Raw genomic sequence first — 241,114 nt, 5'->3', positions numbered from 1 at the left:
CAGACCTTCAGATGAGACTCCTCTGGCCTGTGTAGAAATCCTGAATTCTTTAGGAAGTGTGGGCGTAGGGTTCTTTGGATTTGCTGATAGTGCCTGGGATGTAGAGACCTAGATCCTGCTGTTGACCACAGGGCTACTTGTAAACAGTTCATCCATGCCCTACCTTAACCCTGTAGGTATCTTCACTGCAGCTAAGAAGTTATTTGCTATGTGGCTGGAGGGCTTTTTCACCTTCAACTTTGGCAGCAGATATTTAAGTGTGGATCAACACAATACAGCCTGTTAAGCTTGGGTCTTCGAAGCCTGGGGACTGACAGACCTCTGCCCAGTGCCTTAATCAAGCGCTGGTCCCAAGATGCTAGCAGAACTGCTGGAGTTTGCTTGTTGATGGCTTTCTCAGCTTTGTGTGTTTGTTGTAATTGCATGTTAGTGTCACAGCTCTTTATTGTTCAAAAAAGGAAATTCTTCTCATTTCATAGTTGAATAGTCTTCTGTTTATGCTGGGGAGCAAACCTTTCAGGAAAGGTACAAGTGAAAAGTTATACAAATAGGAACTTCATTGCTAATCACATAGTACTGCCCAGAAGTACAGTTTGACCAAGTATGCTGTGTCAAAGATGTTTAATGTCGAGCAAAGAGTCAATATTAAAAGCTCCTTTGGAGGTGATTTAGGTTGGGTGGATGAAAATGAGTATGCCTAACATGAAAGAAAACAAATGAAATTAACTGTATTGTTAGAGTTGCTATTTGGTAGGGGGTGTGTGTGTGTGGTTGTTTTTTTTTTTTTTTTTTTTTTTTTTTTTTTTTTGGGGGGGGGGTGTTTTGTGTGTGCATCTTTGTCTTTTTTCCTCTTTGATAACTGCAGGTAATTCTGTGGCCTCTTGGAAGTTTTTGCCAGTCTGTTCAGATGATGGTAACTTAAAGCATATAGATGGTGTATTAGTAACAGACAGTGTTCTGGGGATTAGTTCTGTAGTGTTGGAAGGGTGGAGTGTGTGTAGTGTTTTTTTTTTTTTTTTTTTTTTTTTTTTTTTTTCCCAAGGACATTATGCCAGTGTTTGACTACAGGATACATCTGTAGCATCCCATAAAAACTCAGACCACTTCTAATGTAGCTCTATTTTATGTAGCAATATTTTTACACCAAATGTTTTGTTTCTTTAATAGCACCTACATGATTCACACTTTACATCCTGAAGGTAAAAAATCTTCCTCTACCACCCAGCTTCTCTGTCATCAAAAAGATCAGAATTAAGTTTCTATAAGCAGGTTATGTTTATCCTATGATCAGATATGAATTACTACCATTTATTAATGAATAATATGGACTGAACAGTGGAGGGATTTGTGCTGAACTGGTATGTAAATGGGCTGCATGGTGAATGGAGCAGAGGTTATATGAATGTTTTAGTATAGCAAGACCTGCTGTAACTTGGGGCTGTGTGTGACTGCACACAGGTGCACATTCACAAAAATCAGTATGCAAAATCGTGTGACACTTCCAGTGTCCCAGGACCTTATTCTTAAAACATTAACCTGATATTCAGCAATATGAGTTAGAGGAGTTGCAATTAATCTTACTAAGCTTTTGTAGTAGCTACTTATTGAGGATGATTTCTCTTACCAGACCAGGTTAACAGTGGTTTATCTTTGATATTCTGTACCTTCCCTTAAAATACCAACAGCAGAGATGAGTCTGTAGCAGAGCAAATTGATAGCTCATCTCTATGCTTTTGGAAGTAATTAAAATGAATAAGCATTTGCCTGAAATAGCCTGCAATTGAGAGGAAAAATAGTGAAGTTGCTCAACTGGGCCATACATAGGATATTTTGGATTCTCTGCTTAATTTAAAGAAATCTCTTCTGAGGCTTTTTTCTTTAGATTGAGGTTACTGCACAGAGATGAAAGAAAAGGGAGGCTGTCTTAAGTGGATAACATTTGGATATCTCATTGTATTTGTCATTAGCAGAGAAGTCTTACTGTGTTTTTAAAGTATGGCATTCCTATCTGCCTATCTTGTAAAGTTCTAAACTTGCATAATTTTAAAGGGCTTTTACTATTAGGAAATAAAACTTAACACTGTAGCAGTAGGGACATATTTGCTCTAGCCATATGACTCATCCCTAAATTGTGTGTCCTCGTTAAGAGTTTTTTGTTCCTTGCAACAAAATATTTGGAAAGGTGAGAATGCAAAATTATTTGCTTGAATATTAAGATATTGTAAAGACCCATGTTTAACCAGTGATGCCACTTAGGTCAGCTCTTGTGTGATGGAGGCTTAGACGCTTTTGCACAATGAAAAGCTTAAGATTAGATGCAATAATGCAGAGCAATTGTTACTTTTCTACAGCTAGAAGCCCTTTGCTGTCAGAACTGAGTAAAAGCTGAAATAAGATCATCATCATCTTTTGCAGCTTGCCCTTGTCAAAACAAAAGCAATGCAGGGCAGGAGGTACAACTTGTAATGCATTCTGTGAAGATGCACTTACTCTTGTGCAAGTCTGCTGGTATAAGCCTTTGTGAATATTGGCAAACCCTTGCACACTAGTGTAGTTTACCTTGATTGGGGTAATGTATCTTTAAAAACACTCTTATCAAAAATAGACTTCTTGCAATGTGTAGGAGACTGAATTTCATTTCAGTGCTTCTAGTTATTTATCTTGCAGAACAGTAACTGCACCCACACTTGGTAGCTGAATGTCTTTCAGTAGTGCTTTAAACAGTATAACTTAAGAGGATAACATTTCTTTTGTATTTTAAGTGTCCTGTACATATTACCTAAATTCCTTTCAATTTGTTGTTCATGTGGTAACAAAGTGCCCATACCCAAATGCTTCAGATGAAGGTTAATGACACTTTTTGGTTAAGGTGTAAAGACTCTGTGTCTTTATGATATTGCCACTTGAGTTGGATCATGAACCTAACTTTTCTAAGATGTTCTGGCAGCCAAGTGTGGTGTGGCCATAAAGTATTTGAAATGCAATGCAAAAAAAGGCTTTGAGGCTCAACCCTTGTTGAGCACTGAGTGTTCAGAATTCAATGAATGATAGAAATGTTTCTTCTCTTGTGTAATTCTCAAGTGTCAAATAGCTATTTCTTGAGACAACCATGGTCACATTTAAACAATTCTGTACAGAGGACCTGTTCTCACTTCACTTAAAAGTTCGCTAGTCTTTTGTAAGAGAATTTAGACATCTTGTATTGCTGTGTGATCTCCATTTGAGCATATAAATATTAAAGCTTTGAGTCCAATACATGGAATGACTTTCTCTTAATTTTTGCCAGAAACCTGAAGGCTTGTGTACTTCAAAGTTTGACTAATATACTTTCTTTGAAAATGTGTGTTTTTCTACCCCCCCCCCCCCCCCCCGTAAGCAGTGTTTAATTTATGTGGAAGAAGCTTGGCTGCTTTTCACTACTGTGGGCAGCTGACTAGGTAGGATAGACTTAAATGAATCTGTGACCATTTGGGCTTTTATACTTTTAGAAACAGACTGGATGTTGGGGGCTGGTGGTGGTGTGTGTGTGTGTGCTGTGTGTGGATTGTTTTTTTTGGGTGTGTGTGTGGTGGGTTTTTTTTTTTTTTTTTTTTTTTTTTTTTTTTTTTTTTTTTGTCGTCTTGGTTTTGAACCCTCAGGGTTATGGGCAGCCTTCTCAAGATTTTAATGCTACTCCAGGGTTATTTGGAGTGTTGGTCTGGAGCATCTCTGAGTGGCAGAAATAGCCTAATTTTCTCTGTTTTGAGGACCCCCATCTATGACTATTATCCAGTTGGAAAGAGGTAATAGTTGTATTGGCTAAAGATACTAAGGAGGGATGAGATCAAAAGATTGCTGATCTTGGCCACTTTCTTCTGGACCTTCAGGGATATGTCTGGCTTTTAGTGCTGTTAAAGATGGTACTCAGATTTCACTAATTAGAAGCAGCCCATCTAGTATTCAACTTGGATGAGAGTTAGTGTCCAAGTTGTGTGATTATTCTGTGCCTACTAATTATTTGGATGTTCGTTTTGGTTCATTCTTCCGATATGACTGATAGCTTATGCCTGGGCTCTTCAACTGGGGACCATGTTTGGCCTGCAAGAGGCAGCTAAGTAACATGTTGGCAGTCAACTAAAACTGCAAAAAGTAGTGTTGCTTTATGGAAACTTCCTCAGAGACCACAGTTGGGTTGGCTATGTGCTAGCCACCTCCAGCCTGGGAGCTGCCCCCTGGGCCTTGTAGGCATGTTGAGAGGGTGGTAGATGGGACCAGGTTGGAGTTAAGATTGTGAGCATCCTTGAAGCAGGATGTTACCTATTCCTGGACCTAATGGGGGTGTGCTGAAACATCCCATAGGGATTTCTTCAACCATCTTCAGCCCATCCCTCCCCTGTAGTCTAAGAAGGTAATGCCACATGCCATGGGATCAGCAGTGTGAATATGTCAGTCTTGTGCAGTCGTGGGGGCACAGAGAGGCTTTAGATATGTTTGTGCAAAATCCTATCACCTGTGATTCTGCCAGGCCTCTTAATTTGTCCCTGGATCTTCTGGGTTTCCAAGCCAGTCTTGCGTCACTCCTTTTGTCTATCTCTTCCTCTGCTGGACTGACTGTGCTGGGAGGCATGATTGAGGGCTGATACAAGGCTACTGAGTGTGACCTCACTAGAGCTTCTGGTCTGGCTCCTGCTGTCTTGGCTGTGTTTTGTTTCCTCTTTTCCTCTAATGCTCTCAGCCTTGCTCTGAACATGGGTGACTTTATTCCAAAGAGAACAGTGAAGTATTTTTGACCCATGTACTCTTAATCATGACTTTTAAGGTGGCTAGTTTGCAATACTAAAATAAAAGCAAACTTGCTGGTGGTCTTAAGTGGAAGCCATGAGTTTTATTTCAGCAAATCTGGCAAAAAAAATTCAGCAAATCTCTGGGTGGAACTTATTGGACAGGAGAATTTTGGCTGTTGGAAGCCACATGAATTGTATTGTAGTAACTCTTGTGTATAAATTTGTTATGGTCACCTAGCTGTTTTGTTCAACATTCATTCTTAACTGGGGGTAAAAATAAGTTATTTTTTTCTTCCTCCCTCCTGTTTGTATAAGTGTACAATAGGGGATTCTGTGGTCTAGAAAGGAGAAAAGATACAGATTCTGTTCCAGGAAACAAACTACAGTAATTGCATTGCTGTAGTCTAAACTCTATTATAAGTCTTTGTAAAGCATTACCCCCAAAACAAAGAACCTATGATGGTGCAGTTGAATGTTTCATGGCAGAAGAGTTTAGCGAGGGCAATGGGTAGGAGAATCCCTGTGCCTAGAAGGGATTCTGCTTTTGTTAGACTGCTTCTGTGACTCATCAGTTGTGCAGCTGTGGGAATACAGTAAAACGAAGGATGAGGAAAAATTAGGCAGAACCTAAAGCCAACTGCTAATGACTGATTGGCATGATGAATTTAGCCCTTAATTCATAGATTAGCAGATAGACAATATCCATATGGGCTAAAAGGGTTATGGCAAATGGACTGCTTCCTTTTGAGAAGAAGCTAAGTTTTCTGTTACTGGATGCTGTTACAGTCAACTAACCCTTGTCTGTTGCTGCGTAACAACCAAAGAGCTTTCTTCTTTACCTGTTTGTTGGACAAAGCTATTAAATATTGCTGTCGCCCTTCCTCCAAATGTGAATAGCTGGCCTGATGCTCGACTGGGTGAAAGGGAGGCACGGTCCAGAATTCATCATCAGCTTGGCCCTTTGTGTGGGTGAAGCACGGCCCTTGTCGAGAATAGTCCACCCTTCCTGCGTAGGCAGAGTGAAAACAGCCATGCAAAGTATTGTTTGGAGGTCTGGTGACAATTGTAAGAGGTGCTCACCTGAAGGATGCACAGCTTGGGTTGCAAGACAAATGTGATTCTTGTCATCAGTGGCTTTTTAGCTTTGATTAATTGTAATTCACCAAAAATGAACTCTGACAATAGGAGGCGGTAGAGTTTAGTGCATAAGGTAGGGGTTGAAAGCTTCTTGTCTGGAATGGGTTTGTGTGCATCATCCTAGGGTAAATTCAACTTTTTTTTTAATAAATTTGACTTATTTTATAATTGTAGACTTGCTTAACCTGTAGGTAGGAAAGCTTTTAACTTTTTTAAATAGCACATGAGAGAGCATTCTTCCAAAACAAATTCAACTTGTGTGTTTACAAGCACATTATTTAAATTTGAAATAGCTGAGGAAATTGTCAAGCATATAGCTTTCTGGGTGCTTAAGCACAGATGACAAAGAAATTTTTAGAATAAAAATCTCTGATTATTTCTGGTTAAATATTGAGCGGTTTCCTGAAGATCCCCAGCACAGATCCTGACGTACTGACAAGTCACACTCCTGCACAGGCTTTTGTTCATGAGGCAGCTGTAGCAGTTCTGCAAGAGCAAAAAATAAAGCTGGGATTGTGTAACTTAACCTGGAGGAGGAGGGGGACATTCCTAGCATTGAGGAGAAAGCCATCAAGTCAGGGCCTGGCTCTATAGGCTGGCTGGGGGAGACTTGTGCTATGCAGGCTTCCCAAATAATTCCCAGAAGCAGGAAACCAGGAGATGATCTGGGTGAGCTTCTGATGGTTGGAGGAGGCAAAGCTGTGTCTTGGCTGCCTCATCAAGTTTGAAATGTCAGAGATCTGCACTTTTTTTTTTTTTTTTTTTTTTTTTTCCCCCTTCCTCTCTCTCCTCAAGTCTACCAGAATTTTTTGTCTTCCACCTCTGGGATTTCTTTCTTGTGCTGCCTTAATTGTTTCCAGCTCCCATTCTCTTGTACTGCTACAGGCAGCCTAGGCTTTTGGAGTACAGGAGAGAAGATTAGATTAAAAATAAAGCCTCTAAACATTGTGAAACTACCATGAGAGATTTGAGTGTCAAGTGTGGAATGGCTTTGCATGTAGCATGGCCAGGTAAACAGCTTTCTGTGTGGGTTTGTGGGGCCTGTGTCTTTGCAGAACAAGATTGAGTCCTACTAAGTTAAACTGAGATTTAAAGTATATTATTGACATTTCTTAGAGTTCTGTTATGCTTGTTACCTTAAGTGCAATTACCCAGGCTATGCCATGACACTGAGCTTAAAACACATGGGCAGAAAGCTGAATGCTACACTTAGCAAGCACTTTAAATAGAAAACTACAGCACAAATGACCTGCAGGTACCTTTGGTTTTCTTTATAAAACAAGAGTTTCAAAATGCTGACTTCTTCAATTTAATTATAAATGTATTGATAAATGCAGTTGTATGATACTTCACTGCCAAAATAATGTTTGGTCATAGCTTAATGTGATTGCAAGGTGGAGTTTGATTTTTTTTTTTTTTTTTTTTTTTTTTTCAGTCAGAATATAAAGTTTTTTTTGTTCTAATTTTGTTAACCTTTGTATTAATAGGCATAATGAAAGAAATATGCAGTGCTTTCTCCATTAACACTGTCAACCATGGCAAATAACCAAGGATCACAATACTAAACTGAGATCATTTTATAGTATTTAAGTATGTCTGCATTGCAGGAATTGCATATTCAACCTGTTTCAGTAGTGGTCTGATACCAACAGCATGATATTCAACACCAGTTGTGAATTGATCCACCTTATGAGCTGGTTTTGCTGCCCATGCTTAATCCTATGTTGCCATGGTTGGATTGCTACCACTATCCATGCCAGCTGATTTAAATCTAGTAGAGTTAGAGCTGTAAATCTGTCACAGCAGTGGCTGGTCATGTAGACATAAGCACAGACCTTGGAAACTGTTCTAGTATTGTTTCAGATGCTGACTGATTGTACAAAGGTGCAGGTCCGTTTGGTAGCAGCAGAATGTAACAAAACATGACTCTTGCTCTTTGTCTTAGTTTGCTTATCCTATCTTTCATAAGATGTAAATTCTGAGCAAAGCACTTGCTGTGGTTTGGATAGTGACAATTTGTGTTTTCTGTGTTCCATATTTCATCTCTGTAGGGTCTTATTTCCTGTTTGCTTTTGTGACACTTGTAGAAATTTGTGAATTTTGAGGCCTTAGTTTCTTGCAAAGCTTGGTTGAATTGGCCATTGGGTTGCCAAAGGAAGAGAGGCTGACCATGTAATTGCCTGGGCCTTGCTTAGGTAAAATATGCATATAACTGGGGATTATTCACTTCTTTCTTTCTGGAAGTTCTGGCATTACATATAGATATAGGTGTGCATTTCAAAGGCCTAGTTGTGTGATGCATATTCAGACAAATACTGAGTCACTTAGTATTTTGTTTTCTTACCAAGAGAAGCAGCATGAGGCTTTAGTAAATTATTGAAACTTGCAACATGGGCGTGCATAAACTTGGTTGAAAATGTATAGTTCTGTGATTATATCATCCCCTTCATCACCTCTGTGCCCTGGAATTTCAAAGTTACCACTTATCCAGCTTTACAGGAAATATCACTTTTGAGGGTATAAAGAAGAAAGAAGCAGCCTTTAAAAGGAAATTGAGATCTTGGGACAAAAGACTTTGAAGGCTACTGAAAGAGTGGGCTTGATTTTATATTATTATATTTTTGACCAATCTCAGAATGACTTTCTATGACAGCTGACTTGAAGTTATGGTGAGCTGAAGGGAAGCCCAAGATAGATGAGGCGAGGTGCTGGTGTTGATAAAGCAGTTGTCTTGGCAACTGCAGTTTCTTAAATATCTCCAGAAAATAACTAGCAAATGTTGAGATGGAGAAATAGTAATGGCTGACAGAAGAATAGTCGCTGTGAGCAGCTTGATCCATACAGAGAAGAAATTTGACCAAAAGTCACTGTTCTCAGTGGTGGGGTCCCTCAGTGATGTAGCCCTTGTGGTGGTCCTCATAATCGTAGCATGTTTGGGTACTGTCTTCCTGACTGAAGGAGGATCCCTGGAGAAAAACACTACATTTGTTTCTGTAATATTGAGAAATGAATGCAGTGTGTTTTTTTTTTTTTTTTTTTTTTTTGACATCATGAGAGTGCTTCATAATACAGGCACTGTTCAATGTGATCATGCAAATATTACATCAAAAGAGGGTGCAAAATAAACCTTATAGGTAAGCAAGGATGGAAATGAGAATTGTATTTTATTGCAGGGTTAAAATCACTGAAATGGCAAATAGGCAGGGATTGTTGTAGGCCCTCAGTGCTTACTGTGATGAGAAATTGAGAGATCCTAGCATGTGTGTCTTATTAATCATGATTTTGCATGCTGTTTTGTGTCCCTGTAGGTAAAATGGATAAGTTTTTAAACACTCCATAAAGAAAGAAAAAGATTAATTCTTACATTCACACACACAAAAAAAAACAAACTCCAGAGAAAGCCTGACTGAATAAAACAAGCAGCATATGAGCCAATTGTTTCCTGCTGCCACAAGCACATTTGTAAGTGCCAACTATGACAGGTATTTCTACAGGCACTGAATCGTAAATAGAACACCAGGTGCTAAGAGAAGTACAGAAGACAAAGCATATGTTTTTCTGCCTCTCATCCAATAATTCTTCTGATCTTGTCTTTGCATACCAACTTGGGAAAAGTAGCTTCCTCACTTCCATGTCAGAGAAGCTTAAGACAGTTTAGGCCTCTAAGTTTACTTCTCAGTGCAAAAGGCAGTAAGTGACAGGAAGCAAGTTGATGATGGGATCAAGTTTTACTATTTCAGCAGGGTAGTATTTTTCCTAGTTATGATCACTATGTGTTTGTGTGTATGTGTATATATATATATTTTTTTTTTTTTGAGTGTGTGTGTGTGTGGAGGCTACCTGCTCTTGTAGTGTTTGAGATACTAGGTAGGTTCTGAACCAATCGCATCAGAGCTATGGAGAATAGGACATTCAAAACTTTTAATCACTTGACCAGCTATTTCTGCCTTGACCATGTCTAAGAAATGTGATTAAAACTCTTAAACTTCTGCTAGAAATGAAAACCAGGGTGTTAAAATTAATAATTGACCAGACTTCTGAATCCTTGCCAAATGTGAGGGAGAAGCTTTCCTTGGTAAGTTACATCAGCTTCTGCAGGATTGACATTTTAATGTAAAAATCCAGTCTCTGGCATAATACAGGCAGTCAGGGTAGGGGTTTTATAAGCAACTTTTTGCAAAAAGAGCAGTGGCACAAATACCTGATTAGGTTTGTCTCCCCTTCTGGCTCATAGGTGAAAAACTATCTCAACTGATTCTTCAAGGTGTTTTTAATAGCAGTGGAAAAGTGCTAATAACAGGTATGGGACTTCAGGCTTTTCAAGGGTTCTGAAATGTCATAGGACAGTACAATTCACAATGTTTCAAAAGCCATTTCTGAAAATGGATGGGCATGCTTTCCAAAAATTTGCTATCATGGGAAAAAGTTAAGTTTGAAGGAATAAGAGGTGAAACCTGCATAACCTGATGTGAACTCTCTAAATTTTGCATTAATAATGAGTTGCTCTACTGTTTGGGTAATTTTTTGTGTTTTTCCTGTCAATTTTTCACTATTTAAGCAGCTAAAAGTACCAAAAAAACCTGGTACAATTAAAACCACCCTCTTGTCAAAATGGAGCTTGATATAGGGAGCTTTGTAAACTATGCAGGAGAGTAGTCTGGGTCTTCTGAGAAGAGCATATGGCAGGTGACACTTCAGCTGGAGATAACTTGGTAATTATAGCTCCTTTGTTAGAATCTCTTTGCCATTCTATGGGGCTAACAGCAAATTAAGCTGCTCCTTGTTGATGTAAGGAAAGTAATGCTGCTAAAAATATTTGTTTTCTGCATGTCTTGAGTTATTCTATTGAACTTACTCTAGACTCCAAGCTTTCAGCCCAGTGCATTAGAATAGAGTGTTTAAGCTTTTCCAAAGTGAATGAGTAGTCCTTCCACATGAAACAACTTTCTCTCCCATGGAAAGGGATTTTGAGTCTCTGATCTGTTTTAAGACCGGTCATGTGCAGGACAAAGCAAACCTACTGTTTTTAAAGAGATTTCTGATTTCTCTACATATACTGGTGAGTTACTGAACTTGATGCAGAATTGCTTGCTTAGGTGGTCCATGGTTATGGTCTGGGTGTTTTGCTGGGATCTGACTTGGAGGGTGAGTTGGGATATAAACTTGCATGACTTAAATGACCCTCTTGCATCACAGTAAGTTGGAATTATTCATGAATATGAATCAGGTAAACTTTACCTTGAGTTGCTGTTATTCTGAAATAATGAATCCATTGAACTATATATTCCTTTTAAAGAAACTTGGAGCTGAGAGTGAAATTTGGTTTGGGGATGTGTGTGTTTAAGATCTTTATTTTTATTTTTACTTTTTTTATTTTTAGGTAGGCTGATCCTTGATCAGCTTTTAGTATAATTTAGCTAGCAATTGCTAGAACAGTGGACATGGTCTCCACCATACCATATTTGTTGCAGCTTGGAGCGGGTCAGGAATGCCAGACAACAACTTCATAGAAGCTGGAACTGACTTCGTTTATTCGCTTACATGCAGTACATCTATATGATTCTAACAGTTAGTGATGTAATTACACAGGCTCCTAATTGGTAGACAATGATCTAACTCAGACCCTTACAGCCCCCCTTACTTGTTTAGCTCATCCTTTTAGTTCAACAGCTCTTTTATTCCCTCTGACCTTGGTCTACTTCCTCATCTCCTAGTTAGCACTCCCTTTGTTCTTTCACTGAAGGCTGGAATTGAGCAGGCCTGCTGGGCAGCCATGTCCACGGCTCTCTAACCATTCCTCTACAATTCCCCCTTTTTCTTTAGATTAGGTGAACCCGGGAAGCAAGCCAGCCTTGAGGTGTCAGATTCGGATTGCGTGAAAAAGCAGTTAACAAATGTGACATTAAAGCGCGCAAACAGGTACAAGCAATCATTAAGCCAATTACAAGCAACAGTCCCTGTAGTAACAACATTAACAGCTATTTCATCAACGATTTTATCCATCCCCCAATTCCTAACCAGTCCGTTAGTCTGTCTAGACCGAAAAATCCCACATCCTTTGTTACTTTCTCCGTATGCTTGGTCAAGTCGTGGAGCTGTCGATGTATCGCCGAGTTGTCGAGTGATCTTGCAAGTCCATGCAGCACATTCCGTCGAAGTCCTGACACCCATGTCCGTGAGCAAGAAGCAGGAAATCAATAGTGGCACAGTTTTCCAGTACAGCGTGTTGTACCTGGGATAAGTCATCTGACAACTCACTAAGCACAGTACTGGTTGCATTCACTTGTTTCAAGGCCTAGCAGGCAAGGCACTCAATATTTCAGTGTGCCCGCGCAGCTGATACCCCGGGGACGAAGAAGGACGCTGCTGCAACCTCCCAAGTGCTCCAGAGATCAACACTATCCTCACATTCTGAGCTAAGAGTTCGCTGCTCCTTTTGATCGCCTTAACAGGGTCTTGCTGTTCCCCAGAGGGCCATGTGGCCAAATCATACTAAGGCGACCAAATGTGCAAGGCCCACCCATAGGCTGGGACGGAATGCCAGCCCAAGCTCGGTTCCCACATATCAAAAACCACCCGGTGGGAAGCTTCCTAGGCCGGATAGTTCCCGTATTGTGGGTAACACTTCCGTTACACCATTCCTTTTCCCCTCTTGCCTCCTCAAGGGTTTTTGCATACTCATCTTTGAGACCTTCCAGTTAAACCTCGTATCTACTGTTCTCATTTTCCATTTTCTTCAGTCTGTTTCTCTCCCCTTCTAGTTGAGCCTGGAGACGAGCATTTTCTTGCCTTAAAAGACTATTCTGGGATTCAGTAGAAGACATCTGAACTTTAGTAGAAAGAAGTTCTTCTGTTGCAGCCCGTCCTCTTTCGGCAGCTGCTACCAAAAGGGCTTGAGATTCACCAAGTCTGTTGGAAAGATTCTTTTCCAATTTTTTCCACAAGGAGGTTTGTGCTCCCAGCATGGCTTGCAAACTTTCCATCTGCCGGAGCAGCGGCCGTGTAGCAGATGTAACACTTTGGCTCGGTTCTTGGTTCTGACTCTCCTCTTCTTGCAGTATCTGTTGTAGTTTGCTGATTTCCTGACGTAAGTAGTCCTCTCTTCTTGCTACCTGTTGTTCTGCAGGTTGCAGTCCTAGCCGCAGGTCTGCCACCTGAATCGCCAAAGCTTCTTGTTGCTGCCGTGCCTCATCCTGGGCCTTCTCCAAAGCTAAACCAAGTTCTTCCTTTGCCTTCATTTCCCGACTTAGGGCTGCCTCTTGTGCCTCACTGTCCTTTGTGGCATTAGCTTTATGAAGATCTGCATTAGCTTTATGAAGATCTGCATTAGCTTTATGAAGATCTGCATTAGCTTTATGAAGATCTGCATTAGCTTTATGAAGATCTGCATTAGCTTTATGAAGATCTGCATGTTCCTTGTAAGCACTGTCAAGTGCTGCCTGGACACTTCTGTTCCTTTCTTCAAGACCTTCCACCTCTGCCTGGAGCTTAAGATCCTTTTCTTGTCGCTCTATAACACTGTTCAGTTGTTTAAAGGAGTACCTAACACCAGTGCATCAAATTGATCTGCTGTCCCACAAAGCCAGCAACTCTTGATTTGGGTATAATTAACAATATGCCTAAGAAGCATAACATATCCATTAGTGTTAAAAGTAGCATCAGCTTCTATAATAGCATTAAAGGTAATATTACCTCCTAACAGCCACAATATACAGCTAATAATAACAGTAACACTTCTTCCTCCCATGTTGTTGTTCTGCAGGCTCACACTTTCCACAGCTAGGGTACCGGTTGCTCGCCTGCTACATCTGATGTATGCGAGTTTGCTTCCAGCCAAGGTCTCACCCATTTTGCTGGCACCCATCTGATTCTAGCATCTGTAATGATACAAGCATACCCTTTTCCCCAGGTTATCAAGTCCAAAGGTCCCATCCAGTTTCCCGTGTCCCAGTCTCTCAGCATCATCTTACACGGACCCGACTACTTCTGTCAGGGCTCCCTTTAGCCCAGCCCTGTGTTTGACCATCAGAGGGGCTAGGCTGTCCTGGGGTAATCTCAAAAATTTAAAACATATTCTGCTCTTGCCAATTTTTCTGCAGGCATAACTCCCAATTCTTTTTTTTTGTAGCTGGCATTTCAGCGTTTGGTTCATATGTTCCACTATGTCATGGTCCTCAGGATGCAATAGTATGGTGAAAAAACAATCTTTTAAATCAATTATTAAGATGCACCAATCATTTTGGAAGGTTCTCGATTTCCATTTCTATTTATGTTTGCATAGCTTCAATTTGGTTTCCTCCCCAGAAATTGCTTGGGATTTCTATATATTAAGGAGGCCCCTGCTCCAGTAGCAATTGAGGCTTTTACAATTTGTAAGGACTGTTGCAGGTCCTTCCGTGCCAGCTGCACTGGAGCTTGTCTGTCACTTCATTCTTGTTTCCCATGCTGAAGTATTTCCCTAGTCTCTTTCCAAGGATGCAAGTCAGAGTATGGCTCCCAGTCCTCCACTGGTGGGGGGGGGGGGGAAATGCCATAGTCTGAGTTATTCCTGGCTTTCCCACTTTCGAATTCTGCACTTTCATGTTGTGCTTATTCAGCCCTCGCTGCTTATATATATATATTACACAATAAAGATCTAAAGACCACAGACACAAACAGCACAAACACAGTTTCTATCCAGTGGCACGACCTCACGTAGCTGTGCACTCCACTAGTGAGTTCCACTGTCTCAATTGCTGAATCCCATCCTCGTTGCCAATTAGGTTGTGAATGGGTTTGGGATTCGGCAATAATCACACAGAACAAAGTGGCTACGGCTATTCAGGTGAAAGCACGTTAAAGAAGCAAAGTGTGAATAATTACTCTTGAGGTAATACTTGTTGGCAGGACACTGAGACTGTGAACATTCTCTCGAGTTGGCAGATTAGAGGGTTGCTGACAGGCTCCTAACTCAGCGGGCGTCCCTGCAGAGACGACGTGGGTCTCAGTGCTAGGAGTCTCACCCCCCCTCTCTCTGCCCTGTCTTGTTTATGCCCGGTGCATCCTGCCACGTAGGGCCAGTACGTGCCAGCAGGCAGACCGGGAGGCGAACAAACTCCACCTTCAGTCACATAACCTTCCCTCCTGGGTGCACAGGTGCGCATGTCAGTAAATTGTCCCAGCCGTCAGTCTGAGGGTCCTGCCTTTCTCATCTTCCTCCCTCTCAGATGTTTTACCTTCACATTAATTTAGAGGATGTTTGCAGTTAAGTTGGCTACAAGCCCAGTCGAGCAGCTGCCTTCAGCTGCTTTTGGAGGAGGTCGGCTCTGAGCCTGGCTGAGCAGCCGCCTCTGTGCTCCTTATCGCTCAGCCTGGGCAGGCAAACATCTTTCTCAAGATCTGGATTCTATTTCGCACAACAATTTTATGACTACAGATCATACAAATTTCCACCTTTCAACCATACCTCGTGTCGGCATCAATATACAAAGGATACAACACATAATAGAGATGAACATAGCAAACAGAAATAATAGCCCTAATAACGGTTTCTGTCCTCACTTAAAGCATTACAATTCTTCAACCCCCACTTTAAAAGACGGATCAAATCCCCCTGCACCTCCCCCCTGGCTCTTGTCAAGCCCTCAGCAACATAAGTCTCCTTGATCTCATTCGCCTTTTCTTCCCCGGCCCCCCTTATCCTTTTTTCAAGGTGATCTAACAAGTCCTGGACCCAGCCGGGCTGTTCTTAGGCACGATGGGGCAGTCCGGGAGTGGGGGCACAGACAGTGCAGGCGCCACAGGCACACATGAGGACGCGGGCAGGGGGATTGGCGATGGATCTCCAGACACCAGCGGTTTTCGGTGGCGTGGCGGTCCCGTTCCTGAAGTGCTCGCAAAGGCTTTTACAGGTACACTGCTCGCAGCTTCGGGAGGCTCATGATCCGTCGGTGGCCCTGTGATGTCCTTTGGGCGATGGTGGGGCTCAGAACCCCCTCGCTTCAGCTTGGGGCTTTGCAAGTGTCCCTTGTCTCTAGCCCATTTATACAGCTCATACAGCTTCTTCATGCTCACTGCTGCCTCCCTCTTTGCTAATAAGTCCAGCAGCAATTGTACAGCAGCTTCTCGCTCCATTTTGTACGTACACCGGGGTCTCTGCTTCTAGCCCTTCCCTGACACTGTCTTTCCATCCCGGGCCCCAGCTTCTTGTCCCCCAACGCCGTCTTTTCCATGTGCGCAATCACGGCCGGCTTACCCGCTCCAGTCCCCGTCTTGGTCGGATCACTCGGCTGCACCCGTACGTCGTCCTCCAGAATCCTGCACCGTTGTGCCAAGTCCCTGTACCGGTCCCTGTACTGGACCCTGTTCGGAATCTTGTCCCTGTTCGGGCGCCACTTGTTGCAGCTTGGAGCAGGTCAGGAATGCCAGACAACAACTTCATAGAAGCTGGAACTGACTTCGTTTATTCGCTTACATGCAGTACATCTATATGATTCTAACAGTTAGTGATGTAATTACACAGGCTCCTAATTGGTAGACAATGATCTAACTCAGACCCTTACAGCCCCCCTTACTTGTTTAGCTCATCCTTTTAGTTCAACAGCTCTTTTATTCCCTCTGACCTTGGTCTACTTCCTCATCTCCTAGTTAGCAGTCCCTTTGTTCTTTCACTGAAACCTGAAGGCTGGAATTGAGCAGGCCTGCTGGGCAGCCATGTCCACGGCTCTCTAACCATTTCTCTACACATACTAAGCAAAATGTATGTATTGTTCAATTCCTTGAATAAACCTTGAATATTTTTTGTTTTATTTCTGTGCTACCCTGTTGCACTTTGCATTGAATGATGTGCAGTAACCTGTCCAGACTATGCTCATGTTGGCTTGATTGCCAGGCCTGAGCTTGGATCCTGTTTTCAGTTTTTGCCGAAACTCTTCTGTTGGGTTTCTGCTTGACATGGCAGGGTGTTATCTAGCATCCTTGCTATTATGGACTGTGATAAGAGTAATAGAGTTCTTGGATATGTCAGCTGGAGGATGTTTAGTTACTAGAATATTGGGGAGGACTGTGCTTTGTTCTTGATTATTGGTCCTTGTTCTTGTGTGCTAGGCAAGTTTGGTTCTTCAAGGTCAGAGTTCTATTTAAATATCTCTCTATTGTTTCTTATCTTTAAAATATGACAGCAAACACAGTGGGGTTTATTTTACATTTTGTAACTTTATCGCAGTTCTAGTCATTTATCCTATTTAAAATAGCCCAGTGGCGGTGCCTGAAGTGTAAATAACTTGAGCACTGAAGAGTGTTGTGTGGTGGGGTTTTTGTTGTTGGTGTGTGTGTTTTTGTGTGTTAAACTCTTAAAGTAGCCAGACTATTCTGGTTTGTAGGAGATCTTGGAGGGGTCGTCATCTCTTACCTGGGGACAGCTATAATCTCCTCAGGGCTGTGGTGTTGTGCGCAAGAAACTGAGCATGTGGCTCCCTGCTGAAAGGTACTGGCCACCCTTGGCTTATTACTTAAAGATAAGTTCAGTGCCTCTCTCATCTTGGAGACTAACTCCATATCATTCTGTTTTCTGAATGAATAACACAATTACCAGGCTATTAGTATGCCTGGGGGAATCCTTAATTCCCCTTCCCCTTGTCAAAGCTTCAACTCCTGTGCCTTTGGCTACATAGGGGATAGGGCCCAACCCCAGCAGGTGATGAAGAAGGTGCCTTGGTCTGAGGTGCTCAGCTGGACCTGGCCTATTCCTGCTCATCGGCTCACCCTGCAGGGTAGAAGGCGTGAGGCCCTGACCAAGGAGACAATTCCTGCAATCTCAGCCAGACTCCTTTGCTCTTCTGACTTGGACTCTGGTGTCTGTCTGCTCAGTGGCCTGGTGCCAGCAGGAAAGGTAGAGGGCTGTGTTTGATACCACCTAGAAGGTGGAAGATGCAAGTGAATTGCTCCTGGGTCAAATGCCCTAGTGCTTGCTGACTGAATAAGAACTGTGTGTGGTAGAGATGGTCATGTAGAGGATCTCAGGCTCGGCCTTACACGAATACCTAATTGTAACCTTGAGCTCGGTACTGAAGTTCAGGGTACTTTAAGGCATTTCCTCCTTTGTCACTTCTATTGAGCAGTTTACCAGGCATTACAGAGAAGGGTTTTATAGAGAATCCTGTTTAGATATGGGATTTCCCAGCATGGCTACCTAGGTCAGCAATACTTGCAGAGACGCAGTTTGCAAGCACTTTGCAGTGCTTGGTGAGACTTCTGTTCTAGCTGTGTCCAGGAAAATTATAGGATGAGCTATGGAAATATTTATTAATAAATACATTCTTCTGGAGCATGCAGAATCCTTTATATATGCTTATGCTTCTGGACTTAACATTAGTGTTGTCTAAAGATGCCTATGGGATAGGGATGTAGCCTTAGCCGTTTTTTTCCTCATTAATTTCCTTTAATCAGCAAACAGGATGAAGCTGTGAATTTAAAGAAGTCATTTTGCACTGTAAACAACTTCAGTGTCCTATGATAGCATGTACAAGAATGTCAGATTAGTCCATGTTTAGTTTGTAAATTAAAAATCTTGTTGTGACTTTTTGTGTTAAACTACTGAACTGTAAGAATAATGAACTGGTGATGCAGACTTCCATCATCACTAATCTGATGTTGCACTAGTAGTTTAAAGCTAACTCTTCACAGATAAAAAGCAAACAAGCTCTGTGCTGCCTGTGACATAATTAGATACAACACCTTGTATGTTTATTTTGCAGGTTAGAGCAGAAACTCCTACCTAGGCTGCAGTGCTTGATGCAGACATGCTTATACAGTGGCTGTAAGCTCTGGGGCATGTACAGCTTAGTTGGAAACGTGGGTTACCTTGCTTTGGATTTGCCTAGAAAAAATATTTTAACCTGCTGGTGGGAGAGTAGCAGCATTTTAATCCTGAGATGCACCTGCTAGAATTGTCCAAAGTAGAATAAGAAATCTGTTGTGCAAAGACATAATCTGAAAGACTGGGTGGCTGTCCAGTGTGCATGGAAGAGCTTGTGATGCACATGTCATTGCTTGGATACTCCTGAGGTCACTTCCCCAACATCTGACTCCCTGGTCTTCCCCTGTGCAGAAGGCATGCACTGCTGAATGTGTTTGTCCTTCTTGCTGCGGGCTGTAACCCGCTTCATGTTCAACCTTGGCTTCTGCAGGCTTCTTACCTTGAAAGGATGACACAGCTTCACTGAGCTCTGCTAAACAGTAGTTAATTATGTAGATGTCTTCTGTATATTTGTTTAGAAGTACTTTCAAGCCATAAAATACACTGGATCTGCAGCAAAGCTGCCAGCGCATTTACCTTTAGCATGAGAGCCCCCTTGGCAGCAGAATGCAGTTTTCTACCAAACCAAAAACTAAACTGCATCTGACCTCACAGCTTAAGGGCCACCACTAGGTCATGCTGTCTTTAAGTCGTGCCAAGTTTTGCTGTTTGTGTAGTGCCTGGAATGAGGCCTTGGTTTAATAGGTGCTAATACAGTGCTTGCAACCTGCTAAGTCAACCCAGCCCAAAATGCAATGAAGGCTTTGTGGCTTTTTATGAACTCCAAAAATAATGGTTACAGTATGGCTTGTTATATGCAAATATAAGCAAATTAGAGCTCTTGTGAAAGATCAACATACTCTGAAGGGCAGCAATAAATTATTTTTCTTCAGTAACTAAGCTATGTAAGAGCTGGTTTCTAGTGAATACTTTTTTGTTCCTTTTTTTTCTTCCAGAAAGTTAAACATGGGACACTAATGACATACTCTGTAGGGGTACACATGCTGCTGCTGAGGCTGTAATTTTAAAATGCATGTTGTAGTTCAGGTGATTATTAAGTCTGCTCAAAATTGCTGGTTTCACTATCTTTATCCCTTAAAAATAAAAGGCAACTAGGTCACTAATTTGACTTGCTTACCCTATTCTCTCTTCCCACCCTTCCCCTTGCACTACAACTGCCAAGATATTACTTCAGTATTGGGAGGGGAAAGGAAGAAAATACCAAAGCAATGGTAATTTTCCTCTAGAGCATAAAATAACTGGTGCAGTGTATGCATGCAAGTTGGCACCTTTCAGACTATCAACTAACACTTAAATTTGTGTTTTTTAAGTATTTACGGTATGCAAAACTGTCACAAGTTTCCCACTCTGTCATCCCACACCTACCAAAAAGTACCAAGTGACCACCTGGTTTATGTTTCTCACATCTAAACTCTTGATGCTTGGAGGAGCTACAGAAATAAAAAGTCTAAGTGGTTGCATATGCCAAAAGCAGCCAACTGGGTTAAAAACAAGGGAATTTCTGGCCTGCTTGTCACCTAGCTGCACAAATACTAGTGCCAGATGAAGGAAATAATAATGGGAGGAAGAGCCTCCTTCTGAGCCTGTGCTTGCTTGCAGGTTTAATGACCATGAAACTGCAGTGTGGATGACAGCCACTAAGCGTTGTTTTTTGTTTGTTTGTGTGTTTTTTTTTTTAACAAAAAACAAAAACAACAACAACAACAAAAAAACTGTAAAAGTGATGAGTTATCAGAACCCAGTTCAGTGGAAGCAATAGAAAGCAACAGTTGATGCACTCTTGTTTTGGGGAGGATCAAGTGCCTGTAACAATGTGCTGCTCACAGTGCCATTTATTCACCCAACTTTTAATAACTGATTTGGCTGCTTGTGTCCAGGAGTGACAACCCCAACAATGTAGCAATAACTGTCTAGATTGGGATCCTAAGCTGTCATGCTCAGTATGAAGCTGGCTAGCTCCTCCTAGCCTGGCTCTTGCTTATTTAAAGTTGATAAATCTAAACTCTCAATGTTTTGGTATTGTTGCTTCCTGGGCTTTGCTGTTTCCCTTTGTACTTAGTACACTACAGCTGTTTGCACAGGCCCAACTACACTTGAGCATCAGAATAGCTACTACTCTAAAATGTCCATGGAGGGAAACCTATCTACATTGAACAAGTCTGATGCTGAGATTATCTGTGGTGTTCTTCAAAGGTAGCTGGGAAATAGAAGCTTCTTCATTAATGGGGAAAAATATATCAATGAGTTCAGGTTTTCTAAGTTCTGCTGAACTAAGTTAGGTAAAATTATTTTAACAGCTAGTAGAGTGTTCTGCAATCATTGCTCCTAGTCAACTTCTAATAACAAAGCTTACAAGAACACTGCTTTCTTCCTGGTCCCTTCTTCAAAAGTTTGTCTAATCTACTGAGCAGCAAGAGCCACATCTTTAATCTCCTTTTAAAATGCATTTCCATCTGTGTTCACAATTCATTCCCCCCTATGAGCTTCCTCACATCTTTGATGGGTACCCTCTAACATTTTCTGTTACTTCAAAATGCCTCCTTGCTGTTGACAGGCTCTTAGTTCTTCAGAACAGTGAAGCTAACTGTATAGAAAATAAGCTCGAAAGTCTCCAAATCTTCCTTTTTTGGCTCTAATGTGCATTTACTTCTAAACAGTTGATATCTAAATCAGATGGTCATATTTGAGTTTGTTTTTCTGTCCTAATACTAATTTATGCAACAAATAGCAGTTGCTTATGTCTGCTCAGGCTGCTTTCTTGTCCTTGGTAGTGCCCCTTACATTAAGAAAAGTATAAGGCAGTTAAATTTACAGTAAATATGTATTTTGATAGTGCAGAACAAAAAAAAGAAATATTGCTTTAAAAATGGCTCTGCTTATTCCTGGTAAATGATTGAGAGTGGATCATAGTGCTTGGATGATGTTACCTTTAGTTTTTCATCTGTGTTTGCCCATGTGCCTGCAGTAGTAGTAGTCCTTTCCACCCAAGGCAGATATGTGAGGCTTACATGGGGTCTTGGTGGAAGCTTTGGACTGAGGATGCCCCCATTTAATAGAAATTTAAAAGCTCTGATTTCTTTCACTTAGCCACAGAGAATTCATGAAACATCTCAGTTAGCTATGGAAATCTGAGTTTTTTCCCTGCATTTTTAACTTTATAAGTGTGATAGCTACTACCTGAACAGTGTAATACACTGAAAATACTATTTAAATATCGTTTTCTGAAGGAAACCCATGTTTAAATTTTCTGTAGAAAAGAATCTGAAGGTCCCAATGTTAATTTTTGAAGTATGTACAGTCAGTTTGGCATCTCTTTCTCTGGGCCTGCCCAGTGCGTGCTGCTGAACACTTCAGACCTCTGCATGGCAGGCTAGTGTGGCACACATGGTACCTGAGGTTAGATTTTTAGACTATTTGAGAGGTGTTAAATAGACTAGTAGTTCAGTGGGATGAGAGCATAAGGTCCAAAGGAAATCTAGTCAAAGTACTAGTGATAAAGGTATCACAAAACTCTTCAGTAATCAAAGATGCTTCATAGTTCTTCTATTGCTGGAGTTAGAGCTGTTAGGATATTGAAGTTATGAATAAAATAGTACCAAGTAGGGAAATTTCCAGTTGAAGCTTATTGCTTATATTTGGTGGAAGAGCTAAGTGTATCTAATGAAGGTCTTCTGCAATCTTGAGTTAGATCAAGGAGTGCCTGGGACACTTCCAAGGAAGGGAGCTAAGTGACTATTTAACTTGTGGTATCCTGACCCCACATGCTCTCCTATTTGGTCAGGCCGCTCTGAGCAAGGGAGCTGGTTTTCATAGGGGTGTCTGCAAATCTCGTAGTTGGTGTCTGCTGCAATCCAGTGGATGACACAGCTGAAGCATTTTTGAGATGAGTGCCCTGACTCCTCAAACATGCCAGGCTTTCCAATGTGCAAGTCATACTCCAGTTTATAGAGAAGAACTCCTCTGAGGAGCTGCTGCTCTGTTTACAATCACTACTTAGTAACTGGAGAAATGCAGGTCATTAGAGCTGAATAGCAGAGGTTTTTGTCATGGTATGTGACTTGAACCAAGCAGCTGCAGGTGGTTTCTGGGGATACTGGAGCAGAAGCTATGAAGGGATTACATGTTGTTTCCTTTGTTGCTGGACTTCTTGACTAGACTGTTGGTGTTGTCTAATTGACTTTTCCTGTTTCAAATGTGTATTATTTGGAAAGTATCAGCAAAATCGATATGAAGAAATGTATTTTGCAGGGCATAGTGATGAAAGCAGTGATGAAAGGAAAGTGTCTTCATCACCCCCCTTTTTTTTCCCCTGTGATAGGTAGGTGATCAGCATCCATTTGTGTAATTTTAGTGTCATGTTAGGAATGAGCTGGGAAGGTTAAGGTTTCCTGCCAGTGTTGTGTATGTGTTGCATCTTATTTAAAAAGTCATAGGGGATAGCTGGTCGCACACTTTGCATGTGTTGAAATGAGCTCTGTGTGCTTCCTACTTCAGTACCAACCCTGGACCCTTAGAAAGCTTCTACCTACAATCTTCAAACAACGACAGTATCAAAAGGTACCCTGAAGAAAAGCGATCGTCTTGAAGAACATCTTTCACATAGTGATTATTGAGCTCTATCCTTCAGAACAAAACTTGCGTAGTTCCTGTAACTTGCTAGACGGTTTGTAGGAATCCCTTGTGGTTAAAAGGGGGGGGGGGGAATGGACAAACACAGGTGGGATATTGCATTTTTTACTTCCATTTTTCCAAGGTAGGGTTTTTGGTAATAGAATGTGTCTATTCCTTAAAATGTAGAGTTCAAGATGGTAGCAATGTGTGGACATTTGAGTGAATGTAGGTGATGCTATCTGTTCATGGGCTTGGTACATAGGAAGACACACTGACATTGATAAGTGCTGTTTTGTTGAACTAGTTGTACTTTAAAGACTATGATAGAGTTCATAGTGCTTGTTGTTTAAACTAAAAAAGCAAATGTTTTGGCCTTATGCTTTGCATAGTGTGATGTATATTGCTGCTTCTAGTGGTACAGTCAAAAGGTCCAATAACTCTGAGTATGCTGCAAGATATTCTGTGTTGTAACAGAACTAGCTACAGTGGATATAAATCAATGTAGTGCTGAGTAGGCAGGAAGGAGGAGTAATTTTAAGGGTCAGATATGTCAGTCTCTAGAGGTAGTAGAGCTGTTCGGTTGAGCTAATTCTGTGCCTTGCACAGAAGAGGAGCTTGCTGTGGCTGAGGTCAGTGCAGCTGATCCTTGTCCTTGGGTCTCCTTGACCCCTGGCTTGGTGCCCCTAATGGGCATTGGAAGGGGCTGCTGCTCGTTTCCCTGCACCAGCTTAGGGTGGGATGGATGAGGAGAGAAGTTGTGTTAAACAGTCAAATATCATACCCTCTCTTTGATACAGTAAATGAGACTTTTGCACCTGGTATTTGACTTATTGAGCTGCCCTCAGTGCACTGCTGTCTCCTGTGGAAACCATTTTGCTCAACTGAAAACTCACTTTACCTTAGAATCTATGAAAACTGGGACAAGCTGGAGAAGTGGCTGAATGATACTCTCAGTGAAGGATGCAGAAGGATCCAGAGGAGGGACAAGGGTGACTTTTTTTTTTTTTTTTTTTTTAAACTTTGAAAAGGAGCTTGGAATCAGTCAATGCAGCTGTCCCTCATACTACTGCTGTAGTGTACATACTTCCACCAGCAGCAAACTTGAAATTTCTTGTGCTATGACAGTATGCCTAGATCCAAGATGGTTTTTGTGAGCTTGTTTTATATTCTATAATTGGCACTTGCATAACAAGATATTATTTTAAACAAAAAATATGTATAACATAAGGCACTTCTCAGACTAAATTTTCCAGTGCATGGTTGTTCCTGTACAGAAATGCAAACACAAAGCACAGAACAGGGCATCTATAGGAGAACATTTGACTTGCGCTGGTCACCTTGCAGGAATCTCCTATGCCAGTAAAGAGACTGCTGATCTTCTGCCAAACTGCCAGGCCATACAAAGCTTCAAGTGCACAACGTTCTGTTCCTGTTCCACAGTAGCAGCTGGGTATAACCTTGATCTCTCGGGGAATAAATTTCATACAGGAACAGAGTTGTAGACAGCTAAAAATACAGCTTTGTAGGGTACTGGAGAAGGATGCGGGAGAGAATTGTATTTGATTTTCAGTTAATCTGGATCTTCATCCAGAGACCTAGCACAGTAGTGTAGTCTAGAATTTAAATAATATATGATGATGCTTAGCTTTTTGTATATTATTTATTAGGCAGTGAATGCCTTGAGGACTATACATTTTTTTTTTTATGCTTTATCCAGGTCTTCTAAAGCAAACATTGCTGAGTGGCAGTTACTGTAAATGCACTGATATGTAGATGGCGCTTCAGTTTGTATATAGCTGTGCAACTTTGGTAATATTTGAAAATAAAAATCTTTAGCTTAAAGATGCACTTTTTGAGAAATTTGTTGGTCCCTGTGAAATGCAGCCATAAAGGAGATGGGGACCTATGGTCTCTTGTCAGACAAAGCTTCTAAATTACCTGCTAGGCCAAAGAGAGGGTTGCGTTGGTATTAGTGCTTATCAAAAGGCTTAAGGTTTCAGGGCTTCCTACAGCAGTGAAGCTAACTCTGTGGTTTTTGCTATATGCCACCTCAGTGCAGTGGCTTCATTCTCAGGTCACAAGATGGGAGGAACTGCGTAGCTAACGGGAGCCGTTCTTGAGCTTGCCAAACAGGGTGTGAACACCTTCTGCTTGATGCTGTCGTGCAAAGTTTGTGCTCTGGAGAAGTCCTTTCCTAGCAGTAGTGCATTGTACACCCCCAGTGCCTATGGAGCATACTGCTTTCATGTCCAAGTGTTCAACAGATCTACTTCCCAAGTGCAAATCTCTAACCCGCTTACTGTGGGTGCATGTGGGAATCATTGAAGGAACAGGGGCTTAAGGTTTAGGGCCAGAAGGCATTTTATTGAGCATCAGACCAAACTTATATTCTCCGAGTATGTGAGCATACACTGTCCACGCGCTCCCTCCCCCTGCCTTCAGCCAATTCCTTGACTCTGTTGCTATCTGGGTCCAATCCTGCTAACGGCCAGCAGGTAACCAACCAGAGATCGGTGCGTCCAGCCTGTGTTTTAGGTTTCTCTATCTGCTAATCTGTTATTCCTAACTTTCACAGTTTCCCACTCCTAACTTTCACCGTTCCCACAGCTTCCCACAGTTTCTCTGTTTCCCACATCTCTCTCTTTTTTGTTTTCTAGCACCAGGCATAGTTAAGGACCCAAAGCGCAATAGCCAAGGAGTTGGCTTTGGCAACGCTGTAAAACCTCCCAACAGTTCAGCAAGTTCTTCTTCTTCTTTTCTTCAACGGTGGTGACTAAGTTCGCATTGAAGTGGTGGTGCTGGCATTGCAGTGATCGCTTTGGTTGCAGCAAGTCCATAGAGGATTAGTCCTCCGATGATTGTTGGAACTCTTCCTCAGGATCTTCTCCTCTCTCCGCAGCCGTTGGTGTTGATAATGCTGGCTTTATCCATCGCGCCGGTACCCAACGGTTTTGTCCTGCAACATGAATACAAGCATACCCTTGCCCCCAGGTTATTAGAGGTACTGGGCCCTCCCATTTTTGCGTGTGTAAGTCTTTATACATTACTTTTGCCTGTCCCTCACTTTGTTGCTCTTTCCTTGCCTGATGATGATGTTCAATCGGGATCAAGCCATGTTCTTCCCGATTTAGAAAATTTAATACATTGCCTTATTTAAACGGTCCTGGGGGGTGTACCCTTCACTCCCCCTTTTTTGTTTTTCTAGCATTTTTTTCAGAGAGCCGTGAGCACGTTCTACTATAGCTTGCCCTGTGGGGGACCGTGGAATTCCTGTTATGTGCCGGATTCCCCTTGTCTGGAAAAACATTGCTAACGCGCGAGAACTGTACGCTGGCCCATTATTGGTTTTTATCTGAGTTGGCACCCCAAGCATCGCGAAAGCGCTTAACAAATGTCTCTTTACATCCTTCACGCCTTCCCCACAGTGAGCAGTAGCAACTATCACACCCGAAAAAGTATCCACAGACACATGGACATACTTTAACCTGTCAAACTCCGGTGCGTGTGTTACGTCCATCTGCCACAGCTGGCCCGATTGCCACCCTCCTGGGTTTGTCCCCACCACAGGCGGGATCTGCTGCATTTGGCAGTCCGGGCAGGCTGATATGATGTCCTGTGCCCGATTCATGGTTAGTCCAAACATGCACTTCAATGCGCAAGCATTCTGGTGGAAGAATTGGTGTGACAGTTCTGCTTGTTTCATTAAGTCAGGCAGGACTGCAGCAGCCGTCAATCGATCAGCTATGCGATTTCCTTCTGCCGTAGGACCAGGCAGTGTCGTGTGCGATCGGATATGGGTGATGAAATATGATTTCACTCGCTCCTCGAGTGCCCTCTGTAATCGTCGCAAGAGGGAGAAGAGGTGAGGATTCATGACCTCCTTCAGGCAGGCTCGTTCTATTCGAGCTACCACCCCTGCTACGTAGGCCGAGTCAGATACTACATTCAGTTCTTCTTTGAAGTTCTCGAAGGCCCACGTTATTGCAGCTAATTCTACTACCTGTGGAGATCCTTCCACTACTTCCATGTGTTCTTTCCAATCTCCGTCCGTTGTTTTCCAGACTGCGACTGCCTTTCCAGTGGATCCTGACCCATCCGTGAACACGGTCAGGGCATTTGCTATTGGGATCGGAATGAACAGCGTTTTTTCTATCAAGTCCGTGATATTGATTAAGGCAAAAAAAAATGGGTGACGATGGCAAGTGGATGTCGAGATAGCCTGGATAGTCAGCCAGGGCAGCTTGGAATTCCAGACTGTACTGCATCAGCCAGTTTAATATCTCCAGTGTAGACAGAATAAGAATCTGCCTTGGCTCGGCACCCGTAAGCCGAATGATTCTCAAACGGCCTTTTCCAATGACTTGATCTAACATTTCTGTATGGGTGACGATGGTTCTTGGTGCAGAGTGTGGCAGGAACACACATTCCAGTATTCTTACAGGTTTTGTTGATTGTTTTTCTTGCTGTCCAATTAAGTCAATGGGTTGTCTAGGTCCTTGCAGGATCATTAAGTCCACACCTAATTCTGGGCAGACTCTGAGCTTGTCCTTGCAACGCTTCTTCGACTATTCGCACACTCTTCTCCGCTTCTGCCGTTAATTCTTGTAGGGAGGCTGGATCTCTGTTTCCTTTTAGCAGTTTGAATAATGGGCTGAGTTGTTCGGTTGTCACTCTAATGGTGGGGCGGACCCAATTGATGGCCCCAAGCACCTTTTGCAAGTCATTGAGGTTTCTGATCTTTTGAAATATGTGTAATTTTTGAGGCCAGACTTCTCGATTGGCAATCGTCCACCCCAGATATTGCCATGGTGCTGTCTTGCACCTTTTCAGGGGAAACCATTAGGCCTGCTTGAGTCGCCTCCTTTATCGGTGTGTTTGTAACAGTCTCTAGCTCCGTAGCTGTGCTGCAAGTGATTAGAATGTCATCCATGTAGTGATAAATAATCACAGCCTTGTGCTGCATCCGCACGGGGCTCAATACCTTTGCTACAAACCATTGACACAGGGTGGGACTATTCTTCATGCCCTGCGGCAGTACTGTCCACTGATACCGCTGGTGTGGTTCTGCTGCATTTATGCCTGGTACAGAAAAAGCAAATTTGTCGGAGTTGTCAGGATTTGATGGGATCGTATAAAAACAGTCTTTCAGAACAATTATTTTTATTTGCCAATCCACTGCAATCATGGTTGGGGATGGCAACCCTGGCTGTAGGGCTCCCATATTTTCCATGGCTTCATTAATTTTATGTAGATCTTGTAATAATCGCCATTTCCTGCTTTTCTTTTGATGACAAACACAGGCGTGTTCCACGGGCTGGTGGATGGCCGAAGGTGGCCTTGACGTAGTTGGTCTGCGACAAGTTCGCGAAGGTGGTGCAGCTTCTCCGCAGGGAGGGGCCACTGATCCACCCACACGGGCTTGTCCGTGAGCCACGTGAGGGCGGGAGTCAGCTGCGCGTCAGTGGCCCCTAGGGAAAATGCAGCGTCGCTCCCCATTGGCTGAGAACATCCCAGCCCCAGAGGGTTACAGGAACAGGCAGGATATAGGGGCGTGGAGTTGCTACCCGCCCCTCAGGACCTCTAATCAAGCTCGAGCGGGAGCTGACGCGCGGAGCTACTGCGCCTGCCACCCCCGTGACTTCCAGGGGCGTGGCTTGGGTCAGCCATGTTGGCGGCCAATCTTTCTGCGCAGTAATTGTTACATCGGCCCCGCTGTCCATTAAACCCGCGATTATACACTTGGCCGCCCCAGCTGTCAGCTGGGCGGACCACATTGGTCGTTGTTCTGCTTCTATCTGGGTCAGCCAATAGACCTGGGCTATCGGATCCCCGGCACGCACCTTTTGTGGTGGACATGGTGCCGAGACTTGAGCATATATTCCGTGCTTTTTGGGTGAGGGGATTAACAGAGGTGTTACCCAAACGCCCGACCTTTCTGATCCCAATACTAGAACTGGTCCCTCCTTTCGCTGTATGACCCGCAAAGGAACCTTTTGGGGATCAGCGGTGGTCCACTTTACTGTTCGCCCCGCCTCGGCGGCGGTTTCCAGTTGAAATTCATGGGAGCCGCTATCTCGGGATCCACGTCCGTGGCATGCATCTTGTGTCCTCACGTGAGCACCCCCCGCGTTGCGCTTTCCGTTTCCCGCCTTAGGCAAAGATCACCCATCTCGATGAGCTAAAGAGCGGCATTGATGTGCGTAATGCCTTCCCTTTCCACAGCGGGGGCAGGGTCCCAGTGCCGCAGGCGGTTTACGGCGCCGCGGACAGTCTTGCTTAAAGTGACCCATCTGTCCGCACGCATAGCAAGCCCCGGAACCCACTGCCGACCGAGTTGCGGCAAGACACGCACAAGCCCCGGCAAGCATCTGCAACGGATCGGCCGAGTTATCTTCCATTTCCTGCCCTGCTGCCTCTCCTATATCGAAATCACCGTCCTGCAACGCCTCACGCCTAACCGTCATCCACGGATTCTCGATTCTTTCATTTTTACTATCCCCGCCTGGCTCCACGGGTGGTGGCACCACAACCTCCTGCAATCCGCCGTCCGGGGGGAGGGGAGACTGTGTGTGGAGACCCGAGCCTGGGGGGTGGATAAGTATACATTGGTGGATAGCAGTCCTCGGCAAAGGTGGCAAAGATGGAGGTCTTGAATCGCTCGGAGGGGGTGGGGGAGGTGGGGGCCACGCTCACTTCTATCCCTGTTTCTGATGCATGTGAGGCATTGCGAGAATACGGGGTTACAATATGCCACGAGCGCAACAGGGTGTGAATACCTTCTGCTTGATGCTGTCGTGCAAAGTTTGTGCTCTGGAGAAGTCCTTTCCTAGCAGTAGTGCATTGTACACCCCCAGTGCCTATGGAGCATACTGCTTTCATGTCCAAGTGTTCAACAGATCTACTTCCCAAGTGCAAATCTCTAACCCGCTTACTGTGGGTGCATGTGGGAATCATTGAAGGAACAGGGGCTTAAGGTTTAGGGCCAGAAGGCATTTTATTGAGCATCAGACCAAACTTATATATTCTCCGAGTATGTGAGCATACACTGTCCACGCACTCCCTCCCCCTGCCTTCAGCCAATTCCTTGACTCTGTTGCTATCTGGGTCCAATCCTGCTAACGGCCAACAGGTAACCAACCAGAGATCGGTGTGTCCAGCCTGTGTGGAAAATCTTGCTGTCAAGAACTGAATGTCCAAAAAGGAGACAGAGGAGTCCTAAAACTTTATTCAAATAAAGGGAGAGTCCACCGGGCATATCCCTGTGGGGTCTCTCAAATTGCTGGGGGACACAGCCCCCCTTTTATCCTAATTTCCTGACCGAGGGACACCCTCTCCTTTTCCCCATTGGCCAAGGTACTCAGAAGTTACAGCCTTCCTGGCCCGCCTATACCAAACTCCTGCCTCCCACCATCTGTTCTCACCTGAGCTCACCAACTCCTTTGTCCCCCTTGCTGAAGAATGTGGGGGAATTCCCCTATTTCCCTCCTTTATAAAGGCCCCCACCTCCTTGCAGATGGCTCTTTTTGTCCCACTCGCTCATGGCTCCACTCAGTCTCCCCTCCCTTTGTCCTGCTCTTCAGCCAAACTGTGGAGAAACCCCCTTATTGATGAATACAGAAACTTGAGCATTCTGCTCAAGCCTGTGTTTTGGGTTTCTCTATCTGCTAATCTTTTATTCCTAACTTTCACAGTTTCCCACTCCTAACTTTCACCATTCCCACAGTTTCTCACGGTTTCTCAGTTTCCCACAGGTGCATAGATGGGACTCTTTAATAAGTACTAGTCTACCTATCTGCATATACCTTGGGATGTAAATTGGGTATGAACATGTTCTAGGAAACTTTCAAAATTCTTTATTCAGATTAGAAAGCAATTGCTGTCAAGACTCTGAAGAGCAAAAGCAGCAGGTTGGTTTGCTTCCTTCCTGCTTCAAGCAATGTAAAACATCTCGCAGTATTTAACAGGTCCTGCTTGGTACTAAGTACTTGTACGTGGCTTTCAGATGCTGGTGGGTGGTAATTTGACTAGAAGCAATGCATCTGTAGGCTAGTGTGAACACCAGCAAGATTGTTAGCTTGTATCTGAGTATCTGTTAATTCGTAATCACATCTCCTTTATCATCACTAGAGGCTCCTCCAACTCATGCATTGGGTGTGTTCTTGTATGAGGAAGCATCTACTGCTTTAAATACCATGCAGGTGCCTGGATCTGTTTAGCACCTCTTTATAAGGAATGAATTAAGTTTTAATAAAAAAAACACCAGTCATCTCCTTGATGGTATGGTTGAATTAGAATCATCAACTTGAAGTAGTTGCTGAACATCAACTACTGATGGACTTGAAAGTGGTGCTGGATAGAGCCTTGTAGCATTGCTTGCTATTAACTGGGAAAAATCTAGTGTGAAAATATCTGCAATGTTAAATGTGCATAAATCATTTCCTTTTAAAATTGACATATCCTTTTCTCAGCCAAGAGAATCTGCATCTGTAAATAGAGCCTTACTTTAGGGTTCAGACACTTGCCCTTTCTCTCTGGGGTAGGTTTCCTATGACAGGGCTGTTCTCACGCTTGTGTTCTCAAAATACTGCCAGCTTGTGCTGCAAACTGATTATCAGTGCACTGTAACCTGAGAGCATGTGGGCATCTCCTACCAAGTGCAGCATAGCCCAGTTACAGGCATTGGGGGCCCAGCCCAACAAAACTGAGACAATAAGCTCTCAAAAATTAGTCTTTCGCACTGAAAAGCATGTGACTCTCCAGCATGCCAGCAAATCTGAATATTCACTTCTGTTCTCAGCTGTTTCTTGTTTTCTGATAGCTTAGATTTATTTTGCATGTGAGCCAACAGGTCATGTGCCCAGAGCTTAGGTTTTTCCAAGTCTGTGGGTATGACCTTCTCTCTGGAGCTTTGCAGTCAAGCAACGAGTTGCTTCTGTGGGGCCTTCTGCTGCTGCCATTCACAAAATAACCTCCACATTAGTTGTACTGTATTATCTGTTGCTCTAATGTTTTAACTAGTGTTCTTAAGCTTTAAGACCTTAAGAGAAGGGTGAAATTGAAAAGTAAACTCCAAAACTTGACAGAAGATGGACACCAGGAAGGTCCAAAGGGAAAGGAGCATCTCACAAGAGAACACCTGCTGTCTTTATTTCCTTCAGGCCTCACTTCTTCCTACCAGATCTCCATAATGTCAGTTGTTGGATCTTGTCAGAGCTTTACTGTTGTGAACCTGCCTCTGCCACTTAAATTTCTTGCTTATCTTTGCTCCGTTGTCCCATTCCTACTGTCTCTGCTCCTCCTCTCTTGTTAGGAGACCTTTTTTGCATCAATGCTCCAACTGTCAGTGAGAGCAAACTGTCTATCCACAACCTTCCCTTCTCTTTCCTTATATGCCAGATTTGGACAATCTTTTTTTCTAGCACTCAAGTTTCTCTTATGCAGTGAGATCTGCCACTTTAAATCAAGTTGATAGGTGTGACTTGTGCTTAATGGTGGGAGGAAGGCAGGTTTTAATCTTCCTCCATTCCTTTCTTGGTACTGATAGCCAAAGTTGTGCGATATTAGAGCTATTGTAAAAGTGCACAGAAGTGACCCTTAAAGTTTCCTCTGTCTTTCTTACCAGAACTCACTTTTTCCATCTAAACAGTCCCATGTTTTTGCTTGGTTTCTCATCTTAAATCTATCTGATTAAAAGCCTCTGTTTTGACCTTGAAACTCCCTTAATCTACAGTATTCTACAGTTAATTCTTCCTGACTGCTGCTCCTAGTAGGTTTATCTTCCAATTCAATGCAAGTATTTCCTGCTGATGTGGATACACACTTGTGTTCTAGGGATGTTTGTTCTTATACGGAGCTTGGCTCTGTGCTACCTGCTCTGCTCTTACCAGAAGTATAAAGGATACCTTAAGTCTCTGTGCTGTACCACAGATGAATCAATCTGCTTTGCATCCTTGCTGACTTTCTCAGTTTTCAGGAGACATTTGAGCAAACTGGAACTGCAAGCTTTAGCGAAATGTTGTCTTAGTCACTTGCATGGTTGTGTGTGTGTATTTTTTATTATTACTATTTTATTTTATTTTATTTAGAAGCCACATTAATCATGGTGTAGAGCAACCACTCTGCGGACTTTCTTGGTCTGGATGATTGTAATTGTGGAGCATGATGAATTTTTTTTTTTTTTATAGCAAGGAGAGGTGACTTGGTGAGCTGCAGAAGCTAGAGACTGCATGTGATGTGTTACTGGCAAAGGGCTCATTTCCTTATACCCATGGACTGAAGGTAAAAACTATTACAGTGCCTAGCACAAAGCAACCAGAGATGTGATTCAAAATTGGTAGCACTTTGGAGTCAATAAAGGCCAGAGCAGTTGAATTTAATGTCTGTGACTATGGCAATGGTACTGCCTAATGATCTGGTTTGGTTAGAGGAGGCATTTTGTATGTGAAGTATTTTTCTGTCCACTTTAATGCAGTTAATGTAGATTTGCAGGAGCTGATGCTGTGACAAAGTCTGCCTTCTTTGCTGGTCTTGTGAGGCTGGAAAGCTCTGCAGAGTGAAATGTGGCAACTTTGAGCTGTGCAGCCCTCTGTGATCTGCCCTTGTAGCATTTTGGTTTGAACTTCACATGTTCATGTTTAGAAATAAATTTAAAACTTGCATTTTGGATACCATCTGCTCTCCCTTTCCACAGCAGACCAAAGCTCATGTTGAGATGCTAACATTTTGCTAATGTTACATTGGTTTTATAAAAAGTAAATCTGAGCTGGGGTGGTTAACTTGCAGCTCTTGCAGTGCAGTTTGCTGAGAACAGAGTCACTGCCTCTGATGTGCTAAGCTGCACTGATTGTCATGCTCAGAGCTCCAAGTCAGCAACAGTATGTGACAGGGTAAGAAGAGGTAGAGAATGACAGTGCTGAATTCCTCTTGAATGCAGCTCCTCACTAAAACAACAAAAATTCATTTTACTATAGAAACAATAACCTGAGGAACCAGGATAGATATGTATTGGCTAATGTACTTAAAGTTTAAACTTCACTTGTTTGAAGCGGCCTATGGTACTGGAGGTGACTGGCACACTATGTAATTTAAAAAAAAAAAAATGCACTTTTATGCCTCAAATACAGGCTTCTGTCCAGTAAAAGGTTATGCTGTGTTACTGGTTCCTGCAGTTACCTAGGGGCACTAGGCAGGGATGCGGTCTGCTTGGGAATATTGGATATCCCTGGCTCATTCAAGGTTATGGGGCCCACTTTGCATTCAACTTGCACCCTAGGGCTAGTGCATAACAGTCATATCAAGGCAATGTTACAAATCTAGACTAATGTGACCCTGATTGTGCCTCCCCTCCAGCAGAGAGGGCAGCCGTATTCAACTTTTGGGGTGTCAGGGGAGGCAGCACAGCAGGCTTGGCTGCTGCTGCCAAGCAAGTGTTAATGCCTCTGCCTGGCCTCACTGCCCATGAGCAGTTCTGAAGAGCAGTGTTTGCAACCAGCAGTGCAGTAGTTGCCCAGCAAGCAGGAGGCTGCAGCGCTGCTTGCTTGGCTTTGAGTGACATTTGGTACAGGAGTTTCATGGAGGCTGTGGTTCCTAGGCCTGCAGAAACTGAGTGACAGCACCTACCTCTTGCTTAAGCTAAATCTGCTATTTCAGCTCAGGAAGCCTCATCGAAAGACCTGCCTCTTGCCTATGTGAGAAATGCCAAGTTGTGTAACACTGCAGCACAGTGCTCTGGTTTACACTTGCTTTGCTATAAATACTTCTTTCCCCTCACTGCTTATGAAAGAAGTGACTGCATTGGGGCTGGCCCTGTGTTTTTAGCAGAACATGTGATTGGATGTCCCTGGAGGAAAGTTTTGCTCTTGCGTAGAGCCTGGCTTGCATGGGAAGAGAATCAAGGCAATCAGTCATTGACTGACTCATGAATGGTTAGGCTGGTGTTTTGCTTAAATAATTGCCTAAAAATAGTTAAACAGGCTGAAGCGAAGAAATCAACTTAGATCATAAAAGTGCAAAACATGTTCCTGAGACTGAACAGGGTGTTCCATATGTCACAGGCTAACACAGTTCCTATAAATGACACAGTCTTTGGGACTCTGTGGCCTGGCAAGTGGAGGCAGATATGAGAATGTCAAGTGCATGCACATAACCAGAGGACTTCCACATGTGCTGCATGATACTTTGAATAAGCAGCCCCAAAGGGCTTTGCTGGAGCAGCAGCCGGAGTCTATCAGCTTTGCCAATAGAGCTGGAGAAACATTTTTCTGAAATGGACACAGCATTTCTTTTAGAACTGCTGCACTAGTGCTGCACTAGTGCTGTAGATTTTTGCCAGTTCAGGTACAGTATCTTGCTGTATTTCCAGGGCCAGGCTCTCCTTTCAAGCAGAGACCTGGGAGGAGATGTAAAAAATGGATTAAACTTTAGGTTCGGCATTGCCAAGTATCTTTAGGCCCTTTGGGAAGGATTAAGTGCTACAGATAGACTTCAGTTTCACACACTGGGAGTTTTTTTCTATTCTGTTTCAGTTTGGAAGTTGATATGTTTGTACAGATACAAATAAGAATTGATTTATCTGCTTCTGCCCAGAAAATAGTCACACAGAATATAGCCCGATTTCTGCAGAATGCAACCTCACAAACCTGACTTCAGGCCATATAAACACCAAGTCTGTCAGCAATCAGAGCTCATCCAACTCGAGAGCTCAATCTCCACATGAAGCAATTGTTGATCACAAATCTGTCTCAAATCTGGCTTGTCAAAATCATTAATCATTTCAGTACAGATTTTTGTACTTTGTCAAGTCTGATCCTGGAATTCAGGTTGAATTAGAGGCAGAAATTAATACTTTACTGTGGACACTTCTAGGAAAATATAAAAACCTGAGTTCACATGAGACTGGCTTTGCTTTAGTGCGAAGCTGCTGGACTGACAGCTTGCACTACAGAAGAAGACCAGATATCTGCTTGGTTTTATGCTATATGCAGTTGCTGGTAGTTGTATTTTCTGTGGTGAGATGGCAGAAAAATATAAAAGCTGAGTGAAGACAGACTATTGAAGAAATGCAGTGATGGCTTCAGGTTGCTACCACTTCCAACCCTTGAATTGTTTTGCTGGATGCCACCCTGCCCTGCCCCTCCTGACAGAGTGGGTTTTGCAGCACTCTGATTCCCAGTCAGAGTAATGGGAGTGAACCTGGCTGTGCTTACACTAAGGTAGGTGTGTGCCCTATAACCTGTCCAGATTACTGGACCCTGGTGGCAGTGACCACTGCTTTGGGAATAATCTTTCAAACTTCTCTGCCCATTTACCCTTGGCTACTCCTGCCTGTAAATAACTTACTGTTAGCCTGGGATTTACACCAGAGCTTGCAAGTCCATCCCATCTGGAAAAGGCCCCTTGCTTTGCTTGGGACATATTGCTGTGTTGAGGAAAAAGCTCTCGGCACCAAAGCGGAGGTTCTGGCTTACGCACAGGTGGAGTTGGGCACCTGATGTCCCCCATGCTGGGGAAGATGAGAGCATCTGAAGTGTGCAGGTGGCCTCTTGCCAAAGGAAGCTTTTTGAAGGGCTCCCCAACAGGAGAGGCTGCCAGCAGCTGCTTTGGCTGAAGCTGAATGCTCGTGGGTCAAGAGTGTGGACAAGGAGGGCTTTTTAACAGGAGCTGCAGTGATGGCCTTGTGGCTCAGCCTGAATGGTGTAAATAGCTGGGCGCTACTGTGGACTGTCCCCACGGCAAAACCCGCTGCAAGAGAATGTATTATGTAACTACAGAACTGTTTAAGATCCTAAACGCAGTTGACTGGTGTAGGCTAACTCAATCTCTAAATGAGTAATGGCTGTCATGAACACTTATTATCATACAGGCAAAAAAACACCGGGTTGAGCTTCTAGGATATGAAAGACTTTTTAAAAATGCTTTTTTAATATAGTGAGAAGAAAATGGTTTGGTTTCCAGGCACTGTTTCTTGTGACTAACTCCATTGTTTAGAACAATTTTATTTACTCGGATCCCTTGAGAGATGACCCAGGCAACAGGAGGGTGAATGCATGTGATGCCAGAGCTTGGATGGAAACCAGCTGAACAACGGGGCTGCAGTGACTTTTTTCCTTCCCGCTCCTGTTTGTCTTTCTGCTGTCAAGATCTAAGCAGCACAAGACTAATATTTGAGCCCTTTATTTAAAGCTGTAATGGTAACTCTAATCTTCATGCCCAACCCTCCAACCTATATGAACACCATTTAATTAGAGATGTAACAGTAAATTTTATTGGTAAAAGAAAATCTAGTTTATAACCAAGCAGTCATCCACTGAAAACAATAGCCTTTAGTAATGCCTTTCCTAGATAACTAAATTAAGAAGCATACATATACAGGATATGACTTAATGTGAAACAAAACTGGGCTCTTCTGCCTGACAAATTTTCTGATTTTTGTAACATGACCTCACTTCTCCATTCATCTTTGGTCTACTGCCTTGCAGGTCTGTTTTCCATTTTGAGGCATACAATTGAGGTAATACAGAACATAAGATATCTTTTCCTGCAGATGGCCATATTAACAGCAATAAGGGATTTTTCAGGATTCACATTCATCCGATCACTCATCTCCTAACTTGGACACTAAAATAAGGCTTTGACCCTTTAAAAAGCACAGAGAATGTCAATAAATGTCATTTTGGGGTAATGAAGGTAAAGCTGGGACTAAATTACCAAATAGCAAAGAGTTTTTCTGCAAGAAATTGCTTGGGTTCTGAGTCATAATATCTGGTCCTATATTGGCCCTACCTTCACTTTCACTCTGTCACTCTGATCAGTGTGGCTGCCTCCAGTGCTCCTTTGCAGGTTCTGGAGCTGAAGGGTATCAAGGTGCTCTAAACCCTGATGATGTGCAAAACAGGCTGTTAATACTTAGTGCTGACCTCTACTAAATGTCTTTTCTGGCACATAGTGTTTAATATTATGTTCAGTAATCTAGGCTTAATGTGGAGGAGGAAAATCCATTAGATGAATTGTATAAATGCATGATGTGCTAGGAGTAATAAGGGACATTCTGGGAGATTAGATTTTTAGTACTTAACCCAGTAGTGGTCTGTAGCTGTTCTTGCTGCCTTTCTGATATGTTAAATGTATGATGTGGCTGGCAGCATCCTGGCGGGGGGATGCAACTCTGGGAAGTGATGATGTGCACAGCAAAGAGCCTGCTTATGTGTGTTAAAGACAAATGAGGAGCCTTGTGCTGTTTGCAAACGCTGTAACTCCTGCCTGGGCAGAGGGGATGGATACCGGTTTACCGAGATGGGAAGAGTTTGTCTATAGTTTGCCTGTACCAGCTGATTACAAAACGCTACAGTGTATTTAAGTGCTTAGTTTCACTGCCCTATGTATTATGGTTGTGACTCTTTCTATAAAAATGTTATCGAAATAGCAACTTTGCCATCTGCCAAACATCTGTGGTTTCCATTGGCATCTGCATCCCCAAATTCGGTCATTGTAATGACAGCAGCTTTCTAGGAAAGCTGTGTGCACCCCTCCCTCCTTGCCCTTCTGCCAGGGGCAGGTAGGTTGGCTTCAACTCTTCTGACTTGGCAGCCCAGGAACTGGGCATCTGGGCTCTGTCAGGGTGAAGAAAAGCAGAATAAATTGGTGTCAGAGGCCTGTTTCGTGTCAGGCTGCGGATGTGGCGCATACAATGAGGCTGGAATAAATACTGAATTTCTCAAGAGCTGAAGCTGGAAAGCAATGCTGCTTGTGCTGGTACTCCCCACCGAGAGGAAGATGATGGCAATATATAAATATTGATTCAAGTATGTGGTAGTAATTCTAGAGACTCAAAGTCAGTGGTAGTTACTTGTTGCAAATGGCTGCTGGGGCTTAATTCAGCAGCTGGTAGAAACATTAGGTTTACTTTTTCAGTTTTTAGTCATATCACATGGTGCTAACAAGCTTTTTTATTATTATTATTTTTAAAGTGTATATATAGTTTTCTCTATGGCTCTGTCTTACCTGACCGGTGGTACGTGTAGAGAATGAGGAAGACTTGAGCAAAGCTGAAAAACACCCTTTAAACCCAATCACTAATGACAGTGTCAAGGACCAAGGTGATAAAAACAAGTAGCAGCCAGCCCTGAAGTGACTGTGCTCTTCTCAGACATCTCAATATGTCCTGTGGTATCAGTAATGTAGAAGTCGTAGCTATAGTATGTAATACTAAATGCTTGCAGGGGGCCGAATCTTCTGCCCATCCGTTTTGCCGAGTAAAGTATTGGGGTGGGGTGGGGGGGTATTTTTGGAGAATGTAAGTGTGACTAGCCCTAAATTGGGCAATGGGACATGTATTGATAACTGTGGCCTCTGCTTCCCCTCCCACAGCACCCACCAGGGCCCCAAGGGGAGTTATGGTGAGAAAGCAGTCAAAATTGGGGCCTTGCAGTAGGGCTATTTCTGTTTGGCTTGCCATAATCTTGAGGAATCAAACACACTGGGTGCCTGCAGGTAGATTATTTTGACTTGCATTCTAAGTTTACTTGTTTGCCTTTAACCAACTTAAAGACAAGCCACCCTAAACTGTGCCACTCTGTATGGCCTAGGATTGCCTGGCTGAGCTTCAGCAGAGATGGGAAACAGTTTGGATAGTTTTGCCTTAGATCAGGGAAATTGGGAGGGGGATGAGGGGAATACTCCCTGCGAGTACTGCTATATCTCCAGCAAGAAGTTTATTACCTAATCCAGGCCTTTTGTTTGTTTGTTTTGTTTTTCTTTTTGTTTGTTTGGTTTTTTTTTTTTTTTTTGTTACTTCCAGTCCTATTTTTAGAATTGTGTTTTCAGTGAATATGGAAGGTGACCTGACTTCTGACTATGGCTGTTAATGCGCTTTTTTGGACTCTTGGCTTTCTTGACCCATTTAGAAACTTGAATAACATTCCTTGAGTGCAAGGTTATTAGATTAACTCCTGTTAGAAGTGAGATGCTGAGTAATACTCTGGGGCTTGTTTGCAATGCCTGAGAAAGCATGTGGTTTTACTTTTCAACTTCTGAGTGATGTTGGGACATGAAAGTGCTAGTAAACTCCCTGCTTCCAATCAGGGGTTTCCTGCTTGTGGCTCTGTGTAGTCAGGTCTTGTACAGAAGCCACTTCACTTGCTTTATGTTCCACTAGAGCATCTCCATATGCTAAACGTATTTACAGGCTGTCTGAAAGTGGCTCATTCACAAATAGTGTGTCCCTGTGCTTCCCTGAGACATGCAGCTGGTTGCAGGAAAGTTTGGATCTCAAAAGCCTCCACATGGGAAGAAAGTTTCTCTAAACACTGTCCAGTTGTATTTTCTGGCATGAGAGCTCAACAGGTGTCCTTTACATGGCAAAACAGCAGCTTTACTTAATTTCTGGCCAAATGACCCTTGTCTGCTGTGGAGCTGTGGCTGCAAGATAGGGTTTAGAGGTTTGGGGTCTGCAACCTCTGTAGCTTGTGCTCAGTGCTCCCTCATCCCTCTGACCATGAATGTGAGATTTTAAAAGCAGTAACACGGAAATACTACTGGCAACATTATTCTTCAGAGTGGCCAGGAAATTTAACTTGCATATAGAGACACACGTATAGGTTCTGCCAAGCCATCTCATAGCTAGCTCTGTCCTGAGTTTTATTGTCTTGTGCATGTTGAATCTCAGTCTTTGGCCTGTTTTGTGCCTTAGATCTGATGAAACTTAAGCATGTAAGCACAGGAACAGGCTTTCTTGGGGAAAAACCCCTGTGGCTGGAGCAGTTTGCAGCTACATGATGCAGTTTGATCTGACGTAAGCCTCCCCTACTCTAGGTAAATCTTGACTCTTCTTCTCGTCCAGGGTAGCGCATTCCAGAGCCAAGCGCTTCCTTGCTCCAGCAGCTGCTTTTTCCCCCCCGTAGCCATCTCTGGGCATCGCTCCAAAGCGAACACGTTATCCCTTCACGTCACTGACCTTCAACTGTGGGCTAGGGTGGTTAAAGCAGGTCATGAATTTCTTGGTTGTGGATGTGCCATAGCATATTACCCTGGTGGAAGGGCTTGATGCTGCTTTGCTTCTGTATCACGCTTCTGTGCAGGCAAACAGAAATGTGAAGAGCAAGGGCATGTTTGCTCCTGAGCTTCCCTTAAAGCTGAACCGCTGACCTTCTGTCCTTGGTCACCTGGCACTCAAAAATAAATATTAAAAATGTAAAATTTAGGTTACAATGGCAAGGTGTATGCCACTTGAAGTGAAACTGTAGCCAGGTACTTAGTAGGTCAGTAAGCCAATCTGTTTGGTTCCCTGCCTACAGATCCCTGCCTGTCTGTTAAAATGTCCCATAGTTGAAGGCCCCATTGAGTGGGGCCGGTGATGTGTCTTGGAGGAGACTGGTCAGTTGTTTGGGTGGAAGGGGTTGGCCAGGGCTCTGTTCTAGTTGACTTGGCTTTTTTTGCATCCAATTTGCCTTCTCTGTTGCACATGAATGCAGCTGTAGGACAGCAGGCAGAAGATGCTCCATGGAGAGTATCCATTGTACTGGTGGTGGGGACTCTTGGCATGTTGAATAGTGCCAAGAGAAGGACCTAAGCTTCAGCATGTGGAGAGCAGCGTGCAAGTTCCCCTCTTCCAGAGTCTCTGGTATTTAATCATTTGCCATTCAGCCACTTTTTTTTTTTTTTTTTCTTGATGGCTTTTTTGAGTGTGGTGAATAGTAGTACAAGAAAGTTAATACCCAGTGCTGGGATCTCTGCAGTCTTTGCAAAATGGCTGCAGCTCTCAGAATGTTGCCCTACAGCTGTGTGCTGACTTCATAAGTGCTGGAAGGTCATGTTGACTGTCGGAGCCCATCAGTATTTGGTTCATCAAGTTATAGGGGCCTATTAAGTGTACCCAAACAATATTCAGACTTGCTAAATGTTTGCTGTGGCAAGAAAGAAACCCAGGAAGCTGCATCAGTTTAAACTATACGCAAGAAAGGAAAAAACCCTTAGGTTTCAGTTGAGCAAGTCTTCAACCCCCCCTTCCACAAAAGTGGATTAAAGCCTTTGCACTGGCATGCATAAAACAAGCTTTTTAACCTCAGCAAATCTATTTAGCTTCCTTTAGCTCCTTCCCTCCCAGCAAGAAGCAATCATGGCTTGAGTACCACCTTTTTAAATCTATTTTTTTACTGTTCCAAATCAGTTAATGGACATTGCTGCTTGAATTAGAACATGATAAATACCTTTTAGCTTGTTTTCTGAGCACTACCAGCACAGGTCAGTCCTGGGGTCAACTTTTTTGTTTGGTTCTTTATTGTTCAATTATGACTTTGTTAATAATTCTGTAGTGTTAAGCAGGATCTGCTTGTGTACTAGTGTATATAAAACAAACTACTTAATTGTTTTCCAACTTTTCAGTCTAATAGCAGCTTGTTCTCCATTTTTGTTTCATGATGATTAAAGCAATTTTTTTTTTCAGGCTCACATTAAATTTCCTATTGACTATCCATACTCACCACCTACCTTCAGATTCCTGACCAAAATGTGGCATCCCAACATTTATGAGGTAAGGTCAGTCTTCAAGCACATAAATTTCTCCTCAGGCATGTGAGAATGTGTTCTGGCTCTGAAACTTAGGGTATTAAATTATCTCTAGCTATGACTTAAATAGCTAGTTCTTTGTGGTAAATGTCAACTTCATGGCTGAACAGTTAAATCTAAACTTTGTCGGAGGTGCTGTTTTTGTTCTAGCAGGGTTGGAACCTTTCTGCTGCCTGTAAGCACAGCAAAGAGTCCCACCTCAAGCCGTGTGCTGTGAGCAATGGTAATTTGGGGGTGTTCTGGTAGCCTGGGGTCTTATCCCACTGTGATGCTTGGGCAAGTAGTAATTTGGGTTTATTCTGCAAATAACTTGTATGATGGAAATGAGAAATAACAGGAATTTGAAAGGTTCCTACAGCCATTGGTCTACAAACAGAAGGATTTTGGGGGCCCAGGTCACTTAGTAGGAGAAGGCCGGCCTAGGCTGAAGTCACATTTCCTCCTATTTCCTCCTCCTGACCCTGAGAGCCTCTGGCAGTTTTGTGGTGGTGCATCTTTAGGAGAAGTCATGCTCACCCTGACCGCCCTTCAGAAAGGGTGCCCAGATACCTGTGTGTTTAATGCTTATTAGGCCACTTGAAGCATCCCCTAGTTAAGTGCATGTTTGGGGCATGGTTAAAGGATGCAGCACTGTGTGCTCGAAGTCCCCGATTGAATCACTGTACAAGTATGTGGCAGCTCCTTGCAGGAGGATGATTTTACATAAGTTGTCTTTAGGAAGAAACATTTCCCAGCCTGAAAGTAAGACTGATACAGGCTGTTTGGAGAGATTTAGGGTGAACTCACCATGGAGCAGAATACTGGGGGTGTGCTGCAGTGAGGATGTCTGTTTTAAGGTGTGAGCACACCCGTGCATTCTGGAATGGCACAGAGCTCTGCCCAGGCACTAGCTTGGGAGCTGATGGTGACCTAGCTGCCTCTGTCCTGCAGAGGCCAGGCCAGCCTCCTCATTGCTTGGGTACAGCATATTGAGGCTGTTCTGTTTCTGTGACTGATTTATATGATGTTTTCTCAGGGATCTCTGCCCTGAGTAGTACACTGTGAATAGACTAAGCTATGTTTCTCACTGAGTTGTCACATATCAAGTGGTCTGTATAGTTTATCCTGGAGCTTGGTTGAATTGAGGTGTTGTGTTGCACAGTAGTGCTGGTGCAAAGGTTGTCAGAACAAGCCTTCTGTTATCTGGATACAGTGTTGCTTCTAATTGCAGCACTGAAAGTTCAAAATGACCAAACTTCATACATATGAAACTTTATATCTGGAAGTTGAAGGTCTGTGTTGGATCAAGCTTGATTTAAGCTTAGGGTGGCAGCTAGTCAAATCCACAGTGAACATTTAGATATTCCAGCCAAGTGCCCACCTGTTACGGCTGCTAGCTGAGTAGTTTCTTATGAGGGCTCAAGGTTTTTAAAAGATGTTCCTACTGGTCATTTTATCGCATGAGATATTTAGCACACAACTCTTGGCTCTGGTTCGAAACAGGGATGTCATGGTGCCTCTCTGATCAATGGCTTCAGATGAAGCCTTGGGTTTGGAAGTCTATTTTCTAGCAAGTTGCTGCTGCTAAATATCCAGCCTGGAATAAGTGTGCTTCAGATGTCACAGTACAAGCTGCTTTTTCTCTTAGCCTGCTCTGATATCTTAGTCATAAGTTGCCAAAAGCTCCTCCAGACTTCACTGGAGAAAAGGACAGTAATTCATTTTAATTACTGAATTGTGTGATGCCTAGGGGCCACCCTGAAATCAGTTGTCTGACCATCTTCTGACTCAAGTCTTGGGTTTAACGCAGAATCTAATGGCTAGCCAAGGATGAAGTTTTTCAACTGTGTGGGAGTTTGATCTATAAATAATGAAAACTGAGACCTGCAGATTATTGCAGATCTGTACTGTAGATGCTGTTTCTGAAACCAGAAATCCTCATGCAGGAGGTGAGTGGGAAATGGTTGTTATGAAAACAGTATGTACAAAAATTGAATCTTGGAAAGAGCATTTGCTGGTACTGGTGGGAAAGATGAAAAAATGCTCTAGAAACAACTGAAGGTAGGAGGGAAAATTAACTCTAAACTTGATGGGTATCTTTTGGGGTGACTCTTCAAATGCTCTGTGAACAAAAAGTAAAAAGTTGACGGAATCTGAAGCAGTTTGCAGGCTATTCTGGAAACAACGAAGGTGAAGCACTGGGATGACTCCAGATGAAACCGCGAATAAAATTAATGAAGGTCTTGAGGTTCAAGAGTGTCAGGAGTGTGGGGAGGGGAAGAAATCTTTCAGTATAATGAAGATGGAAGTAGCAGTTTGCAGAATATGATGGTGGGACCAGATGGAGAGCTTGAGGCTGACATTCCAGTTCTAAGCAATAAGCCTTGAGTAACTTGTATTTTCTGCATCTTCAGTTTACTCATGTCATCAGCTCAATTTTGGTAAAACCCAATTTAATACTAGGCTTTCTTTTAATGAGGTAACAAGGCCTTCCAGTTCCCTGTCCTAAGGGGAGAGTGTTTCACCTGCTTTGTTTATTCCTCCTGTGGATGTGTGTGTCATCTTTCTTGTTTATCTTTCAAAAATGTGCCAAGGACAGTTGTCTCCTTGACCCCACCAGTGCCTAAAGTTGATCTTTCCAGGTCCTATGGCACTCTTACTGTTCCAAACTCTGTGCAATACTACCTATTTGAATTCTAAAGCACCTAATGTGTGGTGGGGTTTTGTGTGGTGGGGTTTTGTGTGGTGGGGTTTTGTGTGGTGGGGTTTTGTGTGGTGGGGTTTTGTGTGGTGGGGTTTTGTGTGGTGGGGTTTTGTGTGGTGGGGTTTTGTGTGGTGGGGTTTTGTGTGGTGGGGTTTTGTGTGGTGGGGTTTTGTGTGGTGGGGTTTTGTGTATTGCAAAATATTTGTTAGCCCTCTTTCTGCTTACCTGACCACATGAGGACCTTCCTGTTGGCGTTAGGGTGCTTTCTCAAGGTCAGCAGTGTTGTGTTTTCCCAGGAGATATCTAGAGAAGAAATTGTAAACTAATGGAAATTAGGAATAAAACCAGAATAGGTCATAAATATAACCCTAGCAAGCCTAATTTCACCTTTAAATCCATTAATAGGCACGGATAATACTGCTGGGAGCAGCACTGCTTTGTATTCCCACTCCTGTGGGTAGAGTTCCTCAGAATAAATGTGGAACTTAGGGTCTTGCTGGTTTGTGGCATTGAACAAAACTCATCTGCAGTATCTCTGCTGTGATCAACCTTTACCTTAGATCAGGGTGACAGGGGACATCACTCATGAGTAATCTGAGGAACAGGCTGTAAGACAAAGCAAGACAGGAGGGCTTACTGAGGCCAATGTCTCCTGGCTGCCCTTGGGCCCCATTTGTACCTTTACTCCATCCTGCAGTCAGGAACCACTGGAGAAACTTCAAGGGAAGATGCTGGCCATGAGGAATGCTGCTGCAGGAATTGCACCCCAGAGTGCTTTTACTGGTAGAGAATTGGTGTTACAGGCTTCTTGGAGGGCATCTCCTATTCTTTCACTTGATATTTCCAACAACTGTGCCCAAGGGGGAAGTAGCTTAAATATGTCCCTCACCATCTGTTCAACCTTCTTGTGTCCCAGGAAAAGTATTGCTTTGATAGCTGGGTTAGCGTAGAGTGCTAAACCCTTGGATTTAAAGACTTCTGTAGCTAACTCAGTTACCACTGGGGGGAAAAAAATTAACCCTACTTCATGTCTCATGTGACTATGGCTCTTCTATTGTTGTTCTAACACTTGCATTCTAGAGATCAAATTAGCTCTACGTGACTTTTTACTATTTTTGTTTGGTTTGCTACATTCTTTAAGTGTCTTGACCTCAGATTGTTCTGTACCCATTTGCAGACCAATTCTGCTTTTAGGAAAGGGAGCTTTTGAGCCTATAAACAGACCTAGGAAGAACTGAGCTGTTTGCAGCCCCTCCATATATTTGTTAGTATTTGAGGGCTTGTGTATGCACATAGTTAACTTGCTTAAAACATAGCCAGTGGTAGAAGTCAGCCATTAGACTTCAAGCAAGCCTATATTTAGCTTTCATTTTTATTTTGCAGAATGGAGATGTATGTATTTCAATTCTTCACCCACCTGTAGATGACCCACAAAGCGGAGAGCTGCCATCTGAAAGGTGGAACCCTACCCAAAATGTCAGGTAAGTGTGTGGAACTGGTGATGCACAACAGTTATTTCAGAGGCCTGTCATCTCTCTCCTTCCTAGAGTAAAGTCTATGGTAGAAAAAGATATGGAAGGCAATTTAAGACTTTGGGGGCGTAAGGGCTTGAGTCAGGTAGAAGCCAGACTGCCTCAGTTGCCTCTTTAGATACTGGAGTGCTGTGTCCTGAGGCTGGGCTAACAGTGCAGACTTTTGTCCTGTTTGCAGCTTTTCATGTTCTTGAAGCAAATTATCTCAAATGTTGTAGTCTTTTCCAGTCCATGTTCTCTTATGCTTATGTTAAACTCCTCTAAGATAGGATTAGTGGAAAGAACGTTTGAGTACTCAAGCCCAGTATGGCCTGAATCTTTGCATCATCCTACCTCATATTTGCCCTTGGATCCTTGTTCCTATTTCCTGCTGTGCGGTATGGTGTCACGAACAGTTGAGTAGTTTTTCTTTCACTGCCCAAAATAGAAGAAATCACAAAGGACCAGAGGCATTCAAAACTAACCTATTTCTCTGAAATGTCTCAACTATTAATTTCCCTCCCACTGCAAGACATCTCTAATATACAACTGATAAAAGTAGTATCAAACAGTGTCACTGATGTGTGCAGCAGAAATAGTGACATTATGGGGAAAAAGTTGGAGTACTTGCCCCATAGTAACTCTATATCATTAACCAGACAAGGCTAAAATAATTGCCTCTATTTCAGATTTTTTTTTGTTACTATATGATAATTTTTTGTATGTTGGATAGTAGTCCCCAATTCTAACACCCCATCTTTAATTGGTAAATCAAACTAGGAATCTCAACCCATAAGAGAGATCTGAAAAGGATTGTCTAGTAGCTTGATTCTGCTTCCATCTGCTTTGGTAACACCTTTTTTGAAAAGATCCTTTGTCAAAGCAGGGATCTAGCAAGGGGGGTTTATTGGTTTCTTGACCCTCAAATGGGATTGTAAAACACACTACCAAGTGCTGAGCGAGAACTAATGTGGCAGGAATCTAGAAAAGGTAACAGTCAGCAAATTATAACAACTGTTATTCCCTCCTGGAGTGTGCTACTTTAAGGCCAAAAAGGATCAAGAAATGATGCATCTCGGTTGCACAAAGTTCTGAAGAGTAGCAAGTCTTAAATCAAAAGTTAAAGGTGGTCATTTTTCAATCCATCTGCCTCAAGTGCAAGGCAGTGTGAAGCAGCCTATGAAAAGCTCTAGCTTAAAAAAAAAAATGCAATGTTAAATTTGATAATACTGAGCTGTGTTTACCTGTCCCACTGCTCACATAGCTATTAAACTGCTTTTGTTGCATTTGTCCTAATAACTGAAGATTATTATGTCTAGCTGGCAAGATTGCATTCACAGTTACTTAGCAGCTTAGGATATAGATGGTTTAGATCATGTAAATGCTTTGAGTAGTTCATTGTATAGAACCCTGAAAGCTTGAAGTTTCCTATCCTGCTATTTTTCCTATTTCTGCCTTTACTTACTTTGCTGTGTTCTTTGGCATTCACTCTCATGGAATATTTTAGGCTCAAGATTGATATTTGGGGGGAGAATACATTCCTCGGATATCAGCAGCCAGAGATAAAACCTAACTGTTAACCCTCTGCCAGTAACATCCCCTGGGCTGGGTGCAGGACAGAAACGCTTCCTGCTGGGGCCTGTCTGGCTTCACAGGGCTCTAGAGTTTACCAGATAGGAGGCAGCAGGACTGGAAGATGAGAGAGGGGCACAGCTATCTGTTAGGAGCTGCAAGTATTGCCTAGAAGTTCTCTTCAGCTGTTGGATTTCGTAACCCCCATGGCTTTTTGTCAAGGGTTTACAGGAGACTTTGAACTGCCTTTGCCTGGGCTTGCTGCCTGGGACTAGCTCCTGACAGTAGGGATTTGTGTAGCAGACAACACTGTTCTCTTTTTCTGTGCCCCGAGTCCCATAAAGCTGAGGAAGTGGTTGGTGGGGTTTAGGAGCTGAAGCTCTGTGGTACAGATGGGCATATAAAACTATCATCACTTGTTTCATTATGTTCTTGAAGGTATGCAGGCCAGAACTGAGCAGGGTACTTATGATGTCAGTATGTTGACACTTTGTGGATCCAAGTGATGCTCCCAGACTTGCTGTCATCCTGCTTCCTGAGAGGAGAGTGCATTTTTCTTGGCTTTGTCTGACTTAGTGCATTGAACCAGAGCACTGTCCAGATCAAGCGTCACTGTCAGTGCAGTCCAAGCCAAGTCCCTTCTATTTAGAGCAGGGGTCCTCAAACTTTTTAAACAGGGGGCCAGTTCACTGTCCCTCAGACACTATCGGGGGCTGGACTATAGTTTGGAAAAAAAATGAACGAATTCCTATGCACACTGCACATATTTTATTTGTAGTAGTGCACAAAAAAACAGGAAAAAGAATGCAATATTTAAAATGAAGAGCAATTGTAATCAACAAAAACAAATAATATTTCAATGTGAACTATGGGCCTGCTTTTGGCTAATGAGATGGTCAACGTTAGGTTCCATATTTGTCACTGCTAGTCGTAGCAAGTGATGCCAGTGTTCATCGGTTAGTCTGGATCTGATTGGAGATTTCAGATGTTTCATTCGGTAAAAAGTCTGCTCACAGACAAAGGTGCTGCCAAAGATGGTTGCAATTTTGAGTGCATGGTTCCTGAGATTATGATATGTCTCTGAGGGGAGAGATGCATAGAAATTAGTAAGGCTGCTTGATTTGAATGCATCTTTCAGCGAGTCACGAGTCTGTAGTTCGGCCAATTCCATTTGGTAAATCGGATCAACAGTTTCAATGTCGACAGAAAATGGGTTCCGGAAAAGCTGTATGTCCTGTTCATGGAGACGAAGCTCGCTCTTTAAATCTAATTTGAAACTCCTTTTGCAACATTTCTAGTACATCCATACATGTTTTGTTTGGGAATGCAACTGCTGGTTTTTCTGCAGACAGGTTTTGAGTTGTGGGGAGATGGCAGAAGTTTTCCTCCTTTACTTGGTTAATGAGCAGGTCTAATTTGACTTGAAATGCTTTCACATGTGAATACATATCACAGATGAGCTTCCCCTTTCTCTGAAGTTGGACATTGAAATTGTTGAGTAGCTCTGTTACATCTGTCAGAAACGCAAGGTGCCACTTCCATTCTGCATCTTTGAGCTCTGGTACTTCTTTGTTTTTAGAAAGCATAAAATCATAAACCTGTGGAAGTAAGTCATAAAATCGTTTCAAAACTCTCCCTCGACTCAGCCAACGGACTTCTGTGTGGTACAGAATATCTTCATAGGCAACATTTAGCTCAGACAGAAATTCCTGAAACTGTCTGTGGTTGAGTGCATGAGCTCTAATGAAGTTAACACAAGAAACTACAATTTTCATGACAGAGTCCAGCTTCAGTGATTTACAACACAGTGCTTGTTGGTGGATGATGCAGTGTATGGCTATTGGATGTGAATGGTTGCGTTTGTCCATCTCTCTGTTAATGCGTGCAACCACTCCTTTCATGGACCCCACCGTGCTAGGAGCACCATCAGTTGTCACACTGAATAGTTTATCCCAGTCCAGCTCCAAATCATTCACAGTTTGGCAAACTTTCTCATAGATATCCTCTCCTGTAGTTGTTCCTTTGATGCTTTTCAGTGCAGCAAGCTCCTCTGTGACTTCGAAAGAATCATTTGTCCCACGAATGAAAATTAGTTGTGCAGAATCACGAACATCATTGCTTTCGTCGAGGGCCAATGAGAAATAGCAAAGTTTTTTTGAGGAGTTTTGCAACTGCAGATTCAAATTTTCCCCCACTTCTTCAATCCTTCGTGTCATCGTAGGTCCCGAAAAACTCACTGTACTAAATAAATCCGCCTTCTCTGGACACATCTCTTTGGCAACAGAAAGAAGGCATTCTTTAACAAATTCTCCCTCTAGGAATGCTCTGCAAGCGCTATGAGCTTGGCAACTTGATAGCTTGCTCGAAGTGATGATATATTGAACTGCTTTTGCTTCACAGAAGTATTTTGCTGAGCTGTCAATCCATGTTTCAGTCTTAATATTTTATCTTTTCTCACTTGTCTGACCAAAGAATCATATTTATCTTTATGTCGAGTTTTGTAGTGTCGACACAAATTGTATTCCGTGAACACAGACACTGAATTCTGGCATATCAGACAAACAGCTCTTTCTTTGTACTCCGTGAAAAAATAACCAGAAGTCCCCTTTTCTTGGAATACCCTGCACTCGGAGCCAATGTTTCTTTTTTTTGACATGATGGTGCGCACGCTTCCCACTGGTGCTGTCTTGCTCGTCCTGCCTGGGAGCTGGAGGGAGGGAGGGAGAGACGGGGGAGCCGCCCACCTCGCTGATGCCGCCGCCCCCCTCCTCAGCCCGGCCGCGCAGTCCGGAAAGGGTGGCCAGAAGGGACCGAAGGAACTTTGCCGCGCCGGGGCTCTGGCGATTCGCCCGAGTTGGCTGGACCTCGCAGTCCAGAGGCTGCTGACTGAGCTTGCCCGGCAGAGGAGATGCCCGCGCCTCTCGCCTGCCGCGCATCGCGGAGGAGGAGGAGGAGGAGGAGGAGGACGGGGCGGCAGCGGCGCGGTTTGTAGCCGAGAGGCGCCCCCTGAGGGGGGCAGGTCGAGGACGAGGCGCTGGTTTCAGCCCAGTCCCGGCGGGTGTTTGGGGGCTGCGGAGGCGGCGCGCGGATTAAGTGGCAGGAAGCCATCTGCGGCTGCTTGGTTCCCCCCCAACCCCCGGCGGGGGGCGGTTCTGTAAATACCGGCGGGCCGGATTGAGGACCCTGGGGGGCCGTAGTTTGAGAACCCCTGATTTAGAGGGTAAAAATGTGCAAGGCCACATCTACACCTATGTCTGGAGATGGCTCTGGAAAGCTGCAGTGTGGGTTTGAGAGAGAATTTTTTTTTTTCCTCCTACAAAGTATAACAGGCTGTGTTGGTTGGGAGCCCTTAAACTTTAGTCTACCTAAATACCTGTTTTGGCTTAGGCGAAATTCATCATCTGAGCTTGTCATGTCTGTCTGATACATGGAGAGAAATGGGCACTGAACAGGTCTAATTCCTTAAACATGCTGGTTTCAACACTTCACCTCCACTCTAGTGGTAGTGGGATCTGGAGTGACACACTGCATACAGTGGCACTGTAAATACTTAAAGCAAAATGGCATAGGTACAGCTGACAGAGTAACTGCTCCCCAAAATGGGATGGGATAAAGGTGGGAAAACAGAAAGGAGGCTTCAAGTCTCCCACTTCATTCAGACAACTTACATGTGTCTGGCCTGAGTGAGAAATGGATTCCCAGGAATATTCCAAAGGGGAGTTTGTGTCCATCAGTGCAGTTAGTGTTCAGAGCTGAAGACACTTTCAGTCAAGCTCTTCTGTGGTTTTGGGTCCCTTGGATCCCATGTACAAGGATCTTTCCTGAGCTGGAGCATCTTACCTACCCACCCCTGAAAGCAGGGTTTGAATCACAGCAAGATGCCCAGTTCTTGCAGTAGCAACAATCCTGATTAATGTGTCAAATCTGTTTAATGAATGAACAGATGAGTGCTTCACCTCTGATAGCCAGTTACTTCAGTGATAAGTTTAAGTGTCTTTGCACTGATTTTGAAGTCTGGGGCACCAGAGTGGAAATAGGCTTGTGTCCTCACACCCCTGATAGAAGTGTGATAGAGCAGACACTAAGCCTTAATATTGACTCCTGCCCTGGGCTTTCCCTAGGCTGTCCCTGTTCTACAGTGAAACTGCTTGAATGCAGGAGCCAACATGTTGGCTTTATAGCATGTTTGCTAAGAATCAGATACTTCTAAATGAAAAATCTTTGAGCTGGATGAAGTGAAAGAGAACCTTTCTTCTTGCCCATCACTCCAGTTGGACCAGCTTTCTCCAGAGCTATTGTTCTCCTTTCCTACTTTATTATAACATTTGGAAAATAAACCCTAGACAGACTGTTCAGCACAACCATCAGGACAGTCTGACATAAGCATTTAATGTTAAAACTGTTCAAGAAACTAACTATATAAGTGGCCAAGCATTTGCTGTAGTTGTATCCCAGATGTGTTAGATGTACTTAGCACACACTGCTCTGCATGCATTTCTAAATCAATGCAAGTATAGTGGAGACTAGTCCCCTTTAATAGTCAAGTTGTACAGGGAAGTTTCTGTGTAGTGCTGTATCTCGAGACCTATTTGTCTGTGTTCTTTCCTTTCACTTCTAAGGCTTTTGCCAGTGGGTCACCCTCAGGATATGAAGCTGTTGTCCTGGTGGCTACAGCCAAGTGATGGGTGTGCAGAGCTACCAAATGTGGCTTGCTCTTGAGTTTTGTGCTCATACCTCTCATGGCAACATGTGAGCACCAAAGGGCAGCAGCTCTGAAATGCAGAGGGCTGTAGGAAAAGGGTCTAGATAAGGTAAGTGTCGTTTGCCCTTTAGTGAACATGTGTAGAGGAGTGCAGCCAACTGTGTGCTGTTGCTAGAAGTCCAGAAAAGTTGTCTGTCTTCTGGGGGTTATGTGATGGCTCATGATGTTTTTGCTGAGCACCAGCAGCCAGGTCCTGCTGGGCCCTTGGTGTTTTGCCTGGCTATTAAAGAGCATTTGTATTGCATCTCCATTGCCTTTGCCAGCAGGGACAAGCTAAACTCTGGACTCACCTGAGTTCTGTTTGCTACCCCCATCCCAAACAGGTGGATACAAGTGAGGGACCAGGTACCAGAGCATACCTGACTGTGTCCCTTTTCTATCTGTTTATTTTGCCTTCTTTCCTCTCCTAGCTGGCCAGAACTGGAGCTTTGGGGTCAAGATAGCAAAGGAACAGCCACTGCAGCTTGGCCTGGGTGGGAACACTTGGATCTGGTGTCTGAATGAATTTCTGAACTGTGGTTGTTAATCTGTGCAAAAGCACTCCCAAACCAGGGGTATCCTTCAGTCAGGTCTGCAGAGGTGCTGTGACAACACAAATCCTTGAGCTCATCCAGGAGGAAGGAGCTCTTTAGCTTTTTGGTGTGCTCTGAGGTGCATTGCCATTTGTCTGTCTCTAGTAAAATTAGGTCTGTGATAGTTTGTATCATGTCACCTTTCCTGTGAGCTTCAGTGCCTGGCCATCAGTATAAATAACTGGCTCTCATTTCAACTGTTGGTTCAGTTATCCTTAACTTAAGGTCTGGCCTTAAACCAGCTTCTGATGCATCACCTCAAGGATTCATTGGCGCCAGAATCCAGGCGTGCTCAGCTCTGACTGCTGTTGTGGTTATGTTTTTCAGGACTATCTTACTGAGTGTAATCTCCTTGCTTAATGAGCCTAACACATTCTCTCCTGCCAATGTGGATGCATCGGTCATGTTCAGGAAATGGAGGGACAGTAAAGGAAAAGACAAGGAGTATGCTGAAATCATTAGGTAAGTTTTGCCATGTGTGATGCTACTAGTTCTCTGCTCTGAATCCTCCAAAATGGGCTATTTGCAGAATTTGCTGAAACCACATTCTAACTGTGGTTGCTACTTTGAAGGACCTACAGGGACTAGAAACCAGGACTTAAAGATCACAAATTTTAATTTCCAAAGTGCCACAAACTCCTAGAACAGAAGGACAAGGCTGATCTGTCTTCAAATTGGTCTTTTCAGAGTAATCTGGCATGATGCTCTGCAAAGTCTATTGGCTGCTAGTAAATCCCAGTCGAAGTCACTGCTATGCCTTTGAGCACCCCCTGCCTTGCCTGGGATGTGATTCAAAGTGACTGCATCCCACTAATTCTGTACATAATGCATTCATGAATCATAATCTTGTCCCTTCAGTTCGAAGGAGTATCAGCAGGATTTGGCAAGCACTGTGAATCTGGGTTTGATTAGCTTGAAGCACGGCACAGTCTTGACTGGCCTCTGCTCAGAAGCTGATAGCTTATGGGGGGTTTTGGAAGGAAGGAAAACTTCATCTTGTGTGGCTGTGGAAGCACAGACAAGTGGCCCTTAATGCAGCAGGTCATGCTTGCCTGGCAAAAGACCACATCTGTGCTGGTGCAGCTGTTGGACATGCAGGTAGCTGTTGGTTGTTGGCCTGGTTGTGCAAGGAGCCTCCTTGGGAGATTATCTTAGTCTCCTCAAGCTGCATCGGCTTCAGCAGAGCTGGGGTTGCTGCATAAACCAGAGTATTGCAGCCTGTTCCTGAAGAGCAGGTGCAGGGGGTGATGGGATGGGCTGCTAGCTGCTTACTTGCTGCTGGCAGCCAGGCATGTGAGAGGAGTGGCTCATAACCCTGCTGCTGCCCTGAGACAACAGGAGCCCCCCCCATGTCTTGCTGGCCACAGCTGTGTCCAGGGGGCAACCATGGGCTCCTGGGGCATAGAGGTGCTGAATGATGGTGGGGAACTCCACTCTGAGCAGAGCAGGGTAGTTGTCAGGGGTGAGGAAGGCTGTTTGTTAGAGCATCTCCAAAGCTGCCTCAGGTAACTCATCTTGGGGAAGCACCTGAGCACCCCTTCTGTGGCGAGCAGCTGGTGTGAGGGAAGAGGCTCTGGGCTATGGCAGGCCTAACAGAGCCCTGTGGAGTTGGTGACTTTGTGTGCTGGAGACAGCATGTGTGCTGCCCACCCACCTAGAGCGCGCCCGAACCCAGGCCTGTGGAAACCAAACCCTGAGATCAAACTGTTCGGCAAAGTGCATGTAGCAGTTGAAGCCGCTGTTCTGGCCCTGAACTGTTGAGGGTGTTGTGTTGGGGGCGAAGTGGGGTGGGGTGGTGAGTCGAGCTGTGCCATGGCAGGAGGCAGCTGCCATCAAGCTGCCCTGTCCTCCTTCCCACAGGAAACAGGTTTTGGCAACTAAAGCTGAGGCAGAGAAGGATGGCGTGAAGGTCCCCACTACGCTGGCAGAGTACTGCATCAAAACTAAAGTGCCTTCCAATGACAACAGTTCGGATTTGCTTTATGATGACTTGTATGATGACGACATTGACGACGAAGAGGAGGAGGAGGAGGATGCTGACTGTTATGATGATGATGATTCTGGCAATGAGGAGTCGTGACCTGCTCCTGCTATGCCCCGGTACTGCTGTGTGGACTCAGGCGAGAAGGGAGCAGCGGTAACCTAGCAGCAGCCCAGCAAAAAAGCATGGGGTTGGGGGAGGGGGGGGGGTCAACAAACTTGTCTCCTGCTATATGAATCTGTTAGCTCCTTTTTTATGGACTGCTTAGAGACCCTCCACAGAATGTCTGAATTCTTAACCCTTTCATCAATGTACTATGATTTCTTTAAAAAAAAAAAAAACAAAACAACAAAAAAAAAAAACAAACCTTTTCACTTTGCTACAAAATGTCAAAAATGTTCACAGCAAAACAGGTTTGCTCACATTCAGGTGTGTTTTTTTTTTTTTTTTTTTTTGGAGGGGGGAGCTCAAAAGTGCTGCATTTACAGGGAAGACAAAAAAAAATCCACACAAAGCAAACTGTCAAGGTATAGTTGCTCCATTTCTAATAATAAATAATAGCGTGTGTACATGCGTTTAGCCTTGTGGTGGGTGGTGGCGTTTCCTTTTTAAGGTGGGCGGGGGGGGGGGCAGAGTGTCAAGTTACTGTGTGGTGAGCTTGATAGGATGTTACTGACAGGTACAGTATTCCTTTTCAGCCTGCTCAGGTTAGGAAGTAGGTGGCCCTTGGAGGGCACAATCAGCTTTGTCTTTGAAAAAGGCTTGTGCTATGAACCCTGAAATAAACACTTAACTCCACATCTATACAACTGAGCCCTCCATTAGTGTGTTTTTTTTTAAAATTTTTTTTTTTTCCAGACTAGGTTGGGGGTTGGAGAATGTACAGGGGAGTTTTGCTGACCACCTTCCTGCTATGTGAGCCTCCCTTAGGGCTAGGATTTAGCGTGCCTGTTTTTTGGGAGAGACCAATAGGAGCTCCAGCTTCCTCCCCCTTTGTTAGCAGCCCCTGCTTCCTGCAGCTGAATTCTGGTCCTGCCTGAGCCTTTCCTGCTCATGAGGTGGCAGATGTCTGCTGCCCTAGCCCTGCTGCTCAGGGAAGGAGCGGGGGAAGGCAGGAGTCAAGCTCCTTTTGACGGGGGGAGTGGACATGGAGCTGCTCTCCTGGGTTCAGGGCAGGGGCAGAGATGTGAGATAAGCTCTCCTACAGCCCTGCCCTGGCTGTACTGGGGGTTGAGGATGTCTTGTAGACCCATAGGTGGAAGGGATGTGAAGACCTAGGGCTGGAAGATGCTCAAGGTAGAGCTGTCTCTCCCCGCCCCAGCTTAGCAAATACCAGGGTCCCGCTTTCCTCAGGCCCAGGGCCTCCTCCACGCTCCTTTCTGTAGAACCTGTCACTTCCCTCCCCCAGAATCTTGATCCCCTTGTGCTGCACTGCTGTGGCCTCAGCTTCCCTCAGTATGAGTCCTTGATGAGCAGCCAGCCCTGCCTCCCAGGCTGAGCCCTGCTGCTGCCAGGCCCGTGTTGTTAGATGTGGTGTTATTAAAAGATGGGCCCAGGGCCGTTTGATCCTGGTTGTTCTTGGTGAGGTCATTCTGGCAGGGGACTGCACCGGGAGCCCTGGGCAAGTGCTCAGCCTGCAGCCCTGACCCAGGGAGCAGCGGGGATGGCAGTGCCAGTGTGATGGGACAGTGTTTTTTTGGTGTGTTCGGTTCCATCTGCTGAAGGACAGCAGTGCTGGGGCTGAGCCCTGCAGGGAAGAAGATAGCCCCAGTGCTCCCTACACAGGGCTGTGCTGCAGGTTATGCCATATTCCTCCCTGCCCCTGGCTTGTGCAGCTCCCCAGAAGCCTGTGTGACCTGGCATGTCTTCCCTGGTGGAGCAGCTACCACAGCCCTGACTAGGTGGAGGGCTTGGTTTGGAAGAAGGATACTGCATCTTTCAGGAGTTCCTGTGTACTTTTGACTGTGTTCACTGCATGACCAATGACTTGCAATTTTTTTTCATGCTTAATGGTGCCTAAGTTCCATTATCATGACTCTGCTGTTACCCTTTTTAAAGGCAAAAAAGAAGCGAGAGAAGGAGGAAAAAAAAAAAAAAAAAAAAAAAACACCACTAGAGAGCTCTTAACCAAACTGATGCCTCCACCCATCCCTTGCAGTGTCATTGCTTGCTGACTTGCTGGTTTCCTTTTTTTTTTTTTTGAGATACAAACTGAAATGTTTTTTTTTTGAAGCTTAATATTTAAGAGATTGAGGAAAAGAATGCTTACTTTGTGCATTCTGGTTTTCTCAGCTCAACCAATATTAGTATTTACATGTGCAACTCTGACCCATTCAGATACAGTTTTCAACCATTCTGAAACCAGCAGGGTACAATAGATTTCCTAGTAGTTTTTCTTAGCTGAACTCCCAGCTGTGTTTTTTCTCAGCTTTTTTTTTTTTTTTTTTTTTAGTATAATTTACCAGAAAGACTTAATTGATGCTCTTTTTTTTTTGTTGTTGTTCCCCCCCCGCAGTAGTTAGATTTTTGTCTTTTCTGCACATCTGTCTACTAATAAAAAAATGTGAAATGAAAATAGCTCTGGCTTGTTACTTCTCTGTTAATTGAGCTGTTTGATTTGCATATGTTTTTTTTTTTGTCGTTGTTTTTTTTTGTAAGGCTTTGACTAGCAGTGATCTTAAAGCAAGCTCTGCATATTGATCCTTCAGAGCAGTCCCAGGATTGTGCAGAAAGGTCTTTTTTAAAAAAAGGGGGGGTTATATATTTCTTATTCTCTACTAAAGGGGCCTCCAGGACCAACAGGAAACTGATGCAAAAGAAACCTGCCTTAGAAGGAGGATGGAAAAGATCCTGTTTTGCCTGAGCTGCAGAAAAAGGGACAGAGGGAAACTTGCCTGTGTGAGGTGTTTGAGGAAAAAAAAAAAAAAAAAAAAAAAAAAAAAAAAAAAAACCCTGCTTCAACCAGGAATAAAGCTCATGGTGTGGGAGAGCAGGTCTATGGTGCAGGTACCTGAGGTGTCCTTGCTGTAAGCCCTAAAGCAGCAGAGCTGCTGAGCAGAGCCTCAGTTCATGCTGTTCCAAGCCTGCAGGGTCAGTGTGGAGCTGGGACCCAAGGAGTTCCTCACCTGTGCTCTACTCAGCCCCATCAGGAGCTGCCCATCAGGCAGCAGGAGCTCTGGGTGGCAGGAGGGCACCCACCCCCCTCCCCACTACTCCCTTCCTCTAGGTGCTTACAGGGCAGCAAGAGGGGTGGGGGTAGGTGCTGAGCTTCCCCCACCCCCTCCTTGCTGCTTGTGCAACATTACATCAGGCTCCATCCTCAGCCCCTCTGCTGGGCCCAGGGCCCTTGCTCTTGCAGTCCCCACCCACACTCACCTTGGTTGCTTCCTTCTGCATCCCACACAGACTCTGCTCCCACTTTTCCCACGCCGGAGTGGGCAGCAGCACTTGGCTGCTACCTGGCCACAAGGGGCAAAGGGGGAAGGCTGCAAAAAGCAGAACTACTCCTCAGGCCTTGGAAAATGCTAACAGCACTGATAAAGATCTGAGCCTATGAAGGGGAATAAGAGGTAAAAAGAAATGAAACTCTTAACACAGGCACAGCCCTGGTGCAGGACAAGAAGGACCAGGAGATGCCTCCATAGGCTTCATTTTAAAAGAAGTGGGAAGGGGATGGGTGATGTTCACAGGCAGGAGCTAGGGCTGTCCTGGGCAGGGTCTGTCAGAGCAAGAAGAGGTACAAGACACAGCTTATACTTTTATTTACGAAACCGCTACATAGTTTTTTGGGGGTGGTGGTGTTTGATTGTTTTTGCCTTGAATGATGCAAAGGAGGTTCTAGGACACACTGAGCCCTCTCCAAAGGCTCTTGCTAGAGAAGCAAAAAAAAAAAACACACAAAAACAACAACAACAAAAAACCACCCACACAAAACAAACAAAACACCACCCCTCTTCCACAGTAGGGGGGAGGGATATACAAAAGAAACCACCTTTTTTTTTTTTCCCCCCCCTCTCCTTTTTAAAATAACACCTATACTGAGGGGTGGAGGCAGAAATCAAACCAACAACAGGACACATTTTGATTTTTCTTTTTATGGGAGGGGCCAGGCCTCCTCCTCTGCCTGAATTTAGAACTGCATTAAATAAATGGGCTCCAGCTCCAATAAAAGTGGTGCAGTTTATCTTTGACAGAGTAAACCCACAACGCTTTAAAAAAAAAAAAATAAAATAAACCACACACACACACACCTGGTGCAGATGGGAAATTAATAATTAGTTTCTCTACAAAGAAAATAAAACAGCCTGCAAGATGCAGAAAACCACATTTAGGCTCTATTACATTTACAAATACATACATAAATATATTACATAGAACAGCAACTCAAAGAGGAAGCAGGCAATTTGCACAGAGAATGGATGGCCGGCTGCAGTTCTCCCCACACAGATGTTTGGCTGAGCAGTTATTCTTCTAATAGTTCCAGAAAGGGGCTTTTCTTTCTCTCTCTCTCTCTTTTTTTTTTTTTTTTTTTTTTTTTTTTTTAATTTCCTCCTCCTTTCCTTTTATTCTCTCCCCCCTCCGCAGGTTCCAGATTTAGTTTGTCCAGTATGGAGAAGTGCCATAGGCGGTTTTGGTAGCCTGAGACTTTTGCTGCATGGTGCTGGGTTGATTGCGCTGGCCAGATCCCCCCTAGGAACGGGAAGAGGACAGAGACACAACCATCAGGGCACAGGTGCCATGGAGGCTGCACTGACACCATCAAGGCCACCCAGGCTCCGTGGGGCCATTTCTGCTCCTCCTCAACAGCTCCAGGTCTCACAGCCCAAGACAAACAGTCACCAGAGGACAAGGGGGAACATCCATTGTGCCCCTGTTATCTGGGACAAGTCAGTCCTGGAAAAGGAGGCAGTCACCCCCCCCACTGCAAGGAAGGTGCCAAGAGCCACCAAGAGGGGCTGCCCACAGCCAGGAAGGGCCAGAAGAGCCTGTGGAGCCCCTGGACACATGGATTTTGCCACCCCCTTCACTGCAGTGGGTGACAGCCACCTTCCACAGGACTATGGAGATGATGGAGGCCTGGATGATAAAAAAAAAAAAAAAAAAACTGCCCTCCATCAGCAGATGGTTTTCTCTGTAATGTTGCCAGAGGCCTGGGATCACAAGGGAAGAGAACAGCACGCCTGGGGACTGGCAAAGAGCTTTCTCAAGGTGAATGAAGACAATGCACCAAAGATGTCAAATGTTCAGCACAGAAGTCATTCCTATTTCTGGACACTGTTTTTCAGGGAACACTTATAGAGAGGAAGGCAAATGCAATGGGCAGCAAAACCAAATCAGAAATAGGAGCTGACACACAATTTGCAAGGGGACACTTGCTTTTTTCCCCAGACTTACAGGGCAAGTATTTGAATCCCTGTTCTCCATGTCCTGGCCAGGGAAAGGCAGTGGCTGCCTCAGCTTCATCCCCCACTGCCCATGTCTGTCTGTGTCCCACGTCAGAAGAGCCTCCTTAGAGCAGGGCTCATCCTCCCACAAGCCCCCGGCCCACAAGCAGCCTACAGTCACTAGCAAAGCACTTTCCCAAGGAGCAAAGCCCAGAGCAGCAGCCTTGGGGGTGGGCAGGCGCAATGTGCACTCAGGCACTGCGTAAGGGTGGAGGGGGCTGACTCACCTGCCCATCCTGCTGAAGATGATGATGCAGCATCTGGGAATGAGGCTGCTGATGCGCAGGCAGGATATGGAGAAAAGGGGCTGGAGCGTAACCTGGGGCAGCACCAGGGTTCAGGGGCCCAGTGGATCCGAGGGCAGAGGGCAGGCTGAAGGGGGGCGGTGTGCCAGCATGGAATCCCTGCTTGTCAAATGTCTGCACAGGAGGCAACAGATTGCTCATGAAAGACTTGTGTGAGCAGCCCCACAGTGACCAAACAAGAATAAGAGTGGACTGAACACAGATAACTTGAACCTTTCGCCAACCCTGTGAGCAAGCCAAGGCAGATCGAATACCTGCAAGCACTTCAGCAGATCAGTTTCAGATCCTGTTCCCACCCTTATTACTGCTCTAATGCCTGCAACTTTTCTAATTATTTCCATGGCTATTGAGTTCCCCCCCCCCCTTTTTTTTTTTTTTTTTTTTGAGCCTGACCTCTTTTTACTTGGTGGGACATGGACAATATAGTCTCCTGAAATCAGTCCTTCACTCATCACAGGGAGCTCAGGCTGGAATTACTCCACCTGATCACAGCTGCCCAACAAGGACAAAGAAGAAATTCTAGTAAGAACTTTGTTCCCTGTGACCAAAGCTTCACACTGGTGCCAAGCAGCATGTGTGAGAGGCGGCAGCATCCTACCCACAGGCATGGATCACAGCCAAGATATTGCATGGGGCTCATTTCCCACTACAAAGAGTCAGTCCTCTAAAGCAGGAGGAAACAGCAGGTAGATGCAACCCCACTGCTCATCAAGGGTTCTCTGCATTGCCTGGGAAACCCCAGCACAGCTACCAGACAGCCACACGGCCGCGGGGGGGGGGGGGGGGGGGGGGGGGGGGGGGGGGGGCAGGCTGCCTGTGGTGTCCATCACAAAGACCCACAGGCAGCAGGGGTGGGCCCTGCTTCTTGGTCTCTCTGCAGAGAAGCAAATGGCCTCTTAACTTGGTCCCTCTGGGACTAAAAATGCTTTTCCCATTTGATTTGCACCCAGGATACAGCACATATGGGGCAACAGCACAGAAAGCTCTGTTTGCACCAGCAGCTTCCATCAGGAGTTGATGTGGAAAGAGTGGTGGGATGGAAGATGAGACTTCTCCCTAAAAGGAAACTGAACAAGTGTAAAAGAAAAAAAACACACACACATACAAAAAAAAAAAAAAAAAAAAAAAACCACACACACAAACAACCAACACACACACACCCCAAATCTGCTGCCTACAGGATGAACAGGCCTGGGAATTGCTCCTGTCTGCCATAGGGGAAGTCTTACTGAATTGTCAGTAAGCAGGGAACAATCAGCTTGGCCTCAGGCCATGGGGAGGAGGGTTCAGCATTCCTCACCTGAGTCTTGTTATAGACTGAGCCACTGATATCAGGCACACCTGTGTTACTTGAGGTCACAGAAACACCTGGAAAACAAAAAGCCACTGACCATGAGAAAGCCAAATGCCACCCAACTCGAACCCTGTGCTTGCTTTGCTGTGGGCACCTCCAGCGGCATCAGTGGATGCACCTTCATCCTTGGTTTCTGCACCTCATGCTCTACTGGGCCAGCTTTTCTGTGCTCCTAGACACCTGCAGCACCCCACACAGGAACACAGAAAAGGGCTCAGTTCCTCACTCCCAATCCAATGCAAAGCAGGGAACCAGCCCAATAGACTAAGTCATCTATGTCCACTACACACAGATTAGAGCTTAGATTCAAATGCACTTTACTGGGCAGCAGCTGGCTGCACAGAACACTCATTTAGCTCAACAAAAGCCATCTTTTCCCTACGATTAGAAACACATTTGGCTCTACTAACTACAGCATTCAAGACCTTTCCAGTAGCTGAATTTCATTGCTCAATGCACATCTGCCACACATCTGTGCTCTTGTACTTTTGCATCATGCAGAAGGGTGAGGTCTGCAATGCTCCTCTACCCATAGAGAATTAAATTATACCACAGATTGAGGCTGGCTTCCACCTGGATCAGCTAATACTGCAATAAGCTCAGAAACACTTACCAGCAAGGTGACTCTCAAGCTGGTCACTCACTCCCAATTTTATAAAGACCAGCTTTAATCATGTCACTTAGAAGAAAAGCGGTGGTTCCTCAGAGGACTGAATTTGGTGTCTGCACTGCTCTAAGACTGTACCTTTCCTAGAAGGCTGCTCCTCTTTGCAGGCCATGGTTTGAGCAACTCTGTTGAAGACGTAGGTATTGTTCGGTACAGTTGGTGCTTCAAACGCACAGCAATACTTGGTCTTTGCTTAAGCCCAGGGATGAACTAATTAGTGCTAAGCAGTTTATGTTTCTCAGGTCTAACCAGCATATGCAAAATAAAGCTTTCATAAGTTGTATAAATTCTTTAGTCTTTACAGTTACTAAGAAAACATTTCCAGGCACAAAACAATGCAATGAGTTATGGAGTGAACAGGCAGCAGCTGAAACAACAGCTTAGAAATGTGTGAACTGCCCTGCTCATTCCTAACACAGAGCTAACTCAGGTGCCTAATAACAATCTCAAAATCTAGTCTCATTTGGCAGAGGACCATTTCAGCAGCAGTATCTGACTGCTCAGGGTTCAGTGACAGGGCACTGCTGCAGGACCAGTGCTATTCACCAAATCCAAATTTTGGCAGAGGAAACAGTTGACTATTTCTCCCATGTGTAATTGTGAACAAAGCTGCATGTCAGCCACACAAATCCTTATGCAAAGTTCAGCCATTCAGTTTAGAAGAAACATTTGGGACATTAAAAAAAGCATTTTGTACACGGGAGATGGAGAAACAGCATGGATTTTGACCCTGTTTACAGCTGGCTGCTGTGCTGACTGCACAGCACTGGCAATGCTGGGAGTTTGCCCTGCTCACTTCCACTCAGAATGTCCTTGAGTCTCATGGGTTACCTTTCCCAGGTCCAGTGCCAGCAGATTTGTTTTGTGCTTGAGATGACACACTGTAGCCTCCCTTGCTGTAATCTCCAGCTGCTGTTCCCTGCGTTAAGTCATCATAGCCTGCCAGTGTGTACAAGACAACGTGTTACAGAGTGCAAGCAGCTCTGCGGACGCGCCGCTGGAGAGCACAGGAGAGAAGTGTACCTGCTCCGTAGCCATGCTGCCCATAGCCACTCGCCTGCTGGAAGGGCGTCGAAGCTGTGTTCAGATTGACTCCGTGCTGCTTAGCAGATGCTGGAGGTACCTAGACAGAGAATAAAAAGCATTCTGACTGGGAAATGGCATAGAAAAAGCAAGCTCCCTCTGCCATCTAGTGGGGAAGGCACCTCACATGGGAAATGTGAAAACTGGAGCAGCTCTGGGATGTACCATGCAGCACAGAGGTGGTGGCGCTCGCCCTGCGAGCCACAGCTTCCCACAGCAGCTCTGGGCAAGCCCCAAATTCCTGCGGCCCACAGCAAGAGTGCAACAAACGCCCCTGGCTTTGGTGTCAGCCACGTCTCAGAAGAGGCCGTGCATTTATTTTACGCGTGTATAAAACCCAAGCAACAAGTTCTTACCCACAAAGCAGAAAAGGATCAGCCACAGCACTCACCATTCAGAATTAAACAAAACACCAGCCTGGAAAGTCCTGCCTGAAGCAGTTTCACAAAACAAAATCCTACAAGGCCCTAAAATAGAGGCATCAACCCTTTGCCTTGAGCATCTGACTCAGCTTTGCATATCCCTTAAACCACATAGCAGCTTTTGGAGGGTCAAAGGAACACAATGACTCAGTAGCCTGTGTAGGAGTCTATGAATTCTAGCCTTTTATATTTCCTCTTTTCTTGGGGAAGGGACTGTGATTATTTTTCTCAGGCTTGCACAACAGTTTCAGTGGAAACCCCTTAAAAAACAGGGAAGATTTAGGTGGTCAGGACTGGATGGAGCAAAACCAGAGAAACAAAGAAAGGATTATGGTTTTGGCTGTCATACTTACAAACATGGTTGGCCCATACTGGAATGCACTGGGTACTCCTGGCACACCAGCATAATAAGGTAACCCAGTATAGCTGTACCCTGGGGGCAGGGTAGGGTTGAGGAAAGGCTGCTGAGTCGTATGGTGAGTCTGTGTCTGGTTTTGCTGCGGCTGGGCTAGCGTGGTGGCAGGAGCAGGGGAGGCAGAATCCCCACGACCAAATTTTGTTACATCACCTGCAAAAGAAATAACTCATCAGAAAAGCTATAAGAGCCACTCCCAAAAGGATCCTCTGAATACATATAAACAATGACAAAACAGACTGTGTCCTGTACTTGAAAGACTACAGATTTTCACAGGAAGAGCTCTCCTGATCCCTCTACTCCTGACGGTCACAGTGGACATTGCTTGTCTTGGCAGAGAACTCTGCCACAGTTAATCCATCGATAAAGTGGAGGTATCAATACTTACCTCTCTGTGACAGACTGAAAAGATTCATCACTGTTAGACTGAAAGCACAAGTATGGTAATAACCAAAGAGCAAATGGTTGCTGGGTTAAAGCATGGCTTTCCTAAAGGTTAACCTGATTAGTTAAGCTTCATGGGCTGGGAGCAAGTTAGGTTTTACAGGCACCGACGGGCATATTTTGTCAATATCTGTTTATTTGTCAAGCATGAGTAATTAGATGTCCGATTCCTCACACCACCAAAGGTCTGGAGGCCAGGAAAGCAAGGCTTGCATCGTGGGCCACCTTATTGAAGAAGTAGGAAGGGAAATTTGGTTATTAACCCCAAAGCAGCCTCCTGAGAGAGGTGAGTAACCAAACAGAAAACTCCAACACACTTGCTTTTTTTGGCAGCCTAACAAAGTAGCATATTCACTCCTTTTTAGGGAGGTGGCACGCATCACATCTGTCTTATTCCTACCCAGTACTCCTTTTGTTAGCTGCCAACAAGTATGACAAATTTCAATAGCTGCAGTATGAGAACTGTAACATCTATGGCTGCAATCAAATATCAGCAAGAAAAAACACAATCTGAAAAACCTGGAGGGAATTAATGCATTCTGTGCAGGTGGATAATTGAAAGACATGGTTTAAGATGAGGACAGGGTTCTTAGATCGCACATGCTTTTGGAAATTAAAGTCCCTCAGGCTCAGGAAAGGAGTGGGGAGAGCCTGCTAGACTCAGCTCCTGGAAGAAAGATAGAAGTGCAAAAGTAGCAACAACAAAGTAAGGGGAGCAAATGATAAAGGTCTAAAAGGGTCTATTCTAGGGGCAAAAAAAGGAAAGAATGCTAGAAAGCTAACTAAATTTCTAAAAAAGAAAAAGCAAGCTATGAAATGATCTGTATGTGCTTAGGAAAGGCACTAGACAACAGTGTCATTTATATTTTAAATATTTTTGCACTTGTTATCAAAGAAAATCAAATTGTTCAATTTTATCCCAGGAGGAGTCACATAGAAATTACCGTCCAAAACTATAGAGAAAAATCAATGTGGGTTAAACTGCTTGCATAAGGGACAAACGATTACTCTTTCAGTACTGGCATGATGATCTACATTTAAGTTACCATCCTTGTTTCAAAATAACACTCACCTGAGTACGGGTTGTTGGCAAGGCTTCCATCTCTGCCTGTTAAGGTTGCAGGAGCAGGGAATGTAATGCCATAGTAATCCTGAGAGCGCGAGCGAGAGAGCGAGTAAGAACATCATTTAATAACAGTCCAAAGCATAACAGAGTCAAATAGTTCTTATGACAGTTAGATTAAAAAAAAAAAAAAAAAAAAGAGTATTGTGCAGACGCTGACCTTCAAGCTTAGGGCAGAGCTGGATCCCCTCTAAAACAAAATGAAAACAAGACGAAGAACTACTTTAGGGACACTTTTAACATTAACTACAAATTTGCCTGTGGCTGTCTGTGCAGACAGCCATGTTCATGTCACTTGTATGTCCCCAAGGGACACACACGGCCCCACTTCCAACTGAACCTGCAATGCAGAGAGCGGCAGCCGCATTTGTCAGATTGGAATAGGGAGACCTCAGGACTGTGAGGGCTTTGGGGTGGGCTCGGCAGAAGGGAACCCCGCCCCAGCAGCAGCCCTTATAGTCACCCTTCTTATCAACTTCATCTTATCAACTCCAGGATAAATCACTTTCCAGAAAACAATCAAATTCTCTATCAAAAATCTTGTCAGAATAGTCACACTCTCTTCCCCTTTGAAAGGGCAGAGTCACAAAAGCAGATTTGGAGAAGAAATCTGAACAAGACTTGGTGGATATGAACCTTAAGTGACACATCAGTTTGTTTTCCCTATAGAAAGCAGAAAAAGCTTAAACAAATCAGAGTGAGAATGGCAGTCTAAGAAATCCAGCTATTTTCCCTAGCTCAAAAGTGGGAGAAACACAATATCTGCTTCACCAGTAGCCCATATCCCTAACCCTCAAACACACAGTCCCCTCATGAGAAAATTTGAGTTACTTTCAAGCTTTAGGTCTGCTCGCAAGAAAGCATCAGGAAAAAAAAAATAGCTCTTTAAAGAATTTTTTGCTCTTTAAAATGTGCTCTATAGACATCTCTTGGCCTGACATACACCTACCTAACACAAGTAGAATCAATACACTCCAGAAATAGAGCTTATTTAGAAAAGAAACACTGAAAAGTCAGGGGAAAACCGCATTCGTGCGGTGTCAAAGCTCTGCTCCCTTTCTAGGGCAGTGAATCACTTTCACTTTCTAGATGTAAAGGATACCCAAACACCAACAAACTATTTTACCACTCAAGAAAGTCCCACTAGATCATTCCATTCAGCCTAACGTGGCTGAGCTTCTAAAAGAACACCACAAACTATGGAAAATAAAATAGAAGAAGGACAGAAAATAATAAAAATATTTCAGAAAAACTCCTTATCAAACTTTCTTCAGTCACACACAAATAAACAAACAAACCTGGGAAACCACCCCCCCACACCAATTTGCAGGATATTCTGAAAAATAAAAGCCTGTGCTATATTAGCAAAGCTAAAGATGACAAAAAAGCAACTGGAAACCACAACAGAAGTCAATAAAAATAAATAAAAGCTGTAAAGCATCTATTAATGTACAGCTTTGAGGAAAAAGAGAAAAAATAAGTAAATACAAGGAAAATGGAAAGTAGGCAAAATCAGAAAAGTAGATTTTGATACAGAAGGAATCCTGAGAGCAAAAAGAGGAAAGATTGCTTACAACAACGAGGAAATGAAAATACTCGAACACATCCCAACCAGAGCCGTCCAGACAGTCTCTGGCCCAGGCACTTCCACACGCCCCACAGAAAGACAAGGGCACAATAGCTGGGTTTCCCCAAGAGGGTCTTCTCCCAGCAGCCAAACCAAAGCCCTGAGAAAGGAGAGGGCTCTCCCACCTTGGTATCATGGACACTGCATGGAAACACTGCAAGCGCCACAAAAAAGTTATAAGGAAAAAATCACAATCAGAAAGGAAAACTGAAAACGGAAACAGGGAAATTCTCTACATCAAGATGATGATGAAAGAAAAGATGCGGCACCAAATAAAGCCGCACACACACGCTCAAGCACAGCGCTCGCTGGCCTCCTGCACAGCACCACCGCACAACTCAACGCACCACCATGCCTGTGCCCGCAACACCACAGCCCTGCCTGTGGCACCGCACTCCTGCGCTCCTGCTTTTCCTGCCTGCTCTCGCCGCTGCCCTCGCCTGCACCAACATCCGCATCCAACAGAGCACCTTCAATGGGGACAGCCTCCAACTCCTACGCACCATGGCTCCCAAACGCACCATGCTCTGCCACCAACACAACGCACCTTTCTCCTTCCTCAACACCCTGCTGGGGGCCAACAACCCACAACAAGCCACCACCACCATCCTACACATCCTCCAGCACCTCTTGAAGATTCTTGGCAACAGAAGCATGCCTGCCCACTGGGACCGCCAAGCACACCAGCAGCTTCTCAACAAACTTCACCATCAAATCCACCAGCTCCAGAAGTGCCTCACAGCCAACACCATGCTTTCCAAAAGCAAAGGGCCCTGCAACTCCTGCCTCACCATCAACGTGTACTTCCGCCGCATCCGCGACTTCCTCCGCACGCACAGCCACAGCTCCTGTGCCTGGGACATCGTCCGCCTCCAAGTTCACACCTGCTTCCAACACATCCACAACCTCACCAGCACCATGACGGATTAGCCACACACCCTCCACACCCACACACCCCTTACCCAACACACACCCCTCCACAACACACCCTCAACTCCTGCCTCACCTGCCCACACAACACCCACACCAACCCACCTCCACCACCACCACTGCACACAGCCACGCAGCACCAGGACCACGCTGATGCACCCCATGCAACAACCTTGCTCCACACACCCCCACGCCCCCCAACAAGGAGGCACCCACCCACGGCAAACACACAACCAGGGCCAACACCACACCCCCACTCCTTCACACATCCACTCCACCAGCACATCCCAGCCTCTGCACTGTCTGCTCCCCTCAAAGGAAACCGCTCACAACACCAGCTTGCCCCGACCCTCACACCCCCACCCTCAACATCTATTTATTTAACTTATCCTATTTATTCTCATTATTGTATCCATCTATTCTTCTATTTATTCAAGCAAATAAAAAACTTGTTCCAAATAATTTGCATCTCATGGGCTTCACAGAACCATAGCAGCCTCATTCCAGTGGGAAGCCAGCGCCAGAGCTCACTTAGGTCAGCTCACCCCTGCGAGCAGGTTGCAGCACCTTGAGGTGCTCACCTATGGGTCCAGGTCACTCGGTTGCACCTCCTGCAGGGCACAGCACCTTAAACCATCCCACACTGAAGATACTTCACCTGCCCTTGTTAAAGTTCAGGAGATCCCTACCTCACCCTTGTAAGATGCGCATGTTGTCATTTGTATGGACGTATCTCATCATCTGCACTGTGGACTATCCTTACTAACAGAATCAGCAGATTACAATAACTGACTGAGACTCTCGCACCCCAATGAGCACTTACGTGTTTTTATATTTTTTTTTGTTTTATTTATATTTTCAGTCACCAACAAATATCTCTTGTTTATAAATTGGGGTGACCATCATAAAGTGACCTTATTAAAAGGCAGAGCCTACCACAACAGTCACAGGTAACTTTTTCACGCACACCATGTTTTCACTTGATAAAACCTTTCCCACCCTGTCAATGTCACACAGGCCACTACAAACAGCTCCATTGTGCCACCACCAGTGCCTCCCTCCTAAGAAACTGTAGACTCACTGACAGTCTCTCACAGACACTGCAGCACAGTTAAGTCTACTCTTCTTATCAACTCAAGCCAGGAGAAACTCCAGATTTTGACAAAGTCATCATTATATCCTCTTCCTGATCCAAGAAAGCTTGCCTGAGCCTTAATAAAATTTCTTTGTATGTGTGTTGTCCCATCAATTGGCCCCTCCTCTTCATTGCTGCTGTATTTCTAAAGTTGTTTCCCATCTCAATAGGATATAAAACCAACAGCATCAAGGTCCCCATCTCATCTCCTTAACTATCCCTTTTTAATGCAAATAACAGGTAAAAATCTACAAACACCTCCTTGGCACCAACCTAAGAACTCCCCACAAGAGTGGGGAGCCAGGCATGAGATCACAAACATGCTGCTTGGTACTAACACCTCCAACCAGATGCCAAGATGCCCTAAGCCAGAGGTCCCCCTGCCTTCTAAGTTTTTCCCCAAGAAAGGCAGCAGCATTTACCCATCCACCCTGCCTGCAGCCTGGAAAAGCCCACAGCTCTCCCATCTCCAACCCTGCTGCTCACAGATACCGTGCACACTATCTTTGCTCGCATGCTTCACCTCCTTCATCTACACTCCCTAAGGAGGCAACACTTTCCCATGGGCCAAGTACAGCTTATCCCCTTGTCTTTAACAAAATCTTCTTGACATGTTTGATATGCCCCTAAGTAAATTTATCATCACTTCTCTGGCGGGAAAAAACATCTAATGTAGAACTAAGAGGCAACTCTAAACATTTTTTCCAATAATAACCCCTTATAATTTTTATCATTTACAGTTTTTCTTTTGCTTAATCTTAACCTCAGTACATTTTTTTTTTAAATACTGTTTGCTTGTTTTCCCTGTTTCCCTCTCTTAAAATCATCAAGGGAAACATTCTGTCCATAAGTTTAAGTCTTAGATACCTGTGGGACATGAGGGAAGATTCCACTTTAATACCAATACCCTCATTTCCCTAATTCATCATAGAATCTCTTCTTTGCTATTAATAACTTTATTGCAATTTAAGTGACTCTTTCCCATAATTTTTTTTCAACCGTCCATTACTCTTCCGGAACGGATATCAAATTGCCATGTCTTGATTTAGCCAGGTCTTTTATTTCAACAGAGAATTATCTCCTCTCTGGAACTTTTTCAGGTTTCGAAACTTTGACTAGGAAAAAAAAAATACATCTCCAAGAAGCTTTCAGTAATGTTCCTTATCATTTATTTACAAGTCACTGCAAGCCAGCAATATGGAACCCTAATTTAAGACCATCTACAAATATATGAATAACCTCCCAGTAACAACATAGCCAGCTTCTCATTTTTATCTTGTAATACAATCATAAAACTTCTTTTGAAATCAAACCTTACTATCTCTTTCACAGTTTTGTTTTTTTTTTCAGTATATGGAACATTACTGCTTTATTTAATTAGCCAATGCTGCTATTTTGAGTTTGTTTTATTTCTTCTGAATACAAATTTTTGCCCTGTAATTTTCTTCTGCTATTTTCTCTATTCTCAGTTTCTGAACTATACCCACTTTTAAGACATGACTTTTGTACATCAATGCGCGAAGCATGGGGAATAAGCAGGATGAACTGGAGATCTGTGTGCGGTCCCAGCGTCATGATCTCATCGGAATCACAGAAATATGGAGGGATAGCTCGCACGACTGGAGCGCTGCCATGGAAGGCTATGTGCTCTTTAGGAAGGACAGGCTGGGAAGGCGAGATGGTGGAGTTGCTCTTTATGTGAGAGAGCAACTGGAATGCATGGAGCTCAACCTGGGAGTGGAGGATGAGGGAGTTGAGAGCTTGTGGGTAAGGATTAGAGGGCAGGCTAATGTGGGAGACACTGTGGTGGGTGTCTGCTACAGGCCACCTGACCAAGACGAGGAGGTTGATGAGGCCTTCTATAGGCAGCTGGATATTGCCTCACAGTCACAGGCCCTGGTTCTCATGGGGGACTTCAACTACCCTGACATCAACTGGAAGGACAACACAGCCAGGCACAAACAGTCCTGGAGGTTCCTGCAGAGCGTCGACGATAACTTTTTGATGCAGGTTGTGGAGGAGCCAACGAGGAGAGGTGGGCTGCTGGACCTCGTGCTAACAAATAGAGAGGGACTTGTAGGAGATGTGAAGGTGGGGGGTAGCCTCGGCTGCAGTGACCATGAGTTGGTGGAGTTCAGGATCCAACGAGGAGGAGGCAGGGCTGTAAGTAGCCTTGCGACGATGGACTTCAGGAGGGCCAACTTTGGCCTCTTCAGAGTCCTCCTCGGTAGAATCCCATGGGCTAGAGCCCTAGAAGGAAGGGGGGCCCAAGAGAGCTGGTTAGTTTTCAAGCGGCACTTCCTCCACGCCCAGCAACAGTGCATTCCTGTGTGTAAGAAGTCAGGCAGAGGGGGCAGGAGACCTGTGTGGATGAGCAAGGAGCTTGTGGCAATGCTCAAGCAGAAGGCAGCGGTATACAGAATGTGGAAAAAAGGACAGGGCCCCTGGGAGAAATACAGGAACATAGTCAGGGAATGCAGAGATGCAACAAGAAAAGCTAAGGCACGGTTGGAACGCAATCTGGTAAGGGACATTAAAAATAACAAGAAAAATTTCTTTAAATACATTAACAGCAAAAAGAAAATCAGGGAAAACGTGGGTCCGCTGGCGGACAGGACGGGCACCCTGGTTACAAATAACACAGAAAAAGCAGAGTTGCTGAATGCCTTCTTTGCTTCGGTGTTTACCAAGGGCAGCCCATTAGAGCCCCAGGCCCTAGGGACAAGAGAAGAAGCTGGTGGAGAGGAAGACTTGCCCTGGGTAGAGGAAGATTGGGTCAGAGAGCACCTAAAGAAACTCGATACCCACAAATCCATGGGCCCTGATGGGATGCACCCCAGAGTGCTGCGGGAGCTGGCAGAGGTCATATCTAAGCCGATCTCCATCACCCTTGAAAGATCCTGGAGAACGGGGGAGGTGTCGAAAGACTGGAAGAAGGCCAATGTCACGCCAGTCTTCAAAAAAGGCAAGAAGGAGGACCCAGGCAACTACAGGCCAGTGAGCCTCACCTCCGTCCCCGGAAAAGTGATGGAACAGCTCATACTGGCCGTTGTCTCCAGGCACATGGAGGACAAGAAGGTGCTCAAGAGTAGTCAGCATGGATTCACCAAGGGGAAATCATGCTTGACTAACCTGATAGCCTTCTATGATGAAATGACCGGCTGGATAGATGAGGGGAGAGCGGTGGATGTCGTCTATCTCGACTTCACCAAGGCTTTTGACATCGTCCCTCACAACATCCTCCTGGGCAAGCTCCAGCAGTGTGGGATAGATGAGTGCACAGTGAGGTGGATTAGGAACTGGCTGGATGGCAGAGCTCAGAGGGTGGTGATCAGCGGTGCAGAGTCTAGCTGGAGGCCTGTAGCTAGAGGGGTCCCCCAGGGGTCAGTCCTCGGTCCAGCCCTGTTCAATTTATTCATCAATGACCTGGATGAAGGCACAGAGTGCTCCCTCAGCAAGTTTGCTGATGATACCAAACTGGGAAGAGTAGCCGATACCCCAGAGGGCTGCGCTGCCATCCAGAGGGACCTGGACAGACTGGACAACTGGGCGGTGAAAAACCTCATGAAGTTAAACAAGGCCAAGTGCAAGGTCCTGCACCTGGGGAGGAATAACCCCAGACACCAGGACAGGCTGGGGACCGTCCTTCTGGAGAGCAGCTCTGCGGAGAAAGACCTGGGTGTCATGGTGGACAACAAGTTGACCATGAGGCAGCAGTGTGCCCTCGTGGCCAAGAAGGCCAATGGAATCCTGGAGTGCGTTAAGAGCAGCATCTCCAGCGGGTCGAGGGAGGTGATCCTGCCCCTCTACTCAGCCCTGGTGAGGCCACATCTGGAGTACTGTGTCCAGTTCTGGGCCCCACAGTACAAGAGGGATGTGGAGCTGCTGGAGAGAGTCCAGCGCAGGGCCACAAGGATGATCAGGGGCCTGGAACATCTGCCCTATGAGGAGAGGCTGAGGGAGCTGGGCCTGTTCAGCCTGGAGAAGAGAAGGCTGAGAGGGAATCTAATCAGTGTCTATAAGTACCTCAAGGGAGGGAGTGCAGAGGATGGTGCTGGTCTCTTTTCAGTGGTGGCCACTGATAGGACTAGGGAAAACAGCCACAAACTGAAACACCAAAAGTTTCACAGGAACTTAAGGAAAAGTTTTTTTTTTTTTAAACAGTGAGAGTGACAGAGCACTGGAACAGGCTTGCCCAGAGAGGTTGTGGTGTCTCCTTCTCTGGAGATCTTCAAAATCCGCTTGGACGCAGTCCTGTGCCACGTGCTCTAGGTGACCCTGTGTGTGCAGGGGGGTTGGACTAGATGATCTCTAGAGGTCCCTTCCAACCCTAAGCATTCTATGATTCTATGACTTTTTCTTTTTAAATATGAATTAAATAAATATTTTCATTTTGTGCTAAAAACTCTATTTTAGTTTACATTAATTCATTATCAGATATTAGTCACCTTTCAGCAGCAGCGCCACCCCTTACTGACTGCCAATTTGCATACTATGCTTTGCTGTTCAACCCTACTCCTTCCTAAGAGCAGCAGCTCCTAAGAAGAAAGCTAAGAGCACTCGGATTGCAAAGATGTTTGAAAAGATATTTCTGAGGCAATCCAGAAAAAAAATCTCCACTGAACAGCAGAAAGTACACTTTTCTGCTAAAAGAATTTGCAGGATGGAGAAATGTACAGGGCAATAAATCATTCATCTTGAGTTTACACCACCTGGAGAACCTTTGTTGGCAAAAATATGACCAAACAGAATATGCAGTCACCATCAAATTTGTATTGCACAGAGGGCCAGCTCTGAAGATTTCTCTGTTTAAAGTGAAAAATCTAAGCCATTTACTTACCATTGGTAGCCTGGACTGAAGCATCTGGAGATCATCATAACCATAAATCTGCTTAAAGAGGTAAAAATACAACATCATTATAACACTTGAACAGTAACTATTCCAGGGCTTTCAACTAAGCTTGATCTAGACACAGCCCCTTTTGGAGGTGCAATACTATATTGTGCTATCAAGGTGCAGTGCAGTATTTTAACGGTAGTATAGCTTAAAATAGCTTTCCAACTAATGTTGTTTTTCATGACAGCAGACCTCTGAACAGCATTTAACTCTCCAGTCCTCAACACTGTTTTCACAGTTATGCCATTTACTAACTAGTGGAAAGTCTACAGGGCATTCAAATCCAGCACTAAATGCAACAGCACTCTTATGCAATCACTGCTTCCAACAATATGATCGTTTAGGATTTAGTGAGAAGGCCACAGAGAAGCCCATAGCTATCCCTCACATTCAGTATAATCTATGAAGAAAAACATTAGAATAAAGCTTCTGATTCAGAAAACAGGTAAAATAAAAATATATTGAACCTGATCAGATATCAAGAAGTTATGTGTTTCAAAATACACAGACAGGATTTCACAGCACATTTCAAGCACAACTGCAATCATCTATTCCAGTTTAAAAAAAAAAAAAAAAAAAAAAACACACCCACAAACACACACCCACACACACAATCAACCAACACCAACTAAAATGGTCAAAAATCCGATTACATTGAAAACCATATCAAAACACACATTCAATTTCAACAGCCAAATCAAGTCTGTTTTAAAATTTGCTATCAACAGTAAATTCCCACTGACCAATTTCACACACTCTTCAACAGCTGGAACAAGGATTCCAGATGCAAAATGTGCTAACACAAATGCCTTGGCATAGACAGCAGCAGGTCTGGAGGATCTTCTTGTAGCAAGGGTTAAGTGATTAAGGACAGGTACTATTAAACTGCTTACTGGGTAGGCAGGCAGAAGTCCTCCAGGTCCCACAATATACTGGTTATGCAACAAGGGTGGTACACCTTGGGGCAGGTTTGGGGGAGCTTTGCCTGTAGAACCAAAACACAGAAACTTTAAAAAGCAAAGGGGGAAGGGGGAGAAAGGTCCTTTCCTTGGTCCTCTCCTCAAGGTAAACTTTAGGTATTGATGTCAATCTAAGACAGCAAATTATCTGCTCTAGCTTTTGCCCCATCCACACATTCCTCCCTTGCCCCCATCAACAAAAAAGCACTAAATGTTGTCAGCATACTTTCTATGGGTGACTTAGTGAGGTCAGGAAAAGCAAAGAGAAGACTGAGGCCGTTTCAATTGCATCCATGAAGCAGTGGTAGGAAGCAGAAGGGTAACAATGTGCTTTCTCTTGCCAGTCATCAGATGCTTCACTTCCAAAATGTGAGAAGGGAAAGAGAGGAAATCCTTAGGTTTATTTTTAATATTTACATCTTTACTTTCCCCGACAGGATTTTCTTGTAGTGGTTTAGGTCGATTAGAGAAACAACAGGGCAATTTCGCATGGCTTCCACTTCAGCGCAAGAAGCCTTTGCCATCTTCCTTCTTCTGTGGATATCCTTTTCAAATTGGGCATTCGCTGTAGCATGACCCAGACATCAAATACTTTTCCCCTTCTGTAAATGTGTCAGTAGGGATGTGATATATGATAATGAGGAAGTTGCAGTGAATTTTAATACTGCCAAATGAATTCAAGTCACAGAGAAGACTGAAATTAAAGCTAAAGTGATCTCATGCCAGGAGCCAATCACAACTTAGAATACAAACTGGACAAATTTACTAGCCCAAAGCTTACTAAGTCAGAGTTGCTCTGATGTCCAATTACAAAGCTCTTCAGAGATGGAGGGCGCTATATAAATACTACATAAGGCCCTAACAAATATTTCAAATACACAAAAGCAGGTAACTTGATAAGCCAGCAAAAAAAGCATGCTGAAAGTGCTAATCAAGATTGGATTTCTTAAGCGTAGTTACTGCTGGCAAGATGCTCAACTGACAGCCCTGCAAACTGAAGTCCTCTATCCACGTGATCTGTTAACATTGCAAACCTGAAGACACTAAGGGAGCTGCCCGCGTAGTAGCAGCTGGTATAGACACACTGGTAACACTCAGGCCAAGGCTGTTTGTAGTATTCATACTGCTGGCCATGCTGACAACCGAAGAGGTGGTGCTAGTGGCTGAGGTTGAAGCAGTTGAAAAAGTTGTTGAGGGCTGGAACGAAGTGGTGTTCTCAACATTAGTGTGCTAGAAAGGAGACAAAAAGAATGAGGATCACACAGCAAATAAATCGCAGTGGAAGATGCTGGGGAAAAAAACTCCACAACTTTAAATAACAGCAGCATATATAAGAGAATGTGCAATATGATATTCATTACCTGAATATAGGACAAGCAGCTAAGTTGCATACTTGCAACTCTTTCTCTTAAGTTTTCAAAGAAAACTGTTACTGAGAGTTAAATTCAAACAGCTATAGCCATCACAGTATCAGAGTAACTCAAAAGTCCCTCCATTGCATTATTCCTTTCCTTTTGAGCACATACTCCTTTAAGCCAGTTCTTGTAATTTTATATTAACTCTCACGTTCTTCCAAAAGATAGTATTTGTTTTAAAATAGGACGCTACTACAGGGGAGGTGTCGGAGGACTGGAAGAAGGCCAATGTCACGCCAGTCTTCAAAAAAGGCAAGAAGGAGGACCCAGGCAACTACAGGCCAGTGAGCCTCACCTCCATCCCCGGAAAAGTGATGGAACAGCTCATACTGGCCGTTGTCTCCAGGTACATGGAGGACAAGAAGGTGCTCAAGAGTAGTCAGCATGGATTCACCAAGGGGAAATCATGCTTGACTAACCTGATAGCCTTCTATGATGAAATGACCGGCTGGATAGACGAGGGGAGAGCGGTGGATGTCGTCTATCTCGACTTCACCAAGGCTTTTGACACCATCCCTCACAACATCCTCCTGGGCAAGCTCCAGCAGTGTGGGATAGATGAGTGCACAGTGAGGTGGATTAGGAACTGGCTGGATGGCAGAGCTCAGAGGGTGGTGATCAGCGGTGCAGAGTCTAGTTGGAGGCCTGTAGCTAGCGGGGTCCCCCAGGGGTCAGTCCTTGGTCCAGTCCTGTTCAATTTATTCATCAATGACCTGGATGAAGGCACAGAGTGCTCCCTCAGCAAGTTTGCTGATGATACCAAACTGGGAGGAGTAGCCGATAACCCAGAGGGCTGCGCTGCCATCCAGAGGGACCTGGACAGACTGGACAACTGGGCGGTGAAAAACCTCATGAAATTCAACAAGGCCAAGTGCAAGGTCCTGCACCTGGGGAGGAATAACCCCAGACACCAGGACAGGCTGGGGACCGACCTTCTGGAGGGCAGCTCTGCAGAGAGGGACCTGGGTGTCATGGTGGACGACAAGTTGACCATGAGGCAGCAGTGTGCCCTCGTGGCCAAGAAGGCCAATGGGATCCTGGGGTGCATTAAGAAGAGCGTCTCCAGCAGATCGAGGGAGGGGATCCTGCCCCTCTACTCAGCCCTGGTGAGGCCACATCTGGAGTATTGTGTCCAGTTCTGGGCTCCACAGGACAAGAGGGATGTGGAGCTGCTGGAGAGAGTCCAGCGCAGGGCCACAAGGATGATCAGGGGCCTGAAACATCTGCCCTATGAGGAGAGGCTGAGGGAGCTGGGCCTGTTCAGCCTGGAGAAGAGAAGGCTGAGAGGGGATCTAATCCGTGTCTATAAGTACCTCAAAGGGAGGCAGTGAGGAGGATGGTGCTGGCCTCTCTTCAGTGGTGGCCACCGACAGAACTAGAGGAAATGGCTGGAAACTGAAGCATCAAAAGTTCCACATGAACTTAAGGATTTAAAAAAAAAAAAAAAAAAAAAAAAAAAAAAAAAAACCAATGAGGGTGACAGAGCACTGGAACAGGCTGCCCAGAGAGGTTGTGGAGTCTCCTTCTCTGGAGATCTTCAAAACCCGCTTGGATGCAGTCCTGTGCCACGTGCTCTAGGTGACCCTGCGTGTGCAGGGGGGTTGGACTAGATGACCTCTAGAGGTCCCTTCCAACCTTAATGATTCTATGATTCTATCAAAATTTCTTCAAGGTATTTGCTAATTGAATTAAAAGATTAAAATGGAAAGCCCTATAACAGGATCAATGTAGTAAACCAAAATACAGAGATCTAACAGAAACATGTGACTTTAAAGCGTCTGGATTGAATCCAGCACAACTCAGTGCTTTAACTGTAAGCTGATCACACTTGCAGAACTTGCAGTATCATCAACACACAGGAGCCAAAACAACTCTGACCACAGTAAAGATCATTTGGATAAGTGAATTCTCAAGATTCACATCTAATAGGGACAGAGCATTACCAACACACACAGATACAAGAAGTCAGGCTCACAGTAACTTATCTGTGTGCTCCAGCTGGATTTGTAGAGGTAACTCATCACAAAACTGCCAAGCTGTGTATGTCATTTAATTTGTGCAACCTCACCTAGAGTACCCTATTCAATACCATTCATTTAATCTCAAATGCATTAAATATACAGATGACAGCAACAGCACATGGTAAATTCTAATATCATCTGTAGTATATCATTACACATATCATGCTAACACCCATACTTTGGCAGTTATCATCTTCAGTGAAGTCTTCTAACATCACCTATTTTAGGAGCAGTTTGAGACACACTTTTACATATTATTTTTAATACATTTGCTACAAATAAAATAAGTTTACTCCCTCTCCCTGCTTGGAATGGAAATTTCTTCTGCAGTTGTGCAACAGGCAAGTGTCTGCAGCAGTTATTCACAACTGAGCACAAATCACAGAGTAAAGAAACTTTTTGCCACTAGATGGCTGGCAGTGTTTCCTCCTCCCCTGAGGGCATTCAGGGAAGGTCTTAACCATCAGATAAAATGACCACATGCCAAACATCCGTTGAAATGCAAACAGGACTTACTGCATGTGATGTGCTTGAAGACAACACTGAGGCAGGGGAGAGGCTACTCTGATGATTGGAAAGGGAGCTAGAAAGAAATTGTAAAGAATTAGTACAATTAATTTATCCTAGACCCAGCTTATCTTAAGCACACATATTAAGTATATGCACATTCTTTCCTTTCACCAATTACTGCCCTATCTACTGCTTAGTGAAAAAAATTAAAGTACATAGTCAACCATTAATTACAACATGAAATGAATAGGCTGCCACAGGAACATGTTAACATGCTAATATCTGACAACATTGCAAAAAACACTGCAACAAGAATCTAAAAGACTACTCTCCTATTTATCAGTTTATTGCATTTTTAGAAAATGAACAGTCTCTTCAGAAATTACATAGCAATGACTCCAGGACATTTAAAACCCCAAACCACATGGCTTCTCATTCTTTCCCTGAGCAACTATTACTGGATGTCACTGAAGACAAGTACTAGGTGAGGCAGTGCTTTGGTTTCACTCACTGTGTTGTTTCTGATTATTTTAATCTGCATAATATTTGTTCAATCAAGTAGCACTATAGGGTATCTGCCCCATAAGCCTGCCAAGAGCCCTAACACACACACACACACGATTTAAAAAAAAAAAAAAAAAAAAAAAAAAAAAAAAAAAACACCATCAAATAAAGATCATCTGTGAAAGCAGGAAAACTGGACTACTACAGAATCTGACAATTTAATCAAGCCCAGTTCATACCATCACAGCCCCCAAAAGTCATTTCCTTATTTAAAACAAGAATCAGAATAACTAGTTCAGTCATATATACAGTGTAAAATGCCAAAACGAAGAATCCACTGCTGAAAGACATCCTCAGATAACTTTGTTTTTTAAAGCAAATCTAGACTTAGCACCACCTTTTCCCCTGTAAACTTGAGGCAGTAACAACAGCACCAACATTGATCTATAATCCAAAGACCATGAAATGTCTCCTTGTATGATGACTGAAACTTATTCTTGAATATTTACACATTAATACGTTCAGCATCAGAGTTTTCACAGTACAACATGAAATAAATAAAAAAAGCAATCATCACCCAATGACTTGAACTGGACTGCAACCATTCATATAGTTCCATGTTCACTTCAAAATAGCTATAGGGGTTCAACAAGCCCTTCCTCATGTCTATCAGGAGCAAGAGAGATCTTCAACACAAGCATTTCATTATTTTCCATGAAAACAGCCATAAGAAAAACACTACACTGTTTATATCAAAGCTTCAGACTAAATGGTATTCCCTAATATAACAGTAGACACTTCTGGCAGCTGGTCAAGGTGAGGAACCAGTCCAAGTCCTGGAAGTTTCACAGACTCATTTCATTTTGAGCCTTTAAAATTGCCCCATCGGCAGGAATCAGTGTGATACTACCTAAGCTAGTAAACAAAGAAATGGTTTAGTCCAATATGTGGTTCTAAAACATTTTCTCACTCAACATATCCCTCTGCTAAGAAGTCTTAATTCATTATCTGACCTATAGTAGATATTCAGGTAAGAGCTGTCAGCAGAACAGTCAGACATGCTTGGAGTTCAGGCATCATCCTTTCATGTCAGTCAGCATCTGTCCCATAGCATCAACTCTCCAACAAAAATTTCTACCAATATACAGAATTTTTCAAAAAAATGAAGATGCAGAGACTTGATGTTTCTTATGTGAATGGGATAATCCTCAATATTTGACACATTTGCAATTCCATTCAACAACAACAAAAAAACTCACACTTGGATAAAAAGGAATCAACCATGCACCCCCAGCTAGGAAACAGAGAAAAACCTGTGATACCTCATTGATTTCTTGTAATACCCAAATACAGCACAAAGGTCAGTGTTAAAAGCTTCACCAACCAGTATACATTTAGGATGTCACATGCCTGAGGACAGAGCACAAACAACAGGCACTGAAAAACAGATAATGGAAATGAGCTGTGTTGAGCTCGCTTCTAAGAGCAACAATCTGCTATTTAGAAACACCCTAAGAAAATGTCTTAGAAAAAGAAAAATCCACGCATTTTCCTTAGGGAAACATTTCAATATTTAAATTTCAAGAAATAAAAACATGAATGAAACTGCAATGCTTAAAATAAGCCAGGAAGTAAACTGTTAAGGAATGATTTCTAATCTACAGTATTGAACAAACAGCAGGCACTGTGGACAAAGTAGGAAGAAAGAGTAGGGGATCAATAAATTAACTGGCATAAAACCAAAGCAGGATCCCTTTGAAACACACAATTGTTTATACACCATGAAAATGTGAGTAAAGCAGCTGCTACATCATTAAGACAAAGCACAGGGTTAGCAATTCACAGTCAGAAAGATCCTAATCTCTAAATACATCTCCTAGCTTAAGTTAATGACTTAGGTGACCCTATTCTCTGACAGTTCCCATGCACGACCACATTTGCATTTGCCCTTTCCCCCAAATTCAGCTCCTTTCCATTTATCCCAGCTCCTACTGTACCTGCTTAACTGGGAAAGTGAGCTGCTGGCCAAATCACTGGACTGAGGCAAGCTGGGCAACGCTGGCGAGTGCTGCGATGCTGAAGGCAGAAGCGAAGCAGTAGTAGACACCACGCTAGGCAGAGAACCAGCGGAAGGAAGGGAGAGAGGGGGCTCCGTCTTAGATGCTGGAACTGATGAAGTAGCTGCAATAAGTTAGAAAAACACATTCAGAGATCAATTCCAGCACACCTACACCCTAAGCTGGATTCAGGAACACAGCAGTACTCTACACCTGATTTACAAAAGCCTGAGGGCTGAGACCAGTAATGGTATCAAACAGTCTGGCTATTAAAGGAAATTCAGATGACAACAGACCTATCTCTCCCCCCCCCCCCCCCCTTTAAGCTTGTCGCCTACAACAGGTTTATGATTTTCAGTGGTACATATGTAGTCAACTACAGTTTTCTTCCTGCAATTCACCTCTCATTAATTTATTACTAACTTTTGCCCATAATTCCATTCACATTTCAAAACTCTCTGCATTTGATTCCAGTCCCCTTACAGAAAGAGATTTATCTGCAGTCTTCAAGGCACTGCACAAATCTACATTTGCCTGTACCGCTGCTTCTTCTCTTCCCCTTACACTGCACTTTTCAAGTCTGAAGTTTGGATCGCTGGAATATGAGGGCACTTACCAGTTTGGAGCACTAAGTCAAAAGTACAGAAAGAAAATGAGCTCCGATAAAAGGTCACATCGAACACCGCATTAAGCACCTTGAACAGCCAAAGAATTGTCAAATATTGACTGACTCTATATGACTTCAATAGTAAGAAATGCTTAACATGGACATTATATTTTGACCTATATATGATAGAATCAATTTACTATAGACAGACCTTTCCCGAGGATGATTGTCTTTTAATAAGATGCAGAAACAGTATCGCCCAGGATAATTCCCCTGCTGTTCCTATACCAATTTTATTTTTGTCCTCTGAAGAGCACGGAATTAGGAACACTTGCTCACCAATAAAACCCAGGAAGTCCTGTCTGGTGCTGCACCAAGCTTTCATACAACACCAGAGATCACAACCCAAGGGCTCAACTATTAACTTGTATGCTTGTGAGGGTAAAAGCAATCAACTTAAAAACACTCAACAAAAGCCAAATACATGCTTGGGAGTTGAGCAACTCTTCACATTGTTTTAGCTTTCTCCCTGAATGCCTCAAGGCAGGTTGCTGGATGGGATGCTATGCAAAAAGAAAACAAGAATTCTTTGCCTTGGCAACAGGCATAAGGGTACAGAAGAGAGAAGGAAATAAAAGTGACAAAAGTGAAGGCTTTGTCATGAGGCACACAATAACTAAATCACCCCATACCTCCTGGCAACAGTTATTTAAAAATAAATGACACTTAAAGCTCTCAATATATTTAGACCAGAGCTGATTTGATTACTTCAAGTCAAAATAGATGTCCCCCTACTTTGGGAAATGAATTATTGTAGTCATGCTTTGTATGACTTAAGTTTCAGAGAATATGAGATCTGGATATTAAAGAACAATAGTAAAGATGAGATGAAAAAATATTATTAACAAAGGAACATAGATAATATTATTAGAAGGCACAAAGAAAAGTTTAAAGGTCAGCACTTTTAAATAGCAATAAAAAAGCAAAGGTTCAAGATGGTTTGGATTTGTGAAATAGATACATGGAAGAAGGTAGGTTCCTGCTTACAGGCCTGAGATACAGAGAAAGAACAGAAGTCAAAAGAGAACTGGCATAGAAAAGGGAAATAAAGGAAGCTCTTAAAGTAACTACAAAAATATTAGGAATTCTTGGAACTTCATTTTCCATAGCAAAAAGGTAAGTCAGTCCTGTAGTGGTTTTCAACACCTCATTATTTTTGTACTTGAAAAACTTTTCAATTTGAAAAGCTATCTTAGCTCTTAAAAGAAATTGTAACATCTAAGTTAAACAGAAATAGGTGCTAAGGGGAGAGAAGAGGGGAAAAAAGCATTTACAGGTTTGAATACTCAATTCCTTTCCACACATAAAGCTAAAAAGAAAAGGGAGAGGGAGAAAAAAAAAAGGCTGCCCAACTTCTGACAATTGAGATGTTTAAGAGGACAGATTTAATATTGGAGTGTGAGAAATTTGTAACATATTAACACTGCTGCCCTGGAAATTTCCATAAAGTAGCACATAAATGCTGGAAGAACAAAAAATGCATTTTAATTATTTTAACTCCAGGAAGAGAGCGATAGGGGCAGTAAAAGTAAAGTAGCACACGAAGAATGGACCAGAACAAAGCAAACACCACCACCTCTATCAGAACCAACACTATCATGTTCTTCCTGTACTGCAAGGCAGGGAGCCACCCAGAAGGGGGAGAGCGGCCATACCCCTCACTGCCCGCAGAGCTGCAACAGGGCAAAAGCAGCACTGTGCGCAGGAGAAATCCTTTAAAAGGATGTGGCTTTGTTCCATTACCATTAAAAGCTAATCACAGCTTTTCCAGGGGGAATTGGAAACATTGGTTAATAATTTGTGTGCGCACGCACATACATAATCAAATTTGGAGCAGAGGAATTCAGATGGAAGGGGGAAAACTGTGGTTAGCTTTTCTAACACTAAGACTGCCCAGGATTGCACATTTGAGCATATATTTAATAAGGCTGATTTTATAGATTAGTATTAGCCAGTTAGCAAGCTGTACATTCTTTGCAATTGCAAAATAAACTCAAATTGGTCAAAGATAAAGAGTGAGAACTGTACAAAACCTTCAAGCGAGTATCACTGTTACTACTTGTGCACATACCAAGTGGTAGGGAAAAAAGTCAGAGAGAGTCCTGCATATAATGGAGCTTTGTAAAAACTTACCATCAAGAGTTGGCTGTGTTCGAACACCGCTGTGCCCGTTCTATAAACAAAGGAGAATGGAATAAGTCACCTTATAGAGGTATATTACATTTTCAGACTGATTCACACATACAACATGCTTCATGCAAAATTCTATATTCACTCTAAACTTAAAGACAATAAAGGGTGGAAATTAACTTGTTACTACCTTTAACAAAACCACATAATAAACTTGTCTCAAGTGCAAGGTGTCCTGAACATACAGAACCCCATACACTGCCCAAACTACACCCATTTGAAAGACTTTCCCATGTACGGTATACAACATAAACTTCAGGTTCACACCGATATGCAAGAAAGAATTGCATCAACATATAGGAAATGGTTGTGCTTTTGATCTAATGCAACTCACAATTTTAACTATCCAAGTTACACAGAGACGCCAAAACGCCATTTTTTTCCATTGAAAGACAAGACTTGAGAAGCACCAGTTGTTTTTTGGATAACGCTGGAGTACAGAAGTGGATAGTCTATGCTTGATCCTCACCAGTACATACGAGCTAGTACAGAAGACAAGTGTGACTGAACCATTACATATCAAAGGCCAGATGTAAAAAATAAAATAAAATCAAGAACCTTAAATTCTCACAAGTTCCTTAGGCATTTAATAAATTCTCTTAAAACACACCTACATTCCTTATACAAACCAAGTAGGTGGTTTTGAATGCCTCCAGAGAAACAGACAGAACCTCTCCAGCCTAGATTAGATCTCCCATATGCTTTTTAAAATAAAACATGAAACTAATTTCTACTGGTGTTTAAATCTAACTAGCAGAAAAGCAATGCTGCAAGAGCAACAAACAGTTTTGAATCCATTTGCTAGGTGCCATATAAACTTAATAAATGATGTTACCTTTGGACAAAAACTGTCAAGATAGGGAAAAATATCATGACTTATATTTATATATAGAGATAGTTCCTTTCTGAAAAGCTAAGCTTTAGGGAAAGAAACTCAACTAGAATTGTCAGTGTTACTAAAAAAAAAAAAAAAAAAAAAAGTCAACAATTTAAGATGACAAAATCTATATGATCAGAGGCTACTGTATACCAAATACAGGACAGCAAGAAAATGGCTATACGGTAAGAAAAGAAAGAACAGAACACAACGGCTTGGGAATCAAAGATGCAACTTGGCTCAGTTAAAAGTATTAAAATAGCAGGGTAATACAAATCTAAGACAAACAACATGATTATTTAAACTCATTTCAAGGTCTTATTTTTGAAATTCACTCACCGTAACTGCAACAGGGGTTGATTCAGACGGAGCCATAGAGCTTTGGTATGCTATCCTGCTATGCGCAAAATTCTGGTCATAGGAAGAAGTTGTTGTTACTGGGCTAGTGCTCTGGGACAAGCAAATCAGACTGGAAGAGGTGATGGCAGAGGCTGTGTAGGTTGACTCCTGTACTGTATTGGATATTGGCAAAGAGGTATTCAAAGGATCACTGGAAAAAGCAAAAGTTAGTGATCATCTTGATAAATGTTATCTCAAATACCCTCATGAAAATATCAGCTCCTATATAACTATATAGAATCATGTAAAATATATTCAAATTTACATTATTTATATTAGAAAGTCTAATAATGTAAAACCTGTTATTTTGCTTTGGGAGAATCAAACATCATAACTCCACTTTTTTAAACAACTACATCCAGAGAAGTCCGGTATATGATGAGATAAACCTAGCCTCTTGCAATAGAATTCTAATACTATGATAACAGTCTAAAAATGAGCTACATAAAGAAGAAAAAATATACAAGGCTTTTACTTTCTAAGTAGTTTAAATAATACATGAACTATAAAACCAAATTCATGTTTACAGTATTTTGGAAAAGTTTTTTTTTTTTTTTTTTTTTTTTTTAACTGAAAGAATTTTTTTAATGAAGAAACAAATAAGTGTTACTAGTATGGTTGTATTTATCATTGTCAGTTTTGGCATTTAAGTTAAAAATTCTGCATACTCTTTTCTCATCCTATTGGAATATTAATTCTGCAATCTGGTGCAAATCTATTGACACAGATATATAATGTACAACATTCATCTCTCCTGGATCTAAAGCAGAAGAATTAGGGCTCTGAACAAATAAACCCTCAAAAAGATTTGAAAAACAGGACAATTAATCATGAGAAAATAATGCTAAAACAGGCAGCTTAAAAGATTATTTACGTGCATGTCATTTCCAGCTTCCAACTCACTCATCCTTGGAGACTTCAATTGCCAGTAGAAACAAGACTCCTCCTTTAAGATGCCACCCACAGAAAACAAAATCTTAGGAATCATCGTATTTCCCCCTTCTATTACTATGTAACTTTGCCTTGACATTTTTGGCACAAACTTGATCCTTGAAGAGGACACATAAGAAAACACAACGGAAATTTGCACGCACTTCACAGATTTTGAGTACAAGCTATTGTCGGTTGCCTGGTTGGTATTCTCATTGCTTGAAGTTGATCCAAACTCTGGGAGTGCAGACTCTGACCCAAACTCCAGAGCTCCAAACTGAACATTTAACACCGTCACATCAGCTGATCCAGGCATCTCCACTGCAGAGGCAGGAATCTTAAAGAAAAGTCACAGTTCCTTCATATACACTAGCTAAAGGTATATAAAAAAAAAAACAAACAACTACTCTCCCCTCCTTTAACTACATGCTTATTCAATTACCACCTCACTATATGCTGCTAACCACCCCAACTCTCCAATTACATCATAGTTGTGGAGCTCAGAGTAAGCCATGCTATTCTGTAATACGAAGGTGTCATCCATGTTTATCCTCCTTCATCCAACTTTCATCTTGTAGACACCACTAGGTCAATCCAAAATCACTCAGAACAGTCATTTTCCACACAGAGTAATCAGTTATGTGCTTGGAAAAGGTAACATCACTGTATTTTTGGACTGCAAACTATCTATCTTAAAATTTCCTCCTACATAGACAAGGAACACACTCCACACTTGCTCTCCTCCTCCTGAGTAACTTACAGCACCTGTTTATAGAGGACTAGCTCCACTGAATTACACACCTTGGATGCTGGAGTTATCCTCCGCTTCTGTAGTTTCATCTGTTTCTGCTGGGTTTGATGGGCAGTCACTGTCTGATTATCCAGAGATATGCTGGGGAGCTGCAACATTTTGCTAACAGCTGTCGAGGTGTCTACTGGCAATGGCTCTCGGAGCTTCACCTTGGAGGAGGACTCCAACCCCAGATGAGGAAGAGGGACTCCCTGCATTTGTTGCTGCTGTCGTTGAGTCAGCTGGCTCAGAACTGGAGATGGTTCGGGCTGAGATTTAAAATCTAGCCAGCATTTGGAAAAAGAAATACCAAAATGAAAGCATTAAATTCTGTTCTTAGAGCGCTTCTCTCTATGTTAAGAATTTGGAGAGTAGGATGCTTAGCACAGTTTACAGCTGTGACATACTTACTTGACACAGTTTACAACTATAGTTGTGTACCGTCTCTTTCAGATATCACCACGAGTTTAAACACCTGATTTCAACACTTTAAAGTTTTGAACTAGCATTATTTAACTTTCTTTAAGAATATGAGAACCTACGCCTATTTTTACAGTCACATAGTATTATCACATAATAGGCCTCAAAAAGCAGTCATGGCTTATTTTGGTCAAACACTGCAATTTTCACTACCATTCACCATGCCTCTGAATAGTGGTTACTTTCAAAGGGCGTGGAAATGCCACTTGGACGTATTATGAATTCAGATTTACTGGAGATTTTCAGCACAAGCAGGAAGTCATCTACCATTCTAGTCCGTTTGAAAGTCAAGAGTTACTAGACATGGGCAGATTTTTTTTTCCAGATTTTCCCTTTCGAAGTTTTCCCAATAGTCAAAGTCAAGCAATGGCTCAGAGCAGTGGCTAATAACCACAGGAGATCCACAGCAGTCACAGTGTAGGAGACTTGTATATTCAGTTGTTAAATTGCATTGGAAAGTAACTTAAAATATACATAACATTTGAATGCAGCAATACTGCTAAAAAGATTAACTGCTACCCAATTGGCTGCTTATCTATTTGGAAATGTGCAGACACATACAAATACAAGACCCATCTTTCTTCACAAAGAGAGCACTGCCACAAGTGACACAGCCTAAAAAATCATGCCTTTTTATCCATTTAACTTAATTTTATTCAATTAAAAATCAATACAGTTATGAAATGACAAAATACATAATCGGCATAATTCTCAGCAGGTGCAGACTTGTACATGACAGAAGAGCGCTAAGATGTGATGCATGTTATGAAGAAAAATGCTTATTGCAAATTCACACAATTCTCTTGGTGGTTAGGAAAGAAAAAATGAAAAGTAGAAAGACAAAATATGGTACCCAGCTAGAAGCAGCACAGAAAAAAGACCAAAATAAGCATCTCATGACTTGTTGAGAAACAAAGTCATATTAAATTTCCATTTAACTTTTAAGTATATTAATTCAAAGACACCATTAAATGAAAGTTCAAAAATTTTTAAAGATGCAACACTTCTATTGATAAGCTTAAATCTCTCAAAACTTATTTTTTGATATATTCATAGCATCATTATCAGCAAATAAGTGGAACTCTACATGGCCCATTCAGTTATATTATTAGGAGCACATTACAAAAAAGCCATATAGCAAGTCCATTCCAAACTTGTGTTTATGATGAAAAAAATTCATAGACTAGGATAGAAACAGAGGAAACTGTCAAAGTACTTACCAAACTGACTAAGGATTGAGGACTGAGAAATGGGGGGCTTGAAATCCCAAGATGACGTGGTAGTTGGGGTAGTGGTAGTAGAGCTACTATTGTTTTGTTGAGAGGTAAACTGACCCAAACTTGGAGATTTCAACTGGTCCAAGATTGGGGATCCAGTAGAATTTGCCAATTTAGACGATCCAAGTTCTCCAAAGCCAGAACAGAGAACTGCAGACTAGAAAAACACATAAGACGCACACAAAAAAGGTAAGTATTCAGTAATTTGAACATACCCCCTTGGCATCGATGCCTACATTTGCTACTTGGCAACAGTTCAACCCTTTTCAGCTCTACATTACTAATGAACAACAAACTAAAAATTCAGCTGTTTCTGTGTAAAGCCAGATCCCTTGCCCAGGCACCAGAGTACTTCAATCACTGTGCCTGGAGTAGGGCCAACACATCCGAGTGCAACTGGAGCAAGCAAGGGAATGCAAGTGAGCATGTGACCACCTCAAGCCAAAGGAAGGGGCAAAGTGACCTGGGAAACAAGGAGGGTATGTCTAAGGGGGGAGACACAGGGGAGCAGGCTGCTTATATATGTTGCATGTGTGTTTGCATAGGTGCCTGCTGGGAATACATTCTCAGCCTTGCTACTGGTTGGACCTGGGATCATGGAGCTGCAGCTCCATTGGGCTAATAGGCTTGACCTCCCAAACTAACATTTACTAATAGCTTTATTCATTATTTGAAAGGCTATTCAAGTATCCAGTTTCAAACCCTCCAAACAATTAAAGATGGGAAGCCACTTTTTTCACTCCAGAAAACTCAGAAATAGTCAGTTTTCCACAAAGAAAAGTCAGATATGTGCTTGGAAATACCACATCATAGTTTTCTGGCATATAATTTCACTTTATAAACAAACAATTTCATTCCAAATCACGATGTGTTATGCTCATCCTTCATGTAATACCTTCATGAAGTGTAGCCCATGAAAGAACACAGCAAAAAACACAGAGAGTCACATATTTTACATTTTTGTGAGGATATTCTCAATCCATTACCTTCAACATCTGCACCCCAAATTTTACAAATATTGAAACATCTCTTGAACTAGCCATTACTGGAAGAGTCATTTGACCTGAAATATTTACTCTCCAAGATGTAGAGTACTTAGAAATCGTTAAGACAACTCTACCAGACTCTGAGGAGAATAGGACTTTACAGCACTGGAGCTGCTGGTTCCTGAGGCCATCTGACTGCTGTGCTGAGAATTTGTGAAGACTAGGGCTTGGCCAAAGGTCTGCTGTTGGAGAGCCTCAAATGAGTTGCCTTCTGTTTCCTTGGTGGAAGTCACGGGCTTTTGAAGCAGTGTTACCAAATTGATACTGTAAGAAAAAGCCAAGTTTATCTAGAAGAAAAATGACAATTGTGCAGTATTGAAATTGAAGGAGACACTAACAGTACCTAGATGAATCTGCCATACCCAAAATAAAAATAAGTCTTTGTGAATCTTACTTATCTACTTACCATACAAGAACTCTCCATATGACGAGATTGAATAGTGGTTTCTTCTAGAAAGGGAAATTCTGCTAGCTAAGACTTTCCACTACATAGAGAAACTAAGTATTTTTTGCACTTTTCCTCAAATCTGATCACCTTCTATCACACCAGGCATCATGTAAGTAACCTAATTTTCACTTGACCTTTTGTCAGGCACTAAGTGAAAACAAAGAAAAAAGGCAACCACCACCAAGTTTTGGTTCTCTACATGAAATCACTACCTTGAAAAAAGTAACCTTAATGACCATCACAAAATTTTCCTCCTTGCTAATGCAAGCTTTTCTATCATTCTATTTGTCATATATAGAGATCCTTGTGTAAAAGGCACAGTCTTTGGAATATTATCCTCATGGACTTGACAAGCTTGGCTCCACATCCAAAGTCAAATACAACTAACATAGGATCACACAGAACCAGTTATTTCCAAGTAAGGCTTTCACAATTTTAAAATCAGCTTGAGCAATCTCTGACCAGGACTGTTCTTGTGTTTTATTCAACATATATTTTAATGCATGCAAGCTAAAATGGTTTCACTAAAGGAAGTATTTTTAATAGAGGAAAAGATAGAAGAGCAGCTTACCTTTCCCCAGGAGTAACATGATTCTCAGCTGGAACAGAGGAAGCAGTGAAGACCTTAGTTTCAGAAAGCTTAAAAAAAAAAAAAAAAAAAAAAAAAAAAAAAAAACGCAAGAGCATTTTAACCATATGTATTGTTGACACTTCATTGCTGCCATGTCTACAGAAATTCCATCTTGGTCACATACTTCCAGATAACAGTCATGTCACATTACCACTACAACCAGTCATGAAGACTGCCAATACAATTGTTAAAAAAAATTTCAGCTCATGTTTATTTGCAATAAAAAAGATGCTCTCCATTGCTCTGTCCCTTTCCCACTTTACATGTTATTTAAAGCAAGCTGCATGGCTGCACTTGCAGCATTGAGACTCCTGTGTTACATGCTTCAAGGGGGTCAGCTAACAGGAGAGTGGCAACCTCTGGTCTGCACTCCTGTGGTTAAATATTAAATTCTTTGCAATGCCAACAGTTTCTCATACCCAATTAACCCTGAATAAGGCCAATTGAAGGCAAAACACTGACAAACCCTGAAAACTAAGCAAATCAGGGAAACTGAGGATGCTTGTGACAACCCAAAAGCATGCTCTAAGTACAAGGGAGGAATCCTTCTAAAATACCTGGCATACAAAGTCTCCAGCTATCGAGCTCTGTTACACTCAAGTTTAAGCCATACACTGTGGCAAACACTGCCACAAGCTCAAATCAAGCAACTAAATCTGCTGGGATTATGGTATTTGGCAGAATGCATAATACATGCAGCAGCTGAAAAATAGCTACACAGGTGGAGCTACTGTTTCTTAGTAGCAGTATCATCTTCCCCTGACAAAATTGGCTAAGCTAACCATACATTATACTTAATCTTTCACTTCGGCATGGGTTTATCTATGTATTTCAGCTCTTGTGCCTAGGATATAATCCTTATCCAAGCAGCACACAAACAACATACTTAACAACTAGCTACCATCGCCCACAGACAGTTAACACAAGGTGAGAGCAGACAAAAATATACTCAAGCATCCTGATAAAAAGCAATGCCAACAAATTAGAAATGACAAAACCTCACTACTGTTTTTGTTATCAGATACTGAACTCAAAAAATAAAAAATAAATAAAACCAAGTTTCATACTGCTTCCTGGTAAGAGAAACTGTTAACTAAAGCATACTTTCAATATTTTTAAGTGTTGCTGTTGTTTCGAATAAAAACTAAAACTACCAAACTATTCTGGAAATGTTTGCCTTTATCCCCTTTTCCAGCAATTTGTATGAGTTCTATTTCTCCTCTGTTGAGGGTTTCTGCAGTTAAAGTTTACTTTCTTTAGATGGGAGAGCAAGATCACAAATTTAATAGGAAAACATGAAGCTGTCTATATCACCTCAAAACGCATCTGGTCCTTCACTGTCCAAACCTGCATATCCCTTTAACAAAATACAACCTCCTATTTTTAAAGGCTAGTAGTTACCCACTATTTAACAATATACTGAAAACCAACAATAGCTATTCAATATAGGATTATTAGATTGCAAAAAATCAAATCCTTCCCAGGTCAAATAACAAACTACACCCAGCTGCTCATATACTTAACTTGGGAACTTATATCTGGCCAGAGAACAATACATTTAACAAAATACTCTTTGGAAAAGCACCCGATCTTTATTTGCAGACAGAAAATACTTTAGCTTCCATGTTCAGTTCAATAGCTTCAATGACTCAGTGTCTTCTATAATTTATTTTCACTGTCCCCTAACAACCTTGAAATCTTTCAGCTTTCCAAAAATAGTCCTTCGTTCTAAAACTAAACCTTGCATTCCTTATTCACAGGAAAGGAATACGTGCTCAGCCATATCAAAACACTTCTCATTATTAACTGGCCAAATCTAGCAGGAGGTTCCATACTTCTCTGTGTGATATTCTTACTTTTATTCTCCATTCCAATAATTTTTGCATTTCCCACACATTTTTATCCAGCAATAATTTTAAGCTTGCTTCTACATCACTGGTGCACACTAGATGTCACCTGGCCTAAGGCTGGATTCCCCTGCAGCCCTCATGGAAATGCCCACACTCATACAGCTCCTCCTGAAAAACACTAGCTGAAATCTGAAAGTCAGATCTTAATCCACTAGAGTGTTTTATGACATCATGCTGTTATTTTTTTTAAAAACAAACAAAAGACTGCAATACCAACTCTCTTAGAATATGTCCTATCATCGCTGTTAATTCATAATTTACTTAAAGATCAGGAACAGCTTTATTCAAGAGAAGGACCTGTTTTCCATACAGCTCCACTTAGTGGCACAAGCTGCATTCCTACACCCCTGAAAAAAAAAAAAAAAAAAAAAAAATTCCTTTATTTTTCCCCAAGCAGGTAAGTAAGGCCTTGTTTGTTTTTTTTTGTTTGTTTGTTTTTTAATGTTTTTTGTTTGTTTTGTTTTTTGTTGTTGTTTTTGGCAGCTCTCCATTTCATTCGCTCTTTCTGAGCATTAGCACATCAACAGTTTCTTCTAGGTTTCAGAGATTTTTTCCAGCCTTCCAAAAGTAATAAAAATTAATGACAGGCTAAAGATTTCATTTACCACTCATTTAAAAATTCATATGCAAATTACTCAGATCTATTAACTTAAAAAATAGCTCAATAAAGCCATCTATAATCAGCAGTGCTCAACACACATCCTATGCTGTAATTGACACATCCTATGCTGTAATTGCTGTACCATACCAGCACCAAACACGCTAGTGAAAGAAATTAGATATTTCCCTATCTTTAGCATGCCAGAAATAGAGGGCAGATTTTAAACTAGCATCAGAAGTTGACATCTTTAACTGATACTGTAAAGAGGTAACATTTTAGAATTCATTCTATTTCCTCTAAACACACACCCTCCTTAACAGCAAAGGACAGAGTTTGTCTCTGTTATACCAAAACATTCACACATTTCTAGGCGTAACACTGATGTGGCTCCCTACATGGGAAAGCAAAAGGGATGAGTTTTGAGATAATCTCCTACTTAAAATTCTTCCTACAAAAGATGAAAAGCTTCTTAAATGTTATGTTTTCCTTTCCACACTTTCTTGTTACCCGATTTATTACCTAACCTGCTTAGGCTAAATGATTTGATACAGTAGACTAAATGACAACTTAAAAACACAAACATTCAAATAATAAATAAAATACATCAAATATTTTGCAAAGACATCTCGTCCGTTAAAGAGCTATAATAAAGATTGCTCTAGTACTTCAGACAACACATCACAACAAAACACAAGGAACTAAGTGATAGCTTCATCATACTACTAGCTCCCTTTCTAATCTTCTGAACATCAAAAGGATCGATTGAAATAGTTAGGTACATTTCAACTAGACTGATCAAATGATGAGACTAAACTTGTCAGTAAGCTGTAGCACTAAAAAGTATTTACATAAAAGTCTTGGGATACTTCGTCTCTACACAGTACTAGGGAAAGCATGGAATTAACACTCATCGGTATTCAGCAACACAACTAAACATCCTTAATACTTCATGTGGGACAACTTAAAATGTTGTTATACATTAACAGTTCGCCCAACAGAATAAATGAGTATTTTAAATTAAATTTGATTCAAAAAAGTAAGATCACCTAAATATATATTGTTTTAAACAAGAATTGCTGGGAGAAACATGCTAAGAAGTATTATTGCATACATACAGCATAGTATTATTTAGGTCACTGAATTTCTGAAGACAAAACGAGTAAGTCAAGAATGCTGTCTAGCCTGAGGTACACTTACATCTTCATTCCAGTCTTCTGCTGTCCATTCTTCTATTGAATTTTTCCATGCGCCTATTATAATTTGGGGAAGGAAAGAAAAGCAATTAAAAACTGAACACACAACATTTCAACCTTTCTGCATTAAAAGCCATCCCATTCTTATTATCAGTGGTACACAATGCAAGGAGGATGGTAGCTGGAAACATGGAAAGCTCTTGAAAAATGGTCTGCCGTTTCAAAACTTTGAAAGTTTTTTTTTTTTTTTTAATCTGTGATTTCAGGAACTTCTTAGCCAGTATTGGTACCAGACATTGCTTACACAAACATGTCTGCAACAAGAGCAATCAACACCAAACATGGGCAAGAATTTTCTCCATATACCCATCCACAATGACAATGAAAGGTTACTCAACCCTTTACTGGATCTTCAAGATCCAGTCCAGAACCTAAAGAAAATACAACTAGAACACCTGCCCTGACTTCCATAATCCTACTTTTAGACATACTTAAATTTGAGACCCAAGCTATATCTCTTGATGCTCCTTCCCAACATGCTAACCCTCCTCTCAGAGGGGAACAACTCTCATTCCTTCCCCTCCCCCCAATAGAAGGATCTTATTTTAAAGCTTATGTAAAATCCAGAGCACCAGAAGAGTCAATCGGCTGCCACTGTAACTGCAAAGTGCTGCTTCGCATAACGTGTGGCAGAACTGAGTTGGCAAACAGCAGAGCACAGCGTAGACTACAGCATGCAGCAATGGTAAAACTATAGTAAACATGTCAGAAGTTTTAATAACCTGATCCCTTCCAGGGAAGGCAGCAGAAATGGACATGCAGGAGTAACAAATGGCCTGAAGGCCTCATCTACCAGCATAAGCACAAGTAAGGATATGCCAGGAAAAACAAACAAACAAACAAGACAGAGCTTCCATTAACCTCTATAACCACAAGCAAAGAAAACACCAGCAGGGAGATTTCTTGTACCATCACTTTTGATCAAGTACAAAAGCAAAGAGGAAATACTTTAACCATATCCTTTTATTTAACTAGGAACCCTTGGAAGCAGTTCCATTCAGGAAGAAAAACCCCCGAAGACAGCATCAAGTACAGTCCGTGTTAAACTAGTCACTAAATTAGTGCTATCTTCTATACGTTTTACAAAGCAGCATCTAGGCAACAGTTGAGCCTAGATGCTAGAGTTAATGGCACTAATCCAGTGAACTCAACAAGCCTACCACAAAGAAAATACACATAGAGGGGAGAGGGGACACATTTTACACCTTGGAATCCAAAATTTATTTATTTGGCAGGTCCTGAGCAAGGTAACATCCACCCTGTGTTGGCTCTGTGGAGCAATATAAAATTGTCTGAAACATGTTTTTGTGCTCACCAAATAGCCCCTAACCAGGAGTTTTCTACACACTGCATAATATTGAGGCACAATTAAAGAAAAAAAAAATGGCATGCTCAGATATAATAATCATGCCTCAAATTTCTAGACCAACCCACATGTTTCTACAGATATTTTGAAAAGGAAGAAGAGCCAAATGAACTCTTGGAAACAAGGAAGCCAAAGCAAAACAAGCCTAACGGCCAAGTATCCCTCACCACCTTTGGGAGGTTGGATCTGCTTAGAATAAGGGCCAGGGACATCTTCCTGCCATTCCGTTTCAAGACTGATCCATTGCTCCTACTTTCCATCATACCCTCCCGCTTATTCTTTTCAAATACTGAACGCAACTCCTTACCCGTTTATTAGCTTCTCCAAATTGCTAGTTTATTAGTATAATTTATCCACACCGTAAGCTTCTAAAGTCAACACTTCAAGTCTCAATTGTTACACTGCTGTTCTCTGAACTAAAACCTATTTACTAACATCTTCCTCATACTGAAAGGAATCCAAGCCTGATCTCGACACTAGCAAAACAGCTTCCTTTTTGCTGCAAATCCACCTTGGCTTTGTTGCAAGCGTATTTATTCTTCTCACTATCTTTACCTGCAGGGTCTTGTCAGAAAACACTATTTAACAGAAACCACAGTTCTGTTTTCCAGCAAAAGCATGCTTTGTTTTCTAGTATGCTTGTCATACCAACTTCAAACTAGACTTCCACCTGCAATCGTTTCTTTTTTTTTTTTCCTCCCATTCTACAAAACCAAATTAATTCATCTGTAGAGTCATAAAGCCAATAACAACTGTACTATATGTGCTCAGTACAGCTCAACTACCTTCCTCCAATTCCTTACTCCAATGAAATCTTTGGGATTTCCCCCCCCCCTTTTAAATTATTCCCCATTTATCCTTTTGAAGATCATTTTAATTTTGTCTATGCCAAACTTATGTACTAATTTTATTCTTGTTGAACACATCCACAATAATGCAATAATCTGAAGGTTTCTTTAAAATGTTTCTTCCAAACTCAACACCAGTCCTAAAATAACTTAGAGCTTCCAAGCACACAATTTCCTTCCTCCTCCTCGAGGAATGAATTATGATTTATTTTTTCATGTTTGTCATTCTTCAGTTTCAAAGTAATTTAAGGCTGCTCATAACCAAGCTAATGGGAATTAAACTTCACTGTGAAATTTATGAAATAGCATCAAAGTAGAGATATACTAAATTATTAGAACGTAACACACTTAAAACCCAATTTGAGATGTGACCACCTCCATCATAACTTCTATCATAAAAAATAGATGCAATTTGTTGTTCAGAATCTACCATTGCCTTGTACATTATGAAGGCGGCAAGAGAATGAACACTTTGCATGCCTGTAAAAACATATCAAACATACTGTTCAAACTTATTCCTTTTCTGAAGTGGACTTTCCTCCTATCTATCCCTTGTCACGGAACTGTATATTTCTACTGAAATTTCTGTATTTTGTATATTTCTATATTCTTGTATAGAAATATTTTGTATACTTCTATCTAAAAATTTAGATACAGGGAAATGAATGGTAAGTTATTTGGAATAATGTTACATTTAAATTCTAACGACCAGATTTCATTCTTTCCTCTTTTATTCCAACCATTAAATTTTGAAAATTTTGGAGCTGGACCTCTCCAAGCACCAACTTAGAGAGGAAATATATATAAAATATTCTGAACTGCAGAGCTATAGAGAGTTTAAATTTGAATGATGTCTTCATAAAACATTTCAACATGGATAACTAGTTTAGAGTTCCTCCAGGTAGTTGTCCAGTATCTCTTTTAATGCAAGTGCAAATGAAAGACACAAACTCTCCAGCTCCTGTAGGTATAGTACACTGATTTTGTTTGTTTCTTTACAGATGAAAGAAGAGAGGCTGAGAAATAAGAAATAAAAAGTCATTTCCCTCCTGTCCTTCTGTGTATATTCTTATTTGACACTCTTCAATATCCTAACTGCAGGTTGTATGATTTTCCAGACAGATATATTCCTCCTCATTCATATCTTTGGCAACTCTACATTGGTAACTTGTTTATTAACTGGGCCTGTTGATCTGTAACAAGCAAAACAACATTGCAACTGAAGAGGATAAAAAAAATAAGAACTAGTGCTTGTTATTAACAACACAAATCAACAGCTCTGCATTGTACAATTTGCTTCCAGCCCCATACCTTGTCTCCCGCTGCTTCCCCCAACCTCTACTTCCTTCTTCCAACCTCATCTCTCTTCCCCAATATCCTCTCCTGCTTTAAAACTCCTGCCCCAGCAACCTCTACTCTGAAAACACTCAAAGTCATTTCTTTCCATTCCAAGGTTGAAAGTGCTTGGATAAAACTGATAAAATCTAGTATTAATAAACAAATCTCTTGTTGGTTTAGGGACTTGTTTCTTATGTTTAGAGTCTTTTTTTCTTTAGACATGTCCCAAAATAAACCTCTCTCCCTATATTCATATACACAAACACATTTGTTTCACCAGTTATGGTGATCTCTCATTTTAATTGAAAGTAAATTGAGATTAACAGGAAAAGGGTACTTAGCACCCAAACAGAACATTAGCACATTAACTAGCTTACTCATCAAAAAAAATATTCTGCAGAAAATTCCCCATATAGACAAATTCATCCCCTAAGACTCCATCCAGCAAAGCTGGGGAAAACTCCAGAATGTGCTCTCACACACATTCTCTGTAGCAATTTTGTACAAACACCTTAAGTTGCTTCATCAAAATCCAGTGCATGTCTGATCAATATGCACTGGTCCTACACAGCAAAAAGGTATTTAGCATCCAAAAAGAATATCTACCCGTTAACTACGGAGCCTTGAATTTTGACCAACCTAGTTACTTCACAGCAAACCTCTCATGTAGACACACTCATTCATATTCTCAAGGACACCAGTTTAGCCACAGTCAACTATTCCTACTCCTAGGCAGGATACTTCCTTAATGAAGTCTGAGAAAAAGCATACAAGAGGAGGGAAGAGAAGCTGCAACAGGGGGAAGCAAATGAAGGCTACACATAGTGGGCAGGAAGAGTCACAAACATTCAAGTTGACTTCGGGAATGTAGCACAAGCGAAAGTGGTTAGTAAAACACAGTCTTAAAGCAGTGTTCATTAATAACTTAACAATAATTCTCTACACCTCTGTTCCAGTCCCCTTAAAACTTTCTTCTATCACCTTTCTGCAATCAGTTAATCTCATTATCACAAGTTTTACAGAAGCAATGTACCCTGCCCCCCATTGCCATATAGCAAACACCAGCAATCTGTATTCATGGAGGAATTCTCAATTCATTAGATATCCTCCTAACCCATTATCTGATAAACTTACTTGGAAAACTAACATGAGTGAGAGTGCAAGAGAAGTTTTGTTTGCTACACCATAAATCACTTCAAAGGTAACGCCTTGGACAGATGCTATATTTGGCACAAAAGCTCCTTTTCAATAGCCCTTAATTTACTCAGTGCCACTCTGAACTACAGGGCACTCGGTGATAAGGCCTCCAAACTCTGAAATGGTTATTGTCTTCTCTGGTTAAGTGAAAAACGGCTCTTAGAGTTTAGAAAGCTGCATCTCAAGAGGTTCATAGCAGGGCTCAATGAAGCTGAAATATTCCACTGAAGACACATCGGCCTCCAGTATCGGTCTTTTCCTTACAACTTGACTCACCATAAATAAAATTTGAAAATCATTTCAGCAGACTTCAGAACCTGATAAAGAGATCAGACAAGACATTCTCTATTTGGAGGGTGGAAGTAGTCTGCCCTATCACTTGGTGGTTCCCAAGTGTGGACAACAACAAAATTTCTCCAATCTGTCCCCATCCTTCATCTTTATCTGCAGTCGCAGAATACAGAGGGCAGCAATCTATCCAGTTGTTTTTCCAAGTCACAGAAAAGCAGGTCACAGTCTTCATTTCTGAGTCACCACATGTGACCAGTGTTAAGTGGTTCCTTTTCAGACTAATGTGTCTGTTGCCTTTAGGCAGGATGACATACTTCACCCTTGACACTTCATGCAGAAGCACAAAGCCACCTCCCTCTATCTTCAGACAGGCAGACTGTTCTGTTGGCTGTCCAAGTGCCTGCTCATGCTTTAGTTAAGAATTCCTCTCTCCAAAGGTGGCAGATCTTGGAACTCCATCTCCCTCCTCTTAGGCACTCACATCCTTACATTGCTACACTGTATAGGTAGGACTTCCAAAGATCTCAGTGTCACTGAGCGGATTCACATTTACAAATAGTTTTTAGATGTTTACTTTGACATTCAGACCCCATTACCCAATGTCTGGGGACCAGCAACTTGGTGGGACTTAAATGCTTCATATAAAAGGTTCTTCCTTTGAATTCCTTTCCTCAAAAGATTGTTAATACTAAAAACGATTAATAAAAAATTGCTTTGCCCTCATTGAACCAGAATCACTAAGGCTAGAGCATATGCTCAGCACATCAGTAGCAGTAAGCTATAAAAAAATGAACTAGTATGCGTGCCAGGTGAGATGTTTTCACTTTTTCAGAGGTTAACACTAACAGAATGCTACTTTAACTGTAATTTTCTATAGGTCTTCATTCTACTCCTTCCACTTCTTGAAACATCTTACCAGTTCCATCATCTGCATCATTCTGACCAGCCTCCCAAATCTCAGATTTTTTCCCAAAGCCATCAGTGGCAGAAGACTCCGTATAGTCTGCAGGGTTAAATGTCCTAGAGTTTTAAAAGTTAAGAAATGGAAGAGAACACATGGGTCATTCAACTAACATAAGTGGCATGATTTTCAACTGAAGCCGTATTAAATTTAATATTTTGATTTCCACACATAATTTAGTCATTGATTTTAAAAACATCTTCTATGGGTAGTAACTGATAAAAACGGAAAAAGGAAAAAAGAAGGAAGAAGAGAAAAAGTCAGGAAACTTTTTTAAAAACGCTGTAGAGAAACTGAACAAAAACAAGAACTCCTGAAACATAGTAGTAACAGCATATTTACACCTCCCACTCTAAGACATTAGTTTAAATGCAAAACATAAAGCCTCTCTCAGCTGATAGTCTCTCAGCAGGCAACTGACTGATGAGAAACCAGAATCATGTACTTTCAGAGCACCAGACTTCTGCAGGACAACAGTTGGAACACTGGTAAGATTATTTCAGAAGCACTCCTGACACCAATCCAAAAAACACAGAAGCACCTAAAAGATGAAAAAGGATTGCTGAAGAAAACAAAACAAGCACTCCCCCACACACACTTTTCAGGTTATAAGTGTGAAAAAGAAGGCTTATTAGAGGGGTAGAATGAGCCTTCTATTTATCATGACACTCCTGGTATTACATGAAATGCCACCGAGAGCAACACTGAGTAAATAAACATAAGGGAGGCTACGCTTCTTTGAAACAAATTCTTCTGACAGAACTGAAATATCGTAATTGCTTCTTAGTAACCTCTTTTAATTCTGTATTAGGGTACATGTATGTCCAAACACCTTAAAGCACGAAACCTCAAAAACAAGGGAAAGTTTATGATCACTACTGCTTCTGGTCGTAGATAGGATTTGCATATTCTACATTTCACTGGAACAAACCTCTTTAATTAACCTGGAGCTATAAGCACCATGGAGAACTTTCAGCCTCCTAGGCACCTGTGAAGCTTAATAACTCAATATGACTGTTACTGGTAGATAATTGAGTTACATTTGACATATGAACATTAAGTGAACTTACATTAGGCTTGTATATGCGTGTTTAGTTATAAATACAGGCTCAAGACAAAAATATTCCATCGTCTAAAAAAATCTGTAAAATTTTGCAACCATAAGTACAGAATTATTAATAGATACAAGAGCAACTAATATTGCCACTGTGTTTGATCCTCCCCAAGATCTGTGCTCTGCATGTTTCTTACCCCATGCCTTGGGTTGAAAACCTGCCCGCTCCTCTCCCTCTGCCACGTCCAAAGCCTAGGAGAGAAAACACCATTTAACAGCAAGAGCAGAGAAGGACTCACTTACTAGTCTGTCACATTAAAAAAAATGCTACAATTGAAGAAGAAAATTAGGATATATGTTTCAGCAGGACTCAAAGCCTTTAGTATCTTTTCTATACCTAGTGAAGTAGAAGCTCAAACACAAAGAACTTAAAGCCTCATCCCAAACTAATATGCGACATGGTTATTGCAAAATATATTAGCTATCACATGAAAATGTTTGTCTCCAATTTCTCATTTTGGCCAAACAAGACCCCAAAATCCCAGCCTACTTATGTACTTCGGTCTCTCAAGGAACTTCCTTTCGCTCCTTGACTTTTCCAACACAAGTGTCAGTATCCCATTTGTTTTTTTCCCTCTCACTTGGATTCACTGCCCACTCCTATCTTCTGCACGTTCTTCAAATTACTACCACACATTCCTTGCTTTCCTCTTCAATCCTGTTGACTGACAGGAATATTAACCAACTTAATCAAATTTATAAGACTCCCTTATCATCCCACAAAACATTAGTTTCCATTTAAGCACAAAGTATTTTCTCACTGTCTCGAATTTTGATAACAGACTCAGTTTACAAGCTTCTCACTATAGAGTATGGCTTTACTTTTGTATGTTGCAGAGCACCAACAAGGGATTTGAATTTTCATATTACTTAGCCATCAATAAAGCACACGTCTGCATAAACTTTTAAAAATTATTTCTCATGTGCAGTATTTTTCTACACAGACCTTTTTCCTTTTTTATGCAATCAGTATCTGAGGTTATTCAAGCTTGTTTTTTCTTTTTATTTTAAGCTTTTTTTTCCTGTGGTTAAAAAAAAATACCATTTTGCATTACAGAATAGGAGCAGGTGAAAAGCTGCAAACAGAGAGCAAAAGTAATGATTATTTAATGACAAAACTATGCAGCAGTTTCAAGTCAGCAAGCCACTACGAGTACACTAGCACATAAATGTTATCTTTCATAGTCAACGAAACACGATTTGTCCAAACATCAGAATTATCTAGAATTGACAGCTTGAATTTGGATCATAATTTACCCCTTATTTTCAGGGAACCACCTTAACTGATCCAGAACAGTCATTCCACGAAATGGTAAAACCAGTTTAAGTCGTTCCTCGCTTAATGCCTCTTTCTGCCACTCATTCTTACTCTTGCCCTAGTTCACTGTCCAAGTTTAAAAAAGACGTTTCTGAAGGATTAAATGTCCACTACCTGTGTTTTAAAGGCATCTCAGAAACATCAAAAGAGGAGGATAGCTTTGCACTCATCTAGATAAGAGTTTACTTATATTTCCATGCAAGAAGACAAGTGCCAGCTACAGGGAAACTGTGGGACTCCACAGAGGAAGGATTCCCATCCAGCAACACTGTTCTGGTGGGACAAGAACATGCAAGCAGTGCAGTGTGAACAAGGCCAGGCTTACTATGTCTACAGTTCCCCCCTCCTTGCTCTCCTTTTCACAAGTGGTTACCAAAAGGACAGAAGTTAAGGAGGTGGTAACATAAATGCAGCTCAGAGTCAGCAATCACCTCCTCTCTTTATCCAGCCCTGATGTGGAAACACATATTTTGCTCTGCCATAAACATCACAGCCCCAAATCCCACCATACCCAACCAATTCTAAGCCAGTCTCTGAGCCTTCCTAGCCCAGCCTTCCTATTCCTGCCTTAGCTCTCTCTTCCCTTATCCATCTGAACCCCCATTCTAGGGGCTGGATCTACGAGCACAGCAGAGTAGCAACACTCAAGACAAGATAAAAGTCAGTGCACTCCATATTACCATTCTGCCCAGTAAATAATTAAAAAAGGTAGAACTGGCTAAACAGGTTTGCTCGAGTGCACTGCAGAAACCATCTACATAATAAAATTACTTCTTATAAACCATCTGGAAGTCTAAGCTTCCAGGCAACATGGTATCAGTTGCTACAGCTATCCATACACTGTTAAGCACCATTTACTAACGATGCACAGAATAAAGGCCAACATTTTGCTGAGCAAAACTCAATTGAGACGCATTAGGAGGTACAAACCACAGAAACAGTTGAACAAATATATTTGTGCAAAGCAGACATTAGGCATAGAAAGATTGGTTGGAATAGCCAAGAGGAAAGCACAAATCAGTTTTAGCAGAGGAGGTAAGTCTTCCCAGTCCCCAAAGTCTGAAAAATTAACTTTAACATAGCAAACAGAAGATGAAGTTTTAGCATCTTACATGTGCCTCTCCTGCTGTTTCAGTGTCACTACCCAATATCTATCCATCAGTGTGGTCACAGTAAACTGGTGGCTAAAAGCAGCAGCAAAAACCTCTAGCAATTTGAGTGCATTTTGAATATCAAAGAAGTAGAGCTGCTAAGAAAGTTCCGTGCATGGTCTTCAAAGACTACTAGCCAGCAAGAACTTGCCCACAGAAGATAACTTTGAAAGCTAATATTAAGTTTACCAGAACTTGAGTTTCAAGCAATTTCTCTTACCTTCATCATAAAGCTATGCCAATGTTTTCTGTCAAAACTGAAGCGCAATTCATTTAATTTAATCAACAAGTGCAACAAAAAGCATCCCAAAGGAAACGCAGACAAAGCTAGAAGAGAAACTTCTGACTGTCCCATGTTTTGTATTTATTCCTCAGAAGTCACTGCTAAAAGACTAACTTAACCTGCACAGGAAATCTCATGATCTGACATAAGGTTCCAGTGGGAAGGGCTCTTATTCCATTTGCTGCAACTGGGTCACTAATAGACTCTCAAATTCTCATGCTAAAGAGTTATTCCTCGATGCTAAAATTGAAAGATGGCCTTAAAATTTTCGAAGGCACAGCCTTACAGCTGACCGAGAAACTACAGGCAGGAAGCAACTGCAAATTCCCATCCTGTATCCACAGACTTAGTACTTTTTAAGAGTTACTAACAGGTTGGTAAGCAAATGGCACAACACAAATTCAAGAGCAGAGAAACAAATTTAAACACTCAGTTCCACAGTAACTTAAGCCATTTTAAATCAGAGCTACTAAAATAGAAGTCATCTCACTTGTGCTCAGAAGTTCTGCCCCTGTCCCTTGGGCTGGCAGTTTTGCTCATGCAACCAGTGAGTGAGCGCAAACCTAACACTGGAACAAAAAATGATGAGTTTACTGCCAGATCAACTCTTTGAATGAGCTCACTGTTCGTTAAAAGTTAGTAAACCAGCTGTCCTGAAGCCAATATAATGTAAAGCTGTTGTTCACTGTAACCATGCAGTGAAAGATGTCTCAGCATCCTTGGGTTCAAAACAATCACTTTTGATTTCTGGCTGAGGTAGTTTTAAACTTAAATCAATGCTCTGATACAATTCAAAGGCACCAGGGGACAGACAGGATCAATTCCAGCAGTAATGTTAGATTAAACTGCGCAAAAGTATAACTTGAACACTATTCAAAAACAAGATCTCTATGTATAGCTTACTCAGAAATTTATCATGATGGTCAAGGTTCCCCAAAAAATATTCTTTTCAACTGTGGTAATTCACAATCAGTAATTCTTCTGTCAACATTTTTATCTGCCCACAAAAACTGAACAAGCGACTTGACAGAAGCTCATTAAATCTTCTGGTGAGACTGCAGGAATGGGTTTTCTGACAATTAATCAGCATATTAAGAGCCAAACCAAAACAGACACATCACATACAGTGTAAGGTTACTGCCCTGTTTTTACAACCCCTCAATAACATTCCTTCACATTCCCTTACACTTGGACCTAGAAGCAACTGCCTAAAATATCAATGCAAGTACCACTTATTTCTGTTCCAGGAAATCAGGAGCGGGGGAGCTACTGATGCTACTACCCCTATGTGACAGGACTATTTTAAGTTATGATATACTTAAAACATGCTTTTGTTTCCATTAGCATTTTTAATTCTGCTGAGTATTGTATTTTTCTTCCTGCTCTCCAGGATCACCCTCTTACTCTCATTCAGTTAAAAACTCCTATGTTAGCTATCGCTTCTTCAATTTACATTTTTATTTTCCATCATAAATAGAGACACCAAAAATGTTGAAGTTAGTACAGCCACTTCCAGACAGGTTATGAGAGTTCTCTGTCACCAGGAAAATCCACTAGGACACTTATAATTACCCAGTAAAGTCTTAATTCTGTTACCATCCATGCACAGAAAGAACTGTGCAACTGATTCCAAATGTTCCTTTCTCCAAAGCAGAAACCCTGCATGGGAGTGCAGGATAAATGTGTAGTACCACAACTTGAATGGGACTACTCTATTAGCTTTACAGTCTACTTTATGGAGAATTCAGGTAGCTTAAGTTGTAGACCTGAATTCTTCTGTTTCTACACATACCTTTTATCACAAAACTAAAATTTTCACATAGAGAGGTTGAAATAGATGAAGAGACTTTAAGATTGAGGCCCATGAATAGCTGAAATGAAAAGGAAATGCAGACTGGAAAAGCAGGCAACAACCAGGATTTATCCTGGGCATTTAATTGAATAGGCTTAGTCTATGTTCTGAAAATGCAGAGCCAGTCATTCTCCTAGAAGTTGAGATGACAGAGGTCTAAATCTCCATCCTACCCAAATAAACACCGTTTTATTTATTAACTCAGATCACTCTTGCCTGTATGTAACCATTTTCAACAGTAGGCACAGAAAACTCTTTCAACTCGGAAGCCATGTTTAAAAAATTTTCTACTAAAAGTTCTGGAGAATCTCAAAAAAAACCATGAAACACAGCCTCTTAACTAATGCAGAACTGACTACAGCAAAAATAAACAGGTTGTGACCTCTAGAAGGTTTGTTGGTTTTTTTTTTTTTTTTTTTGAACGTAGAAAACCACACACACACACAGAACATCCTTACCAACTTGAGCAAAACAAATCCAAATTATATTTTGTGCCAACTGTCCTAAACTTTTAAAACAAGAAAATTTTTAGACATGCAATTTTGGTTACAGAAGCTATTTTTTCCTCAAGGATAAAATATTATTTTAACCTAAAAAAGTTAAAACGACACCACAGAGCACCAGCAGATTTGCTGCACTAGTCAGAAATGTAAAAAACAGCAAGTTACTCTACTTTCTTACACACCTAAAGAGAGTTTCAAAGGCTGAGACCCAAAATTAAAACCTAGTGTTTTTCCTTTGTTTCCTTTTTACTAGAAACAAACAAGCAAAAAAATCATCCCTATCAGCATCCACACTTTTTGCCATGCATGTATTGCTCTGGAAGACCTCAAATGCATTTTCACTTTGCAGACCAGGCTAATATTGCTACACACAAACCTAACAGTTTCTCTGCTGAATCGAGACCAAAAGTTCGTCAACCTGCTATCCTGATACCAGGCATAGCCTGTTAGATGCCTAAGAAAGGGAGCAGGAGCTGAAAGCCCAGCACGCCCTCCCTGGACGCTCTCCTGGTCTTCACCCACTTGTGGTTGCAAGGCTGCTGGAGCCAGAGACAATTAATCCATATGCATCACAACCCTCTGGGGTTTTTGCTTTTTAGGATAAACTTGACCAGTCTCCCTTGTGTAAATCCTCAGCACCTGCAATGCCTCACTGAGAGGACTCCCACCTGTTAACTACATATATGAAAAACCACCTCCTTTAGCTCATTTGGGACCCGCAACCTAGTAATTTCCTAGAGTATCTCCTGATTCTCAAGCTTGCACACAGGGATCCAATTGAACCTTCTCCATAAAAACTTTCCAGATCTCTACACACACCCCCTCAGCTTTACCTTTTACAGGCTGAGAAGTCCTAGCTTATTTACTCCTCGCATGCCAATGTACTGTTTCCATTACCTTTATCAGCCTCCTCTAGCTCCTTTCTAAGATGGGGTGGAGAACAGTGGGAGAAGCAGACCTGCACTCAAAATTAAAGATATGGAAACAGCACAAAATGACAGCATAAGAAAGAGGGTGTCTGCAAATTATGTTAATTTTCATGTTTTTAGAGCTGAAGATGATAGTGTAAACATCTTTCTCTGTACTTCCTTGGTTAGATCCCACCCAAGATGGTTATGGATCTACTGCAAAACTGACACAGAAATATAACCACTTCGATGCAACTACTATCAATCACCACTGTAGTACGTTAAAGTGGCAAATTAAGCTCATTCAAGAAACACGGTTCTGAAAGAGAAAGATAGGAAGGTCATCATTAAAAGAAATATTAAAATAAATACTCCTTTCCCAAGCTCTGTTTAGATAGCAGAGATGAACGGTTGAGTGTCCTGAAGCATATCTGGTGATGGGCTTTTGCTTTCTATTAATCAGGCAATAAATCAGACCTACTTCGCACACCTGCATGGTAGCAACTAATGCTGTTTGGACACTGTAAATCTATTAGACTATGAAGTTGCAAGGAATATCACACAGCTGTTAAAAGATCTACTGCATAACAAAGTCAGCGCCTACAGCACTAAGGCAGAAATTCTCAGTACCAAGCATTTTTCCTGCTAAATAACACACCATCACCACAGTCAATCCCATTTATGCTATTTTCAGTGCATGTCACATTTCTTTAAATGAGGTTGCTCTACAATGAAGCAGTAACACAACGGCCTGACAAATCAGCCCCTAGAAAGCAGCCAGTAAGATTATTCCAGCCTGAGAAAGCAGCTTAAAATAGAGACAGGAGGACATTGTTCAGACATTAACTGTCCCCTAATTTATATGTGATGCCTGAATTCCTGAACACACAGACACACATACACACAGCAGGAAACATTCCTAAAGAAAAGGATCTGTGGTCATCACCAGAAACCTACTTATTTTCGGCTGGAGAATTTTATGTCTGTGTTTGACGATTTTATTTAACAGCGAAGTAACACAACTGAAGAAATACAGCAGGAAGATTTTTCTTTCTCTCTCTCTCTTTTTTTTTTTTAATTCCTACTACTATGCCAAGAAAGGTTACATGCTCCTGTAAGGGATAGAATCATAGAATGCTTAAGGTTGGAAGGGACCTCTAGAGGTCATCTAGTCCAACCCCCCTGCACACACAGGGTCACCTAGAGCACGTGGCACAGGGCGGCATCCAAGCAGGTTTTGAAGATCTCCAGAGAAGGAGACTCCACAACCTCTCTGGGCAGCCTGTTCCAGGCCTCTGTCACCCTCACTGTCAAGAAATTTTTCCTTAAGTTCCTGTGAAAGCCCCTGATCATCCTTGTGGCCCTGCGCTGGACTCTCTCCAGCAGCTCCACATCCCTCTTGTCCTGTGGAGCCCAGAACTGGACACAATACTCCAGATGCGGCCTCACCAGGGCTGAGTAGAGGGGCAGGATCCCCTCCCTCGACCTGCTGGAGACGCTCTTCTTAATGCACCCCAGGATCCCATTGGCCTTCTTGGCCACGAGGGCACACTGCTGCCTCATGGTCAACTTGTTGTCCACCATGACACCCAGGTCCCTCTCTGCAGAGCTGCTCTCCAGAAGGTCGGTCCCCAGCCTGTCCTGGTGTCTGGGGTTATTCCTCCCCAGGTGTAGGACCTTGCACTTGGCCTTGTTGAATTTCATGAGGTTTTTCACCGCCCAGTTGTCCAGTCTGTCCAGGTCCCTCTGGATGGCAGCGCAGCCCTCTGGGGTATCGGCTACTCCTCCCAGTTTGGTATCATCAGCAAACTTGCTGAGGGAGCACTCTGTGCCTTCATCCAGGTCATTGATGAATAAATTGAACAGGGCTGGACCGAGGACTGACCCCTGGGGGACCCCGCTAGCTACAGGTCTCCAACTAGACTCTGCACCGCTGATCACCACCCTCTGAGCTCTGCCATCCAGCCAGTTCCTAATCCACCTCACTGTGCACTCATCCAACCCACACTGCTGGAGCTTGCCCAGGAGGATGTTGTGAGGGACGGTGTCAAAAGCCTTGGTGAAGTCGAGATAGACGACATCCACCGCTCTCCCCTCATCTATCCAGCCGGTCATTTCATCATAGAAGGCTATCAGGTTAGTCAAGCATGATTTCCCCTCATAGGTGATATGAGGTAGGGAGATACAGAAATACTATATAAACTAACACTGTGAACAGAAATTGGTTGAAGATGCTCCTGTTCCTTCAGTAGGATATGTCAGCTTGAGATTGATGATTAAGTGCCTTGACTTGAGACACATACTCATACGGAGAGCTACAGTGCTAAGACTAGCACTAGAGGCTAGAAATCAGCCTCTAGAGCAAATTTAAGTTACACTCAACAACTTAAAAGAAAATCCTATCTTTAAACTTAGAGTATAAAGAATTATTTTCTAAAAACATATTGAAATCTTTAAACTCCATCAACTTAGTGTTAAAACATCAAAAACTAGTAGTGACTAACACCACAACCTCCTCTGCAAAGCTACCTTTCTACACACACCACTTGGTATCTGCAGATTCATATGCACAACAGCTTCACACTCGAAGTGCCCTCTGAAAATTGCAACCTTTGCATCTTTCCAACTCTTCAAGAAGCAAAGCTGGGGGCATTCAAGTTGGAAATACCCAATTACTGGATATTCCAAAGAGAACAGAAGAGTCCTTTAAAGGTAGAAAAGCATTTTTTTTTCCCTCTTCTTAAGTCAGGTGTAATTAAGTACATTAGCTCTGCCATGCAAACTGCCACTTAAGCTCATTTAACAGCCCCTTTCCCTTGCAATTTGTACAGTACCCAGATTTCCCTTCCTCTCACTCTAATAAAAACAAGTCTCTTTACTCTTTGCCCTGTGAAAATCCAAGCTAAGCACTCTGATTCCACAAACCCCCAAATCAGTATCTTTCATATCTCTTGTGGGATAAAATCTAAATTGTATCCATGCCTTCCTATAGTATTCTCCTTCCGCACCTCTCCTTGTCAGCTCTTCCCTCCTTGTCACCAGCTTCCCTCTCTAACAAAAAAGCCTAAGGTGGCCAACACTCTCTTATCAAGTTCTTGAAAGAGACTGCAATCCTAACAGTGACATCCATCCAGAGAAATGGCCCAAGTACACATCAAATCCGTCCCCGAGGGCCCTAACAATGAATCTTGTACTCTCCTGGTGTCAAAATACATCCCAAGGTGCACTCCAGTCACAGCAGGCAGTATTAAACCTGGGAAAGCAGCTCGCCAAAGCACACCAGCCTACAGCACACCAGCCTACAGCACATGAAATTATCATATGGGTGATTAATTGTAGAGGGATGGCTAGAGAGCCGCGTACATGGCTGCCCAGCAGGCCTGCTCAATTCCAGCCTTCAGGTTTCAGTGAAAGAACAAAGGGAGTGCTAACTAGGAGATAAGGAAGTAGACCAAGGTCAGAGGGAATAAAAGAGCTGTTGAACTAAAAGGATGAGCTAAACAAGTAAGGGGGGCTGTAAGGGTCTGAGTTAGATCATTGTCTACCAATTAGGAGCCTGTGTAATTACATCACTAATTGTTAAGAATCATATAAATGTACTGCATGAAAAGCTAATAAACAAAGTCAGTTCCAGCTTCTATGAAGTTGATGTCTGGCATTCCTGACCCGCTCCAAGCTGCAACAAGTGGCGCCCGAACAGGGACCAGATTCCGAACAGGGACCAGATTCCGAACAGGGACTGGTACAGGGACCTGGCACAACGGTGCGGGATTCCGGAGGACGACGTACGGGTGCAGCCGAGTGATCCGACCAAGAAGGTGGACCGGAGCGGGTAAGCCGGCCGTGATTGCGCACACGGGAAGACGGCGTGGGGTAACGGCTAGAAGCAGAATTCCCAGTGCACGTGTACATGGAGCGAGAAGCTGCTGAACAACTGCTGCTGGACTTATTAGCAAAAAGGGAAGCAGCAGTGAGCACGAAGAAGCTGTATGAGTTGATTAAGTGGGCAAGGGAGAAAGGACATTTAAAGGAGCCACAATTTGTTTTTAGTATAACAGAGTGGCGTGAGATAGGGAACTCATTATGGGAAGCCACTCTGGAGGGCAACAAAGCTGCCAAAGAACTGGGTCAAACTTGGCGCGAGGTGGCGAATCATCTCAAGTGTATGCAGGCTGAAAAGAAAATGGTAGCAGCCGCGACGCAGATGCTGCAAGGGGAGGAATCAACTCCTGAGGGATCGGCAGTGCAGAAGGGCCCCCTTGGACGAGGCGCCACTGCAGTCCCAAAGAGCACCGCCAAGGAGTTGATCGATAGCGTTCTCAGAGGTGGGTCGTCGCAACTTCAGCGTCCCTTGGAGTCATCACCTCCACCACCGGAACCTGCGCCAGCCGAATCGACCGCGACTCCCGAATCGCCACAGCAGCCATCGGCGCCATCACTCCCGGCAGGGGCAGCTGGAAATAGACCACAGGAGCAACCACCAGAGCGAAGCCGGGACCGACCCTCTGATAAGCTGTTCCGAGAAGCCTCTAGAGCGCTGGTTCAAGCCCAGGCAGATGGGCGAGCCACAGATGGGGGGTGGCCGGGGGCTTCCGGGGGGCTTTCGGGTCCGCGGGTTTCCTCTTCGCGTTGGTCTGGGGTTATCAGGGATGCAATTCTGGAGGGTCAATGGGAGCCGGCTATGAGGGTAGCGTGCCCGGTAACCTTTGAGCCGGATGGTCAAGGGGGGGCAGCGGGTAAATGGGATCCGTTTGACTGGAAAATTCTGAGTCAATTGAGGGATACGGTCGTGCGTTGGGGGATCAAAGGCGAGCCCTCCAGACAAATGCTATCCTACATTTTTAACAGCGATATGCTTCTTCCTAGTGACTGTCAACAAATCGCAAAATTAATCTTGACACCAGGACCGCCACGCCACCGAAAACCGCTGGTGTCTGGAGATCCATTGCCAACCCCCTCAGCCCGTGTCCTCATCTGTGCCGGTGGCACCTGCACTGTCTGTGCCCCCACTCCCGAACCGCCCCGTCGTGTCTAAGAACGGCCCGGCTGGGTCCAGGACTTGTTAGATCACCTTTAAAAAAGGAGAAGGGGGGCCAGGGAAGAAAAGGCGAATGAGATCAAGGAGACTTATGTTGCTGAGGGCTTGACAACAGCCAGGAGGGAGGTGCAGGGGGATTTGATCCGTCTTTTAAAGTGGGGGTTGAAGAATTGTAATGCTTTAAGTGAGGACAGAAACCGTTATTAGGGCTATTATTTCTGTTTGCTATGTTCATCTCTATTATGTGTTGTATCCTTTGTATATTGATGCTGAAACGAGGTATGGTTGAAAGGTGGAAATTTGTACGATCCGTAGAGTCATAAAACTATTGTACAAAATAGAACCCAAGACCTTGAGAAAGAAGATGTTTGCCTGCCCGGGTTGAGAGATAAGGAGTGCGGAGGCAGCTGCCCAGCCAGGCTCAGAGCCGACCTCCTCCAAAAGCAGCTGAAGGCGGCTGCTCAACCGAGCTTGTAGCCAACTTAACTGCAAACATCCTCTAAATTAGTTTGAAGGTCAAACACCCGAGAGGGAGGAGATGAGAAAGGCAAGACCCTCAGACTGACGGTTGCGACCACTTACTGGTATGCGCACCTGCGCGACCAGGAGGAAAGGTTATGTGACTGAAGGCGGAGTTTGTCCGCCCCCTTGGTCTGCCTGCTGGCACGTACTGGCCCTACGTGACAGGATGCACCGGGCTTAAACAGATAAAGCAGAGCGTAAAGGGGGGGGGGGGGGTGAGACTCCTAGCACCGAGACCCACGTTGTCTCTGCGGGGACGCCCGCCGCGTTAGGAGCCTGTCAGCAACCCTCTCATCTGCCAGCTCAAGAGAATGTTCAGTCTCAGTGTCCTGCCGACAAGTATTACCTCACGAGTAATTAGGCATACTTTGCTTCTTTAACGTGCTTTCACCTGAATAGTCGTAGCCACTTTGTTCTGTGTGATTATTGCCGAATCCCAAACCCATTCGCAACCTAATTGGCAACGAGGATGGGACTTGGCAATTGAGACAGTGGAACTCACTAGTGGAGTGCACAGCTACGTGAGGTCGTGCCACTGAATGGAAATTGTGTTTGTGCTGTTTGTGTGCGTGGTCTTTAGATCTTTATTGTGTAATATATATCAGCAGAGAGGGCTGAATAAGCACAAAAGGAAAGTGCAGAATTTGAAAGCGGGAAAGCCGGGAATAACTCAGACTATGGCGTTCCCCCCCCAACCAGTGGAGGACTGGGAGCCGTACTCTGACTTGTATCCTTGGAAAGAGACTAGGGAAATACTTCAGCATGGGAAACAAGAATGAAGCGACGGCCAAGCTCCAGTGCAACTGGCACGGAAGGACCTGCAACAGTCCTTACAAATTGTAAAAGCCTCAATGCTACTGGAGCGGGGGCCTTCTTAATATATAGAAATCCCAAGCAATTTCTGGGGAGGAAACCAAATTGAAGCTATGCAAACATAAATAGAAATGGAAATCGTGAACCTTTCAAAATGATTGGGACATCTTAATAATCGATTTGAAAGATTGTTTTTTCACCATACTATTGCATCCTGAGGACCATGACATAGTGGAACGTATGAACCAAACGCTGAAATGCCAGCTATAAGAAAAAAAAAAAAAAAAAAGAAAAAAAAAAAGAAAAGAGAGAAAAAAAAGGAAAAGAAAAAAAGAAAAAAAAAAGAAAAAGAAAAAAAAAAGAAAAAAAAAGAAAAAAAAAAGGAAAAAAAAGAAAAAAAAAAGAAAAAAGGGAAAAAAAGGGGAAAAAAAGAAAAAAAAAAAAAAAAAAAAAAAAAAGAGAGAGGAGAATTGGGAATTATGCCTGCAGAAAAATTGGCAAGAGCAGAATATGTTTTAAAATTTTTGAGATTATCCCAGGACAGCCTAGTCCCTCTGATGGTCAAACACAGGGCTGGGCTAAAGGGAGCCCTGACAGAAGTAAAGTCGGGTCCGTGTAAGATGATGCTGAGAGACTGGAACATGGGAAAATGGATGGGACCTTTGGACTTGATAACCTGGGAAAAAGGGTATGCTTGTATCATTACAGATGCTGGAACCAGGTGGGTGCCAGCAAAATGGGTGAAACCCTGGCTGGAAGCAAACTTGCATACATCAGATGTAGCAGGCAAACAGCTGGTACCCTAGCGGTGGGAAGTGTGAGCCTGCAGAACATCATGAGAGGAAGAAGTGTCCTGTACTACTAAGCAGGCCTTGCTGGTACAAAAGAAAAAGGGGGAATTGTAGAGGGATGGCTAGAGAGCCGCGTACATGGCTGCCCAGCAGGCCTGCTCAATTCCAGCCTTCAGGTTTCAGTGAAAGAACAAAGGGAGTGCTAACTAGGAGATGAGGAAGTAGACCAAGGTCAGAGGGAATAAAAGAGCTGTTGAACTAAAAGGATGAGCTAAACAAGTAAGGGGGGCTGTAAGGGTCTGAGTTAGATCATTGTCTACCAATTAGGAGCCTGTGTAATTACATCACTAATTGTTAAGAATCATATAAATGTACTGCATGAAAAGCTAATAAACAAAGTCAGTTCCAGCTTCTATGAAGTTGATGTCTGGCATTCCTGACCCGCTCCAAGCTGCAACAATTAATGTCTTTAAGTCATCCTGATATCCATTAATGAAAGGGGGGAGGTAAAGGAACTCCAATTAAAGGTGGCTAGAGTGCTTGTGGAGTCAAAGAACTACTAACAAATGCTTAAAAAGCAGCTTTTGACTAAAGCAGACAAAGCTCCATTTCAGGAAATGGATGCAGTGTTAGCCCCGCACCAATGCCACCATCTCACCTCTCCCGCGGCCACGTTTCCCACGGTCTGAAGGCCTCTCCCCTTGATTGTTGTCCACTCCGTTCTCTTCAGCTCTAACTGTGGAGAGAGAAGAGCTTAAAAGAGGCCTTAGCAACTCGCACATGAGACAATATAACCAGCTGCTTAACTCGAACCCCAAAAGAAAAAGCAAGATTAAAAAGTCAAGACATCTCAGTCTCCCCCACATTCTTTGGCATTTTAGCTACAAGCAATTACAAAAAATAAAATAAGAAAGAAAAAAAAACACACACACACACACACCACAAACAAACAAACAGGAACTAAAGCTGCCCTCACACCATTCTTCCTTGATAACGTGCTGGTTGGTAACAGTGAAAGAATGAAAGAATAAGAAAAACAAATAGTCAAGCTCTTCTTGTGATTACTACATCCCTACACAACTAGTAAAACTTATAAGAACTCTCCTCTCTGTTTAACATTAAGATTCATGACATCTTAGTTGTCACAGCATTTGAATACCTTCCAACCATAAAATAGATGTTGGCTAATGCTCTACACTGTTTTCCTGCTTGCAGGGAAAAGTTCTGCTTCTTTTTTTCTTTCTTCATTTCCATTTTTATTCTCTCAGTGTTTTACAAGGCGCTCATAAGCAATATGTAGAGCTTAGATATTGCCAATAAATTAACTTAGATAAAAAGGAAACACACACGCAATAGTGATCTAATGTGATGCTACCTAACTCGGAAAACATCAACACTCTTTTGGACAATATGTTATTATATCTGTATAAAGTGTAGCAAAATTTTAAATGTTGCAATTCACCAAGAACTTTCTCTGCTGTAGAAAGTCACCTTTGGCTTACTTATATGAGTAATATATGCTAGAGGTTAATAATGCTGCCAGTCTTGTCATTTCCCTGATGAGAATATGAGAACTTTTTCAAGTTCTCCCACTCATAAAAGGAGATGTAGTTAAAGCAGGACTTTTTTTTTTTTTTAATGAAAAAAAATCTGCCACACAGTGACATATTTGCTCTCAAGCACTCTTACAAAGACTCAATTCTAAAACTTAAATAAAAACAGTAATTTGCAGAAGATCAATTAATCAAAAAGATAGAAGTTTAAATTTAAACCAAGTTTGTCTCTGAAAAATATATACACATACCAAAAATTCACGTAGAGAGATCAAGCATACCCATTGCACAAACAACAGGTTATGACTTCAGCAGAGAGCTATAGCTCTGACAGATTTTATTTCATTAAGCATTTCCTCTCAACTCAACCAGTTTCAGCTGCAAGAAAAGTGTCCAAGCCTTTAAAAATAAGCCCCTATACGTACACTCTCGGCCACGGCTGCCTCCTCTTCCCCGTCTGTTGGAACTTCCCCGTCCACGACTCACTTCTCTGTCCCCTCGTTTTTCTCTGTTTTCTTTGTTTTCTGAACTTTCCTTTCCAAGGCTTTTCTTCTTTCCCCCTACAGTCTCCCAAGAAGTCTATTTGGGTAGAATAGAATTAAATACAAAAGTCAAAAACAGAAACAATTCAGCTCTTTATATGCTTCCTCACACCCCTCCAGTTCATTGAAAAAAAAACAGGTATCTGTATAATGCCACACATGTAATACCTAAGAAAACTACACTGATACAAATGGGGGGGCGGGTAAGTAGGCTGGTTTTTTCTTCTTTGTTTGTTTGTTTTTTTGGAGAAGATGAGAGAAACAATTTTTGTAAGTTTAGTTTTCTCTTGGAAGGGGAGGAATCCCACATATATCTGGCTATAATGGATTTCACTAAGTCTCAGCAAATAAAGATTGTGATAAGCTAGACAATTTAAAACCTATGGCTCATCAATCACAGCAAATTCAGGAAAAGCTGCATCTGCAGAAGACAGAGGAGCCAGGTCCAAATATCAGACCTCATCTTAAACGTTAAACTCATCATTAAAATAAATTCAGAGATCATATCAGCAACAGGCATATCTGCAGGAGTCAAAAACAAAATAACTAACACATGCTAAGAATAGGATGACAAGTTGTATATTATGTAATTGAAAGGACAGCCTATTAAGACGTAGCTGGCAAGCAAAGAAGAAAACATTTTCAAACCATTAAAATGGCAGATACATTTATATAAACGTCAGGAGTCTCCACCTCAAGGAGCTTAAAGTATAGATAATACGGTCAAGTGGGGAAATTGCATATGTAAATACAGTACCATCAAATGTGAAGCACTTCATAAAGTCATGACCTCAAGAAAGCAGCTACATCAAAGAAATAGCATGGCTATCAGTAATTTTAGGTCTTGCCTTGCCCTCCTCTCAGTTCAGACAACAAGCTAGGCAAAGACCAGCTAATCTGAGCTGCCTATAACTTCAAAAAACTAATGTTATTGAGAAAGCTGGTGACAAAGCAGTTGACAAATATAAATTCAGTGTTTAAGTGACTCTGAAAGAACATATGCTAGGGATACCACAAGTCTCATTATTTGAAGTAGCATAAGCAAGAAAGAAGGCCAAAATGAGTTTCCAATTTGATCTCCAGAATGACTATGGGTCAACTTTGGTGGACTTTGGACTGTCTGAAAAGTCCTCTTTATTCTAGGTTTAAAGGTTTTAGCCAATAAAATATGGTCAGGCATAAAATGGCTCTTATATTTGCAAAAATTAAACAAGTTAAAGGAAAAAAAAAAAAGTCTTCTGCAAAGGAACACATCCTTCTCTGCTCTCCCCACCAAGCCTCTTGTATCCAAGGTCAGACTGTCACAACTACTGCAAGGAAAAGGTCTTAAAAATTAGCAGTCACACAGAACAAAGCCTTGCAGCTCCCCAAAAACAACTTAAGAGGACAAAACTTGCAGAAAGCACAAGAAATTACAAATAGACATTCTATTACTCCTTGTTTTTCCAGCTCCTCAAATCAGTAGATAAATCCTTCAAATGAGGTTAAGACCCCTCCCCCCCAAAAAAGTTTAAATGCATCGAAACTAATAAAAAGAGATGTTGGAATCTGCATTCAAAACTAGTAGTACCACTGCTACCAAGTTAACATCAAATCCATGGTAAAATTGTTCCGGACTATAATGGCCTTGCAGCAAGCCCTTCAAGTTTGGAGGCCCACACATGGCCATCAAGAATACATGTCTTCATCTGCTGATGAGGACCCTTCTAATTAACGCTTTCTTCCTACCTCAACAAGGCCTTTAATTTCTCTGTTTTGATTTCTAAGCTGCATTTTGTTTTTTGAGGAGCAATGGGTTCTGAAGAACTGTCAAAATGCTGGATATGCTCCTTCTAATTGATAATTGAGTTCAAAAAATTCTTCCATATCATGATCACTTGCAACTATTTGCTAAGCTGAGACAGCATTTACCATTCTTTTTCAACTAGAAAACTATCTTCAACCAGAAAATGACAAATACAAAAAGTACGAGAACACACAAAAATAGCTAGCAAGTTACCAAGATAGATTTTATCAAGGTGAGATGCTCTCTTCTACTCCCCACTTACCTGGCAGCATGTATTTCTGCGCTTTAGATCATCTCAATTCTTAGAAAAGGGGAGGGAAAAGGGAGTCCCCTCAAGCAGAGAGGCATGTCTTCTAGACATTAGCCAGGGGAAGAGGGGCGCTTTCCTCATTAACAATAAGCAAGAATGCATATCCTGAAAAAAACATGAGACACCGAGTGCTCATCAGTTTAAAAAAATATAAAATAAAAAATAAAAAGGAAGTCCAGGTTTCTTTCCTAATTTAGGCGAGATAGAATCTAGTTTGCTTTCTCTGGAATACAGTGAAAATCCTTCCAGCAAAAACTACAAACACACCAAAAAACATGCCTGATACTTTCAGGGATAAAAAATAAATAAAATGCTGTTCTATGCAACACTTTGCTGTTACACACTGTTTTAGAGTTTTCTTTCTGCTCTTCAGTAAGGCCATGCTGATACATAACTTAGTGAAAGCAACTATTTGTCTTATCCTCTTCTCCCTTTAGTAGAGCTTTTAATGCAACCTACAGATGTGGATGTCTCTTCCTACTTCAATAGCTGCAGTGCATACCTACAGAAATAACTTATAACTTATCTGTCTCCCCTTCTAGGTTTATAAAAAATGCTCTTTGTTTCAAATGCACAGCATCCCTTATTCTGGAGCACATCCACAACCCTGAAACATAAGATAGGACAGTATCTGACAGAGCATTCAGTTCTGTAACAGAATTAAAATCATTGCACATAAGTAAAAGCTGGAAAACTCTGCAGGAAACCAGCAGACACCCATCACATTTTCCAAGTTTGGACTATTCTAAGGCATGCACATGATAAAAAAATACCCTGGTCTCCATTTCCTTCAGAGGAATCTGAAAGGCAAGACGGAAATTGAAACCTTCCAAAATACACACATGACTTTCCTGAACAGTTCTTCAAAGTATAAAGGAGCAAGAAACAAAAAGCAGTTTAAGATAAAAGCAAATCCTTACTGTGTCTGAACTTCCTTCCAGCAGTATGTTGATTGCTCTGTTCACATCCCCATTACAGTCATGTAGTGCCACTATGCACTCATCCTGGTTTTTTCCCGTCACTTCCATAAGCTGGCAATAAGAGTCAGACATGTTAAAACATCCAAGCTATCATAAGAAAATAAGTATAAGCACCATGTAGTCTCCAAGAATGTATATTGCTACTGTGTCAAAGACAACTAAAAGCCTAAGTAAAGGTATCTGCATTTTACAGAACTGCTTAGGAGTCAAGCAAGAAACAAGACTAAACACAAATTGTAAAGGAAGGTAAGTACTTTTTTTTTTTTCCCCTCCAGTAAACACCGTCACCACCCAGATGGTGGTATATGAGTATAAAGATGCAAACCACCTGTATAGCTCTAATGCTGTTGTCTCTGCCTCTGTGCCAAACATTCCTCTCCCTATTCTGTTGTGTGAGAACAGCCATAAGGTAAATAATGGCAGAGAACTGATCCATCTGGAAAAGAACCAAGACTGAGGCGGGGGGGGAGGGGGGGTTATTTTTCAGCCAGATCAGCTCCCTCAATCCAATTCAGACAAGGCATAACTGAAAACTGCTTACAGACACCTGGTAGTGAATTAGGTTTTGTGAGCCCAGGATGCACTTCCTGTGGAGTGTAAGATAGATATAATCATAGTGTCTGCTATGGCAAATCCAACAACACCCAGAGGAAAACAATATGAACTAGAAATAAACAAAGGCAAAATGTTGGTGATTTCCTTTGCAGGATTTTTAAGTCTTATCCCTCTTCCCACCAGTAGAGCCATAGTCACTACTGGTCAGGGCTGGAGGCTTCAGGAAGGAATAGAATTTCACCTCTGGCAAAACTGCCATAGCAGCATAAGAAGTTTATAAACGAGAACAACAAAATGCAGTTAGCAGCTCCCCAGATAAAGGTTTTATAAAGGGAAAAATAATAAGCAAGTCAAGAAATCTGTCCCTCTGCTGCGTTCATGTTTCCACACTAATTCTTGCCTCCTTCTAGGTGCATTGCTAAGTTCTACATGAGCTGTGCTGTGTTGACTAGTCTCCTAGGATAAGATCACCAACACCCACAGCAGAGCAAGGAACTGAACTCTCTGCATTGCCAGAGTTAATGATCACTAATATAACCGGCAATAGAAGCTTGAATATCTACACATAAGATTCAGTGCAATACAGAAAATGGTGTGATTAGATTGCATTTTAGCAGTACAATTTTATCACTTTAATTCACAGACAATATTAAAGATTTGGGAGCTCAATTTTTTTGTTTGTTTTGTTTGTAATAAAACTTAAATTCACTTGTAAGCTATAATTAGACTTCGTGGTTTTCCCTGAAAAGCAGCCAAGTAAATTCACTAATAAGGTGACAAATTCTCCTCTTGGGCATTTCAATGCAAACAAGCTGAATATATTTTGTGTTTTGAAGATCTTTAACTGGCAGGACCTTACTAGAGAGATACAGTCTGTAAGAGACATCAGCACAGATGAGCGTGGGCATCATAGCTTGTCTACAAAGAAGAGTACACCAGCATATCCATAAGCCAGAACTCTATTGCTGCAATTTATTATAAACAAACTTTTGTTGTGCAATGAGAGCACCTTTTCCTATTTAAACTTAAGTCATTCTGAAAGTGGTTTAATCTAAATCATAAGCAGCCACTCTAGCTCCAAATTGTAAACTAACTTATGAGTACCATATTGCAGGGCATAAAAATTTTGTACTGTAAGGAACATACTTGTTTCACTTTATCTTCAAAGTCTGCATCATTCTTATCATAGATCATCTGAGCAAGGCGAACCTGTTCTGCTGTTGCCTGAAAAATACAAACATCCAATAAAATTCACAAAAAGTAACAATATATTTTTTAAAGCATCTCTTAACATTGCTATCTTTTTTTCTCCCCCTCTCCTGATCGTCAAAAATAATATAGGGAACATACACAGGGGAAAGAGATTAATATCCTTTCCCCTATACCTAATTTTACTGTCAACAGCTTTTCTGGGACAGCAGAAGTCTCAACACGTTCTATGTTTGGACCACAATTCAAGGTTACTACTTAAAGACGACTTAATCACTTAAAACTTGCTACGGAAGCCTATGCTTTGATATATTACTTCTACTTTTAATTAGCATCTATTATTCCAGATAGATATTATTCTCATCATGAGAAGTGCTTCTGTACAAACTGTATCTCCAACAATTCCTGCCTGACTCCAATAGTGTCAGGACTCCACAGACTTAGAAACTTAATAGGAGGCTGAGTTGTGCCTCAAGATTTTCCCTGTGAACAGCTGCATTTATCTTCTCAATAAGTCATTCATCGGAACACGCTATGGGTGTCCCAAGGAAAAAGCAATCCAAGAACACTAACATACCTCACTATGAAATCTGGCTTTATGTGATATTTGTGGTCTACATGAGCAGCATTCCCAGGAAAATAGCATAGATAACTAGGCCACATGATCCTGGACTTCATTTATTGTCTGCTTAAACAGAAAAAGCTTCTAGCTCTAGCTAGGGGAGAAGGTTGATACTGAAGAGAGAACTAGGATCCCAAATGTAGATTGAGGCATTGAGAAAATTTTCTTCACAGCAAAAGTATCCCAACATCCACTGAAATTCTTGACTAAAAGTATTCATCATTCATAAGGCTTTCCAAGTCTCACTTCAGAGAATACAGCGCCTTGAATGTTCAAGTGACCAACCTCTTCAATCGCTCTGCTTTTGGAGTTTGCTACACCAAGGAGGTGTGGTAGGTCACCAAGTGCAAATGCTGAGAAGAGTCTAAAAATGACTCCCTCACACACCACCAGCTGCTGACTTGCTGAGAAGTGACTGCAGCTGTCCCGGTTCCTTGAGAGAAGTGACATTTGTCATGCTGAGAGGCAACATTCCAAGACAATTACTATGTTTGTAACCGAGTTAAGCTCTCTACTACTACACATTTTCCAAGTGTCCTGTTGATGGCTTCATACATCAGCTGGTGACATAAATGGGACTGCTCTGGAATTCCCCACTCCAGGCCTTGTGCTACACCTACACTGAAGCATCCCGGGCAGCACTCGGAGCAATGAACTGCTTACTCAGTGTCTGTTAAGAGCTCAGTAGAGAACAGAAAGAAATGGTCTGTCCTTTTCTGAATTAAGCCATATTATATCCTCTCACTCAAACTTCAGGCTCCCCAGATCTATCACAGCTGCTAAACCGGTGAAGAGATCTCTTTTAAAGGTATCCATTGTAAAAAAAAAAAAAAAAAAAAAAAAAATTGGACAATGTGATTTCTGTATATGACAGCATATTTGACCAGAAAAAAGTCATTAAATGTCATTTTTATTAACATAGTATTTTTAAGTAAGTTCATATTAGAAGATAAAAATATACAAATTTTATAACAATTTATGAAACATGCAACAGTATCTCCATTTTTCCCATACAGAGACACTGCAAACACAAATAGGTCCAGCAGTATCAGTATTTATGACAGTGAATTACACCACCCACCAGGAGATGAAATTTAAGGGGGGGGGGGGGGGGGGCACGCGCACAGCAGCACACAGGGCAGGAAAAAAAAAAAAAAAAAAAAAACAAATTTTTGCTACATAAACACACACGCACAACCCCCAAAACATTGTCGAAAAACTTTTCTTCTTTCCCCAATGACTAGTTCGCCTTTATTTTTAAGGCATCAGCTTAACAACTAACATTGTATCATTCTGGACAATGCTGTGATCAAATTTTATTTGTGACTAAGAAAATGCTATCACTTAAGACAGCTAGAACATTACTCACACTTCGCAAGAAATGTAATCTTTCAGTATAACCAAAATAAGGAGAATTTTTAATTTACTTACAACCATCAGAAGACAAAAGCGAGGAAAACAAAGTGACAATGATACACCCAAATACTATATACAATATTTATTATCCAAAAGTAATGGAAAAAATGCTATGTCATTTCTTAAATAACCAAAATTATGATCAATGTAACCCTTAAGCCCCCACTTGAGAAAGCAACACACTTCTAGATTCAGAAAGAAGAAATCAATGGCAACCAAACAATAAAATCCCACATATTGCTAATGATAAAGCTTGTCTAAGCAGAAATGTCTACATGATACCTAAAAAATAAAAAGCATGATGCACTGAAACATACTAGTTGTATACTAAATAGCATCTTCTCCATTCAATTGATCAAACAAGTATTCATTATGCAAAGGGAGGAGATGAAAAAAAAAAAAAAAAAAATCAGACAATGCAGGAATGCTGTTGGCCATAATGCTTGGAATCACTCAATCATGCAGGTTTGAAAGGACCTCCCGCCTGCAGATCCCTTCAGAGGGGGGTTGCTGCTTTGGGCCTCATCTAGTCAAGTTTTAAACATCTCCATAGACAGAAATATCATAACTTCTGTAATGTACATGTATTCCTGCACTGAACCGCCTGTTCAGTAAACCATTATTTTTCTTTTAACAGCTGGAATTTCCCATGTTCCAGCTCAGACCATTGCCTCTGAGTCTGACTCCATCTTCTCTACACCCTGTCATAAGGCATCTGGCTAGAGGATTAAGCTCTTGCCTTTGTTCTGTCCTCTTATGGCTGAACTAGCCCATTTTCCTCACCCTTCCCTCATTCTGTGCTCCAGCCACAAGCCATCTTGGCAGCCCTTAACTGGACTTGCAAATGCAAAAAAAAGCAAACAAACAGACGGAAGATTCACTTCTCAACCCGCTTGCTACACTCCTGCGATCTTAGGTGTTACTGAACAAAAACAATTCAACTGCTTATGTTGAAAGTGACTTTCTAAATCACTTCTGTTCATATAGTGAATACTATATGCAACATTACAGGAGCCCCTGCATGTTAAAGATGAGTCTAAAAAACCATAAAAGACCACTTCTAGAGGGAAGCACCTCTAGACTGATGCATTCTCTGCCAGCAGAGAACTAAGGCAATTCTTGAATTGTATCCAATTTGGAGAAGTATCTGACAACAGAATAACAAGTTGCCAGGAGCAAAATAATTTCACATCTTCTGTAACCCTGAAAGACACAGAACTTAGCTACCATGTTGCTGTGTCAGGATGACAGCTTAATTTCAGTCTCATCAATACTGAAAACAGGCTTTTTTTTAATCCACTAATGGACCTTCTTCATCATTTTGCTTTCTGTGAAGACACTGCACAAGAAGTTCAGAATTTCACAACTTGCAGTTATGCTGAATCATGCTGTGCAGCATGGGACCCATCCTGCAGAAAGCTTTTCCCACCCACTTCAATTCCTGTAGCAATGAGAAATCTTCTAGCACCACGAGGCTAGCATGGAAAGAGTTGAAATCTGAGTACATCGATGCCACCAGACAAAAATCTTGACATAAGCACAGGCATAGAAATCCTCCCTGATGGGGAATATTGCTGAAGAACACAAAATTCAGTTAGAGACAAGAATACAAGACCAAGTAAATCCTGTGTTGGGTTACCAAGCATTTAAAATAAGTTATCAAACATGCTCTTCCAAATAAACTACGGAAAGACCCCTCCTCTTCTTTTCTTAGTTTTTTATAACTTATGGAAGAAGTACATATTATTAATCGATTACTCCCGAAATGAGAAAGATTATATAGCAGCACATACCTGTACTACTTGTTTCTGTGGTTGTGTTGGCTGTGTGGCTGAAGTCTGTGTTTTATCCCGAGTGCCCCGGGTACGTTCACTGCCCACCGAAGTCATCATATACAGTATATACAAAACAATGTATGTACAAAATAAAAAATCTGAAAGAAAAAACTCTGAGTTAGAACAGGGTACAGATTCAATATTCTGGTAATACAACAGTGCAGCAGATTCAATGTGTATTCCATGCAGAAGCTCCCGAGAAATCAACTTAAATACACTGTTATTGGATTTATTGCACAGTCTTTATAGTAAAGAAAAAATGCAGAGCATAACAGCATCTTTAGCCGATGTGGATGTCCCTAGATCTGTACGTCCAGACTACATTTAAAACTCACATTTTTCCAGTTATTTAAGATTCAGACTTTCCTATCTGCGAGTCTGCTGAAATTTCAGCTCCAGCTGTATCACTCCTTAAGTTTCTGTAACACCTATCTTGTTTTGACACTTGGAATTTTACCATGCTCATGCCCACTCCAAACACTCCTGCGAAGACCTGCCAGGCAGCATCATCTGGAATACGGCGTTTCTGCTCTTCCCCATCATTAAACTCTTTTCTTGCACTTTTAAGGAGGTCATGGCCAGTGTCCACTCTTAATGCTTGGCCTCATTTGTAACAGAAACGATAATCCTTGCCTTTAAATCAAGCTTCTGTAGCCAATATTCCAGTATTATTTTGTATTCTTGAGTTTTTTTTTTCATATTTAAAACTTGCTAGCACCTTGTTTTACACATACCTTTGTGGCATGATCATAAAGAAAAGCTCAAACCCAAAAGCCACACACACATACTAGCGTAACCCTGTTATTTTATGTACGCACCAGTCATTCTAATGCATCTCCTACCACTACAAGTACTTTGAAACAAGAAATGTATCACTCCCCAGTGTTTGTACAGCATTTAATACAAGATTAACTGATGAATATGGTTTATGCAAGCTGTAATAACTGAAAACAGATTTCTCAATCAACCAGAACAGTTGTAGCCAACATCCTGGTTTCTGTCTCCACACCACTGACAAGTGAGACTGTGTGTTTAGGGAACTCAAGTCAACCTGCAAGGTACACCTGGGTCCAAAGAGATGCGCAAGGAGGAAAGACCTTTTGCTACAGCCCCAACGAAAGAACTGGCCTCAGCATGCAACTCCCCAGGATAAGCAGCTCTCCTGCAAGTTGGTATCGCAGTTTAATACACATGAAAGCTTAGACACAAAGCTACAAGGACTGCAGGGACAGGGGTGTGTTCAATGGCAATTGGATGTTCATAAATAACATACACTGAAGTGAACTCGAGCAGTTACACTGAAGTGAACTCGAGCAGTTACGTGCCAAAATTAAAGCTGCACTGACATGCTATATTTTAAATATTGATTCACAAGGCTCATGAGTCTCACATAGAAATCCAAAAGCTCATTAATCCCACTATGATCCAAAAACCCTCAATTTGCAGATACATTTTCATTGACCAAAACTGAGCTCTGACATTGAAATTATTTATGTGATAGTTAAAGGGTTCAATACAGTGCAAGGAGAAAGTCTATTTCCATGAACTCTTGCATATTTAACAAGAAAAGGTCTGCCTTCACCAGGAACTGCCTGTAGTATGATCTAATAGGAACACAGTGTTTCTTCAGCTTTATAAATACCTTCACTAAAGCCGCTCTGCTCTTAAGGTAGTCTAACTTCGTTGTCTTCCAGACCCCAGAACAAACAAACCTTTATGGCACCGCATTCAACACCCCAAAAGACAGATACAATCAGGAGAGATGTAATTCAAGCTCATCTGACAAAATGTTCCAAGGAAAGCAAAATATCAAGTAGTTTTGGTGACATTCTACACAAAGTTCAATATTTATCACAAACTTTCTGGTCATGGCTCTCCACTGGTGTTTCAAACACATCTGGTCAAGTCCTCAGTTGAGTCTACAGTAAAAAATAGTTTCTCTTTGTGTTAAAATGTGTTTTGTAAGCTATGATGCCTAGACTTCCAAAGTCCTAGGCCTAACTTAAGTTTATGTACACTAATTATGACCTTGGAAAACTTCTGTTTGTTTCTGAAAGCAGTCAGTGGGCTCATCACCACTTGGAAAGGAACCATGAAAAAAGTCCTGAACAAAGAACTCGACAAAGAATACTAAGTTCTCTCTCCGAAAGACAAGCTAAGGCTACAAGGATGATCAGGGGCCTGGAACATCTGCCCTATGAGGAGAGGCTGAGGGAGCTGGGCCTGTTCAGCTTGGAGAAGAAAAGGCTGAGAGGGGACCTGATCAGTGTCTATAAGTACCTCAAGGGAGGCAGTGAAGAGGATGGTGCTGGCCTCTCTTCACTGGTGGCCACCGACAGAACTAGAGGTAATGGCCACAAACTGAAGCACCAAAAGTTCCACAGGAACTTAAGGAAAAATTTCTTGACAGTGAGGGTGACAGAGGCCTGGAACAGGCTGCCCAGAGAGGTTGTGGAGTCTCCTTCTCTGGAGATCTTCAAAACCCGCTTGGATGCAGTCCTGTGCCACGTGCTCTAGGTGACCCTGCGTGTGCAGGGGGGTTGGACTAGATGACCTCTAGAGGTCCCTTCCAACCTTAAGTATTCTATGATGGTTTCAAATAAGATTGCCCAGATTTGCCCCATTTTGATTGAAAACATACCAAAAAATTGTAACTCCATTTACTCTCAATTTGTTGATCATTTCTAAATCAAGATCACGTTTAAATAGATTATGGTGCCTAAAAAAATCAGCTTAGATTTCAAATACCTATTTCTCTACTCACACTACACAAAGCTACGCTAAGTACCAAAATCCACATTGTAGACATGGTTGAGATTTTCCACCTCTGATACCCAGGCACCATATGCTTCCTGCACAGGATGATGCTCCTATGTCACATCTATTTAAGCTATGCTTATTTCTCAGAGTAGACAGAAGGAGAAAAGCACACAAACATTTGAAACGCTACTAAACGACGACGACGAGCAGCAAGATCAGTTTGTCAATGGGAGGAAGGCCAAACCACCTTATAACAGGAGCTCTAGAGAAGATCCTAATCTTGCTGACCACATAATCCATGACAACAGAAGTTGGTTAAGGGGTTGAAGTAGCAACCAAAAGCCGAAGTGAGAGTCCTTTTGGGGAGCAGTGCGGACTCCCACTTGCTTCAGACAACTGCACAATCAGCACAATCTACTATTGAAATGACTTTACCCCACTACTGATGGTGCATTAACCAAAGAAACATTGAATCATAGAATGCTTAAGGTTGGAAGGGACCTCTAGAGGTCATCTAGTCCAACCCCCCTGCACACGCAGGGTCACCTAGAGCACGTGGCACAGGGCGGCATCCAAGCGGGTTTTGAAGATCTCCAGAGAAGGAGACTCCACAACCTCTCTGGGCAGCCTGTTCCAGGCCTCTGTCACCCTCACTGTCAAGAAATTTTTCCTTAAGTTCCTGTGGAACTTCTGGCGCTTCAGTTTGTGGCTGTTTCCTCTAATTCTGTCAGTGGCCACTAGTGAAGAGAGGCCAGCACCATCCTCCTCACTCCCTCCCTTGAGGTACTTATAGACACTGATCAGGTCCCCTCTCAGCCTTCTCTTCTCCAGGCTGAACAGGCCCAGCTCCCTCAGCCTCTCCTCATAGGGCAGATGTTCCAGGCCCCTGATCATCCTTGTGGCCCTGCGCTGGACTCTCTCCAGCAGCTCCACATCCCTCTTGTACTGTGGAGCCCAGAACTGGACACAATACTCCAGATGCGGCCTCACCAGGGCTGAGTAGAGGGGCAGGATCCCCTCCCTCGATCTGCTGGAGACGCTCTTCTTAATGCACCCCAGGATCCCATTGGCCTTCTTGGCCACGAGGGCACACTGCTGCCTCATGGTCAACTTGTCGTCCACCATGACACCCAGGTCCCTCTCTGCAGAGCTGCTCTCCAGAAGGTCTGTCCCCAGCCTGTACTGGTGTCGGGGGTAATTCCTCCCCACATTGAAAGCACCTTAACTATTTTGGTGAAACTGTACATCCTACTAATGCATTGGCAGGTAGAGGTGGGCAGGCACCCACTGCTTTCACAGTAGCACTATGACTACAACTTTGACTATTAACTGGGCTATTATTAAAGATGGGGCTGGACAAAAACACCTCCTCACTCACCTACCAGCTTCTGTGCTCTGATCCTCAATACACAAGTTCCTCAGCAACAGCTTACACTTGACCTTGGAGGCACATTGCAACTCCCCCTAAGCAGCTACAACAGCTGTATTTTGAAGAAACTGATACATGTTAAATCAGAACCTCAGAGCATCAGCAAAAAAGGAAGAGAAAGGATTAAGAAAAAGACAAAAAGACAAAAAGACAGTGGACTTTCCAAAATTGTTGTGTAAAGAAGCACAAGACTGCTAGAAGTCTTTCTTACCCTGAAGTGAAATCCAGGGCCTCCAGAGGGAATTCAACTTTCAAGATTTCCCCATAAAGCAAATGCCTGTACTTTAAAATGGAAAGCAGTGGAGGCATTTAATGAGAAATCATCTCAAGTCTCAAGATTTGTCATCTTAGTGTTTCTGTCTACGTAAGTTTAGCCCAAGAACACACTACAACAACAGCAGATACACCAGATGGACCATTGCATCACAAACCAGCATCAGACCCATGATGGAATGGCAATGGGCAGGTCGGTTTCCAGAAGGGTACCCGAGTGTTGCTACCTCAATGCCCAATCTCTCTGAAGAGACCAAATCCCTTCCTCAAAAGTCTCCGTGTTGCCTTATTCAGCACATTTACTTCAGTTTTTGCTTTGGATTTTAGAAGGAAAGGAGAAACGCAAACAATCAAAGGACAAGTCGATTCATATCAACACAGCAAAGAAGCTTTTTAAATTGATATTAATTCTTTCTTCAATCTTATGTTTAAATTTTCTTGGGCAACACAGTCTAGTCCTTTTTGGAGTCAAGATAAGCCATAAAAACTAAAGACAGGCCTAAATACAAATTCACCTGCCAATGTGGCTGGATGAATGAGAGAATCTACTGTGAAACAGCCCAGGTCCCACACACTGCTTGGGTTTCTGGAATCTTTCTTAAGTTAAATATTCACTTCCATCAGCTGAACAAAATAACTTCAATTCTTCTGATTCTTCTCCTGAGGCAAACACACAAAAATTATTTTCTTGACTCTCAGGACAAGGAGCTGTGATAACACTGTGCAGAGCTCTCTGAACACCCCAAAAGTATTTCTTTTTTATTCTCTAACTACAAAAACTATTCAGTCAATTTCTTGACATGACAAGGCTGGGAAAATGCTGTAGAGCACTGCCTCATGATGACGTGACTGCAGTACATGTACAGTGAGCCCAGATTTTATTACGAGCTTTGAACTGAATACCTATACAGCTCTGGCATGACATGATCTTGAAGGAGGACAGGGGAGAAAAATTGCATCTTCAAAGCATCAATACAATGCATTTCCTGTAAGAACTGCTGCCTGAGATCCTCACCATCTTTATTATTACTTGAAAGCAGAAAACAGTTCGCAGAAGTCACATCTCCAGGAGGGGTGCTGTTTACTCAATGCTTGTATTCCCCTAAGCCAACAATACCCAATCTGAACTCGTGGAAGGGTTCCTACGTTCTCATTTTATGTTCTTCTACAGCAAATATGAACAACATTGATGACCAAGGGCAGACTGTCACTGGCAAAACACCCCAGAGAGATATTATCCTCCCTGTGCTCTCAGGATTCACCAAGAGAAAAGCACTGCTGAGAGCAGGACGTTCTCAGGCTGTCCTGGATATCTCTCTCAGCTGTCGATTAAGCACATCTGGATGAAGGATAAAACTTCACATTTGGCTTTTCATCACTTCCATTGCTGTTGCCCCACTAGTTCTTAGTCTACATCTCGTGCCCCCAAAAATGCACAGATGCAAGTTAAACAGTATTCCAAAACCCCACTTAGAATTTCCTATAATATACAAAATTAGTTAATACTAAAACCCATCTTATCTTCATTGGTAGGTAATTTAGTTCATAAAACACTTCCAAAATGCACTTGCCTAAACCTGTTCTACTAAACAAATGCCCTTCAAAAGCAGATCAATAATATCAGGTTTAAACATAAAATATTTTCCTATTCTAAAATATATCACACAATCAATAAGTGAGGTAACCTTAGCACTCCCAGGGATGATACTGCTTTACAACTGTTTACCTAAACACTCTACAACCATCTCTACATTCACTATCACAAAGACAGGGGCAAATTTTGAGCTCAAATGGTTCAAGAAAATTTATTTTATTTTCCAAGCTTTAAAAAAGTTTTAAAAGGCAAAGCTTTATAATAAAGGTGACCAACTGTCACCTTCAGCCCTAGCACAAAACGAACATATGTGCTTCAAGTTATGAATTCTCTCTCCTGTTAGCAAAGCCTGATGAATAAGCAACTGCATACTGATTACCAAGGTTAAAATCCAAAGCTGTTACTTAAATTACTACTTTCCAGTGGATCCAATGAATCTATAAATTGCTAGCAATGCACTTATGATCTACAACAATCGTTTTAAATCAAGGGAAAAAGAATCAGAAAAAAAGACACATTAGCAAACCATTCCTTTGTAAAATACTTTAGGACTGGAAAAACAACCCAAAAACTCTGAAAAGAAGGAAAGAAACCAAGAGTTTATTTTAAGGATTAGTATACCTAAGCAAATGTTAAAAAGAGAAGGAAAAAAAAATACACAAATAGATTCTACCAACAATAAAAAAACAGACCACAATGTTTTGGAAGACAAAGAAGTGCTCATAGTATTCAGAAGACTGGAGACAGACAGAATCCAGTTACATACCCAAAGCCCCCTAACAAGAATGATACTGAAAGGAGACTAACCAGTGCATGTCACATAAAACAGTAACATGACTGAAATTATTCAAAAATCTAGCTTTACAATATCATTTTTTGGCATTACCCCAGTGTTTCTGCATTATAGCTGTGTAAAATGGGAATCACATTTTAGCATATGCTAGTGATTTCCCTAGTGTCTATCTAAAACTGCCAACTAGACACAATAAACATCCCATGGCCTTTCTTCACAGCTTATAAATAAGTATTCAATCTTAAGAAACAACAAGAGTCCTTATTCATAAAGAAAACTTCTGAAGGAAGACGCAATTTCTCCACATTTAACCTTGTCCAAGGGAAAATCATGCTTGACTAACCTGATAGCCTTCTATGATGAAATGACCGGCTGGATAGATGAGGGGAGAGCGGTGGATGTCGTCTATCTCGACTTCACCAAGGCTTTTGACACCGTCCCTCACAACATCCTCCTGGGCAAGCTCCAGCAGTGTGGGTTGGATGAGTGCACAGTGAGGTGGATTAGGAACTGGCTGGATGGCAGAGCTCAGAGGGTGGTGATCAGCGGTGCAGAGTCTAGTTGGAGGCCTGTAGCTAGCGGGGTCCCCCAGGGGTCAGTCCTCGGTCCAGTCCTGTTCAATTTATTCATCAATGACCTGGATGAAGGCACAGAGTGCTCCCTCAGCAAGTTTGCTGATGATACCAAACTGGGAGGAGTAGCCGATACCCCAGAGGGCTGCGCTGCCATCCAGAGGGACCTGGACAGACTGGACAACTGGGCGGTGAAAAACCTCATGAAATTCAACAAGGCCAAGTGCAAGGTCCTGCACCTGGGGAGGAATAACCCCAGACACCAGGACAGGCAGGGGACCGACCTTCTGGAGGGCAGCTCTGCAGAGAGGGACCTGGGTGTCATGGTGGATGACAAGTTGACCATGAGGCAGCAGTGTGCCCTCGTGGCCAAGAAGGCCAATGGGATCCTGGGGTGCATTAAGAAGAGCGTCTCCAGCAGGTCGAGGGAGGGGATCCTGCCCCTCTACTCAGCCCTGGTGAGGCCGCATCTGGAGTATTGTGTCCAGTTCTGGGCCCCACAGTACAAGAGGGATGTGGAGCTGCTGGAGAGAGTCCAGCGCAGGGCCACAAGGATGATCAGGGGCCTGGAACATCTGCCCTATGGGGAGAGGCTGAGGGAGCTGGGCCTGTTCAGCCTGGAGAAGAGAAGGCTGAGAGGGGATCTAATCAGTGTCTATAAGTACCTCAAGGGAGGGAGTGAGGAGGATGGTGCTGGCCTCTCTTCAGTGGTGGTCACAGACAGAACTAGAGGTAATGGCCAGAAACTGAAACACCAAAAGTTCCACAGGAACTTAAGGAAAAATTTCTTGACAGTGAGGGTGACAGAGCCCTGGAACAGGCTGCCCAGAGAGGTTGTAGAGTCTCCTTCTCTGGAGATCTTCAAAACCCGCTTGGACGCAGTCCTGTGCCACGTGCTCTAGGTGACCCTGCGTGTGCAGGGGGGTTGGACTAGATGATCTCTAGAGGTCCCTTCCAACCTTAAGCATTCTATGATTCTATGAATATAAAAGCAAACACTAGGTAAGCCTTAACCTACAATGTGTGCTAAAAACATCATTATATCAACTTTTGAACTCGAGCTTTGCAGTTTGGTAGCAAATCCAAAAAGCCAAGACACCTTTTCTATAACTGCAGAGAACCTTACTTCTTAAGCTAGACAGTCACAAAACATACACAGTAAAAAAAAAAAAAAAAAAAATCACGTATTCAGGAAAAATTAAAGAAAACAAAGCCTCAAAGAAAATGTTTCTTTTAAATATAAGCAGGATATTCTAAAATATTTTTTTATGATTTTTTCCAAGATTATATTTTTCACAAGAGAACGCACTTTTTTTTTTTACATATACCATTCTAAATTAAAAAAAAAAAAAAAAAACACACACACACAGAAACCACAATTTAAGTCAGTATTAAAAGCTGCTTTCCTTATCAATCTTATACTTCCAGTATGTCTAAAATCTTGTTGAAAACTCATGGTGTTTGGTTAAGTGAAAACTTTCACGAAGTTCTTTGTTTGAACTTTCTTTCAGGGGCCCAGAAAGAAGCAGTCTCACAGAGAACTGAAAAACATGAGCAATCCTGGGTTTTTCTGCCAATTGTGGACCACTCCTTCTACAGCCTTGACCAGGGCTAGTGTTTGGCATATCTTTAAACAATGCTTTATTCATTTCCTTTAACATTAATCTTTGTGCTAACCTGCTTCAGTTGGGAAACTTGGCTTTTTGGTTTTATTCCAAGTTTTTCCAATAGGATTTTTGGGTATCATTTTCCTCAATGTAACAACTCCTCAACTTGGCGTTGTGCAAAAATTCACATATTATTGTTCCATCTTTCTAGAGTTCCAAATGAGGCCAGCTGTAGCACTGATCTAGACCCAAACGATACACAACTATCCAAAGAAATGAATGACTAACAACCATCTGTACAACTGCAAACACACAACATACTACAAAGAAGAATTTAAAGCTAAGAACAGGAAAAGATTAATTCAGACTCTTCTTATATGTTCAATAAGAACCAAGTTGAATGGAAATTTATCTCCCACTTCCTTAACTTTCTAACAGAACCACAGAAGACAGACAAGCTGCTCACCTGTAACTTCAAATTGACCAAACTTTTAATGAATATAATTCAGTATTTATTTTCTCTCCAACTTGAGTGGGGGAAAAACGAGACTTCTTGTAGATGCAGACTCACTATGCACACCCTCCACCCCCAAATTCACCTTTCCTCTGCAAGTCTTGACCGACTTGAACATCATTTGGCTGCCCTGCAATCTGTATTTCCAGGAGCAGGCTGCTGCTCTCCACTATCACTACGTCTTTTCAAGCCAGACTAGCTTATAATATAAATTTAAGAATCAATTTTTTCAGATGTTTGCCATGTTACACATGGAATTAGTGCATAAAGATTTCCTTCCAAAACATCTTTCCTCTTGATAAGCCATTAAGAAAATACATTTCACATGATTCACTAGTTTTCTTAAAGCTTATGTGTCTTACTGTCATTTAACCTAAACTTTTTTATTTAGGAGTCCTTTATCAGTGTACTGTATTTATTACAATGCTGTAACTAAAAGTCACGGATTCCATGCTTGGCCCACAGAGGTAAACTTACAGGTATCAGTTTTAGAGGTCATACTGTACCTATGAATCTTCACTGAACACACAGCTTGGTTATGTCAATCTTTAAAACCATTTCGCCATAAATATCAGTTAGTTTCTTTTAACAAAGAGATGTCGTAGGTACATTGAAGTTGAGGATTGGTTAAGAAACTATTATAAGCTTTACAACTCAGATGACAAACTTGAGTTTTTTCTTGGTCAAAGTTGATCAAACAAATCACATACTATTCTACAGGTGGCACAATTTCAGACATTTATAGAATACTATTAAAAATCCTAGCAAAAATAACTGCTAAACATACTTGCAGTAAAAAAAATAAATAAATAAGGTAGTGCTATAAAACAAGTAAGCAATGGTACACAAGTTTAAAAGAAAAACAGTATGATGATTTAACATACTCTCAATTTAACACATGAAAACTGCTCTTCAAGTTCAAAGAGTACAATGTCCCAATATACAGCATTTTAAGAACTAACATCTTGAAGAAGAAAAAAAATAAAATAAAATAAAAAATGCAACTTAGCATGTCGACATGCTTCCTCTGATAAAAAAAAAAAAAAAAAAAAAAAAAAAGTCCAAACACACACAGTTAAGGCAGCAACCTCTCCAACCAAGGCTGTAATCAGGAGAAAGTAAATAGCTGAAGCTACTCTGTCTCATCTTCAGAGCCTCAAAATTTGCAAATCTGCAAGAGTTTACAGTATTTTTCTAAAAAATAAATAAATTCCACAAGAAGTAGCCACTGGCCTTTTCAAAAATTAGGAAAATTTTCTCAAGAAAAACTCCTGACCCACCTTCTTGTAGTGTTTGAAACTCCAAGGCACCAGGCACTGCTATGACCTTAGTTAAAATACCATAAAAGAACCTTGCACCAGAGCCAGAGCTCAGCAGTTGTCATGAAAGTTACTGTGAGATCACAGCTGCATCTCAGGACCTTCTTTCCAGGAGGGAATGCAAGAGAGTGACAAAAACATGACAAAACAGCTCTCAATACACTTCATTTAAACTTCACAGAGTACATGGACCTGAGAGCAGCAATTTTGTGGAGTAGAATTATTACTTTTACTTATTCACAAAACTGAATTTGAAGAGTTACAAAAACATCCAAGAAAAAAAAAATATTCTGTGCTCTTCTCAGAATTTTATTCCAGAAAAAAAGAGGAGAAGGAAAAGGCACATTAAATAGACTGTTGTTCCCAAAGGCATTCCCTTAAAGCAATCCAGCTCCTCAAAGGCTATATATATACACGCACACACACACACAATTAATGCAAACCAAAAAAAACCCTTAAACACAAAACAGTAAGACTAAGGCCTTCTATCCATAGCTGATCAGTTAAAATTTAATATGTATCACACACATAAGCGCAATGTTTTGTGTTTAAGAAAAACATTTCTTCGATTAAATGTTGTTATTGTTATGAAATTAAAATAAATAAATAAAATGGAAGCCCATTGGGTTCAACGTTACATAAAAAATGCTAGGATTAAACCCTGGGAGTCAAAAATCAACCTCACACTAATGTGAAGCACAGAAGGCTGGAAACTTACAAAAATAATAATTACAACAACACAACAATATTTACCTGGGGCTCAGTGGTCATTAGAAGTTTCAATACACATGAAATCAAAAAATGGAAACTGTACTTTTAAGCAACAATTAGGTCAATCTAAAATTTTTAATGTTGTGAACAATTTTTTTTTTCAAAATTTGAGATAAAAATGCAGCATAGGACTTGAGTACCTAATTTTCCATTAGCTCCTTCAAAAGTTTTGATCTTTGTTTCCAGAACCTACTGTTTATCAACATATAAAGATATGTACTTTTAAATCATAATTTTATTTTTGCTCTGTTGTTACTTCATTCAGTCTGTGTTACAGAAATGTATAGCAACATTTTAGTTATTTTTTAAACTCCTGTAGCTATAAAGCTTTGGTTTCAAATAGGACTGTAAAATATTCAAGGCATCTTTATAAAGTTTTGGAACAACTCAATGGCACCTTTTCATCATCATCTTTAACTAGAAATTTGGGTTATTTTAAAAACACGCATAATTCTAAACATACACAACACAGGCTAAGTATGTTAAGTCAGTATTTCAACAAAGTTGAAGATATGCCAGAACTTGCACTGTTTGGAAGATCAGTTTACACCTGGTCCTGGAAAAGCCAAGCACATCATGTTTCCCAAATTGGGCTTAAAGACTTCAATAGAGCAGAGCTCCACATTTTTTTTTAACCATAAAATATCTTACTACCATAAAACATGAATAGTAGAATAATTGTCTTCAGCTGAATGCTTTTAAATTCTACTATTAAAGTTTAAACTTACATTTAGCAATGTAGTTTTTGAGCTATGTTTATGTGAGGTCATCTGGCAAATTACGCAAGAAGTCTGAAGTTAAGATTTTTTCAGGAAATATAAGTGGTAATGGTCTCACTACATTAAATAGTAGAGCTAAGTGAATCCCTAAACAGAGCTAATTTTCCTATCCCCACAAATACCAGGAGATAGCTTATCCCTGTTCCCTTCAACACCTCCCCACCCCCCCTCAAAAAACAAACTTAAACTGAAAAATGTATTGCCCCGTGTTTACATTCCTATTTGAACTTATGAAAAAATAGTAAATCACTGTTGACCTAGACCTATAAGTGCAAAATAAAAATGTGTTTATAAGAAATACTAGAAGAAATAGGCACAAAGCACCATCTCATAACTTTACACTTCGTGTTACTGAAGCCCCACTTGCTACACAGTTAGATACTAACAGAGCAACAGCCCTCAAAAGACTGAAATACACTCACAGCATCAAATAATTCACCCTGTTAAATTAACATATGCAAGAAGTGCAGAGAACAGATACTCCCTTCCACCTCTCAGAGTGCTCCATTAGGTCTCATCACTCCCAGTGCTATTTCATTTTTAACCTTGAGTGCAGTTTATCAAAGCTGGAATTTTGTTTGTTTACAGAGACACACCTAAGGCTTCCCAGCATTAACAGCTTGCTTTCTGCTGCTATGAACCAGACTCTGGATAATTTAAATGAGCAAATAAAAGTAACAATCTGTCACACCACTCGCTGATCCTAAGCACCAAATTCTTCCTCCCTTTTTCTCTCACCTCAAATCTGACTTAATACCCCCAAGTCACACCCTGCCCTCACCTGTCCTCACTTCACAGGCGGCTCGGTTTGACTCTCCCGCTACAGGCCACGCTGAAACCTCTTCCTCAGGCACAGGAGGGAACACACTATCAGCAGAACAACCGATCCCAACTTTTCTGCAATATATTAGGCAACTGCAAGGGGAAAGGTTGCATGTCAGCTTTTCAGTGAGAGTGGGATATGCAACCACAACACCAGCTCCAAGCCACACAGCTCTCCTTGCAGTCCCCATGAGGATAACGGCCACCACCCTGGTTAACTTCTGTTCTCTCCTGCATCCAGTTCCAGTCCCAAACATCTATTTTTTTTGGCTAAGCAAGAAAGCTTTTAGTTATCACACACTGACTCAACGTTCAAAACTTGCTTGGTCTGGCCTGCAAGGTGAGATGCGTCACTCAGTATGTTTTCATGTTAGATTTTGCTTAGATATCCAAATCAACTGAAAAGGGATGGTTCTTCGGTCTGCTGGGCCTGAATTCCCCCATATTTAGGGCAGGCCATTTCCTAGCTACAGAAACATCATCTTCTATTGATTCTATTGAGTTATCTTAATACATTTATGCAATAAGTAGTTAAATTTATCAATTTTCCCTCTGCTCCCATCCATAACACAAGTATTCAGGAGCACCCTACCAGTCAGTAGAACCAGCACAGGAGACAAGTCATACAAATATTTGAGGTAATTTTTTCCCAGAAGAAACTAATTCGCCGTTATTTCTTTTCAGGGGACAGTTCAAAAACAGCTATCCCAACATTTCTCAGACACTGCATGATTACCCATGAAGTCATTTTAACCATGCAACCCCATTTTAAAATTTTGCTACAGTTTTGCTACTCTTTTCTTTCCATTTTGCTCAAGAATAAGGCAGAGGTGGATCCATTTCACTTTACCAGGATCTGTGCAACTACAAAGTTTTGTTAATCCCATTACAAAGTACTTAAAAAAAAAAAAAAAAAATCATTCTAATGTACAGCAAACTACTCAATATGCAGAAGTGCAACAAGAACTCAGCCTAAGATGCCCTAAGCACTATATATGCCCGAGACCACCATTCACAATCCATGCAATTTATAGACAAAACATACATAGGACTTAGGTGATTTTATCACTGTCAAAAGATTAACTTTTTGACCCATTTCTCTACTAGAGCACATGGATTTTATTACAACTTTCAGTTCTGCTAGAATTTGGGTATCCAATTACACCATGATTCATGTTTAAAATATGAACCTTGCTACACTTTTGGATATACATTTAGAGAAAATGCTGCAAAAACCATTCACCTTTCTTCCCATCATGAGTCATGAACTACTATCATCTGCACCTCTCCTAAATTCCACCTTAACCCCCCCCCCCACACACACCTTTCTCAAAGGCATAGAAGATGTTTAAGTTTGCCTCAAGGACAATATATTTGGTTACGTAAAAATAAAAGGGCTTAAAATTGACAAACTTATCAAAATTGCCCACAAGCAGCTTCATTATGGACAACCCTCAAATTCCAGCAGAATTCCAGACAGTCACATAAAGAGAATTTCTATCATTCCTGCAATTAAGGCAAGTACAATAAAAATCACTAGGACTTATAATCTACCATAATACATCAAGAGAAAAAACTGCAGACAATGAAGACTGAAGTACAGGTATAAAATTCCTTACAGCAAGGTGCTTTTTAAGGTGTAGTTTCTTCCATAGCATCCCACAGCAATTATAATGCTATAGAAGAACTATTCAAGGAAAATAATGTGTATTTTCCTAAGACACAAAAAAAAGTTTCTGGACATGGCTGCTCTCTGAACATCAAGAAGAAGCAAAGAAAGGTTAAGGATTTATCAGAAGCCACAAACTTTTCACAGACACTGAGGAGAGGAGAGAAAAAAAAAGAAAAAAAAAAGAAAAAAAGAAAAAACCACACACACACACACACTTTCACATACTCATTAACTTGCCTCCACCAAGCTCATAATACTGCTTTGGTCTTCTCTAAACTTGATTTCAGACATCTTGGCACTTACACCAGGTTCAAAACACTCCAACTTGTTCAGTGGCTACTGAAAAAAGGCAAAGCACAAGCCTTGGAAGTGCAATGTGGCTTCTCTGAGCCTTGTTCCTCCCCATTGCTTGTGGACCCCCAAAGTTAACATCCCTAAGTTAGGTCACTGTTTCGTCAGGCTCAATATGGATCACAAGTCAGTGGCCTGAAGAGCTTGCGACCAAAATGTGAAATAAAAGACCAGTACCCAAAGATAGCTGCAGCCTGAGCATCAGGAGCAGGGACCAGACTTACAGGGAACAGTAAACTGTGAGCTCTGTACACACAGTCCCTTTCAGGGGGAGATTTGGCACCAGGATTCATTTCAGATTCACACTGCTGAAATTTACCTAAGTTCACCTGCAAGATTTAAAATCAAGCAAGAAAAGTAAATGCAAGACTTTAAAGAAAAAAAATAGATCAGTCATTGCCCCCAAATACAGTAAAGTGTGGACAATATGAACACAGGAGATACCAGTCAAATGTTTATCATTAAATATCCATAATTTGGTTAACATTTAAAACTAGATATAATAAGGAAGTATGTTGTTTGCTCATTCTATCAATCACTCAAAATACCTGCTTGACAAAGATACAGGAGAAAAAAAAAAAAACAGTTTTCTTTGCTCAAAAGCAATCTCAATATGGTCTTTAAAGCATTAGCCTGTAAACACCTACTTGTAGAAACAGTGTTGTAGTCATAAAAATCACAACCGATGTTCTCAAATTCTGCTCAACTAGCATCTCTTGTAGATCTGGAATAAACTGTGTTTCTTGTTTCATATTTCATATGGTTTCAAACCATAACATTCAGAACAGGAGTACTACTTTGGGTGAACCCCAAGTTTTGGGAAGGATGGAAGCTCTCAAAATTGGAAACATGTTTGTTTTTAATGCAAATTGGTACATTTAACCAGGTTAGTGGCTCTTCCAAGCTAATCTGTTGGAAGGCTGATTTTAAAAAAGGGAAAATGGAGGGGGAAAAAGAAAAGCTTGATGAGTTTATCTTCAGAAGAGGTCAGAGTGTGTCCCAGCTTTCACAAAGACAGCCAGGAGAAAAAAAAAAAAAAAAAAAAAAAAAAATCAGAACTGAGAGTATAAACAACTCCATGCAAGGGAACAACATGCAAAATTATTCACGCAACCTACCTTGGAAGTTTTATAATCTATGCAGGACATAAAACAATGTGCTCAGCAAGAGAGCTGTAGTAGAAGCAAGCTGAGCAAGCCATGAGAACTTAAGCATAACCTTTAATCTACCTGGTAAATGCAGGACTGCATCTTTAGTCACTGTTTTATCCTTTGCAGTACTGAGCAGAGGGGAAGCTGAAGATCGCATGCTACTAAGCTGCAGGAGACTTCCAGGCGAACCAGGAATCCTGACAGTTATTTGGACAAAATTTAACAGTGTACTTTCATGCTACAGCAAAATGGAGAAAAATTTTGTACTTTTTTTTTGGAAAATAAAAAAATAAAATAATTTCAAGTAATTGCAAAGGAGCTACTTCAAGCTTTTCATTATAGCTCTCACTGTAAGAACATAATTGGTTTAGGGAATTTATTTGAGAAATAGTACAAGTCCAAACCAGGTCTTCCCTGGAAAGCAAATTTGTATGTAATGGACAACAAATGAGCAGACTATATCAGTTAAAAAAAAAAAAAAAAAAAAAAAAACACCACACACACACACACATCAAAACACTACCACAGAAACAAAAGCATTTTAGTAGATACTATTTGTATTTCCACTCATGTTTTGAAGCATACAGATACATCACTAGGAGAGTTTCATTAATCTGTTCTCTTATAAAGGGGAAAGTTTTTTTTTATTATTTTTTTAAAAAAAACCAAGGTCATACAATGAAAATCTGAGAGCAAAACAAAGTTCTTCAGAGCTGTGAACCTGTGCTTTAACTAAATAAAAGTCAAAAGATACATTAACAGATATATATTTGCATGCTTATTCTCTCATGAAAACCCTATTCCAAGTATCAATTCTAAACATTACTGAAATCACTAACAAACATTTTTATTACACTAATTATTAATAAAATATTAATATTTATGATACATATATTTCTCGAGCACTATTAATTATGCTACTAAGACTATTATCACTAGGGGACACTAGCAAGAGATATAATACATACCAAAAAAATCATTTTATTGGGAAAACATGACTTGAATTACAGTCAGTGGGAAAAAAACATAGAAAACCAAAAATTTACTTGTAAGTTCTATAAAAGATTAGCTTAAAATTTGGAAAACTGAAAAAGGGGGGGGGGGATTTTAGCGATAATTCTGTTAGCTTCAAAGTCACCTAGAATGGTTAAATCCTCTCTCATGGTACCAAGATCCCTTTTGAGGACTTGGCAGAACTACGCAAATGAAACAGCCTTAATTTATGAATTTCCATGCCTTTCCTTCCCCCCCCCCCCCGTTTTTGCTATAAAAAAAATAAATCAATACACTAGCAGAACTGCAACTAGAAAAAGCAGAATAAAGCTCTCCCACTTTTCTCTGCTCCCCTTTTAAGTCACCAGATGTTGTTAAGCTTATAAACACGCATGCACTCATTTCCCAGAGCCTATAACTAGTGTAAACAAATTTAGTTAACTCAGTCTCTCCACATAACACTCTAGGAGCCCCAAAACATCATCAATGCTGCAAACTGATTTAGCCTCACTCACCTTCAAGTTGCCTGGTGTAGGGTTAAAAATAAAATCTTTAAACAAGTTGGATCAAACCACCCCACAGAGATCAGGTACAGGTATAAATACTGAGCCAGTCAGGTAGAAATCCAACCCAGGTTCTGCTAGAATATAAGATATAACCCAAGGAATTGCTCAAAAGACCTGTATATTAGAAAATTATTAGAAAAAGCAAAGGCTTAGAAAAACAAAGTTGATGGTGTTGGTTGTGAAGGGCTCCATTTCAATGGAAAGTGCTGCTGCTCCAGGCCTGCACATTCTCCCCCTCCCTTCCCTTACATCCAGCTCCAATTTCTCTCCTTAAAAAAAAAAAAAAACAAACAAACAAAAACAGCTGCTCTCACACCAGGAAGGCCCCTCCATTTCACCAGCCACCACCATCCCAGAGGCTGCTGCCTTATTATTGGCATTCATCATTTACTCAGAGATGACTGGGGCCTGACTGCTACTTAGCAGTGAGAACCAGCAGGCTGGCACTCTCAGCTTCCCCTCGCATCACTCAACACAACCCCCTTGGTTTCTGTTTCACCAACTGCATATTCCTTTGAACACAACGAGAAGGGCTCTGCACATCCAGGCTCCATGTGTTAACACACACAGAAGAGAGAAGCATCAAGTCTGCTTCACCCTGACCTACTCCCAGGCCGTATTAAATAGCGCTGCAGACATCAGAGCTTTGCAGCTGGGTTTGAAGGGCAAATGAATCCCTTCCTACACATAGTTTCTTGTGTGTTTTGAGCAATTTGCTTTCCTGACGTGATTTCCTTCAGGAAATACAGCAAGCACCCCAAAGCCTGCTTTTTTTCTAATGCACATAAGCAAGCCCAGCAGCAAAGGCCTGCCCCGACTTAAAACTCTCAGTGAGTGCACATGGTCAGAGGTGAGGAAGGACAAGGCAGAGCAGGTTAACAGGGAGGACGGTTCATTCCCAGCCACATCCTCAGGTAACCTGCTGCTGCAGTTGGGATGTTGTTGTTGCAAATTTGGGGCGGCTGCAGTCACAGATTCTGACCCAGCCACCCTGCCCCCCTTCCCAGGGAGAAAGCCCACAGGAAGACAAGAGGAAAGGCAACACAGGAGCCACGGTGCAGGCCAGGTACTGAGCAGATCCATAGCTACTCATCCACTTGCTCCTCTCCAGAACTGCCAGCTCTCCCAGAACGGGCCGGGGCCTGGAACAGCCCCTCAGCTCCCACAGGGCCCGTGGGAAAGAGGAGGAAGGGGAAGCGCGAGGCTGCAGAGCCCCCGCTGTAGCACCGCGGCGCCAGGAGGCCACAGCGCTTCCTTGGATGAGACCGAGCAGGGCAGGCGGTAGCTCCAGGCCCCTCCGCGGCACGTGGAGAGGATGAAGCCACCGCCCGGCTCCCTCCCGCGGCCCCTTCCCGGGCGCCCGCAATGTAGGGTAGGGCGCGGGCTGCCCACAATGAAAATGCCGCCAGCAAAAGCGGAGCAGAACTGCCTCCGCCGCCCTCGGGCAGTTAAGGGGCGGGGAGAAGAAATTAGCGCGCGCCCTCTGACCGTTGGGCTCCCCCCGCGCGGCGCGGGCGGGCGGTGGGGGAAGGGGCCCGGCCCCACCAGCGCTGCATCTCCCAGCCTCAAGGCGGGAGGTGGGAGGACACGCATTGCGGGGGGGGGGGGAGCGGCCGCTGGCCAGACTCATGCCCCCCTCCCCACTCGCCCCCAGCCCCCTCGCGCGCGCGGCCCCGCTCAGTACCTGCCCAATGTGCTCACAAAGCACCAGCACCCACCAGCGTCACGTAACCACCCCTCACGTCCCGCTCTCCCTTCTCCTGCTCCACACGCGCGCGAGGCCGCTCCCCCACCACGTGACGTGACGCAACGGCGCGCGTGCACTCTGCTCTTCCGCCCGTGTCACGTGAGCGACAGTCAGGTGAGGCGCTCGCCGCCGGGAGTGACGTCATGCGGCGGCGGCGCTGAGAGCGGGTGTTGGCTCCCGCTCGCGGCGGCGCTAGTTCCTGTTGAGGGCCCCGTTTTTGCCTCCTTTCTCTTGCACCCTCAGTCGTTATGTCCAGGTGCTCAGAGCCCCGGGCTCTCCGCAGTTCCCGGTTCCTTCCCGATGTGCTGGGCTGTCACCGGGGATCTACAGCCGCCCCAAACCTTCCCCGGTGCAGGAGCACCCTGCGGCTTCTCAGTGCCTGCACCGTTTCCCAGAGCAGCGCCCTGAACAGCTGGAAATTGAGAAACAATTTTGTGCTTATGTGTGTTTTTTTATTATTGTTTATATACTTATTTACTTGACACTCCTTGCCTGGGCTAGGTGCCTGGAGGCCTCGTCGCCGGGAGGAGCCCCGTGAGGCACAGGGCCAAGGGAGAGCTGCAGTGCAGGAGGCAGCAGGTGCTGGGTTGGCCCAGAGCTCCAATAGCCCCCTAGGCTGAGCGGGAACAGGGCAGGCAGAGAGGAGTGGAGCTGGCTGGGCTTCCAAGGAGGCTCTGAGTCGGGCTGTGATCCAGGGAACAAGAAAAACAAATACATAAAAGAATCTTTTCTTTTTTCCTCCTATGTCCAAAATTGCACCTGTGACCTCATGTATTCCTTCTGAGGAAGACCTGGCACATTACAGGCCCTTACATTACAGGAGGCACCTTAGCCCCTGTGGAGATCTGTCTCTGTGTAACAACATCAGGGTGTGAGATTTTGGGATGCCTGCTCATCCCCTGGTGTTTCCAGAGAGAAATGTGCTCTGTTTTTTGTCCCTTCCTATGGTCTTGTATCCACTACTGCTGTTCATTCCCTTTGGCTTGAGCACCAAGCTGTCCAGGCGAGTAGAGCAGAAGGGCATCAAATCTCCTTTTACTCTAGCCAGTATCTGAAAACTAGCCTATGTTGCTTGTGATCCTGACTTCTCCGCTTAGCCAGGACACACAGATTTAAAAGACCCAATTCCTTGATTTCTATTACATAGATAGGCAGGAGCCACAACAGCTCCCACCGTTTGAATGCAGCAAGACTGCTCCATCCCCATCTTCTCCCAAGAAAACAGAGGGGATTGTAGAGAGAAGTTGAGCTGCTGCCCAAACAGCACACAGGTCATGTTGATTTTTTCTTGAGGCAGCTGTTGATATTTTGCTTTATTGCTATTGGGGGAGGGAATTAATTACAGCTCTACACAAAGTTTCACAGGCTTTGTGACAAACGTGTCTGTGGCTCTATAATCTGTGCAGATTTAATTGGCAGTATTAGCATTCTTACATCATGATTTGACAATCCTGTGCTAATCGAGGTGGATGCTTGACAGGCAGCACACAATAACAAAGGGTGAGAGCTCTTGGGATGCTCTAGTCAGCTGGTGTGGTGCCAGCTGGAGGATGTCACTGAATAACACAGAATCTAGCCTAGGAGCATTTGGAATAAGGCAATTAAACAAGGATACCAGGACAAAAAGCAGTGTGGACTTCTTTCTGCTATACGTGGAGTAAATACAAAGGGGAAAGCAGTGTATTCTACTATTGGAGCTTCGAGAGGAGAGAGAGAGACATAAAATAAGGGAGGCTCAGGGACAGGGATCCTCACCCTTGCTCTGGATCGCAGAACATCGGGGTGGGAGAGGAGACCCTCAACTAGACGGAGCAAAAGTTTGACAAGGCCTGACAGACAAATCCTACCTGCTTAGCTACTTAACCTCTGCCTCTGTCAGGACTTCAGCAGCTGTTACAAGGATCTGCAACCTTTTGAGTTTTCCAACTACTAAAAAATATTCCAGGGGAGGAGCAGATCCCACTGGGCTGTATTTTTAAGCTTCTTTCAGGTGTGCTTGTCTTAGTCACCTATTGCAGATTTCTTAAATAGTCTCAGTCTGTGTACCACAGGCTAAAAGCCACCGTTGTGGTGAGGTGGCAATCTACTTGTTAGTCAAATTTAGTTTAGCCTTTTTTTTTTTTCAGAAGAAAAAAAGAAAAAGTCTCTTGTTTCAGAAAATTGGCCTACTTCTGTGCTACAGACAGAAAAGGTAAATTCAGAAATTCAGAATGGTAAGACAGAAATAGAGAGCCATCTATTCCTCACAGGCTTGGATAGTAGTGATCTGTCCTCTTGCTAATGGCCACTTTGTCCTGTGCTGTCCACCCTCACCTCTCAGACTGTCCAGACAATGAAGTTCAGAGCAGGTTTTTCTCAATTTAGCCCGAAGTTTGCATATTCTTTGTGTGCCTTTTTTTTTCTCCTCTCTCTAAACAATATCACTTGGTCTAGTAAGGATATTACTCTTCTCTACAAATTGTTCTTATACCCTTAACCAATCATACTTGCATCAACAGCACTTCTTTTCTCCAAAAAGGTATTCTGGTAGCCCCAAGAGAGCCAACATCATTCATTCATTCCCACAGACTCCACGAAGAAGATGCTCCATGCTAAAAAAAACAAACTTGACTTTAAGATTTTTAGTTGAGATTGCAGGGATATAGGAGTTCTCTTATAGTTATAGTGGAACAATTGAAAAGGTTGGATGTACGTCAAGAGATGTTACTATTGGGTGTACCAGGAGTTGCTGCTGCTTTAAGACTTGGGATGAGGTTCCTAAAAATTCAGTCTAGAAATTGGTTTTAATGCATGTATGTTAATATTCATGCTGAAGCTAGGCTTCATCAATGTTTGTACTTGAAAGGGTTGCCATTTCAGGTATGGAAGCAAGCCTATCTAGTATAGATGCTGTTCACTGATTCGGAATATTAATGGTAGAAAGGGTAATGATAGAGTTGCCTGATCTTGATAGAGTTGCCTGATCTTCCTATAGCCCAGGCCATTAAAATTCCTAACACCCAAGGGCTTCATTAGTCTCTTGTGTTTAAGCATCATCCTGGGAATTCACATTGGATTGCTTGTTCACTACAACCCTAAAATCCTTTCAGTTGGTGCCTTCCCAGGGGCAGACCATAATCTGTAGGTGAAGCCTGCAGCGCCTGCTCCAATTTTTCTAACCTTGTAATTTGGCTGTATTAAAAGGATGATGCATTTTCACGTGACCAGATTCTGAAATTGCTCTGTGAAACTGCCTTATCCTCCTTGTTATTTTCTATTCCTCCCAAACTTTCCCATCTGATGTGACTTTGGGTTTATTTCCAGATTGCTGGAAGAGACTGTTTAACACATTGGAGCCTGGTGTAGATCCTGCCGAGCCTCATTAAAAACACCTTTTTCAGGAAGGATGTTGGCAGTTCTTAATCCATGGGGCACATGCTGTGCTAATGGTGAGTGCTGCCTTGTTCCATCATACTCCCAGATTTAATTCTGACATCTTTATCAGCCATACAATCTCTAGGAATTAAGCAGGCTTTGTTTTACAAGACTTGTTTTATACAGTGTCATGTTGCCAAGTATTAGCTGTGGTGGTAGCCTTAAATTCTTTATTAATCAAATCCCTTGTCAGTTTTCCATTTTTTTTTTTTTGCCTGCCTGTTACATCAAGGAAAGCAGTCTATAGGAATCTGGTCACCCCTCTGCACCCTGCTCAAACAGTGGTGCACTTCCAATCTCCTGTAATTTCCAAAGATTAGAATTATCCCCATCAAGCCAGAAATTTCCTTGGCCTTCAAGAGATCTTGTGTGCAAATACTCTAGGCACAGTGATAGAAAAGCATTTTCTTACTGTTAAATGTTATCAGTCAGAGAATTGGTTAATAAATATTTTTGTCCCACTGTGACACTAACATAGTATCCTGCTTCTCAATGGAACAAATATTTTTGAAATGCTTCTACTTTTACAAACTTTTTTTTTTTTTTTTTTTTTGCAAAAAGTTAATACCTTTAAAGCAGTCTCCTAATGGTTCAGCATGATGGCTAGAAATTGTTCATTACGAGCTAATAAGTTGTTGCAAGCAAAAACATTGCTTTGCTAGTATAGCCGACAACAGTTCCTCTAGCAGAATAATGCAGAGGAATTTGCTCTGTTTCTCTTCTAATTTAAATTATGGCCCAATCATAATTTCTCTCTGAAATGTATCCCAGTTTCAGATCAACCACACAGACACACAATTTGTCTTCACACAGAGCTAGTGTGGGGCTGAGCTACTCACTCATCCTGGAGCACAAGTGCAAAGCTATTTCAGTTACCTGGTCGCACAGACATGAGCCAGGCCATGGCTGAGTTGATGTGCAGCTTTATTGACCTAATGCTGTGCCCTGTTAGAAACTTTTAAGCCTCCCTGCTTCATGCTCTCCAGTGTTTCTCCCAGTACTTACAGAGCATCTGCCTTTATCAGCTGGGTTCTGATGTGCCTAGTGGAATCTCATTGCTCCCTTAATCCAGGTACTGGAGATGCATCTGTAATTAATTGGTAATAAGATGGTAGAGTTGTAAACAGGAAACTAGAAGCTCCATTATTTGCTCTTTTCCCTAAACTTCAGCTTAGGATAAATGACAGCCATTTTTATCCTGTAATGTATTTTAGAGAATGTGTAGAATAGAATGTCCAAGGATATTTGCCAGCTATAGTTAAATGCCAGTCACCTGCTATAAATTATAAAAGGGCAATTTGAAGATGCTACTGGCAGTGGTGGGAACAAATCATTGAGCTTGAAAGGGCAGGGCAATAGAGATTGGTAAAAAGCTAAAGCTGAGTTCCTGAGGTCAGCAGGAAAGAGATGCTCCTAGAAGGACAAATAACAGGTGGCCCTTACCCTAGAATTTCATTCCTGGAAGAGGGAAGAAAAAAAAAAAAGAAGAAAAAAAAAAAAAGGTCTCTAGGAAATGGCTTTAGCAGACAGCAAGATCAAATACAGTTTTAGCTCGATAGTGCTTTCCCTAGCAGCTCTGCTGGCCCAGCTGCTGCGTAGTGCCCCGCATCTCTCAGCTACCACAGCAAGCGAAGAGATGGGTCACGCTTTCATTTGCTAGAAACAGTCCAAGCAACAGTCACGCTGACTTTTTGACCACAGCTCTGCTAGGTGCCCATGGCTCATCTGTTATCTCTCCCAGCTTGTGGTATCCCTTAATGAAGAGGAGCAGGTAAGAGCCTCCATGCAGGATGGTGCTTGGAGTAGCAGATCAGCAACTCCCAAGCGCCATGTTGGCAGCATGCTCTCTTGAGCTATGCAGGGGGCTGAACCCATCCCAACACTGTTTCTTTTTTTTTATTCCAGATAAGGAGGTTGTTGGGGGGAACTGAAGAGGTTGGGAGACGAAGTGCTGAGGTGCTTGTTTTCTGTTCATGGTGAACTTGTTCACTTTCAGTGACCCCAGAAAGATGTCACCCGTGTCCCAAGAACACTTCAAGCACCGTGTTTCTGGCATCTCATTTGTATATCCATTTACAGGGTGTATCACCTTGAAAGACCCTGTACTGGGAAAGGTTATGCTAGTCATCCATCAAGCAGCAGACAGGATGAGCACAGCTATGGTTAGGAGGAAGGAACTGCGCAGAAAAAGCTATTCCCCCACTGCAGCTGTCTTTGGCTGCCTTGCTCTGCAGCAGTGGTGCTACCAAACAGGAAGAGCCGAGATCCCAAGTCACAAAGGTCAGAAACAAAATACACCTGAGCAGGGAAGTGATGACAGCAGAGCAAACCTGCAACAGCTGGGCTGGGAGACTGAAGATTGAGTGTTGAAAGGGAGAGATAACATGCACTCTCCCAGTGTTTGTACTGTACAGTGAAAGCACAATCTGTAGCAGCCTGGACCTGGCACGGTCTCCAGGCCAAGGAATGCAATGCATCTCCTCGCAGATCTGCAGCCAGAAATTACCATGGCCACAGGCACACATGCCAAGCACAGACTGTGAGAAAACACTGAGGGAACTGGCACTAAGTTTAAGGAGTGAAGTCTAAGAAGTCAAGACTTTGACCATATAAGAGTTTAAAAACACAACAAACTAATTACTACAAAGAGATGAGCTGCAGTGGGGAAGGGAACAAACTATGCTCCATCTGCAACAATGAATAGGAAAGCAAGGGGACCTGCAGGCCAGAGAGATGGGATAAAATGGGTGAATGCTGGAATCAGCTGCAGAGAGAACTTCAATATTCATTGCTGGGACACACATCTAGGACCAGCACACCAAGTACCGACTGTGTTGGGACTCCCTGAGGTTCTCAGCATCCCCTATCCCTTCTGGCCCTATGAGCCAGCTTACAGGTTCCATGTGAGAGCTGTACTTGATGGAACATTGGATGCAGCAAGGAGCTTTTAAATAACCCTCACGGCCAGAGCCACTTCCACAGCTTGAAGAAAGTGCTCCTCCATCCTCGTTTTCATAAGGCTTAGAAACAAAGAGTTGACAGGATAGGAAAGCTCAGGCTTTGGGCCAGGTTCTGCATTCAGTGGACAGAGCAACTGTCCAGAGAGAAAATGTGACCATCCAGGAACAAAGTGCAGCCCACAGGCTGTTCACCTCCAACTCTCACACTGATACAGTGGCACAAGCTCATCTAAACCTAGGGATGGAACACACAACGAGCCAGGAGGGGCAGACTGTAATACCCCACTTTTTTTCCAGCCACATGTGTGACTAGCTCCAGGGCTAGAGGAATTTGTTTACTTATTTCAGCCTTCAACGTTTGTTGCAGAACTGACATTCACAGGCTTTGGGGACTCTCCTCATAGTTCCATTTCTTTGGGCATGAGGAAGCCTCAGTAACCCCTACTACAGCACCAGAGCTAGTGCAGCTGGAGTAAGTGCCTCCCAGCTTGCCTGCAAAGCTGCAATTTGCCCAAGAAAAAGCCCATGTGTTTCAGGGACAGGCCATATGCAAATAAGAAGGGGAAGAGGAGCTGCTTTTAGGCACATGGCTTTGAGCTTAGATAGTTTTTCTAAGAACATTCCTACTCTTCCCCAACACCACCTTCACAAGTCCAGCCAGGGAAAAAGCAGCAGTAAAATAGGCCAGCTATACAGAAATCTCCACTTCTGAGCAATGAGGAGATGGTGGCAGATCAAGTGCTGTAGATACACACTTCTGGTGCAGGAGACCTCTCTGAAATCCTTAGTCCTGTACTTGCATTCTGTACTGTTCCAACACCCAAGAGGTATTTCCTTCTTATGAAAATGAAATGGTCAAAAGGAAACTCTTAGCAGGAATGAGGTACCAGAACAAGAGAACAGGAAGGGGATGCTTTGAGATCTCTACCAAAGATACTTTGAAGAGCAAAACAGACCCAACCATGTCGTTACGTACATTTCCTATGGAAGGCAAGGAGTATTACTGCAGCTGTACCGTGAACAGGACTGATACTTCAACTAAGAAAAAACAGGAACAAGCTGAGAACCTGCTCTGGGGATATCAGCTCATTTCATTTCCTTTGAATCGGTCATCCAAGCACAGAGGCCAAACTATTAATGGAAAAAAAAACAAAGGCTACTTTCTCTCAGCATGCTCTGAATTTGCTAGCAACAGGAAGATTTTCAAGTAAAAGAAACAATCAGCCAACACACTATACAAATACATTTTATTTAGAAATACCCATAATAAGATGCACAAATACTTTTTGTTCACCGATTTTCAGATCACACAACTTCAAGTAGTGGAAAAACAAACTGAAGTTAATTACAATTATTCTATATAACAGAGCAGTAGTAAAAGATCCATTTGTCAGACTACAGCATGGTTAACAATACTCAGGTGAGAATGTACAAGATCTAGGTATTTAAAAAAGTGCATGTGTCATGGCCACACACACTAACACGATTTTTCAGAGAGCAACAGCTTTCTGGCATGTGAACACAGTAACTCAGTTAATGCAAGATGGAAAATTAGGCTCTTACATTTCCAGATCAAATTATCTATTAACAGTTTCACCCCAAATAGCAAATTAAGAGTTGTAAATGACACATGGATATCAATCTTTAAGATCACTGATACACTGTCCATGTAGTCGAGTAACACATAGATGACCTAAAATGGTAAGTTCCAGCCCATACCTTCACAGCTCTTCTACCACAGTCATCTTCAGAAGAGTTTGAAGCACTTGCATTTAGCAAACTGACAAAAGAGCTGTAATGAGATCCAAAATTTTGTACCCACACTGAGTTCTTTAATGCAGGAGAAATTCTCAGTCCTCACATTTCAAAAACCCTATGTTCCACCTGCAAGCACACTAACTGGATCACATATTGCTGGGTTTGCTTCTATATTCCCATCTAAATGAAGAAAAGGTAGAAAATGGTGCTGATCTGACAGTAGCTGCATTGCTTTAAAGTTAACACACATGGAACCTGAACTCTTCTCTCCAGCATCTCTCAAGCCAAGAAAGTTCAGCAGGTTCCAGTACTCAATGTAGTATGTCCTGTCCCTCCCCCTCTTTTTTTTTTTTTTTTTTTTTTTTTTTGCTGTGAAATAGGGAGACAGTGGTATATGATGCTTGGGAAAGACCAGCAAGGACTGTTCTGTGGATGTCAACACATAAGAGCAAGAAACAAGAATTAAATCAGTCTTCAGTTGAATTTCTTGCATTGCAAACACAGAGTACTGCTGGTGGCTGCAGTAAAGGACAGTACTCTTAAGCAATCATGAAATCAAAGAAGAGACAAGTGCATTGGGAACCTTGAGTGACAAGGGGGAGAGTGAGTGACTAAGCACCGAAGAAACTGCTTCTTCCCCAGGGCATCTTCACACCCTCCACAGAAATGTCTAGACACAACGTGCAGTCATATACATCAGCAGAAGGCATGAGGGAACAAAAGCTCAAGGCTTCCAATAGTCAAACATTCCAATATCAGCTCATCTCTGAACACATCCAGCTTTTGATATTACCGCTGACCAAAGCCAATTATAGTAGTTTTGGGCCCAGGGTCAGAGTTCAGCTACAATTAGTAGATCGATTTTCTCATATCCCATCAATTTTGGGAGAAGTTCTGCAGAGAAAGCCTTTAGATGGGATCAAGAGTGAGCAGAAAGTCATCAGTGAGCCTTTTGCTTTTGCCTCCACACGAGTCTTCAGTTATGACCTTGAAAAGAAGAGCCAAGGGCACAATTCTCTTGCCTAGAGCACCACGGATCAACACACTAGATGCAGAACCAGGCACCTCCATTTCCTCACCTACTGGTACCAACAACACAATACAGATGCAACAGAGGATTACAGCTTCTGCAGACTTTGCAGTTGTGGGAGCCACCACTTCTGAGTAAGTCAGACAGTAACTGAAGTTTACAGTTAAAAAAAAAAAAAAAATCTTTCTACAAGGGACCACATTTTCTTTTTATTATGACTTGATATTTTTCAGACTAAGCAAGCAGCCTTGACTGCATATAAAGATGGGACTTAACTGAATATTAATATATTTAGCAGAAACTAAAAACTAAAATAATAATAATAAAAACTTCAGTTTAAATCTGCAGTGGGATACAGAAAAGGTAGTTAGAACAGTAAATACACACACAAAAGCTCCTTGACCAGTGTCAATACATTGATGACTAATTATGTTGCTTTTAAGAAAAAGTAACCTATTGGATCAGAAGATTTCTGTACCTAGTTCCAGTTATGTATATTCATACCCATTTAAGGCCACAATTGAGGAAGTGTTCCTGTTTCATGCTCTCACAATCAGATTATATTTAAGACTGGGAAGGGGTATTTTATAGCAATCATACTATTCTCTGCTAACAGCAAAAGAGGCAGAAACCTGGCCCAAATTCCAGATATCCATTTGAATTTGCAAGAACAAAAGTGTCTCAAAAACAAAGCCAAATATGTAATGCATTTGCCTTAAAGAAAGTCACTTTTTAAACAGGAAAAAAACAATTCATAAAATACTGAACACTTGAGCTGCACATGCACACAGGTTAGATTTGCACACTATCTGGAATTTTCCACATTTTCTTTTGCAAACTGCATCAATAGTTTTTAACAGTTTTGCCTTACATGTAAAAACATGCACTACATCTGAAAGGAGCTGTTACTACTCCACGTGACAGCTTCTATGATGGTTCTGGATCCAGTGCCGTTTCTGACACAGCTCATGGCAGAAGGAGCAAGCAGAGAAAGACTCTGTTAGATAGGTGGAATTGCAAGAATTAGACATGAGACCTTGGATTCAGAATGAATGCCAGCAAGTGTCGGCAAGTCCTGATTTTTCTTTCTTCAAGGCTTTGAATCTTTAAGTATATTTGGAAACAAAAAGAACAAAAAAACAAAAACAGTTCACTGTAGGACATCCTACCCTCAGACAACAAGTTGCGATCAGTGCACATTTTAAAACGCCTCATGTAGTTTGTGCATCATATTCAAGTACATGGTAGGCAATGGGGAAGATCCAGCATTTGTGTACACGTTAACATACAGGCAAGCACTGAGAGATGTCCCCGAAAAGACTGATCTCGAGACAAACCAGTGCATTTGACTTGTGTCTACATCACATCCTAAAGCAAATGAGTCACAATTAACAGTAAAAACCTGTTGCAACTTCAACGTGTAAATCTTAGAAAAAGACAATGCATGTACCCAGTCCTAAGACAGTGACAAGTTTGTGAGATAAATTTACAAAGATCAAGGTACCATAAGAGAAAGGCACATTAACCTCTGGTTGGTCCGTTCTGTTGTTATTTGGATGAATCAGTGATTTATATACCCTGAGACTGCGGGAGGCCTTGAAAGGGAAAGGAAACCAGGTGAATGGGCAAATAAAAAGGACAAGTTTAAGGAAATGTAAGATTCAGCACCTCAATTTTCCCTGTTAATAAGGGAATCTAAAAAAGCAGTTCCCAAGAAAACAAAGCATTGACTCCACAATTTTTGTTGGGGGGAAAAGAGGTCAATAAAAATAAATCAACATCTAAGACTATAAAGACATACCATACTGCTTTAACTGTATTATACATCCCTCTTAATTCAATGACCAGAATTTGTATATAATCAAGTGTTTTTCTGTTTTTATTTGTTTGTTTTTGGGGTAGGGGGAGGCTCCAGAAATGGTCACACAACCCGGACTTTCCCAACTCCAGCCAACCTGGCACTCTAAAATAGAGTCTGCACTTTCTTAGACCAGAACAGATCCAGCACAATACTTGAGGGAGAAGCTATTAGAAAATGGCACCCCATTTTTAACTGGAAGATTCCTTTCCATCAAGAGCATTCCTTTAATTAGCCAAGCACCAGATTGTTTTGATGAAGAAACCCAGAATTGCAAGCAAAGAGAATGCTTCCTAATTTAAATCCTTCAAAATTACACATGGGAAAACAAGAATGAAAGGGCCATCTACTTGGTCTCTCTGAAAGCAGATTTCAGATTCAGTCCTTTTACAAAATATCTCCTGAGCAATGATAAGGGATCCTGCTCTGCATCAACTCCTCAGGTGTCCCATGAGGAACCCAAGCCCTTTTATGGGGCCTTTCTCTTTCCTTGTACCCTTTTGTCTAACCTTCCCACTGAAGTGCCCACCCACAGAGCCCAGGGAGACCACAGGCAGGAGAACCCTTCCAGCAGGAGGTAGCCGTGTTCTCGTTCCCCCCGCACCTAGAGTACGGCTGAACTCTTGGTGTTTGTCCTTCAGAGACTTACGTTCCTGAGGACTGTGCACTCTGACAATCTCACTTTGAGTTGAGGTCCGACCAAGGGCGGTGCACACTGCTGTATTTTCACCTGGCTTGAAACGAGAGAGCTTATGTATGGCTGGCACAGTCCTCCAGGGTTCAGCATGGGCCAGGCAGATTAGCAGCTCGGGTCTGCATTTCACACAGCTCTACAGCAGCCTTCCTACTATTAGCACTACTTATTTCAGTAATTTAGTCATAGCAGTGATGATAGTCATAAGAATCAAAAACCATGGAAAAAGGGGTTTAAAGGAAAATAATGGTATCAGACTACCATAGATACCTTCAAGTTCCCACCTTGCTGCTGGAAGATGCTGCTTTCTGTGGAGATACAGTGCTGGACAACCCATCTACTCTTGGTTTCTTGCAAATAAAATGGATGCTTCCACAAACAGTCTAACCAAACCTGCTTTATTTCACATTTGCACTGAGTGAGGGACATCCATTAACAAGGTCAGCTAGTGCTTCTCAGCTGAGGAACAGAAATTAAGACACCGAACTCCACCACTTGACATAGCTAGATCATAACTTGAATCTTGGTCTCTGCAGCTAAAAGCTTTGTACAAAGCAAGTGCTCAGATGACAGAAGAGTATGAAGTTTTAGAGAAAAGGAATCGATACACGAGTTTCTCAATTTTTAAGATATAAAAACTGCCAAAAATTTCACACAGAGGTGGCAAACATTGCCCCATACTGAAGTTCAGGGGTCTCCCTCATTAAGTCAGAAGTCTCACCCACAACGTAAGCGCAACCTTTGTGGACAGACTAAACACAGTAAGATCACTGGGCACTCCTGCAATGTGTCTTCATGTGGATCTATGAGGAAAAATAAAAACTAATTGAAACTAGGAACAAGCATCTATTTACTACTCTTTCATAATTTTCCATCTTGGACACTGACCCCAGCAGACTGATGGGGGAACAAAACAGAAGTTCACTCACTTCCTTAAAACAACTCCAGAAAGCACCTGGGTTAGAGCAGCAGTGACTCTCCTTGCCTGACATCATTATACAAGGAGAAAGCCTGGAGGAATAAGGTATTCAGGGAAGAAGGTATTCAGATAAAGAGGGTCTGAGCAACCCTCACTACTGCACTCAGGCTAACTCAGCAAAGCAGCTCTCACTTGCTCAGCAATGTCCATGACACAATACCTGGTATCTACTGAGGGGCTGCTACCCAGTAACTCATGAGCTGGGTACTACTGAACTCCTAAGCTACTAACTTGATTGCATGTGGTTATGAATATTGAAAGTGTAGTATCCAGATACACCAAAAGAACCCCAAATAAATATGATAGTCTAGTGAAAAGAACTGAGATGTGAAAGTTAACAGCTGCAGCACCTAAGATCCTGCATTACTTAGTCAAATAGCAAGGAGAAGAAGAAAAAAAAAAAAAAAAAAAAAAAAAACACACACACACAAACAAAAACACCCTGAGTCTTTATTGAGATTAAAGGTCTCCCTCCCCCTTCAATCCCATCACTCAGCTAGCATGCAAAATGCTAACTGCCCAGTTCTAGCTTTAGCCAGCCTCAAAGATCTTCCTAGTTTAAAAACAAACTGAAGGTCGCAAACATGGCTTGTCAAAATGCCAGCAGGTCCATTTCTGTCAGACAGAGGTCACTGCTGTAAGTACAATATTGCTGCAAAAAAGACTAGGATGATTTGGGAGGATAGAGGCACCACAAAGAGATCATTTAAGGAGGGTAGGAAAGACTAAGGGAAATAAATCTTTAAGAAACACTGTAAAAGTTATGACAGTCTGTAAACTCAACCCCCCACAATCTCAGCACAGCAAGCTGTCTAAGCTACTCAAGGGTAGTCAGACAAAATCCACCCATCGCAGGGGTCGACCTGCTGTTTGAGTGAGGGGTCTGCCTACCTGCCACCTCCCCACGGAGCCCAGGGGCTGCTTGAACTGTCTCTCCTCCACTTCATTTGGAAACCCTGCCTTTCTCACTGTGACCCTAAATAGCAGTTCTGACACCTAGATCAGTGGGGCAACACAGCTGCATCAAGTGAGAAAGTCTGGTTTCTTCTTCCATTTCTCCTGCAGTTCACACTGGAAGAGCCAGCAGAGCATCTCCTTTCTCTGCCTCACTTTCTACCAGTGAATAGATTCAAAATGACTTATGACTTCAGCCTGAAGGACTCATGTGTCTACCTTAAAAGGACACCCAACACAAAATATTCTGAAATATAACATTTGTATTGTTACAAGTATTTAAAAATCACTGAAACAATCTGGAAGTGAAGTTCTCTCTGCCTCAGATTCATTTGCCTGCTTGGCAGCTCTAAGTAGCTTGTCTCTATTTTTTATGGGCTTTTTCCACAATGCAGCAAGGATGGCTCCTTCCACATGAGAAGTTGTTTTGGAGGGGGACAGAGATACTCCGAAAGCAGAAAACACAGAAGCCTGTGAAACTCAAAGGGATTTTATACTGTCCAGATTGAGAACTGTCCTAAGGTTTCTAAGGAGAGGGGAAAAAAAAGGGGGGGGGGGGTAAATAACAAGAAAATGAAGAAAAGAACACTCAAACCACCAGGCTTTAGGACCACAAATTAAGGTACCTTGGGGAGATTGGTATCACAGTCAGAGATACTTTGTGGAATGGCTGAGCTGTTGTCTGCAGTAAACGACAAGCTCAGCTCATCAGCCTCCAAATTTGGTTGCCGAAGCTCAGGCCATATGAACCCCTCTTTGCCCCCCTGCCCAGACCTGAAATGTTTCAGTTTAATAAATCAATATCAGGGCTAGTCCAGACCAGGAGCTTCCTGTGACATGAAGTATCTAATTATTAACTGTTGTTTCTGAAGAACTGAAGTAGGCTGAAGCAGACTCAAGTACTCACTTTCTCAAGAAGTAAAAAGCTCTCACAAATCAAGCCCAAATAAGAGCCAAGCAGAACGTTTCTTGCAACAGAAGCAACCTTACAGAGCAGCTGAAGGAGTTCTCCCACATAAAATACATCCTGCCATACTTGAAAGTTTTTCTCTGCCTTTCCCTTCTTCAAAACCTCTAAAATAACCAAAGCAATACAATGCAGTCACAGAACAACATAAATAACACTTTAATATTATTTTAAATCAACAAACAACTCTAAATAGAATTGGGGAGAGCTCATTCACTGCACTGCGGTTAACAGCCACTTTTCTGAGGAAAAGCCCAAGTAGGCAAGCACACAGTGCTGTGAGCCCATTCAGCTTAAGCAGCCAACCCACAAGGGAAGTAGAATGACAAAATACAGCAAAAATCTTTGTCGAGCACCCATGTCAGGGTGCAGTTTAAGCAAATTACATTTCCAGAGCAGATGCGCATCTCTCTGCTTGCCCCGATTTCCACACAGATGGGAAAGAACTGCATTCCTTACAGGATTTCCATCAAGTCTCAACTGTACTACCAAGCAGAAAAGCAGCCAGAGCTTTTGCTCTGCTTTGTACTTGGAGTCTCCAGGAATGCCAAGACAAGGGGGCCTTTAAGAACACAGGCGGAAACTGCTCAAGAGACTCATGCTACTCTCCCATGGCAGCTGGACCCTCAGACAGCTACGACAGGAGAACAGAGCTCATCTCCCCACATCACCCTTTTTCTCAGTTTCTGCAAACTGCCTATTTGGCACTAAGGCAGCCAAGGTACAAGAACCTTCTCTGCTCCACCAGCAGTAGGGACAGGAGGGCTTTTGTCCCAGCAAAGGATGGAAGCATCACCAAGAAGCCCAGAGTTGCCTGCTAGAAGAGCAGCCTGGAGCCTTGTGATGTAGCCGAATGTTGCATAAGATCACCCTCCTCTCCCAATAGGGCGCGCACACCTATCCTGCCCACCCACAATCCCAGGTGAGGCTCTAAGGAGTTTGAATGCAGAATGAAGGCAGGGAACTCTTGGGAAAGGCTGTCTATCTCCCATAGCAAGCAGGATGGCAACAGATGCTAATGTGAACATGAGTAAGTTACCTTGCTACACAGAAAGCTTCTATCCTGCGCTGGGAAGGCCAAGACACTTTTCAACCTTAGGGAAAGAACAAATTCTTTTTCCACTGGTTTGTTAAGAGGCAGTGGATAAAAACTCTCTTAAATAGTCAAAAGAACTAAAGGGCGGGGGAGCGGTTTGAGAAAGCTTCCTCTACCTGTGAGAAAAACAAAAATCCTGGATTTCAAGCAGACTATGAGGAACCAGAACACAGCTGTGTACTCAGGAGCTTTAGCCCATCTGGAAAATGGTTACCTTTGTCTCATTTACTGACAAGATACTCATGCCCCTCACCTCCCATTTCCTCACCATACCTCTGTGAGCCTCAACCCTCCGTTTTGATGTGATGTTACCCTACAGTCACCCTGCTGCAGAACAGCCTACCCTGACACTCCAGTTATACAAGACAATACCTGGGATACATAGAAAACATCAAGTTTTTGATCAAATTTTGCTCCTGGCACTGGAAAAAAAAAAAAAAACCACTATAATTCAAACATGTTGAGATTCACTTCTGCAGGTTGGGCTTGATGGAAAAACCTCCTGGGAAATCTGTCCCTGGGTTCCAGTGAGAACAGCTGAAATTTACTGTATTCCTCTACATATAAACAGTGTCATTAGACTTGCACTTTTAAAAAATAAGATCAACTGAGGCCTGGGCCAGGCTCTGCAGATAAAGTAGTAGCTTATCTCTTTTATATATAAATTACAAATAGTCCTCACTTCAGGTAATGTAACTGACAAAGTACCTGCACACACACAGCCCCTTGACTTTCACAGAAAGCCCGGGAGCAACCACTCTATAAGAAAGGAATCCTACCTCACAGCAAAGTAGGGGAGGGGGCATATGGCCAAGATAGCCTAAAAGCGGGAAAAGAGTCATTTGGAGTAAATACAATAAAAAGGGATTTCAAAAACCCTTCATATAAAGGAACAAGAAGGTTAAAGCAAAAAACTGGTTCAGAAAGATGTACAAGACTGTTGGAGACCAACAGAAAACTCTGCCAAAAAATAACTTGCATTTAAAACAGAAATCAATGGCATCACACAACTTCTTTGTTAAAAAAGGAAAGTGGAAATCTGTGTAAAATCAGCATTTATAAAGTTATTAGCTCCAGAGACCAGCATAATTCCCATGAAGTCCTGATGGAAGGGGGCCTCCTGCCACAAAGAGTTTCGTTCCAGACGAGTCGTAGCAGTGGGTGTAAACAGCATTTGGGAAGAAATTAATGTCAGAAAAATAATTCCTCCAGGTTTCATCATGATTCTGTTAAAGGAATGTTCAGATCATTATTGTTGCCACAAAGCCCAAACAAAGCTGAAAAAAATTTTGGATTGATACATTCCAAAGTTTCTAAATAGATACTTTGGAAGATACTTTCCAAAGCCTAAGAATTCTTCTCTATCAATATTCGTGAACTATATTCTGAAGCTTCAGACAGAACAGTTTCAACTAGAAGATATCAGGCACTTCCCAAAGCTTTGTCTACGCAATTTTATGCCAATTATTTTGGCTAATATGGAGAAATGAAAAGGTATCCAGTTTCGTCAGTTTTAAAAGCTATATCACAATGATAGAAAAGGGAGATAATTTGGACAAAGCCACTAATTGCTTTAAGATAAGATACAGGATTCAAGTGCATTCCACAGCACTATTTCAAGCAGCTAAACTTTTGTAAACTGTATACAATTATCTCCTTTACCTTGAGGACCATGTTAGATTAGCACCTCTTTTTTTTTTTGGGGGGGGGGGGGGGGGGGGAAGAGATAATATATTTTGTATGAGGTATTGAAAGCTAGAAGTCAGATCACATTCAGAAAGTATAAAGATGCTATTTAGTCTGTGTATACCAGTGCATGGGACAAGTAGCCTTCATGCCTTATGCTCACATCAAGCACACTTGCACACAGCTTTTGTAGAAAGCATTTCTGCTGAAGTTTTTCCTCATGAGTTTTTCCTCATTATAGGTATCAGCTTTTCCTCATTACAGGCATCAGTTGGCCACACAACTGCTTTACTGGGACTCATTTCACACACTAGCTCCCATTACTGTAAAATGGGCTGGTGCTCAAGGCCCGCAGCCCCCTTGCACTTTAAAAGCCTCCTGCGGCTCCGTGCTACTCACCAGCCAGCCTTTCCCCGTGGTCAGCTTGAGAATCTCACTTCCCCCGAGCTTCTGCTTCTGCCCGTAGCCGGCACACAGGGGCTTCTCATCCAGGAACCGCTGGGCTCTGATATCGTAGAACAGCAAGGAGCCCTGTCCCGTCCCCACCGTGATGATGTGCTCGTAGAAGCTCACTGACCGAATACCTGTGTCAAGAAGGACGTGCAACACAATCAGACACATACTCTGGCTCTGCAGCACTGCTGCTGGATGTCTAATATTTTTCTGTAAGCGGAACTACTGCTACTGTTCCCCACAGCACATGATCTCCCCATCACCGTGGAGCAGTACAGGTAAATCCCGTTTATGCCATATAAATAGCAGGTCCAGTTATTTATACTGCTTCCCTAGTATAACAGGGACAGACCCTGTTATCAAGGGAACCCACAGCAAGGTGCCAGGCCAAGCAAAACTCTAGCACATACCAGCAGTTATGGTATTAGAGTTAGTAGGAGGAGCATACTTGGCTGAAATGAACTCTAAATCCAAATCTTCAACTAAGCAAGGATCCCTCTAGAATAGTCTCAGGATTCTGTATGTAGTAATTTGATTTCCTAAAGGCCCTGCCATTTCTTCACTGTTCGCTGTGCAAATGTTTGTTCTGTGTATACACGCTATAAAGCTGTTCTTTTAAACAGCCCTTCACTTTTAGTGTTTCTAAGGCACACAACCTGATGCAGGGTTATAAAGACTAGTGTTACTCTAAGTAAGATTGAAATCCCACTGAAACAAAGAAAAAAAGCACCCAAAGAGAAAGGGGGAAAGTGAATTACTACACCAGCTAAAGCCAAACACCAATTGTCACTGTACCAACCAGGTGGGATTAAAAGTCAAAAATTGAATTTATTCATGAGGGCAGGCAGACTGTGGATTTTTTTTCTAATTGAAAAAAAGTAACTGAAGGAATTAGTGATATAGGCACTGCTAAGAGGATATTTAGAATATGCTTTCAGGAACAAGATTTCAAAGTGGTTTCTAAAGGGCTGAAGTATCTAGGATGAATCAATCACATCATACTTAAAGCACAGCCTGTGCCTACAGCTGACCAAATTTAACCCACCAACACACCCAGCACTGAACTAGGTAAGGCCTGAAATATTTGAAGTAGCAAATGGAGTCTCACATTTCCCAGGAGGAAGAGGAGATGCAGTAAGGGGGAAGGGGGTGGTATCTGTCTAAAGGGAAGGGTTGGTCTGTGCTGCACAGGCTTTACCCACTATGCAGCCCTGCGGCCTTCAGGATATAATCATTGCTGAAGGATGAGAGAACACAAACACTGCACCAGAGACAGCAAGGGCTGCTGCAGATGGAGATCTAGAGCTCAGAGCCCTGTATTTGTCACCTACGTTTGCTAGAAAAAGCAACTCTTACAAGAGACAGACAACTGCCTTTTCATTCTGCACAGAGCTGCTGGGGTTACAGGGGGGAAATGCCAGCCCCAATTTAAGTCTTAATAAATTACAACCTTTCTCTGGCCTGCGTTTGTGTACAAGGATATTAATGATCTGCAGATAACATGGACTTGCCACATTCAGCAGGTGTATTTGGAAGAAGACAGCCAGAAGGTAACAAGTCTAGAGCACTTAAAGGCCAACCCAGATTTAGTCCAAGAATCAACAGCCTACTTTCTAGAGGTGGCACACTGCATCATGTCCTAAGGGGATCAAAATAAGTGGAAATACTCAGCATTTGGGGAAGTAATATTACTTAAGTGCCTGCACCACAGCACCAATAAGTGTTTGATGACTGCCTACTACTCAGAACATGGACTGTCCAGAAGAGTGGCTTTCTCCAGACATCAAGTAGTGTCCTAGAGGTACTACTACTAGTTGCTGTTCAAATGACAGCATAAGTTGGTCAAGCACCAATTCTCACATTGTAGAAAATCCTCCCACAAATGAAAGGAAAGGCCCTGACATCCATCTAGGCAGCACTGTTCAAACCACCAGTAACCTTCCTAACACTTGTCTATATACATCTCATTTTGATAAATTCCCTCTTGAAAAAGAGATGGGTGCTCAGAGCCAAGCTAAACAAGGACTGCAATTTATCAGTCATGGATTAATATGGATTAAGTAGCAGATTGCACTACAGTGACTTCTCATGCTTCAATATATAAGGCACAGGGAGAAGCATGTGGAACCATCCACCCTGCAAGCCCTCACATGAAACACTGGGTTCCAGCACACAGAATAGAAAAGAGAAACCACAGTTGAAAACAGAGCACTCCAATCTGCAATACTCAGTTACATTTGTGGCTTTAAAAATCACAGAGAAAGCAATCATATCATAGATTCCCAATATGATAGCAAAGCTCCACTCCCAGAGGAAAGTGCAAGAACAGACAATGTTACTAGCAATGCAGACACTGGATTTATTTTCAGATGAAGTTTTAATAATGGACTTATAGCATGAAAATAGAATGTATACATTTATAAGTATTATGTGGATGGATTAACTAAGCATGATGAAAGAGCTAATATTATCTACCACATGATTTCAGAGAAGCTCTTAGTTTGCTTCAAGTAATCCTGGTGTAAAAAGGGGAAACCTGCACATACTATTGATATTTTATTCTGTCACATGAAAGTCTTCCTACTTATTAGCAGTTTGTCTTATTGCAACCTTAAATGCTATTTCTGCAAGCAAACTAAAGCACCCTAGGCAAAGTTCCATACCACTGCCTCGTTCTTTGGAACAGACGGATTTAACATTGTGAGAAGGCTGCCTGGGATCCAGGAAGGAGACATGGGCCTGTGATCCTACTGCATACACCGACCACTCCTGACCATAGGCCAAACATACATTCTCCCTGCAATATGGCAACTTTGTGGAAAGCAACTGGAAACACACACAAAAAAAAAGAGCAAGAAGTTAATAAAATAATTCCATAAACTATGTTCAGAAAGTTTGTAGTGCAAAAGCAAAAATGCAGCTAGAAAATAGGTTTGTCACTAAATATAAGAGTACAGCAGCAACCCGATCCACAGAAATTGGAACATTGTTTCAAGGAGTAGCAACTTAGAAAAACTTAAACATAAGTACTGAGACTTTTTATGAACACAGCTAATCAAGAGTTCATCATTCTCTACATAAGAGTGAATTGCAGCCCACCCAGATCAAAAAGAGCTAAGATGACTTCCTGTCCTCCAAAATAAGAGAGTGAGGAAGTTTCTTCTCAAGTTGAGTTTTTAGGAATTTATTTCACATTAATTTTTCAAGTACTTTACAGACACTGCTGTACATTCTTCAAGCATTTGAAGTGAACACAAATTTCAGAACAACCTTAATGGCTAGATCATTGTTGAAATTACACATCAAGCAGAAAAGTACCTTTGATAATGTATGTTCTGCTTTCCAAAGATGGAAATATCCATCTAGGGATACAGCTCCCAGCTCCTATATGTTAAAAAAATAAAAACAAAAGAAAAATTAGCTTCAGTATGATCCATGCCCTTACAAACTCAGACTCTGAATCAGGCTGCATATTCCAGGCTGAACTCACCCATAATCCTGTATAGGCTTAAGACAAGTTTTCATTTTATATTGATTTTGATTGATGGAATGCAATACAACACAAAGGTGCTGGGTAAAATAGAAGTCAATAAAACAGTAAATAACCAAATAATAACGTAAAAAAATATAAATCTTGTTACACAAACAATCAAATAATGAATCATTGCACAGTACAAGCCAAAGCTGGCAATTCTCTTCAGAACCTCCCACGCTGGATCCTACCCTGAGGTAATAATTTATTTCCAGGCACTACTCTATTGAAAAAGCTAGATGAGGTCTGCAAAGGGGAAGATTAATTATCAGCTATAACATAAAATAAATAAAGCCCACAAGAGCACAGGCTCCCTAAGAGAGCAGAGTCTTCGCTTCAAACCTTCCCTGTTCATTTAAGGGCAGAGACAAAAGCAGCAAAGGAAGAACTGCTACTCTCTACTTCCTTCAGTGGCATTCATACCTAATAATAACAAAATAAGGGCATGGGAGAGATTTGTGTTCAGCATTTGTCAAATGCCAACAAAGCACCACCAAAGCAAGTACTGGTGTCTATCTTGTGTTCAGTCACCTCATTGCTGAGCAACCCAGCAACAATTCAGCAACATTCAGAACAGGCACTACCTGAATGTTATTCATTCTTCACAAACAGAGAGAAGCACCAAGAGCAGAAGCCAAGCTGCAAGAAGTGTTTTATCTACTTCTTGCAAACTTCCCCCCACCTCATGCACACACTCCAGGCATGAGACTTAGCATCAAGCAGGAAACCTTCCTTCTGACTTTTCCTTCTCCCCGTCTAGGTCTTCTCTGTTTACTTGGGGCAGAAACAGAAATAACAGACAATGGTCATCTGATACAAATATGCCAAAGAATGAGGCTGCATTTCCAGTATACTTGACCTAAATCACTTAAAAAAAAAAAAAAAAAAAAAAAAAAAATACATATGGACACTTTTAGGACTTGTTCCAGTCATCTTGCTCATCTTACTGACCTTGTTCTTATTGTTGAAAGCCAATGCTCGAACTTTGCAGTTGTCAGGATTGGTGTTCTCCTTGGGAATATCCTTCAGAGCCCTGTGGGTTATGTGGGCATACACAGGAACTTGGGAGAGAATATGCCTGGCATCACTTTTGGACAGCACATCCTCTGTGACTTCCCAGAGACCCATTGAACCATCCCGGGAACCTGAATAAACAGTGGAGAGAAGGGAGAGAGAGAGAAAAAAAAAAAAAAAAAAAAGCATTTTGCAATTTTGACTTTTTTTTTTTTTTAAAAAAAAGGAACCGAGGTAAACAGTGTCTGAAAAAAGAACAACATGGCTAATCTAGCTGGACATATAGAATGCTTAAGGTTGGAAGGGACCTCTAGAGGTCATCTAGTCCACGTCTAGGTCACCTAGAGCACGTGGCACAGGACTGCGTCCAAGCGGGTTTTGGAGATCTCCAGAGAAGGAGACTCCACAACCTCTCTGGGCAGCCTGTTCCAGGGCTCTGTCACCCTCACTGTCAAGAAATTTTTCCTTAAGTTCCTGTGGAACTTCTGGCGCTTCAGTTTGTGGCTGTTTCCTCTATTTCTGTTGGTGGCCACCACTGAAAAAGAGGCCAGCACCATCCTCCTCACTGCCTCCCTTGAGGTACTTATAGACACTGATTAGATCCCCTCTCAGCCTTCTCTTCTCCAGGCTGAACAGGCCCAGCTCCCTCAGCCTCTCCTCATAGAGCAGATGTTCCAGGCCCCTGATCATCCTTGTGGCCCTGCGCTGGACTCTCTCCAGCAGCTCCACATCCCTCTTGTCCTGTGGAGCCCAGAACTGGACACAATACTCCAGATGCGGCCTCACCAGGGCTGAGTAGAGGGGCAGGATCACCTCCCTCGATCTGCTGGAGACGCTCTTCTTAACGCACCCTAGGATCCCATTGGCCTTCTTCGCCACGAGGGCACACTGCTGCCTCATGGTCAACTTGTTGTCCACCATGACACCCAGGTCCCTCTCTGCAGAGCTGCCCTCCAGAAGGTCGGTCCCCAGCCTGTACTGGTGTCTGGGGTTATTCCTCCCCAGGTGCAGAACCTTGCACTTGGCCTTGTTGAATTTCATGAGGTTTTTCACCGCCCAGTTGTCCAGTCTGTCCAGGTCCCTCTGGATGGCAGCGCAGCCCTCTGGGGTATCAGCTACTCCTCCCAGTTTGGTATCATCAGCAAACTTGCTGAGGGAGCACTCTGTGCCTTCATCCAGGTCATTGATGAATAAATTGAACAGGACTGGACCAAGGACTGACCCCTGGGGGACCCCGCTAGCTACAGGCCTCCAACTAGACTCTGCACCGCTGATCACCACCCTCTGAGCTCTGCCATCCAGCCAGTTCCTAATCCACCTCACTGTGCACTCATCTATCCCACACTGCTGGAGCTTGCCCAGGAGGATGTTGTGAGGGACAGTGTCAAATATCATCACTGCTTAAATATTAAAACAAAATGATCCAAGTCATGAGGCTCAGAACATTGAGCTTACTAAGATCTGTCAATGGCTACAGGGTATTTGGGCAGCTACAATCACCTCAACCATTTTCAAACTGACAGCAGTCATCACAAGTGGCAGTGCTGTGCAACAGTCATCATTGCAAACTGGCACACACACAGAATAAACCTGGTGGATGGCTACAGAAGCCTGGTCAAACATTTAGTCTGACATACAAAGGACCAAGACTGACTGAGCTTATTAAATCATCGTGAAACCTGTAAGAAAACTCTTAATTAGGTTCATGTCAATTTTTGATCATTCAATTTAAGGGGCAGGGGGGATGCACTGCTGTGAATTTAACAGAAACACCTATTTTAATCCACAATTTATAAAGAATTGTATCAAGTCTAACTTAAAAATTATTTCTTTAAACCCATGCAACATCTTGTTTTAAAAAAGAACACAATGCAGGAGCTGAGGCTGAGCAAGCAAGAACTCTTTACTTTTCTAGTAACTATTAAACCCCAAGTATTGGTCAAGAGGAGTAATACTGGATGAAGAGAATTGACTGAGGTCTTCGGTTTATAGAGTAAAGGTTTAATCCAAGCCCCAATATCAATCCCCTCTGGCATCTAGACAACTCCAACTTAACTCTGCTTTGCCAGATCTGACATCTAACTCAGTTTCTTCCATACACAATGTGAAGAAAATATATTCCTTCTTTCCTCATAGCGAAGGTTTAAGAAATATTTCCTGTCTCAAAGTTATTGGGGGGGGGGGGGGGGAAAACAAACAACAACAACAAAAAAAAAACTAAGTAACCACATCAGCACCAGACTGCTAGATTTACAGTGCTTGGTACATCATCTTCAGAGAAATAAGATGAAGAGACAGATAAAAATTAAGGAGTAAGAATGTGATGCTGCAGCACTGGTGGCCCATCACAACAGAGGTGGCTTCACCTCCTGCCACTGTCACTGCCTGCTACAGGCAACCACAGAAGGGTTTCCTAATGGCACTGCAAAGCAGCAGGCAGGGCCATCCCACCACACCATTCACATGCTCCTGGCTTTTAGTGGTACATAATCTTTGTTATGGAGGAGGAAGAGCACTCAGCAGTAAAGTTTATAAAGCAGGTCAAGATGCTTAGGAGGAAGTTGTCCCTTTTAATAGTGGGGAAAATGGGGGAAAGTCAATGACTTTTTCAACTTGATAGCCCTGAAGCAAAGGAGACCATTTGCTACCCTAAGCTCCTATCATCCTGGGAATTATCCCATCTGATGCTTTTGCCATGAAAATCTTCTTGCCCGGTCAATAGAGCAACCAACAAGCTCAGCTTTAGCTTTAGGTCAAGAAGTTTAATTTCATGCTTATTAGACTAGTTAAATTCACTGCTGCACATTTTAGAAGCAGATCCTTGCTTTTTGCTTGTTGAAATTAGCACAAGGAAGAGGAATAACCAAGACCTTGGCCCACTTGACACTTTCTCAAAGGTTTTGACATCTTCAAATATCAACGAGACAACATACTGCTACATCTCCCATATCTGGCTAAACAACATGACTGCCATAGGATCAAATGCCCATCTCTCCTTCCTGCCTCAAGGCAGCGACAAGAATTTGCCTTCAGTTCCTCAATTTAAATAGAGGTATTTGATAATTCCTACAAAGCCCCTTAAGTTCAAATATTTGTTGTTCCACACTGTCAGGTACAGGTGTAATTGCAGTCTGTAACATTAGGACAATGTCAGAGGTTAGTTACACTTGCAGCCTCCTGACAAGGTCATCAGCCAAGTTCAGAAGAACTCACTTTAGCAATCAGACTTTCTAACCATGTTGAGAAATTTTCCCCTTTTCTCTCTCAAATCTGTAGATTAGCAAGTACATCCTGTCTGAAATTTCATAGAGCAGAGAGGACAGGGCTTTATTCTATTCACATTGCCCCTCTTGAGCACACAGAAAACATCCAGAGCATCATAGTTCAATCTCACATGCTGCATTTCTCTATTCTATTGGGTCCTTATCTTTCCCCAGGGACATGTAATCTTCCTCACTGTTCAGGCTTACTGACTTTTAAATGATTTTTTCAATGCAGAATTTTAGTTTGGAGACTTAACTCAGCATTTATATTAAATTGAAAAACAAAAACAAAAACAAACAAACAAAAAAAAACAAGATTAGACAATTTTTTTTCCGGGGAAGGGGGAGGGGGCAAAAATCAGCCTAACAATTTTAGCTTGGGGGTTTTATACAAAATAGTTTGCCATGTGCAGCCTAGCACATGGAATAATACATGGAATAATATTGTTGTCACTGAAAAAGTATATTAAAGTTATTAATGCATTAGCATATTGGTATTGTAATCATACCAATAATATTTAAGTTACACTGATAGTCCATCTAGCTACTAAAAAGCCAGTAATCAGTGTTTTAGACTACAGATTTCTGCACTAAATGCTATGGTGAACACAGACAGACTAATGGGTGGATAACAAACTGATTTCACTAATCAGTCTTTCAAAGCATTTTTCAGGAAACTGATAGTGCTCTGCTGAATTTCAAAATTATTAACTGTTAACCAATATCCCTCTAGAATTTTCTCTTCTTGTGCAGAATCCTTAGCTGTAACTCATTAACTTTAGTGATCCTATCATAGCACCATTTAATAAAGAATGGGAATTTTTCTTATAGAAAAAAAAATCAGGACCAGGGCTCTGCAAATAAAACAAAGCACTGCCCTAAGACTGAGAATGGCTTAAATGGCCATGGTTATTTCCAGTGGCTTTAAAGGCAGCTATCCTCAAAACACACACCAAACAACCTCTTAAAAACACAGTAACAGGCAGAGTTACAAAAAAGCCAAATAGAGATTAAGCAACATATTAGGCTCAGTAATTAGAGATCAAAAGTTCTGAAGTGCTGGTCACACACAGTAAAAGGCTCTTTAAGATTTCACTTCTTATCCCCATCAATAGCTCTAACCAGGGTCCCAGGGATGGTTAATTTTTCTTTTTGCAATGGTTGTTTACAGTTTGAGGCAGGCCTTAAGAAATGAATGTTAACTGGGTTAAGGTATGAAACACATGGAGAAAATGTCTTCATAATGACACTGCAAGGCTTGGACCCCCAGATTCAGGTTCATCCCTCCGAAGTTAAGAAGTTGTCTAACTGTAGGGCACCCTTCAGACAGCAGAAAGAGACACTACTCCAGAAGGGAGAACAGACCGTGCGTGAATTTCACCTCCCTCGAGGTAATTCTTTCCTCTGATTAAAAGCAGCAAATATAATTAGGATCCCAAGTGTGGTCATTCAACTGAGGCTTGGCTCACTGTAGTGAGCCAAACTAGAATCCATTTAGGCCCCATCAACACTTCACGTCCAACCATGCTTCAGTCCCGATCAGATCCTCTTCTGGAGAGGAGCAAATAGGGTTAGTGTATGCCAACACATTGGTCTAGGGAGTTTTAATTGTTTCCCCTCTAGCTCTACAACCACAGGAAATCACAAAGGTTTGGGAACAAGGATACTGCCACGTGAATACCACTTAAACAAGGCTCCTCCTTATGCCTGGATAAATGCACCACCCTATGAGCTACCAAGTGCTCTGTTTCCCTCTAAGATATTCGCAAAAGAAAAAAAAGCTTGACTGTACCAGAAACAGCCATAGTATCACTGATCCATGCGATTGAAAATATCCAGTCCTTGTGCCCATCCTAAAAGAAAGAAAGAAAGTCAGATCCCCTGAGCTGTTATATCCTAATGAGGTCTAAAAAAGATTGCAGGTATTCTTTGAACAGTCTAGTGTTTAGCTTAGAATAGACATATGTAAAAACATCATACAGAAAAGACTAGTTTAATGCATAATGTCAAACTAAGTGTATGATGCTAAAATGCCATTAGGTGATGAAGTCAGGCCTCTCAAAAATGAATTGTCCTCAATTCTAAGGATTTAGAGTTTTTCCTTCTGAAAGCATCATTTTTTATTTCAGCAAAATAGTTGGATACTTTCATTACCTCAAATCTATATCTCCACAACAGATTAGTAACCAAAATACTGATTAAAATACTATATGACCTACAGAATAACAGTTCTACATTACAAAGATTTTTTTCAAGACTTATTTTTCAAGAATCTTTTCTTCAATTAATCAGAAACCTGTGGGCAAAAGCACAAGGCTCTAGCTCTGTTTACAAAGTTGCATAGTCACAGCAGCATGAAAATGAATTGAAATCTTCAGGGTTGAGCTTTGCTGCAGCTGTTTTTCTGCTTCCACAGAAATTCTGACCTCTGCTGTCACAGCTAATGTCTACGTGAAGTACTAATTCCAAAGGAAGGAGAAAGGAAAAAGGAGAGAGAAGGGCTTATAGGACACCACTATACCCATTTTAGCGCTCTCTTCCCCTCCCCCCCTCCTTTTTTTTAAGGCTATTTAAAAAAAAAAGCCTCATGTCAAAAATACTCGGGTACAGCTCATAGCAAACTAGCAGAAGCCACCAGGTTAGGACGAATCCTCAAAGGCAAGTTCTGCCTTTAAAATAATACACATAAGCTACACTAGAGAAGGGGAAAACATGAATTTATATCACTTCTGCCAATTTTTCAGAGATTTTTCATTGAAATTGGTTTTGTGTCTCAGAGGTCTCCATCACAATTAGATTTTACTAGCATTTAGGAGCTTGTTAGGTTTTGATACTAAACAGTAATCTGAAACAGACCTAAACGAAGTTAGAAGGAAAAAAATCAAGATCAAGAGAGTCTTCTCACACATTTGGCTACTTGGTCATACATAATGAGAAAAATAAAACACACAACAACAAAGCTTCATTAGTAATACCCACTCAGACTTTCAGAAATTTACTCTTGACTATCAGATTCCCAAATCCTAACCTTGCTCTGACCTTAAGACCCTTCAAAGCACTAACTTTTACAAGTCACAGAATAAGCTTTCCCCAAATTCTTCCACTTACATCTCCCACACAGACAGGATCAAGCGTAGGCAGACGATAAATTGCAAGACTGTTGGGATTGTCTCCACCTGTGGCCAGAAGGGTCTTTGAGGGGTTGAGCTCAATGGCATGAATACCACAGCCCGGCTGGTTCACCATGCCAGGTTCACGATCTTTCAGAATAGGAATCTTGGTGATTTGACCGGTCTGGACATCTACCACAAACAACTGGGGGGGGGGGAGGAGGAGGAAAAAAAAAAAAAAAAAAAAAAAAAAAAAAAAAAAAAAAGAGAGAGAGACAAAGACGCAAGTTATCACCGAACAAAAAACAGAAAAATAAGATAGAGATAATAGAGATATAGTCCAGTCTGAACAAGTATTCTTTCCAAAAAGTGCTGCAAAAGTATAATAGAAAAGATGAGTTACTGAACTACTTCTTAAAACAAGTAAAATATCTTCCTTTCAGCAGGCTTTATTTGACTGATTCCACTTGTTCTCATCATAATGAAAGAAGAAAAAGATGTAATACAATAACTGTCAGGAGAGGTTTTCCATCACAGTCTATCTTCTTGTTCAAGAATGGCACAAAGCAAAATTCTCTTTGAGCATCCCTGAACAGTGAGCAAGACTGAGATCCATTTCAAAACAGCCAGCAACCCCAGAATCAAGGCACTTAACACAAGCTTCTCCCATTCCAGATAAGTTACCATGAAATTTTTGCTTTGACGCCTTATAAATTAATATAACTAGAGCTTACTGTTTTGAGGTGATGTACAGAGAACAGTGACTACATATAGCACCAAGAGGGTGAGCATCCCTCCTTCCAAAAGATATCTAGCTGCATAAATCCTCCTGCAAAATACTGGAGATAGGAGAAAGCAGAAATCCATTCACTGCGATTTGGGCCCTATAAGCACCATCTTCACCCCACAGCTGCTCTTCCACTGCATTTAACAGCCTTGCCCAGACATGGAGGTTACAGCTCTTAGTGACTGAAGGTTCCTGTTGAGGCCTTGTGTTTTGTGTGCAGGTGTGAGCATCGGGCAGGAAGGGAAGAGAGGCCCTTCCTCATTCCAAGCCTCCCAGCACAGCTGCCTAAGACCAAAGCTAAAGACTGTGCTACACAAACATGACCATTAGCTCTCTCCTTTATCCTTGTCCTCTGAGCAGACACCATCTTTTTTCCTTCAATATTTCTTTCTAACAGAAAATCTAACCCCCCTCTCTCTATCCTCCAACTGCTGGCAGAGAAGCAAAACAAATAAAAAATACACAAGTTAAGTATCTAAGGCTAGGGCTTGTCAGTGTCACCTACAGGTCCCAAAGCCATCACGGGAAGCACTAACCAAGAAACGCATCCGTGCCCCAGGATGTCCAACAGACTCAGGAAAGCCACGGCTCCACTGCCACACTCAGAAGGGCATCTCAACAGATACAAGGGCTGGAATCTAAAAATACTGGATATTTAGTCCAGTATCACCTGTCTCACAGCCTTATATGCCATACCCAGGTGTTTGATATTAGGTTAAAAACTCAGACACTCCATGCAAGCTCCTTTCATAAGGCTAAACTCAAAGTAATTGAACTGAAAAGTTAAATATTTTAGATCTTGAACTAACAAAGACTTTCACACTTCTGCTCTGGATCTTCATCCTCAACATCATTTTCCTACAACTTTCTACATTAACACATTCTCAGAAGAAACTACAAGACACACTTAATGTCCTGCAGGGTTTTCTTCTGCTCCTGCCCCAGTCTAATTTGTCTTCAGCTCTTAAATAGCTTCTATCACATTCTTATTTTCTCCTCCAAGTCCATGATATTACCTTAACCAAAACAGCAACTGCTCTAGAACAAGAAACTTCACCTAGTTGAGAGTTTGGCTCTGTAGTTTTCGACTGTAAAGTTTTAAGCAGCAACTTCTCCGCATGCTGGGTAAGGAACTCAACACACCATATGTAGTATAAGAATAACCATCACTTAAGAAAAAGAGAAGCGAGCCTGAGCACATTCTGATTGTTACATCAGCCAGAGCAGGACAGGAAGACAAATGATACTTGAAAGCTCCTCATTGCCCAGACAGCTTCCCTGTAAATCCAGTAAGCAGAAGCCCAACAACTGTAACATCATTCCCTTTTTCACTTAAAAAGGGTCTAACAAGAAACATTCCCTGAGAGCACAGAAAAGCAAACAACTTAAGAGTATTAAGGGCACCACAACAGAAGTATAAAATACCTGACATCTTAAAGCAAGGCTTTAAACAACTTTAACCATTTACTCAGAACTAAAGCGTACAATGGCAAAAACCTGTGAAAAGAAAAAGAAAAAGTTAACCTTCCTCCAAGCATCACTATCATTGAAATAAATATACCTGCAAATAATTCTAAAGCAGCCTGATCTGTAGGATTCTTGAGAAAGTGTTAATAGCTGTATTATAAAACTAGTCTTTATCTCAGGTGGGAATAAAGCTTTCTTTTTTTAAATAAGGCACTGTATATGAAAAAGTCCTAATTCCAACTTTTACTAGCTGCAAGAAACCCCCAACAACTTCCAAGTCATCAGCTAGGCCTATTGGTACCCTCATTTTATAGCTTTACACATGATTTGGCTCCTCCTGATAGCAAGAAGTTTGCATGTCAGCCGTAAGCACACTGTACGATTTAGTAGCTAGGAGCTACCAAGCAAGGAAAGCTCTGGTCGCTTCCCACATGCGCCAGGAACTGCACCTCACCTGTGAAAAAACAGAACAGGCCTCAGCTACCTCACTTGCTGCTGGACAGCCTGGCTCTACACAGGAAAAGGGCTGAATGACCTGACTGAACAGAATCCATCTTCAGCTCTTCCCTCCTCATCCTCATCCCCCCCCCCCCACCCCCGCCATCAGGAACTCAGAGCCTGCAAGAGCTCTGCCGCTCAAGGAGCAGGGCAGACTGGCATAGCCAGAAGAACCTTCATGATTGGGCTACAGTTTTTACACCCCGTGAGACTGCTGTGTGCTTGCTTTTATTTTGTATTGCAGCAATGGCAAGAAGTCCTTTCAGCAAATTGCTGAGAAGCTGTCCCTTTATCAAACTGCTTACAAGCAAGTTGATCAAAAAACTGCCTCTGTTGCATAACCAGGGAACTTGATTAACCCATTTGCCAGAAGTGGGGAATGAAATATATAAGAACCAGGAAAGAAAAAAAAAAAAAAAAAAAAAAAAAAAAAAAAAAAAAAAACCTCTTCTTATGTAGAATATTGACACCAGCTTCCGTTAGCCATGCTCCTCCATCCAGTCTGTTTCCACCTGAGCTGCATTTCAGGGACTACAGCTGGGGGGGGAAGCTACCAATTGATTAAATATAACTTTCACAAACATCCTTTTTTGATTCAATGCATTTGATTTATACAAAGCAACAGAAGCTGTTTGTGCATGTGCTTTCATAACATTACATATAAGGAATCCATTTCTACATTGGGAAATGTTCTGGGCATGGTGCTGTTCATTTCAGTGCAGGAAGAAACATAGTTTGAAAGGCCTGATCTTCACATGAAGAGCAAGATTAAAAAAAAAAATTAGGCCTATAAAATGCCAGCACATAAGACTGATGTCCTCTGCTGCTACCCCCACACAAAGAACTGCAGGCTGCTCTACCTTTCAGTTGATAAAGCAAATCAATCAGAGGGTGCCACCCTGAGTTATAATCTGTTTTTATTACACAAACAGGACGGATGGGATTTACAAGACACAAACTGCTCGCTCTTCCCACAAGAGGTGCTAATGATATATTCCGCACCCTGGTTCTTCAGATAATGCTGTCCCAGAAATCAAAAACATTCCAGCTATTCACATTAACATCTGAAAAAAGACCAAATACATCACCTTGCTAAGAACATAGTCGCCACCTGAGACACAATAAAGGAGCTGTGAAACTGCATCCTAGTTGAAGCCAGTCTTCAGGAACCCGCATGCTCCTCCCTACCCAGTCTCACCACCTCTCTGACAACAACTAGGGCTCAGGTACCTCTGGGGTCAGCCAGAGCCTATCTCTGCCTTCAGTGGAAAATAAACCTACAAGAAAACACATCCAAATGCAAAGCAGCAAATTGATCGCGGTGAGCGCCCAGCTGCGTTAGCACTGATGCCGGCAGAGATGAGCAGGTGGGAACATCCTGTTCTGCAGCAGTGCAGCTCCCTCGGCCAACTGAAGCTGGTCACAAAACATTAACCCTCAGCCAAGCCGGAAAAGTACATCCCTGCACTCCTTGAAACTCCTCCTTGCTAACAAAGGAGCAAGAACACAGCAATGCTTAATGGCAGTATGCTAAAACCATAGAATCATAGAATGTTTAAGGTTGGAGGGGACCTCTAGAGATCATCTAGTCCAACCCCCCTGCACACGCAGGGTCACCTAGAGCACGTGGCACAGGAGTTCCTGTTCCTTAAGTTCCTGTGGAACTTCTGGCGCTTCAGTTTGTGGCTGTTTCCTCTATTTCTGTTGGTGGCCACCACTGAAAAAGAGGCCAGCACCATCCTCCTCACTGCCTCCCTTGAGGTACTTATAGACACTGATTAGATCCCCTCTCAGCCTTCTCTTCTCCAGGCTGAACAGGCCCAGCTCCCTCAGCCTCTCCTCATAGGGCAGATGTTCCAGGCCCCTGATCATCCTCACAGCCCTGCGCTGGACTCTCTCCAGCAGCTCCACATCCCTCTTGTACTGTGGAGCCCAGAACTGGACACAATACTCCAGATGTGGCCTCACCAGGGCTGAGTAGAGGGGCAGGATCACCTCCCTCGACCTGCTGGAGACGCTCTTCTTAACGCACCCTAGGATCCCATTGGCCTTCTTCGCCATGAGGGCACACTGCTGCCTCATGGTCAACTTGTTGTCCACCATGACACCCAGGTCCCTCTCTGCAGAGCTGCTCTCCAGAAGGTCGGTCCCCTGCCTGTCCTGGTGTCTGGGGTTATTCCTCCCCAGGTGCAGAACCTTGCACTTGGCCTTGTTGAATTGCATGAGGTTTTTCACCGCCCAGTTGTCCAGTCTGTCCAGGTCCCTCTGGATGGCAGCGCAGCCCTCTGGGGTATCAGCTACTCTTCCCAGTTTGGTATCAGCAAACTTGCTGAGGGAGCACTCTGTGCCTTCATCCAGGTCATTGATGAATAAATTGAACAGGACTGGACCGAGGACTGACCCCTGGGGGACCCCACTAGCTACAGGTCTCCAACTAGACTCTGCACTGCTGATCACCACCCTCTGAGCTCTGCCATCCGGCCAGTTCCTAATCCACCTCACTGTGCACTCATCTATCCCACACTGCTGGAGCTTGCCCAGGAGGATGTTGTGAGGGACGGTGTCAAAAGCCTTGGTGAAGTCGAGATAGACGACATCCACCGCTCTCCCCTCATCTATCCAGCCGGTCATTCCACCATAGAAGGCTATCAGGTTAGTCAAGCATGAGTTCCCCTCATAGGTGATATGAGGTAGGGAGATACAGAAATACTATATAAACTAACACTGCGAACAGAAATTGATTGAAGATGCTCCTGTTCCTTCAGTAGGATATGTCAGCTTGAGATTGATGATTAAGTGCCTTGACTTGAGACATATACTCATACAGAGAGCTACAGTGCTAACAATAAAGGGTGTGTTTTGGTTCCTAAAGTTCTCCATGTGCCTGGAGACAACAGCCAGTATGAGCCGTTCCATCACTTTTCCGGGGACGGAGGTGAGGCTCACTGGCCTGTAGTTGCCTGGGTCCTCCTTCTTGCCTTTTTTGAAGACTGGCGTGACATTGGCCTTCTTCCAGTCCTCCGGCACCTCCCCCGTTCTCCAGGATCTTTCAAAGATGCTGGAGAGCGCCTTAGCTATGACCTCTGCCAGCTCCCGCAGCACTCTGGGGTGCATCCCATCACTGCCCATGGATTTGTGGGTATCGAGGTTCCTTAGGTGCTCTCTGACCCAATCTTCCTCTACCCAGGGCAAGTCTTCCCCTCCCCCGGCTTCTTCTCTTGTCCCTAGGGCCTGGAGCTCTAAAGGGCTGCCCTTGGTAAACACCGAAGCAAAGAAGGCATTCAGCAACTCTGCTTTTTCTGTGTTATTTGTAACCAGGGTGCCCATCTCATTCACCAGCAGACCCACGTTTTCCCTGATCCTCCTTTTGCTGTTCATATATTTGAAGAAGTTTTTCTTGTTATTTTTAACATCCCTTGCCAGATTGCGTTCCAACCGCGCCTTAGCTTTCCTTGTCGCATCTCTGCATTCCCTGACTACGTTCCTGTATTTCTCCCAGGGGCCCTGTCCTTTTTTCCACATTCTGTATAACGCCGCCTTCTGCTTGAGCATTGCCACAAGCTCCTTGCTCATCCACACAGGTCTCCTGCCCCCTCTGCCTCCCTTCCTACACTCAGGGATGCACTGTTGCTGGGCGTGGAGGAAGTGCCGCTTGAAAACTAACCAGTCCTCTTGGGCCCCCCTGCCTTCTAGGGCTCTAACCCATGGGATTCTACCGAGGAGGTCCCTGAAGAGGCTAAAGTTGGCCCTCCTGAAGTCCATGGTTGCAAGGCTACTTACAGCCCTGCCTCCTCCTCGTTGGATCCTGAACTCCACCAACTCATGGTCACTGCAGCCAAGGCTACCTCCCACCTTAACATCTCCTACAAGTCCCTCCCTATTTGATAGCACGAGGTCCAGTAGCTCACCTCTCCTTGTTGGCTCCTCCACTGCTACTTACCCTGAGCAGCGCTGTGATTATTCCAATTTCTCCATCTTTTTATTCAGTCTGTAAAGACCATGTTCTGTGTTTGTAAAACCCTCAGCATAAGGTTCTTAATTGTACGGCAATAGAGATTTATTAATATTTGCCAAGCCCCAAAGGAAAACTCAATCTTTAAAGACTAAGCTCTCAAACTAGTACAGCTCCTTTCCAGCAGAGATTAGACCATGCACTAATTTTAGTACAAAATCCACTTACAGCACAAAATCCAACTTACTTTTTGAGTCCAGGTGGCTCAAGTGGGTAATGACCTTATACCCTTCCTGAAAGGGTCCAAAGACAGAGAAATGAAACAATGCAGAATGTAAAGGATTATCTGACAAGTGAACAACAGTAAGAAATCAAGGAGCTGCCTGGCTCCAAATTCACCTTTCCAGAGACAGGACAGTACAGCCAGGCACTCCACCTTGCTGCCAAACCCTTAAGCACTGCGAGCTGTCACACATGCACTTTGATGTCACTGAATTTGCTCACAGGCAAAATCATGTTCATCAGTTAGGGTTTCTCTTGCCCTCCGTGTTTAATTTCAAGAGGCTGGCAGGCAACTAACACACATTGGCAGATGGCAAAAGATGGAAAAGTGAGACACACCGTCTGCTGAAGGGCAGCACTGCCACCCACGCCAGACCCAGCAAAGAAACCAACAGACTCTGAGGGCCAACATGGGGATCACATGCAGCTGACAACCAAATACTCCCAAGAGGCAAGAAACATCACCTTACTATTTACTCGAAAGCCACCAAAATAAAGGCGAGCAGAGGTGCCAGAGGTTTATTTACACTGAGTTTTGGTCAGTGTTCAATGGACTTTGAGGAGAGTTACTAACTGTGGGGATGTGACTTCTCATTCTCTCGCTGGTATCAGGAAACAAATAGCTAGAGTCTTCTTGTCACACAGGCAAAAAAACATAAGATACATTTCCTTGTAAAGCAAATAAATCATTTTCCCTATAAAGACTGTACATAAAAATAACTATACATCATGTTCTCACTACTACAAGGTCCAGCACTGCAGACTAGATTACAGTTACAAGCCATATGCAGAACAGTCATGGGAGCTTAAACAAATTACAGGTCCCTACACAGAAACAAGAACCGGTGATTTGCAGCAGGGCATCCAAGGCAACACATGGATCTATCGAGGACAGAACATGTATGAGGTAGTATCCAGAAAGCAAGTCGTTCATGCCTCGAAAGAGCCATCGGAGAATCAGCAGAGCACCTTGAGTAAGGAAATTTTTAAACACAAACAAGTCTATCAGATTTGTGGAAAAAAAAAAATCATTCAGGAATATTAGAGCCCAGGCACCTGAAAGCTATTAACTTTTTGTTATGTGGGGAATGATGTAAAACTCCATTTTTTTTTCCATCTTTCAACTTCAAAATTAAAGAGAAATTATGTCTGAATACAGACAGGTAACTTAGGAAGGCAGTTTTTAGAAGCAGATTTACCCTCCACTGTTCCCTGCAACAGAAACAAACCTCAAAATGAAGTTCAACACCCAATCTTCCGTGTCTTTTTCTGACATAAGCTTGTCTCCCACATAGTCTTAACGTCTGCAAAGCTGGAACAGACGACACTAATTACAGGCAGTATCTTCTCCAGAGACTTCATGGTATCAGCCTCTGGTATTTCTGTACTGTGGTGACACACATGCTAGGCATCTGCACCTCTCACAGGTTTACCTATTCATTAAGTTCTTTTTCAATACCATTAAGAAGCCTATCATATATAACAACAGGATTTTTGCAAACAAGCCACCTCGCAAAACCCCAGTTGAATTTTTAGCCACTCAGATACTTGCATAAGTTCCAAAATTATGAATCCAGAAGTCAAAATACAGCTTTAAGAAACCTAACTTTGTTTTACAGATGGCCAACTGCAAACAGCAGGATTCACTCAAGAATTGAGTTTTCTGATATACACAGTCATATCCCAGGATATTTACAGAGATTTAAAAACTCACCCCAGATAACTGTTCATTTCTGAGTATTTTAACTTGCTTGTTCAACTGACAGAGCTCTATATTCCCTTCGGTGTTTATAGTGACACTGGTCACTATACTGTGAAGTGGCCAAAACAGCAAAGCTACTCCTCTTACAGACAGCAGTATACTTTTAATTATTAAAAACAGTGAACACTTCTAGCCCAGCATGGCCAAAGGCAATTTATAAATTAAATGCTAAAAACTCTCAGTGTCCTATTTAAACTTTGATTAAAATATCTGCTACAGCTTTTATTTTCCTGTTGCATTAGCTTTTATTATGTGCAAGTCCTATGTAGCAAACCCCATTAAAGTTTACCACACTGTTTTAGATTTACACCCAATGAAAATGCCACAATTTCAGTGTATGAGAATCAGCAAAGGAATTCATCTTAATTATAAGATTCACGCTCTCATCTTCTGTGTAAGCAATGTAATAATGAGCGTGGAGTTTAAAGCTCTGCTTGTTAAAACACAGACACAAAGCAGCCACGCTAAAGCTACTGCTGTATTCTTAATTTGTATATAATCTTTTGCAAGGATAAAGCTGGCCTCTTGCAATCATTACATTTTGCTTAATAAAAGGCTAAGTCCATGCGTAACCGAGTTCAGGTTCAGCTGTGGAAAAATATACTTCGCTGTAGTGCATGCAGTGGGAACAACAATATGGTTGAAACCCTCTTCAGTTCTGGGATTGTTTGGTCACAAAATTTTCTGCAAGGTTGCACTAACAATACACTTGCCCATTTATCTTCATTGCAGCAGTGAGGGAACTAAAGAAGTTACAACATGCAGCAAAATTGTTGTAGCCCTATAAAGCACATGGCGATCTTGCTAAAGTAAGCAAGATTTCGCAAGCGTGTGTTTCTGCAGGAGTTTGTTTCCTGTAAGCTATTTCACAAGCAGTGCTGGCTGCTGAGCAGATGGACATGCATAAAGAAGGCAGTGAGCTTCAACTTAAGGCTTATTCTGTTATAAGATTGTTTTGTTTATGCAGCTAGGCCTTGCTTCCTATCATGAGCTACTTCACAAAAGCTTCCTGCTATGTAACTGTGAACAATTGCACCAGATTTGAAATGAGAAAAATACAGCTGCCCTTTACAAGTCACAGCACTGAGCATAGCTTCTATGCAGAAGCAAATAAAACACTTTAAGGCAAAGAAACAAACTTATAAGCTGTGAGGTTTATGATCCGTTTCACCTATGCATTTCTTACATTTGATTCATTGCTATGACACAAACGTGCAAAAAAACAAGCTCTGGACTTTGCACTAATTCAAACAGAACTCCACACATGAAATGCCCGTTTCATCCAGTGAAATTTGGCTAATTCCAGACAGAGTATTACCTAGAAACTACAATCTTTTCCACTTAGCGTTTACCTAGGATATAATTTCAATATTCTTCAATAATGTTTCAACTCCAAAACACCACTGCAAGAACCTGAGAAGGCTTTTTTGTTGTTGTTGTTAAAACAACAAACCATGGAATTATTTGAAAACTCAAAACAGTTTTAGAGTAGAAGAAATATCACAAAATAAGCAAGTAAAGAAAGATTCTGAAAATCAAATCAGGTTTACAGTATTTTATTTAGGTTAGGGAATATCTGAAGTTTGTAAAGTGCCCTACAAAATGACCATGGTTAAAGCCATCAACACAGCGGAGAGAGAAAAAAAAAAAAAAAAAAGCACAGAGTACAAGACTGAGCATAATGGAGGGAAAAAAAAACAGTCTTATTAGCAGTTTCTGTATGGAAAAAGCCTTCATTTACAAAAGCTCACAACGTTCATTAGCTCTGCCATTTACAGGACAAGAAGAAAGATTCAACTCCATTGTTATCCCCTCTCCCTTCAACAGAAGTAAATTGCTCTTCCCAGATTAGAGATGCTGGATCTTCACATTTGGATTCACAGCCATCTACAGAGTGCCAGATTTTCCCATGAGAATGGGTCACAGTTAAGCATCACAATCATTCAAAATTAATTACGTATCATTTTGACTCCACTCATAATTACTTCCTAATATTTTCCTTGTCAGTCTACGCACTTTGATTATGGGAAGCATCCAGGGGGAAGTGGAGGAGGGAGTAAATAACAGAGGAAAGGGAGGCAGAGGGAGACTGCACTTACTGTGTTGCATTTTGTCCCACAAACCACTTGTCGGTGGTTCAGCCACTGGGAAGCAAACACTTTATTCAGGGTCCCAAGATGAAATTCCCTCTCTTTCAGGAGGCTGGGAAGCTGCTGAGCTGCATATCCATGCAACAGGTGATGGTAACTGGACTCATTCTGCATCCTGACCTCTCTCCCTTTCAGGTAGCAAACCAAAGACCTTTTCACGGGGGGGAGCCTTTTCCGTTTGTGAACTGAATGATCCCACCCATACTGTGAAAAATAAACACGGAGATTAGAAAGAACAAGCAGAACGAATTTAAAATAGCACCCTTCCAAGTTCAAGGGCATGTTTTTTTGAGGGAACAACTGGAGCCCTCCAAACTAGGGGCAAAACAGCATAAAAAAAGTAACTTCTGGAAGCTGGTGGAGAGACGTTCAAGGAAACAGGAGGAAATTAAGAGACGCGTTAGAGCAGCGGGCGGCCCGAGTAACCCCCATCCCCCCGCCACGAGCTCGGCCCCGGGGAGAGGGGAGGAAGCAGAGCTGTTCGGTACCGACCCCGGGGCCCAGCAGCCGCCTGCGGCCCGGCCGGGGCCCTCCGCGGAGCATCGGGCACGGCCGGGGGGAACCTCGGCCCACGAGACCCCGGCGACCACGGCCCGAACGGCTGATCCCAACAGGAGCAACGCGGGGTGGGGAGGAGCAGCGCGCGGGGAGGGGAGGGGAGGAAGGAAGGAAGGAAGGAACCGAGCGGCGCACACAGGCCGGTGCTACCGGGAGAAGCTTCCCTCCACCCCGGTCACTTCTCGCCCCTCCCGGGCCTACCTGCTCCTCTTGGAGCTCCCCGGCGGCAGCCACCGCCGCTTTCCGCTTCCTGCTAACTGTTTTCCAGGCCATAGTAGTAGGAGGAGGAGGAGGAGGAGGAAGAGAAGAAGGAGGCGAGGCCGAGAACCCGTCCCGGGCCCCACATGGAGCAAGAGAAGGAAGCAGCCGCCAGAGGACGGGCCATATAAGTGCGGGCAACCGGACCCAGTCACGCTCTCCACCGTAACCCCCGCCGACCGCGCGTCACAACATCTTCCTCCACAGTGGTTTTTTTTTTTTTTTTTACGGCAGCCGCCGCGCAGCTTTACGACCGCTCCCCCAGCTGACCCGCCCTTCGCTCTGTGGTTGCCGAGCAACGCTCCCCTACACACTGGGAAGGCGGCGCCCCCTGGCGGCGGCCGGAGGCGCAGCCGCCTCCGTGGCCTCGGGCGCGGAAATCCGCGGGTTTCCCTCCACAGCCCCGCCTCAGGTGGGGGTAATTCAAATGACTTAATACGCTGAGACAGGAGCATATTGGCCTCGTGAAGTGTCCACCTGGAGCGTCCTTCCCCTCAGCCTGCCCCAGAGCAGCACCTGTAAATGAAACTGCTCAAGAACCAAAAAGGGAGCTGATCAAATATTCACATGCATAAATATACATACAGCTACATAAATATTGCCCTTTGGGATACTACAGAACCAAACAGCTGCAGCAGAGATGCCTGGACTGCAAGGACACCCATGTGCCCCTTGCTGCTCTGCCCTGTAGCTTTTCTGTGCTGATAAAAGTTAAAGCAAGAATTGGAACAGCTCAAAATTAAAGACCCGGACGCCTCTTCTGAGAGCAGGAGGCAAAGTAATAATAGTGATAATGATAATGGCAACAAGAATTATAATAACAATAACAGCTAAGCAGCTGACATCAGGCCATTCTGCTGGTGACAATCCTGGGCTCTCAGGGCTTCCAAGACAGCCCTCTTGCAAGTGACACCACAGAGAACAGGAAAGGGGGAGAGGAAGGTGCCTCAAATCCCCTGAAGCCCGTGAAGGGTTTACTTTCCTGAAAAAAAAAAGACTTCTTGGGTGTGTGTGTGTGTGCGCGTGCGCATCACCTATTGAAAATAGAAAACACCTCAAAGGTAGGAATGTCGGGAAAAGCCAAACTGAAAAAAAAAAAAGGAAAAGGAAAAAAAAGACAGCAGAGGAACCCCACAGGTTTTTCAGCTCCCTCTGCGGTTAAAAAGCCCTAGGATTAACTCCATCTCAGCAGTTCTCAGCCTGTAGCTGTGACTTATCATGACTTGCTCCACATCCTGCTCCACACAGCCGACCTTTTGGCTGCCAGAGGCCTGAAGCCCTGGTGTCCCTGGCAGAGGGGCAGGGCCCGAAAGCAGGCGATGAGGCGGAAAGGCCGCGGAGAGGCCGAAAAGGCCGCATGGGAGCGGAAAACAAAACCCGCTTGGATGCAGTCCTGTGCCACGTGCTCTAGGTGTCCCTGCGTGTGCAGGGGGGTTGGACTAGATGATCTCTAGAGGTCCCTTCCAACCCTAAGCATTCTATGATTCTATGAAAGGGGGGCGACGGCTGCGACCATCATGACAGGATGAGAACGGGCCTTAGTGCCATGGTGACTCAGATTCCCCTCCTCCCACCCCAACGGTTAGGGACATGGTTTCACCTAGACCCGCCCCTGCCCCACCCGCCCCTCTTCCCGGGCTGGTGACATCATGGCGGACGCCTCCCCCTTGCGTCGGTAGGTGATTGTGCGTTATGACGTTAGTGTGTTGCTGGGGAGGCAAAACGGAGGGTAGGTAGTCAAGATGGCGTTGTCCGGGTGCGGGGCAGGAGGAAGAAGGAGGCGAGGCGAGGCGAGGCGAGGCGAGGGGCCATAGGGGTGGGTGGGGATGGTGGGGGCCGCGAGGATGGACGGAGCTTCCCGCCGCGGCGCCGCGAGGCACTGCGCAGGTAACGGCGGGCCCAAGGGGAGGGCGGTGGTGGCGTGGACGTTTCGGCGTCCCGGGCTGGGGGCGGCTGGTCCCGGGGGGCGCCCTTCGCGCGGACCGGGTCGGGCCTGGCCGGGCGGCTCTGCTGCACCCGGTGTCTGTGTACTCCCCGGACTTCCCCATCCCTGGAAGCGGCCTTTAACGGGCGTGTAGCCTGGCTGGGACGCGTTGAGGGCGGCGGAGCGGGCCGCCCCGTTGCCCCCTGGGCTGGGGGCTGCTCAGGCGGAAGGGAGGGTTCGTTGCTGCCCGAGTCGGGGTAAAGCGTTTGGTGTCTGCCGGTGTTTGGAAGTGAGGGCTACCCTCTTTAAGGAAGTCCGTGAAGAATCCCCCTCTGTTGCGGGGAGGGGCTTCGGAGCAAGGCTGCTTTAATTTGCTTCTTTCTGGCTTTGCGTTGTGAGAGCCCTAGTGCTTATCTTGCCTCTGCTATTGCTAAGTCCATAGGTCTCTACTGCATTTGCACTTTGATTGTGTCTGCTCTGCACCCTAGAGTCAAAGGAGTCAAAGTTGGTGTGTTTTTTAGCAGGTGGTAGTTTTCTGTATCTCTGTTAATGTTTATTTCTGGATCTTTTCTAGTTAGCAGTTTCACCTCTGAATTGGGAAGAGAATGCTGCCTTCCTCTGCACTGGGCAGGCAGGCATGCCAAGGGTATGTTTAGCCTGGTGTAAGAATGAATTTATCAGTCTGGTAGTTTCCAACTTGCTGATATTACCGTTTAGTTCAATGCTCCCTAGCAGGAAATACATTAAGCAGCTTCATAAAAGTCTTAATTATCTTAGATTCTGGGCTATTAAACCTCATGGGGAAAAAAAGAGACTCCATCATTATAAAGGGGAGGTAGCATTGCTTTCTTTTTTCCAATATTAGAAGTTACAATACAAGGAAATGAGTAATTGCTTTATGGAATGTTTTTGTTACCCAAATTATTTCAAAAAATCTTCCAAGCAATCAAAAAAAAAAAAAAGAAGAAATCTTGCAGGATGTTTATGACATTAATGCTGTCTCATTAGCGTAGAGATAAGGAGGTAGACTCTGGTACTTGGCTATAAAACAAATATAGCTATTTTTCTGGAATCTAGGGGCTCCAAATGTTGTATTTATCCTGAACTTCAACACTTTGAGATGGATATTCCTAAATAAAAAGTCGATATTGCCAAATTAAAGATCAAATGATTAATGGATGCTGATATAATATCCGTTTCTCCCATATTTTCAGCCTCTTTATCTCCCTTGTTTGGAACAGCCCCAGGGAAGGGAACAGGGCTGAGGGCTGTATGGGCAGCAGCAGCCCCACAGTGATGGGCTGAGCTGCACAAGGCTGTTTGCAGCCTCACACTAGGCTAATATCTGCATACTGCAGTGGTACTGCTGCTTAATGCCTTTAATGCACACACCGAGATGTTGTTTGGATGTGGCACTGCTGTGTTGGATCATCACTGCAACTGGGTAGCTTGAGGTTAAAGCTTTGCTTAAGAAGTTTAAGGGTAGGGGGAGAGAAAATATGTTCCTGTGAAATGGGGGTTTTGCAAGCCCACGATGCCGAAGCCTCTGAAACAAAACTGAAAGTTACTGCGTGTTCATTGCTGTCTCATGGGCTGGATTTGGCCTGTGAGTTTCATCACTGAGGGTTCTTTCCTGTGCAGGGCCCTGTGGAGCAGAGGAGTCAGGGAAGACGTTGCTCTTGCTCAACACAGAGGCTCTGTATGAGTCCAGTGAAAATAGAAACATCTCTTGGGCGTATAGATTAACATTAGTTTCTTTTTAATGACTTGATCTTCAATTCCAGAATGTTGTTCTGAATATATTCAGCTGCACTGCTCAGCTGCAAAACTTAGTTTTTTTAGCTCATCTTGATAGTTGAGGGGTAGAAATCATCAAAAACATGTGGGAGAACTCTGCCTCTGTCATTCACATGATGTCTAGTAATGCCAAGCACTTGTTATTCTAGAGATAATCTCTAATCAACAACAGAGGAATTGGATTTCTGGACCAATTCAGTGGGCCACCTCATCCAGCACTGTCACACAAGCTGTTTTGGTTGGTGCAGGTGGGAGAAGTGCTATAACACCACAGTAGATGACTTCATGCCCATTTTTTATTGTATAAATCATAGAATCATAGAATGCTTAGGGTTGGAAGGGACCTCTAGAGATCATCTAGTCCAACCCCCCTGCACACGCAGGGACACCTAGAGCACGTGGCACAGGACTGCATCCAAGCGGGTTTTGGAGATCTCCAGAGAAGGAGACTCCACAACCTCTCTGGGCAGCCTGTTCCAGTGCTCTGTCACCCTCACTGTTAAGAAATTTTTCCTTAAGTTCCTATGGAATTTTTGATGTTTCAGTTTCCGGCCATTTCCTCTAGTCCTATCAGTGGCCACCACTGAAAAGAGACCATCCCCGTCCTCTGCACTCGCTCCCTTGAGGTATTTATATACACTGATTAGATCCCCTCTCAGCCTTCTCTTCTCCAGGCTGAACAGGCCCAGCTCCCTCAGCCTCTCCTCATAGGGCAGATGTTCCAGGCCCCTGATCATCCTTGTAGCCCTGCGCTGGACTCTCTCCAGCAGCTCCACATCCCTCTTGTCCTGTGGAGCCCAGAACTGGACACAATATTCCAGATGCGACCTCACCAGGGCTGAGTAGAGGGGCAGGATCACCTCCCTCGACCTGCTGGAGACGCTCTTCTTAATGCAGCCCAGGATCCCATTGGCCTTTTTGGCCACGAGGGCACACTGCTGCCTCATGGTCAACTTGTCGTCCACCATGACACCCAGGTCTTTCTCTGCAGAGCTGCTCTCAACAAGGTCGGTCCCCAGCCTGTCCTGGTGTCTGGGGTTATTCCTCCCCAGGTGCAGGACCTTGCACTTGGCCTTGTTGAATTGCATGAGGTTTTTCACCGCCCAGTTGTCCAGTCTGTCCAGGTCCCTCTGGATGGCAGCACAGCCCTCTGGGGTATCGGCTACTCCTCCCAGTTTCGTGTCATCAGCAAACTTGCTGAGGGAGCACTCTGTGCCTTCATCCAGGTCATTGATGAATAAATTGAACAGGACTGGACCAAGGACTGACCCCTGGGGGACCCCACTAGCTACAGGCCTCCAACTAGACTCTGCACCGCTGATCACCACCCTCTGAGCTCTGCCATCCAGCCAGTTCCTAATCCATCTCACTGTCCACTCATCTATCCCATACTTCTGGGGCTTGCCCAGGAGGATGTTGTGAGGGACGGCGTCAAAAGCCTTGGTGAAGTCGAGATAGACGACATCCACCGCTCTCCCCTCGTCTATCCAGCTGGTCATTTCATCATAGAAGGCTATCAGGTTAGTCAGGCAAGATTTCCCCTTGGTGAATCCATGCTGACTACTCTTGAACACCTTCTTGTCCTCCTCGTGCCTGGAGACAACGGCCAGTATGAGCCGTTCCATCACTTTTCCGGGGACGGAGGTGAGGCTCACTGGCCTGTAGTTGCCTGGGTCCTCCTTCTTGCCTTTTTTGAAGACTGGCGTGACATTGGCCTTCTTCCAGTCCTCCGGCACCTCCCCCGTTCTCCAGGATCTTTCAAGGGTGATGGAGATCGGCTTAGGTATGACCTCTGCCAGCTCCCGCAGCACTCTGGGGTGCATCCCATCAGGGCCCATGGATTTGTGGGTATCGAGGTTCCTTAGGTGCTCTCTGACCCAATCTTCCTCTACCCAGGGCAAGTCTTCCTCTCCTCCGGCTTCTTCTCTTGTCTCTAGGGCCTGGGGCTCTAAAGGGCTGCCCTTGGTAAACACCGAAGCAAAGAAGGCATTGAGCAACTCTGCTTTTTCTGTGTTATTTGTAACCAAGGTGCCCATCCCGTCTGCCAGCGGACCCACGTTTTCCCTGATCTTTTGCTGTTAATGTATTTGAAGATTTTTTTTTTTGTTATTTTTAACGTCCCTTGCCAGCTTGCCTTCCAGACGTGCCTTAGCTTTCCTTGTCGCATCTCTGCACTCCCTAACTACGTTCCTGTATTTCTCCCAGGGGACCTGTCCTTTCTTCCACATTCTGTATACTGCTGCCTTCTGCTTGAGCATTGCCACAAGCTCCTTGCTCATCCATGCAGGTCTCCTGCCCCCTCTGCCTGACTTCTTACACACAGGAATGCACTGTTGCTGGACGTGGAGGAAGTGCCGCTTGAAAACTAACCAGCCCTCTTGGGCCCCCCTTCCTTCTAGAGCACTAGCCCATGGGATTCTACCGAGGAGGTCTCTGAAGAGGCTAAAGTTGGCCCTCCTGAAGTCCATCGTCGCAAGGCTACTTACAGCCCTGCCTCCTCCTCGTTGAATCCTGAACTCCACCAACTCATGGTCACTGCAGCCGAGGCTACCCCCCACCTTAACATCTCCTACTAGGCCCTCCCTATTTGTTAGCACGAGGTCCAGTAGCCCACCTCTCCTCGTCGGCGAGGATGGGTGGGTTTAGGTTGCTTCCAGTGATCGCTAGTTCAGATTTATTTTTCCATATTGTTGTCAATATCTGGTCATGGTACCATAAGCTTCTGGCATCAGCTTGTCCCTGAATTCTGCAGTTTGTGCCACCTTTAAATTTATCACTGATCAATTATTCAATATTTGTTTTATTTGACAGAAGCTCCTAGACCAGACTCCTTTTATATTTTGTTTACAATGTAATTACCCACAGCCTTTTCAGTCTTAAACTTGATAGCTTCAAATATCACTGGACATGGATTTTTTACCTGCAGGCTTTACTGGCTATATTAAATTTATCAGATTAATTCAAATCAGTGACACTGTAAAGGAGGGGTGAAGGAATTATGGTTGAAAAGCCCTGGGAAGCTGTTTTGAAAACTGCTGTTTGAAGGAAGGGGTGGTGGGGAGAGGGATGTTTACAAATTATAAATAGCTTTTTGTATTATAAAAGTAGGTCTTCTAGAATGCATCAAAGATTTAGGTTTCTTTTCCCTGTACTGTGTCTGCTTTCTCTGATAACTGGGAAGGTAACATGATTGATCTTGCACCTTGGAGCAGTCTGCGATTAATGGTGGGGATTGCAGTGGATTGGTACAGGCCTGAGCTCATGATTTTTCTGTGTTAACTGCCTAAGTAGGTAATCCTCTCTGGTATGTTAGTACCCTGCTTAATACTGTGACTGTCTGACTTGGTTTGAATAAGCTCCTGATCAGTGTCCTGAGTGACCTCTCACAGTCAGGGTAGCCTTGTCTGGGGTCTTCCAAGAGAAACTTAGTATTATTTTTTTCTTCTTTTAAAAGATCATATTTATTCCCATCCTTACTTGCATGGAAGATGAGATTTCTTAAAGGTTGAAGACTATTCTCTGCCTGGGAATTCTGAAAGAACAGCTTGTACATCCTGACTTAATTGTGCCCTTTTTTTTTTTTTTTTTTTTGTCTTTAAAAGATTATAAGCTTTCTTCAGAATCCTTTAAGCTTGCACCATATTCATTTGAAATATGCAAGTATATAAAAGGGAGAGCGTAGTGCTTTGGCTTATGTTTTAAATCTTCTTTAGAAGGGAAATAATATTTCTATCCTTTAGAAGGGAAAGAACCTCATATCGCATCAATTGTATTACAGTCTCCATCTTGACTATTAGTTTTGAAATAGAAATTCTAGCTTGTGCTTTCCCAGTTGCCTTTTGATCAGTAGGTCTGACAGAGGGATAATATATTAATGAAGAAAATTGGCAAAGCCTGAGTCTTTGAGTAGTAGTTGTCAGTTCTTCGTGTGCAAGATGGACTGAATATGAATATGCTCAAATTATTTAGCCACTGGGAGTTGGCATTTTGAAAACCAATAATAGAGTTATGAGCTGCTGTTTAAAGTCTGCTCCTTGTTGCAGAGATCAGGATTCATCATAGCTGCCTGCTAGATTATGTGAAAGAGATCATTTAAGCCCTCTTCTAATGTATGTTTGTGCTTGCACTGCTTGACCTCTCTAGCCTAGCAGCAGATGAAGCCATGACTGAAATGACTGGAGAGATTTATCCCGTGAGCTTTGGAGGCTGGATTTCTAAAATTCTCTATTACCAACTGCATTATGTCAGTGGTAGTGTTTTGCTTAATCTAGATACAGAGGTGTTCAGTTTGGTTCGCTTCATCAACTCTGGACTCTAAAAGAAAATTAGGCTCTTTGTGAGTACCCTGCAAACTAATTTTTATAGAACGTGCATTTCCTTTGCTAATATAACTGAGCTATGCTGGGTTCCACCCTAGTGACTAATGCTGTCGTGTGGTGCCTTCGCACAGTAAAGTATAACAACTTGAAAAAGAAGTATGAGATGTTCTTGTAGTGGAGAAAGACGTTTCTATGAATAAAATAACCATTAATCATCTGGAATAAGATTGTCTGTAGGGGCAAAAAGAATTGAAAGGCTTTACGATGCATATAGTCTGAGAAAAGAATGTGCGTTTTATCTTTTAATTAAGTATTAGGTGACCACAGGCAGTTCATTGGCAGTCTCTTTATTTGACTTCTCTTCTTCTTGCTGAAAGGTATTGGTTTTTAGTTTGCTTGCTGTGTCGGTAGTAGTGTAAAGATGTGTTTTTTTTCTAATCGTGCTTTTTCAGTAAATGTATTTAGGTTCCTTATTAGGAGGAAGGAGGAATGAGTAAGTTAATGTACCCCCTAAATCAAGTATCAGCTGAGCTTTATGAATGGATGGAGGAATTGGAGTAGTGCAAAATGACGTTTCAGTCAGGCTAGTGTGCCATAGGGATTTGAGGGGCAATTTTCCACAGTATTATATGCAGCGAAGACTTGTCAGCTCCTTATAAACCTAGATCAGTTATTAATCAAGCTTTAATTATCTCAATGGTCAAGTTATGTGCTTAAGTTATAAAAGTAACAGTAGGTTTAGAGCCATCAAAAGTATCATCCTCTAGGTACTCTCCTGAGGAATGATCTTAAAATATTTCTCACACCTGTTAAGTCTCCTGCTATGTTAAAACAAGCACAAGTGATTGGGTTTAAAATGGTTCAGTAGTGCTGAGAGTTGGAAAATGCAATTCTTGAGGCTACAGAACTGTCTATGAAAGAACAACTGCTCTATTCTAAAGTAGAGTTTGGGGGATCTGCAGTTACAGGCTTCCTTCTTGTTTGTGGAAGGGAAATTAATATATGATTTCTACTGACTTTCTAGAAATTCTTTTAATGGCTGGTAAAAAGTCCCTAAATGCATTAATATTTCTAGACCAGTGAATGTCTGATCTTAGTGGTGTGATTTATTTATAAAGCAAGTGCAGATAAAAATAGTAAAAGGGGAGGGGGGAAGCTTATTGCTTTAATACTGTCCCTTTTTGTTTTATTTGTATGCAAAGTGGATAGCAAATTCAAGCATGGGCACTAATGCTTTCATTTATATTTTATATAAAAAATATTTCATAGTTTCTTCTTCCTGAAGATCTTCAACTGGAAAAATCTCAGTAAATACAGTCAACCAAATGTGTATGTCGTTGTCTTTTGGGATGTGCTGAGAATAATGTGGTATTGGACTGATAAGAAAGTTCCTCTCTAGCTCCTCTTTCCCCTTCCAAGGAAGCAAGTAGTTGAAACAAGGCAATGTGAAGTGCAAGGAGTGGCTATATTCTGAAGAGGTTGTACTTGCTAATGGAAAGGTCTTTCTTCTTTCCTTTCAAGTTGTGAGAGAAATTTTGCATCTATCCTACTCACTCCAAGCCCTTTTTGAGGCATATTCCTCCTGTATTTTAATGTTATTAAGGAATGGATACTTCTGTCATTAATATGCAGCACTGGATTTGTTTTCTAAATTAAGCTGCATTGAATCAGCTGTGCTGGTTAAAAGGAGCAGACTGGACTGATTTTTCAAGTGATAGGGAAGGGGAATATAACATTTGAATTGGGAAATAGGCAACTCAATCTTTCTGCTTACAAGGCAGCAGAAAGTGTTGTTTGTTTTTTCCTCGCTGTAATGATCATCTGTCTACTGAGATGGATTAATACACTGTTAGCAGTCCTGCGTTGCTGCTGGTGGAGAGGAAAAGCTGAGGCAGAGCCGTTAGATGATTGTGGGGCTATTAAATCCAGCTACTCACTCCAGTCTAGTTATGAAATGAAAGTAAAGCCACGAGTTGCTGAAGCTGAGTCAAACGTGCTAAGATTCCCTGAGGAAAGGGGGCTAATGCATTTATGAAGGCTTTTCTTGCCCACATAATGAGCTGTTTGAAACACTTGGAACTATGAATAAAGTGCTTGCATTCATTACTGGTGTTGTTGAAGAAATGGCTAATATGCAGGAAAAAAAAATATACAGGTGGGTGAGACTAAAAATAACATATGCCAAAATTGCAAGTTAAAAAATTTCAAATAGCAATTTAGAAAGTTCTTAGAATAAATACAGTGGCATAAATGCAGAAGAACAAATTTAGGGTTTTGGAGTAAGATGAAAAGCTGAGTGGGAGTGATTTAAAAGAGAAAACTGAAGGACAGCAGTGCTGGAAGGCCAAAGTTGAGAGGATGCAGTGAAATCCTTGGGACAGCTCTGGGTTTGGATTTGTGAAATACAATTCTGCTCTGGTTTTGTCGCTGGAAGAGCTGGATTGCAGGAGGCCAGACGCGACTCCTGAAGGCTTCAATATGAGTCTAACAGAAATCGTTTTATTCGCGTTACAGCACTCTATTTATCTACTACATTTCTGCTAAGTCATCTAGCCACGCGTACGCTTACATTGCGATTGGTTACATACTACCATCCACACGTCTTCTACTGTACTAGGTTGGCTGTAGATATCGGGGCACACGTTTACATGATTGGCCCGCACACAGTCCTCTATCCTGCACTGATAAGCTTGTTTACAGGTTCTTCCTCTCCTACTTCTGTGTTCTTGCAGCTGGTGACTTTCCCACGATCTTTTCGCCTTGGTCTTAGTCCGACTCATTGTATCCGTCTTCTATCGGGAAGCCTCCGTTACTTAGATATGCTCCCACACTGGATCACTGCAGGCAAACTGCTTTAGCATTTTACCTTGCTCCCCACATCTGCAAAACAGGGATAGAGTTTTTTTTTTTTGTTGTTACTAAATGCCTCAAATGACCCTTGTGGGAGAGCTAGGGGATGGTGATGGTATGTGAGCTTCAGCAAAATGACTTTCTGCTCTGCAGAAAGTTTGAGGGCACAGTGGGGGGAAGTGTGTGCAAAGACACTCTGTTCCTGCCCTGTGAATACCCCGTAGGCTTTCGGATTTCATCTGGGGGTGCATATTAATGGTTAGGGTGTCTTTTACCTCTTCCATTCTACTTGAGCCTGAAACTGTAGGTTGCTCTTCGAATGCTCTTATCTTTGGGTGACTGGTAATTGTGTTTCCCTTTTGGAGCATGATGGCTTTCTGGGTTTTGTTCTGTGTCTTTCCTGCCCGAAAGATCATTTGGTGTCTGTAGTGCAGAGCAGGTTTCCAGTCAATGCATGTTCCCAAATGTGTCTGCTCCAAATGTTAACTCCTAATGCAGGGGTCCTCAAACTTTTTAAACAGGGGGCCGGTTCACTGTCCCTCAGACACTGTCGGGGGCCGGACTATAGTTTGGAAAAAAAATGAACGAATTCCTATGCACACTGCACATATTTGTAGTAGTGCACAAAAAAACAGGAAAAAGAATGCAATATTTAAAATGAAGAACAATTGTAATCAATGTGAACTATGGGCCTGCTTTTGGCTAATGAGATGGTCAACGTTAGGTTCCATAGTTGTCACTGCTAGTCGTAGCAAGTGATGCCAGTGTTCATCAGTTAGTCTGGATCTGATTGGAGATTTCAGATGTTTCATTTGGGAAAAAGTCTGCTCACAGACAAAGGTGCTGCCAAAGATGGTTGCAATTTGAAGCGCATGGTTCCTGAGATTATGATATGTCTCTGAGGGGAGAGATGCATAGAAATTAGTAAGGCTGCTTGATTTGAATGCATCTTTCAGCGAGTCACGAGTCTGTAGTTCGGCCAATTCCATTTGGTAAATCGGATCAACAGTTTCAATGTCGACAGAAAATGGGTTCCGGAAAAGCTGTATGTCCTGTTCATGGAGACGAAGCTCGCTCTTTAAATCTAATTTGAAACTCCTTTTGCAACATTTCTAGTACATCCATACATGTTTTGTTTGGGAATGCAACTGCTGGTTTTTCTGCAGACAGGTTTTGAGTTGTGGGGAGATGGCAGAAGTTTTCCTCCTTTACTTGGTTAATGAGCAGGTCTAATTTGACTTGAAATGCTTTCACATGTGAATACATATCACAGATGAGCTTCCCCTTTCTCTGAAGTTGGACATTGAAATTGTTGAGTAGCTCTGTTACATCTGTCAGAAACGCAAGGTGCCACTTCCATTCTGCATCTTTGAGCTCTGGTACTTCTTTGTTTTTAGAAAGCATAAAATCATAAACCTGTGGAAGTAAGTCATAAAATCGTTTCAAAACTCTCCCTCGACTCAGCCAACGGACTTCTGTGTGGTACAGAATATCTTCATAGGCAACATTTAGCTCAGACAGAAATTCCTGAAACTGTCTGTGGTTGAGTGCATGAGCTCTAATGAAGTTAACACAAGAAACTACAATTTTCATGACAGAGTCCAGCTTCAGTGATTTACAACACAGTGCTTGTTGGTGGATGATGCAGTGTATGGCTATTGGATGTGAATGGTTGCGTTTGTCCATCTCTCTGTTAATGCGTGCAACCACTCCTTTCATGGACCCCACCGTGCTAGGAGCACCATCAGTTGTCACACTGAATAGTTTATCCCAGTCCAGCTCCAAATCATTCACAGTTTGGCAAACTTTCTCATAGATATCCTCTCCTGTAGTTGTTCCTTTGATGCTTTTCAGTGCAGCAAGCTCCTCTGTGACTTCGAAAGAATCATTTGTCCCACGAATGAAAATTAGTTGTGCAGAATCACGAACATCATTGCTTTCGTCGAGGGCCAATGAGAAATAGCAACGTTTTTTGAGGAGTTTTGCAACTGCAGATTCAAATTTTCCCCCACTTCTTCAATCCTTCGTGTCATCGTAGGTCCCGAAAAACTCACTGTACTAAATAAATCCGCCTTCTCTGGACACATCTCTTTGGCAACAGAAAGAAGGCATTCTTTAACAAATTCTCCCTCTAGGAATGCTCTGCAAGCGCTATGAGCTTGGCAACTTGATAGCTTGCTCGAAGTGATGATATATTGAACTGCTTTTGCTTCACAGAAGTATTTTGCTGAGCTGTCAATCCATGTTTCAGTCTTAATATTTTATCTTTTCTCACTTGTCCGACCAAAGAATCATATTTATCTTTATGTCGAGTTTTGTAGTGTCGACACAAATTGTATTCCGTGAACACAGACACTGAATTCTGGCATATCAGACAAACAGCTCTTTCTTTGTACTCCGTGAAAAAATAACCAGAAGTCCCCTTTTCTTGGAATACCCTGCACTCGGAGCCAATGTTTCTTTTTTTTGACATGATGGTGCGCACGCTTCCCACTGGTGCTGTCTTGCTCGTCCTGCCTGGGAGCTGGAGGGAGGGAGGGAGAGACGGGGGAGCCGCCCACCTCGCTGATGCCGCCGCCCCCCTCCTCAGCCCGGCCGCGCAGTCCGGAAAGGGTGGCCAGAAGGGACCGAAGGAACTTTGCCGCGCCGGGGCTCTGGCGATTCGCCCGAGTTGGCTGGACCTCGCAGTCCAGAGGCTGCTGACTGAGCTTGCCCGGCAGAGGAGATGCCCGCGCCTCTCGCCTGCCGCGCATCGCGGAGGAGGAGGAGGAGGAGGACGGGGCGGCAGCGGCGCGGTTTGTAGCCGAGAGGCGCCCCCTGAGGGGGGCAGGTCGAGGACGAGGCGCTGGTTTCAGCCCAGTCCCGGCGGGTGTTTGGGGGCTGCGGAGGCGGCGCGCGGATTAAGTGGCAGGAAGTCATCTGCGGCTGCTTGGTTCCCCCCCAACCCCCGGCGGGGGGCGGTTCTGTAAATACCGGCGGGCCGGATTGAGGACCCTGGGGGGCCGTATCCGGCCCGCGGGCCGTAGTTTGAGGACCCCTGTCCTAATGCATGATTGTTGTGCCAGGAGAGCAGATAGAATTGCTGTTTTAAAGCAGTCTTATTCATAGGTATGTCTTTTTATTCCTCTCCTCACTTAGTGAGGAATTGCAAGCTTACCCATAATTCCAATTATTTCCATGTTTATAGGGTTCATTTTGTGATGCTTAAGGACCTGCTGAATATCTTGTTGCTTGTAGCTGGTGGCCTCTGCTTATGAGGGAGGAGTTATGCCTGTGATACAGACTGCTTCAGAAAGTCCTTCAGTAAAAGCGAGTTTACAAACTGGGATGTGGCTGAAAGATGTGGCCAAAGGCTTTTGGAGCTGCTCCCGTTTGCTTCCCAAAGGGTGAGGGTTGTTTGCAAATGTTCATATGTTAACTACTGGTAAGCTCGGTTGTGGCAGTTGCAAACACGCAATGGACCTTGTTTAACTGACATACTGTTTGTTTTTTTGTTTGTTGGTTTGTTTGTTTTTTTTTCCTGCAGCTTGTCATTTTCTTTTCTGAACTCTACTGCATTCTGGCTGAACAACTTGAGCAGTCCCAAGTAGTGGCCTTAAAGAGCAGCCTGTGCTGCCTGAGGACCCCAAAGTCAAGAGATTGCCAGCTGGAAATTTTTCAGCCCTGGGATCTGCTGCTTCCAGGTAGCACAGGCTGATTTGAAGCATTCTGATCTAAGGTTTGACTCTTCATATTGTGATTTTTGCAATGAACCAACTATTATAGTTTAGGGGAAAGATCAGTTTGACTTTTCTGCACAAAGCTAGATTCTTGCTTTTCTTATGTTACGCAAGCTCACTAAAGACACCTTAATTTCTTGTGATCCAAATGAGTTAAATGACAAGGTCTGCTTGGTGTTGGCACCACCACTTTGGCTTCTGCTGATTTTGATTTTTTTTTTTATACCAGGTGATGACACTTAAGTTCCTATGTTTTATAAAGCAGGATTTGATCATTGTTGCCAGTTTTTGCTTCTTCAAAAGGTCTGTTAACAAAAGGCTATTAAGGCCTAACATTTGAGGTATAACCCTCCGCTTTGATGGTTTTGTTCTTTGTGCTCCATTATGCACTTGTTCTGCATTTAATTAGACTGAGTGGAACTTGTTTTTATTCCAAACATAACTTCTGGTAGCAGAACTTAATTTGGTGTTAACTACTCATATTATTTCCTTTCTAGATCATCTTTTTAACAGCATCATTCAGTCCTATTTGGGTGGGGGGAAGGCATGAAAGCAGGCTTAATCTGGAGATGAAATGAGATTGCAGTAAGGTCTAGGTAAGAACCAATGGGGTGGTTAGTCTGGGAAGGAAAACAGTATTGCCGAGACCTCAGCTCAGAGAACTTGTAAAAAGTGAATTGTAAGAAGTGAGTGTTCATCTTTAGTAGTCAGTTTTTCATCAGCTGTCGCCTTCATTCATCAGTGCAGCAAAGCTGGCAATCTCGTCAGGTGGGTATTTCTGTATATGCTTTTCTGCCCCCAGTCTCAGCTTTACAACTAAGGTTGCAAAATGACAGATACATTGCTTTTAGGCCAGTAGATATGAGTTCAAGATAAAAAGAGCTGGTGCTGAAAGTAGAGACTGTGCCAGTGACATCTTAATTGCTGGCCCAAGTGCTTAAAACTCTCAAAGTCAGGAGTGTTTGAAGATCTTATCACATCTATAATACCTAAGACAGAGTTCTGATCTCTTCCCTAAGCTTGGTTTGCCTGTGTGTTGATGGCAGTAAGAAGGTAAGTTGTGAGCATCAGGAAATTTTGTTTAAAAGGGATTAAGTTTTTATAAGTACTCCCTTTCTGGGAAAGTGTTTGATAAGAAACACTTTCATGGTAGCCTATGATCAGCTCTTGGACACTGCACAGAATGGTTAAAGTTGGAAGGGACCTCTAGAGATCATCTAGTCCACCCCCCCTGCTCCAGCAGGGACATCTAGAGCACGAGGCACAGGGTGGTATTCAGGTGGGTTTTGAAGATCTCCAGAGAAGGAGACTCCACAGCCTCTCTGGGCAGCCTGTTCTAGGGCTCTGTCACCCTCACAGTAAAGAAGTTCTTCCTCACATGGAGGTGGAACTTCCTGTGTTTCAACTTACACCTGTTACTCCTCGTCCTGTCACCGGCCACCACGGAGAAGAGCCTGGCCCCATCCTCCCTACAATCACCCCTCAGGTACTTGAACATGTTGATCAAGTCTCCTCTCAGCCTTCTCTTCTCCAGACTAAACAGGCCCAGCTCGCTTAGTCTTTCCTCATATGATAGATGTTCCAGTCCCTTAATCATCTTCATGGCCCCGCGCTGGACCCTCTCTAGAAGCTCCACGTCCCTCTTGTCCTGGGGAGCCCAGAACTGCATCCAATACTCCAGGTGCGGCCTCACCAGAGCTGAGGAGAGGGGCAGGATCCCCTCCCTCGACCTGCTGGCAACGCTCCTCCTGGTGCAGGCCAGGATCCCATTGGCCTTCTTGGCCACAAGGACACGTTGCTGCCTCATGGTTAACCTGTTGTCAACCAGGACTCCCAAATAGCTCTCTGTGGAGCTGCTTTCCAGCAGGTCAACCCCTAGTCTGTCCTGGTGCCTGGGGTTATTCCTCCCCAGGTGCAGGACCCTGCACTTGTCCTTGTTGAACCTCATGAGGTTCCTCTCTGCCCTACTCTCCATCCTGTCTAGGTCTCTCTGAATGGCAGCACAGCCCTCGGGAGTGTTGGCCACTCCTCCCAGTTGGTGTCAGCTGCAAACTTGCTGAGGGTGCACTCTGTGTCCTCGTCCAAGTCATTGATGATCAAGTTGAACAGCACCGGGCCCAGTACTGACCCCTGTGGGACACCACTGGCCACAGGCCTCCAACTAGACTCGGCCCCATTTATCACCACCCTCTGGGCTCTGCCGTCCAGCCAGTCCTCAATCCACCTCACTGTCCGCTCATCCAGTCCACACTTCCAGAGCTTTCCTATGAGGATGTTATGGGAGATGGTGTCGAAAGCCTTGCTGAAATCCAGGTAGACAACATCCACGGCTCTCCCATCGTCCATTCAGCCGGTCACCTCATCGTAGAAGGCTATCAGGTTCGTCAAGCACGACTTCCCCTTGGTGAATCCATGCTGACTACTCCTGATCACCTTCTTTTCCTTGACATACCTAGAGATGGTCTCTAGGATGAGCTGCTCCATCACCTTTCCAGGGACGGAGGTGAGGCTGCCCGGCCTGTAGTTTCCCAGCTCCTCCCTCTTGCCCTTTTGGAAGACTGGAGTGACGTTGGTTTCTTCCAGTCCTCGGCACCTCCTCGGTTCTCCAAGACCTCCCGAAGATGACTGAGAGTGGCTGAGCAATGACCCCCGCCAGTTCCCTCAGCACTCTTGGGTGCGTCCCATCCGGGCCCATAGATTTATGGGTGTCCAGTTTGCCTAGTCCCTAACCCAATCCTCCTCGACCAGCAGAAAGTCCTCCTCTCTCCCAGTTCTCTCTTGTCTCCGGGCCCTGTAGTTCACAGGGACTGGCCCTAGCAGTAAAGACAGAAGCAAAGAAGGCATTTAGTAACTGCCTTCTCTGCATCCTCCACCACCAAGGCACCCTCCCCATTCAGCAGTGAACTAACATTTTCCCTAGTCTTCCTCTTGCTGCTGATGTATTTATAGAAGCCCTTCCTGTTACCCCTGACATCTCTCACTAACTCTAATTCCAAGCGGGCCTTGGCCTTCCTCGTTGCATCCCTGCGTTCTCTGACAAGGTTCCTATCTTCTTCCCATGTGGCCTGGCCCTTCTTCCACATTACGTACGTGCTCCTTTTCTCATTGAGTTTACTCAACAGCTCCCTGTCCATCCACGCAGGTCTCCTGCCTGCCTTGCTTGACTTCTTATAGGAATGCACTGATCCTGAGGTTGGAGAAAGTGGTGCTTGAATAGTAGCCAACTCTCCTGGACCCCCTTTCCTTCTAGGACCCTTGCCCAGGGGATTCCTCCAAGGAGCTCCCTGAAGAGTTAAAAGTTAGCTCTCTTAAAGTCCAGGGTTGCAATCCTACTTCTTGTCCAGCTTCCTCCTTGCAGGATCGTGAATTCCAACAACTCGTGGTCACTGCAGCCAAGACTGCTCCCAACCCTCACATTTTCCACTAGACCATCTCTGTTTGTTAGTATCAGGTCTAGCAGCGCCCCTCCCCTTGTTGGCTCATCAACCACCTGCATCAAGAAGTTACCTGCAATGTGCTGCAGGAACCTTCTGGACTGTCTGCTCCTAGCTGTGTGATTATCCCAGCAGACATCAGGGTGGTTGAAGTCCCTTATAAGGACGAGATCCTGGGATCGTGAGGCTTCTTGCAGCTGCCACTTCCTCTGCCTGATCAGGAGGCCTGTAGTAAACTCCCACGACTGTGTCGCCCCTGTTGTCCTGCCCTTTAATCCTCACCCACAGGCTCTCGACCCGCGCTTTGTCCTCCCCTAGGCAGAGCTCCATACGTTCCAGTTGCTCTCTCCTGTAAAGAGCAACTCCACCACCTTGCCTTCCTGGCCTGTCCTTCCTGAAAAGCCTAAAGTCATCCATGGCCACGTTCCAGTCATGAGAGCTGTCCCACCATGTCTCAGTACTTGCAATGAGATCACGGCCCTGCAATTGCACACCCATCTCCAGTTCCCCTTGTTTATTCCCCATGCTGCGTGCGTTTAAGTAGAGGCATTCGAGTTGGGCACCCAATGTGCCTCTCTTTCTAGCTGAGGCAGCTGGAACTTGACCATGCGGGCCTACAGAAGTTCTCTTGTTTTCCCATCTTGCCTCTTCAGGCTTAGGGCACCCTTCACAGGCTATGGAGTTAGGCAGCTGTGAGTGGCATGACAGGCCATCGCCTACCCCGTAACCTGCTTCCCCGATGATTCCCCCCTCGAGTCTAGTATAAAGCCCTCTCGATGAGCCCTGCTAGCTCGTGTCCCAGGGCTCTCTTCCCTCTTTGAGAAAGATGGATCCCCTTAGATTCCCTTATGCCTGCTGCTATGTAAGGCTTCCTGTTACCAAAAAACTCAAAGTTGTAGCGATGACACCAGCTGCGGAGCCACGTGTTAATGGAGCATATGCTCCTATTTCTTTCTATGTTGCTGCTGGCACTGGGAAGAATGGAAGAGAATATGACCTGCACACCTGAGTTCCTGGTTGTCTGCCCCAATTCCCTAAAGTCCCTTTTGATCGCCCTCAGGCTGCGCATTGCTGCTTCTTCTCCTCCCACATGTAGGACCAGCAATGGATAATAGTCAGTGGGTCTAAGCAGGCTGGGAAGTTAATGTTGGCCATACAGTGGCAAAAATGATCTCTCTTGCTGCTTGGAGTCCCAGCTTTTGCCCAAAATACCTAAGCTAATGTGCAGTCTTGCATCAGTTTGATTGTAGCACGGTTTCAGTAGCTGCAGGCTGCACCCACTGTGAGCAGCAAGGTCACATGCAGTGCTGTAGATGATCATGCTGTATGATCACAGTAGCCTGTGTTGGTGCCAGTGAGCTCACCTGCATCTGATCCCCTGTGAATATCTCTAAATTTCCTTGATACCAGTGGGAATTGAGCTGGTTAGTGCTTTGTATGATCATGTATGGCTTGATACATGATGGTGATACACATGGTCAAACAGACCACCGCCTTGTGTGATGCAAACTTAACCTCCACTTTAAGCCCAAACCTAAGAGGGGCAGAATTCCAAGGAGGAGGCTCAAAGTTGTTAATCTTCAAACAGCTACAGTGAGAGACAGCTTCCAGGTAAACCTTCAAACTAGACTTGAAGACCACCCCATAGATCCCTCTCCTGAAGCGCTTTGGCAACATATTAAAAATAGCATCCTGCAGTCTTCCGAAGAATCCTTAGGGTTCTCCTTCAAGAAAAACAAAGACTGGTTTGATGAAAACAATCAAGAGATCCAGGAATTGTTGACAAAGAAGAGAACTGCTCACCAAGCACACCTTGCTCAGCCATCTTGCCATGCAAGAAAAGCAGCCTTTCGTCTTGCATGCAGTAAGCTCCAACAGAAACTTTGAGACATTCAGAACAAGTGGTGGATCAACCTAGCAGAAAAGACTCAACTCTGCGCAGATTCGGGTGACCACAGAGGATTCTATGAGGCTCTGAAAGCAGTGTACGGACACACGTAACACCTTCAAAGCTTCCTACTCAGCGCAGATGGCCAAATGCTTCTGACGGATAAAACCTCCATCCTGAATTGATGGTCTGACCATTTCCAGACTCTCTTCGGTGTCAACAGTGTAGTCCAAGGTTCAGCAATTCAGCACATTACACAACAACCGGTGAAAAACGAATTGGATATAGCTCCTACTATACATAGGCCATACAGCAGGTGAAAACTGGCAAGGCAGCTGGGGTTGATGGAATCCCACCTGAAGTCTGGAAGCATGGAGGCCAAGCACTCCATGCTAAATTTCACGAGCTCGTTGTGCGCTGCTGGGGAAAAAGGCGAACTCCCACCGGATCTCCGTGATGCAGTCGTCATCACCCTGTACAAGAAAAAAAGGAGAAAAGTCAGACCGCTCAAACTACCGAGGTATTACTCTGCTCTCCACTGCTGGAAAAATCCTTGCATGAATACTTTTGAACAGATTAATACTCGCTATCTCAGAAGAACTCTTACCTGAAAGCCAATGTGGTTTCAGAGCCAATAGGAGTACCACGGACATGGTATTTGTTCTCGGACAACTGCAAGAGAAGTGCAGGGAACAGAACAAAGGACTCTATATAACTTTTATTGACCTCACCAAAGCTTTTGACACTGTGAGCAGAAAAGGCCCGTGGCAGATCTTGGAACGATTAGGATGTCCCCCCCAAGTTCCTCAAAATGATTATCCTGTTACATGAGGACCAGCGCAGCCGAGTCAGATATGGCAATGCGCTCTGAGCCCTTCCCAATAACCAATGGTGTGAAACAAGGTTGTGTTCTCGCACCAACTCTATTCACAATCTTCTTCAGCATGATGCTCCAAGGGGCACGGCAGACCTTGATGAAGAAAACGGCATTTACATCCAATATCGTACTAATGGAAGCCTATTCAACCAAAGGTGCCTGAAGGCCCACACTAAGATCCTAAATCACCTTGTCCGCGAGCTGCTTTTTGCTGATGATGCCGCCCACGTTGCTCATACAGAAGCAGTACTGCAGCGCTTAACATCCTGCTTTGCAGAGGCTGCTGAGCTTTTTGGGCTGGAAGTCAGTTTGAAGAAGACAGAAGTTCTCTACTAACCTGCACCTCAGGAAGTCTTCCATCATCCCCACATCACCATAGGCAAACCAGAGCTTAAGTCAGTCCAAAAGTTCAACTATCTAGGAAGCATCATTTCCTCAGATGGTAAGATTGACAATGAGATAGACAACAGGTTAGCAAAGGCATACAGAGCTTTTGGAAAACTTCATAAAAGAGTCTGGTGCAATAAACACCTGAAAAGAAGTACAAGGATTAGTGTCTATAGAGCCATTGTACTGTCTACTCTTTTATATGGGTCTGAATCATGGGTCATCTAACACCACCTGCGACTCCTCGAACGCTTCCATCGGTGCTGCCTCCGTACAATCCTAAACATCCACTGGACTGATTACGTGACCAACGTGGCTGTCCTTGAACAGGCAGGGCTCACCAGTATTGAGGCCACGCTGCTGAGAACGCAGCTGCGCTGGGCAGGGCACGTCTCCAGGATGGAAGATCACTGCCTCCCCAAGATTGTGCTCTATGGTGAACTCACCACCGGCTGCTGCAAGAGAGGAGCCCCAGAGAGGAGATCCAAGGACTCCCTGAAACAATACCTCAGCTTTGGCCATATTGACTACCATCAGTGGTCCACTCTGGCCTCGAATCGGGAGACATGGAGAAGCACCATCCATAACGCTGCTGCTTCCTTTGAGAAGGCACGCAGAATCAGTTTTGAAGAGAAAAGACAACGCAGAAAGAACCGTGCCTCACCAATACTGCCTAAGGAGACCTTGCGCTGTGCCTTTTCCAACTGGACTTGCCTTTCCTCCATCGGGCTTTTTAGCCATCAGCGCGCTTGCAGCAAACATGGGTAAAGCCCTTCCCGTATCTTTGTTCGTGAAGCCTAGCCATGATGATGATGATGATCACAGTAGCCTGTGTTGGTGCCAGTGAGCTCACCTGCATCTGATCCCCTGTGAATATCTCTAAATTTTCTTGATACCAGTGGGAATTGAGCTGGTTAGTGCTTTGTATGATCATGTATGACTTGATAGTAATGGGTGGTATCTTCTGGATGTTTGGGTACCTTAATACCAAAAAAATATATACTAGTGGTGTTAACACTTTTGGATGAGCAAACGGGGTGTTTTGTTGTTGTTGAGGGGTTTTTTTTGTTGTTTTGTTTTGTTTGTTGAGTTTTGGGGAATTTGGCAGGGGAAACAGGTGTTCCCCTTTCCTCCTGGTCTCAATGAGCCATAGCTGCCTAAGTACTTGGTCCTTTCAAGGGAACTAAACATATGAGAAAGTGGGCTCCCTGTCTTCCTTCTCACTGCTGGAGTGAAGAGATGGTGTCATCAGCATCACACTGGCTCTGGAAAAGAACCCAGGATGCCAGAGATGCAGCAGAATTGGGGTGCAAAAATATAAGTTGCAGTTTAGCACTGTGTAACCCTCCAGATGTGCAACATTCACCATTTAGCACAGCATGTGTTAATCATGTCAGTGCCACTGTGACCATGGTGTCTTGCTCAGCACTGTTGTCCTCCTTCCTATAGAGTAACTTATAAAAACCCACTTGTCCATCCTGTTTTGTATTTAAAAAAAAAAATCAGTGCTCCTCCACTTTGAAGGCATGTTTTATTTTGATTTATGAACATTGCTTAAAAGCATTGCATTCAGGTGATGGCAGACAGTGAAGAGCACACAGGCTGTGTGACTGCAGTGAATGTTTCTTAGATGGCTGTTAGAGGATGAAAAGCACCTTCCACTGTCACCTGGTCCATCTACCCCTTCAGGGGAGAATGGGCTGTTTCAGTGTCTTTCCTGATGGACACTTGGCTAATGTACTCTTTAAGACCTCTAGTGATAAAGAATCACACCCTCACCTCCTCCATTCATACCCTGGTGAGTTTTGTCTCTAATGTAGAATCTAAATAAGCTAGTGAGAAATTAAAAAATAGAGGGGGAGAAAATAGCTAAAGCCCATATTTCTTCACAGTCTTATTTTTTGCTATTATTTAACCTACTATTTAATGAATGCTTTGTAAACAATGGTGTTACTGACTCTGCGCTTGAGCAAGATTTGCAATTTAAGTGTTAGAATTATTATCAAATAATCTGTTCTACCTATTCAGCAGTAATGAACATAAGTGCTTTTTGTTTTCACAACTCTAGCTGAGCTCCAAGTGAGTATCTGCATTTTCATGGCACTGCATATATAGTTCCCAAAATGGAGCAAGACTTGGGAGGGGGCAAGACTGTAACAAATTATGACTGCTGTAATTTGTTAGGTAGTGTGGTCCATGGACAAAACTTCAGAGATGGGAATCTAAATCATGGTAAAAGAAAAGAGGCGTGTAACTGATGGCTGGTGAGGCACAGTATGTGCATTTTGAGGGGTTTGTGCACAGAATGCATTTCTACCAATTTTGTGCACAAAGTGATGCTTAAACTTTTGGAGACTTGACCTAACAGTTTACACCAAGTCTTTGGATTTGTTTTAAAGGTGAAAGCATTGGAAAGTCAGAATTGAATTCTGAATGATATTTTTGAGTCAGTCGCTGTTGAAGAAATTCTTCATCTGTCTATGTCTAGTCCTAAAATATGTACCCAAGGAAGGTCTGTGGGGAAACTCTACAGTGAATAATTATGGAATAATCTGCACGGGGAAGACATTTGTAACCTCCATGAATCTGTGTCCTGAACCAGTAAGGCTTGTGTTTTCTTTTCTGAGACCTACTAAATTCTCATAGTGGCAGTTAATTTTTTACTAGGCCGTGGATTTATGTTTTTAAAAAAATAAAATAAAATAAAAAATCAGAGTTTAAATTCCCAATGCATCTTACTTTTGTCTTAGGCTAAATAAAATCAAACTGTAAAGAAGTCGAAGCTTCACTGAAACTGCATATAAAATTCATTTAGGTAAACTGTAAAATGTCCTCAGGTTTGAGCTAAGAGACAAGTCAGGATACAGTTTCTCTTGCAGCTTTGAACATACAGATGTAGCTCATACTAGTAATTTTCCAATGTTAGTGTTGCATTCTCTGAGTAACTTATAGCCTAGCTTATGGTTTATAGTGTCACAAGGTCAGAAAGAAGGAAAGCATAAATTCATGAATATTAAGAAGGAACTAAGATGTTGCTAACTTCACTGAGAAGAGATCAAGAATGAGTGTGATGGGTGGTAGATAATTATGCTTCTACAAGAAGTGTAAAGGCTGAGAAGAGTGCAATGCTCCTTTCCAGAAATAATGGTCCCATCTTCTCTAGATGCAGGGCAGAATATCCTTTCATTGAATATTGCATATGGCTATGGAAAACTGGTATAAAAATGGCCGGCTAATGTCACTGCCAGGTATCACTGACATTGCCCTGCATAAGGGTGCGGGGGGAGAAGACATGGTAAGGTTTAGTACACTCTAAATATAAAAATATTTTGTGAAACAGATGCTCTCTAAGCAACAGTCTTGCTGTATTGCAGAAGAGAAATATGTAACTTTTCAATATAGAAAAATGATCTTCCTATTCCTTAATCAATAACTTGGGGCAATGGGAGGCAGATACCTAGAGGAGGCCTTTTCACTTTTGGGTCCTGAAGGCACTGCTTATCCATTGCATTCTCTCACAGATGAAGTAACTGTCAGCTTTCTGTGTCTGGCAGCTTGTTTTCAGCTAGAAAGGATTTAAGATTCACTGGGATTTGTGCTTTCAGCTTATTCCTTTCTTGCATGCTCAGTAATGCTAGCATTTCAGGACAGCACAGTTGCAGATGATGTGATACTGAGCTTCATTTAGCTAAATCTGGGTCTCGTCACCGGTTAAACTAGCTCCAGAAGAGCCAAGCAATAAATGCCTATGCAAACAAAACAGGCTGTTCTTTTGTGCCACACAAGGAGATTGTTCTAAAGTGTTAAAAAAACAAACAGCCCTTACAACTCCCTATCACAAATGGTTATGCGAGGGAGAAAATCCTCTAAGGAGGCACTACTCTTCCTGTTTAGGAGAATGGTGGTAACAGGGTATGAAGCAGTGGCTTAGATCTAGTCCACTTGATAATTGGTGTTATCAAAAAGAGGAGTGACAGTCCAGTCTTTCCACTCGATAAGGATCCACCCATGCCTCAAGGAAGGGGAGCGAGATGGTAAAGCGTGTGGTTGGGCACCTCTTGATGATGGAGACTGCTCCTGTAGCTCAGCTCTGCTGCTGCTCTCTGGGGAGCTCTTCAAAGCAGACAGGATTTCCTTCTTCCTAGGAGAGTGGAGAGGAGACTGTGTAGCTGCATCTGCTTGATGCCTCTGCGCTCAAGCTGGGTCAGCAGCTGTAGTGCCCAAATTCCCTTAACCAAATTTCAGGAGTTGTGTAGAGCAGGAGGAGGCACCATTAGCGGTTGCATTTGATGGGGTAGTAAGTGAGAGGGAGAAGCAGCATGACAGAGCAGAAATTAAAGGCAGAGATGACCAGAACCATCTGGTCAGTCAAACATTTCAGGTGTGGGAGTGGGGAGGATACCAAGATAAGGATTTTTACTCTGAAATGGGAGATGATCAATCAAAAGAACATTCCTCTTCACTTACTTGTTGTAATGACCATTCAGGGTCAGTATTATTAATCCCAGTATGAATGCCAAGGGGCTGAGGACTAGTATGGCTGTCTTCCAGTTGGTGCCTGAAAGGATATTGCATAAAACAACAATGCTTTTACCATAGCTCTTCTAATTCGGGACCTACTACTGTTGTAAAAAGCACCTCTAATATTGCTGCAGAGCAGTGGTAACAGTAGAGCAGGAAAATTACTTAAATTGAGCACATTATGGTTGTTCTGTTCCATCCAGCATCCATCTATTGAAAACAGCCAAATGAGGTGTTTCTTCCTTGCTTGGAAGACAACTCTTTATGCTTCTTCACTCTGCAATGCTTTGATGTGTAATAGAAAGGCAAGGGGAAAGCACCAGTGCTAGGCGATATCGCTGATTCTCCTCGTGAACTGGGACAAAGCATTTGCATGTTCTCGCTCCCTGGGCCTGAAGGACAAAAGTAAGGTCCGATCATTAAAATAAATTTCTCATACAGGTAAGTGTGGTGCTCCCTGTTGAGTACTGGGCATCCTCAGCTGGACCCACAGGAATGTAACCCAGCCGTTGGTGGGTGGGTTGGGGCGCTTATGAACTTTCATCCACTTCCCCCCCCCCCCCCTTCTCTGGTTAATCTTTAGACCTACCTGCAAGCCTGGCCCCAGAACTTTTTCCCTTGATTTCCATGGTGCTTTTTAGAATGACTGTAGGATGGATCTGGAGGAAAGATGGAGACATTCAGAATAGCGAGTTCCACAGAGAGCTGTGGTTTCCTCCTAGATGCACAATAACCACAAAGCCCCTTGGTATCAAGGTGAAAGGAGAAGGGGAACCTTCTCATTCCTCAGTGTCACCCAGCCACAGAAATCTTTTATTCCTATAAATTCTGGTGGTTGCGCCTCCAGGCTAAGGCTATCATCACCAAATTGCTTCCCAGGGCAAATGTCCCAACTTGTTATGTGAGAGCAGCCTCCAAGCACTCAGAAGTGGGTGTGAAAGTACTCAGGAACTTAGGCTCACTGGAAAAAAATGAGTAATCCTTAGGTCTTCCCCACTTTTTCCCTCCTGCTGCTGTTATGTATGTGTTTGGAAAAGTGCTCACCCTCCTTTGCTGGGAGGTGTGCCTGGTGAGTCTTTGCTGGAGATACTGTGTTTTTGAAGTCGCTGGTCAGAGGCAGGTCAGTCAAGCCCATGGAAAGCTCCCTGTCCACAGCATGTGTCTCTGAATCAATGGTTTTAGCTTAGAAAGGAACAGAGTGGAGATATGGGATAATTACTTATTTTTTTTTTACTGAGTCCTGGGTATGCAACGGGTGGGAGCTCAGCCTTGCCATGTTAGTCCTGCACCCAATAAGACAAACAGGACTCGGCATAGGACCAAGCACCTCCTGTGTGTCAAGGGCCTTGCATTCTCATTGATTTCAAAGATGATTAAGTGAACCTCTTGGGGCTGAACTCACAGCCAGACAAGAGCTTGTTTTTTGGTGGTAGATAAGGTCAATTATGGTCTAAAAAACATGAATGCAGTATTAGTTGTTAAAGGATGAGATAGGAAGAAGAGGCAAGTAGAGCTATAGCTAAGCATCACAAATGTTACCAATACAGTAGATAAAGAAATGTGGGTGGTAAGTAGTTCATATCTCTTGCAAGTGAGTGAGGTAAATATGGTTTCAGGTATCAACTGTTGTTGATACTGAATTTGGGATTTCTCAAATACTCTCATTTCTGCTGGCTGAGAAGGTCATGGCTGGCATAGTGTCGATAGTCTTCAGAAGACCTTCACTCAGGTGGACTCTGAACCATGGGGAAAGCTATTGCTGTGCACAACCCACAGTAACAGGCAGAACATGGTTCCAGGCCTGCTCTGTGTTTTTACGCTTGTAGCCCTATTTGTGGAGTCTGGCTCCAAGGGAGCACTGGCGTGCCAGGAACATTGCCTTGGGGAATGCATAAACTCTTTTCACATGCCTTTTCCCCATATCTTAAATGTTCCAAGTATTTTCTAGTCTATATTTAACTAGCCTATTATAGTATCTATTTTTATTGGCTTTATTTACCTTTATGTTAGACACTAACATTTGTGACTACTGGTCTGTGATAATTACATGTTAAGCTTCTAGTTAGCTAATTGAAAACCTGAATAAAAAGGCCATCTTGTCTGCACATTACAGCCAAGAAAGCTATTGTATCTCTCTTTCCAATTAGATAGAGCCTCTTTGTGTCAAAAGGTTTTACTTGTAATCCTTCTGCTTATGCAAATGAGATTAGTCATGTTTTCTCTTTACTCATTTCTGCAAAGCCTAAAGATCAGTGATGAGAACACTGTTTGGGTATGGTAGGAGGTAACTTTTAAGTGTTGCTCAAACTGAAGCAAGAATTTCTCATTTCAAATATAGCAGCTCCTTAATAATTCATATTCATTTTAAAAAGGTTTTCAACTGCCTCTAGTTTTCTCTCAAGCAATTCAAACAATTCTTAGCTTTGGGCACTGATTCAGACCAGCTTTCCAAAATATTTGAGTTTTGATGCATGCTTTCTGCAAAACACTGAACAGCAACTACTAGAAAGTGGTGGTACAGAAATGTAGGTGGGTTGGCTTTGAGCCTTTTGGTATCTCTTCAGACTTGGCCAAAGTGACCATGAGTTAGGATGATGAAAGTAAGCGTTAGGTGGCTTCTAGGTGATGATGATGCCTAAGGTTAGATGTTATCAGTTGCTAAATTTACCTCATCTTACTTTTGTATGTCCAGACCAGTCTGTCTACAGCTGCTTGTGTTGGTTCACCAGGCCTCAGAGCTGCCATCTAGGCAGCAGCACAGACGGTTTTATCTGCTAGCGACTTCCACTTACTGAACTTGGTTTTTCTCTCTTGAGACAAAGACCTTGTGGCCTCTTTCCTTGGTACTGAGGTGGAAGCCCAGGCTTTGCGAAGTCAAGTGTCCCTTCTTGCTGCAGGCCCATGCTTGGCGTTCCTGGTCCCCACAGGGCTCCAGCTTGACCAGCGAGTACTCGCGTGTCTTGTGGACCGACAAACACTGCTTCGTTTTGAGGCTGACGATGGTCTTGGTGGCGGGGTCCCAGCTCCACTGCTGCTGCTAGGAGTGCAGCTTGCAGTCGGTCAGGCCGATGCCATCAGGCTCGTGGTGGGAGACATGAATGCACTTTTTCAGACAGGTGTTCTTTATGAGGAAGCCTTGCCCATCCGATACTGCGGTACAATCAGAGCATGGTTTAGTACTGTATGTGTCCAAGGGAAACACATCTGAGCACAAGATGTTTTAGAGGCCCACAGGAGAGGGAGACAACCCACCATTCCTTTGGCGATCATGCTGTTCCGGATGGGCTCGGGATTCGGCAATAATCAGCCAGAACGAGGTGACTACATCGAGCATTTATTCAGGTGAAAGCACATAAAAGAAGCCAAGTATGGATAACTACTCACGAGGGTGATACCTGCCGGCAGGATACTGGACCCGAACGTGCTCTCGAGCTGGCAGATGAGAGCGAGAGAGTTGCTGACCGCCTCCCGCGGAGACAGCGCAGGCCTCAGAGTGAGGAGTTTCTCCTTCCCCCCGCTCTCTCCGCACTGTCCTCTCTGTGCCCGGTGCATCCTGGCACGTAGGGTCAGTACGACCCAGGAGGCAGCCCTGGGGGGGGGTGGACAAACTCCGCCTCTAGTTGCGCAACTCTCCCCCCCCTCGGGTGCGCAGGCGTGCACACCAGTCGGGGGTCCCAGCCCTCAATTCGAGGGTCCTGCCTTCCTCCTCTTCTTCCTCATTTCCGGGTGTTTGGCCTCCAAAGCTAGTTTGGAGGATGTCTGCGGTTAAGTTGGCTACAAGCCCGGCCGAGCGGCCGGCTTCAACTGGGTTTCGGAGGGGGCTGCCTGTGAATCGGCCTGAGCAGCTGCCGACTCTTGACAAATGGCATGAGCGTATTCAACATACAGGGTCCAAAGATCAGTGTCATCATGATCATTGCTATCGGCCCTATCAAGGTGGATATCAGGGTGGTTAACCACAGCGAACCGGTGAACCAATTTTCGTACCAGCTGCGTTTTGGAACAGGGTTCAACGGGCGCTGGCCGGCAAGGCATGACATTGAAGATTGGTGACCCTGTAGTTACTTTTGTACTAATTGCTCGAGATTGTTCCATCTGTTCAAGTACCCATTTAAAGGGCTGATGTGATTCTACCTGTCCTATAGTGACAAGCTGCAAAATTAAGATAACGCAAAGGCATCGCGGCCCCCTCTTGCAGAGGCTGTTTTGTTGTTTTCTGGATTCGGTCGGCGTGGAACTCACAGGCTCGGGCGGGACGCCTATCACCGGGGCGTCCGATGATCCGGTCCTGTGAACAGAAACTCACAATTTTCATCAGTTTTATTTTGAAGGTCTGGTTTAATAGACTTAAGCGGGCACCACTTGACTCTGCCATCTTTCCTGACAGTGACCTTTGGGTTGATCTTGGCATGGGGGGAGCGCTGCCAGCGAGTCCCCCAGCCAAGGGCAGTTTGCTGCAACATGGCCTGCCTGGCCACATTTAGAACAAGCCATTACGTTGGCTATTGCGGCATGAACAGCCGCCTGAATTGGGGTCAGATGCTCTTCCTTTGCAACATGCTTAATCATGTGTGCGATACTTGCCCCTACCGGCAATGATCGCAAGATTTCTTTGGTTGCCGAATTGCATTGTTGGCGTAAACATTCCGCTACGACCGGGCTTTTTGCCTCCGCAGGCAGGGCCGAAGAGTTGACCGCTGCTTGGAGACGATCTACAAATTGTGTAAAGCTCTCACTTTCACTTTGCTTTATTGAGGACCATGGCGATGGTCTGGCAACAACTCTACAGGCTGTGCGAATAGCTTCTCTGGCTGCATGAGTAGTTGCCATAACTTCATGGGCCCGCATGCCATGGGCCTGCGCCTGGGGGGTGATCATTGTTGGATCTGTACCCATTAACCGCTGCAGGCTGGAGCCGTGTAATGGATGATCTGCCCCAGTTACTTGGGCTAAACACTTTGTACAGTTGTCTTCCCATTCTTGTCTGAAAATGATCATCCCTGCTCCATCAAAGATTAGCCTACAAGTTTGCTTTATATCAAACGGGAGCATATCGTCCCTCCCGAAGATACCATCTATGAGGGTTGAGACCATGGCAGAATTAATCCCTTTATCCGCAATTGCTTTAACAATCGTTTGCACATCCTTAGATTTTATCGGCGAGTAGACCCTCTGTCCCGCCTCCGTCACCCGGACTGGGAATGCTAGCGCGGTTGATGGGGCCCACTCGGCACACGCGATCTTTATTTCCTTCCAGTCCGTGAGAGGGGTTTCTTCCTTTCGCGTTTTTTCTTTAATTCGAATGGGAATATTTTGGCTCTTAGTTCTTTGGCTCTTAGTTCTGTTTACCTTCTTTTTCTCCTTCCTTAAATTCGAATCAGTTGTGGGCCACCCATCCTCACCAGTGTCCGAGCCGGAGCTGGAGCTGGAACTCGACTGACTGGTCACTTCCGGGCTCCGGTACTTTTTCGTTGGGCTCCAGCCCCGCCTACTTTCCCCCCTCCTTAGCTCGCTCCGCCTCCTACTCACGGAGGCGTGTTTCTTCAAACGGTCGCTCCGATTGGTTCTCGGCCCCTCACTCGGTCCTCCCTCACCTGACCGGTCATTTCATCATAGAAGGCGATCAGGTTAAGCATCAGAAAGCATCAGGCAGACTCACTGACATAGGCCGGACTGTTATCCGTCTTGATGTGCTCGGGCGAGCCTATGACTGCAAAAGATGTGGTTAGATGCCTGCAGACATGTAGGGCCCTTTCACCGGTCTGCGCTGTGGCCCACACAAACTTAGAGTAGGTGTCTATGGACACGTGGACATACTTGAGGCGTCCAAATTCAGGTACATGTGTGATGTCCATTTGCCACATCTCTAATGCCTTCTGGCCCCCGGGGTTCACACCAATGCCCAGACCTGGCCCATGATGACTACACTGGGGACAGGCCTGCACAATTCCACAGGCATCGGATACAGTTATATCATACATCCAGGTCAGGCCTTTGGCATTAGCGTGGAACTGTTCATGAGCAATTCGGGCGATTTCAAAACGATTCAGTGGCCCATGTTCACGCACCAAGCTCACTAACTGGTCAGCCCGATTGTTACCCTCTCCCAAACCTAGTGTCCATTGATGACTCCGGACATGGATGACACAGAATGCCGTCAAACGCCACCTCACAGCTCTTTTGATTTGTAGAAACAGCTGGAACAATCGCTGGTTACGAGTTTCTTTCAAAAGAGCATCCTCAATTCGCTGTACTACTCCGACGACATACAGGGAGTCCGATACAATATTCAATGGGGTGTCCTTCCAGTGCATCAGCGCCCATGCGACAGCTGCCAATTCTAAAGTCTGCAACGAGTCACCTTCCACCGCTTGTAGGGTGTGGGCTTTCCATAGGTCTTTCTCCTTCCAGGTGATGGCTGCCCTTCTGGAAGATTTCCCTGCATCCATGAATACCGTGAGGCCATCGCACGGAGGTCTTTCTACACACTTTGGTCTTCCTACCCACGAATAGCTGGTGAGGAAGTGGCCAAGCTTTCCTGCAGGCCTTTCCGAAGTCACCTCCCCAGGGAACTCCAAGAGCGCTAGCTGCAGCGCAGTGGAGTGCCGCAAGGCCCATTCCAGATCTGCCGCCTGCAGGGGAAGGTGGATCACCGCTGGCTCACCCCCCGAGACTGCCAGCACCCGAGTTCTCCCACGGCGGATCATGTGAGCCACCGCTTCCAACCGAGGGGTCACACTCTTGCACAGTTGAACTGAGGAGAAAATCCATTCTAAAACTGCAAGGTAGTCTTCTCCCCCTTTTTTCTTTTGCCACTGCATGATGAGGGCAAACACCGAGATTGGGTTGGAGACGACCATGAGGTGCATCGGGAGTTCAGAGCATTCCTTCCATTGCGACATTCTCCTGTATGCACTGATATGATGTATTGAGTAGGCTATATGGATTCAGGTCTGTCCAGGTCTGTCCAGTCGCTTTGAGGAATACCTAACACCAGTGCATCAATTGATCCGCTGTCCCACAAAGCCAACAACTCTTAATTTGGGTATAATTAACAATACGCCTAAGAAGCATAACATATCCATTAGTGTTAAAAGTAGCATCAGCTTCTATAATAGCGTTAAAAGTAATATTACCTCCTAAAAGCCACAATATACAGCTAATAATAACAGTAACACTTCTTCCTCCCATGTTGTTCTTCTGCAGGCTCACACTTTCCACAGCTAGGGTACCAGCTGCCTGCCTGCTACGTTTGATGTATCCAAGTTTGCTTCCAGCCAAGGTCTCACCCGTTTCGCTGGCACCAATCTGGTTCCAGTATCTGTAATGACACAAGCATACCCTTTCCCCCAGGTTATCAAGTCCAAAGGTCCCATCCAGTTTCCCGTGTTCCAGTCTCTCAGCATCACCTTACACGGGCCCGTTTTTACTTCTGTCAGGGCTCCCTTTAGCCCAGCCCTGTGTTTGACCATCAGAGGGACTAGGCTATCCTGGGGCAATCTCAAAAATTTTAAAACATATTCTGCTCTTGCCAATCTCTCTGCAGGCATAATTCCCAATTCTCCTCCTTTTTTTTTTTTTTTTTTTATAGCTGGCATTTCAGCGTTTGGTTCATACGTTCCACTATGTCATGGTCCTCAGGATGTAATTGTTCTTAGAATTTCTTACGTTCTTAGAATTTGACTCTCCTGTTTGAGAGAAAGGAGGTATATTATTAAATAACTAAGGCTGCTGCTTGGTGGCCTTGTGTACTTAAACTGGTTCTAATTTGCATTGGGTGCAGGCAGGGTTTTGAAGTGGTAGGTCCCATGCCCTAGTTGGAGGTTTTAGCCTGTAGGGCAGAGATAGGTGGTAGCTGCATGTAGGTGGAGGGTTCAAGACTGCATTTTCTGTCAGGACTATATTGAGTTTTGCTGGGAAAACACTGCGTGGTGAGTGGGCTGTACGTGTGATGGACAGATTGGTGAATTTGCAGCAGTTTTACACTGTCCGTTATTCCTGCAGAGCACAATACACCTCTTTTCGGCTGAGTTGGAGTATATGAAATGGCAACTGATGCTTGGCCTGCTAGCAAATTTTGGTCTTATGTTTTAAAACTTTCGTTCATGTTATGTTACACAGAGAGACTTTTCTCTTTGCTCAAAGAACATGAGGAAAAAGCTTGGAAAAAGCTTGCAACTGCACAATTTCTGTTATTTCTGCATTAAAGAGGCAGGATGTTCTGGTTAATGGCAAAAGTAGTTTTATGTTGGCAGCATCTTGAGTGTGCTTGTCTAACTTTCATCATAAGTAGCTTGGGAAAGTCTGAAGTACTAACAAGGTTCATGAACTTCATGGTGAGGCTGTTGCATATTGAAATCTCACTACATCATATTTAAACTTATTTAACTTAAGCTGTTCTGGGTTCCAGGCTTGCATTTTAAATGTGCAGAATATTCTATAGTATTTTTTAATCCATTTAGGCCAAAACAAAGTGGCTCTAGCTAGGGGAGGCTTAAATTAAATTATTACTTTTCCTCTCAAGTGACTTAACTAGCGAAGTTAATGTTTATACCTGACTGTATCTAATGCTGCGACTACTGTTAAAGATTTGCTTCTTTCTTAGTAGTATATCTTGTGCTAATTAAGTTGAAGCAGTTAAACTCGTTAGTAGTTACTAGGTGCCTTCCACATGATTATTTTAGGCTCTCAGAAGTGGTAGATATTTTCTGTGCAAAACTTCAGATATGAAAATGGTGGGTTAAAGAAGTTATTCTGATTGCCTGTATTCCATAAAATTTAGGATTTATTTCGTTATTTTATTATTTTGTTGTGGGATTTTTATTGCTCTTGCTGATAGTGAGAAGTCTGGATAATGTGTGTGTGTTTTTTGTTTGTTTGGTTTTTTTTGTTTCTTTGTTTTGTTTTTTTTTTTTTTCCTCCCCTGAATTGGTGTAGGAATTGTGCAGTCTGTCTATATATATTTGGCTGTAATTTATCATTCAAATACCTTTTGTGCTTCTGTAGTATACCAAGGAGGGGAGGATAGACTAAAATGATTGAAACACCTCTAAGAAAAGGGTAGCAAACTAAAAACAGAAGTCTAACAAAACTGATGAGAAGCAGAGGTAATGTAAACACATTTACCTCCCCCCTCGCCCTTTGCTTTTCTGTTTAGATTATCTTAAATAACTTTATCTGAGTCAGTCGTAGAAACTGCACCCTAAATGTCCCATCTGCCTTTAGACTTGACAGAACTGGAGCTATCCCCTTATTTTTGAAGGGTTTAGAAATGAGGACTGTCTTAACCACTAGTTGGAGATGGCATTCTTTTGATAGTCCTTTTTTGGAAAGCTTCCTTTTTAAATAGGTTACCTGCTTGTTGACACAGTTCAATGTAAGCTTAGATTAGGTGCATCTTTGATACTCTTGTTTGCCAAGACAGTCTCTGACCAAAAGAAGAGCTTTCACTGATCAGATTTGACCTGTACCTGTAGTAGGCGAGTTATTTATTTTAATGCCCCTGTGTGTGAAACTTGCAATTCTAGAGGTTGGTGCAGTTCATAAGTTCCAGCTTCCCTGGAAACTGGTATGGCTGGAATGCCAATTCGATGATTGAAATCCTGGTGTATTAATTTACTGTAACATTACTGCATTTCTTTTTTTCCCTAATTAAGGGAAATAAGGGCTAATTAATTAAGGCCCTAAGGGCTAATTACCTTATAATGCAATGTGCAGTCAGGACCTTAAGGAAAGAGGGGGGCCGTTTGTTACCAGTTAAGTACCTTATATCCTTAAGCAACTCATGTGCTTTTAACAAGTGCAGTGTCCTTAATAAACTAAGTGGCGCATTATGTGAGGAGGACTGCATAGCTATAGCTGCCCGAGGTTCACTGCAATGAATCTATATGGAACAACACAGCGGGAGATGCAGTGCTTTTCAGAGAGTGTCAAAGAACTGTCTTCCAATTTAATTCCCCACTGATTGATACATACTGAAGCAGAGGGTGTAATTGGGCACAATGTCACATTAAGCAACTGCACGATTTGAGAAATCCATTTCTCTTGATGCTCATCTCTGCTGGAAAGACTATTGAGCATCTACATGAAGGGCTCTTTAATGGGGGCTGTTGGCATCATTAGAAAATGTGGTGTCTCTAATCCATTAATGTGATATGTGCATAGACCTGCTCTGCAGGGACTCTTCTCCCTGTCTTTCCCCTTGTGTATTCTAGAAATGTTTTTAAATAACCACCGTTTTACTGGTTCTGGGTCCTCTGTCCCTCAGTCATTTCACAGTCTGTAAGCATTAAATTAATTTAGTTACTTTAAACAACCCAAACAGCTTTTCAGGGCAGAGATCCAGACTTTGACATGTGGATGTTGTGTGCAGTGGGGCTGCGCTGCCATCCAGAGGGACCTGGACAGACTGGACAACTGGGCGGTGAAAAACCTCATGAAATTCAACAAGGCCAAGTGCAAGGTCCTGCACCTGGGGAGGAATAACCCCAGACACCAGGACAGGCTGGGGACCGACCTTCTGGAGAGCAGCTCTGCAGAGAAAGACCTGGGTGTCATGGTGGACAACAAGTTGACCATGAGGCAGCAGTGTGCCCTCGTGGCCAAGAAGGCCAATGGGATCCTGGGGTGCATTAAGAAGAGCGTCTCCAGCAGGTCGAGGGAGGTGATCCTGCCCCTCTACTCAGCCCTGGTGAGGCCACATCTGGAGTATTGTGTCCAGTTCTGGGCTCCACAGGACAAGAGGGATGTGGAGCTGCTGGAGAGAGTCCAGCGCAGGGCCACAAGGATGATCAGGGGCCTGGAACATCTGCCCTATGAGGAGAGGCGGAGGGAGCTGGGCCTGTTCAGCCTGGAGAAGAGAAGGCTGAGAGGGTATCTGATCAGTGTCTATAAGTACCTCAAGGGAGGCAGTGAGGAGGATGGTGCTGGCCTCTCTTCAGTGGTGGCCACCGACAGAACTAGAGGAAACGGATGGAAACTGAAGCACCAAAAGTTCCACAGGAACTTAAGGAAAAATTTTTAACAGTGAGGGTGACAGAGCCCTGGAACAGGCTGCCCAGAGAGGTTGTGGAGTCTCCTTCTCTGGAGATCTTCAAAACCCAGTTGGACGCGGTCCTGTGCCATGTGCTCTAGGTGATGTGAGCAGGGGGTTGGATTACATGATCTCCAGAGGTTTCGTCCAGCTTCACCTGCTCTGCGCTTTGTGATTCTGCCCTTGCTGGCCCACACGAGCCAGTGCGTGATCTCATTTCTCTGCTGCCTTTGGAGCTGCAAGGCCTTGCCCCCGTATAAGGAGCCACCACCTGCTAGTGCCAAAAACCGTTCTCTGACTTAGTGTCGTGTTTCTGGAAATAACACCGCGTTGAGAGAGGTGATCAGGTGTGCTGAGAACCTCATGAACGTTGAGCAAAATGACACAAGGATTTATGGCTAAGGAATGGTGGAGTTGCCCCATGTGACTCATTCACAGTAGCCTCCTGTCAGCTTGTGGTGTTTGGGGAGGTTTGCACCAGAGTAATCTTCCTATTACAGATTTGATTTTATCAGTGTGTTGAATCTCCATTAGTCATTAGGGTTGACTCGCTTTTTTCTTTTTTTTCCTTTTTTTTTTTAATGTTGAAAGGAATGTATGCCCAGCTGCAGGGGCTCCCCAAAAATACTTGAAATTGGCACTTCTTGCCCCTTACCATTCCCAAATGTGTCAGCTGCTGGTAGGAAGAATCGGAGCTAGAAAACTGTGTAATCCTCACCTTTTGACACCCTTTCTTTAAAATGAGCTTTGCAGTTGGATCTTCAATGGAAACACTGTGGATGAAGACTAAGACCTCACTTGGGGAATGATGGATGTGAATGTCAGGTCTGTTCCAAATTAGGTGAGCCCTGTGTGCTGCTGGTGTGGATGTACCAGACAGCTTCATGATTTTGAAGACCATCTTCTGGGTCTTTCAGCCCACTAGTTGGAGGGCTCCTGAAAAAAAAGGCAATTCTGTTTTGTGGTCATGTGTAATGTCTAAGTAGAACTTACAAATTCATTTTTTTAAAGAATTAAGCTGTGGCATTTTGAGAAAGAGATCTTATGATGTGCAGCAAAAGAAGCCATTGTGTTGCTGACCATATTGCAAACGTCCTGGAGCAGAGTATTAGCTGATCAGTCAGCTAAAACACTGTAGCCAGTTCTACAAAGCTGTCCCCTCAAGACAGGCCTGCTTGGTGTTTAAAAGCTGCGTAGATGCTCATTCCCACCCTTAACATCTTAGACTTGTATTATTTGCTTTGATTTCTCAGATTAAATAAGTAATTGGTAAAATTATATGGGCAATGGATGCTAACTCTTGTTGGTTTTGTTTTCACTTGTGTGTACTGAGAAGCTTCTGTGCTTTGGCCAAGTTCTTCTCGCATGGTACCGATCCATGTGTTGTTCAGTGTATCTAGACAAGTGCAGTGCTGGCTGACTGTACACACCAGATACCATGGTATATCTTTTAGATCAAGACATATTAAACTCAAGCGGATCAGTGTGGTATTTCCAGTAGGAAGAGCTTTTCTTAATTCCAGGGAAGGCAGAAAGTGCTTAATTGGAGCTTGGAAGGAATGGGCTCAGTAAGCTCAGAAATCTACAAATCCATCTGTGCTTTCCATACCCACCCAGTGATTCTTGGCTTCTGTCATTTAGATTCAGACCCTGCACCAAGTTAACTGTTTTCTCTGTTGTTTCTTGGAGCTATAAAATGAATTTGCTTATGTAATTTAGAAACAGGATAAGTAGAAAAAGTATCTGAAGTGAACTGACCCCCAATCTAGAGTTAGGGCTGTAGAACTGTGGAGAATTATGCTGTGCTGCACACTTTTTTATTTTTATTAAAGCTGTTTTAAAATGTTTTTCAGGTTCTAAATGGCTTCTAAGAAACTGGGATACGATTCTTATGGTAAGTGAAACTTGGTGTCCATTTTCTATTCAAAAGGATGAACCTTAGTATTATATTGCTTTTGACTAATGTCCTAGGGCCGGAGAGTAACAGACACAACTCTCTTCATTCTTCACGAACCACTTGGAGGCTGACCTGCCTTGAATTCCTATTTTTCATGGTTGCTTGCAGTGCTGATGCTGTGGCCATGCTCTCAGACTGCTCTGCCTGTGGCTGGTTTCCCCACTTATGGCAAAACAGTATCTCCCCCTTCCCCCTCCAAAATCAAAGCTGAACTGCGACTGTGATACCCATCTGATGTTTATTGAGGCGGACACGAGATTTGCAGTTGCTTTCTATGGAAGTCAAGTGAGAAACTGAATTAAAGGAAAGCTTTTATTATATCACTGTGATCAAGCTTTTATTATATCACTTTTATTATATCACAGTGATTTTTTTTTCTGCAAGTTTGGACTGTATCTCAGTAGCTGGACTGGATCTGTTTCAATAGTTTGCAGTTAGGTGGGTAAAGAAAAGAATTTTCCAGAGGTTTAATTCTTCCAGCACTTGGGGTGTGTAACTTTCTGCAGAGAGCTGTTGCCATAAGAATTACTTGTGTCTCTACAATTCTTTTAGAAAATGGGGTATAAATCTGGGAGGACTAATATTTCTATGGAATACTGATTTGTTGCACATATGTATATGTAATGAAGCCTCTTCAAATCACTTATTTAAGCTGTATTGGTAGGTTCCTGTGAAATTCCTAATGTGATTGTTAATGCCACAGGGATTTCTGCTTTTAGAAACTTGGACTTGAACTGTTTGGATTATCTTTCAGATAAGAGAGTCCCAAGGCATTCCCTTTGCCCTGGGCTTTGCTATTCAGGGATTTTTTATTACTTCTTGCAAGTGTAAAGCACAGAGTAAGGAATGTTTAATTTAAGTGTGTGACCAAGAATTAATAAAAATGGTCCATGAAAACTTGATTTTTTAGATGGCCTCCCTTGTTCTGGACCAGTAGTCCTGTGGCAGGAACAAGTCCTTAGGTGGCTGCTGGCTGTTAAGCAGTTGTTCTCTCGTGTGTGTGAATGGTCTCTGTGAATGCTCTAAACTGCTCATCTTGGAGCCTGATTGCACTTCTCTCTGCTTCCTAAAGCAGGCTACCACAGGCACTGCTCAGAGCTACAAATCAACCTGTCTTAAATGTTTCTTAGAACAGTACAGTGTGTTGGAACATGCCCTGGGCAGCAAAATAACAAGATCAAAAGAAATGATGCTGTAACCTCACCGGTTAACTGGAGCTACACTGTTGTGTACCCTCTGTTTCTAATAATGTTAGCAGAGCTATCGCTGGCAGTACTGTTTGTTAGCAGCAGTGAAGCAAATTCCTTGGCTTGTTATGTCTCTCAAAATGACCAGGACATTTTTTCAAGCTCCTTCAGGATCTGTAAGAATCAATCCTGCTAACTGAAATTCAGTTTAATGTAAAGTATGTGGCCCAATAGCTGCCTTCTAGCTTAGTGGATATGACAGGCTGTGGGAGTGGGTTGACATAGCTAATATATTCCTCACACTTACTGTTGAGCTATTTATCGGGTTGCTGTTGAGGTGGAGACGGGAGCTGTAGCTGGAAAGGAAGGAAACCTCTTCCTGTCTTGGAGAGGTCTTAGCTGTCTTAGCTTCAAGTGCTGTCCTGTCACTTTAATAGGAAGTTCAGGACTCAGTTCTAATAATCGGAGGCATCTAGAAATGCAGCTTTCATCTGGTGTGCAAAGCGTGTATCAAGTGCAGTGCAATATTGCTGTTGTATTGTCACTACTGCTGTACAGTTTGAAAGCTTTTGATCCCAATTTCTGGAATTAAAAGTTTCAAACTGTTACCTGGTGATAATTGGTAACTGTCTTCATCTGAACTATTTTCATCATGCTGTCTAAATGGAGAATGTTTCTACTAGGTGGCTGGTGATTACTGCATTATGCTAAAGTGGAGAGAAATTTAATTTCCCCTAGTTATTCCTTGGGCCAGGAATATCATACACTGCATGGAATCATATATCAGTTTGGCAGGTACCGTTTTGCCAGGGCTATTCTCAGACCTTCCCAAATATGCTTTTAAGTCCATAAAAAAGATGAAGTAGATAATAGTCATATTAAATAACAGAGGATTTTTTGAGCTATAATTGCTTTGTTTGAGCACGTGACCATTAAAACATTGGTTTGCATGATACTTTATATGTGGGCTTGTTTAAACAGCACATTCTCTAAAGCAATAAAGCAAAACTTGTGCCCTTCCCCATTAGATTTATGCAGGCAGAAACGTTATCCTTCTATAAAAAATAAAAACAAATAGATTTATTACTTTCTTGGATTAGATTTAAACTAGTGTTCTTCTGGTTAGGCTGGAACAAAAGGGATATTTAGAAAAGCTTTCTACCGATGTGCTTGCTGCTTTTATAGCAGAGTTTTATTCAATACAAAGTTATAGTAGCAGTCACTATCAAAAAAAATATCTTCCTGGGAAGCATCTGCAGTCTCTATTCCTTAGCTCATGTTAAACTGAGGTTAAACTGTCAGCCATCAATTCAGCCCATCTAGTCCAGAAGTGGTGTGCGTCTCCCTTAAGACAAACAGAAAAGCTGGGTAGGGTGAGGTGCTTTCCTCCTCATTTCAGTAGGTCTAGCAAGACATGTTCTTGTGTACTGAGCCCTTCCAGCTCTTCTGATTCTGTTTCACTCACGTTCTTCGATAGTCCTGGTTACATCCAGACTAGGACCAAGCAGGGTGTAGGAGCAGCAGCCGGGCTAGACACCTCCAAGCAGTGGAGATCAGCTCATCTCCAGGCTCTGATGTGCCAGTGCAAAGGCTGACACATTTGCTCTTTCTGCATAAGCAAATACCTTGAAATTACTTAACTATTCTTAAGTTGCCAGCTCGAATGCGATTTGTATGGATGTTGTGTTGCAATAGTGGTGCTGGATGCCAATGAGCTCAACTGATGATAACGTGTGAGCATTTAACTCCAAACTAATAAGATGTTCCTGTTTTTGAAAGCTGCTCTTCCTCTTAGAGTTTGTGGCTACATTATTGTAGATGAGTCAACAGCAAAAGAACACAAAGAGTATTTAAACTGTTGCCCAAGTATGAAAATGGGTCAGTTAAAAATGGCAATCATAGTTCACTGAGCAAGAGGTTAGTCACTGAGCTACACCTAAGACATCGCCACTGATGTCTTGCTGGATCTGGAACAACCAAAGCAAAGTAGCAAACAGATGCCTGAGGAACACTCCAAGCTTCTACACACCCAGTCAAAAAATCTCACCTGTAACTGTGAAAGCTTCAACCAGTGACCCAAGAGACACCTTTCAATTTAAATTTGAAGTCAAGGGGTATTTGTATGGTGGGCTTTCTAGTGCTTTTTCATAGAGTCTTAAAGGAGAAGAAACCTATAGCCTGGCTTATTGGAGGTAACTGAATTCTTGTGATTCTTATGAGCTTGCAGGATGCCTGAAGAAATATTTTGTCTTAAACTTTAAATTCTCCATAGATGTCATGCATACAAAGGACAGATAGAGGACCATGAAATAAGTCTGTGGCCCCTTATCAGAGGGGTCACAAACAAGATAGCTGGTTGTTAGATTGTTTTTTGTGTGCTTTTTTGTATGTTGTTTTTGTTTGTTTTTTTCCTCCAGAAATCTGAATTACTAAGTTAAATAGTCCTAAGCTGTTTCACCGTGTTTTGATTACAGTGGGGCTTCTTTTGGCCCACTTTGCCCCCTTGCAAGCAGTTTTGGCCAAACATTATTTTCCACGTGTGGGAAGAAGATGGATTTTAGTTTCTTTGCTGCTCTAGAGATACGTTGGTTTTAGGCCTATTTAGAATGTTATTGATCTTGGTTTAGGCACATGAAATCTATATTTTCAGAAGAGCTTTAATTTCCATTGTGCAGGCAATGTCTTGTCACAAGGGAAGCTAATGGTGGGGATACTAGCTTAAAGATCTGTCCCAAAAATGTAATTATGGCCTAAATTTATATTAAAAAGGGAAAGAAACTACTGCAACAGCAAAATCCAATTGTATTCAATGTTTTTCCGATCAAGTAACTTGCTCTTTACTTAGACACCTGGTACAGCTAGGTTTGCACAGATTAAATAGCTCACAGAAATGTGAGTCTCAGTTGAATGCATTAGGCAAATTTGTGATGTAACTTCTGCTTTTGATCTCAGGTCCTTTCAGTTATCTTGATGATGTCCCATTTAAGATAGGAGACAAATTCAAAACCCCAGCTAAAGTTGGATTACCCATTGGTTTCTGCCTTCCTGATTCTCCTCAGCTTATCAGAGATACTCAGGTAAGTATTTTGTTGCTGTGTGTGTGTGTGTGTTCGTTGGTTTTTTTTTTTTTTCTTTTTTTTTTTGGAGGGGGGGAGGGGGGTGTTGTTTTTCTTTCTGCTTTCTTCCCCCATTCTGTTGCCAACATGATGCTGTAAGTCACAAGAGGTTTAGTGTTCAGACGTTAGTCTCAGCTGTGCTATAGTACCAGGTGTTATGCTAAAGAAGTTACAGAATCTGCTAGAATGTGTAGAAAAATAAAGCACAAACTTTATGCTGTTTTTTCATAACTGTCACTTTAATATGTTTATGTGCTTCAAAAAGCACTATGTTTTTGTGCAGTATTGACAGGTCTAGATGTTACCCCTGACATTGCTAAATGTGAGTAGTGTTTTTGAAGAGAAACTGTACAAACTTGAGTACCCATGCAATGGCACATTCGCACAATCCCGTTTGAGTAACAGGTATTACATCTTTATGACAATATTTTATAGAATCCCCTTTCAAAGGGATGAAGATGAGTTTCTAGTTCTTGAGCTCTGTGCAATGGGACTTTTTGTCCAGCCATATAGCAAACCTGATAAAGCGTATTAGGTTGCTTCCAAGAATATGGATCTGTTGCCCTAAGCTTCTGGTAGCATAAAATCAATTGCTTGGGCATGATTATTGAAATATAATATCCAACCTGTGTTTTTCATTTGGATCTGTGATGCTCCTTGGTCAGCCTGAACTGACAGTATTTTTTCATACCAGCTATGACTGTTTGTAACCTCTTCTGCTTGTTCTGCCCTGCAGCTTGTCCACTGAAGAGCTGAGTTCCTGAAATTCCCTAGATTGTTGCGTTTTTTCACTATAACCATTAATTCATTGCCTGATCTTCATATTTCCATGTAGTTAGGCTGTTAAGGGGGAGCTTCTATGTCTTTTGGCTACTTCCAGCAATTGTGCTGTCTCTCCCTTTCCTTGCCAAGCTAACAGGGCTCAAATACAGCATGCCTAGGGAGACCACAGTGTCTTGCATGATGTCGTGACTATGTAGGCTGTACCTCCCTCTGTATAACTGACTCTTTACAGCGGTAGAAACAGAAACAAAAAACAGTGCAGGGAAGCAAAACTGACCCAAGCTCCGTGCTCTGTTTATATACACACACTCCTCTGGTAGCTGTTTTAGGTATCCAGGAATGTGTAATGAGTAGTGTCCCCTGCCATGTTTCCAAATTGTCTTGCTGAGGATGTACGTGTTGTTTCCCAGTCTCGGAGCCAGCAGAAGGAAGCTGTGTTATATACACTGGGACAACGGATAACCTGGGGATAACCTGCTACAGCCTGAGACTTGTCAGGACATGCGATGAGTCCCCCAAAATCCTGTCATCCTAGCAAATTTGCTGGCTAGTTTTTCTTTAGAGCTGAGAATTTCAATTCCCTATCAGTCCCATGGCAAGAACACTACTGCTTTGATTACATTACATTATCTTGGCAAGGAAGTTGCACTTGAACTTCTTGTGAGTCACAGGTAGGTTACGCCCTGAACTTAGCTTGCAGGCTGTGTTCTCCAAACAAGCTGTGGTTTCTGAAGGGCACTAAGACTGTATGTTCTTCATAAGTTATTAAAGTTTTAAATAGATATAGTTTATTCAGAATTTTGTCCTCTCTCAAACGGGCCACTGTCAACTGACCAGCAAACTGATAGCAGGCAGCTTATAAAAGTGCCTTTCTGTGCTAATCTGACCCTTAAGAAGCTGATGTTAAAATGAGGAAAGCTTATGGGATGCCATCCTGCTAATAATAGTGGCAAAATCAGCTATGGCAGGTGTAGTCATCATATTAATGATTACTATTTGTGCAAGAATGCTGATACCTCTTCAACCAGTGGGTGTAAAACGCTCATGGGAAGTCCCTTACAGATCTTGGAGGGGAATTGAATAGTTCCTTGGGTTTTTGGAAGCAAATTTCTTTCTAGTGTAGTCCTGAATGACTTGGGGAATCTGTGGACGGGAGTAGTTTGGTGGTGCCAGGGATCTTGGTAAGACTGTCCCTCTAGTAATACACTTGATTTCCACTTACTGCATCTGTTGTCTGTGGGAGTGAATGTTATGAAGCTCTTTTTGTGACAATCACTAGCTCTAGAGCAAAACTAGATATAGGTAGGAGGCAAAACATGGCACGCTGCTCTGAGCCACAGCTAGGCTTGCTTACTGGAGACAAAATGAAGTGGTTCAGTGACTGCTGGTTCTGCCAGTCTGTAAGTTAAAAGACATGCTGTGGGGGAAAAAATGCCTCCCCAGTTTAATAACTGGTAATTCATATAGCTGTTGTTTCTTATGTATGTTGCTTTTTAAAAGAGTAGCTGTGATCCTTACAATTTATTTTCTTTCTTTTTTCATCTTGTCAGTATGACTTCTCACTGGAGAAGAAAACATTTGATTGGGCTGAAAATATCAGAAAAATTCAAGCTGTTGAGAGAGAAGTTGAACAAAAGGTAAAAGAAGCGAGAGCTAAGTCGAAGGCTGCTTCAGAAGACAGCAATAAAAGGGGGTTATCAGAAGGACCATGTCCTAAGGCCATGCTGCCTCCTATTAACCCCATCCTCGCTGGGCTGCTGCACAATAATATTCTTACTCCCACACCAGCTGACAGCAGTGCTGTGAAGCAAAAGATTCTTAGTCCACCTTGTCCAAAAGCAGATTTCAACCCGGCCGATTTTGAATGTGAAGACGACCCATTTGACAAACTGGAATTAAAAACTATTGATGAAAAGGAGGAATTAAAAAACATTCTCGAAATTCATGTTGGTACTACGGGGCCGAGTGTTGCTCAGCTGTTAGACAGTAGTTTGCCCAAAGGACAGCCTGTATCTGTGCTAGAAGATCAAGAAGTTCTGGCATCCATAGAAAGGGCTGCATTGGACTTCAAGCCCCTTCACAAACCCAATGGCTTTATCACTTTACCCCAGTTGGGAAACTGTGAAAAGATGTCCTTGTCTTCCAAAGTGTCCCTGTCCCCTATCACTTCAGTGAGCAATATCAAATCACTATCCTTTCCTAAACTTGACTCTGATGAGAGAGATCAAAAATCATCAAAGCTCACGAGCACTTTCCACAGCACTACCTGTCTCTGTAGTAGTGCTTTTCTGAGCTCTTTGCAGACCTGTGCTCAGAATAAAGCTAGTGAACTGAATGGACACCATATGGTTGGTCTTTCTGCTCCAAGTGGCATGGAGACATCAGCGTTATCCTCTTCATCCAGGCTGCCTTCTCTGGCTGTGTCCACGGTTTGTACAGAAGAATCATCATCATCTCAAAGCACAGTGACATTGGTAAAACATTTATTTTATTATATTTGCATTGACTGGAGGGATGTGTGGAGACAAATTTGCTTCTAAAATGTCTTGTGGCTTCATTTTTAGTTTCATGAATGAGTGCTATGTAGACAGAACAGAAAATGCAGCAGTGTCTCTCCATTTAATTGTAAACTGATCAGTCCAGTAAGTCTTTGTGCTGAGAATTGTGATTCCCTGAACTATTCCTTTGCAGTATTTCTTTCAGCTCCTCAAAACTCAGGTATTTTTTTTAGTTCCCTCACCTGCCACTTTTGGCAAGCTGATAGCTGTGTATGGCGCTGCACCTGAGTGCTAAGAGTGGTAAGACCCCTCTGCACAATTTTTCATTTTGACTTGGTCAGCTGAGATAAAACATTCTAAACTTGTTCTAGGTTTTGAGTTTAAGTGCAGGAAATCAATGTGCAAAATAGCTCCTTGGGTGTGTTTCTGAGTTCACTTATTCAATTGCTGGAAATGATGAGAATTGCAGCCTTTGCAAGGACTAGAAGCAATAACAGATAAAAAGCTGTTGTGCTTGTTCTCTGCTGTTTTCAGATAAGAAAATAGTGCTAGCAGTTGATCTGAAGCAAAAGAATTATTCTTTTTCTTGCCCTAGATCATAGAATCATAGAATGCTTAAGGTTGGAAGGGACCTCTAGAGGTCATCTAGTCCAACCCCCCTGCACACGCAGGGTCACCTAGAGCACGTGGCACAGGACTGCATCCAAGCGGGTTTTGGAGATCTCCAGAGAAGGAGACTCCACAACCTCTCTGGGCAGCCTGTTCCAGGGCTCTGTCACCCTCACTGTTAAAAAAAAAATTTCCTTAAGTTCCTGTGGAACTTTTGGTGCTTCAGTTTCTGGCCATTACCTCTAGTTCTGTCGGTGGCCACCACTGAAGAGAGGCCAGCACCATCCTCCTCACTGCCTCCCTTGAGGTACTTATAGACACTGATTAGATCCCCTCTCAGCCTTCTCTTCTCCAGGCTGAACAGGCCCAGCTCCCTCAGCCTCTCCTCATAGGGCAGATGTTCCAGGCCCCTGATCATCCTTGTGGCCCTGCGCTGGACTCTCTCCAGCAGCTCCACATCCCTCTTGTCCTGTGGAGCCCAGAACTGGACACAATACTCCAGATGTGGCCTCACCAGGGCTGAGTAGAGGGGCAGGATCACCTCCCTCGATCTGCTGGAGACGCTCTTCTTAATGCACCCCAGGATCCCATTGGCCTTCTTGGCCACGAGGGCACACTGCTGCCTCATGGTCAACTTGTTGTCCACCATGACACCCAGGTCCCTCTCTGCAGAGCTGCTCTCCAGAAGGTCCTTCTTTATTTGAAGCTCACTGCTCTGCTGCTCACGAAAGTGGTGAAGAAATGAGAAGTTGGGAATGACACACAGGTTAAACAATTTGAGGAATTTTTCTTTATTTGTGGGTGTGTGGTGTATTTGATCTGTGGATCTCGGGTCAGCTGATGGGGCCACTGGTTCGTGTACGAGTCCTCAGCAAAGCCCAGGCTGAGTGCCAACGTCCCCTGCTCGGAGGATGTCATGGGACAGGTTTGGGACCAAGGGAGTGGTGCTGCACCGAGTGCCCTGCTGACAACCAGACTCCTTCGGCCGGCTGCTAAAGCTGAAGCAGGTTGTGAGAGGAGTCTGCTTGTCCCTTGTCCTCTGACACTGAATCACAGCCAGAAGAGCCAAAAGCTGCTTCTGACCCTGCAAACTGATAAGCAGCTGACTTCAGGGCTCTAGACACTTGCCCCAAGCTGCTTGCTCTGTTGAAAGCCTAGACAAGGTGTGCACAACTGCAGGGAGCTCCTCGTCACCCACGAGGAGGGTTTGAGTAACCAGCCCTTTGGGCTGCAAGCAACTCCTCTAACTTTGTCTTTTAGAAGACACATTCTTATCCTGCAGATGGAAATGGGCAGAAATGCAGGACAAGAACTCTTCCCTCCTTCCCGATGAGGGAAACTTGCCAAACTCTTAATAGAGCAACAACTGATTATACACAGGCGTTTACTCTTTTTGTGGTCTCTTTCCCCCTTCCTCCCCCCTCCTCGCCCCCAGACAGAAAAGCCCTTCTGCTGGAAAGCTTGTCTGCTTCTTTCAATCCATAGCGACTTTATATATGGAGAGAGAGAGAAAGGAATTAAACTGAGGCCCTTGTGCCAAAATGATTTTTTGTAGACTTTCCTGCTTCTACTTAAAATGCAGGGAGACTTGAAGTGGTTGGTCTGAACCGTGCAGGTTTGGTTATGGCAAAGCACTTTGATTCAGCATTTGGTTTAGCTTTTCATGTTGCAAACTCAGTGAGAATCTCGGCTGTTCTTCGTGGGGAAGTTGAAGTAGCTGACAAGCTTGGTTCTGGGGGAAGTGAGATTTTCTGGGAGATGCTTCATTAGACGTGCTAGCACAGTTAGGAGCAGGCAGATGTGGGCACAAAGCCCCACAGGACTTAGCAGCAAATGCTAGTAAGGAACTCAACAGTGTTGTGTAAATACTAAAGCTAAGAATTGTTCTGGCACAGGTTAGGCTGCCGACGTTCAGGGAGAAACTGGGCTTAGAAAGGAGCTTAGAGCTGAAAGAAGGTCCCTTCCAACCCAGTGAAAGATTTACTGAGGGAAATTATAAAGCTTTGCCATCAAAGATGGGCCTTGCCTCCTGGGGATGTACTGGGCATGGGGTGAAATGCTGAGAGGATGTTGGTTTAGAAATCCTATGTTGGTCTTAGCCAGCATGCCGCCTTGCTTGCCTATGGCCTATGCAGTACACAACCTTGAGAGCAGAAAAGGTGAAATGGGACTATAGGTTTCCCCTATCCATTCTCATTATCAAAGCCAAAAGAAGCCTCCAGCTAATGACTTCAAAACTGATTGCTGTCAGTTAGGCAGCAAGCCACAAAGCTGGGAGCTGAGCAGGAGCTGGTGTGTTAGAGCTGAAGGAATCCATAGCTTTCACAGGGACAGCATAAACACATTTACAGTTATTGTGGAGAGGGAAAAGCATTCTCATTGGAGTATAATCCATTTGCAGAGTACTAAGAGAAGAGGTAATGACAGATACTCCTCAGGATTGGTGTCCTGTAGCTGCTGCATCCCCAAGATGGGGCAAGGTCAACCACAGCACAAGTCTCCCTCGTGCAGCAGGCTCACCTGTAGCTCTTCCTCCCTAGAGCCCTTCTCCCAGCTGTAACAAACTCTGTGGGTGCATTGTGCTCATCATATTCCTCATGTCTTGCCCAACAGGTACACTCAGACTACAAGGAAATAGAAATCCCTGTGGTAAGTTCTCAAATGCCTGTGTGCTTGTACTGTGTTGCGTTTCTAAAATGTCCTGAAGTGCTTTCCAAAGCAATGCTCCATTTGGGTTCAAGAAGTCACAGGCGACAGGTAAGCTGGCTTTGGGGAAGGAAGCATCCCCATGCTTCCCTCTGAGCTACAGGATTTTCCTGTATGAAACCTATCAAACCCAAAGCTGTAACAGCTCCTGCTGTTGCAAACATTGGGCATGGTATCCAAGGATTCAGCCCCAGTGGTAGAAAGAGGTTATTCTGAGAGGAATCTGGTTTGTTTGAGGTGATTTTGAGAGTGGAAAGAGAGTGGTGGGAGTCAACCTATACACATTGCTTGGGGGTAACTTCCCAGTAGAGAGTCTTCAGTTAACTATTTACTAAAATGACTCATGCTGCAGATGATGTGGAGTAACCTAGTTCTGTGCTAGCTGGAAGCACATAGGAATACTGGGATGTAGGTGACCATCACCTAATCCTGTTTGTTTTTTACTGTTTCTTTGCCCTCTAGGTAACGCACCAAAATTTTGCAGTGTCTAAAGTGCCCAATAACACCAGCTGCACAAAGCAGCCCGGTGGCCCCGCTCCTGAGCTGCTGCAGGCCCTCTCTGCCAGCGAGAGGCAATGCATTGAGACAGTTGTCAACATGGGCTACTCGCCTGAGAACGTCCTGAAAGCCATGAAGAAGAAGGGACAGAACATAGACCAGGTGAGAACAGGACAGATGCTGATTCTGATGGGCAGGGGGGAGCTCTCGGGCTCTAACGCTGGGCTGCAGCTCTTGGCTGCTGTGGTGTTCAGCTCTGGAGTCGTGTCCCTGAGAGCTCCTTCCCCTCTCAAGAAGCCTCTGTTGAGGTGCTGCTTACGGCAGCCACTCTTCAGGTGCTGTATCAGAGGATGGGACAGGCCCTCAGCTCCACATGAGGCTGGGAGAGATACTTGATCTTCTCGAGAGCCACAGAGGATGGTGCTGAGGATATTTAGCAGGTGCCACCCCTTGTTCTGTGCTGTTTGACAAAAACAGCTCCTCTCTTCTGAGCTCAAGCAGTTCCTGTGCTGCGCTCTCCTTCTCTAGGGAGGTTGGTCCCTGCAGGCCTCATTGAGTCGTGCAAGGGTCTTGTAAGGCCCTGGTGACTGGGCTGTGACTGTGGTGCTTCCTGCCCCAAATGTTGCCTCAAATGCTTGGTAAAACCAGGTCAGAGTTGCAGTGCTGCAGTGTGAAACATGGCTCTGGATCTTGGCTCAGCTTCAAACAAAAACCAGCTCAAAATGGAGAGAACTTTTCTGGACTTTCCACACTGACCTAATATTTGCTGTGCTTTGCTAACAGCATTCCCTTGCTGGACTGTGTAGATAGCTGGGGAAAGGAGTGATGTCCTTGACATTCTCGTTCCAGGCAAAATTTGCCTATCTGTGGAGCTGCTCTGCTTGTCTACCAGTTGTGAATCTGCTTAAACATTGCACTGAAGTGAACTGTAGCGCTAAATGGAAGGTACCTGCCTTTGGTGGGCTCAGGAATTTTAATTCCTGATGTGTTTCCAGGTTGTGTTCTCCTATATATTTAGCATTACCTTTCTCTTGCCCACCTAACCCTTACCTATACCTCTCAAAGCTGAGAATGGATAAGGAATGTCAACTCTTTCTGTGAGAGCTGGGATTTTCAGGTAACTCAATAGTCTACTGAGTTGATCTTAAAAGTCTGCTGAATTCCCAACTGCATCAGCCTTTGGAGATATCCGAGAGGAAACTGTTCAAAAGCCGCTTTGCCTTGATTGCGGCACCGACGGTGTCATTTCATAAACAGCAGTGTCCAAGCACTGTTTATCTTAAACTTCTGCCTTCTGGTCAGTGATCAGGAGCAGAAAGCTAAAGTTAGACTTTTTGAAGATTGTTTTGACTTGAGTGGAAAGAGAAGTTCAGAGCTGGTAGGAGAGCATAAAAAGCCCCAAAGGCCTGTTCATTTTCTCTGAACAAGCTGTCACGTAAAAAACTTCTCAGCTCTACTAGAAAAAACTTTTAGTCCCTAGTGAAGTCTGGAGTAGACTCATGCTTAGCTCTTCTGCATGCACAGAGATGGTATGAACTGATGATGAGATGACAATGTCACTCTGCAAACTTAGGTTCTTTTTCTTGTTCTCCACAGGTTTTGGATTACCTGTTTGCACATGGACAGCTTTGTGAGAAGGGTTTTGATCCGCTGCTTGTTGAAGCAGCTTTGGAAATGCATCAGTCTTCAGGAGAGAAGGTGAGGACACTATGTGCTCAACAACAGTGAAACTGCACCATAAAGTGAAATTCCAGCAGCAGTTCCTCTAAAATAGCTGAGGTAGTTTCGGCTTCACAGCAATGCTGCCTTTTCACACAACATCCTTGTGCTGAAAAGGGAATATGTGTTAAAATACTAGACACATTCTGCATAACTTTTTTTCCATTATTCTCACTGGATTGCATTTGTATGGGGACAGGGCCCCATAAAGAGCCTGTCTATCCTGGCTGTCGTATTTTGATCCCCTATTCTGCTTAGACACTTAATTTCAGAAGCAGTAAATTGCTTTCAAAACCCTGTCTGCCTCACCTGCCCCAACCATGATTTCCCAGGACAGATGCACTGAAATGCTGCACAGTAAATCAGGAAAGAAGTATGGAAGAAGTTAGAAAAATGACTTTTGGGGGACTGGTTCACTGTGTGGCTGTTTGGCAGCACCAGAGGTGCAGAGGCAGGAACAGGTGGCAGAAACAGGACAGAGGACAGTAAGGCTGCTTTTTCTGGTGTGCATCAGCTCGTTGTGTGCTGAGCTAGAGTATTAAATCTTTAGAGGTGCAACCCAACTCCCCCAGACACCCCCATACCTATCCACTGTTCTTGAACTTACTTGGGCCTTGGTCCTTTTCTCTCTTGCAAATAACTGTGTCTCTCTTCCAGACCACACAACTTCTCAAGCTAATGAGTCAGTTTAAAGAAATGGGCTTTGAACTAAATGACATTAAGGAGGTCTTATTATTGCATGACAATGACCAACATGATGCTTTGGAAGATCTTGTGGCCCGCGCAGGAGCCAGCTGAAAATGTGTCCCTGGGTTCTCAGCGTGCAGAGGAGCAGGAGCAGCCCGGCCACCTCCAGTGTGACTTGCTCTCGCCAGGAAGGAGTCCAGCTTATCACATCCACAGGAGAGGACTTAGCAAGCCTGCCTGTGTGTATTACTACAGCATTTTTCAACTGAGAGCCAACTTTCTTAAATCTTCAAGTGCCCTTTCCCAAGTTTCCTTTTTCCAGCTTGGCCATGGAGAGTTTAGACTGCCCCACCTCTACTGGAATTGTATATAGGCAGACAGGAGTGTTTTTGTTTGTTTTGGTTTTTTGTTTGTTTGTTTTTGTTTTGTTTTGTTTTTTCCCCCCTACTGTTGAACAGAAGAATATTAAGTTGGTTTTGAAACTAGGATGCTTTGGTTTTTTAAAGCTGCTTTCATGGTGTCTGCTTGTACTGAATTATTACTTGACTGT

At 43.1% G+C, this 241,114-nt stretch overlaps 5 protein-coding genes, 2 non-coding genes and 1 pseudogene across 8 annotated transcripts; 3 read left to right on the top strand and 5 right to left on the bottom strand.

The window, feature by feature from the left end:
* Nucleotides 1-42,738: 42,738 nt before the first annotated feature.
* Nucleotides 42,739-56,049, top strand: LOC104576559 (ubiquitin-conjugating enzyme E2 R2). The gene is made up of 4 exons (XM_010223944.2): nt 42,739-42,832; nt 46,934-47,031; nt 54,295-54,429; nt 55,828-56,049. Exons 1-4 carry the CDS (start codon nt 42,809-42,811, stop codon nt 56,045-56,047), a joined length of 477 nt encoding a protein of 158 aa, XP_010222246.2. The 5' UTR covers nt 42,739-42,808; the 3' UTR covers nt 56,048-56,049.
* A 4,453-nt stretch (nt 56,050-60,502) lies between these two features.
* Nucleotides 60,503-147,539, bottom strand: LOC104576558 (ubiquitin-associated protein 2). Its single transcript, XM_088536680.1, has 28 exons — nt 147,512-147,539; nt 127,820-127,959; nt 123,926-124,003; nt 122,165-122,275; nt 119,032-119,185; nt 117,712-117,789; nt 104,012-104,066; nt 102,716-102,819; nt 96,704-96,756; nt 92,936-93,003; nt 91,991-92,180; nt 90,814-91,027; nt 89,125-89,396; nt 88,488-88,660; nt 87,334-87,544; nt 86,061-86,100; nt 83,201-83,384; nt 80,706-80,772; nt 77,788-77,983; nt 76,688-76,779; nt 75,738-75,788; nt 67,155-67,233; nt 65,577-65,791; nt 64,742-64,841; nt 64,550-64,657; nt 62,998-63,065; nt 61,620-61,811; nt 60,503-60,637 (listed from the first exon to the last, which is right to left on the bottom strand). The coding sequence occupies exons 2-28, from the start codon at nt 127,916-127,918 to the stop codon at nt 60,542-60,544; spliced, it is 3,348 nt and encodes a 1,115-aa protein (XP_088392806.1). The 5' UTR covers nt 127,919-127,959; nt 147,512-147,539; the 3' UTR covers nt 60,503-60,541.
* On the top strand, nt 69,184-69,762 carry LOC148591853 (interferon-like). Its single transcript, XM_088536677.1, has one exon. It carries the CDS (start codon nt 69,184-69,186, stop codon nt 69,760-69,762), a length of 579 nt encoding a protein of 192 aa, XP_088392803.1.
* LOC148591852 (small nucleolar RNA SNORD121A) lies at nt 88,917-88,999 on the bottom strand. Its single transcript, XR_015914015.1, has one exon. It is a non-coding gene; the product is annotated as a small nucleolar RNA SNORD121A (small nucleolar RNA).
* On the bottom strand, nt 91,610-91,693 carry LOC148591851 (small nucleolar RNA SNORD121A). The gene has a single exon (XR_015914014.1). It is a non-coding gene; the product is annotated as a small nucleolar RNA SNORD121A (small nucleolar RNA).
* A 16,408-nt stretch (nt 147,540-163,947) lies between the features above and the next one.
* Nucleotides 163,948-187,441, bottom strand: LOC104573350 (DDB1- and CUL4-associated factor 12). Its single transcript, XM_010220542.2, has 8 exons — nt 187,190-187,441; nt 176,341-176,547; nt 175,025-175,085; nt 169,907-170,100; nt 168,742-168,807; nt 168,087-168,249; nt 165,370-165,554; nt 163,948-164,510 (listed from the first exon to the last, which is right to left on the bottom strand). The coding sequence occupies exons 1-8, from the start codon at nt 187,352-187,354 to the stop codon at nt 164,352-164,354; spliced, it is 1,200 nt and encodes a 399-aa protein (XP_010218844.2). The 5' UTR covers nt 187,355-187,441; the 3' UTR covers nt 163,948-164,351.
* A 15,787-nt stretch (nt 187,442-203,228) lies between these two features.
* On the top strand, nt 203,229-240,844 carry LOC104575444 (ubiquitin-associated protein 1). The gene is made up of 8 exons (XM_088536682.1): nt 203,229-203,261; nt 226,658-226,698; nt 230,901-231,025; nt 233,398-234,321; nt 237,568-237,603; nt 238,123-238,320; nt 239,755-239,856; nt 240,535-240,844. Exons 2-8 carry the CDS (start codon nt 226,665-226,667, stop codon nt 240,673-240,675), a joined length of 1,560 nt encoding a protein of 519 aa, XP_088392808.1. The 5' UTR covers nt 203,229-203,261; nt 226,658-226,664; the 3' UTR covers nt 240,676-240,844.
* LOC104567174 (uncharacterized) lies at nt 213,075-217,042 on the bottom strand (annotated as a pseudogene). The gene is made up of 6 exons (XR_015914012.1): nt 217,025-217,042; nt 216,698-216,809; nt 214,817-214,954; nt 214,362-214,431; nt 213,719-213,809; nt 213,075-213,392 (listed from the first exon to the last, which is right to left on the bottom strand). The product of XR_015914012.1 is annotated as an uncharacterized LOC104567174 (transcript).
* Nucleotides 240,845-241,114: the final 270 nt, after the last annotated feature.

The sequence above is a fragment of the Tinamus guttatus genome, unplaced genomic scaffold (assembly GCF_059628265.1).
Source record: "Tinamus guttatus ecotype Peru unplaced genomic scaffold, ASM5962826v1 Tinamus_guttatus_pri_ptg000696l, whole genome shotgun sequence".
NCBI classification, from domain to species: Eukaryota; Metazoa; Chordata; class Aves; order Tinamiformes; family Tinamidae; genus Tinamus; species Tinamus guttatus.
This window is presented reverse-complemented; position numbering and strand designations above follow the sequence as displayed.

Coding starts and splice junctions, on each gene's coding strand:
- LOC104576559 (XM_010223944.2), top strand. CDS start 42,809: ATGTGGCATCCCAACATTTATGAG. Junction 42,833..46,933: donor GGCATCCCAACATTTATGAG/GTAAGGTCAGTC, acceptor TTTATTTTGCAG/AATGGAGATGTATGTATTTC. Junction 47,032..54,294: donor AACCCTACCCAAAATGTCAG/GTAAGTGTGTGG, acceptor TATGTTTTTCAG/GACTATCTTACTGAGTGTAA.
- LOC148591853 (XM_088536677.1), top strand. CDS start 69,184: ATGCCTGTGCCCGCAACACCACAGCCCTGCCTGTGGCACCGCACTCCT.
- LOC104576558 (XM_088536680.1), bottom strand. CDS start 127,918: ATGATGACTTCGGTGGGCAGTGAACGTACCCGGGGCACTCGGGATAAA. Junction 65,792..67,154: donor TGCCAACAACCCGTACTCAG/GTGAGTGTTATT, acceptor TTTCTTTTGCAG/GTGATGTAACAAAATTTGGT. Junction 61,812..62,997: donor CAGTCTATAACAAGACTCAG/GTGAGGAATGCT, acceptor CCTCCTGTGCAG/ACATTTGACAAGCAGGGATT.
- LOC104573350 (XM_010220542.2), bottom strand. CDS start 187,354: ATGCAGAATGAGTCCAGTTACCATCACCTGTTGCATGGATATGCAGCT. Junction 176,548..187,189: donor GTGGGACAAAATGCAACACA/GTAAGTGCAGTC, acceptor CCCCCCCCCCAG/TTGTTTGTGGTAGATGTCCA. Junction 170,101..175,024: donor TGATACTATGGCTGTTTCTG/GTACAGTCAAGC, acceptor CTGTTTATTCAG/GTTCCCGGGATGGTTCAATG.
- LOC104575444 (XM_088536682.1), top strand. CDS start 226,665: ATGGCTTCTAAGAAACTGGGATACGATTCTTATG. Junction 238,321..239,754: donor AGGGACAGAACATAGACCAG/GTGAGAACAGGA, acceptor TGTTCTCCACAG/GTTTTGGATTACCTGTTTGC. Junction 239,857..240,534: donor ATCAGTCTTCAGGAGAGAAG/GTGAGGACACTA, acceptor TCTCTCTTCCAG/ACCACACAACTTCTCAAGCT.